We start from the raw sequence: 288,358 nt of genomic DNA, 5'->3' as shown, positions 1-288,358 counted from the left end.
AAATGACACTGGCCCCAAGACCCTAATAAGTTGGTGTTTTGGGGACACTAGTCTGCCATCTTCTCAGTCTGCTGGCTTTCTGAATAAAGTTGAATTTCTTGCCTCAACACCTTGTCTACAATTCATTGACCTGTCGTGCAGCAACTTGGTAACAAGCTCACCAGCTCTTGCTCCCTGCCACTCGCCCTGCCTGCCCTGCACAACTGGCTGTTCTGCTCATCCTATGGGGCTCAGCTCATCCCAGGACTGGTCTGCTGACCATTGCCTCCCACATGCCTTCAGCATCCCTGATACGCCTCCTCCCTAGCAGGGGTCATGCTGTATTGTGGTTTTCTGTTTGCATGCCTATTTCCATCTTTGGGCAATAAGCAAGTTCAGGGCTGGGCTGGCCCATCGAAGACACTCAGTGGGCGATCAACAAACAAAACTCTGTGCCCAGCACACCCTGCAGTCTCCTCTGAAACATCTGCTGGGCACAGACAGCTCATGTTTTCTTGGGTGCCAGGCTCAAGTACAGCCTCAGCCTCAAGGAGCTTTAAAACCATGTATTCTATGGCATCCAAGAAAATAGCAATGCTTGTTACATGCTTGCTCAACGATAAGTTGTTGTTGTTCAGTCACCAAGTCATGTCCAACTCTTTGTGACCCCATGGACATGCACGCCAGGCTTTCCTGTCCTTCACTATCTCCCAGTTTGCTCAAACTCATGTCCATTGAGTTAGTGATGCCATCCAACTATCTCATCCTCTGTCATCTCCTTCTCCACTTGCCCACAATCTTTCCCAGCATCAGGGTCTTTTCCAATGAGTCAGCTCTTTGAATCAGGTGGCGAAGTATTGAAGCTCCAGCTTCTGAATCAGTCCTGCCAGTGAATATTCAGGGTTGATTTCCTTTAGGATTGACTGGTTTGATCTTGCATTCCCAGAGACTCTCAAGCATCTCCTCCCACACCACAGTTCAAAAGCATCAAATCTTTTGTGCTCTGCCTATCTGCCCAATGATAAAATACCATCTGACTCCTATGGCCCAAGGGATCAGAGGGTTGGTGTTCCCTGGGAGTGGGGGAGGGCTGCCTGGAATGTGTGTAGGGCACAGAAGGCACCTGTACCAGACATAAGTATCAGGAAAGTAGGTTTCTTGTCTAAAAAAACACATTTTAGAAGAAACAGAGATGCCGAGTTACAGGAGAGGTTGCTCCAAGCTGCAAGACACAAAAGCCAAGTTTAGATGGGTCCTTCTCCAGAAGAAGGGCTGAGCCAGGTGACCTCTGAAACTCCTTTCAGATTCTATTATTCAACCTTGACATTGCCAGCAGGGAGTGAGCCACAAATGTAGGAACTGAGTGGGGATGTTCTGAATGTAGTGATGGTGCTGACCAAGTGGGTCAGAGCAGGAGGCGTGGACGGAGCTCAGATGGGGACTATCAGACTCCCATGGATTCAGTTGGTGAAACAGTGAGGAGTTTGGGAGCAGAGGAGCAGCTACCCCATATCTCAGGGGCGCAAACTAATGCAGGATGTGAATGTTTGCCTCTGTGCCACCTCTGGTTCCTGCTCTCCTCCTCACACTTTCCCACAATAGAATCTCAGGGCTTATCGCTAACCGCAAAGATGAAGATCAATCCAGCCCTTTCCCCCATGGATCCTATGACAAAGGAGTCACCAGTGAGCCAGGTTAGGGACTTCCCTTGTGGTGCAGTGGCTAAGACTCCATGATCTCAATGCAGGGAGCATGGGTTTGGTCCCTGTTTGGGGAACTAAGATCCCATATGCCATGTGTTGGGGTCAAAATATTTTTTTAAAACATAGAGCCAGATCAATATCTGGATGAAGCAACTTGGAATGGTAAAATAGCTGGGTAAAGCATCTTGACTCTGCAGCCACAATCTGGTTTCTCAGTACTTTAAACTGAGCTTAGTAGTAAACACTCAGTTGTGTCCAACTCTTTGCAACCCCATGGACTGTAGCCCACAAGATTCTTCTGTCCATGAGATTCTCCAGGTAAGAATACTAGAGTGGGTAGTCATTCCCTTCTCCAGGGGATCTTCCTGACCCAGGGGTCGAACCTGGGTCTCCTGTACTACAGGCAGATTCTTTACCATCTGAACCACCAGAGAAGCCCGTGGGTTTACCCACCTCAAACTACAGCCATGTCCAACCAAGACAGAGCCTGCCACAGTCAGCAGCATGGGGGCGTGGACTGGGGGAAAACAGGTGCTTGCATGCACGGGTGTCAAAGGGGAGAACACTTGGCAGAGGCTGGTAGGCACAATCTTAGGTTCTTTCTCTAATCTCGTTGCTTGTATCAGATGCTCCATTTTGCTCCTGGGAGGAAGAGTAAGAGGCATGCTTGGAAAACCTTCAGGGATCAAGGAGACCATAGTTCCCTGTTTCTGGAGGTACCAGGTGCTGGGTCCTCAAGAGGTCTTTATAGTGACTGGTGCTCCAGGCTGCAGCTTGGTTCTGCCTAATGGTCCTCCCTCCTGCACATATGCAGGACTATCAACAATCAGCTTCAAGAGGCAGCATCGGATGTCACTCTCCAAGGTACTGCTCCATCATCAGCACCACAAGAATAATAGGAAGAGTATCAGGAGATGCTGTGGGAATTATTGATAATGTGTGAACCTATCATGTAGAGGCGATTCATAAATAGCAGGTTCTCCCTCACCTGTGCAGCAGCCCATCACTGCAGGTCATCACTCCTAGTCTGAGGCTGAACTTGACCCAGGTTCTCTGGCCAGCTCTTTGCAGCTCCAGGGTGGGTTCCAGCATCCAGGCTGTGCTTCCAGATCCTGGGATGCAATCAGTTCCTGGGGCCTCATAAGTCTTCAGGGTTGAGGCTGCTGCACTCCTTATTTCTCCTTCCAAACTGGCTTTGGATGGGGATGAGGTGCAATGTATAGATGGGACCCTCCCCCCAGAACCTCAGATCCACATGAGCACCCCAGGGGAGACAGAGGCAGATGAAAGCAGGCAAGACATTCTCCAGCATTATCCTTTTAAGCCGGGTAACCAAGGTAACCAAGCCTATGCCATAGTGATGATCAGTTCGTGCACATCCGGGGATTCCAGTTTCTGCTCTGCTGCCAACCACTGAGCCGGTCCTTGCACCTCCTAGAGCCTTCATTTCCTCATCCACAGACTGGGATAATAACATGACCTTCCTTGGAGGCGGGTTTCTCTAACCGTGGGTGTGAACACTTCTTTATAAGCCGCCAAGATGTATGCAATTGGAAGTGCCATCAAAGGCACGTTTGTTGCTGTTGGAAACGCAAGTGCTGGCCCTTTCTCTCATCTTTACACAGGTTGCTAGAATCACAACTTATAATTAACACACGGTGATGTGGCTTGACCCAGTTTCCCAAAATGGAATGTTTCAACTACAACTGGTGAAAAATGTGAAGTTCTTGTCTTCCTAGCAGAACAAGCTAGATAAATCTCTTTTCCCCAGGCTTCAAGTTTTCTTTTGAGCTAACGAATAAATACACATATTGAACACATAAGTAAATTCACTTATTCAATAAATGTCAATTGGGGGTACTTCCCATCTCCTGGCCAGACTCATTGACTCTGTACCACAGGGCAGCTGCCTTGTCCTCAGCCTCGGCTCTAACTTGTTTCACTTTCTACCATCCCAGGCATGTCTAGGACTGGTCTGCCACTGAACTTGGCAGCCCCATCTCCCCTGGGGACCTTGGGCTGGTGGGCAGTAGCTGGGCAAGACAGGACATGGAGTCAGACAGAGTGAGTTCCTTCTGATGGCTCCCCACTTGACTTCAAGAGAGTAACAGGTGTCAGCTACAAATTGGCACTTCCCATGGGTACTTGTCATCTACCTCTACAAGAATTAAATCATGTGCTGCTGGCTTTCAACACCCCCCTGAAAGGAGTTCAAGGTGGAGAGCAGGAATGAGGCATCTGTGATTTTGGGGGGTGTGGGGGGGAAACTGGCAGGACAGGTCTTCACGTAGTCAGATATTCTCGGGAGTCATTTTTATAAGCCCAATTCTTGTATCTACTCAGATCTAGAAAAGAACTAAAATCCTTCAGGGTGACAACTGCTCCTTGTGATTAGCAGAAACCTTCTGCAAAAAATATATGCAGATTGCATGTACTCTCCCTTCACCAGAATCACATCTACACTGTCCTATCCCCCCTGCCTCTTTGAGGCAGTTTCTTAGAGCTATCTGAAGTGTTCTCTCCCGGGTTGCAGTCCTCATTTTGCCCCAAATAAAACTTAACTTGCAACCCTCACATCGTGCTTTTTCAAAAGTTGACAAAGGGTCCTTTATGCCTGTTTCCTTATCTAAAAGTTGAGGGTAATACCTGTCTCCCAGGGTTGCTATGAGTCTTAATAAGGAACTACATGTTCATTCAACTGGCAATCAGCAAGTGCTATTTCCTTCGCTTCCCACTGCCCCACCCCCGCCCCCACATACTTCAAAGTATGGCAAATGGTAAATTCTAACGGCACTGCTTTCTCCTCTATGGTGTCTTATTTTTAAATATTGAACTTTCATTTTGGAGAGTAGGGTAAGATACAAATCTAATTTCCTTTTCAGATTCAATCTTCAGTATTCTGATGAGATTTATTAAATAAGCTTGTCTTTCCATGTTGCTTACTCATCACGTAGTACAGTCTCTCATATAATTTGATCTCAAGCTTGGTCCTCTTCTGCATAATTTATATGTAGTTTTCTCTTTGGATCTGTACTCCAGTTGTTGTTTGGGTTTTTTTTAATCATTATTGATCTAAAATAGGTTTTTATAACCAGGCAGATAATTCTTCCCCACTCCTGTTCTCTGGACCTTACTTTGTGGCTCAGCTAGCTGGTAAAGAATCTACCTACAATGTGGGATCCCTGGGTTCGATCCGTGGGTCAGGTTGGGGAGATCCCCTGCAGATGGGAAAGGCTACCCACTCCAGTATTCTGGCCTGGAGAATTCCATGGACTGTCCATGGATAGTCCATGGGGTCGAAAAAAGTCACACACGACTGAGCGACTTTCACTTCACTTCACTTCCTGCTCTTCCACCCCAACCTGAATTATGTATTTTTCCTGGCCATTTATTCTTCCAACCATACTCTTGTCGGTTTCCAAGAGAAGTTTCAGCACTTTCAATGAAGATTTGCTGGCCTGCACAGAGGAGGTGAGGGCTAACACTTTAAAATATATATACTTATTTATTTATTTGGCTGTGCCGGTCTTAGTTTTGGCTAGAAGACTCTGTAGCTGTGGTGCGAGGTTGCCCTACAGTGTGGAATCTCAGTTCCCCCACAGTGTGGAATCTCAGTTCCCCCACCAGGGTTTAAACCTGTGTCTTCCGTGTTGGAAGGCAAAGTCTTGACCACTGGACTGCCAGGAAAGTCCCTGCTGTGCATTTTCTAACTGAGGATGCCTGGTGTTCATCTAGTATCCTGAGAATTCATTGGTGATCTCTCACTTTTCTGACCTCTTTCTTTCTAGTCCTTTTCAACAGCTGGTTTGTCTTTTTCAAGGTGTCTTTTGAATACTAATACTGCCTGCTGCTGCTAAGTCGCTTCAGTCGTGTCCGACTCTGTGCGACCCCCATAGATGGCAACCCACCAGGCTCCCCCGTCCCTGGGATTCTCCAGGCAAGAACACTGGAGTGGGTTGCCATTTCCTTCTCCAATGAATGAAAGTGAAAAGTGAAATTGAAGTCGCTCAGTCATGTCCAACTCTTAGCAACCCCATGGACTGCAACCTACCAGGCTCCTCCAACCATGGGATTTGCCAGGCAAGAGTACTGGAGTGGGGTGCCATTGCTTTCTCCATGTACTGCCTAATCTGAGCCTAATGTTTATTATTTGTATTTCTGCTTTAGAGGCCAGCTGGAGCAGCAGACAGATTTGACTAAAGACTGTGGAAGGAAGGGCATTTGGGGTCAGACTTGTCCTGGAACACACTTCCCACCTGGCTTTTGGGATTCACCTGGTAAATTCTCCTTTGGGTTTTTGGAGTTTTTAACCTTTGTTTTAATTCAAGTTTTAAAATTTGTTTGCATACAGTTATACATAAAACTCTGTAATCTTTCTTTAAATTTGGCTTTTATGCTTCCATTTTTATATATAATTCTTGGATCCATATGGAATTTACTCACATGTGAAGGTAATACATTGATTTTTTTTCCTTCAGATAGCTAACCTGTTTTCCCAGCAGTTTATTGAATGCCTCATCCTTGCTGATAAATTCAATGATGCCATTAAATTTTTTTTAATTTCCATTTTATGTATTTATCAATATTTATTATTTTATTTTTTGCTGGGCTGGATCTTCATTGCCATGTGGGCTTTTTTTTAGTTGTGGCAAGTGGGGGCTACTCTCTAGTTGCGGTGTAAGGGGTTCTCATCGCAATGGCTTCTCCTGTGGCTCCCAGGCTCTAGCCACACTGGCTCAGTAGTTGTGTTTAGGCTTGGCTGTCCCTCTGCATGTGGGATCCCCCCAGACCTGGGATCGAACCCTCATCCTCTGCATGGGCAGGTGGATTCTTAACCAGCGGACCACCAGGGAAATCCTAACGATGCCATTTTAATCAAATACTCAATTCCCGTAGTTGCTTGAATTTATTTTTTCACTTTCTGGTCTCTTACTTTGATCTCCTGGTCTAATCCTACTCTAAAATATCTGTGGCCTTAAACAATGTTTTGATATCCCCGATAGTATCATAGTCATATTTGTTATTCTTTTTCACATCTTTTTCTGCATCCAATCATGTGCTTATTCTATGAGATGGACTTTAGCTTTAAATGTTCAAATCCCAAACAAAATTCTATTGGTAACTAGATTGGGAACAGAATGAATTTAGAGATTAACTTAGGAATCTAAACTATCTTACTGAATAGTCTTCCAAAGAAAAACTTTCTCACTTACTAAAATACTTGGTGTAGCTTTTAACAGGAATTTAAAATTTTTTGCATAGGGTTACAATTACCCTATGTATATATAAGGTTAGGACTGTACTATATAAGGTCAGGACTGTAATAATATTTACTGCATTTGTCCTTAAATATTTTTATGTGTATGTTATAAAAGGCATCTTTTCTTCTTTTTCTAACCGGTAATTATTTGTAATATAGTAAAGGTTTGATTTGAGGCATAAATTTTATAAACAAATGCCTCATCCTTTCCAAGTTTTATACCTTTTATTCTTTCTCGTATATGATAGTGGGAGTTGTTTCTGACTTTAATGGGATTGTTTCTGGCTTTTCACATTATACTGTGCTAGCTTTTTGGATGGAGGATTATAATATTTTATAATATTAAGGAAATATCCATCAGTATTTATTTTGTTAATTAAAAAAAAAACGGAAATAATGCAGTATGTGCGTGCTCAGTCGTGTGCGACTGCCACTCCATGGACTGTAGCCCCCCAGGCTCCTTTGTCCATGGGATTTCCCAGGCAAGAATACTGGAGTGGATTGCCATTTCCTCCTCCAGGGGATCTTCCCAACCCAGGGATCAAACTCCGGAGTGTCCTATGTCTCCTGCATTGGCAGCCAGATTTCTTACTATTTAGCCAGCAGGGCTATTATTTAGCCCCTGCTTTCCTTAGGTTAGTTTAATTGTGTGTTTTCTAAATTCTTAAATTAATTGCTTAATTTTAGTTCACTTCATTTTTTTCTTATTTAGTAGTATAAATAAGTAAGCTAGGAACTTTTACCAAACACGGCTTTAGCCACATTCTATAGATATTGATATGTAGCATTTATTGCATCTTCTTATTTTATTTTTATGAATATTCTAGAGCAGAACTACCAATAGAAATACAATATGATATCATCTGTCATTTTACAGTGTCTGGTATCCACATTTAAAAAGCAGACAGAAGAAACAGGTGATATTATTTTAATGATATCTCATTTAACCCAGTATATCCCAAACATTATCATTTAAACATGTTATCAATAAAAATACATTAACGAGATATATTACATTTTTTTTTTCATGTTAAGTATTGGAAATCCAGTGAGTTCACACTCACAGCCACTCAGACTAGCCTCTTATCAAGTGCCGTGTTTCAATAGCTATGTGGGGCCACTTGTTACCTTAGGGAGCAGCTCTGCTTCAGAATCTCAGCTTCAGTTTCCTTGTAGACAGAGTTGTTTAAGGATGAGATTCAGACGTAAGCAGAGTCAGGCTTTTCATTTATGTTTTGTCTTTACAGTTTGATTATACTGGGATCAGGGAGCATGGTGTATTAGGTTTTTAAAGAGAAAATATATTTTCCATTTTTGGAAACTGGCTGATGTATGTCATATTAGTATCAATCATATTTTTTTAATATGATTTTAAATAAAGTTCCATAACTCCTTGCAAATAGATGAACTATTTTTAGGATGTAGAATTCACTTCATTGTTCTTGTCTATTTTGTTTGGGGAGGTCTACCAAGAACCGAGTGATATAAATCTATATCTACCCTAAAACCACCATGAACTAACTTAACATCTTCTCTTATTATTTTGTATCTATTCATTTACTGTTTTTTTACACCTTCTAAACAATTTACATTGATGTTATTTTATTCAGTATATAAGGATTTCATTGGAAACCGGAAATTTTATTTTTATAAAATCCACCCTTTTGTCTTTCTTTTTGTTTTTGATTTTTTTAAATATATTAACATACTTCTGAGCTTCCCAGGTGGCTCAGAGGTAAAGAATCCACTTGCCAATGCAGGAGACGCAGGTTCGATCCCTGGGTTGGGAAGATTCCCAGGAGGAGGATATGGCAACCCACTCCAGTATTCTTGCCTGCAGAATCCCATGGACAGAGAAGCCTGGTGGGCTATAGTTAACAGGGTCGCAAACAGCTGGACACAACTGAGTGAGCACACACACAACATACTTCTGCTTTTGTTTGCATTTTCCTGATATGTATCTGTATGCATTTTTCTGGTGTTTGCATTTTACTATAGGAATTGCTTTTTGAGATGAGTTTTTTTGTAAACAGCTTATAGCTGGGTTTTCACTGAGCTGATATATGCTGTCCAAGTAATCAGTAAACACAAAGAATATAGTTAGAGAAAAACAAAATAGGTCCTCCACTCCCAGGAAATACAATGTATTCCAAAAAGAAAGACAAGAGCTTCTACATCTGTAGCAGGGTCTCAGCCTTGGCATTATTGGCATCTGAGGCTGTATGATGCCTCGCCGTGGGGGTGTGCTGTGTACTGTGGGATATTTAACAGCATCCTTGGCTTCTACCCACTAAGTTCCAGTAGCTTTCCCCCATCCCCAGCCCTGGTTGTAGACAACCAGAAGTGTCTCCAAACATTGCCAAGCATTGGCTTAAAGGTAAAATCTCCCCCCATTTAGAATCACTGATCTAGAAGGGTCACTCCATACCTTTCTCCTGTGCTTGCCACCTACCCATCCCCACCTGTTCCCTCCAAGTAGAGGGTTCAGAGTGAGGTGTGTGGCAGACAAGCTGCTTCTTGTTGCTGTTGTTTAGTTGCTCAGTCTTGTCCGACTCTTTTGTGATCCCATGGCTGCCAGGCTCCTCTGTCCATGGGATTCTCCAGGCAAGGATACTGGAGTGGGGTGCCATTTCCTTCTCCAGGGAAGCTGCTTCTAAACAGTAGAAAAAGCCCTCTTCTGAATCTAGAAACTTCCATCTCTGATGATGCCTTTCACATTAGCAGTCAGAGGCTTCAGTCCTTCCCTTAAGTGAACATGACCATTTGATCCCCTGCCGGTGTGTCTCCTCTTTCTGTTTCTTATTAAGTGTCGGAGAAGGAGGTTACATGTTTGTCTGTACTCTACCATCTTCCACAGTTGTCTCCTCTCTAGTCCCTGATCTGTGCTCTCTTCCCTGCACACCTGATAGAGAGATGTCAGGTTTCAGGAAAATTATAATTAAATCTATAGTCAACTCTGATCAGATGGCATTAAACAGAGGAACACGGAATGAGGAACAATGTTCTCTAAAGGGAGAAATATTTTTACATGAATATTTTGGTATTTGTTAACGTACGGGAATTAATAGAGAGATGTGGGAGGTGCTGAATAGAAATCCAATTTGTAGTGATTATGCCCAAATTAAGATGAGCACAGAAACCTGTCTGGTGTGGGAGGCGAAGTCTGCTGTTCCAAAGCAGAGGTTTTAAAGGTGTGGGTGGGAAGAGTGAGAGAGACTGAACGTAAATGTTCCTGTAACAGGAATGAGGAAGGAGCCTGTGGGTCTCCTGACTGCCAGGAGCGTCCCTGTGGAAAGAGACTCAGCCCTTAGCCCAGAGGTGACCAGCAGGGGCCATTCCCTAATCCTGAGCTTGCCAGCATCCCTTCAATTCATTGGGTAGCTGATGGCCTGCAAAGAGCTTTTGTGTATTTATCATTTTAGATAAAAAGGATAAATGCAGATGAGAGCCTAACAGAGAGATTTATAATGGGATTCCTAAATCGATGGAGAGATTTGAATAAACTATATAAGGGCTTCCCAGTGGCTCAGCAGTAAAGAATCTGCCTGCCAGTGCAGGAGACACAGGTTCAATTCCTGGGTCAGGAAGATTCCCTGAAGAAGGAAATGGCAACCCACTCCAGTATTCTTGCCTGGTGAACTCCATGGACAGAGGAGCTAGGAGGGCTGCAGTCCATGGGGTCACAAAAGAATCAGACACAACTGAGCAACTAAACCACCACCAAGCAGAGAAATGGCAATTCCAAAGCAGCAACATTGAAGCTAGATCATAAAGGAAAATATTTAAAGCAGTAAGATCAGGGATGAGGCTGTTAGAATTGTCCGGGCAGGAAATTATGTGGGCCTAATAATGGAATATTATTAGAACCTGACATTTCCTTCGGCAGGAAGGCGAGCACTTGGCATCCAATTAGTGCCTCTGGGAACAACGGGAGGCCTACTGTAGGTTAGAAAAGACATTTTGTTAAGCTTTCCCTGCACTCATGAAGGCAAGACTATTACAGAATCGGTCCAAAAATAACCCAGCCAAACTGGGGAGCTGCAGGTTGGCTCCACGTCAGCTGGATCAGCAGAAACTCAGAAATAAGACAGCCAGGCAGGTAGACTGGCTCTGTCAGCAACCCCCACCCCCAGAGTGGGGCTAGGGCTTCCTCCCTGAACCCTTGATCTCTGCTTATTCCTCTGTTCCTTAACATTTACCACCATCTTCCTGGAAGTCAAGATGTTTACTTATCTGGTTGCCTCTACTGTACACTGCAATCTCTTGGAACAGGAAGCTTTTCCTGCCATTTGTTATATGCCGGACAGTGCCTGTCACAAAGAGAAGACTTTTGAATGGAATTGAAAATAAACTTTACAAGTGAGATTACTGAACTGCTATCAGTGATCAACAAATATTAACCCTAATAAAGATGACAGGTAACAGCATGGGGTCCCCTCCTCGGGGTCAGGCACACTGCTAAAAATTTTATATGCATTATCTTTGTTCTTAATTTTTATTTTTAATTGGAGGATAATTGCTTTACAGTGTTGTGTTGGTTTCTGCCATACAACAACACAGATCAGCCATAAGTATACATATGTCCCCTCCCTCTTGAGCTTCCCTCCCACTCCACCCCCCCCCATCCCACCCCTCTAGGTGATCACAGAGCACTGAGCTGAGCTCCTTGTGCTACACAGCAACTTCCCACCAGCTATCTATTTTACACAGGGTAAATTCGTCCCACCCTCTCCATCCCCCACTGTGTCCACAAGTCTGTTCCCTACGTCTGCATCTCCATTGCTGCCCTGCAAATAGGTTCACCAGTATCATTTTTCTAGATTATATATATATATATATACACATTAATATACAATATTTGTTCTCTGACTTACTTCACTCTGTATGGCGGTCTACACAGATCCATCTGCATCTCTACAAATGGTTCAATTTCATTCCTTTTTATGGCTGAGTAACATTCCATTGTATATATCATCTATCAGTGTGGCGTCTAGGTTGCTTCCATGTCCTTGCTATTATAAATAGTGCCCCATCAGCCTTCTTTAGATGCTATCTCTTCCTTGCTCCTTTTCCCAAAACCCATCCTCAGAAAGCCTTCTGATTAAGTCCATGTCATGAAAGAGTTCCTTACTGATTTTTGGGTTTGCCCATCCTGAGATGTTAGCCTTATACCAAAAGACTGCCTACATGGTAGTGTTTCAGGTACACGGTACCCCAGGCTGGATGGAGAGCTGTCTCTTCCAGTACAGAGAAGGGAACCATCACAGCATACCAGAAAGCTTCCTGCACCAATGGCCACAGATGCCAGTTCCAGCCTCATAACCCCCAGTGCTGCTGCCCAACCTCCAGACATACGCTCCTCTGAGAATCTCACACGTCCCTCTTACATAGGCATTTATTTTCAAGGAATAGAAGGTGTCATCACAGTTTCTCTGCCATCCCTCCTCCACAGCTGCTGCCCTCTTCCTGTAAAGCTTCCAGCATCTCAGCCTAGGGTGAATGCACCTGCCCCTAAACACACAAAACCCACCGCCTCTGAGCATAAGCACAGTGATTTCCATGGAACCAGGACAGCCTTGCCCTGCCTGCTTCACCTTGTGACCGCCCTTTGTGTTTCTCAGCTTGCCCACTGGATGGATAGGTTTGCTCAAGCTGTCCTGGACTTTGAGAGGAAGGATCCAGAGCCCCCACCCCTTGCTGCTGGTCATGTGACGTGGCCCTCACCACCCCTCACTTCCTCTAGGGGTTGAAAGGATACTTCAACGTGGGCAGCAATAACATATGAACATGAATATAAGAAGCTCCTATAACTCAATAGCAAAATAAATACATACAAAAATAAAAAATGGACAGTGACTCAAATAGACATTTCTCCAAAGGAGACATATAAAGGAAATGGCAACCCACTCCAGTATTCTTGCCTAGAGAATCCCGTGGACAGAGGAGCCTGGTGGGCTGCTGTCCATGGGGTCGCACAGAGTCGGACAAGACTGAAGAGACTTAGCATGCATGCATGCATTGGAGAAGGAAATGGCAACCCACTCCAGTATTCTTGCCTGGAGAATCCTAGGGACAGAGGAGCCTGGTGGGCTGCCGTCTATGGGGTCACACAGAGTTGGACACAACTGAAGCAACTTAGCAGCAGCAGCACAAAAATGAAAAGATGCTCAACATCACTCATTGTCAAGAAAATGCAAATCAAAACCACAGTGTTTGTGAGATATCACCTCACATCTGTGTGCCTTCCTCAAGGGGGCTCTCCCCGCCACCCCAAGCCCCGAGAGGGTAGGATTCCTGACTGTTTCATCAAGGGCCATGGTTTAGTGCCTCACATGGTTACCGGCACCTGGCTGGCTGAGTAATAAAGTCAGGGGTCAATCCCCATAAGGAGAACCCCTGTTACCTATGGAAAGCCAATAAGCAGTCTGGGATTCAAGGTCAGCCAGTCCACTCAAGTCAACCAGCATCAACAGAGCACCTACTGTATGTAGAGCTGTGAAATGCAGCCTAGAGTAGCTGCTAGGAGAACAGAAGGGTTCCAGATTTCCCTCCCGCAAAGGAAAAAAATATCCAGACCCTCTGTCCAGACAGTTATCTTCAGAGGCTCTGAAGAGTCTTTTCCATTTATAGTTTTACCCAGAGAGGCTCTTTGATATTATAGGACTTGCCTGAAGATGCCACTTGGAGGCTCCAGCTCAAACAGTTTCCAAAGGGAGCGTCATGGAGACACCACTCTATGGGTTAAAATCATCTCTCATTGCCATGGCAATCCTGCCAGTCATTAAAGAGATGCATTCAGGGCTGGCAGGGCTCCTGCAGGTCTCAGGGCAGGCAGGAACCACAGGCCATGGAGGATGGGAAAGAGGGGCGGACAGAAGACCAGTCAGAAAGGCAGAGGTTGTCAAAATTCCCTGATCTAGCAGGAAATAGACTGGGAGTGATGGCTGTGGGCCACACACTCGGAAATTAGTGAACTCTCCGGGATTGGGAATGTCTGCAGGAGTCAAGGAAATGCTCCTTGGATGTCCCTGATGGTCCAGCGGCTAAGAATCCACCCGCCAGTACAGGGGTCATGGGTTTGATCCCTGGTCCAAGAAGATCCCACACGCTTCGGAGCAACCAAGCCCATGTGCCGCAACTACTGAGCCCACACGCTAGAGCCCATACTCTGTAATAAGACAAGCCAAGCACAACAAGAAGCCCAAGCACTGAAACTAGAGAAAAGCCCTCACATAGCAATGAAGACTTAACGCAAGCAAAAATAAATAAATAAAATCTTTATTAAAAGAAAATAGTCCTTGTGTGGGGCTGATTATGGACTCTCTTAGCAAGTCCCACATCTGGGCTTCCCTTGTGGCTCAGCTGGTAAAGAATCTGTCTGTAATGTGGGAAACCTAGGGTCGATCCCTGGGTTGGGAAGATCCCCTGTAGAAGGGAAAGGCTACCCACTCCAGTATTCTGGCTTAGAGAATTCCAGGGACTATATAGTCCATGAGGTCGCAAAGAGTCGGACAAGGCTGAGCGACTTTCACTTTCACTTTAGCAAGTCCCACATCTGGGCACAGCAAAACATCCTGAGCTGCAACCACACAACAGGCAAAGGGAAACCAAGAGTAGGGTGAGGGCTGGGAAGGCAGTGGAAAAGGGGAGGGATAAAGACAAGGAAGGGGTCAGGGAGGAGAGCCATCTCTGCCCGGGGTCCCCAGGTAAATCCATGGAAATCAGAGGCTGTTTTCTCGCTCGAAGATCCTCAAGACTTTTCTTTATATCCAATCATTCCCAGCATCATAGGCAGAAACAGAGATAGACTTTGAACTTACCTCAGAGGCAGAGCTTTTCCAGAGCCTTATATACCACTCTTCCCAACTGAGGTCCTTTCCCATCACTGTAAACAGCTCACATCCCATAATAATCAGTGGAACATTTTGTTAAGAAAAATTGTTTGTTGTTCAGTCACTAAGTTGTGCCTGACTCTGCAGCCCCATGGACTGCAGCACACCATGCTTCCCTGTCCTTCACTATCTCCCAGAGTTTGCTCAAACTCATGTCCATTGAGTCGGTGATGCCATCCAACCATCTCATCCTCTGTCATCCCCTTCTCCTGCCCTCAATCTTTCCCAGCATCAGGGTCTTTTCCAGAGAGTCAGCTTTTCACATAAGGTGGCCAAAGTACTGGAGCTTCAGCATCAGTCCTTCCAGTGAATATTCAGGGTTGATTTCCTTTAGGATCGACTGGTTTGATCTCCTTGCAGTTCAAGGGACTCTCAAGAGTCTTCTCCAGCACCACAGTTCAAAAGCATCAATTCTTCAGCTCTCAACCTTCTTTATTCAAGAAGAATAAGCAAAAGTAATCTGCCTTAGTTTAGAAAGATTTGCCTTCTGGAGAGTCAGGAGAACAGCTGAGGCTCCCAGCCCTGGGTCAGAAACAACATCTCCTGAACTTGACATGGAGGTTCTGCTAGGCTTCCCTGGTTAGACCCCTGCTTGATCTCCAGACTTCCCCTATGTGTGTGACCTGGGCTTGGGGGGATGGGGGACACTCTCTGGAGAGAGAGGGTGTCCAGGGGCCACAGGCAGTAAGACAGGCCAAGGTCTTCCCCTCTGATCCCTAAGAGGATGGAAAATGGATCCTGCCTATTTGTAGCTGGTGGTTTGTCGGTACCAGCCAGGCAAAGGGGCAACTGCCGGGGGATGTGAAGAAAGCCTGTCTTCCTCTCTCTCCTCCCTGATCCAGTCTGAGGGGACATGCCCACATGATGAAGGCAGGGGCCAGTGAGAGCAGATAACACCCTGCCCCTCCCCACAACCCAGCCTCCAGCCCTGATCCTAAACCCTTCACGAACCCAGTCTCACCTGCTCTGGGAGAGAAGAGTAGAGCTTGAAATAGAGGTAAGATCTAAAACAAGCAGAACTGGGTTCTTCCTAATTGCAAGTGACAGAACTTTCTGGAAGTAGGCTAAGCCTTCACTGGTAGAGCTGCTACCCAGAGGGAAAGGCCTTCACCATGACACAGCCAAAGCTGTTACCTGAAGAACAGAGCAACTCATGTCCCATGCATACCCGGATGAGTGCAGTTGCGCAATAAACCAGTGATGCTAATAAAAATGAGGTGGCTCAATTTCCAGTGTTATATTTGAGGCAGAGACACAGTAAACTTAGCATTTGCTGGCAGCCAAGATACTGTCAATTAGTGGAATTCCTTCCCTCTAAAGGGTGGATGGTTTAAGATGATCTTCCAACTTTGGGGAGAGCCATTTCTGACTTCAGCCATTTACTTTCATATTCCTCCTAATTAGTGTGCGGTCAAAATTTTATGTTTTACTTAGCAACTGAACAACAAAAAGACTCCTCACAGGAGGGGGTGCACGACTCTCTGCTGGCTGAGAAAGCCACCTTTCTATTTCCCCCAAACTCTGTCTATGTCTTTTTTATTTGACTTCAGTGGAAAGAAAAAGCCAAGATTTTGGCCAGCAACAGCTGTGATGGATACATGTTGATATTTCGTTGTGTCTCAATTTGCATTTCCCTGATGACCAGTGAACTTGAATAAATGTCTATGTTCCATTAACATTTCTTCTTTCAGGAATGTCTTCTCTATGTCCTTTAGTTTTTGTTGTTTTTTTTTCTCCTTCTGAATTATTTATTTTTTTCTTATTATTTTGTAGGAGGTTGATTTTTAGGGATTTGTCATAAAAAGTTTTAGGCATTTGATCTCAGGCCTTCACTGGCAGTTACCAACCATCTGTGGCTATATATATTTAAACCAATTTTTGGGCGGGGGGGGGGGGGGTGTGGGGGGGGGGTGCCTCGGCATGTGGTATGTGGGATCTTAATTCCCTGGCCAGGGGTGGAACCCATGCCCTCTGCAGTGGAAGCCAGGAGTCTCAACCACTGGAACACCAGGAAAGTCCTTAAGGGACCAGTTTTAATTTAACTTAAGTTTAAATTCATTTCCTCAATCGCAGTAGCTTCATTTCAAGGGCCCAGCTGCTGTGTGTGGTGAGTGACTACTGGATTGGACAGTGCAGGATGGATATTTCCATCCCCAGAGAAAGTTCCATGGGCAGCACTGGTAGAACCAGTGTATCATTTGTCTTTCATCTATTCTAGGTTGTCTCTGGCCATACCTAGTTTGACATTTTAATAGAACTAAATCTGGCAATGTTTACTTTATGGCTGCTGCTAAGTCACTTCAGTCGTGTCTGACTCTGTGAGACCCCATAGACGGCAGCCCACCAGGCTCCTCTGTCCCTGGGATTCTCCAGGCAAGAACACTGGAGTGGGTTGCCATTTTCTTCTCCCATGCATGAAAGTGAAAAGTGAAAGTGAAGTCGCTCAGTCGTGTTCAACTCTTAGCGACCCCATGGACTGCAGCCTACCAGGCTCCTCCATCCATGGGATTTTCCAGGCAAGAGTACTGGAGTGGGGTGCCACTGTCTTCTCCATCTTTATGGCTACTAAATGCTTAAGAGAACCAACGAACTCTCTCCCAAGTTTATTTTTGTTTAACTTCCATTTTTTACTTCTCATATTTTTATACTTTTTCTCATTGAGATCTTTAGCCTGCAAAGAACTTACTTACACACAGGATGAGGTTGTTCGTCTGGCTTTATTTTCTTCCAGAAAATATTGTACAAATACAATTTGTACAATAACCCATTCTCTTATCAATGCAAGACTGTTTGTTGTTGTTGTTGTTTTAAACTTTTTATTTTGTGCTGGGGTCTAGCCAGTTAACAATGTTGTGATAGTTTCAGGCGAACAGAGAAGGGACTCAGCCATACATGTACATGTATTCAGTCTCCCCCAAACTCCCCTCCCATCCAGGCTACCACATAATATTGAGCAGAGTTCCCTGTGCTGTACAGCAGGTCCTTGCTGGTTATCCATGTATCCATTTTAACCATGTACACATGTATCCATGTGTACATGTCCATCCCAAACTCCCTATTTGTCCCTTCCACACAACAACCATTAGTTTGTTTCCTAAGTCTGTGAATCTCTTTCTGTTTTGTAAGTAGGTTCATTTGTGTCGTTCTTTTTCTCAGTGCTCAGTTGTAGAATGTCTGTGTGATCAGACTGTGGTTTTCGTTTTCCTTTATGAACTGGGCTTAACGCTCATCCCTGGGCAGCTCTGTCCCACTGTTAGCCAGTGAACACTCAGCAGTATTTTCATCTAGGTCTGCAGGGCCAGTTAAAGATGGGGAAGCTGAGTCCTGGGAATGGCAAACAAGCAGCTTCAGGTGACAAGAGGAAAGATCCAGGGACAAGGTCGTGGCAATAAGATGCATTTTGAAAGCAGCCAACTTCTGGCAGGAGGAAGTCCCTGTTCATACTGTTTCCTGCACATGTGCCATGTGGCTTTTCCACCACCAGTTCCCTGCAGGGCTTGGCTACAGGGCCTCAGAGGTGGCTTAGAGCTGAAGCCCCAGTTCCTTCCCCACCTTCCCCTCTCATGGGCTCCAAGACCTCCCCGCAGCACTCTCACCCACCACCCTCCGGGTTTCTCCACCAAGTGCAGCCCACCTGGGTGCAACAAGTGTGCTTGATGCCAGGAACCCAAACATAAGACAGAGCCGGTGACAGGCTTCCCTTGGAGGAGACACTGGCTGTGTAAATTGCAGGGCCCAGAAAAAAATGAAAATGCAGGGCTCCTTGTTAATACTTAAGAATGTCAAGTTGGGGGAGCAGAGGGCTTAATGAAGCATGGGGCCGTTCTTAGGGCAGGGCTGTGGAGCCAGCCCTCCTCCTAAGGGTTATGGGCTCAGGGAAATAGTGCCTCCACTTAAGTTTCACCCCCACTCAAATGGAGTGCTCCCAACCTCCTGGCACTAGAGCCCTGACTGCAGCCATTGACCCCAGCCACTCCCAAAGCCCCAAGCTGTGACCCCAAATTAGGGGCTCTGCTTTTTTTTTTTTTAACATCCTTTCTTTTTGTTTTTTAAATATGGACCATTTTAAAAGGTTTGTATTGAATCTGTTACAGCATTGCTTGAGCTTCCCCAGGGGCTCAGGGGTAAAGAATCCACTTGCAATGCAGGAGACCCAGGTTTGATTCCTGGGTGAGGAAGAGTCCCTGGAGGAGGGCATGGCAACCCACTCCAGTATTCTTGCCTGGAGAATTCCATGGACAGGGGAGCTTATTGGGCCACAGTCCATGGGGTCGCAAAGAGTTGGACAAGACTGAAGCGACTGAGCATGCACTCACAGTATTGCTTGTGTTTTATGTTTTGGTTTTTTGGCCGCGAGGCATGTGGGATCTTAGCTCTCTGACCAGGAACGGAACCCACGCCCCCCACATTAGAAGGTGAAGTCTTAGCCACCGGACCCCCAGGGAAGTCCTAGGAGTCAGTCTGTTTTAATTCTACTTTAATTCTACTAATTTAGAAACTTTAACTTCACAGAGATTCCAGCCCCCAACCCCATCTTCACCACAGCACATCTGAGTCATAGTCAAGGGTGTGGTTGTGCACACAGCCTCCTGGATCACAGCAAAATGAGCAAGAAGCCAGCTTATCCCAGGCTCTGGAATAAAATAGGCCTGGTTCCAAAGCCTCTCCCTCACTCACCATCTACATCACTGTGAGTCTCAGCTGGGGATGCCTAGAGTTGCTCCAGGCACAGCCATAAGGATTAAAGGAAGTGAGACCCAGTACCTGGCACAGAAAAGAGGCTTATGAACAGTCACTTCGAGGGAGAGGCAGTGTAGCCAAGTGGTGAGGGCTCAGACTGCCTGAAACATCCCAGTTCGGCCCCTTACCAGCTGTACAGCGTAAGCCACGTTCCCAAACATCTCTCTGCCTCAGTCTCTTCAGAGGTTAAATGGAGACTATTCTAAGAGTACATTCCTCGCTGTGTCATTTTTAAGGATTAAATAAGTTAATGTTTGCCACTCTGTTTACAAGGGCTTCCTAGGTGACTCAGTGGTAAAGAATCCGCCTGCCAATGCAGGAGACTCGGATTTGATCCCTGGGTCAGGAAGATCCCCTGGAGAAGGGATAGGCTACCCACTCCAGTATTCTTGCCTGGAGAACCCCATGGACAGAGGAGCCTGGTGGGCTATGGTCCATGGAGTCGCAAAGAGTCAGACTCAACTGAGCGACTGAGCATGAGATAAAATAAAGCACTGTCTGTAGTCCTGTAGGGTTTGGAATTGGAAGAGTTGGGGGGCAAGTTTGCTCCAGCTTTTTTCACTGAGGAGCCAAAGCAGACCCTGTGATCTCCCTGAGCTTGGTCTTCCGGCCACTTAATAGACATGATGATTTCGGCATTTGTGTTGCTGTAAGAATCAAATGTGCCTCTGGTGCCAACATGCTGATAAGCGAGATACAAATGTTGGCTGCTGTCATGGTGATTCTTCTTCTGGTCATCAGAATCCCTGACTCGTGGAGACACAGAAAGAGATCAGAATCCATCCAGTGACATTAACTGTTAGCCTGCCCTGTGGCTGGCTTTGTACTAAAAGCCAAATATATGGAGGAGAAACAGAATATTTCCTGCCATACCAGTAAACAAAGGATGTCACAGTCATCAGCAATTGCAGCCCTCCAAAGTGAGCCAGTGAGCCCTGAGGACACTCAGGAAGAAGAAGAATATCTGCTGTCTAGCAGCCATCAGACTGCATCCACTCTGTACAGTGAGCCCCGAGGAAACTCAGGATGTGAAAGCACAGGATACCGGCCCCAGATAGCTGAGATGCCTATGAAAGGAATGATTTCAGCAAGCCCAGACTCTTGCATCTCCCCACACATAGAGAAGACTAAATTCCTTAACCTGGGAAATTTGGTGTTCTTTAGTTAACAATAATCTTTTGGCTTCAGACCACCTGCCCTTTGTTGCAAAACTTTTATATAACCTGGCTCCTTCCTCACCTCCTTGGAGCATTTAGTTCTCTCAGGGTTACTTGAGATGATGCCTCCTGGGCTTAAGTCCTAAAAATTTCCTCTGAATAAAACGAAACCCTCAACTTTTAGGTCGTGACTTTTTCAAGTCTACATGGAGGTAAGCTAGAGGCCCGGACCACAGAAGCTCACTTTCTCCTATTTATGGCAGACAGATAACACCTGATAATACAGGCGAGAGGGGAGTTAGGGTTAGTTGCAGGAGATGTAGGTGGTGCTAGAGGTAAAGAACTCACCCGCCAATGCCTCTAACCATGGGCTTCCCTGGTGGCTCAGACTGTAAAGAATCTGCCTGCAATGCAGGAGACTCAGGTTCAATCCCTAGGACAGAAAGATCCTCTGGAGAAGGGAATGGTTACCCACTTCAATATTCTTGCCTGGAGAATCCCATGGACAGAGGAGCCTGGAGGGCTATAGTCCGTGAGGTCACAAAGAGTCAGACACAACTGAAGCGAAACTGAAGCGACTTAGCATGCAAGCACAGAGGAGATGTAGTAAGGCAAGAGGTTTCCTAGCAGGGTCTTCATATTTAACTGGGGGCTGGCTGTACCTCTCACTAGCTGTGTGATCTGGGCCAGGAACTGAGACCTCCGTAAGCTTTAGTTTCCTCATCTGTAAAGACTTTAAAGACTGAATTAAGCAAAATAACATGCAAGCAATGTGCGACTGGTAAATAGATGTTGCTTCCTGCTCTACTCTTTCCCAGCCACATATCAATGATGACAGACCCGGGAGGGGCTCCTCCACCCAAATTCAAATCATGCGAGTTCACCTAGAGGTTGCGGCAGGGGTGAGGGCTCCAGCCAGGAGGGGCCGGGATCTGAGCTGTTTAGATCTGCATCCAGGATGAAGGGAATTTCCTGAAGCTGGCTTTGCTGTCCTCGTTCCTTTTATGAAGCACTGGACTCTTCCTGCATCCATAAAGATGAAGACATTCCTTTGCAGGGATTTAATTTCGAGGCTGCATGCCTGGCCGCTGAGAAAGCCCAGGCTTCCTCCTCCTTTTGAATCTAACCCTGGCGGCTTTGTGGGCTCCAGACAGGACCGCATTCCCTTTAATGCCTCCGGAATCGCTTACTCACTCCAAAATCCGCTGCCTCAGGGCTTTCCAGCCACAAGTAAGCCTTCTTTTCATGGGCAATCAGGCAGCAGCCTGGAGCAGAGAAGGGAGGAGGGCCGCATGCCCTACGCCCCACCGGGTCTCTGCAGACAGTTTAATGCAAGGGGCCTCCCCTCTCCCTGACCCCAGGAGATGAGCCCTAGTGGGAGGCACCCAGGCAGAAAATCCATCTGCATCTGAAAAGAGGAAACTGAGGCTGGCCAGGACCCAGGACCCAGGACTCTGGACCCTGGACAGATTTCCCAAATCACCACTGGGAGGACCCCCCCTCCCCCAACCAGCCCCCCCGCCCACCATCTTGTGGCTGAGCGTGTCTTTGGTACTTGCCAGGATCTATGTGTCATGTGGTCCCTGACTCAGTATCTGGGTGCAGAAGGTGAACACACTCAAGAGAGTGCGTCCAAAGGTGGGAACACGTCCACCAAAGGCCATCTGCTCCTCTGCTCAGGGAAGTGATGCACAAGTTTGAATTGCTAAAGGTTGCGTTGAGGGGAGGGCGGGGGCTGTGTGGGTGGATGTTGCCTCTGCATGGCAGGTCTGGGAGGCTTTTCTTCAGCAAAAGATTTATTGCGAGCTCAGCTGTATGCTGGGTTTCATGCAAGCCTGATGCTGGGATTCAGGGGGAGTAGGGTCAAAAAGGCCACCAGTTCAGTAGCACAAGGGGTAAAAGACAGTGGGCTTCAGATCTGGAGGAGACGGACTCGCCCCCACCCCTTACACTTAATGGCACTGTGCGTCTTCAGGCAGGTGATCTATTTAGACAGCAGTGTCCTCGTCTGTAAACTGTGTATGACCCTAAAACCTGCCTCTCAGGACTCTTTGGAGGGATCAACTGATATTCTATAAGGGAAAAGATCTCTCACATGTTGCCGCTTCTGTAAATTGAGGTCTGACTGCTGGACTTCCAAGCCTACTCCTGGCAGTACGTGCGGGCCGCCCTCAGGGTCTGACAGTACTGGAGTCTAAATCTGATGCTGTCACTTGCTGTGTGACCTGCCCAGTGGTACTTAGCCTCCAGGGACCCCCGTATTCCCAACTGTTAACACTAACAGCAGTACCTAACTCAGACTGTGGCTGTGATAAATCAATGATATAATTCAGAGGTCAATTTAAAAGCAATCAAAATGTGAAAGTGAAGGGCTTTGCACAGACCTGTTCCCAGTCAGCCCTAAAGAAATGGCAGCTATACTTTTGATCATTAATATTCTTATCATCTAAAGGCTAAGAAACCTGAGGTATTTTTCTATCTTTCCACATGTATGTCTTTAGCCAAGTCCAAAAAAGAAAAAAAAAAAAATTTGGAAGTTCTCACACTACACAAGGACAGACAATTATGAGGAACTGTGGAAACAACCCAAAACCTTTGGAGAATCGACAGCAAAGCTCAATGCTCAGTTCATGTTGTCATTCTGCGCTCAAGGGTGTCTCTCCAGATGACCAGCAGGTGCTTCCGGCATCACATGCCAGGCAGGAGCAGGGGGGGTCTCAGCCCCTTCTGCACAGGGCCCCTTCACTGGCTGGCCAGCCCCTCACTGGCCTCTTTCTGTCCAAAGGAAGTCTTTGAGTCTCTGAGCTGTGCTCTCTGCTCCTCTCAGCAACTTCTGCCCATCCACCCCACAACCTCCTGGACACAGGGAACTCTAGGTGCTGAGTCACCTTCAGTGAAAGAAGAGGGGGCCTTGGCCACATCTTAAATCAGGAAGGGCCAGAAGGAGACGTTCACTCTGACACTGACCCAGGTTCTATTGAGCTTAAAAGGAAACTGAGACATACTAAAGGTTACAGATGAAGCTAGTCATAACAGGAGTTGAGGACTCAGGGCTAGAAGACAGGCTATCAGATGCCCAGGTTACAGCTCTGCATTGGGGTCACCTGGGCACAGCCACGATGCCATGCCTAGACTGGTTACATCAGCATCTTTGGAGGTGGGACTCAGGCTTCAGTGTTTAGCATCCAAGACTGTACATCACTGCAACAGAGCTGGGAGACCCCCACGTGAACACTAAGGGCCATGGTCCACCATGTACTCACGCCCAAACTGTGTGCTGGGGATTCTGATGTAACTGGTAGCTTGCTAGGATCATTCAAAACTCCCAGGTGATTCCAACATGCAGCTAAGTTTGAAAACCACTGTTTTAATGTAGCGCACATGCATGCTGCCTCTTTGTGACCTCATGGACTGTAGCGCATCAGGCTCCTCAGTCCATGGAATGTTCCAGGCAAGAATACTGGAGTGGGTTGCCATTTCCTCCTCCAGGGGATCTTCCCTATCCAGGGATCGAACCTACCTCTCCTGCATTGGCAGGTGAATTCTTTACCACTGAGCCACTTGAGAAGCCCTTTAATGTAATGTCTCCATTTAAGTTTAAAACTCTATCTACTCTTTAAGGAAAATCATAATACTTAACTGCAACCAAAATGAGTACCTGTTTCATTGAGATGCAATCCGATGCATGTGCTTCTGTTTTCACAGTCCAGGAAATAGGAGTGCTTGAAGTTATGGGACTATTAATCTGCATTTTGTCCTTCAAGTAGATGTCGTTAGACTTGCTTGTGTGTCACTGCATTAAATAATTTTCCAGTTCAACAGAAATTTACTGTTTGCTTTAGTATCAGCAAAGTTTAAAGGATCATTCTGAATCAACAACATAATAAAAAAAAAACATTTTTGCCATGAAATGTCCTGTCTTGACATATGGTCCTTATAAATTGAGTTTACTGAGTATTTGTCCTTGGCTGAGAAAAATGTCTGGGATGGGACTTTCACACTATCAGATGGAAATTCCTGCTCCTGTTTTGTTTTTTTTTTTAAGATTGTCTAAAATTCTGAAGCCTTTCACCCTCTTTATTGCCTCCCAACTATTATGAAGAAACTTTGGGAAGAAGCGCCCCAAACACTCATCCACTGTTCTCATGGGGAAAACTCTCAACACAGTCACAGGAAGTACATTTTGAATAAGCCAAGGGAAGACCTCCCTGAGCACAAAACCCCAGGGCTGCTCCAGTGTCCTCAGCAGGGAGCACAGCCCAGGGCTCCCCTTTGCCCTCCCCCGCCAAGCCCACATGATCCTCCTTCTCAGGTCTCCTGCCATCCTCAGGCATCCAAGCAGGAGCACCGGGTTTCCCCCCAGACACACACAAACACAGGTGACCCTCAGGGCTTCCAGAAGCTGTGAGTGTCAATCACCTACCCTTATCAGTTCTCCGTCCAACAGTTAGAGTCACAAAGCTGGCTGGAAAAGTGATAAGGGGATGTGACTGGCCAGCGACGATGTTTTTGATGAAGATTTGAGGGACAAGAGGAAAACTGACATTTGATTTTCAGGTCAAAACGTCCACATGACCTTCTCTGGGACGCCCCCCTGTGCCCCCAAACCTTCTCCCTGCCCTCCTGCTCTGCTCCAGCTTCTCTCCAAGTCTCTCCTTCTGACATCTGGCAAATCTTCTCCCTTTCTGCATACACAAATTGAGATATACAGCCCTGGATCATTATAGAAAGTCATGGATTCTTTACATTAAAAAAAAAATTAATTAAATGTTACAATGAATTTAAATTTCAAAATGAATAAATAAACCAAAGTTAGCAAAGTCTTTACCCAACAGATCCCACAGTTCTGAGGCAGGACATCCGTGCGTTCTCCTCCTCCCGGGTTCTGTGGCTAAGTCCACACCCACATGCCATTCATAAAGTCCCTACCCCGAGTCTCCTCCTCCTGCAGGGATTGGTCCTCCAGAGGTGCTGGCCCCAGGCCAGGACCCATCAGCTGCAGATCTGCTCGAGCTGGATGTGTATATCCACTGTGCCGTGTGGCCCTGGTGGGATTGGGCTGGGGTGGAGCCCGGTGCTAAAGATGAGTTCTCCTGCATCCTAGCTCACTGTGCTATCATGTTAGGGTCTTCCCTCTGGACAGTTGGCCATCCACACTGATCTATACACACAGTCTTTGAAAACCAACACTACTGACATGGCTTCAATTGTGGAGACGTTAAAATGTCTCTCTAGGTCAGGATGAAATGGAGAATGACAGCCAACTGTCAGGAATGGGTTTCTACAGAGTAGTATGCCATAGGAAGCATCGTACTGGGCAAAGTTCATCAGTGTGGGTCTCACCTCCCATCAGCCTGCCACTCACTTCCTGGGTCTGTGATCTTGAGCAAATGGCTGAATCTCTGAGCCTTGGAACCTGATCTATAAAACAGATTTGTTGTTATCATTGTTGTTCAGTTGCTAAGTCAAGTCCAACTCCTTTTGATACCATCAACTACAGCATGCCAGTCTTCCCCGTCCATCACCAACTCCTGGAGCTTGCTCAAACTCATGTCCATCGAGTTGGTGAGGCCATCAACCATCTCATCCTCTGTCACCCTCTTGTCCTCTTGCCCTCAATCTTTCCCAGAATCAGGGTCTTTTCCAATGAGTCAGCTCTTCTCATCAAGTGGCCAAAGTATTGGAGCTTCAGCTTCAGCATCAGTCTGTCCAATGAATATTCAGGGTTGATTTCCTTTAGGATTGACTGGTTTGATCTCCTTGTTGTCCAAGGGACTCTCAGGAGTCTTCTCCAGCACCACAATTGAAAAGCAGATAGCAGATGGTACTACCTAACTCCCAGGGCTACTGTGAGAATTAAATAAGAAAAGGGATGGAAAATGCTTATGCTTAAACCTAGGTTCCACACCCAGGTCAGGTGATTCCTGATTACATAGGTTTCAGCAGGTCTCTTAAACTCTCTAAATTTTAGCTTCTTCTTTTGCAAAGTGAGGAATCTAATAGCTACCTCAAAGGGTTGTTCTGAGGATTATAACAGACATGCAATACAAGGTTAAGAGCATGGCCTTTGTAGTTAAATGGCCTGGATTTAAATCCTGATTTTATCAGTCACTGGCTCTGTGTAAGTCACTCAGCCTCTCAGAGCGTCACTGTCCACATCTGCAAGATGCCTGTGACAATCTGACAATCCTACCTCCCAGGGCTGCAGTAAAGGTGAAGTGAGGTGAGCTATAAAAAGCTCTAAGCACAGAGATGTCAACAGCAGTGCAGCTGATAGCATTAACAAGATAACAGGAGCACTGACAGTGACCTTGACACAGGAGATGCCCACCAGGTGGCAGCCATTCCAACTGATGTCCAAAAGATGCATTGCTTGAGCCACTTGAATATTTTCTCCAGGGTCAGGCCAGTCAAGACCTGTGGGTGAGCTTTGGTTCCAACTGTGTACTATAGAGAAGGGCTTTAGAAACTGCTGTGAAGTGATGGTGTAAAATGAGGCTGGAGGTGTAAGATCAGAGTCAACCACAACACCCGGAATGTCAGGTTTATTAGTTTGGGTTCTCCCTGGCCAGCTAGTTCTGGAGTTCTGAGGACAGTCACACCTGATTCAAGGAAATAAGGGCAAAAGATTTGGAAAGAGAAGAACTGCAGAGGAGCCAACCAGGCAGCAGCTGCTTCATGTGGCTGAGAAGCAGTCCAAGTTTGCATTAATGCAGTGGCGGTCAAGATGGTGCCCTTTAATTTTAAACTTAACACATTCTTTAAATAACTAAATCATGCAAAGAATGATGCTTATATTTGGATAACATCTGCAGTATGCAGGTGCTGCTGGGCTCAGCTCATCTTCATGTAGTATTTTATTTCATCCTCAACAACCCTGAACAGCATGTACCTGGGGTGCGCTCAGCCCTTCCTGGGGTCAGCAAGGGTCACAGGAAGAGATCGAGGCAACAGAATGTCAAACACCGAAAACCCTCCCAGGAGAATGAACTCTATCCCAGGGTCCCTTCCGGATTGCAAGGCCACCAAATGGAAAAGAGGAGACAATCACAGGACAACCCTTGTGCGTGAGCGCTCAGTGTGTCTGACTCTTTGAGACCCCATGGACTGTAGTCCACTAGGCTTCCTCTGTCTATGAAATTCTCCAGGTAAGAATACTGGAGTGGGTTGCCATTTCCTCCTCCAGGGGATTTTTTCAACCCAGGGATTGAACCCAAGTCTCCTGTACTGCAGACAGATTCTTTACCAATGAGCCATCTGGGAATTCAGGACAACCCTTGAATAATAATCATCCAAGGGTGATTATTATTTTAGAACATATACTTATTTACTTACCTGGCTGCCTCTGGTCTTAGTTGTGGCACAAGCGATCTTTGTTGTATCATGTAGGATCTTTCATTGTGGTGCATGGACTATAATTGCAGCACCCAGACTTAGTGGCTCCAAGTCATGTGGGAACTTAGCTCCCTGACCAGGGATTGAACCCATGTCTCCAGAATTGCCAAGCAGACTCTTAACCACTGAACCACCAAGGAAGTCCCCCTTGGATTATTCATGCCGGAAGGTGGAACCCCAGGCATGTGCCATTTGCAGGACAGGATAGGACAGGCTGCAAGCTCAGTGCAGACCTTTGACTGTCCACCCAAGCTCTCCTCCATCAATCTAGTCCCCTCCACTCCAAGAACTCACTCCAGTCCATCTTCCCTGACTCAGTCACAACACCATGTACTGCTCCACCTCGATTAGGACTTTATCAGCACATGGTGTGTGTGTATGTGTGGTCAGTCACTTCAGTCATATCCGACTCTTTGTGACCCTACAGACTGTATCCTACAAGCTCTTCTGTCCATGGGTTTTCCCGGCAAGAATACTGGAGTGGTTTGCCATTTCCTTCTCCATGGTATTCATTACTAAAATGCATCAACACGTGGAGGGGGGCCCATAGCCTGACGATCTGGTGGGACTGCCTGCACAGTGTCATCACCGCTGAACCCTCTGTCCCACACGGTCAAGCACAGGTTGGCCCCTGGCTCGCTCACTCTATGATCCCAGAACCAAAACACACTCTCCAGGCTCCCTCTCCTCCTTTGGTTGTCTTTTTATGACTTTTTACCAAAACACATACTGAAACCACTTCTGGAAATATCATGAGCCATCTAAATATATAACCTCTAAAATATACTTTTACGTATGTATTTGATTCGAGTTTTGCCACCTCCGATACAAGACATTTTCTTAGGGATTAGTTCTACTCAAAGCACCGCCATTTTCTTTTTATAGAATAAAAAACAGATTCAGCAAGGTTAAGCAACTTGTCCGAGGCCTCACAGCTTGTCAGAATTAAATCCCGGATATTTCTGTCTCTGTAGGCCCCTCCTACATCACCCTCCCTTTCTAAGTGCACAAACAAGTGAGTGGGCATCACCGTCAACCCTTCTCACAAACATCCCAAGTCAAGCATGCCTTTCAAAACAAGTTACTGTTCATTAGGCCAGAAACTGAAGGCCAGTCCTAGTCAAGGAGGCAGGCTTGAAGATGAAGCGGAATAATTGCTGAGGTGATGGACCGCACCCTAACCGTCTTTCACGGGCACCGAGTCCAAAACGTTCCCCTAGAGATCCCACCTGGTGCTTCCTGTAACTCCTCTGGGCCTGCGTCGACTTACGAAACCCCCATCCCCCAGGTCTGCGGCCGGGCAGTCTGTCACAATCGTTTTGCGTCTCACATAATCCTTTCCTGCCGGCTGGCTGGCTCCACCGCAGCCTGTCTGCCCGTCCGTTAGTACGTTCCTTATGGGCAGTGCTGATGGGGACCCTCAATCAGCCAACCCCCTCCCCGCAAGCCTGGACGGACACACTTGCCCCGTGGTTGGGGGGATTCTAACACCCCATGGAAGGGGCAGACGGAGGGAAGGAGAAGGCTGAGCGCTGGTCCCCTTCGAGAGAGCCGACTGCCCCGCCCAGCTGCGTGCAGGGCTACGACCTGTCCCCTCCCCGACTCCATCCATCCGGTTGGGCTCACTGCACCCAGTTTAATGCGCTCAGGAATGTGCTCGGTTGAGACACCCATGTTTGCTTTGGCCCCTTTGAGCCGAAACGTGCCCCAGGCTCTGCTCATCCGCCCGCAGGCTTGCTCCACCCAGTCTTCAGAGAACGTCCATCGGCAAAAAGCGACTGACGCCCAGAACAGGGCTCAGCACCTGCGTTTAATATGTCGTGAAGCATAGTAAACATCCATCCAGCCTGGCCTGCAGAGATGGCACGGGCCCCACCATGGGAGCCAGAGGAGGCACAGGGCTTTGAAGTCCCTTCCAGCTCCGCTGTCGGTTCTTTTCCTCCCTGACTACTGTGGGCTCTGCAGCCCCAGGAGCATCTGCTCTCTGAAGCCCACGTGGGGTCTGAAGGCTGGTCTAGAAGCACTGACTGTGTGCTGGGCTCTGAAACCGGGTCCTGGGCCGCAGCTGAACCTGAGCTTCCAGCCTGGGGGTTGGGCAGATGTGACCTAAGAGATAAATGGGTGTGGAAATGGGGCCAACACTACCAAATTAGATTTGGGATCTGCTTACAATTTTGTCCCAACTTGGGTCTTAAGTATATAAGACAAGAAAGAAATTTGATTTTGGAATGGTTCCAGAAAACTTGGGTTGTCAACTTTTTTATATTTATTTATTTGGTTACCCAGGTCTTAGTTGCGGCATATGGGACCTTTAGTTGCAGCAAACTCTTAGTTACTGCAAGTGGGATCTAGTTCCCTGACCAGGGATTGAACCCAGGGCCCCTGCATTGGGAGGTCAGAGTCTTAGCCACTGGGCCACCAGGGACGTTCGCAGTTGTCAGCTTTATAGTGGAAAAAAACTCAGATCCAGGGAAGGAAATTGTGTCCAGGTGGAGGTGGAGGTGGACAGAGCACGTGAGCTGGATCTCGGAGGGTGGGTGCAGGTGGTTGGCAAAGTGGCCTGGCACAGATCAGGAAGTGTCCAGAAGGTCAAGCAAAGGAGAATGGCCTCTGACTGGAAGGTGTGAGTCGCTGAGAGAGGATGTGAAATTGCATCTCACACACCTGTTCATTCCTTTGTTTAGTCTCTCTCTCCCTGACTCAAACATAACCACCAGGAAGACAGGGCAATTTTTCTATTTTGTTCCTTGCTGCTTCCACCGTGCCTAGAACAGTCTGGCAGATAGTAGATGCTTAATTAAATGTTTGGGGAATAAATCAATGCACAGAAAAATGATTTCCTGGGAGAGGGACTATTGAGGAATTTAGTAATAATACTAAATTTTTAATAATACTAGATCTGGGGCCAACACCCTTTTTTACAAAACAAATGTGCTTTGTAAAAAACACATTTGGAGGGAGGCAGTTGTTGGGGCTGTTAGAGGACTAGGGTTCAAGTCCCAGATCTGTGTCTTGCTCTATGGGAGTTGTTGTTCAGTCATTCAGTCGTGTCCGACTCTTTGCAACCCCATGGACTGCAGCACACCAGGCTTCCCTTCACCATCTCCTGGAGTTTGCTCAAATTCATGTACATTGACTCAGTGATGCCATCCAACAATTTCCTCTTTTCCTTTTGCCTTCAATCTTTTCCCAGCATCAGAGTCTTTTTCAGTGAGTCAGCTCTTCGTATCAGGTGGCCAAAGTGTTGGAGCTTCAGCTTCAGCATCAGTCCTACCAGTGAATATTCAGGGTTGATGTCCTTTAGGATGAAAACTAAAAGTAGAGCCTGCTTTTCAGAAACCTCCTTGCTCAAGAGGCCATGTCACTGCTGGCCCATGAACCACCCTCAACAAGCTTCTACACACTTCTTTTTCAACTGGGTGCTTCTCAGTTGTGGGTAACACTCATACACTTGTTCTATAAAGACCATGGAGACACACCCCACCTTGGATAGCCTCAGCAGCTGCCATTGCCCACACAGCCAGCTCCTGTCTCTTCTGCCTGGCATTCAGGTCTCTGTGCACACTGGCCCCCACCATGATATTTGTCCAAGATTTTCTTGCGTGAAGTCTATGTCTCAGCCACATCAGACCAGCCAGTGAAACACAAACATGTTCTCAACCTGCCCTTTTTCACACCTTTGTCCATCATGGTTTTCTTCATGCACGTTGCCTTTTCTACCTAAATTGAAAGCCCAGATGCCTCTGAGAGGCCTGCCTGGTCCTGACAGTTGGGAAGAAGACCCTCTGCTCTGTTCTGGTCCAGCCAAGCATTCTCATCTCTCTCCTTGGTTTTATTTATTTATTTGGCTTCACTGGGTCTTATTTGTGGTATGTGGGATATTTAGTGGCAGCATGCAAACTCTTAGTTGTGGTATGTGGGATCCACTTCCCTACCAGGGATCGAACCCATGCCCCCTGCATTGGGAGTGCAGACTCTTAGCCACTGGCCCACCAAGGAAATTCTTCTCTCCTGGTCTTTATTTCCCTGCCTCTTGCTCCCACTCGCTGTATCTTCTCTTGACTTGCCCTGGATGTTGAGTGTCCTGTCTGCCAAAGTGGATGCTCGCAAAAGCATATCAAAGTGGATAGTGTTGCACCTTCTCAGATTTCCTTCCCCACAGCAATGGTACAGACAGAATGAGGGAGAAAAGTGAATTCATGAACCTTCAATTAATTGGCACTGTCTGGGAGCTTGTCCGTGAATACCCATCATGTCATCCTCCTTTACACCATACTCTTGGGCATCTAAGTTCCATGTGTGTCCTTATTTCCACCCTTGAACTTCTTCCTTGTGTGGTCTCAATCATTGTTCTGCCCACAAGCTCCTCCCACATTCCAGAAGTTCAACCAACATCACGTGATCTCCACACAGTCATACCCACATGTGTTAAGCCCATGTCTCCAGCTTCTTATCAAATGAGACATTTCCTTCTAGTTCAATGCAGTCTCTGTCTACCAAACACAATGGAACATCAGAAGGCTCCAAAACTTGAGACCTCTCTGATTGTCCAATGGTTAAGCCTCTGCATTTCCCCTGAAGGGGTCAGGAACAAGGATTCAACATGCTGGGTGGTCCAGCCAAAAAAAAAAAGCTCCAAAACTTGGGTAACTACATACAGAATCCCTCACAAGATATAGTTCTTATGTGCTTGAATACAATGAACAGCCAAGAAAAATCAGAGGAAAGTTCCAGGCAGCATCAGCAGGAGCAGATGTGGTCAACACACCACCGGTATCCTCTTGGCTTAGCCGTTCCTGTTACCTGCCTGTAGCTTCAAACATCCTCCATGCTCTATCTGAGGCATGTTTCTTGGTTTGTGCCAGGGGCCAGCTGGACATTCTGGTAGTTAACACCTCTGGGGGGAAGATAGCCCAGTGATCCTGCCCTCTGCTGGACCACTCTGAGATACATTCTCCCAGGGGTCTCCAGCGGGACTTCTTGCATGACGCATACATCTCTCCAATTGTCCATGGTGGTAGCCCGCTCACACACTCTCAGTTGGTCTCCTTCCCTTTCTAGTCTCACCACTCCCCACTCAGCCTCCTAAATAAACCACTTAACACTCAAGTCTTTGTCTAAGAGTGTGCTTTGGAAGATCCCAGCCTGAGACCATCTCCTTTTAAACCCCTTCTGCCAAGAATATAATAAGTGCTTCTCTTCCAAGCCCAAACCTTCATTTCTACCCAGAAACCAGGAGAAGAAAGATGAAAAAAAATCTAAAACAAAGTAGGACCCTCAGGGACGGCAGTCACACATCATCATATTTTAAAACTGTGATGTCTAGAGGAATTGGCCAAGTTAAGCTCCCTACTGCTCAAGTGGGCCATCAAAGAGCACTCCTGACCTCCAAGGAGACACAAATTGCCTGAAGTCACCCACCATATTAAGGACAGAACTGAAACCTAGACTCAGGTCTTGCAACTCTCAAGTTGAGGGCTGGGTCTGCTAAGCCATGTTGCTGTGAAAAGATTTAACCAAGTGGTAAGTCCCTCCCAGGTCACTGGCTAAGTTCACAGCTGAAGAAAAATAAGTTCTGACATTCCTACTCTTCTCTCATGAACCTTGCAAAAACTTAAAAGAGAAAGTACCTAGCCCTTTCCAAGTACACAGGTCTACATGGCAAAGCGAAGTCAGCTGTAGAAGCAATGATCTAGACACTGTGTAGGCCCAGCAACAGTTTGTTCTAATGACAATAATTCAAAAATAGCCAGATCTCCAGACCTCTTCTTGGTCTTGCTCAAGGAGACCCAGGGCTTATTAGTGGAGAACACACAGTCTCAACCTCCAGTTGAACTGTCTGCTTCTTAAGAAGGAAAAGATGGAGCTCAAAAATATCTTATTCAAATGCTTATACATTTTCCACAATATACTGCACAAGATAATGAAGCTGCTGGGACATCCAGAAGATCATTAAGGAAGACTGGCATGGTGGGGACTTCCCCAGTGGTACAGTGGCTAACACTCAGCACTGCCAAAGCAGGTGGCCTGGATTTGATCCCTGGTCAGGGAACTAGATCCCACATGCCACAACTAAGACCTGGAATCAGCCAAATAAATTTTAAAATATTTTTTAAAAACAGAGAAAGAAAGACTGGCATGGGGACATGGGCTTATGTTTCTAAAAGACAGCGAAACACTACTCAGAGTGAGTTTGGATCTCTAATTTCCAAAATTATCAGTTTAGCTGGGTCACCTCCTGTGCTGTCTGCTTTGTCCTGGCCACACTGGTGAGGGCACATCAGGCTTTCACAGGGGTGGCCTTCTCCTGCAGAGTGCTAGAGCTGTTTTCAGAGCTGCGAAGCTATCAGCATTTCAGCAAAAGTGTCTGTGTTATGCATCATGAAGGTGGAGTGTAAAGAAATCCCAAAATATTCCCCGGCCCATAGACACACACACATACGACCCAGGTGTGGAAAGTGGGAATCTTCTCATGTCTTCAAAGAGCTTTAAAAACAAAACAACGTATTCTATTAAGACAATATATTTTTGTTTTCCTTGCTTCTCAGGATGTCTTCAAATATATTGTAGACAAGCTATTTTAATTTTTATCATATGATTTCTATAAACAACACATTTTAAAGTGAAAAATTCCAGTGGATTAAAATGTCCCTACCATTGGATCCTTCAAGCTCCCTTCTTGGCACCTCTCCTCCCAGAAAATAGTGTAGACGATGCACAGAGATGGGCTTCCCAGATGGCTGTGGTAAAGAATCTTCCTGCCAATGCAGAAGACTCTGGTTCAATCGCTGGGTGGGGAAGATCCCCTCAAGAAGGAAATGTCAACCTACTCCAGTATTCTTGCCTGGAGAATTCCATGGACAGAGGAGCCTGGTAGACTATATAGTCCATAGGGTTCCAAAGACTCGAACACAACTGAATGACTAAACAACACCAACAACATGCACAGAGATGCAGATCGCAGCCAGAAAAAATACAGAATAATCAAAATAACCATTGAGAAAAGTTTGGTTAAATAAACTAGGGTGCGTCCATTTTATATGAAATGGTATTATCAGTCCAATTGGCTGGAGAGTGTCATGGTTCTAAAACAAGTCCTCAAATTCTCTGACATTTGCCCCAACCAAGCAGTAGAGTCCATGGCCCGCCCCTGGGGTGGGGGGTGGTGAGTGGGCAGGGCGGTGATCCTGGCTTCCTCAAGGAAGAAAATGAGGTGGAAGAGATCCAGGCTGGGTAGAAAAAGTCACACAGGGATGTGCCTGGTTGTCCAGTGGTTGAGACTATGCCTTCCAATGCAGGGGGTGACAGTTCAATCCCTGGTTGGGGAGCAAAGATCTTATTTGCCCTGCAGCCAAAAACCCCCAAAACATAAAAACCAAACCATAAACACAAGCAATATTGTAACAAGTTCAATAAAGACTTTTAAAATGGTCCACATAAAAAATATCTTTTAAAAAAAGGAAGGACCCTAAAGAGAGGCATCTTTGCAAGCTCCTACTGGTCTGGGCTTCTCATTCATTCACTCTCAACTCTCAGTAAAGCTTCATTAAAGACTAGGGCCAAGGGTCCACTGTGTCGTAGAAAACTGAGGGAAGGGCCTGAGGAGCCAAGGGGAAGTCAAGGCCCTGTACCCTAAGAGCAGGGCACTGGAAGAGGAGAATCACTGACTGGAATGACCGAGCCCTGAAGGAGGGAGACCACCCAAGGTCACAGGCGTCAGAGGCAGCAAAGGGCAGAGGAAAGAGGGGACTGGGCCTTGACCAACCCTGCCCTTGGCACAGCAGGGAGCTCTCAGAAATAGGGCCCCTGGACTCCTTCAGGGGGTTTGTCCTGACACCAAAGGCTGGGGGTCTCAATCCTATTTTAATCTGAGCAGTGAAGAGGCGTGTGACCTTGTTTTACAGTCACAGGCCGCTGAGGCCCCAGACGGTTGAGATAGTGAATCTGCTGGCAAAGCTTCCCCAAATAGCCAAGAAGTTAACACCCTCGAAACAGCCCTGTGAGGGCAGGGGGGCCGGTCTGCTCCTCCCTCCTCCTACCTGCCCCTTCCTCTTGTCCTTTCTGTTCTGTGGAAGGGCCTGCCTTCCACACTTTCCCTCTCATCTTTGGCAGGAACCAAGCCCACATTGTGCATTTCCCAGTGGTCCTGAAGCAGTGGGCTTCCTGCAGGCATCCCCTCCAGGGTCCTGTCCCCACCGCTCTCAGGGCCCATGACTCCTGGTGCCAGATGGCTGAGCAACATGGCCAGTGGCCACCAGCAAAGCCGCAGAGGGTGTGTGCTCTGAGAAGGAGGTTAAGGAGAGCTCCTCTTATTTAAAAAAAAAATGAAGCCATGACATTCATTAATTCAACCAACAATCATGGCTAATATATTATATATACATGTATATATAAATATATATATATACATATACATATACATACATATATTGTTGTTGTTCAGTCGCTAAGTTGTGTCCAACTTTTTGCGACCCCATGGACTGCAGCACGCCAGGTTTCCCTGTCCTTCACCGTCTCCCAGAATTTGCTCAAACTCATGTCCATGGAGTCAGTGATGCCATCCAACCATCCCATCCTCTGTCACCCCTATATATATAAATAACTAAATATATATATTTGGCTGCACCAGGTCTTAGTTGTGGCACAAAAGATCTTTAGTTACAGCATGCAAACTCTTAGTTGTGGCATGTGGGATCTAGTTCCCTGACCAGGGATCAAACCTGGGCCCTCTGCATTGGGAGCATGGAGTTTTAGCCACTGAACCACCAGGAAAGTCCTAAAATACTTTCTTAATATAATAAAATATCTATCCCAAAATACCAATCAATATTAACCTTAATAGAGAAATACTACGGTTAGAAAATATGATGGGGAAAAGATCCTCTACACATTCTAAATGAATTGATATATAACATATACATATATATGCAGGTAGATGTATGTATATTAGAAAAGGAACTTAATAAGAAATATATAAGACCTATGAGAAAAAGAGCTAACATTCATTGAGAAGCATATAGAAGACTAACAGAATTACAGAGCATTTTCTTGAGGCAGTGAATGTGTGCATGCTCAGTCACTTCAGTCGTGTCCCACTCTTTGCGACCCCATGGACTATAGCCCCTCAGGCTCCTCTGTCCACGGGATTTTCCAGGCAAGAATACCAGAGTGAGTTCCCATATCCTCCTCCGTGGGATCTTTGTGACCCAGGAATTGAACCTGCATCTCCTGCATTGGCAGGCAGATTCTGTACCCTCAGCCACCTGGGAAGCAGGGATAACATTTATAAAGATATTCAGTCCCAATAAAAATCGTAAACAAATTTTATAAAAGTTTTTTATTTAAAAACTTTCTGAAACAATAAACACATGGGGAAAAAATGAGATAATTCTGAAAAAGGAAAGCAGGGAGACAGAACTGATCCTGCAAAGTGTCAGTATCCCCTGCAAAGCTTCAATATTTAATACAGTGTACCACAGCTGCAAGAAATGACAAACCCATGGGAAGTTCTGAAATGGCTGAGTGTACATACAAGTGACCAAAGTAAAACTATGATTTTCTATTAAACTTCAGTGGGACTTGTGGAAGCCAGAAAACTCCCCAAATGACATATGCAGCTTTATGTCTCCAGGTGATGGAGACATGAAACTGACCACTGTTTTAGGGCTGCTTGTTTATTTCCTTCTGGTATAGCTTCTTGAATGATCCCTCAGTAAAGCAAGAACCAAGTCAGTGTTGGAGGGTGGAATTAAAAAAAAAAAAAAAAGATTCCAACAAGCTGCTCATCAAACATCCCCTAGCTCTGTGGCCCCTCCTCCAGGGTCCTTGCTGCTGTGGGATCATGAGACCAACTCTGGCCAATGGGCTTTGAGAGGAAATGACATGCTATTTCCAGTCCCAGAGAAGAGCTCCACCCCACAACCTCTCAGTTGCCAGGGCAACCAAGGAAAACAACTATTTAAGATCGTGTCCTTGCAAATCAGGGTGCCTCCACCTACTTCTCTCCTGCATGGGGGAAGAGTCCCCCACCAACCCTTACTGGACATGCAGTGTGATTAAAAAACCAAACTTTGTCACGATAAGCCACTAAAATACTGGGATTCATCACTTACTGTAGGATGACCCAGCGTCTCCTGGAGGGATAAGGAGATGTCAGCATTTCAAAGTGATGGTTCTCACATTAGAATTCTCTAATTCTACACGTTAGAATAATCTGGGGAGTGGGGGACCTCCCTGGTGACACAGTGGTTGAGACTTTGCCTTCCAATGCAGCAGGTGGGTAGTCAATCCCTGGTCAGGAAGTTAAGATGCTACATGCCTTGAGGCCAAAAAAACAAAACATAAAACAGAAGCAATATTGTAACAAATTCAATAAAGACTTTAAAAATGGTCCACATCCAAAAAAACAAAAAACATCTTAAAATAATAATAATAATCACCTGGGAACTCGGGAGAAAAGTGAGCTCCCAGGGCCTTCTGAGAGCCTCTGACTATATTGATCTGCACAGCAGCTCACAGGCAACCATAGTTTGTAGAGTTCCCCAGGTGAGTGTATGGCGCAGCCCCAGTGGAAAACCACTGCTTTCAGTGAAGCAGCCGAGCATTCTGTAAGAGAAGACTGCAGGTGGGTTCATGGTTGGGTCAGCATCTGTTCTGCACACGTGGTTCTTCCCATGAGCCTGTTTTTGGCCATGGATTTCTATTGCCCTGAGCTTGCATGCAGTTGCCGATTCTTGAGAAGCTGTGTGTGTGTGTGTGTGTGTGTGTGTGTCTGTGAAGATTGGGTATCAGGAGTTCTGAGGCTGAAATGCAGTGGAAAACAGCACCTTTGCCCCGTGTTAGAGACACCTCTATAAATAGGCAAGTAGGTCCTATGTGGGGAAATTCAAGCTGGAGTGTTCAGCTGAGCATTCTGCTTAGAAAACTATTCAGAACTAAGACCCTCGCAGGGTATGGAAGTGTGGGGACCCGGCACTGCTGTGTTCTGATGTCATCTGCCTATTGGGGTCAGGAGAGGCGTTGAGAGAAGCTGAGACTGGGTGGGGTTTCTGATGCAGGGAGTGAAAATTGCTCTCTTTTTTTATATACAGTGTATCTCCATATACTTTTATTTTCTTCTGGAAAAATGCTGTTCACAAAGAACTTTTAATATATGGAAGATACTAAATTTAGCCCCAAAATGATACAAATTAGGCATATAATTGGGACTGCATTTTTTTTAACATAATGCAAAAAGAGGAAAAGAAACATGCTAACCCAATGACAGCAGATATCCCTAGATGGTAAGATTCTTTTGTTCTTTCTTCCTTTCTTTTTATTTTAAATTAATTTTTATTGGAGTGTAGTTGATTTACACTACAATGTTGGGTTAGTTTCTGCTGTACAGCAAAGTGAATCAGCTATATGTATACATATATCCCCTCTGTTTTGGATTTCCTTCCCTCTTAGGTGACCACAGAGCACTGAGTAGAGTTCCCTGTGCTGTACACTAGTTCTCATTAATTATCTATTTTATACATAGAGGGCGATGGCACCCCACTCCAGTACTCTTGCCTGGAAAACCCCATGGATGGAGGAGCCTTATAGGCTGCAGTCCATGGGGTCTCTAAGAGTCGGACATGACTGAGCGACTTCACTTTCACTTTTCACTTTCATGCATTGGAGAAGGAAATGGCAACCCACTCCAGTGTTCTTGCCTGGAGAATCCCAGGGACTGGGGAGTCTGGTGGGCTGCCGTCTATGGGGTCACACAGAGTTGGACACAACTGAAGCGACTTAGCAGTAGCAGCAGCAATATATATATGTCAATCCCAGTCTCCCAATTCATTCCACCTCCTGAGAGTGAACATTTCTGCTGTCATCAGCCTGGGACCTGGTTCCTGGGAGTGCAGGCAGGCTCATAACCCTCTCAGAGAGACCTAAGGGGGCCCCACTGCATGAGGCAGGCTGAGAGATGGGTTGGGGGTGCCTGTTCTATGAAATCCCAACTCTCCGTAAGTGTAACTTGATCCCGAATGTCTAGTAAAGTCTCATCAGAAGGTACAGATGGATTTCCGCACCATCTGGGAAATTAGGGGTGCACATTATCATAAACATGCCTCCTCTCCTGCTCCCCACACTCTACAGCCTTGAAGCCTATGTTCTTCATAATCTCTCCCGGTCTCCCTCAGCCACGGCTGCCCCCCCAGATCTGCAGACACATAGCCTGCACCTGCCACCCTCCCATCCTGGGCCAGAGATCCAAGCAGTGACTTCTGCTGGTCACTCTTGGTAATGGCCACCTGACACGTGCTGTGATTCCAAGAACATGCTGGTGCCAGCCAGACTCACCAGGCCCACTCATGTAAGCTCCATCTAGGGCTGATTCCACACTGCAAAGGCAGAGTTCAGTTGCAACGGAGATTCTACAACCCACAAAGCCTAAAATATTTACCATCCAGCCCTTTGCAGAAAAAGTATGTTGACCCCAAGTAGAGACAAAGCATGCTCAAATTTGTTTTTTCTCCCAGAATGATTAAATTGCCATTAAACTTATAGAGTATATGTTTCTATTCACAGAAAGAAATGCAAATAGAGTCACCTGAAATTTAAAAATAAGGGACTGGAAATACCTAGTTATTGTGGGAGTCAAATGGACTAACTTCAGGGGTTACTACACCTAGTTAGGGCTTTCCTGGTAGCTCAAATGGTAAAGAATCTGCCTGCAATTCAGGAGCCCCAGATTTAATCCATGGGTCAGGAAGATTCCCTGGAACAGGAAATGGCAACCCACTCCAGCATTCTTGCCTGGAGAATCCCGTGGACAGAGGAGCCTGGTAGACTACAGTTCATGGGGTCACAAAGAGTCGGACATGACTGAGCAACTGACACTTTCACTTTTTCATACCGTACTCAAGCTGGGTTGGAAAACTTACTTTAACTCTCTTCCTAGAGCCAGAGCCATCTTGGACTGTGTTTCTCTGATGTCCAGTCTTCAAGGCTACAGGGACTCTGTCCTGGGGATGCTAGAACTCCACCAGCCAATGGCAGGAGGACACTGATAAGGGGGGATTGCTCAGAGCCCTCCCAGGTGGGCTTTGTGACATCACACCACAGGCTTCCCGCCCCAGGCTCAGGGTGGGAAAGATGGAGAAAGATCCACAGCTTTGCCTTCTCCATCTGCCCCAGGATCCTGCCTTCCAATCAGGGTACCGTTGCCAGGGAGACTCAGTCCCTCATCTCCCAGCTCCCGGAGGTCAGGGCCCCTGTCCTAACGAAGAGCAAATTAACATCAAACGCACTGGTTTAGCCCACCGCTGCTTTTCATAATCACTGCCCATTCTCAGCAGCAGCTTCAAAGCGGCTTCTCCCTTCAGAACACATTACTCGCAGAAAGCTATGCCCTCCCCGAGTCTTTAAATGATGATCAAAATGCAGATCACCTGCTCTGTCATCACCCATGCAGGCCCCCCTCTTGCTTCCTGCCAGAGGGAACTCTGATGCATTTGGTAAACATTAGCCCTCACCTCAGAGAAGGCAATGGCACCCCACTCCAGTACTCTTGCCTGGAAAATCCCATGGACAGAGGAGCCTGGTAGGCTGCAGTCCATGGGGTCGCGAAGAGTCGGACATGACTGACCAACTTCCCTTTCACTTTTCACTTTCATGCATTGGAGAAGGAAATGGCAACCCACTCCAGTGTTTTTGCCTGGAGAATCCCAGGGATGGGGGAGCCTGTTGGGCTGCCGTCTATGGGGTCACACAGAGTCGGACATGACTGAAGTAACTTAGCAGCAGCAGCAGCCCTCACCTCTGTGATCAAGGGACTGAGTTAGGAATCAGGGTTCTACCCATCCCCATGCCCCATCCTAATTCACAAATGTGTGCTGCCAACACCATTAGGAAACCAGGGCTCGGTCCACATCTCCTCAGTGGACAGGTAGCTCAGAGCCTGGCCGTGGGAAGGAGCAGTCCCACCTCAAAGGAGGAGGCCTCCACCCCAACTTCCCCCCAGCCCCGTGGTCTGGTGAGCCAGTAGAATCAACACAAATGTGTTTGAATTCCTAGTCCTGGTTGAAGACCATCTCTTCCCTGATCATCACATAGGAAGGACCAAATCCCAGATGACTCAAAAGGAAGAACATGAGATTTGGGCTTTATCTTGGCAGGTTCCCAGCGTTGAAGGGTGTGTGAACTAGACTTTCAGTCTCTGTAAATTGATCTTTAACATCTATAAAGTGGCCACAAGGTGTCCCCTAAGTAAACCCTGGTTCACCCTAAATACCTGGAGACTTTCTCTTTTCTTTTTTTAATTTATTTTTTAAATTGAGGGAGTAGTTGCTTTACAAGGTTGTGTTAGTTTCTGCTGTTTAATGAGTAAATCATCTATATGTACACACATACCTCCTCCCTCCTGGACCTCTCCCCACCCCCCATCCCACTCTCGGGGTCATCACAGAGCACCGAGCTGAGCTCCTGTGCTATGCAGCAGCTTCCCACTAGCTATCTATTTTACACATGGGCCCCAACCCCCACAGCAAGCATGAACTTCTCGGGGGCACCATTTTCAAGCAGAGCCAACCCCAAGTTCACTCACCCTGGCTTGCCCACTTGCTCCTTCCCAAGGAGACCAGGATCAGGGTGCTTGGCCTCGGCTCCTGTCTCTCCCTTTGCCTTGTGAACAAACCCATGCCTCCTCTGGGCAGTCCTGCTTGGCTTGGGGCGTTCTCCCCAGGGAATTGAGTATAAAATTATATAGTTGTAAACCTGTTTCTGGTTTCTTTGTTCTGCATCTGGCCTCACCATATCCCACCCAACTTCATATAGTTAGAGCAAGAAGAGTTGTTGCTGTTGTTCTTGCTTTCCCACTCTTTACAACCCCATAGACTGTAGCCCACCAGCTAAAATCCATGGGAGGAACATGGAGCGTGGAGCAAGTGAACTGGAAGCCAGGAGAAAATTCCAAGGAGGAAAAGGATCTTACCAGAAAGAGATTATTCCAGTCTTGATTTCTTTCCTTTATTTCATAGGCTTCATAGATTAGTTGGAAATTTGCTGGAGATGCTTTTCATCCAAAATTCAGGGAGACACGTAATGCAACAACCTTACCAAGATATTAGGGGTGATGTAGATCCTTCCAGGTGGGCTGGAAACCAGTTTGATTACTCTAACCAAAAACTAATGATGACAGACAGATGTCATTTGGAAGGCGGTCAGAGCCACTCACCAGACTTCAGCCATGACTTGGGGAGGAGGTGGAAGGCACTCCGATGTAATCTGCAAACACCATGAAGCTGGGTGCAGTTCTGAACAAGCTGGACAGTGAAGTCAGGATCTGTGAGCCTCTGACTTGGACAACAGCACAGGCTTATAAGGGCTTCCAGGGTGGTGCTAGTGGTAAAGAACCCACCTGCCAATGCAGGAGATGTAGGATACACAGTTTCAATCCCTGGGTCAGGAAGATCCCCTGGAGGAAGACACAGCAACCCACTCCAGTATTCCAGCCTGGAGAATCCCATGGACAGAGAAGCCTGGCAGGCAGGCTATAGCCCATGGGGTCACAAAGAACTGGACACGACTGAAGCGACTTAGCATGAATGTACAGGCTCATATGAAGTAAACCAGGGCTCTGGACACCAGTGTTGTTGTTCATATTTATCCTGGGGACAGTGAGGAGTGACTGTGTAATAACATTTTTGAGTGCACACAGTGGCTCCAGACTTTTCCACTGGAAGCATATGGGGAGGAAAAGAATTTGTACTCTCCAGGGGATCTAAGAGAGATATTCAGAAGAGCCTCAACCTCCCTGGAGAATATTTATATTGAAATCTGTTATTTTAAATATTTGTGCATGTTTGGAGAGCTTCCCAGGTGGCACAGTGGTAAAGAATCCACCTGCCAAAGCAGGAGATGCAAGAGAAGCAGGTTCAGTCCTTGGGTTGAGAAGATCCCCTGGAGGAGGAACTGGCAACCCAGTCCAGTTTTATTGCCTGGGAAATCCCATGGATAGAGGAGCATGGCTGGCTGCAGTTCATGGGGTCACAAAGAGTTGGACACGATTGAGCGTGCGTGCACGTGCACCCCCCCCCACACACACACACACTATATCCTTATTTTGGTATAAAATGTTTTCCCAGATACTCAAATTATACTGATGCTTTAGGACTGCATAATGTTTATCCTGTGACTTTTGTAGCCCTTGACACATCAATCAGGTACCCCACACAGATACCCCCACAGCCAACACACATGTGATGTAGATTCTTCCAGGTGGGCTGGAAACCAATTTGACTATTGATGACAAGCACATTCAGTCATGTCTGACTCTTCACAACTCCATGGACTATAAAGTCCATGGAATTCTCCAGGCCAGAATACTGGAGTGGGTAGCATTTACCTTCTCCAGGGGATCTTCCCGACCCAGGAATTGAACCGGGGTCTCCTGCATTGCAGGCAGATTCTTTACTGACTGAGCTTTCAGGAAGTCCAAGCAGACATCACTTGGAACCTATAATCCAGTCTTTCTATGATTGAGCACAGAGGTCTCTGAACTGAATCTCCTTGGGATCAACTCCCAGCTGCGCCACTGACCAGCTGGTTATCTTGGGCAAATTGCTTGGGCTCCAACCATCACTAAATGAGTCTCTTCCTCACTAAATCAATAGGTGGGAGGGGGAAGTCGGGGCGGAGACAGACAGTTTTTGTTGAAGGGGTGGAAGGCCTACAGGGAGGCCCTGTTCTAGACAGGAAAGCTGGGTGTCCACATGCCACTGGGTCCCTCAGGCTTTGTCTCTAAAGAGAAGCAGGATGTCTGAAAGTTTGACGGTTTTCTGTAGTGTCCAGGAAACTGGCAGGTGCAGAAGGCTGGCTTGGGAGAGTGAGCCAGGCGAGTGGTGGTGGCTGTCACTGCCCGTGGGATTGGGAGCACAGAGAGGGCAGATGGCAGGCGGGTGTGCCCTGATGCAGGCAGGGGCAGTCTGAGGCCCTGGAGGAGCAAAGAGGAGGTGTGAACTTCTGGGCAGATGGACTCTCAAACCAGCAACCGAGCAGAACAGGGTGCGGTCTGCGGGATTTCTGGGTCAGATCCTGAGTCACCATCCCCACCCCAGGAAATGACCCCTCCCAGCAGAGTCAGCGGGAAGTTTTAGGCTGATGGGTTGGCAAGAAGGCTGGCTTGGGAGCTGAGCCAGGGCCTCAATCTCACTGCTCCTCAGCACCAGCAGCAACCTGGCTCTGAGTGAGGCCTGAGCCACCTTCAGGAACTCCCCTCCCTATCAGTTCTAAAAGCCCAGCCTATGCTGACTCCAGGATGTGATTAAGACCCCAGCCAGAACTTTCCTGGCAGTCCAGTGATTAGGAATCCACACTTTCACTGCAGACAGCACAGGTTCGATCCCCAGTCAGTGGGGGAACTAAAATTTTTGCATGCCGTGCAGTGCAGCCAAAATAAATAAATGAATAAAATAAAGCCATTCCACCTGCTGCTTTATTTAAATTTAAAAAAAAAAAAAAACATTGGGACTTTCCCCGCTGGTCCAGTGGTTAAGACTCTACCCTTCCAGTGCAGGGAGTGCAAATTTAATCCCTGGTTGGGGAACTAAGATCCCATATGCCATGATGCATGGCCAAAAAAAAAATTAAGCGATTAAAGAACTAGACCCTCACTCACACATACATACAAACTTTTCTTTAAATTTCAGGGACTTCACAAAATCCCCCACCACAGATCCACAGTCCCCACATTCATTCAACTCCCTCAGGTTGCAGATGGGGAAGCTGAGACCCAGAGAGGGAAAGGTACTGGGCCAAGGTCACACAGTGTACACTGGCAGAACCAAGGGGCGTATTTCTCCCCATGCCTCTTAATACCTGTATTCAGAGACTTGTCATCCTGGCCAAAAGGTGGGGTCACCTGCATACAGCCTCACCTTTGCCTCCTCAGTTCAGTTCAGTTCAGTTGCTCAGTCTTGTCCGACTCTTTGCAACCCCATGAATCGCAGCACACCAGGTCTCCCTGTCCATCACCATCTCCCGGAGTTCATTCGAACTCATGTCCATCGAGTTAGTGATGCCATCCAGCCATCTTACCCTCTGTTGTCCCCTTTTCCTCCTGCCCCCAATCCCTCCCAGCATCAGAGTCTTTTCCAATGAGTCAACTCTTCGCATGAGGTGGACAAAGTACTGGAGTTTCAGCTTTAGCATCAAAGAACACCCAGGGCTGATCTTTAGAATGGACTGGTTGGACCTCCTTGCAGTCCAAGGGACTCTCAAGAGTCTTCTCCAACACCACAGTTCAAAAGCATCAATTCTTCGGTACTCAGCTTTCTTCACCGTCCAACTCTCACATCCATACATGACCACAGGAAAAACCATAGCCTTGACTAAATGGACCTTTGTTGGCAAAGTAATGTCTCTGCTTTTCAATATGTTATCTAGGTTGGTCATAACTTTTCTTCCAAGGAGTAAGTGTCTTTTAATTTCATGGCTGTAGTCACCGTCTGCAGTGATTTTGGAGCACAGAAAAATAAAGTCTGCGACTGTTTCTACTGTTTCCCCATCTATTTCCCATGAAGTGATGGGACCGGATGCCATGATCTTCCTTTTCTGAATGTTGAGCTTTAAGCCAACTTTTTCACTCTCCACTTTCACTTTCATCCAATGGCTTTTGAGTTCCTCTTCACTTTCTGCCATAAGAGTGGTGTCATCTGCATATCTGAGGTTATTGATATTTCTCCCAGCAATCTTGATTCCAGCTTGTGTTTCTTCCAGTCCAGTGTTTCTCATGATGTACTCTGCATATGAGTTAAATAAGCAGGGTGACAATATACAGCCTTGACGTACTCCTTTTCCTATTTGGAACCAGTCTGTTGTTCCATGTCCGGTTCTAACTGTTGCTTCCTGACCTGCATACAGGTTTCTCAAGAGGCAGATCAGGTGTTCTGATATTCCCATCTCTTTCAGAATTTTCCACAGTTTATTGTGATCCACACAGTCAAAGGCTTTGGCATAGTCAATAAAGCAGAAATAAATGTTTTTCTGGAACTCTCTTGCTTTTTTGATGATCCAGCAGATGTTGGCAATTTGGTCTCTGGTTCCTCTGCCTTTTCTAAAACCAGCTTGAACATCTGGAAGTTCACAGTTCACATATTGCTGAAGCCTGGCTTGGAGAATGTTGAGCATTACTTTACTAGCGTGTGAGATGAGTGCAATTGTGTGGTAGTTTGAGCATTCTTTGGCATTGCCTTTCTTTGGGGTTGGAATGAAACTGACCTTTTCCAGTCCTGCTGAGTTTTCCAAATTTGCTGGCCTATTGAGTGCAGCACTTTCATAGCATCGTCTTTCAGGATTTGGAATAGCTCAACTGGAATTCCATCACCTCCCCTAGCTTTGTTCGTAGTGATGCTTTCTAAGGCCCACTTGACTTCACATCCCAGGATGTCTGGCTCTAGGTGAGTGATCACACCATCGTGATTATCTTAGTCATGAAGATCTTTTTTGTACAGTTCTTCTGTGTATTCTTGCCATCTCTTCTTAATATCTTCTTTTTCCTGTTAGGTCCATACCATTTCTGTCCTTTATCGAGCCCATTTTTGCATTAAATGTTCCCTTGGTATCTCTTAATTTTCTTGAAGAGATATCTAGTCTTTCCCATTCTGTCTCCTACACCTGGGGAAACACTAATAGCTGAGCATCTCTCCACTGCCACAGCCCTTTCTCACCACTAGGTGGCACCTGCACCATGTGTTAGGATGAAGTTAACAAACATCCTGGAAAATTAACGGTGCTCCAAAGACCTACCCATCTTGATCTGCATCCGAAGCCCGTGAGCCTAGAGACTGTGCTTTGCAACAAGAGAAAGCCCATGCACAGCAACGAAGACCCAGAGCAACCAATAAATAAATAATATATAAAAAAAGAATCTTTGCAGCATCAGACCCTTCATAATTTCCAAACTGGCGAAAGCACATAGTCCTTTGACAACCTGGAGAAATTCTGGGGAGGCCCCCAGACAGCAGGGCCAGAGCTGGAACTCAAACCAGACAGGTGTCCTGACCTCAGGCCAGTGCTGGGTCAACAGCATCAGCATCACATGTTAGGCGAGCACCTGCTTTGCCCCAGGGCTTGTCACTGTGGTCACGTGGTCACTTTTGTTGTTTAATCCTCTTCTCCGAGTGTTCAGCATTGTAAGAGTTACCACCCCATTTTACAGATGAGAAAACTGAGGCTCAGATGATCTGTTTAAGAGAGAAAAAATAAGCCAGCTATACTCAAGGACTCCCAGTTTCTCTGGAGAAACTTGATATGAAAGGCAAAAGCAGCAGAGGTACTTCCAAACCACCCCCCACCCCCAGGCTTACACCTGTGATCCAGTCACTGCCCTGCCCCTTGGGGATGTCCCTCCACCCCTCCACACAGGCTCAGTTCTTCCTTCCCTCCCTCCTACCTGGCCATCCGCAGCCGTGCTCTTTCTGACATCAGTCAACAGACACAGACTCCCAGAAGCTAAATACCTGAATCAGGTATTTAGGTACTGGGAAAGCTACTAAGAAAGCTACTAAGACCCCAAACCCCTCCCCAACTCACCATGCCTGCAAGGTTACCACCAAGAGTGTCCAACCTTGGGGCTAAAATCGCTGGAACGGCACACGCTTTAATCTAAAGTAAAATGTCAGATAGTAGAATCCTGGAGTGAATGAGTAGCCAATCTTTTCCAGGGAACAAGATGAGAAGAGCAAAATGATACCAAAGTCCCTGGAAGGTCAGAGGGGTCCCTGCTGAAGGGGCATGAGTACAGAGGCTCTGTTCAGGGCCAGGCCCTGGGCTGGGTGGGGCTAGAAACGCTGTAAGACGCCTCTGTTGCCCTTGGGGAAGGCAGGAGCATATAAATACTACACCAGGTGACAGGCAGTGATAGAGGGGCCTCTGTGGTCCCATGGGGACCCAGAGCAGAGGTCTTTTCCTCTCCTGGGGACTCGGGAAAGGCCGAGAGGCTGGCCGAAATTGGCCCAGGTTCAGGAAAGATTAGTTTAGGTGCTTCTGATTTTCACGGGAAGATCATAGGGTTGTGTGTGTGTGTGTGTGTGTGTGTGTTCCTGGCCGGTGGGGTGAGTGGGCGGGAGTGGTAAGCCTCTTAAGTAGAATACAAAACCAAATTTGAATACAAAATATAATATTGATTTAGAATGCGAAAAGAAATCACAACAAAGTATGATATTTTTAAAGCTGGAAAATCTTACCAGTTTCACAAAAAATCAGAACATATTTTTTTTAAGTCGTCACCACTACAAACCTAATTTAGGCTTTTTTAGGTTTTCACCACTAAAAACCTAATTTAAATCTCTAGTTATTATACCATACAATAATAATTATATATATAATCAGATCAGATCAGATCAGTCGCTCAGTCCTGTCCGACTCTTTGCGACCCCATGAATCGCAGCACGCCAGGCCTCCCTGTCCATCACCAACTCCCGGAGTTCACTCAGACTCACGTCCATCGAGTCAGTGATGCCATCCAGCCATCTCATCCTCTGTCGTCCCCTTCTCCTCCTGCCCCCAATCCCTCCCAACATCAGAGTCTTTAACAATGAGTCAACTCTTCGAATGAGGTGGCCAAAGTACTGGAGTTTCAGTTTTAGCATCATTCCTTCTGAAGAAATCCCAGGGCTGATCTCCTTCAGAATGGACTGGTTGGATCTCCTTGCAGTCCAAGGGACTCTCAAGAGTCTTCTCCAACACCACAGTTCAAAAGCATCAATTCTTCAGCGCTCAGCCTTCTTCACAGTCCAACTCTCACATCCATACATGACCACTGGAAAAACCATAGCCTTGACTAGATGAACCTTTGTTGGCAAAGTAATGTCTCTGCTTTTGAATATGCTATCTAGGTTGGTCATAACTTTCCTTCCAAGGAGTAAGCGTCTTTTAATTTCATGGCTACAGTCACCATCTGTAGTGATTTTGGAGCCCAGAAAAATAAAGTCTGACACTGTTTCCACTGTTTCCCCATCTATTTCCCATGAAGTGATGGGACCGGATGCCATGATCTTCCTTTTCTGAATGTTGAGCTTTAAGCCAACTTTTTCACTCTCCACTTTCACTTTCATCCAATGGCTTTTGAGTTCCTCTTCACTTTCTGCCATAAGAGTGATGTCATTTGCATATCTGAGGTTATTGATATTTCTCCCAGCAATCTTGATTCCAGCTTGTGTTTCTTCCAGTCCAGTGTTTCTCATGATGTACTCTGCATATGAGTTAAATAAACAGGGTGACAATATACAGCCTTGACAAACTCCTTTTCCTATTTGGAACCAGTCTGTTGTTCCATGTCCGGTTCTAACTGTTGCTTCCTGACCTGCATACGGATTTCTCAAGAGGCAGATCAGGTGTTCTGATATTCCCAACTCTTTCAGAATTTTCCACAGTTTATTGTGATCCACACAGTCAAAGGCTTTGGCATAGTCAATAAAGCAGAAATAGATGTTTTCCTGGAACTCTCTTGCTTTTTTGATGATCCAGCAGATGTTGGCAATTTGGTCTCTGGTTCCTCTGCCTTTTCTAAAACCAGCTTGAACATCAGGAAGTTCACGGTTCACATATTGCTGAAGCCTGGCTTGGAGAATTTTGAGCATTACTTTACTAGCATGTGAGATGAGTGCAATTGTGTGGTAGTTTGAGCATTCTTTGGCATTGCCTTTCTTTAGGATTGGAATGAAAACTGACCTTTTCCAGTCCTGTGGCCACTGCTGAGTTTTCCAAATGTGCTGGCATATTGAGTGCAGCTCTTTTACAGCATCATCTTTCAGGATTTGGAATAGCTCAACTGGAATTCTATCACCTCTACTAGCTTTGTTCGTAGTGATGCTTTCTAAGGCCCACTTGACTTCACATTCCAGGATGTCTGGCTCTAGGTGAGTGATCACACCATCGTGATTATCTGGGTCGTGAAGCTCTTTTTTGTACAGTTCTTCTATGTATTCTTGCCATCTCTTCTTAATATCTTCTGCTTCTGCTAGGTCCATACCATTTCTGTCCTTTATCGAGCTCATCTTTGCATGAAATGTTCCTTTGGTATCTCTGATTTTCTTGAAGAGATCCCTAGTCTTTCCCATTCTGTTGTTTTCCTCTATTTCTTTGCATTGATCGCTGAAGAAGTCTTTCTTATCTCTTCTTGCTATTCTTTGGAACTCTGCATTCAGATGTTTATATTTTTCCTTTTCTCCTTTGCTTTTCGCTTCTCTTCTTTCACAGCTATTTGTAAGGCCTCCCCAGACAGCCATTTTGCTTTTTTGCATTTCTTTCTATGGGAATGGTCTTGATCCCTGTCTCCTGTACAATGTCACGAACCTCATTCCATAGTTCATCAGGTACTCTATCTATCAGATCTAGGCCCTTAAAAATCTATTTCTCACTTCCACTGTATAATCACAAGGGATTTGATTTAGGTCATACCTGAATGGTCTAGTGGTTTTCCCTACTTTCTTCAATTTAAGTCTGAATTTGGCAATAAGGAGTTCATGGTCTGAGCCACAGTCAGCTCCTGGTCTTGTTTTTGCTGACTGATAGAGCTTCTCCATCTTTGGCTGCAAAGAATATAATCAATCTGATTTCGGTGTTGACCATCTGGTGATGTCCATGTATAGAGTCTTCTCTTGTGTTGTTGGAAGAAGGTGGTTGTTATGACCAGTGCATTTTCTTGGCAAAACTCTATCAGTCTTTGCCCTGCTTCATTCTGTATTCCAAGGCCAAATTTGCCTGTTACTCCAGGTGTTTCTTGACTTCCTACTTTTGCATTGCAGTCCCCTATAATGAAAAGGACATCTTTTTGGGGTGTTAGTTCTAAAAGGTCTTGTAGGTCTTCATAGAACCATTCAACTTCAGCTTCTTCAGCATTACTGGTTGGGGCATAGACTTGGATTACTGTGATATTGAATGGTTTGCCTTGGAAATGAACAGAGATCATCTGTCATTTTTGAGATTGCATCCAAGTACTGCATTTCAGACTCTTTTGTTGACCCTGATGGCCACTCCATTTCTTCTAATGGTTAAGTGTAACATAAAATATTTTACTACATTCTATCTTTTTAGTGAAGTGTTACTTATATTACATGTTTTTGTAATTTTTGCAGTTTTTTTATTTTATTCTTTTTTAACTTTTTATTTTATATTGGAGTATAGCTGATTAACAATGTTGTGATAGTCTCAGGAACTCAGTCATACATATCCATGTATCAATTTTCCCTCAAACTCCCCTCCTGTCCAGGCTGCCTGCCACATAACATTGAGCAGAACTTCCTATGCTATACAGGAGGTCCTTGTTGGTTATTCATTTTAAATAGAGCAATGTGTGCATGTCTATCCCCAATTCCCTAACTATCCCTTCCCTTCATCCTTCCCCTTAAACATTCTTTAAGTTTGTGAGTCTGTTTCTGTTTTGTAAATAAATAGAACATAATATTTTGTTAAAAGAATGCCTGACATCTCTCAAATACTTTTGTCTGCATAATTTCTGATAGCCTCTGCATATGATAGAAGTGGGTGAGATCAATTGTTTTTGCTAGAGAGAATATAAAAATAAATCAGCCTTTCCTCTGGCATGGTGGATAAGAAGAAAAAATTTTATTGTTTTGATAATGTCACAATTTATTGTTTGCAAAGTCAAATAAATTTTTAGGATTGTTACCTATTTGGGAAAAGTTCTATCAAGGATAGTTCACATATAAACTGTAATATTTCAAGGCATTTCAGTTTTCTTTTGCAAAGGTTTATCTTAAATTCTCTTTAAATTGATGGCCGTTTGTTACTGATAGATATTGGTAGTGCATGTTATAAAGTTCACGTTATCTTTGTCAATGTCAGTATTTACTCCAAATCAGCAAGAAATCTTCTTTTCTAAATATGTTCATATGATTCCTCCTCTCCATTGATTGGATGATCAAACCATCCAAGAATGAATTGATTGCCTGTGTTGAAAATTTATCTCTTCCTTTTAATGAATTATATGCTTTAATTCACTCCTCAATTGTTGCTGTTGTTAAGTCTCTAAGTCGTGTCTGACTCTTTGCAAACCCATGGACTGCAGTATGCCAGACCTCCCTGTCCTTCATATCTCCCTGAGTTTGCTCAAACTCATGTCCATTGAGTCAGTGTTAGCAGAATAATTTCTGTTAATTCTGTTGCTCATCTTTAGAGCTTTTGGTCTGTATATTTTTATTTGAATAAAATAAATCAGTTTCTTAATTAACTAACTGAAAGATGTCAATAAAAGGATACCTTCATATATGTCCAAATCGGGAGTCTGTGATGTCTTATTTGTTTTATGGAAACATTCCAAAATGTCTTTTCAAACTACAGTTAAAATGGTATATTTGAGCTTTCTCAACTTTTTCAATAAACTTTTGCATCTTGTCTCAGTGTTTGAGTTCCTCTTCCAAATCTTAAAAAATATGTCTAGATTCCTCAGAACACCCCAAGCCCACCTTGGAAGGACTGAAGCACACATTTTGGGGTTCAAACCAAGGAGAATTTGAGTTGGGGGTCCATTTAGCTTGTGCTAGTGAGGTTCACTGTCGATCTGATGTGAAGTCACTGTGGGCTGCCACGGAGTAGGAGGCTTTCAGGAATTTCTCCCTGGCCATTGTGCCAGCCCCCTCAGCAGCCCAACTAGAGTGCAGAGCTGGGAGACCCATCCTGATGGGAATGTATCAGGTGGCTCCTCTAATGCCACGGACAGGAGGACTTGAAGTTAACCACTCTTTTTTAAATTTTAACTTTATGGTTGTGATGAGCAGCATACAGGATCTTAGTTCCCTGACCAGGGATAGAACCTGCACCCCCCCAGACTGAAAGCATGGAGTCTTAAACCCCCAATGGACTACCAGGCTAGTGTCTGGATAGCCGCTGTTTGACAGCAGGATTTTAGAATTGTTCCCAGGGATTTCCAGTTTAGGCACTGTGAGCGACCCCAACGTGGGCAGTGCTGTTCTCAAGGGCAATGGCTCCACCATCAGGAGGCAGAGAACCTGTTGGCTGCACAAAGCGACACAGTGGTACCGGGGGCGGGTGCTGTACCGTCCACCTTTGGCTCTCAGATTCAGCCCTCACATCCCTGGGAGGCAGCCAGGGTGATTGCCATCATTCCTATTTTACAGCTGAGGGATCCGAGGCCCGTGGGGGCTCAGATGACTCATGTGAACAGGTTAACAAGGCCCAGACACCATGAGTCATCCTCCTGGGTGATAAGCGCTGGGCCCAGCGCCGTCTAGACAGTCCTGTGAGTTGTCATGGGACCACTTGCCTTGGGACTGTTATGGGAGGTGATGGGCATCACCCACCCTCTGGGGTCACCGTTAACCATGTCCTTCCCATCCCCCACCCCCACCCCTAGTGCTCTCCACCTTCAGGTCACAGGGCCCTCTCAGAACACTGTGCAGTCTCCATCAACAAAAATATCCTGACCCCTGGCTTTCTGCTAAACCCAGGAAGGTGTCGCCTACTAGAAACCACTGTGGTCACATAAGGAGTAAGTTACCAGCATTAAAGAAACGGTTGGTGGGGCTTCCCTGTAGCTCAGTGGTAAAGAATCCCACCTGCCAATGCAGGAGACATGGGTTCCATCCCTGAACCGAGGAGATTCCATGTACCACGAAGCAACAGAGCCCATGTGTCACAACGACTGAGCCCATGTGCTGCAACTACTGAAGCCCTCGAGCCCTAGAGCCCGTGCTCTGCTACAAGAGATGCCTACGCAATGAGAAGCCCATGCAACACAACTAGAGAAAAGCCCACGAAGCAACAAAGACCCAGAACAGCCAATAAATAAGCAAAATTATAAAAATAAAATAAAATCTTTAAAAAAGAGAGAGAAAGAATTAAATGGTGGACAGCAGTCATGTACATTGAGACCATTTGGCCCACATATTCCAAGTAATCTGAGGCTTAGGGGCAAAGATACATGATTCATCTCTAGCGGGACCCCTGGAGAAAACTCCCAGCATGAGAGCCGCCGGGGAGAGGGCTGGCGTGTCCTTCAGGAAATGCAATCTCCTGCTCTCTGAGCCATGAAATCAGACATGCTCAGCACAGGAGCTTCTATCCCTGCCCCATGGGAAGGTGTAGGAAGAGGGTTATTCACAACAAATTTCCTGGTAATTGAAGATTAATTTCCCTGGATTGGGGAGGGGGAGTCACACTTGGGTGATCAGCCAGGAGGTGCCTCTCCAACTTGAGGGTGGGGGGTACTGAAACAATCGGGTCTGATCACAGGACAGGTAGGATCAGTGATGGCCTTGAATGAGACCATCTAATCTGGGACCCTGTGTGGAGTCCCAGTTGCCATTATTTCTAACCCATCTGAATCAAGGGAGTGTGGAATTCACCCCGAGTTGAGGGCTTCTCAAATGCTGAGAAGTGCTTGGAATGCCCACAGCAACCCCCAGCCAGAGACCAGGGATGGAAAGGAGGGGCAGTGGAGACTGATCTTCAGAAAAGGAGCAGTGACCCCCTCCAAGGTGATCCCAGGAGGGGGGATCACCTCCAGCCCAGCACTGTGTCCAGGGAAGCACAATCATGTGTGCCCATCCTCAGAAGAGACAGCTAGTGTCCTCAGGAACCCATGGGGCAGCTGGATGGCAGAAGTGGGTGGGGAGCTTGGGTTCAGAGAACGGTAAAATCCCAGAAGAGCCAGGCAGAGTGATGGACCCAAACTGAAACAGGGAGCTGAGAGCCAAGCCCCAGGCCTTGCGAGCTGGTTCACATGGGGCCTGGGATTCTGAAGCCAGTGTGAGCCCAGGAACATCTCAGGTCTGGGGCGGCCACAGGCAGGGCAGCGGGCCAAGGGCTGTCTTTTGCTGGGTCAGCTCCGAAACGCAGCAGGCTGGAGGCAAGGAAGCTGGGGAGAGACAGGTGAGTCCTGCACCCTCCCACCAACTCAGACACAACAGCCCTCCTGCACAAGGAAAGAAGGGTCCATAGAGATGGGCATGGAAAGAAATACCTCAAAACACAGTGGATGTAGGCAACTTCCATGGAGATGCTCAGCTCTGGAGCCCAGAGAGGGCAAGCAACCCACCCCAGGTCATCCAGCAGGTAAGTGGCAGAGTTAGAGTGTCAGAAGCCACAACACCCTGCCCCCTGCCCTGTAATAATGAGGGGTGGGGAAGAGCCCTTGGAGGAGGACATAGAAACCCACTCCAATAATGTCTGACTCTTTGCGACCCCATGGACTGTTAGTCCACCAGGCTTCTGTGTCCATGGGGTTTCCCAGTGAAGAATACTGAAGTGGGTTGCCATTTCCTTCTCCAGGGGATCTTCCTGACCCAGGGATTGAAACTGTGTCTGCTGCATTGGCAGGTGGATTCTTTACCACTGAGCCACAGGGGCAGCCCTGCCCGTATTTTATTTAGGATTTCTTGGAACTAATTCATGAAGGAGACTGGCTCCATCATATTATTTTTTTTATATTGTCATTGTTAATTTGAACTCACCAGATTGTGCTAGCCCAATAAACTGATTTAGGGAATGTCCCTCTTTTCTGTGGACTAGACAAGTTTGCATATATATCTAATTATTTTTTCTTTTACCATTTGAAAAAAACTTTTACAGCCTGCTTTATTTGTGTGGGAAGATTTTTTTAAATGATTTTTAATGGGTATGGTCTCATATTTTTAATTCCTCTTGAGCAAGTTTTGGGAAATTATATTTTTCTGGAAATTTTTCCTTTTTATTCTAAGTTTTCAAATTTTTGATACAAAATTCTCCATATCATTTTATGTTTTCAATCTTATAAATTAAAAATTTTAAACATAAGATAGACAAAAGAGCACTCACTCAAACCATGGTAGTTAACATCTCTGCTAGCCCCACCCCTTCCTTCTGTCTATGAAGGCCACCTCCAGTCACTGCCCCAGAGGTCACAATGCTTACATTTCTGCTGGTTCTTTTCAGACCTCCTTCTATGTTTAAATCAACATGTGTTGACGTGTGCCATAGATCAGTCATGGACAAACCATTCTAAGTATCTGTTGTCTATTAGAATAACAAGAAGCATGCATGTTAAAAACAAAACATATTCTAAAGCTTCAGAGTATAACTATAACAGGGGAGGGGAGGACAAACTGGGAGAATAGCATTGACATAGACATACATACACTGCATGCGAGTGTGCTAAGCCACTTCCGTCATGTCCAACTCTTTGCGAACCCACAGACTCTAGCTTGCCAGGCTCCTCTGTCCACAGGACTCTCCAGGTGAGAATACTAGCTGCTAAGTCACTTCAGTCGTGTCCAACCCTGAGAATACTAGAGTGGGTTGCCATTTCCTTTTCCAGGGGATCTGCTCCATGCAGGGATCGAATCCAGGTCTCCTGCATTAGAGGTGAATTCTTTACCACTTGAGCCACCTGGGAAACTCCACACATACACTACCATGTGTAAAATAGCTAGCTAGTGGGAAGCTTCTGTATGGCACAGAGAGCTCAGCTCAGTGCCCTGTGATGACCTAGAGGGGTGGGATGGGGGCAGGAGGGAGGCAGCCAAGGGAGGGTATATATGTATACATAGAGCTGATTTACTTTATTGTACAGCAGAAACTAACAGATCTATAAAACAGATCTCGTAAAGCAACTATATTTTAATTTAAAAAAATAGAATATAAATATAGAGAAAGAGCCGCCTATCAGCAGATTGACTGTCCAGCTTCCTCCCGCCCTGTGCCCCGGGGCAGTGGGCGCCTAGGACCTGCCGGGAGTGGCGGTGACTCAGTCTGACCGCTGACCCAGGCGGGCCGGGGAAGCAGGCAGGCAGGAAATGTCAGGCGCGCATCAGAGCAACATGGCTCATCGATGTGGCACCGGCACCCGCCTGCGGGGAGCTCCAAGATGTGCTGGGAATCAAGCTGACAGGTCCATTAGGGGCTGGCCCCGGCCACGTCTTCCAGGCTGGCGACCCAGCCCACAGCCAGCGAGTGGGAAGACACCCCCGGGTCTGCGAGGATCCTGCAGGGCGTAAGAGGACATCGTACCTATGCTGACAATCACCGTAAATATGAGCGGCTAAGCGTGGACTCCACGCCAGGCATTTTGAGGCAGGATTTCTTTTAACCCTCACAACCCCCATCCTGTAAGATTGCTCCCATTTAGAGATGGGAAAACTGAGGGTCAGAGGAGCGAAGTCACCAGCCTAAGGTCGAATGAAAAGGTATCACAGATGTGGGTTCTTGGCCTCCTTAATCAGTTGACTAGAGGCCAGACAAGAAATTCAGGAGGGGCTTTATTGAGGTCTCTGTTGCAGCACAAAGGGGAATGGGAATAAACGATTCCCCTGCTGCTCGCTCCCTGAGGTGCGGGTGAGCTTGCTCCTTATATGGAGTGAGGGTAGGGGTATGTCTGGGCTGGGGCTGGAGGGGTGGCTTAGGTGGTTTCCTCATCCCTTAGGTGGTGCTGTATGCAGGGGACATGCGCAGTGCCCTGCTTTTGCTTCAGGCTCCTCAAAAGTGGCAATTGGATTTTTCGATCTCTTTGTATCTTTTGGTCCAGAATTTTCCCCAACTGCACATGCATGCAGTTATTTTTAATCCCGTACAGTTTCTTTGTGTTTTGTTGCTGGAGGAGAGGTGAGTCCAGGTGCAAGCACTGCAGCGTAGGGTCCCAGGTCCCAGCCTCTCCCTGTGGGTTCAGCCCACATTCCCATCACAGTCTCTGTGGCCAGAAGGCACAGTCTTTGCACATCACCCTATAGGAAGATACTTTTCTCCCCACTTGACAGATGAGAAAACTGGGGCCCAGCGAGGTTAAGATCCACACCTTCCCATCCTGAAAAGCCCCGTTCCCCTCTTCTGAATCCCAGTGTGGGGGCGGCACTGGGGAAATTCAGAGAAGGATGGGCAGGTTGCATAACATCTCTTGTTTTCCGCCAAAAGCTACAAACACCCACTTTCCCCATTCACGAATCTGGACAGTGAGTGGTGGGAGTCGGGGAAGGATATTTTAGAAGTTGTCTTCAGTCAGGGAATTTCACAGTATAATTACATAGTGAGGACATAAAATTAGCAGAGAGAGAGGAGAGCATCAGCTGCGGCAGCCACACACCACTGCCTACATCCCCACACTCGTCGTCAGTCCACAGCCTCCCAGGTGGGCTGGGGAACTCTCCCTCTAGACCCCAAATGCACACAGGATGCTCAGAGACCCCCTGACTCCAACCCCCACACATTCACAGACAGAGAAGCTGAAACCCCAGAGGAGGAGTTTGGGCTAGAGGTCACACAGTGACCTGCACAGGATCAAGGGTTGGACCCCTGACCCCAGCCCCAGGCCTTCAGACCCACCCAGCCTCTCCAAAGCCAAGAGCCAGAAATAGACTATCGTTAAACTCCCAGAGTCCAAAATAAATTTGTGTAGAGCTCTATGCATTGTTGCCATGGTTATAGATAACAAGGGCCAAGGCGAAGCACAGCAAATTAGTTAATGATGAGAGAGAAACCTCCAACAGAGATACATTCCGCACGAACAAATTGCTTTCCTAATTCAGCTGTGAGCTGGACCCCGGCGGCATGGCAAGTGTTGGGGGTGAGGGGAGAGTAATTACAGCGGGGGATCAGAGTGGGCAGGGCATGTTGTTCCCAGCTGTCCCCACCCAACTCCCTCCCTCCATCACCCAAACAGCATGTGAAAAACCACAGGCTCACGTGATCTGTTTCAGCTCTGCTTTCCCCTGGACAGGAAGATCCCCTGGAGGAGGGCATGGAAACCCACTCCAGTATTTAAGAAATCCCATGGACAGTGGAGCCTTGAGAGCTACAGTTCATGGGTTCGCAAAGTCAGACACAACTTAGTGACTGAACATGCACACATGCACCATAGTGTATATTGCTAATGTTGTTGTTCAGTTGTTAAGTCGTATATATACTACCATAATAATGTACCAGAGAAGAAAAAGGCAACCCACTCAGTATTCTTGCCTGGAAAATCCCATGGACACAGAAGCCTGGCAGGCTTATAGTCCATGGGATTGCAGACAGTCAGACAGGACTAATCTACTGAGCACACACACCGCAGGCCTGCAGGGAAGGTTGAGGCTATGTTCTCTCCAAGACCCACAGCGGGGCAGCAGCTGGCCCTTGCCTTGGCAGGGTGGGTCGTCAGGTCTGAGTGAGACGTAGGCAAGGTTAAAGACTAAGGACTCCCGGGAGGCCTGGATTGATTCCTTAGGGAATTTTTGACCTCAACCTCCTGAGTTACCTACTTCCTCTCATCACTATGGCAGCTGTCTGCAAAACTGGCTGCAGTTATTCCCCTCCTGGTACCCAGGCCTCTTTTAACTGATTTTGCAGCTCCTCCCATCAGGAGGAGGAGTCCCTGTCCCCTCCCTTTGAATCTGGACTGTCCTATTGGCCAGTCTCAACCAATGGAATGTGTTGCTGGTTTAGTACTTTAGACAAAGTACTATAGTCCTTTGTCTCTGACCCAGGTGCCTTCTGATAGCATCGCTGAACTTATGAGCATTAAGTTAGGAGCATGTGCATGCATGTGTGTCACTGACTCTGCGGCCCCATGGACTGTAGCCCGCCAGGCTCCTCTGTCCATGGGATTTCCCAGGCAAGAATACTGAAGTGGGCTGCCATTTCCTCCTTGAGGGGATCTTCCCAACCCAGGGGTCAAACCTGTGTCTCCTGCATTGGCAGGTGGGTCCTTTACTGCTGAGCTGTGAGAGTGTGCACACAAGCATGTTCCTTCAGCTTGGAACACTCTTCCCTTAACCATCATATGGCTTTCTCTCTAACTTCCTTCAAGCCTGTGTGACTCCTGGTCCTCTAAGAAGCAGATGCTGAGATGGGGTTAATCATGCCAGGTTTTATGGAGAGAAATGCCTTTATGACAGGAAATAAGGATGGAGCAGGGGGTTGAGGCCTGGCAGTGACACAAGTCTGACCCCAAGGGAAGAAAAGAAGAAAAAAGGCAGAATGGAAGGGCCCTAGAGTATGGTGTTGTCTCAGGAAGTTTCAGCAAAATCTCTGAGCCAGTTTGTTGATGAAGGGTCCCAGGCTCCCAGGAGAGGTCAGTCATTGACAGGAAGCAGCTGTGGAAGATGTAAGCTTCATACGAATGCAGCAGTGGATTTTAAAGCTTGGTTAACTGTGGCCCTCAGTCAGGAATGTTCTCTGTAGTAGAAAATCTGCAAGACTTATTCTATAGCTGCCATTAAACCTGTTTCAATGCCTCTTTCCACCAGGTCTGCCTGATCACTCCGTAAAAAGAGCAAATCTCCCTCTATAATCCCCACAATTCTCCCCTACCCCTTAGGCTTCTTTGATTGCACTTGTTACCCACTGATTCTATAATTACTTGCTTACTTATTAATTTTCCCACCTTTTGCCTCTAAAAGGTAAGCTTCATAGCACAGGAATTTTTCTCTGTTTTGTTCACGGCTGTATCCCTAGGACACTGAACACTGTCTGGCACTCAATAGAATTATTGAATGAATGAATGAACAGATGGATGGATGAATGAAAGAATAAATCTTTCCTGATAGGTTTTTTAAAATTATTTGTTTATTTTTGGCTGTGCTGGGTCTTTGTTGCTGCCTGGTCTTTTCTTTAGTTGTGATGAATGGGGGCCACTCTCTAGCTGCAGTGCACAGGCTTCTCACTGGGGAGAACGGGCTCTAGGGTGTGCGGGCTTCAGTAGTTGGGCTCATGGGCTCAAGAGTTGCAGCCCACAGGCTTAGTTGCTCCGCGGCAGGAGGTATCTTTCTGGATCAGGGATCAAACTCGTGTCCCCTGCATTGGCAGACAGAATCTTATCCACTGTACCACCAGGGAAGTCCCTCCTGATAGCTTTTGTAGGGTCACTTTCAATCTGTGCAAGCCCATGTTACAGACTGAATGCTTATCCACCCAAATTCATGTGTTGGAGCTCTAAACCCAAACGTGATAGTATCAACATTTGCAGCTGTGGCCACTGGAAGGTAATTTGAGTTAGTGGAGATCATGATGATAGAACCCTCATGGCGGGACTAGCACTCTAAAAAGGAGAGACACCAGCCAGCTTGCTCTTTCTCTCTCTGCACACACACCGAGGAAAGGCCAGGTGTGCACACAGCAAGAAGGCGGGCATCGACAAGCCAGAAACAGAGTCCTTGCAAGACACTGAGTCAGTCGACACCTCAAGTTTGGACTTCCCAGTCTCCAGAGAAGGAAACATTTATTTCTTAAGCCACCCAGTCTGTGGTGCAGTATTTTGTTCTGACAGCCTGAGATGACTAAGACATTCCCCAGCCCAATGCCAGGTCACATGGGGGAGCATCCATAAATTTTTCGGACCACTCTGAATAATGCTCTGAAACAGGAATACCTTATCCTCCATAACCCTGTGTGTCAGCCAGAAGTGGGGGTGTTTTCTGGTGCTGGCTGCCAGTTGACAAGCAGACAGGAAGTTGCATATTGTGGCTGGTCATGGCAGCTATATATGAGGAAGGGAAGGGAGATGATATTTTTTGGTCAAACCTCTAATACCGCATCCACATAAATTTCCTCTCAGAAAATCCTTTGTATCATCCTGCACACATTCACGCAATAGTGCCTGGGAAAATGCAATGATGTAGCAAAGTGGGCTGGCTCTGGGCTCTCATCAGTCTGGGGTTTGGGGCAGTTTTCCCTACTTGGTCGCTATGGCAACTGAATCCAGCTACAGGTGCCCACCTGTCACCAACATGAGGGCCAGACTTGCACTGCATCTGAGCATGCCTGTCAGAGTGGGGAAGGAGGGAACAAATATGGAAAGGCCTTGTGTAGTCTTAGGAAAATCCAGGTGGCAGTCAGGAAGCAAGTCCAGGCTGCAGATCTGTGGACCTGCCCTGCTAGACACCCAGGCCCCTGCACAAAACTGCAATGCTGCCCTCTCCTGGTGGCAGGGGGCCTCTGTGAACACAAGGTGGTACCCTCACTCCTGTACCAACCTGCACTGGTGGGTTCAAAATGCAAGTACACATGGCTATATTTAACATGGGTAACCAACAAGGACCTACTATATAGCACAGGTAACTCTGCTCAGTGTTATGTGTCAGCCTGGATGGGAGGGGAGTTTGGGGAAAAACAAATGAAAAGTGTGTTAGTTGCTCTGCTGCTGCTACTGCTAAGTCGCGTCAGTCGTGTCCAACTCTTTGTGACCCCGTGGACTGTATCCCCACCAGGCCCCTCTGTGCATGGGACTCTCCAGGCAAGAATACTAGAGTAGGTAGCCATTCCCTTCTCCAAGGGATCTTCTTGACCCAGGGATCGAACCGGGGTCTCCTGCATTGCAGGCAGACTCTTTACCATCTGAGCCTTGAGGAGAATGAAAACACTTATATTTATGGATGAGTCCCTTAGCTGTTCACCTGAAACTATCACAACATTGTTATTAATAACTGGTATACTCCAGTACAAAATAAAATGTTTTTAAAAATGCAGGCAAGATACTTACTGCCAGGCTCCACCCACCACCTGCCATCACCCCTGCTTCTGCCAGACACCACCTGCCATAGACCTGAGGCCCATTGCCCAGATCTGTGACTTGTTCCCACGTCCACCTCCAAACCAAGGGAGGGAGTCAGGGCTCTTTCCTGCTCCCCAGGACATCTCCCCATGTAAAATCTCCTGTGACCCACTCTGGCCCCAGCACCGTGACATCTCCAAGAAGCCAAAGGGCGTGTCAGGATGCGTCACTCCCAGCTTGCCGGGTGTAGGGTCCAGGCTCTGCAGTCATCCACCCAAGAAGCCCTGGGTGGGCTCTTCTCTCCTCCTCACCCCCTGGCCACCGTCCTGGGCCAGGCCTATTTCTGCTCCCCAACTGAACTCCTGCAGAGCTTCCTAACCCAGCCCTAGTAACCACTTATTCCTGCCTGCTGGGCTCTGAAGCAGCTTGGGCTCAGGGTCTCCCAACACCCTTCCTGAGCATGACATTCATGTCCTGGCCCCATACTCTCTCTAACAAGGCACAGAGCTGATTCCTAGAGCAGCCCCAGGGCAAGCGGTGGGGGGAGGGAAGAAAGAGGACAATCACTATGTCCCCATCCTCCTCATCTCCCCATCTCTACCACCACTGCTCGTACCCAAACCCTCCCTCTTATTCTAAGCCCACAAGCCCCACACATACAAACCCCAGCAAACAGACCCCTGGTGGAAAAGGTATTCTCAGGGACAGGGTAGCCACATGGCAGCTCTGTCCCAGCCAGGCCACCTGATATAGCAATAGATGTCATCGTGGTGTTTTTTTTAGCAGTGAGACCACTCATGGCTACAAGTCACAGAAATCCAGTACAGAACAGTGCAAACAGCTACTATCTCACAGAAGAAGCCCAGAGGCAAGGTGATTGAACTGTGATGACTTCAGCAGTTCAACATTGTTATGCACCCAGATTTGTTTTCTCTTTCCTTTCTGCCATTGACAGCTTGAGGTGGCTCATCTCCCTCTTGTCAGGGTCTCCAAACCTCTGTCTCGGCTCCAGGCATTGCACAGCGGCCATCAACAAGCAGCTGCAGAACAGGACTTCTTAGCTCTCACCTTTTCAGAGCAAGAAAACCTTTCCCAGAATTCCCCTGGCAGTCTTTCCATCACATCTCATTGGCCAGAATTGTGTCCCACACCATTCCTAAGCCAATCGCTGACAAAGGGTGTGGAATCATCATCACCATGATTAGCTTAAACTAGCAAAGAGGCACACCCCTGGGGTGCAGCAGAGCCCTGTTCACCTGCTACTGCACTCAACTGGTGTCTGTGGGCAGGTGAACAGGGGGCGGCTGCTGGGACACAATCCCCTGATCTGCCTCTATATTCACATTTAATTGACTCCAACCAGGTGTGGCCTGTGCCCCTCCAAGGACAAGCCAGGGCCCAATTCTGGGAGCAGAAGCGTGGGAGAGATAAAAGGATCAGTGACCAGCAGACACTGAGAACCATTATTGCAATGGTTCAACCATGAAATCATGAATGCAGAACAATGGCGATGATGGTTAAAGTAGACAAGAGAAGACACAGGCAAGAGAATTTTTAGCGATTAGAAGCAATGAGTCTGGGCAACTCCTTGGATGTGGGGAAAAGAAAGGGCAAGAAAACCTGGAGTTCTCTAGCCAGATGCTTCTGAGGATGGTGGAGCCATGGGTGTTGATTCAGCTGGATGTTTGTATGCCAGATAACTAAGGAGGTCACTGTGCTTGCACAAAGGACTGGACAGTTTTATTTATTTAAAAAAAAATTATTTTTTGGTCAAACCTCGAGTCACGTGGGATTTTTGTTCCCCAACCGGGGATCGAATCCATACCCCCTACATTGGAAGGGTGGAGTCTTAACCACTGAATAACCAGGGAAGCCCCAGACTGGGTAGTCATGAAGGCCTTTTCAACTCACTGGTGTCACTTGTTCCTCACAGCCACCCAGCAAGGCAGGCAAGGTGGGACAGGTAATGCCTTTCCTATTTTACAGGTAAAGATGCTGGCACTTGTTGGCAACATAGACCTCAGGTTCCCAGGGTGACAGAGCCTAAAATTGGGACAAAATCTGAGTACCCGAACTGGGGGAGTCAGGCTAACCTGGGCTGGGATCTCCTGGACTGATGCGATCAGTCTTTGCCCAGACTGCACCTGCCTCCATGTTCCAGCTTTAAAGACTGAAATTTCTCTTATCTCTGTTGTTCATACCAGAGGTCCTTTTATTGGTCAGTTTCAGAGAAACTGACTTCCTTGTGCCATATGAACCTGCCATTTCTGAAGCACAATAATGGGCGGTTTTTGTTTTTGTCTCAGAATGGGGAAGCACTTCCCAAGTATAATAAACTCAGAAGCTGGGAAGGAGAGGAGGAGGGAGGGAAGGGAAAGCCAGGGATGGAAAGTCTAATAAATTGGACTCTGTTGAAGCAATCATTGCAAAAACCACCATAAGCAAAATCAAAATGCAATCTAGGGAAAACACAGTATTTGCAATTCATATCACACACAAAAGGCTAATTATCCTAATGGATAAAGAGTTCCACAAATCAACCTGGGATTTAAAAAGGACCAGCAAACAAAGAAGAAAGTGGACAAAGGATATAAACAGATTTCAGAAAAGAAAACACACATGCTTCTTGAACCTATAAAAATATACTAAACCTCAAATTAAATGTACAAGATAAAGTATTTTTTTAACCAGAGAGATGGTTTGCCAAGGAGCAAAATGATTGATACTGTCTTGGAGAGGGTAAGAGAAACATGAGCTGTCATAAATTGTCGGCAGAAGAATGAATTGTAATGGATTCTAGAAGAGAAGCAATATTCATCACTGGTATAAAGCTATACACAATTTCACCCTAAACTTCCACTTCTAGAAATTTCTCCTGCAGAGATACTTACACATACATCAAATTACAAATGTACAAAGTCGTGTTACAGTATTGTTTGTAAGAACAAAAGATGGAATGCTTCCTAGAAGTCCACCAATTAGAGACTGGTTTTTAAAAAAAATTTTATTGATGTACAGTTATTTACAATGTTGTGTTAGTTTCAGATGTAAAGCAGTTAGACAAACACATATATCCACCCTTTTTTAGATTATTTTCCCATATAGGCCATTACAGAGTATTGAGGAGTTCCTTGTGCTATCAGCAGGTTCTTATTAGTTATCTATTTTATGTATATGTGTGTGTATATGTCAATCCCAGTCTCCCAATTCATCCCTTCCCCACCTCTCCCCCCCCCACCCCCAGTAACCATAAGTTTTTTCCTACATCTGTGACTCTATTTCTGCTTTATAAATAAGTTATTAAGTGCTGATTTGTTGTTTAGTCACTAAGTTGTCTCTGACTCTTTGCAACCCCATGGGCTGCAGCACGTCAGGCTTCCCTGTCCTTCACTATTTCATGGAGTTTGCTCAAACTCATGTCCCTTGAGTCAGTGATGCTATCTAACCATCTCATCCTCTGCCATCCTCTTCTCCTTTTGCCCTCAATCTTTCCCTGCATCAGGGTTTTTACCAGTGAGTTGGCTGTTTGAATCAGGTGGCCAAAGTACTGGAGCTTCAGCTTCAGCATCGGTCATTTCAATGAATCTTCAGAACTGATTTCCTTTAGGATTGACTGGTTGGATCTCGTTGCTGTCCAAGGGACTCTCAAGAGTCTTCTCTAACACCACAGTTCAAAGGCATCAATTCTTCACCACTAAGCGTTCTTTGTGATCCAACTCTCACATTCATACATGACTACTGGAAAAACCATAGCTTTAACTAGATGGACCTTTGTTGGCAAAGTGATGTCTCTGCTTTTTAACAAGCTGTCTAGGTTTAATATGCTGTATGAGTGACGATACATCTATGTAAAAAGAAAGAACTTTGATTGTGATGATACAGAATAATCTCCAAGACATATTAACTGAAAAACAAGGAGCAAAACAGCATATATGGTAGAATGCCATTCATGCAAAATACAAATATGCATGTAGTGGTATTGGCACATAGATATGCAGAACTTCCCTTGAAGAATGAACAAGAAACTGATAACACAGACTGTCCCTGGGGAAGGAGACAGAGTAATTGGGAACAGGGAAGCAAGAGAAGACCATTTGCTATAAGCTCTTTTATAGGTTTACAATTTACCATGTTAATTTACTATCTATTAATACATTGGATATAAAACAAAACTGTGGACTCCCCTGGTGGTCCAGTGGTAAAGAATCTGCCTGCCAATATAGGAGACACAGGTTCCATCGCTGGTGCGGGAAGATCCCATGTGCCTCAGCAACTAAGCCCAGGCACCACAACAACTGAAGCCCACTTACCTAGAGCCTCTGCTCTGCAAAAAGAGAAGCCACTGCCATGAGAAGCCCACTCACCACAACTAGAGAATAGCCCCTGCTCACCACAACTAGAGAAAAGCCTGCACAGCAACCAAGATCCACATGGCCAAACATTTTTTTAAAAATAAAATAAATAAAACTTTTAAAAAATTGGAATAAAAAATACACTGAAAAGATAAAAACTTTGATTAGTATCTAGTGGCTTAGAGTGTAGGAACGGATATTCTACTGGTTTTCTATGGTATATAACCAGTGACCACCAATATAGCAGCTTGAACAACACAATTTATCACCTCATGGTTCAGTGGGTCAGGAGTCCAGGCAAAGCTTAGCTGGGTCTTCAGCTCATGGTCTCACGAGGCTGTGATCAAGGTGCTGACTGGGCTGCCTTCTCATCTGGAGGCTTGACTGGGGAAGAATCCAATTCCAAGTTCATGCTGATTATTAGCAGAATCCATTTCTTTGCAGCTGTATGACTGGGTGCCCTGGCTTTTTGCTGGCTGTTGGCTTGAGGGTACGCTAAGATTCTAGAAGAAAGATTTTTATATAATTTTATTTATTTACTGGCTGCACTGTGTTTCTGTTGCTGCATGCGGGCTGTCTCTAGTTGCTGTAAGCAGGGACTACTCTCTAATTGAGGTCCACAGCCTTCTCATTAGGGTGGCTTTTCTTACTGCAGAGGATGGGCTCTAGGGCTCGTGGGCTTCCGTAGTTGGTGGCACATGGGCTCTTTGTTGGAGCTCCCAAACACTAGAGCACAGGCTCAGTACTTTCAGCACACGGGCTTAATTGCCCCAAGGTATGCAGGATCTTCCCACATCAGGGATCAAACCCATGTACCCTGCATCAGCAGGCAGATTCTTAACCATTGGACCACTAGGGAATTGTAAGAAGAGAGATTTTTAGAAAAACTAATCATGGAAAAAAGCGTCTCAGAATGAGGAGCTAAGTCTCAAGGCCAATCTGCTCACATCCCTCCCCCCGGGTGGGTCCCTGTGCCCACAGGAAGGCACTCATCCTCCCCAGTTCAAAATTCTGGGACCATCACTCAAAGGGCCCCACATCACCATGCAGGCTCATCTCCTGCCACAGCCCAGCTAGGAGTCTACACTGCAGCCATCCAGACAATCCTCGCTGCTCCCAGAAAATATGCTTTGGTGTCCCATCTTGGGAGATGATGGTCTCTACCCCAGACTGTCTTTCCCTGCACTGTCCTTCCCTTGCTCTATTCAGCTTCTCATTTCTGTTTTGTTATTATCTCTTCCGCAAAGCCTCTACCAACCCCGCAAGAGTCACCCCCTTACACCTCTCTGGATCTCTCTCAGCACTTATAACTCTGTAAATAGCTCCCACATCTATTGAGCATCTCATGCAGTGCCCTGAGCATGCATCAGCTCTGCATTCGTGTGTGTTAGTTGCTTAGTCGTGTCTGACTCTTTGTGACCCCATGGACTGTAGCTTGCCAGGCTCCTTTGTCCATGGAATTCTCCAGGCAAGAATACTGAAGTGGGTAGCCATTCCTTTCTCCAGGGAATCTTCCTGACCCAGGGATCAAACCCATGTCTCCTGCATTGGCAGGCAGATTCTTTACCACAGAGCCACGTGGGAAGTAGGTGCTCCATCAGCTCCCAGCCTGACTTCCACTAAGTCAGTGCTCTGAGCTGGCCTTGGGAAAAAACTGATCCTTGAAACCAGTAGACAGGGTCCCTGGGACCCAACAGCCCCAGTGCTGAGCCCAACCTTCCTGGTATTAAATCCATAAAACAGCAGAAGCTCCTGGATGAAAAGCTGAACTCACCCTCACCCCAGAGGACACAGAGTGGGCTCGAGGCAGCAGTGCCGTATCAGGCTCCCGGGCCACACACCTAGGGTCACAGACCTGCTGTGGTGGTTGAACAGCTGAGGTCTGGGGACAGACAGGAAGTGGCCAGGCAGTGGCCAGGGACGACGGGATTGATCAGCATTCTGTGCCTCCTCCCAGGGCGGTGGCACCTGCCAGTCAAGCAGTGACAGGCAGGTGAGTTTCATCAGCCCTGAATTTCACCTCCGACTAAACAAAGACTGAGCTTGCTAAGAAGTTGGATTCTAAATTTAGCACCAAACTCTGAGCACCTGGTGAGCTGGCCTCCGCTGCCCGCGGCATGGGGGGCTGGGAGGGTGTTGCTCCTTTTCTCCCTCTCCAGCTGGGCTGTCCTGAGACCCAGGACTCACCATGGGCTGCCAGAGGGGCAGATTGTGCCTCAAAGACCCTCCTCAGAAAGCCTGCTGTTCTGCTGGGGAAGGGAAGTGGGGGCAGGTAAGATCCTTCAGGAGCTCATTTCCAAGGCCTGACAGGTACCCCTCCTCCATAGTCCCACACTGTCTTGACCCTGCAGGGCCCCTAATACCACCACCCCAGGGTCTGAGTTGAGCCTAATCCCCACTGGCCCTGTGTAAGATGGGGCATCCACCTGCCTCCATCTCAGTCTTTCTGGGACTGGGGGGAGGTCCTGAGGCTGAGAAAGGGTGACTCCTACCCTACGATTCAGCCCCAAAACTTTACCTACAATGCAGAAGCCTACATGTGTGCATGGCTCCTGAATAACAGATTATAACTGGCCTCCCAAATCCTTGGATCATCTCCTTTAATCCTTTCCCAAACCCTGGGAGGGTGGTACTATGAGGAACCCATTTTGCAAGTTGGAAAACTGAGGTTTGTCGTGGTTAATTAACTTATTTGATACTATACAAGTCGGTCAGGACAATACCAGACTCCCACTCTCTCTTTTTTTGGGGGGATGGGGGGGCCATGTGACATGTGGGATCTAAGTTCCCTGATCAGGGATCAAACCTGCATCCCCTGCGTTGGAAGCATGGCATCTTAACCACTGGACCTGCAGGGAAGAACTGAAGACCCCCACTCTGAAGGGCTTCTCCTCCACACCACATGTTTCTCTGCACAGGGACATTCCCTGAGTCCCAGGTGCTGAAGCTGGAGCTCTGCCCAGCTCTTGTTATAGCTGAGTCCCCACAGCCAGCAAGCCAGAGCCTGGGTTAGGACCAGGCTCAGGAGCCACACTGAGTGAGCCTTACTGGCCGTGTGGGCCTGGGCATGTGAACCAGCCTCTCTGAGGCTCACTTCCCATGTGTAAGAGAGGGCAGTTCTCTGGTAAGCCAGCTTGGCCAGGCTGAATTGCATCTCCCAGGGCTCTCTTCCCTGTGTCCTTCTGGTTGGTGCCCACAGGACAAGGTCCAGGGTGAGCTTTAGAGGTGAGCATGAAGCTGGCAGCCATTGTGTTAGTTTCTGCTGCACAGCAAAGTGAATCAGCTATATATATACATATATCCCCTTTTTTTGGATTTCCTTCCCATTCAGGTCACCACAGAGCACTAAGTAGAGTTCCCTGTGCTGTCCAGCATGTTCTCATTGCTGTTGTTCAGTCACTCAGACATGTCTGACTCTTTGTGACCCCCATGGACTGCAGCACTCGAGGCTTCCCTGTCCTTCACTATCTCCTGGCGTTTGCTCAAACTCATGTCCATTGAGTAGGTGATGTCATCCTCTGTCACCCACTTCTCCTCTTGTTCTCAATCTTACCCAGCATCAGGGTCATTTCCAATGAGTTGGCTGTTCACATCAGGTGGCCAAAATATCGGAACTTCAGCTTCAGCATCAATCCTTCCAATGAATATTCAGGGTTGATTTCCTTTAGGATTGACTGGTTTGATCTCCTTGCTGTCCAAGGGACTCTCAAGAGTCTTCTCCAGCACCACAATTCAAAAGCATCAATTTTTCAGCACGCAGCCTTCTTTATAGTCCAACTCTCACATCCGTACGTGACTACTGTTCTCTTTAGTTACCTATTTTATACATAGTAGTGTTTGTCAATCCCAACCTCTCATCAGTTTCTGCTTGCTAATCTGTCTGCTCATTTCTTTGCTGTGGGGCCTGCAAGTGTCCTACCTTCCCCTTGGCCCCCCTCCCCTCAGCTCCTGTAACTTCCAGGTCAGGTCTCTGTATCCAGCCGCAGAAGAGGGTACTTTCTTCTTCTCTGGGACACCCATGCATTAAGGTTTGGAGGTAGCAAGAAGAGACACAGTTTTAAATCTGTCCCCTAGCTTCCAGTGAGAGTGACCACCTCCTCCTGGCTTGCCTGGGACTTTCCCAATTTACAAAGTACAAGTCTCACCTCTTGGGAACCCTCTCAGTCCCAGAAAAACAGGGACTTGGTCACCTTGTTCCAGTTTGTGCTTAGAGGATCCAGCCAGTCCCGCATCCAATGCAAATAAACAGCCTTAAAAGACTGCTTAACCAGCAAAGGGCAGCAGTGTAACATAGATAGATGGATGCATGCATGGGCAGATAATAGATACATAGATGATAGATGATGGATGGATAAAAGATATAGTTGATAGATAATAGCTAGATAGATGGATAGATATAGAGAGAGACAGGTAAACAGATGAATGTCAACAGATGCCAGGTGGCAACTGTGTTTGCCTCACAGAGTTGTGAGCATTAAATGAGATTTTCATACACCCAGTGCCTGGCACAGAGGAAGCAGTCAGTACATATTAGTCATTGTTGTCACTTAAAGTGAAAGTGTTAGTCACTCAGTTGTGTCCCACTCTTTGCAACCCTATGGATTGCAGCCCACCAGGCTCCTCTGTCCATGGAAGTCTCCAGGAAGGAATACTGAAGTGGGTAGCCATTTCTTTCTCCAGGGCATCTTCCCCATGCAGGGATCGAACTCTGGTCTCCTATATTACAAGTAGATTCTTTTCTCTGAGCCATCAGGTTGTTACTTAAGGTGGATCACAAAGTTCTGGGACATAAAATGGTGGTGAAAACACCTGCTTCTCTGACCCCCAGAACCACAAGTTGTAAGTAAAACTCATCTGGGCTGATAGCATTTCTCTTTGGTGGGGTACCAATTGAGAGGAGCCTGAGGGAGCTTCCTGGGGTACCATGTTCTATGTTGTGATGGAGGTGGTGGGCACATATGAGAAACATCACTGAGATGTGCATGTAAGATGCAGACACTTTACTGAAATAAGCTATCATCCAATAAAACATTGAGATTTTTCTAATGTGATGGAAGAACCAGAAAAGCTATCTAGTGCTCCTCTGCCATCAGCTGAGTATACGACATCATGTTATTTCTTTGGACCACAGTTACCACATTCATGAAATAGGTAAGCCTTGGTAGAGATCCGGGAACTGGTCCACTTGGCCTCCTTGTCCCCTAGTTCCCTAGATATTTGTTTCAAAACAGACAAGAAAAAAGAGGCAGCTACAGAGAAGGTTTTTTAAGAATTGAGGTGTGATCCAGGCCACAGAGTCAGTGCTTCCTTCAGAGGATGCTTGCCTTCTCAGGCCCTGTCCTTCAGACAAGGACAATTGTGAGTCTGTGTGTCTACACCAGAAATGCCTAGGAAAGCTCTTCGAAAAGGCTCTAATGCTAGAGATGAAGGAAGGCATTAGACCCACAAGGGAAGGTGTGTACCCTGAACCTGCCTCATCACCCGGGGGGAAAGGATGAAAATACCCACGATTCATAGGCTCACTATGTACCAGGCTGAGCACCAAGTGCTTCACACACACCTTTCATTTTACCCCACCATGGAGTGATGCACAGTCACTAACAAGGAGATACGTGTATGAATTTGGAGAGATTGTGTATTTCTTTACTCATCTGCATTTTCTAATTTTTTATTATCTATAGAAAAAAATACTATAGAAATTTAAAAATGGAAAATGCATGATTGGCAAAGAAGCTCTTTTTGTCTCTGTGGGAAGGGGAGGCTGAGCATGATCCTGAAAGGTCCTAAATTAATGCAGAATCAGGCAGTAACTGCACCTGCCATGTCACACAGGGACTGCGATTGTCCCCAGTGCCACGTGCTTGATTTCAACTTTGATTAACAGAAAACAGGCTTGGTTGGAGGCAGAGAGAGGAGCCAGGAGGCTACTGCTGTGGGAAAAAATACTAGCGCTATTAGACCATGTTGCCATAGCAACAGCACAGCAAAGCTATTTTGTTGTTAACTCCTGAGAGAAAAGGAAGGACCAACATTAATGTAGTTATAGTACAATTTGGACTGTGGGTATTCAACCTCTCCCCCCCAACCCCAACTCCTACGAGTATAGTCAGCATATTCCCAGCAGCTGTCACTATGCCCTCTCTCTTCTAGTCCAGAAATCATATACTGCCAAGTGAGGATACAGGATTTGGGGATGATCCCTAGAACAGCGCTTTCAAACCATATTAAGCATCCCCTGGGGACTGTGTTAAAATGCTGAGTCTGACTCAAAGGCGGGTCTGGGATATGCTCCAAGATGCTGCATTTCTAACGAGCTCCCAGATGATGCCAATGCTCTTGGTCCACGGACCACACTTTGAGTAGCAAAACCCTGGTCAAGACGATTAAACCTTTACAAAGGAGGAAACCAGAACAAGCATGCCTTGTCCCTTGCTGTCTCTTCCCTCTGGATCTAGCTTGGTACCTGGTACCCAAGTAGGAAGGGGAAGGAGCAGAAGGCTCAGTACACGCTCTATGAATGAACAGATGGATGAAGAGATGAACATTGGATTCATTCACATTTTGATACTGACCATCTTAATTGAAAAGTAAGGGACTTTCCTGGTGGTCCAGTGGTTAAGACTCCACCTTCCAAGGCAGGGAGTGCAGGTTCAATCCCTGGTTGGGGAGCTAAGATTACATACACCTCTTGGCCAAAAAACCCCAAAACATAAAACAGCAGCAATATTGTAACAAATTCAATAAAGACATAAAAATGGTCCACATAAAAAAAAAACTTTAAAAAATAAAATAAAATAACCCATGCTGCTGCTGCTGCTGCTAAGTCGCTTCAGTTGTGTCCGACTCTGTGCGACCCCATAGATGGCAGCCTACCAGGCTTCCCCATCCCTGGGATTCTCCAGGCAAGAACACTGGAGTGGGTTGCCATTTCCTTCTCCAATGCATGAAAGTGAAAAGTGAAAGTGAAGTCGCTCAGTACCCATGGCAAAACATTAAACCTTATGAAAAAGCAAATCTTCCTTCATGTCCAAGCTTCTGGTCACCTGTTCATAAGACTTTACTTATTTTATTTTATCCTCCGAGAAATTACTGTTAATATATATATTATTTTTTCTTGACACAAGTGGGAGGATACTACGGGCCAGCACCACACAATATCTCATGGAATTTTTTATCTTAAAATATGTATTAGAGATCGTTCCATATTTGTACATATGCATGTCGCTTCAGTCATGTCCGACTTTTTGCGACCCCATTGGCTGCAAACTGCCAGGCTTCTCTGTCCACGGGATTCTCCAGGCAAGAATACTGGAGTGGGTTGCCATGCCCTCCTCCAGGGGATCTTCCTGACCCAGGGATCAAACCTGAATCTCCTGCAGCTCCTGCATTGCAGGCAGATTCTTTACTGCTGAGCCACTAGGGAAGCCCATCCATACATATAAATTTACTTTATTCTTTTAAACATCCATATAGTATTCTATTCCAAATATATTTAAACACCGCCCTGTTGCTGGAAATGTCTGACATGACAAATCTTTTGGCATCTCAACCCATGCTACAATAGACACCCTTGTATATATGTATTTGTGCAAATGCATATATGAATGTTATCTGTTGGATAAATTCTTAGATGTGGAATATCTGGGTCAAAGGGTGCATCTATTTTTTAGGATGCTAGGTAATGTTTAATTGCCTATCAAATAAGCTGTACGAATTTTACACTCTCACCAACATTTTACAAGAATGTCTAATTCCCTATACTTTTAAATACTATCCCTTTTTATTAATAACCTTATGAATCTGATAAGTGAAAAAGTTCTTGTTTTCATTTGATTTCAACACATGGAACTCTGTTCAGTATTATGTGGCCACCTGGATGTGAGGGAAGTTTGGGGGAGAATGGATACATGTATATGTATGGCTGAGTCACTTCACTGTTCATGTAAAATTATCACAATGTTATTGATCAGTTATATCCAATACAACATAAAAAGTTAAAAAAAAATAGGAATGAGATTGTACATATTTTCGCATTTTCCATGCAATTATATTAACTAGTAAAGTGTTGTTTTATTTAGGAAAGTTAATGATTTTTGTATATTGATTTGGGAATCAGCAACCTCACTGAATCTGCTTACTGCTTCCAGTTTTTTTTTTTTTTCCGATTGATTTCTTGGCTTTTCCAGTTACATTACCATAGCATTTGAGAATTATAACAATTTTGTCTCTTCCCTTACAATTTTTATACTATTCTTTCTTTTCTTATTGGTTCATAAGCTGGAGAAACTACCAGAAAACTGTACTGAGAGTGGGCAGCCTGACTTTAATCCTTTTAGTGTGTTTCCATCAGGGAATTCCCTGGGAGTCCAGTAGTTAAGACTCTGTTTTCACTACCAGAGTCCAGGTTTGATCCCTAGCTAGGGAATTAAGATCCTACATGCTGTGCAATGTGGCCAAACTAAAAAAAAAAAAAAAAAATGGGTTTCCATCATTAAGAATAATGCTAACTTTGGTATGAGATATATTTTTTGTTTTATTAAGGAAATATCTGCATTGTTAACAGTTTCCCCAATTCCTATTTCATTAAATATTTTTTAAAAATCAGAATGACAATAAATGAAGCACAAGAAAACACTGAAATATTGAATTATCTTTTAACTCTTGGAGTGAGCCCCATTTGCTTGTGGTTCTATCTTTCTTTTAACATGCTATTAAAGGAAATGTCTTTCTTTTCATTGTTTCCATTTGCTATTATTTGATTAGGATTTTCTATCATTCTTCATAAGTTAAGTTCATCTCTATTATTCTTTTTATGCTTCTTGGGATTTGAAATCTGTATCATTCTGGTTTAAATAAAAATCTGGACTGTTTCTTTTGTAGTCCTCAAACTTTGCTTGAAAAAGACTTTTTACAAATCATAAATGTCCAGAAATGGAGAATGCTTAAATTTCTTTGTCTATAACGCCATGAGGCTATTTGTCTCAGCTGGGCAGACTGGGGAGGGGAAGGCCCATTTTGGCAAGTTTCTCACCTTGTTCCCCGACAATCCATTGGTTGGCTTCAGTTCCATTTATAATACTGAGTTGACCAAAAAGGTGGACAATTTCCAAAATTGATTTTATTGGGTTGACCATAAACTATTTTAGAAAAACCTGAATGAACTTTTTGGCCAACCCAATAAAATCAATTTTGGAAATTTTCACTTTCCTAGAAAATAATCCAGTTTTTTGCACATTTGCTTACATAAATATAAGCAAAGCATTTTCTTACAATTTATTTAATTTCTTCCATATCTATGATTACTTTTCCATTCTTATTTCTAAATTTATATATTGGTGCTTTCTCCTTTTTTGTCTTGTGTAGATATGCTAGTAATCTCCCTATTTCATTATATGTATATTTTTTATATTTCAATTTTTCAAGCTCTTGGATTTATGTTCTAGTGTACTATTTTCTGAGCCAATAATTAGTCTTCATTATTACAAGTCTTTCATTTCTTTTCCGTACATTTGTTTTTTCATTATTTTTCCAACTTCTTAGGTTGTAATAACTAAGTCTCACGTTTTTATGTTTAGAATGGAGTACCCTGAGAATCGGCTCCCCAGATAGAGGTAATGAATCCACCCAATGCAGGAGACATAACAGACTCAGGTTCGATCCCTGGGTTGGGAAGATCCCCTGGAGTAGGAAATGGCAACCCATTCCAGTATTCTTGCCTGGAGAATCCTATGGATGGAGGAGCCTGGCAGGCTACAGTCCATAGGGTTGCACAGGGTTGGACACGACTAAAATGACTTAGCACACATGCACACACGCCCTGAGAACAACTGTAGCTGTAGCCTCCAGATCAACGCTGTTCAATGCACTACTTAATAGCTATTTAAATTGTAATTCGTTAAGATGAAATAAAAGGAAAACTTCAGTTCCCAGTGCATGAGGCATATTTTAATGGTTCAGTAGCCACAAGTGGCTAGTGGCTCATGTATCAGATACCCCAGATATAAAACAATTCCTTCTACTGGACACCAAGGCTGTAGAATGTAATATATACTTGTACAGGTTCAAACACCTCCAGTTGCAAGTGACAAAAACCCAACTCACACTCATGGATAGCCCTAAAGAGAAAACATGAGCTCGGTACCTGCATAGTCCTGAAGTATAGCTGGCTTCAACACAGCTGGATTTACTGCTTCATTTCTCTCCATTTTTTTCGTTCTCTTTGTCCTGGCTTCCTCAAATTATATCATCAGGGTTTTTCTGCCTTCTCCCTCTCCCACTTCTCTTTCTGTCTGTTCAGTGTTTCTCTGCTCATCTTAGCCATGAAATATAGCATACCAATGTATTAATAGTGTAGCAGCTAAAGGCTCAAGCTACAAAGTCAGAATTCTTGAACATGAACCCTTGTTCCACCATGAATGTAAGTGACACATTAATGAACCTCTTGGGACTTTCTTGGTGGTCCAGTGGTTAAGACTTTGCCTTCTAATGCAGGGGATGTGGGTTTGATTCCTGCCTGGGGAGCTAAGATCCTACATGCCTCAGGGCCTAAAAAAAAAAATTATATATATATATATATATATATATATATATATATAAAACAGACACACTACTGTAACAAATTCATGCACTACTCTTCAGTTCAGTTCAGTTCAGTCGCTCAGTCATGTCCGACTCTTTGCAACCCAATGAACCACAGCAAGCCAGTCCTCCCTGTCCATCACCAACTCCCAGAGATCACCCAAACTCATGTCCATTGAGTCAGTGATGCCATCCAACCATCTCATCCTCTGTCATCCCCTTCTCCTTCTGCCCTCAATCTTTCCCAGCATCAGGGTCTCTTCAAATGAGTCAGCTCTTCTCATCAGGTGGCCAAAGTACTGGAGTTTCAGCTTCAGCATCAGTCCTTCCAATGAACACCTAGGGCTGATCTCCTTTAGGATGGACTGGTTGGATCTCCTTGGAGTCCAAGGGACTCTCAAGAGTCTTCTCCAACACCACAGTTCAAAAGCATCAATTCTTCAGCCCTCAGATTTCTTTGTAGTCCAACTCTCACATGCATACATCACCACCAGAAAAACCATAGCCTTGATTAGATGGACCTTTATTGACAAAGTAATGTCTCTGCTTTTAAATATGCTGTCTAGGTTGGTCATAACTTTCCTCCCAAGGAGTAAGTATCTTTTAATTTCAGGGCTGCAATCACCATCTGCAGTGATTTTGGAGCCCAAAAAATAAAGTCTGTCACTGTTTCCACTGTTTTCCCATCTATTTGCCATGAAGTGATGGGACCAGATGCCATGATCTTAGTTTTCTGAATGTTAAGCTTTAAGCCAACTTTTTCACTCTCCTCTTTCACTTTCATCAAGAGGCTCTTTAGTTCTTCACTTTCTGCCATAAGGGTGGTGTCATCTGCATATCTGAGGTTATTGATATTTCTCCTGGCAATCTTGATTCCAGCTTGTGCTTCTTCTAGTCCAGCGTTTCTCATGATGTACTCTGCATATGAGTTAAATAAGCAGGGTGACAATATACAGCCTTGACGTACTCCTTTTCCTATTTGGAACCAGTCTGTTGTTCCATGTCTAGTTCTAACTGTTGCTTCCTGACCTGCACACAGGTTTCTCAAGAGGCAGGTCAGGTGGTCTGGTATTCCCATCTCTTTCAGAATTTTCCACAGTTTATTGTGATCCTCACAGTCAAAGGCTTTAGCATAGTCAATAAAGCAGAAATAGATGTTTTTCTGGAGCTCTCTTGCTTTTTCGATGATCCAGCGGATGTTGGCAATTTGATCTCAGGTTCCTCTGCCTTTTCTAAAACCAGCTTGAACATCTGGAAGTTCACGGTTCATGTATTGCTGAAGCCTGGCTTGGAGAATGCTCTACTGTAACAAATTCAATAAAGACTTAAAAAAGAAAAGCAATTAGAAATTTAAAAATAAAGTGATACATTGCTTCACCTCTTTATGTCTCCATCTCAATGTGCTCATTTCTCAAATGAGGACGTAACAAAACCTAGTTCATAGCATCGTTGCATGAATTAAATGAGATAAGGCACATCCTACACTTAGCACAGCACCATAGTACGCACTCACCAAATACCAGCTGTTGTACGATCGAATCATCTCTCCGTGTGGCGGGCTGTTTGACCACTGGCAGCTGCAGGCTCCTATCATCCAAGCCTGATAGAAAAGAGACAGGCTTCTCCGTTAGCTGTAAAATCTCAGCTGGGACTCTGCTGGCCCAATCTGGGTCAAATGTTCATCTTTAAAACAATCACTGTGGTCCAAAGAATGGTTGCTCTAGATTGTACAGGTCTGAGTCATGTGCCCCGATTCTGCAGTCAAAATAACATTAGTCACCATGATTAACAATCTCATCAGGGATTTTTCTGGTTGCCCAGTGGTTAGGACTCCACACTCTCACTGCCTTGGCCCGGGTTCAATACCTGGTCAAGGAACTAGAATTCCACAAGCCATGCAGCTCAGCCAAAAACAAATAAACAGTAGCAAATCCCATAAAAAGAGCAGAGTTTGAGGCAGAGATAGCTTCAAAAAAAAAAAAAAAAAACAGATTACTTTTGACAGAAAAGAAAGTGAAAGTCACTCAGTCATGTCCAACTCTTTGCGACCCCATGGACTATATAGCCCACGGAATTCTCCAGGCCAGGATACTGAAGTGGGTAGCCGTTCCCTTCTCCAGGGGATCTTCCCAACCCAGGGATCGAACCCAGGTCTTCCACATTGCAGGCGGATTCTTTAGCAGCTGAGCCACCAGGGAAGCCCAAGAATACTGGAGTGCGTAGCCTAACCTTTCTCCAATGGATATTCCTGACCCAGGAATTGAACCAGGGTTTCCTGCATTGCAGGCAGATTCTTTATCACCTGAGCTACCAGGGAAGCCCACCAGGCTCCTCTGTCCATGGAATTCTCCAGGCAAGAATACTGGAGTGGGTGGCCATTCCTTTCTCCAGGGCACCTTCCTGACCCGGGGATTGTACCTGAGTCTCCTGGATTGAAGGCAGATTCTTTACCTCTAAGCCACCAAGGAAGCCCTTTAGGAGAAAAAGAATGTGGAAAACTATGCTGAGTCATCAGAAACTCAAGCAGTCTATTACATTCCACCCTGGAATGCCCAGCATGTGTACACATATATGTGCACATATACACACATGTCTTCCCAGGCATGTAATCTTTAAATGCCTCCCTAATACAACGCAACTATCCTACATACATCAAATATATATAAACACATGTGCATTTCTCTCAGTCACACATGGATGTGGCTCCTAATGGTCACACAACCTACAGTCAAATGATACAGGGAACCACCCTAAACACAGTATACAGTGGTGGAGGAATAGTGGTACACACACACACACACACACACACACCCCTACCTGTTGAGAAAAGGAAAAACAAGAAGCACGGTCCTTGGTGGATCAGTAGTAAAGAATTCACCTACCAATGCAGGGGACACAGGTTCAATCCTTGGTCCAGGAAGATCCAACCTGCCCCAGGGTAACTAAGCATGTGCCACAGCTACTAAAGCCCATGATCTAGAGCCTGTGAGCCACACTCACTGAGCCCACGTGCTGTAGCTACTAAAGCCTGTGCTCCACAGCAAGAGAAGCCACCGCAATGAGAAGCCTGAGCACTGCAACCAGAGAGTAGCCCCTGCTCACCGCAACTAGAGAAAGCCTGTGCGCAGCAATGAAGACCCAGTAGAGCCCCCAAAAATTAATTAATTAAAAAAGAAGAAGCTCAGTCTCTAATCAATAGGGCCAGCCACAACCTCTATAGAGGATTACAAGGGCTCTGATGTCTGGCCATGGGGTGAGTTTCTTGGTCTCTCACTATGTGCCCCAAATTTTGCACACTGAGAAAATCTCTCCTGTCTATTATTCTTATGACATCAGGGGCTGGAGAGAGATTTCCCTTCTGAAGAATACATAGCCCTAGAAGCCTACTTCCTGCTGAATGACTAAGGGGTCCTAGGAGGTTCCTTTGGGTTTAAGCCATGATAGATCCACTCCACCAGTGTGGGGGTATTAAATCATACAAATGTCTTTAAAATTCTGATCTTCTGCCAGAAAAAAATTGTTTCCTGGAGTCTCCTTCGAGCTGGAATTCCCACAATAGAAATCCTGCCAAGCTGTGGTCTTTTAATCTGAATCCCTCTCTTTTCACATCTGCCACTTAAAAATAATCTTTCCAGAAAATCTGGACCGATACAATTTTTGGTAAGTAGACTTTTGTTGCATTCTCATGTTGAATCTGAATTTCTCCTGAAATTTTTAAAGAACAACTTGATTTAAGTATACTTGGAAATAACACAATGAAAACATTTTCTGAGATATCCAAACCTTAATTCCGTCATAATCACATGGAAGCAGAAAAACCCACCCACTCTCCAGAAGTTCAATGGAGAATAAAGATCTACTTTTTGTACAATATAAGATGACTGAGAGGCACAACCATAATTATACTGTCAGCCATTCCTGCCATAATAATTCAAAGTTAGCTGGCACTCCGTTTGAAAACCAAATAAAATGTCATCATATTAAACTTTGGGGTACTCTGTAAAAATGGAGTTCAAACTTCACTCATGAGTATAAGAGACCAATTTCCAGGCTTCACTAGTGGCTCAGTGGGAAAGACTGCCATTGCAGGAGACTCGGGTTCCATCCCTGATCTGGGAAGATCCCACATGCCCTACAGCAACTGAGCCCGTGCGCCACAACTACTGAGCCTGTGTTCTAGAGCCCACGTGCTGCAACTACTGAAGCCTGTGCACCCTAGAGCCCATGCTCTGCAACAAGAGAAGCCACTGCAATGAGAAGTTTGTGCATCGCTGCTATAGAGTGCAACTAGAAAAGAGCCTGCACAGCAACAAAGCCCAGCATAGCCAAAAAATAAATAAAATCTTAAAAAGAGAGAGACCAATTTCCCCACCCACCCTTAATCACATTTGGGTGTCTGTCCAAAACAAACATGTTCATGAGTACCTAAATTAACCATCTTTCTGTTGGGTGGATCTACTGTCATTTGACAGAGTGGTCTGGCAGTTATCTGGTTGTTTTGATCAGCACAGATAGCCATATTGATCAGGGTTCCTGGCTGCAAGCACAGACTGTGTGTAGCTGATGAAACAGCAAAAAAGTTCATCAAAGTGAACAAAGCATTGCTCTCTGCACTGTAGGGAAAGCTGAGCCCAGAGTCAAAGAATCCTAGACCAGGGATGAAAACCACACCACACAACTGTCCTGTTGATGAAGCCTCCCTCATGGCTGCCACCTCCACTGTCCCAGGTGGGCACTCCACTTTGCAGTCGCCCCAACTCCAAAAGCCAGACAGCAGCACCTGCACCAAAACGGCTTCCACCCAGAGCCTCTTCCTCATCTTCCTCTCTTTCGAATTAAAGCCTCAAGTAGATGAGCCTGATAGGGCTTCCCAGGTGGCACTAGTGGTAAAGAATCCGCCTGCCAATGCAGAAGACGCAGGAGACGCAGGTTCAATCCCTGGATTTGGGAAGATCCCCTGCAAAAGGGCATGACAACCCACTCTGGTATTCTTGCCTGGAGAATCCCATGGACAGAGGAGCCTGGCAGGCTACAGTGAAGCAACGTAGTACACACACATGCAGATGAGCCTGATTAATATATATGAGGTCATGTGTGTGTGCCAGACAGCAAGCAAGCCAGGGAAATGAGTTTTCAATGTTCTCCTTTAGGGAAGAAGATGGGACCTGTAAGCCTGGAAATTCTCTGAATGTAGCAAAATGGCTCAGAAGGTTGGAAGCATCCATAGAATCATAGAATATGGTCAATGCCCACTACAATCATCCAAATGCCTTTTTAGCCAAGATAAACACATCTGGAAATTTAAATGGATAGCTGCCAAAATTCTGTATCTATAGAAAGGACTGATGCTGATGCTGAAGTTTCAATACTTTGGCCACCTGATGCTAACAGTCATGGAAAAGGCCCTGATGCTGGGAAAGACTCAACTCAAAAGGAGTATATGGAGACAGAGGATGAGATGGTTGGGTGGCATCACTGATTCAATGGACATGAACTTGGGCAAACTCTGGGAGATAGTGAGGGACAGGCTGCTGTCCATGGGGTCACAAAGAGTTGCATACAACTTAGCAACTGAACAACAACAAGAGCTATAGAGATCAACTCGAAGAGGCCTATAGGGTATCTCATGGATAAAACAAATTGAGACCAAGAAATCCCTCTTCCTTCTTCCCCCAAATCTTTTAAGTTGACTGCGAATAAACCACTATTGAATAGACTCCACAATGAACAGGTTTTGTTTAAAAGACAATGAGACATCTCTTCCAGGCAGAGAATTTGAGACATTCTTGGCATTCAGGCCTCCATTTACATTTGGTGCACCAGGTTGGTTGTTTTTTTAACTAATTAATTTGGCTGCATCAGGTCTTGTTGTGGCACACAGAATCTTCACTGTGGTGCACAGAAGTGAATCTTCTCCAGTGTGGTGCATGGCTCAGTAGTTAAAGCACGAGGGCTTAGTTGCTCTGCAGCATGTGGGATCTTGGTTCCACTGCCAGGGACAGAACCCACGTCCCCTGCATTGCAAGGCACATTCTTAAGCACTGGACAACCAGGGAAATCCAGGTTGGTTATTCTTAATGTGGTTGGTCACCTGACTTAGGATCGACCTCTTCTGGTTAGACGGGGGTCCCTTAAAGGCTGCTTTCTTTGTGCCTTCCCCCACCCCTTATGAAAACCAGGAGCTGCAGCTAAATCTCAATTTTGATTCCAGAACTTCATTTAATGAACTGGCTTTTCTTCAGCGTATGGACAGGTCTTTCAATACATTCACCAGGATGGTGGCAGGTGACAGATCAAGACTTCTCTCCTTGGGAGTCACGGTCACAACAGAAGCCACTGTAAGAGGGAACACTGTCTTTTACCCCATCCCACCCCTGACTACTGGCACCTCCACAGCCCTCCCCTGAAAGTAGATTAAGTTAGGTTGATAATAGGGAACATCTGTCAATCCTCCTACAGAGACAGTATTCAATATGAAAAAACGATGTGATTTGGAAAAGAGTGGGTCTTCATTTGCATACCATGAGCCCTAAAGGTTCTTCTGGAGCATTCTGATCCAAATTTGATAAGTAGGTTGAGCGAGAACAGACCAGATTCTAATTTCTACCTTGCCCTACCTCAATATTGCAAACACAAGATGAGGATGAACGAAGTCGTACACTTGATCATGTAGATCGGACCTGGGCCACACAATCTACTTATTTTTCTTTTGCCCTTAAATTACTTTTATTTTTTAAATTAATTCTTTTTGGAGTACAATTGCTTTATTTACAGTGTTAGTTCCTGCTGTGCAGCAAAGTGAATCAGTTATACATATACATATGTGGTGGTGGTTTAGTTGCTAAGTTGTGTCCAATTCTTGTGACCGGATGGACTGTAGCCTGCCAGGGTCTCTGTCCATGGGATTTCCCAGGCAAGAATACTGGAGTGGGTTGCCATTTTCCTTCTCCAGGGAATCTTCCCAACCCAGGGTTTAAACCTGGGTTTCCTGCATTGCAGGCAGATTCTTTACCACCTGAGCCACCAGGGAAGCCCTCAATTCATCCCACCCTAATTTGAAAACACTATTAACAAAGACTGCTGTCTCCTGTCTTTCCTCTTTTCATCTCCATATTTTTAGCTGATCTGGTGTTTACCTCCATGTTACAACATAATAGATTTTCACCACTATTTCTTCATTGATCAGTTTATTGCATGGTTCAATCTTTGCTATATTAGATGAGGATGTGGCTGTCTGAAACCTCTCCCTTCCCTTCACCTTCCCCCAACATCCTAAGATAATCATCGCACTAGTTCTGTGCGGTCGCACTCAGTTGTGTCCGATTCTTTGTGACCTCATGAACTGCAACCTGCCAGGCTCCTCTGTCTATGAAATTATCCCAGCAAGTATACTGGAGTGGGTTGCCATTTCCTACCCCAACAGCTCCTCTTTTGGTTACTTTTGTAAATGTAAGCAACAAATTAATGCTGTATTTCCTATTCCATCAAGTCCTTTTCCCTTTCCAAGAGGAGAGGCACAGTAACCCTTGCTTGCCTTCGGCTATTTCCCCCTCCCTCTATATTTCTATTTTCATTTTAATACTGTTTTCTGGAGCATCCAGTTTAGAAACAAAAATTAAGTTGTCTTTGCTTGTCTGTAAGATGCAACTAAACACTGACATTCAGTAAGCAGTGTTTATATGCTTGTGATTCTGGGACAATCATTCACTGCTGAGTGAGAATTACTGTTCACTCTTTCACATCTATTTGCTTCTCCTGAAGTTTATGTTTATATTATGCTCTATTCTCTATTACCAGTATTTCCATTTTTCCCCCACAAGCTCCATAATATCACCTATTAAGCCACCCTTTTCCCCAGGAACCTCATTCGCAGAACAGTCTGCACAACCACCCCCTGGCTTTTTCTTCACTGCTTTTCTGGGTTGATTTCCTAAGTTTCCTGAACCCTAGGCTTTTGCTTTCTTTGGTTTACTCCACATTCTCAAATAGCTTTCCCCCCAAAAAAGTGGTGTAGAAGGTAACTGTCACGCGAGTGTATGTTCCTCGGTTCTTTGTCTCGTCACAACAAAGATTTGGAGTAACAGACATTAAAGCCCTCGGCGCATCACAGCTCTCGGGTCTTGGACAAACATGCTACAGCTCTTAGGCAAATCAGTGTTATAGCTCCATTTTATTTAGAAGATAGCAGGAGAATCCAAGACTCAAAGAGAAGAGAGTGGAGGAGCACGCGGGGGAGGTGGGGAGAGAGAGAGAGAGAGAGAAAGAGCACACACAGGCGGGAGAGAGACAGAGTCCACGAGAAAGTGCTTTGGCTCTTCCTTTTATATGCTTTTTCCTCCACCTGGGGCTGCCCTATGCAAATTGGGCTTAGCCAGGAGTGCTGTTTGTTCTGCCTGAAGTCTTCACTCTGGTCCTCGGACCTTCCTTTGCCCTTCCTTGTCTTTTAGCCACTGCCATTTTGGACTCCTTTTCCCTATTCTACCTACCTCACAGTAACAGTTCAGGGTCCCTGATTGTCTGAAAATATCTTAATCCTATATTCTAATTTCAGTTTGGCTGGCTATACAATTTTAGGTTAATTTTTTTTCCCTCAGCCAAAACAAGAAATCACAGGCTGAATGCAGAAGCTCATATGAGGCTCCAGCTATCTTCTACCAAACTAGTCCTTATAAAGATTTCCCAAAATGTTATTTTTTATTAAAATGTTATTTCTGTTAACATATAATGGGTTTATTATTTTAAATGGATTAATACATCTTTATTGGTGTGTAATTGCTGTACAATGTTGTGTTAGTTTCTGCTGTACAACCCAAAGTGAATCAGCTGTATGTATATCTATATCCCCTCCCTCTTGAGCCCCCCTCCCACTTCAGCCCCCATCCCACCCTCTAGATCAAGACAGAGCACCGAGCTGAGCTCCCTGTGTTACAGTGCAGCTTCCCACTAGCTAGCTATTTTATTCACGGTAGTGTACATATGTCAATGCTACGCTCTCAGTTCATCCCGCCCTCTCCTTCCTCCTGTGTCCACACATCCATTCTCTGTATCTGTGTCTCTGTTCCTGCCCTGCAAATACATTCATCAGTACCATCTTTCCAGATTCCACATAAATGCATTAATATATGATATTTGTTTTTCTCTGACTTACTTCACTCTGTGTGACAAACTCTAGGTCCATCCACATCTCTACAAATGTCCTAGTTTCATTCCTTTTTATGGCTGAGTAATATTTCATTGTATATATATGTACAATATCTTCTTTATCCTTAAATGGATTAATACATTTAAAAAAATTTAAATACATTTAAAATAATTTCCCCTCAAAACTTGGAAGGCAGTGTTCCATTTGTCCAGAAACCAGTGCTACAAATGAGAAAGCCACTGTGAATCTAACTCTTGTTTTTCTTGAGATAACATGCATTATTTCCAGAGGTTTTAAGCTCTTCTTAGTGGCCTGATGTGTCAAGACAGTGTGGCTAGCTAGTGGCCTTTTTCCCTTGTTCTTACCACTTGCTGTTCTCTCCTAATCGAAATATTTGTGCCCTCAGCTCAGGGAAATAATTCTGCATTACTTTTTATTATTTATGTCTCTTTTCTCTGTTCTAGCTTTCCAGAATTTCAATATTTCAGATAATGACCCTCCTCAATCAATTCTCTCATCTTTTTTCTATTTGTCTTTTTATTCAACTTCCTAAAGTATTTCTTCATATTTATCTTCCATCTCTTCTTTTGAACTTTATTTTGGCAATATCATTCTTAATTTCTAAGTGCTTTCTTTTTCCCTAACCATTACTTTTTCATGGGATCCTGTTCTTGGTTAATGAATATATCTTCTAGAGTCTCTACAGATTCTAATTCCAGGTGTGTGGGTTTTTTTTTTTTTTTTTAAGTTCTCTTTTGCCCACCCCACCCCCCGCCCCTGCAAATTAATCTATTTTTTCCAGCATAATTTTTTCTGTTTATTTGGTCTCTCTTTCATGCTGGATGATTTCTTCAAATGCATGATGGTACCTGTTTTTCCTTCATGTGCAAAGATGAAATAGTAAGAAAGCTGAGAGAGAGAGAGTTCTCTGTGCATTCTGGTGGCCTTGTTAGCTTAGGGTAACAAGCAGGGAACCAGCTGGTGATCTACAACTGTGACTCCTACATGCCAGATGGGATGTTCTTGGCTAAGGGCCAGTTTCTTTAGAGAGAGTCCTCCGGTGTATTTTCTTTTTTTATGGTAGAAAGTGAGATTTATTGAGTACACTGCAAGGGAGCAGTGGGAGAGACCAAGAGGGGTTCTGCTCTCAGGGGAGAGAAACTAGGCTTCTTTAATGGCCCATTTTGGTCATGCTTGGGTTAATATTCCATCCATATGGTGGTTAGGGCTGGGTGTGTTGCTGTTTAATCTTCCGGGAATGCTGACTACTTCTGACTGCTGGTAATTTTCCATTAGGGAAGGGTGTGATTGTCTTATCTTGAAAGGACCTCCCCAGCCTAAGATGGCTGTTCTATTGTTACATTCCACATTTCTCCCCTGAGAGATCAGCAAAGTCAAATCATCGACATCTCATGAGGACATCACGTTGGGCTCCCTTCTGCTGAGAAAGGGTGGTGTGGGATCCCAGTTTGCTAATCAACAATAGGACTAAGGGAGTGTGTGTGAATAGAAATTTTAGGAGGCCTGGTCAAGAGTATATTGGTTCCAGAGGTTGGAATCCTTGTTTTGTCATCATTCATAGCTTGATGGAATAAAGTCAGTTTTGTGGCAATTCATTTAAAGTAGCTGGAGATGTTGGCAGATCTGGGTGGACTGTCCTCAAGGGAGAATGGAAAGGGAAAAGGGATCTCACGGCACGCCTGGAATCATCCAGGATACATTGCCGCTGCTGACTGCACCAGGCGTGGAAGTGAGCAGCCCCAAGGTTAGGGCCAAAGGACACAGCCACCTGATCAGTCAGGGATGGTCAGTCAGTGTTCAACCAGGTTTCAGATCTGCCAAAAGTCACCTCTGCCAGGGTGTACAATCCCCATCTCCAGGGACCTCAGACCATCGGCAGTGTTGAAGATGAGGAAAGATCATCTCCACAATGCACGTTAGGGCCAGTGAGTTGAGTCCCATCCCAGAGGCCTCTGGGTCCCGCTGAAGAGTAGCCTCGACCAGGGACCTTTAATTGCCCTGAGTCTGCAGGCCAATTGATACCAAAATCTCAGCTTCTCTGTGCATCCGTACAGAATCGAATCTCAGAGATAGAAATAGAGAAGAATAGCTTTGGGTGAAGTAAAAAAGAATAGCTTTATTACTCTGCCAGACAAAGGGGGACACAGTGGACTCCTGCCTCAAGAAACTATGTGTCCCAGCTTGGAGAAGATAGTGAGAAGTTTTATAGTAATTGTCCAAAGAGGGCAAAATTGGCTTGTGGACATTCTTCCGATGGGTTGGTGGTGAGGTAAGAAGGAGTCAGAATCATCAACCTTCAGGTCTGGGGTCTACATTCTTGTGGGCAGCATACCATCACTAATTGTTAACTTCTCCCACCTGGAGGGGTTTCAGTATCTGCAAAACAGCTCAAAGATATTGTTGTGTGTATCCTTTGATGGGAAACCAGGACCTTGCCCCAAGGTTGCACTACTGTTTCTCTTCACTGTTTGTTTCTCCCTGGTTTGCATCCCCTCCCTTCCCTGATTAACAGCTGCTTGAATCTGCCCCGTGGAACTCAGGGAAGGTCATGGAGGCTGAATGAGGGCTGTTCCCTGTAATCCAAGAAATGGTGGGGGGAGCAGAGAAGGGCTTTGTGCTCTGTGTTGGAAGACGGATCAGAAAGGGAAGAGAGAGGAGAGAGATGTGCCACCAAAAATGCCCTGGAGTGTGGCAATGGGGCTGGCAATGCAAGCGGTAAAAGAATTTGCCGAGTCAGAAGGAAGGGTAGAAAGCGAAATGTATCAGATACACTGCAAAAGAGAAGTGGGTGAGACAAAAGAAGGGGTCGGCCCCTCTGGTGTATTTCTTTTCCCCTGAAGGACAGACTCCTGGGTGTGTGTATACAGTCTGGGGGTGGGAAAAGGAGGATCAGTTTCTGTAAACAAAGATGTTCACCCACTGAAGCCTCATCCTCCCCTCCACACCCCTGCTCCTCCTCTGCTCCCCGTGAGCTCGGTGTTGACACCTCAGCTCTGAAAAGAGATGATACCAGGAGGTGGCACTCTTAACAGCTGACCGTCTTCATGCAGATTGTCTCTGCTCCATGAAAAATCGAGTCTCTACTTAAAGTAGCTTCTGTTGACGGTATAATGACTTTTATCAAAAGAAAAAAATAGATTCTATTCTGCCCCCTCTCCATCTCATTTTCTTCTCTTTATCCTGTTCCTCCTCCTCCTCGTCCTCCTCCTCATTCCCTCTTTCTTCTCTGAGCCATAAGCTGGCCAAGAGCAACTGTTGGCACTTGCTTCATTCCCTCTCGGGCCTTCAGAGATTGTTAAAAATAATAAACTCCCAGCTATGCTGAGTGTGGCACTTGTGTGCTCACAATCCATCAGGTGGCATCATTTAACACGGCAACAGCTTCATCATAATTACCAAAACCAAGGATTTTATTATACATCGAGTGTGCTACTGCCATATGGTTCTGAAAGACAAGACATTTCTCAGAAGAAAGACTAGCTCAGGAAATGTGACTGTTTAAAATTCCCCCACAGTATTATAGCTCTTTGAAGCTCCTTGCTTCTTAACATGAGCTTCTGGCAACTTACTTCTCCTACTTCAGGATACATTTGGAATGCAATCCTTTATGTTCAGAACATTTCAACCTGCTCTCTCCAGTCTCTGGGCAGGCCTGTGACTTGGGGTCTGGGCCATGATCTGACATTAGTTCATTTCACAACCCAGCTTCTGAAACTCCTTGCCATTCCTTCTCTGCTTTTTGTCTAAATGCCAACATCTCAGGGAAGCTCCTGGTGGCTCTCAGACAATAAAGAATCTGCCTGCCATGCAGGAGACCTGGGTTCAATCCCTGAGTCAGGAAGATCCCCTGGAGAAGGGAATAGCTACCCACTCCAGTGTTCTTGCCTGGAGAATCCCATGGATAGAGGAGACTGGCAGGCTACAGTTGGGTTGCAGAGTCAGACACCACTAAGCAACTAACACTTTTCCTTTCAGGGCAACTCAGTTCTCAATACCTCCCTTAGAAAAGCCTCATTGGCTTAAGTTCCTGGTCCCATGTCACAGGACACCAAGTTTCCCAAAGCCTCAGAAAAGATGCTCCCACCAGGAGACCTCTGGAAAGCTGGCAACTTGAGAAATCTGAAACCCTGAAACCTGAGATTATGTTAGATTCGATTTTGTTCAAAGATTTAATGTAATTCTATTCAGTACTTATAAAAGTCAGAATGGACCAACAGCTCAATATGCAAAGACTCTAGCTGAAATACGTGAGGGGCTTAGAGCCTAGGCAGGAAGCTTGAGCTCAGGAATACAGAAGTCTCTTTGAAAACTTTGGGCTTCCCAGGTGGCTCCATGGTAAAGAATCCACCTACCAGTACAGGAGACACAGGAGACATGGGTTCAATCCCTGAGTCTGGAAGATCCCCTGGAAGAGGAAATGGCAACCCACTCCAGCATTCTCACCTGGAGAATCCCACGGACAGAGGAGCCTGGTGGGCTACAGTTCATGGGGTCACAGAGAGTTGGACACGACTGAGTGACTGAGCATACATACACACTTTGAAAATATTGAGAAGGTAGTGCTAAATGGTGACCAAGGAAACAAGCAAACACATGCACTGGTCTCCCTTGTGAAGAGTCTACCATGTCCCAAGCACTGCTGGGGGTCCAGGAGCAAACCAGAAGATGAAGCTGCTGCTCTTAAAGACCTTGTATTCCAATAGAGAGAGGTTAGGAACAGAAAGGAAGGAAAGAAGAGAAGGGAAATATCAGTTGGTGATAAAAGAAGCAGAATGGATTCTTGGGATGTCTGAAAGCTTTCTGCCTGGACTTATCCCGGGATCTGTCTCAAGCAGTAGGCTGCTGTAGGTGAACTGAACACAGGTTTTCTGAAGTAACCTCTTTAAGGGACTCAGCCACAATACACAGAGATGCAGGTTGGTGCTGCAGAATGCCGCGGGTGTCACAGGCAACAATGTGAACAGCACTCCCTGGAGTTGTGACAGGTACCAAATGTTCCCTAACTCAAGTAATGTGTTGCAGGAATAGCATCTCAGGTCTAGGTGGAGCCAGAAATACTAGTGGATTCTTTGTTTCCCTAAAAAGGTAAAAGAGGGACTTCCATGATGGCCCAGTGGTGAAAAGTCCACCTTTCAATACAGGGGACGTGAGTTCAATCCCTGGTCAGGGAACTAAGATTTCCACATGCCTCAGGGTAACTAAGTCTCCGCTGCGTGGCAAGTATTGAGCCTGTGTGCTCTAGAGCTCATGCTCCGCACAACTAGAGAAGCCTGTGCACCACAACGAAGACCCGGTGCAACCAGAATAAAAGTGTGCATCATTTTTCTGAAAAGGCACAAGAAAAGACCCTCCGTTATCATTTGGCCCAGAATGCCAGCTTCTCCTGAGGCTGATGTTGGAGGACCACTTCCAGGGTTGGCTCTAAGCAGACGCCTCATCCTCCCTGGGCAGAGTAAATGAAGGGAAAAAGCCAGATACGGTTTCCTCCTCCTTCTATAATTCCCCAGCACCATCCTCCAGAGCTTTTATCAAAACTTCATAATAATATCATCCATGAGTGTGGTTTAAAACTGTTTGGTTCTGGTGGGCGTTGGGGAAATACAATTAAAAACAAATCTCCCAACCCAGAAAACCTCTCCACCAAGGTAGCAAAGAAAGGAAACAATTTTATTATTGAATAAGCATGAAACCAGAATGTGATGCGCCTCTCAGGCAATCCACTAGGAGATGGTAAAGGCAGAAAGGCATCTCCTGCTTTTACACAGCAGAAAAGATACAACCAATTACATAGATGATCTCAAGGTAAACCATGACTAACCCACAAGTAAAAAGTCTCAGAAGAACCGTTGGTCACACATAATTCATCTTAATTTAAGACACATTCACTTGGTAGTTGGGATAACCACTCGTGTTAGTTAACTGGCTTCATCCAAAGGAAAAATCAACTTCTCATACCTTTAGGACTGGAGGTAGTTTTGCAGCTTAGAGGCTCCTGTCCTCCCAGAGAAACAGGTAGATAAAGGCTCCATCTTTCTCAAGGCTGATGATTCAAAGAGATGATTCCAGGGTCCTTGAGAAAGACACTCCTGGTCATAAAGCTGGCAAGAGGCTTATTTAGCTTTTAAAAAGATTTAGATACATTTCAAAGAGACAGAGGAACAACTGACAATTACATGTTGACGAAGTCAGTGCCCTAAGCAAAGAGAAGGGGAAGTCTCCTCTTGTTTTCAACAGAAAGGAGTAAGCCTCTTATTTTTCATTTGTATTTGCCTTTACAAGCACAGAAGGAAGCAGCTGGCAAATCTTTGGTTTAAAATGGTTCTTTTATGTCTCCATATGTGGAATCTTAAAAAAAAAAAAAGGTACAAAGGAATTTATCCACAAAACAGAAATAGAGTTATAGATGTAACAAATAAACTTATGGTTATGGAGGGGGCATTAAGGGAGGGAGGATAAACTGGAAGATTGGGATTGACATATACACAGTACTATATATAAAATAGATAACTAATAAGGACTTACAGTATAGCACAGGGAACGCTACTCATCACTCTCCAATGGGATTTCCCTGGCAGAACAATGGCTAAAACTTTGCCTTCCAATGCAGGGGGTGTGGGTTCGATCCCTGGTCAGGATGCTGAGATCCCACATGCCTCACAGCCAAAAAAAAAAAAAAAAAATAACAACAACATAAAACAGAAGCAATGTTGTACTACATTCAAAAAAAGACTTTTAAAATATGCTTTAAAAAAAGAAAAAATATTCTGTACTGACCTATACGGAAAAAGAAGCTAAGAAAAGAATGGATATATGTATGTGTGTAACTGATTGACTTGGTTGAAAACCTGAAACTAACATAACATTATAAATCAATTATACCCTGACAACATTTTTCAAATGATTCTTTTAAAACTAAATTATGAAATGTTTCTAAGGGGGGAAAATCTTAATTTCTTAAAGAAGAATCTCAAGGGGAAAGGAAAGCCACACTCTTGGTGGTGTTAAGTCACTTTATGCGGAATGGTTTGCGCATTTTTAAGCAACTTCGAAAGTCAGTGATGGCACAACAGCAGTTGCCATGGCAGCAAAAGTTAGTGTTATTCTCATCTACTTGATGATGAATTGTCTGGAGCTGCTTCTCAGTGCAGGAAGCCATGTTCTGTGTGTGGAGTTGTTAGTTTTTGCACCATCTGATGGGCAGGAATAGGCTGAGCGGACAGTATGGCAGGGTGGAAACTGGAGCAGACATAACATGAGATCTGAGCAGCCCTGAGTCAGAAATGAAAGAGGCCTTGGAAAGCAGAAGGCCTTGGTTTCCGTCTCTCCAGCCAGCCCTTGCTAAGGACTGGACTTGGGTTGGGATGGGGAGAGTGATGCCTACACAGAAATGTAGTAATTGTGTTAGGGGTACCACTGACTGAAACTGCCCACCCCAGCCAGGCACCATAGTAAGCACTTGCACGAGTTATCTTACAACAGGAGGTCCTGGTAACAAATGAGGAATTGACAAGCTACCACCAACTGGAAGAATTTGGGAAAGACCAAAAGGAGAAAGGAGACACCAGTCCATATGTCCTCCTAGAATCCTCCTCGCTGGGAGCCATTTTGGCTGAGCGATGCATGTGCCACCAGGAAGGACCCTGAGTCAGAGTGACTGGCCAGAGACAACCCAGAAACTCACCCCATTACCATAAAACCCAAGACTTTGAGCCACATGGCAGAGCAGTCCTCCTGGGTTCCCTTACCTGCTGCTCTCCACCCGGGCGCCCCTTCCCAGTAAAGTCTCTTGCTTTGTCAACAAGTGTCAGGAATTCAAGTCCTTGGACAATTCATTTCTGAATGAAAGGCAAGAGCCCATTCTTGGGCCCTGGAAGGGGTCCCCCTTTCTGCAACAATCATTCCAATCCCTCCAATGACTCAGCATTGTGCCCATTTTCCCTGAGGACATAAGGGTTTATGAAGGCGAAAGAGGCAGGTCCAAGGTCACAGAGTTGGTAGCTGAGTGAGGAACAGAATCCAGGCTCTTGCTCTCAAAATGGGAGGAGCTGGCATACTGATGTGAGAGGAACTTCAGAGAAGAAACTTGTTTCCCTGGAGGAGGGAGTGGCTGATTTCAAAGTTAGGAGAAAGAATAGAATCAGTATTGTTGGTGATTTTAGGTTCACGCTATCTAGAGAGAGAAAGAGATGGATGAAAAAAAGGGAGAAAGCCAATGGCATATGTGGGTGCTTCACGAGGACGGGGACTTTGTTGGTTTCATTTACTACTGGTGTTAGAGGAGGGCTGGGCACACAGAAGATCTTCAATAAAAAGTGGCTGAATGAACACTAAAGGAATTCTTGCAACAACTAAAGGCTGAGGAAGAACACGATAGGAGTTTAACCATGTGGATTTAGGGTCTCAGTGAAGACTAAAATCTCACATAATAAGAGCTGTGAAGGACTGCCCAAGATTTATCCAAATAGATCATCTTCATGCAAGCTTTGGGAGGAATCCAGGCTAAGATACTTAAGATACTAAGATACTTCTGATGCATTTATGAAATTAAGCTTACATTATAAGTCACTTCTATGTTCCTTCCTTTTATTCATAAGAATCTGATTGATGAATGGTTACAACACCAAAACTCAGTATCTTGGGACTTGCCACGTGCTCCAGTGGCTAAGACTCTGAGCTCCCAATGCAGGGGGCCTGGGTTTGATCCCTGGTCAGGGAACTAGATTCCATGTGCTGCAACTAAGAATTCGCATGCTGCAACTGAAAGATCCCATGTGCCACAACTAAGACCTGGCACAGCCAAATAAATAAGTTAATTAATATTTAAAACCTCAATATCTTCCCAAACTCCTCCCCAGCCCTGCGGCAAGGTGCTGCCATCCACTTTGAGGCTTTATCATAGTTTACCCTGACCTGCCTCTGCACAGGGATGTTCTCAGTATCGTTACACAGAGCGATGACCCTGAAGCCAGGGAAATTAGTGCTAGTTTGTTGTTGGCAGATAGTTTTCTGTGGGACTTTGACATTTCTGGCTGTCTTACAAGCTAAGACCTCTCTGCTTATTCCAGATGGTTGTTTTTCAATGATGTCTACAAAGTGAACAGCCTTAGAAGATAGAGACTGTGTTTCTGTCTGGAGCAAAGGGCAGGCATGTTTACTGACCATTAAAAGATGCTCAGGCTCCCTAAAGTTCGGGGTTCCTGTCTGTAAATGCAGGTGTTACTTTCTGTCACCTTGAACTTTTTACATCATCCTGTGGAAACAAACAAACAAAAAAAACCCAAAACCAAGAAACAAAAGCCCCCACTGTCTCTCTTGGCTATTGCTAATACCATGAGTCCCCAAGTCCTTTCTCTGACCCAGGAGATTTGTGTCTTCTGCCACCATCTGTAGAACTCTGACAGGATATCAAAGTAGCTTGCAAGATTTTATTGTGTTTGTGCTTGCTTAAAATGAATACAACAGATTTGATTTATATATATATATATATATATATATACACACACACATATATATTATTCACAGGATATTACTGATTAGGAAATAATTTGTTTTTAAAGTGATTCTTTGTGGGAATTCCCTGGTGGTCCAGTGGTTAGGACTCAGCATTTTTCACTGCTTGGGTGAGGGATCAGTCCTTGGTCATGAAACTAAGATTCCACAAGCCGTATGGCATGAGCAAAAAATTTTTTAAATAAATAAATAGATTCTTTGTGCTTTCAAAGTCACAATGTTAATGGCTTTTTGAACATTTCCATTATAAAATAAAGATTTTAAGAAATCAAAATTTAGCTTTATAGATGTGTGTGTTTACTGGATTCTTTTTGTACCTAAATTAAAGGCATGTGAACACATACTTCAATTTGTGAATAAAATGCATGGACATTTGTTTTATCAAGTCTTTAGGGGACATGAACAAAGATGTTTAGTATGTGTGTGCATGCTCTTTGCTCAGTCATGTCTGACTCTTTTTGACCCCCAAGGACTGTAGCCTGCCAGGCTCCTCTGTCCATGGAGTTTATCAGACAAGAATATTGGAGTGGGTTGCCATTTCCTTCTTCAGGGAATCTTCCTAACCTAGGGATCCAACCAGCATCTCCTGCATTAACAGGCAGATTCTTTACCTTCTGAGCCACCAAGGAAACCCCAAATGTTTAATACAGTGTTGTTTCAAGTGACCAGGGGTTGGAGAGCATCAAGGCATCCATCCCTGGCAGAATTAAAAGGTGGTAGGGGCAAATGAACATCATGGAATGTTCTGTAGCAGTTACAATCAAAAGATCAGTGGTTCGTATAACTACACAAAGAGATCTTAGAAACATAGTGCCGAGTGAAAATAAGCAAGAAACAATGGGATTTACAACATAACACCAATAACACTTAAAAATACATATCTACTGGGACTTCCTTGGTGGTCCAGTGGTTAAGAATCTGGCTTCCAATGCAGGGGATGCAGGTTCAATCCCTAGTTGGGGAACTAAGACTCCATATTCCATGGAGCAACTAGAGAAGCCCTCAAGAGATCTCTCATATTGCAACTAAGACCCAGTGCAGCCAAATACATAAATATTTTAAAAAGTTGTTCTGTATCTGGTTTAAAAAAGCATATCTACCAAACAGTGCACATTTACAGGAACACAAACATATAAACCAATACACATTAAATATATTAGAATGATCTCCTGTGGGGAAGAAGGTAATGAGAGTGGAGAATGGGGATAAAAAGGGGGTAAAAGGAAAAAAAGACTATTTTATAATAATTTTCCCATTTCTTTTTCCTTTATGTGTACTTCACATTTAAATTGTGCTTTTCCCCCTTCTAAATCAGGAAAAAAGCTTCCCACCCACACTATTCTAGGGAGAGAGATGAATATTCACCATCTAACTTTTGAAATTGACATTTATTTTGTGATTCAAGAAGAAAAGGTGGTGGGAATAAATAACTGGGGAATTTAATCCATAAAACTGGGAAAACAGGTTTTATTAATAAAATATGAACTGGGTACATTCATCAGTTAGGGGGATTTATTTAGTTGATGATCTTAATTTGGATGGGGAAAGATTTTCATTAGTAACTTTGCTCACTTTTAAGGGAATTAAGTTTTTTTTCCGTGTACTGGTGGGTATGCTTTCACCACTGGATGCAAGATCTGTTGCTCAGACATGATATTTGTGTTTGGTGGTGATTTTTGCATGCCAGTAGCAATGGAACCCGAATTTCCCTGGTGGCTCAGACCATAAAGAATCCACTTGCAATGCAGGAGACCCGGGTTCGATCCCTGGATTGGGAAGATCCCCTGGAGAAGGGAATGGCAATCCACTCCAGAATTCTTGCCTGGAGAATTCCATGGACAGAGGAGCCTGGCGAGCTACAGTCCATGGGGTCGCTAAGAGTTGGACATGACTGAGAGACTAACACTTTCACTTTCACAGCAATGGAACCCATGGAGCAATCCTACAGAACAATGAGCTCTAATATTGTTTTCTGTTTCTCTTGGTATTGGCCCTGCGATTTCAGCAGCCTCTGTTTCTTTTCTGAGCTGGGTCTAAGACAAGATTGTGAGCAGCACCTGGGTTCAGCTGAGCCTCCTGAAGAGGTGAGGCCTCTAGCTCAGATGGGTTTGGGGAAAGATCTTGAGCTGGCCTATGATGCAGGGCTCCCTGTGGTCTCTTTAGGCCAGGCCCTCAGAATTGGGCATTCCATTCTTGCTCTCTGGTGAGAGGTCAGTAGTCACAGTAGAGTGAGGCAGGGAATTCACCATGAGACAGGCTGGGACCTGGGACCCTTCACTGCAATGCTTGTAAACACAAAGAAACTATATTGGACTAAAAATAACTGTGTACATGAGCAATTGGGGCAGACTCTGGACCTAAAGATACAAAGAGACCAAAAGACCCAACTGCTACTTTTAAAGCATGTATAAAGTCACTTCAGTTGTGTCCAACTCTTTGTGACACCATGGAGTGTAGCCCGCCAGACTCCTCTGTCCATAGGATTCTCCAGGCAAGAATACTGGAATGGATTGCCATGCCCTCCTCCAGGGGATCTTCTAAACCCAGCAATTGAAGAGCCTGGAGCAAAAGCAGGGTGGGCAAAGCACCTAAGCCATCCCTTTGGCCCAACCCATGGACCCACCCTTACCCTCACCCCATGTAAGGAACATGCTCACCGGCCCCTCAGGGAGCGAGCAAAGGAACCTACTGTTTGTTCTCACGTCCCTCTGGTGCAGCAGGGACCCCAGTAAAGTCTCCTCTCCTGAATCTTTTGTCTGACCTCTATCAATCTCTATTGATTGGGGAAGGCCAAGAACCCTGGTGGATAATGACCACAGGGCTTGCTGAGACCTTCTGTGGCATCTCTGGGCAGTGCTGCAAGGCCACACCATCAGACCTGCTGCTAGAAGGCCTGGGGGGCCTTTCAGCAGGAGGACGCCCTTCCAGAGGGGATGCACTTACTTCTCAGACAGGCAGTGGTGGCTGCCCTAATGCCCTACTTCCTCCGACTAGCAGCTGAGTATCTCTAGGTAAGCACCCCCTCGACTTACAGAGTCAGTACATTTCAGGAGCTGCAAAGATGCATATGGCAAGTGAGTGTGCAAGGTCTGAAGTGCTAGTTCAGTTACCTATTGAGGTGTGACTCCCCAAAACTTAGTGGCTTCAAATGACAACCATTTTCATTTGCTTGAGGATCTGAGGGTCAGGAATTCAGACAGAGCACAAGTCCTTCTGCTCAGGGACCATCCTGGCATGGGTGACTGGGCTGAATAGGAAGGTCCAAAAAGGCCTCACTCACCCATCCAGGTGGTTTGTCTCCCTCTCCATGTGTTGGTTTCTTCATCTGATCTCTCTCCAGAGTATGGCGTAGACTTCCGTATGGCACTGCAACTGGGTAAGAAAAAGCGGGAGACAAAAGCATTTACTTATCAAGCCTCTGTTTGCATCATGCTTGCTAGTGTCCCATTGGCTAAAGCAAGTCACAGAACCAAGCTCAGAATCAATGTGGGAAGAGACCACACCAGGGTATGAGTACAGTAAGTCCCCTACATAGGAACCTTCAAGTTGCAGGCTTTCAAGGATGCAAATGCACCCAGAGAAAGGACAAAGAGAGACAAGAGGAAGAAGTAGCTGAAGAACCGAAGAGATTCACGACACAGGAAATGGCAGGGGGGGTTTTCTTTACTTGAGGAGGCACTGTTAGCTTTTGAGACACAAGACCCAAATGTGGAACGGTACATGAAGGTTGCAGCGGCTGTTCAGAATGCAATCCAGCACTACCGTGTCATCTATGATGAGAAAAAAAAAAAAAAAGCTACCACCCAGACATCACTGAATCATTTTTTCAAGAGGGTAGAGAGAATTGTCTCCAATAAGGAACCAGAACCTGTGCCATCAACATCAGGCATGAGTGACACCTCAACTTGTCCTCTGTCTTCTATTGCTGATGATCCTTCAGCTCTACCAACTCCCACCTCCTCCATCAGTAACTCTTCTTGCCTGTTCACTTGATGCCATCCCCTGTGTGCCAGCTGTTATACTATGCTACTTTACTTTTCAAGGTTGTACTATAAGATTAAAAATGTTTTCTTTATTTTCTGTGTTTGATTTTTATGTATTATTTATGTGAAAAATGCAAGGAGATCAAACCAGTCAACCCTAAAGAAAATAATCCCTGAATATTCATTTGAAGGACTGACTGATGCTGAAGCTGAAACTCCAATACTTTGGCCATCTGGTATGAAGAGCCAACTCACTGGAAAAGACCTTGATGCTAGGAAAGATTGAAGGCAAAAGGTGAAGTGAGCAAGAGAGGATGAGATGGTTGGATGGCATCACCAACTCAATGGACCTGAGTTTGAGCAAACTCCTAGAGATACTAGAGGACAGAGGAGCCTGGCATGCTGTAGTCCATGGGGTTGCAGTCAGACATGACTTAGTGACTGAACAATATGTGAAAAATATTATAAACCTATTACAGTACAGTACTATATAGCCAATTGTGTTAGTTGGGCACCCAGATTAACTTTGTTGGACTTAGGAACAAATTGGACTTGTGAACATGCTCTAGGACTGGAAACTCTTTGATATTTAGGGGACTTACTATACTAAGAGGCATAGATCTTTGGCAGTCACCAAAGCACCAGTCTACCACAAGTTCTAATTACAGCTCTTACAGCCAGGCAGGACAACCTACGGGTACAAGAAGAGGGTACTGTTTGTCGTTCTAGAAAAGTCTAGAGTTCTATCAGCTGCTAAAGAGCTCACCCAGGTTGTAGCATGTGGCTCCAGGGTAACCAGCAGTAAGGCCTCTCTAGCCAATAAGAAGCCTCTAGAACTGGGAGTCAATGAAGTTGTCCTGAACAAGCCCCCAAAGGAACTCAATCGCCAGTTCCATGAGTCTGGGATGGGATCTAGGCAGGAGAGTAGGAAATGGGAGGATGAATATACGAGCTTCCTGGCCCCTTCAGGAGAGCACCACGTGACCTCCCAGAAGTCCCTGGCAAGACTGAGCTCTGGTTCCCACAATGTCATCTGTTCATTTAATAGTTCCCATCTTGTTTTGCTTCTCCACTTATCTATCAGGGCTTCCACCCAAATAAGCCACTGATGTTCCAGTGGGGCCTCAGGATCTGCTTCTTGGGAATTCCAGGTTAAGACACTGAAGGTTGTGGACCACTGTGTGATCTCATTTCCAGCTGGAAAACCCCGCGATGTGATCAGTGAGGTAGAGGTGTGGACTTGGTATCAGCCAGGCATGGGCGTGAGCCCCCGCACCCCTGCTCACCAATTCTGTATAGAGAGCTTTCCTTCTCTAAGATGGCCACCAATAAGGCTTCTCATCACTGTGTCCCCACACCATTCCTCTCCTCAAGAGATGAAGTCTGTTTCTCCTCTCCTTGATTCTAGGCTGGCCCTATGACTTGCTTTGACCTGGGGGGGAAAAAGTGATATTCCAGGACCTCCGAGCCCAGACCTTAAAAAGCCTGTAGCTTCTACTCTTTTGCCCTTTTGGAAGACAGCTGTCATGTAAAAGCCCTGCCACCCCGCTGGAAAAACTGGCATGGAGAAAGGGGGGCCCAGCCAGTTCCCAGTTATTTCCAGGGGGTGGGTACTGGGAGCTTCTGAGACGTCCAGTTGAAAATGTCAAAAGGACAGTAAGATATAATTAACACTTCTGTAGTTCTCTAAAGAAGAACCAGGGCCTTGCCTGGCACTTTGGCTTAAAAGCTGCGTTGTGCCATCGGAAGAGCTCACAATTGTAAATGGGCAAGGCTGTATGCGTGTAAGGGTATGCGCGTGTGTGGTGTGTGGGCTGAGTGTTTGAAACAGGCTGTGCAGTTTCCTGTGCCCTCGCGGCCTCCCTCCTACAGACCAGGCCTCAGCCACACCTGCCCCCGCGATGCCCAGACTGCGAAACCATGAAGCCTCCAGCACCACCAGGACCTCCCTCTGCCAGCAGCTAATGTAACACTTGGGACCAGCACGGGAAGCCTTTGGAACCATCCCGGTGCTAGCTTCTCCTCTAATGCGACCATGGCTCTCCTGGAGGATGCCCTTCCCCAAGCCCCATGGAGGGGTTGCTGCTCAACCTTGCATAAACATCCCCCCACCTCAAGGTCTGGAGCTTGGGTCACTATGCTCCGTGGCTTAGCGTCCTCTGCTTCATCACACCACCGGGCCCAGTAGACAACCAGAAGTGGTGAATCTAAGCCAGTCATAGAGTTCCAGGTCTCTTGCTAGTGATTGGTGTAAGAGTGAGCATGTGACTCAATTCTGGCCAATGAGATATAAGGGCAGGTCTGCTCAGGAGGTTCTGGGCAAGGATTCTTTGCTCCTTCTGGAAAGGAGACCCTGAAAGCTTTGGCTTATCTCTACTAATGACGGCTGGTGGGCCTGGCTTTTTTGTGGAGCTTCTTGCTGCCAGCATCTTGGAATTATGAGGGTCAACAATGACTAGAGGAAGCTGAGCCAGAGAGATAGGAGGAATCTTGATAATATGATTATATTACTGAGTCCAATTAACCTGGAAGTGAAAGACCTTACCTGCCTCCTGAGAAACCTATACTCAGGTCAAGAAGCAACACTTAAAACCAGACATGGAACAATGCTAAGTCGCTTCAGTCATGTCCAACTCTTTGCAGCCCTATGGACTCGGAGCCCACCAGGCTCCTCTGTCCATGGGGTTCTCCATGCAAGGATACTGGAGTGGGTTGCCATGCCCTTCTCCCAACCCAGGGATGGAGCCTGTCTCTTATGTCTCCTGCATTGGCAGGCAAGTTCTTTACCACTGGCGTCACCAATCAGTTCAGTTCAGTTCTGTCACAAGTCGTGTCCAACTCTTTGCGACCCCATGGACTGCAGCATGCCAGGCTTCCCTGTCCATCACCAACTCCCAAAACTTGCTCAAATTCATGTCCATTGAGTTGGTGATGTCATCCAACCATCTCACACTCTGTTGTCACCTTCTCCCACCTTCAATGTTTCCCAGCATCAGGGCCTTTTCCAGTGAGTCAGTTCTTCTCATCAGGTGACCAAAGTATTGGGGTTTCAGCTCCAGCATCTGTCCTTCCAATGAATATTAAGGACTGATTTCCTTTAGGATAGACTGGCTGGATATCCTTGCAGTCCAAGGGACTCTCAAGAGTCTTCACCAACACCACAGTTCAAAAGCATGTATTCTTCTGCACTCAGCTTTCTTCATAGTTCAACTCTCACATCCATACATGACTACTGGAAAAACCATAGCTTTGACTAGAGGGGGACTTTTGTTGGCAAAGTAATGTCTCTGCTTTTTAATATGCTGTCTAGGTTGATCATAGCTTTTCTTCCAAGTAGTAATTTCATGGCTGCAGTCACCATCTGCAGTGATTTTAGAGCCCCAAAAAATAGTCTCTCGCTGTTTCCATTATTTCCCCATCTATTTGCCACAATGGACTGGTTAAAAATTGGGAAAGAAGTACATCAAGGGTGTACATTGTCACCCTGCTTATTTAACTTTTGCCAGGAGAAATATCAACAACCTCAGATATGCAGATGATACCACTTAAGGGCAGAAAGCAAAGAGGAACTAAAGAGCCTTTGATGAGGGTGAAAGAGGAGAATGAAAAGGCTGGCTTATAACTCAACATTCAAAAAACTAAGACCATGGCATCCAGTCCCATCACGTCATGGCAAATAGATGGGGAAATAGTGGAAATGGTGACAGATTTTCTTTTGTTAGGCTCTTGAATAACCGCAGATGGTGACTGCAACCATAAAATTAAAAAACACTTTCTCCTTGGAAGGAAAGCTATGACAAACCTAGGCAGCATATTAAATAGCAAAGCCACCACTTTGTCGACAAAGGTGTGTATAGCAAAGCTATGATTTTTCCAGTAGTCATGTATGCATGTGAGAGTTGTACCATAAAAGAAGGCTGAGCACCGAAGAATTGATGCTTTTGAACTGTAGTACTGGAGAAGGCTCTTGAGAGTCCCTTGGACAGCAAGGAGATCCAATCAGTCAATCCTGAAGGAAATCAACCCTGAATATTCATTGAAAGGACTGATGCTGAAGCTGAAACTCCAACACATTGGCCACCTGATGCAAGGAACCAACTCACTGCTAAAGACCCTGATACTGGGAAAGATTGAAGGCAGGAGGAGAAGGGGCGACAGAGGATGAGATGGTTGGATGGCATCACCAGCTCAATGGACATGAGTTTGAGCAAACTCCAGAAGATAGTGAAGGACAAGGAAGCATGGCGTGCTGCAGTCCATGGGGTTGCAAAGAGTAAGACACAACTTAGCAACTGAACAATGAAAAACAACATTAGCCTGAAAGCTCTTTTACTTCTGGATGTATAATACGAGGGTGTGTTGTTTGTTACTTCTAGTCACCCTAGTGAGGCAGCCCTAGGCTTCTTTCCCACCTCCAGGGGCGGCTTCCCTGGAGGCCTCCCCTGTGCACTCAGCCACCTGTGTCAATCCAGAGGGTCAGAGTCCCCCCTGGGTGTGCTACTGCCAAAATCTGCCTGCCAGGTTGAATACTCACTGCAGAACAGGTGTGGGTTCCGGTTTTGGTGTCACCCCTTCCTCACTGTACTGCCCTGACTTGTCTATCATCATCCTCTCTGAGCTTCAGTTTGTCTGTCTGCAGAATGGGGGCAACACCTCTCCCACAGGGTTGGCAAGATAGTCAAATGCGAGAGGCTTTTTACACGGTCCAGGGTAGGAGGCTGTGCTCCGTTCCTTCGATGGTTCCTTCACCATGATAGCCTCGGGCTCTCTCTCGTCATTACAGTCCCTATCTTCCTGGAAGTCCCAAAGCCTGACTGTTTCATTGCCCCATGGACACACTGGTGGGCACCAGTGTTTAGAACGTGCACCTCACAGTGCTATGAGATTCCTGCCTAAGCTTGGCTCTCTTGTCCTCTCTGTTCAATTCTGATCTGGCAGACCAGTGAGAGTTATCTGTTTGATCCTGTCGACAACCAAAATAGAAACTCCAATCCAGCTACCCTGGATACAGCTTGTCACTGTCTTTAGAAGACACACATAGTGATGGGCTCGCTTCAAATTCTCTCTAGTAAAGGAAGGAGTCTCAGAAGCTAGATGTTGAATCACTTCATCCAGGTGTGTGGTGGCAGAAGGAGGCATGATAATAGACTGGGGGATGGGTGGAATGCCCCCCTTTGCCATACAGAAAGCTGTTTGCTAGTCATATCTGTACTGCACTCCAGTATATTTTGCTCAGATTAATGGGAGCCATCATTTAAGAAAAATATACTCAGGGACTTTCCTGGTGGTCCAGTGCTTGGGAGTCCACCTTCCAGTGCAGGGGACATGGGTTCAATCCCTGGTCAGGGAACTAAGATCCTACAAGGGGCAGGGCAACTAGGCCCACTCACTGCAACTACTGAGTCCACACGTTCTAGAAGCACCACAACGAAGACCCTTCAACTAGGACCTGATGCAGCCAAGGAAATAAATATATTTTAAAAAGTGCTAGGACAGCACATCCAACACTGCCAGTGCTCGAAGCCACTCTGCGAAGCCAAGATTGTTGTGTCCCTTTTATGGATGAGGAAATGGAAGCTGCAGAGAGGGTTAATAGTTTGTCCAAAGGCACTCAGCTGCAGAGTGCCCGCCCCAAGCTCTGCTCACAACACCATACTGTCTCCACCTCAGTCATGGACAGTTCCCACCCCTGCCTCCTGTCCCTGGCCTCCCTGGGTTCTGACAGGCACAGCTGGTTAAAGTGAAATTCACTCAGTCATGTCCAACTCTTTGCGACCCCATGGACTGTAGCCTACCAGGCTCCTCTGTCTATGGAATTCTCCAGGCAAGAATACTGGAGTGTTCTTTCCACTGCCATTCCTTTTCCAGGGGATCTTCCCAACCAAAAGATCAAACCAGCATCTTCTGCATTGCAGGCAGATTGTTTACCATCTGAACCACCAGGAAAGCCCAAGAACACTGGAGTGGGTAGCCTATCCCTTCTCCAGGGGATCTTCCCGACCCAGGAATTGAATCGGGGCTCCTGCATTACAGGCAGATTCTTTACCAGCTGAGCTACCAGGGAAGCCCTGACCCCTTTGAGACTCATCGTTGTTAAACAGACTCAGGGAACAATTTGCCAAGTGTTCCCAGGGGCCCCTGTGTCTGTGCTGACTGAGTCCTCACCTTGATGCCTACTTCTTAGTCTGACCTTTGCCCTGCTAAAAAAAAATCAGAAAGCATCTGGGACATACAAGCAGAGTCTTCCCCAGGCCACCTGTTGATCTCCATCAGCCAGTCACCATCCCTCAAGCCTTCTAACTGGCCTGTGCTTCCAATCATCCTGCCACAAGGATGGTGTCCAGCACTGGGGCATGGGCTACTCCACTGTTTGGACCCTGGAGCTCAGGCAGCCCTTCTGTCTTGTTTAAAGTCCCAGAATTCTGTTACCAGAAGTTCCCTTGAGAGTATCCTGCCTTTACTGATGTTTCTCTGTCGATATCCAGCCTCCAAATATAAAGGCAGGAAGCATTGCTCTGCAAGAAATGATACTCACCTAGATTACTGATGGAAGAATGGTCTTTACCCATCTTGCCCACTCCTACACTGCAAAGAGGAGACCTAGGCCCAGAAAGGGGAAGAAGCACAGGGTCTCCTTGACCCAGAGTAAAATCTAGAACCCAAATCAGGTGGCAGCTATCGATTATCAGGACATCTATTTGTGATTAGCAACTGGAATGGTTTACAGAAGCTAATGCTATAAAAATGTGGGGCTAGAGCACTATGGCCAGACTGGGACTCACCTAGATAGGTTTTTCACCACCTAAAAAAAGTACCCCTTCTTCAGGCAGACCTAGCTCCTCGCAAGGCAAAGGCCCAGCAAGCAGACCAAAGACCAGATTTCAGGTCCTGCTTGCCCTTTCAGCTGAGCATATTTGTGCAGTGAAGCACCTGAACAACTGTACACGGCAGTCCTGCACATGGAACACTGAAGTTATTTGCTTAAGAGTCTCTTTCTTTTACCAGAATGAGGGCTTAAGAGGGGAATTCTGTTTCATTAATCTTTGTATTGTTCCCCCTCTTGGCAAAAAGCCTGGCACACAGGGGCTCATGGAAGCTTGCTGAATTAATGAATGCATGAAAAAAAAATGAGTGGATAAATAAACGATTCACTCTCCCAACTTCACTACTTCCCTTTTATATATTCACTTAGGCAACTCTCATCTATATCTTAGTTAACTTTCTATAAGTTTTAATAACATTCTCCATATCAGGGTACCCATGCAACAGGGAAGCACCAACTTCTGCTTCTGTCCTCCTGACAGGAGTGCTGAGGAGATGGTTGGAAGTAACAACAGTTTTCTTATCTCCTTGGAGAAGGATCCAAGCTATTACTGGGATTTTATAGATGAGATCCCCACTGTTCTCCATCAACTCATGTGTTGGAGCTTCTGTCTCCCTGGTTCTGCATTGCTGACTGGCTGAGGTTATTCTGGGCATTTCTTCAAGTGTCATCAGTAACTTAGAACTCACCAGTGACAAGCTGGCAGATTCACTTACAGAATGCAGCTCTTGAAAACGACTAATGATGCTGCGAAGAGACAGGAGGCAGGAACCAGCAGTATTTGGTCTTCGGTTTAAGGCATAAATGTCTGAAAACAAGAAATTCCTTGGAGCCAGCCTCCCAGATGGAACATTTGGTACTTGGGTTACATAAAGAGCCACAGAAGTCGAGAGGTCAGGGCGGAGATGCAGTGAGGTGGGGATGGTGTGTGTGTCGGGGGGTGGGTGCTGGGCCCCCAGAGGAGTGAGCATCACAGGGGGTGGGGTGGAAGGGGTTGAGGGCATGACCCAGTTGACTGTGAGTGGTGAGTGCTGAACTTCCTTCCATGCACTGTCCTGTAACCCTTCTGAGGTCAGAGCACAGTGCCAGGCACTGCAAGGAGAAGGGGGGAGGGGGGAGGGGACTTTGAATGTGGCAGGATTTCAAAAATGAGCAAATCAGTGGTACTTTATGATACTGCAGGGCTTCCCTGGTGACTCAGAAGGTAAAGAATCCACCTACAATGCAGGTTCAACACCTGGGTTGGGAAGATTCCCTGGAGAAGGGAATAGCAATCCACCCTAGTATTCTTGCCTGGAGAAACCCGTGGACAGAGGACCCTGGCCGACCACAGTCCAAAGGGTCGCAGAGTCAGATACAACTAAAGTGACTGAGCACCATGATACTGCAGATTCATTTGAAAGAGAAAGCCTCATAAAGCAGTATGAGAGGAATCTCCCCTTTCTCCTCTCCCAAGAGCCAGCAGGGCTGTCTTTGAGGTCTGCCCTAGGGCAATGGGGAGAGGCTTTTAATTTTTCAAGACTAGGCTCTGGGCATGTACAGATGTGAGAGTTGGAGCATAAAGGAGGCTGAGCACCAAAGAATTAATGCTTTCAAACTGTGATGTTAGAGAAGATTCTTGAGAGTCCCTTGGACAGCAGGGAGATCAAACCAGTCAATCCTAAAGGAAATCAATCCTTAATACTCATTGGAAAGACTGATGGCTGAGGCTGAAGCTCTAATACTTTGGCCACCTTATGCGAAGAGCTGACTCATTGGAAAAGACCCTGATGCTGGGAAAGATTGAGGGTAGGAGGGGAAGGGGTCAACAGAGGATAAGATGGTTGGATGGTATCACCGACTCAATGCATATGAGTTTTAGCAGACTCTGGGAGATAGTGAAGGACAGGGAAGCCTGGTGTGCTATTGTCCATGGGGTTTCAAAGAGTCGGACACGACTGAGTGACTGAACAACAACAACATATTTTGTTAGACTTATACCTAAGTGTATGGGCCTCCCTGATGGCTCAGTGGGTAAAGAATCTGTCAGCAACGCAGGAGATGCAGGTTTGACCCCTGGGCCGGGAAGATTCCCCTGGAGCAGGAAATGGCAACCCAATCCAGGATTCTTGCCTGGAAAATCCCATGACAGAGGAGCTTGGCAGGCTTCAGTCCAAAGTGTCGCAAAGAGTCGGACACAACTGAGCACAGAGGGGTGTGTGTCTGTGTGTGTATATATATGTATGTGTGTGTGTATATATATATATATATATATATATACACACATATATATATACATACATACACCTAAGTGTGACCTGTCTACTCAACTGGGCTAAGGGATGCTCAGATGGCCTGGGTGTGTCTGTGATGGTGTTTCTGGAAGAGATTAGCATTTGAATCAGTAGACTGAGCAAAGAGCATAGACTGCCCTCAGAAATGCTGGTGGGTATCATCCATCTGTGGAGGTCATGAATAGAACAGAAAGGTAGAGGAAAGATGAATTTTCCCTCTGTCTGAGCTTGGACATCTATCTTCTCTGCTCTTGCATATTGGTTCTTAGGCCTTCAGAATCAGACAGGGTCTTACACTGTTGGCTCCTCTGGTTCTCAGGGTTTGAATTCAGACTAAATTCTACCACCAGCTTTCTTGGTTCTCCAGACTAATACACTGAGCCTTTCTCTCTCTCTCTCTCTTTTTTTCACACTAGTAAATGACACTATTTTTAATCATGTTTTTCATGTATTTACTGCAGTTTTATAGAAATGTAATTGATTTTTGTATATTGATCTTGTAACCTGTAACCTTGATGTACTCATTTATTAGTTCTAAGATTTTTTTCTCTTTGTAGATTCCTTGGGATAGTCCATGAGACCATCAAGTCATCTGCAAATAGGTATAGTTTTATTTTTACCTTTCTGACCTATATCCATTCTATTTCCTTTTCTTGCCTTTGAGCTATGTAGGACTTCCAGTAGTATGTTGAATTGTTCAAATAAGAATTACTGCCAGTTCTGCCACTTCCCTGGTGGTCCAGTGGTTACGACTTCATCTTCCAATGCAGGGGGTGCAGGTTTGATCCCTGGTTGGGGAGCTAAGATCCCACATGCCTCTTGGCCAATATATAAAAATAATAAAGGGTTTCTTCTAGTGATGCAAGGTAGGTTCAATATTTGAAAGTCAATCAACCATATTAACAACCTATCATATCAATAATCCATCATATTAACATGCTAAGGAGAAAAATCATTAACAATTCACATTTTATTATCAGCCAATACACAAAAAGCACTCATTTTAATGTATATTTGCCTTTATGACTCGCCCACCTATTGGAGAATGGTCAATAAAGAAACCCAGAGACTTTGATTTTGAGATGTCAGAATCCTTTGACCCACTTAGGTGACCATGGGGAAGGGTATATGCTCTGCTAAAGACAAGATGGGCAGTGGCAAGATCCTTACATTCTGGACATAAGAACCCAGTGCCATTTTGGACTTGAGTCCCGGTGTCCATAAAGCTTGGAGGAAAGTGTTGGTTCCAAGAAGGAGCACAAAGCTCCCCTCTGCTCCTCCGTGCTCAGAATTGCTGTAATTCAGTCTCCTGCAAGAGAAAGTCCATGCTTTTATTTAGGAAGCCATGTACCAAAATCCACACCAGGAAACATCAATAGAATTGGAAGGGTTTGGACAGTTTGAAGCAAAAGTCTCTTATATCCCACATGGACCTGCGACCGATGAACTAGCTGGTTGAAGACTGAGAGGTCCCAAGTCATAGGCAAACATCAACCCACCATGGCTAAGAAAAAACCCCTAGCAGATTCAACCTTCTTCCCTGACAGATGGCAGATAGCAACCAGTGACCCAGAAAAATATATGAATGGCCCCAAAGCTCAGACTTTGTTGTGATATGACTCTGGGTTCTGCCCTCAGGTTCATGCACAAAATGGCCTTTTGTGTACCTCTGTCATATCTGCCATCCAGGGCAGACAGAGCATCTCTCTGTGAGCCTCAGAAATCCCATCCCAGGGACCAAGAGTGTTTTTTTCACAATATGTCACACCCACTGGATGTGAGGGAGGGACATAGCAGGGTAGCAATCAGCACCTGCCGCAGAAACTCTGTGGAAATCCTGAAGTTGCTGTGTTTGGATGTGACCTGCCACACACTGGCATGTCATTCCAGGCAGTCAGTTCCCCTTTCTGAGCCCTCATTTCTTTCCTGTCGAGTAAGGTTGGCAGGAAGAGGGATCTCCAAGAAAGCCTGCATCTTAAACAAGGGATGGTTCAGCTTTTTTAATACTTATTTCTAATTTTTAAAATTTATTTATTTGGCTGTTCCATATCTTAGTCGAGGCATGCAGGATCTAGTTCCCTAACCAGGAGTTGAACCCAGGCCCCCTGCATTGGGAGCTTGGAGTCTTAGCTGCTGGACCACTAGGGAAGTCCCCAGGGATGGCTCCAGTTTGAGCCACATATACCACATACAGAAGGCAAAGCCATTCTGTTCACATCCCTGGTACTGAAACAACTCTGGAAATGGAAGACAAATGTCTACTGTGTTCTAGCCATAATCTTTTAGATTCATTTGTGATAGAGCTCAGTCTATACTGACTTAGACTTTGAAGCTGACCTGGGGATTCATTTTCAGCCTCTGGGCCATGAAAAAAGGCTCCTCCTTCTTGCCCGTGTATTCCAGGAATTGTACAAAGTGTAAGGTTTGATATATACACTACTATGTATAAAACAGATAACTTGGGACTTCCCTGGTGGTCCAGTGGCTAAGACTCTGTGTTGCTGATCCCACGTGCCACAAGTAAAAGATCCTGCATGCTGCAACTAAGACTTAATGCAGTCAAAATAAATATTTTAAAAAAAAAACAGATGACTAATAAGAGCCTACTGTAGAGCACAGGGAATGCCCAATGTACTACCCAGTGCACTGGGGCGACCTAAATAGGAAGGAAGTCCAAAAGAGAGGGGATATATGTATATGTACAGCTGATTCACTTTGCGGTGCAGCATAAACTAATGCAACATTGTGAAGCAACTATACTCCAATAAAAATTAATTTAAAAAATATTTCTTAAAAGTGTAAGATTTGGAAGGGTGGAGACATCCTAAAAAGTTATCAGATGATTACCCAATTTGGTCGCCTCAGCTACAATGAGAAATTCCCTCCTTGGTTTTTCTTTCTTTATTTAAAATACAGAAGAGTCTGATGATACTAGATTGATTTTTAGATCCATCTGAATTCCATGTCTTAAAATCCTCTCTTATTTTGGACTCTGCACAAAGAGACCCCCCCCACAAAATCTATATGGAACCTTGGGACAACAATTCTTCATCCAATAACTCAGTATAATCTCTCCTCCAGAACATTCTAGAACTGTGCCACACAAATAGATAAACTTTCTAAGTTGCTGAAGATTTGTCTCCTTTTTTAAGCACCACATGGTTTTGACTGAAGCCATCTCTCAAACTTCTTTGCATGTCCCTGTCTTATTTCTTTAGTAGAGTAACTTTTTTATTACAAAAAGTAGAAAATTCAGATTTGAAAAAAAGAATACTGAAGGAAAATGGAATCAAAATGAGAAGCAGAGCACATATGCCTCTTCCCCTCCCACTCCCCTAAAATGATTCAAAAGATCAGATTAGCTGGGCCTAATTCCAATGAAGGGGGTGGGAAATCTTTGACTTACTGTTCCTATTCCTCCACTGTCCATGGAATTCTCCAGGCAAGAATGCTGGAGTGGGTCCACCATTCCCTTCTCCAGGGTATCTTCCTGACCTGGTAGCTCAGACAGTAAAGAAACTGCATGCAATGCAGGAGACTTGGGTTCGATTTTGGGGCTGGGAATATCCCCTGTGGAATATTAGAAGGGAATGGCTACCCACTCCAGTATTCTTGCCTAGAGAATTTCCTGGATAGAGACACTTGGCAGGATACAGTCCATGGGGTCTCAAAGAGTGGGACACGACTGAGCAAACAGCACTTTCACATTACTTTCTCACACTTTCCTATTCTGCTATGGTCATGAGTAAATCCTAGCCCTCTGTATGTCACAAAATTTATCGAGTTGCTAGATATTTGTCAAACTCCATATGCTATGAACAAAGCATGTATCTTCTTTCCCAGAAGCCTCAGAACCATCACTAAATTGACCACATGCAGGGCATGATGATGAGGCCAGATTTCAAAATAGTTGGTAAAGCAGTAAGAAACAGAAATCACTGGGATAAGAACAGACAGGGGAGGGTGGAATGAATTGAGAGGTACCAATGACACACATACACTACCATGTGTAAAATAGATGGTTAGTGGGAAGCTGCTGTATAGCACAAGGAGCTCAGCTCTGCACTCTGTGATGACCTAGAGGGGTGGGATAGGAGGTAAGGAAAGGATGTCCAAAAAGGAGGGGACATACATACTATACAACTGATTCACTTTGCTGTACAGCAGAAACTAATACTATATTGTAAAGCAACTATATCACAATTAAAAAAAAAAAATAACAACAGACAGAACAATAGGACAAAAAGCAGAATCTTGAAATAGTCCTAAGTATTGACAAGAATTTGATCCCTGATAAAGATGCTACTCCTCATCAGTGGTAGAATTTAGATTATTCAATCAAGGGTATTGGCACAACTTGCCAGCTCTTTGGGAAAAATTAATAATAAGCAAGACCCCAACCTCACTCTTAATGAATTAAAAGCATAAATAGAAAAGGTAAAATTGAAAAAATGAAGGAGAAAATATGGGCACATATGTTTCAATCTTGAAGGAACTGGCACAAGAGGGCAGGAGATCTAAAATAAGAAACCATAAAGAAAAAGATATATTTATCTGCACCCAAGTTTTAAAAGTTCTTACAACCCAAATAAAGACATATAAAATATATAGTTGTGAATGCATACTCAGTCACTTCAGTTGTGTCTGAATCTTTGTGACCCCATGGACTATAACCCCCAGGCTCCTCTGTCCATAGGATTCTCCAGGCAAGAATACTGGAGTGTGTCGCCATGCTCTCCTCCAGGGGATCTTCCAGACCCAGGGATCAAACCCACATCTCCTGCATTGCAGGCAGATTCTTACCACTGAGCTACTGGGGAAATCCCTACAATATATAGATACATAGCATTAAAGACAAGCAACAAACTGTGGAGATTATTTGCAACACAGATTAAAACTGATGGTTAGTATCAATAGCCAGGACTGACAAATAGATGGAGAAATGGATACTGTCATCTCTGTGGACAGCCATGTCAAGAATAAAAGCTCTCTTTGGAAATCTATTAATAGGTATTAATATTTCAAATGGATGTTTCATTAACCTAGAAATTTCAGTTTTTAGCTTAAGGGAGGGAAATGTATATACAAAGATACTAATTACATCATTATTCCAAAAGCTTAGAGAAGGGCATGGCAATCCACTCCAGTATTCTTGCCTGGAGAATCCCATGGATAGAGGAGCCTGGAGGGTTACAGTCCATGGGATCGCAAAAGAGTCAGACACAACTGAAGTGACTTGGCACAGAACGGCACGGCACGGCACGGCATTCCAAAAGCTTTGACTTGAAGACAACCCAAATGCCAAATCATAAAGAATCTGTTGATTAAAATCTGTAGTAATATTTGATTAAAATTTGCAGTAATATTGAGACAAACCTGGAACCCTTTGCTGCAGTGCTTGCACCTGGACACACCTCTCCTCCAGCAACAAAATACAAAGAAACTGTATGGAACTAAAAATAACTGCATCCATGTGTAGTTGGGGCAAATTCTGGACCAAAAGAGACCAAAACCCCCAACTGCCACTTTTGAGGAGCCTGGAGCAAAAGCAGGATACTGCACATGCCCCCTGCACACAGCACCACCTAAGGGGTGGGCAAACCACCTAAGCCACCCCTCTAGCCCAGTCCTGGACACAGCCCTACCCTCACCCCATATAAGGAACCAGCCTGTCCCCCAACCCCTGCCAGGGAGCAAGCAAGGGAACCTGTTGTTTGTTCTCACCCCGCTCTCTCCCACTGCAGCAGGGACCTCGATAAAGCCTCGCCTGAATAGCTTGTCTGGCCTCTGAACAATTTCTATTGATCAAGAAGGCCAAGAACCCTAGTCCATAATGATATGAAAATATGTCCTCACATGCTGTTAAGTAAAGAGAGATGATAAAATAGTGTGTGTTTCAGAATCCCATTTTGGTAAATATGTTAGCAACGAGGAAAGTCAAGGACATTAAATAGAAAAGAAAATCAATGGAGGAGTAATCTCTTTATTTTCTATATTGCCTTAATACTTTACAAAATGCCTGCATTACATTTATAGTCCAACGGTATAATAAGGCTATTCGCACTGGCCAGAAAGTAAAGGTATAAACCCCTCACATCTACATGTGGATCCTGGAGCAAAGCTAACAACCGAGCCCAAAGTTGGAGGAATGAATCCCCATTGGCAAAGCCTGTTTCCAAAACTCCTCTGACTCAACATATTAAATTCTTCATTTTTTTAGGTGATGTGAAAAGTACATTTTTCTTTCGGAGTATGTTGCCAAAAGACCAAGGTTTCTCTAAATGTTACACCTACACCACACACACACCTCTCATGTGTACATCACATCACACTTACACACACACACACCCCAAAAACTCCCTCTTCCCAGGGCCTAAAGGCAGGTCAGACCCACACAACTCCCAGGTCAACAAATGCCCAAGCTGAGCACTCTTCTGAAGCCCCACAGAAATCTCCCCATGAAGACTTACTAGGATTTTGGACTAAGCAATGTCCATGTCACTAGCTAATCATTTCTAAATGCAGATCTCAAACCCACCAAAATACTCCTTAATCCTCCTTATTGTTTCCTTATCTGCAGAGACCTCAGCCCAGAGAGCTGGAAGTTGGGAGACCCAGAGAGCAAGTCCTCTGCGATGAGCTGTAGTTGAGCAATCAGGATCCCCATCATAGCGTCGCCCTACGAGATTCTCTGCAAATGTTGCTTCCACTCTCCAGCCTCAGTTTCTCCATCTGTGAAACAGGGTTATTAACCCTTGTCTAAAAGCCTTATGGAGAGGATGGAATGAAACAAGGCAAAGCCCAGATGCACTTGTGAGGTCTTGTGGGCATCTTTTCCACCTATGGGGAAGAGTTGGTCTCTGGCCTGGTAGACAGCACACACCATAGCTAGACATGCCCATCTCTGCCTGCTATGGCAGGACATGCCTACCTGCTCCCTGGCACCCCCACCCCAACCCAAACTGCAGCTGATGTCTCCTTAAGCAACTCCCCTGAGTGCCTTCCAATGGTCCTAAACTCTGGCTGGAGACCAGGGGGATGACCAGAGGGCCCCTTCACAGGCTCTGCTCAGGTTTCTGCCAATGGAGATTGGAGAGAAAGCAGTGTGTTTGCAGCTCAGATGGACTTAATTAAAGTGCGAGGGCTGCTGTCACCTCCTCTCTCCCACATGAATACTTTGAGCCACATCCAACCTTCCAGTGTGCTGTCCAGGTTTGGAACTCAGGTACCATAGGTCTCTCTGGCCACAGCAGCCTCTAAGCAGACCCAATCTTTTTTTTTTTTTAATCAGAGTATAGTTGCTTTTGAATGTTGTGTTAGTTCAAAGTTTCAACGTTAGTTTCACTTTGTGGCTGTACCACAAAGTGAATCAGTCATAGGTATAGGTATACATATATCCCCTCCTCCTTGAATCTCTTTTCTATCTCCTTCCCATCCCACCCCTCTTGATCATCACAGAGCACCAAGCTGAGTTCCCTGTGCTATACAGCAGCTTCCCTCTAGCTATCTGTTTTACACACAGCAGTGTTTATATGTCAATTCCAATCTCCCAGTTAATCCTCCCTCCCCTTCCCCCACTGTCTCCACATGTTAAGCAGACCTAGTCTTGGCTCTGGCCCACATGAGAGAGGCCCCCTTTTAGGATAAAGGCCAAACCCTCTGCAACACAGCAACCAGTCATTCAATTCTACATAGCCAGTGGGGAGAGACCACCAAGTTCAAATCCTGCCCCTGCCACTTTCCAGCTGAGTGACTCTGAACAAGTCACTCAGCCACCCCAGGCCTCCATTTCCCCATTCTGTACCATGGAGCTGATGAGGGGAGAGGGAAGGGGATGGACACTACTCCTAGAGCTGTATGACAATTAAATGGCTTAGTCAACCTGAAGCACTTAGAACAGTGCCCCTTCCCTGAAGTTTCCTTGGCCTCTGTATCAGGCTTCCTAAGAGAAGAGTTTAGAGGAAGAGGGACTGGATTAAGAAACTCACTTCTGGAAACTCTGCTTTCACAAAGAAGGCAGAAGAGAAGTAAAGGTGGTCTCAGTGCAGGGACCCTCTTGGAAAAATCGAGACTAAATGAAGAGTTTTAGCCATCATCCTTCTTTGCTTTCATTATTCGTGAAGAAAAGTCCTTAAGAGTTCCCAAGCCCGAGCGTGGGAACTGAGAGGCAAGAGTAAGGCTAACTCGGTCAGTTCCTCCCTCGGAATGGTCCCCATCTTAAAAAGGCAGGCTTTCGCCATTGTGCCCAGGACCGGGGCTGTTCCAATTTAGGCACGGTCGGGTGTCTCTCCGTGGATTTCCCGGGGCCTTCCCAGAGCTTATTCCCAGGCCCTTCCCTCGCTCCAGACCAGGGTGAGAGGGTGAGTGGGTGTGGGGGGTGAGTGGGTGTGGGGGGGGGTGTGTGTGTGGTATGTGGATGTGTCTGTGTGTTGCGCGTGCGAGGGAGGGAGGTGGGGTGCCAGCAGGCTCAGTACTGAAAAATGGTGCCCTTCCTTCCTTCCTCCCGAAGGCTGCGCTCCTGCCTGTCCCCGCTGCAAACAGGCCAGGCCGGGCTGGGGGGCGCCGCTCCCGGCCTTAGCCCGGCCAGTACCCTCTGCGGCAGACGACGGTGAGCGATTCCAGCTCCAGCGCGCCGGCTGCCCCGCGGCCGGCGCGCCCTCCCGGTGCAGCAGGCGGGCGCTGTGACGTTCCCGGATAAATGCCGTGTAACTGTGTAGGCGAATGCGAGCTAAAAATAAGAACGGAAAATCTATCATTAAGGTATCATTGCGCCAGCGCAGCTATTTGAAGGCTCCCATGGTCCCTGGCGCCTGCGTTTGAAGCCCGCCTTCAGGCTTTGGAGGGTATTTGCAGAAAACTGCCAGCAGCGGCTCGCTAGCCAGACCTCGGGGCGCAGGGGTGGCGCCGGTAATTATGGCAACACTCAAAATAAATGAAATGCTCACGTCCCCCCTCCATATCTCCGCCTGTATTGTCCTCAGGTCGCTGGGGAAGCCACCAGAAGTAGGGTTGGATGCTGAAATGATGTGACCTGGTCGGTTACGCAAATATTAGAACTGAAAGCTCTTTCAGATCCATTTCGCCATCCACCTTCCTCCATCCACCTCGGAAAAGAAAAATAAAGTACCAGGAGGAAGCCTCTGGAGGAGAAAATGACAAATGGTACTTAACCCCAGGTCTACAGTGCGCTGCGGCGGGGCGCAAAGACGCCAGCTCCCAGGATGGCGAGCCTCTGGTGTTCCTTGGGTTAAACGAAAATTGATCTGATTTGTTAACACCCAAAGAGGAGAAGAGGAGATCGGGGGAGGGAGGACAGGATTTGTGTTTGTGCGTGTGCGCGTGTGTCCGGGGAGAAGGAGGAGGTGCCAAGGTGCAGCCTGCGCGCGGCTCTGCGCCTCGGCGGGCTGCGTGCGTGTGTCCCTGTCCGCGCTGCTGAAACGGGCTCTTCGAGGGATCAGCGTCACATGACTCCGCCTGCCCCTCGCCAGAGCGCAGCTCGCCAGTCCCTCCGTTTGCCCGGCGCCTGGGGAGGGTCGGGAGGCATCTCCAGGGCCCGGAGGCTCTGCGGAGTTGAGAAAAGGTTCTGGAGGGGAATGGTACATCTGGATTCCAGCAGCCGCGGCTCGGCGCCAGATCCTGGACTGTAGAGATTTGGTGTGGGGGGAGGGGAGAGCGCGAAGGAGCGAGCGCCAGAGAGAGGCAGCGCGCAGCGCGCACGGACCGCGGCTGCCGGGTTCCGCGCGGAGAAGATGTAAGCGCGTGGAGTCGAGCTGGCCTCCGAGCACCATGCAGAAGGGGATCCGGCTGAACGATGGCCACGTCGCGTCCCTGGGGCTGCTGGCGCGCAAGGACGGAACGCGCAAAGGCTACCTGAGCAAGAGGAGTTCGGACAACACAAAATGGCAAACCAAGTGGTTCGCGCTGCTGCAGAACCTGCTCTTCTACTTCGAGAGCGACTCGAGCTCGCGGCCCTCGGGGCTCTACCTGCTGGAGGGCTGCGTCTGCGACCGCGCGCCCTCCCCCAAGCCTACGCTCTCGGCCAAGGAGCCGCTGGAGAAACAGGTGAGGCCAGCGCCGGGGCCGCGGCCCTTGGGGCTCCGGGCCTTCCCCCGGCCGAAGGCGCCCGAACTTTAGTCCCTCTACTTTCGGCGCCGTCGGAGAGATGGGAGGGTTGGCCTAAGCGGGCTGTAACCCGCGGTGGCCAGAGGGGCCCGAGACTGCAGGCAGGGAGCGGGTGTGGGCTGCGGCTGTCCTGCACCCGGCGAGCTCGGCAGGAGGCGGGCACAGAGCGGGCGAGACGCGGAGATGCGGAGGGAGACGCGGTTTGGAGAGAGATGGGGTGCCTCAGGACAGACAGAAACAATGAATGTAGAAGCACATCCAGCCAAAAATGGTGCGCCCACCACCCCGGAGAGCCCCGGACCAGGTAGCTGAATTTCCCCGCGCTTAGGCACGGAAAGGGTGAGACCGAGGCGTCCGAGCGCCGCGGCCCCTACCTCATCGCGGCGGGAGCGAAGACGAGCCAAGTTAGGGACTGCGCGCCGGGGTCGATTCCGCGCCATCGACCGGTGGTGAACTCCCAGCCGTCTCCACGCCCAAGCAACAAACCGAAGGGTTCCGGGGACCCTTCTGACGCGCTGGGGCCGGATCTGGGGCCGGGGCCGCTGCGGAGGCCGCGGGACAAGTGGGCGCATCTCTCACCCCCGCCCCCTGCGCCTCCTCCGCCGCCGCCGCAGTCGCGCCTCTAGCGCTGCCCTGGGGTTTCCGGAGTTGCGAGGCTGAAAGCCCAGGCCTGGATGGACCAGGGATCGGGGAGCCGTGGAGGTGAGCCTTTGGTGTGGGGGGATGGAGTAGGACCTGCGGTCGCCAAGTGAGAGCCGCAGACAGCCAAAGAGCGATTTTTATGCTTGCTGCGCTCTCCAAAGGCATCCATCCCGATGCCTCTGGGAAGGTAAAGTCAAAGATAACGGATGCTAAAATGTCACCGCTGCGAGGGACCTGCGATCCGACGGGACCTAAGCAGCTGGTTACTGCCTGGATGAAGACCGGAGGCCAAAAGAGAGAAATTTGCTTGCCCAGTGTCATCTCAGGAGTTAAGGCCACCTTAAGGTTCTGAGAAGAGAACTAAGGGCTCGAAAGCCATTACTGCAAGCAAACTGGCAGTGATTGAATTGAATTAAATAAAAGCATCCTTGAAGTCGCCCTCCTGATGGTCCAAGATAGAGATCTGAGCTCAGACCCTGCAGCATGTCTCTTCCGCTCCTGCCCACAGCCCATAGGTGTTGGGAGATGAATTGGGAGGCTGGGAAAGGTGGACAGGAATATTTGAGGATGGATCTCTGAGAATGATGTGCCACTTGGTAGGTAGAGGCCCTCAGATTGCAAAGTGATGCAAAGAACGGGCAGCTCCTTAAGCTCAAGGCAAAAATGGGGCCTGGAAGACTCCCCTGGGAGAGGCAAACTCAGCCTGGGCCAGAGATGCTCTCTCAGCCCTTGACAACCTGCTCTTTGCTGGCCTTCCAGAACAGTACCAACACTTGCCGGCCAAAGTCCACCCATGGCCTGGAGCCCCAGCTGGCGCCCATCCTCAACCTCTTATACCAGAGCACAAAGCTGAGCTCCCAGGCAGGCAGGGAGAAAGGGCTGGAGGAAACTGGGCTGCTATTGGGCTCACAGTGTCTGTTCTCAGCCCCCTGGACCAGAAACAGGCCTGAGATGATTCACAGCTCTGCAACTTCCTGTGTGACCTCAGTTAACACACTAAACTTCTCTGAGCCTCTCTTTTGTAATCTACAAAGTGGAGGTAATAACACCTATCTTTCTGGGGTTTTGAGAACACGTATAATGTGTATGCAAGGATGTTCACGGTCCATTTTAGTTTGATGTTTTAGTGTGAATCTGAACGATACCCACCTGACCAGGGAGTAGAGGCCTAACATAAAATGTTGAAGCTGAAAAGAACCTCGGAGAGATCCTACGACCCACTCCTCCCATTTTACAGACAGGGAAACCTGGAGAGCAGATTGGGAAGAGAATTACTACCTGATTCAGATTCAGTGGCAGAATTAAGACCTAGAATTCATCCAGTGTCTAAGAATTCCTAAAAATGCCCTCTTACATTGATTCTGAATCATTCACCTTTGGGCTCAGGTGTTGAATCGTGCTAGCAACCCACTCCAGTATTCTTGCCTGGAGAATCCCAGGGACAGAGGAGCCTAGTGGGCTGCCGTCTATGGGGTCGCACAGAGTCGGACACGACTGAAGCGACTTAGCAGCAGCAGCAGCAGTGGATTATGGGAGGGATAGGAGTGCAAAGCCAATTGGTGGTGTCCTCACGTGGTCCAAGCCATTTTCCCAGAAGAGCAATGGTCAAGAGATCCTCCAGTATGGTCGTGAGAGTAGCCTTCCTGGCACAGGAGAACCAGAAGAGGGTTGAGAATAGTAGGTGGCCATCTGGTACTGTCCAGCTCAGGTGCAGATTTCTGTTAAAGACGTGTGCTTTGTCTTATACACTTCTATAGATGGTCCATTTGACTCCAGGCCAAGTTTGGCTGCTCCTTTGCACTGCATGTGTCTATAAAAATTTATAGCTTTTTGTTTTCTAAATCTTTGAGTAAAATTGATCGTGCCAGCAGCAAATCAGTGTTTCTCCTTGAATTGTAGTCCCTGAGGCACCTACAGTGCCCCAGCATGAGAGGCCCAGCTCCAAGCCATTCTGTGACTAGATTAATTGCAAACCACAGGAAACCTTAATTCAAAACCAGCTGGGGATGTGGCAGAGAACCCACATGTGAGGGACCACAAAAAGGCTATCAGTTTGACTGGACTGGCCAGTATCTAGTGAAGACTCGATTTTAGCAGAATGTCATTTTTATCCAGGTCTAAGCAGGCAGCGGAGAAGAACATGGCAACCCACTCCAGTACTCTTGCCTGGAAAATGCCATGGACGGAGGGGCCTAGTAGGCTACAGTCCATGGCATCCCGAAGAGTCGGACACGACTAAGCGACTTCACTTTCACTTTTCACTTTCATGCATTGGAGCAGGAATTGGCAACCCACTCCAGTATTCTTGCCTGGAGAATCTCAGGGACAGAGGAGCCTGGTGGGCTGCCGTCTATGGTGTCGCACAGAGTCAGTCACGACTTAGCAGCAGCAGCAGCAAGCAGGCAGCACGTCCACCTGGGAGAATCAGGGTTAGTTTCTCTAGAAATAAAAACCAAGTCTTGGCTGGAAACTACCCCAGTGGCAGGGATGCGTGAGGAATGAAACACACAGTAGGTGCTCAGAAGGTACTTATGAAGCTGAACTTATTGATGTATCCTTGTTAATTCCACACTCCATGTCTTCGAGACTGACTGTACAGCAGTCCAGGCCCTGAGCTGTGCTGTAGGCCCAGGAAGCTTGGATGTCATAGTCCCCAACCCCCCAGGAAGATGAACACAGATAAAGATGTGTTAGAGCTGTATAGTCTGTGAAGATGCTCCAATAGGATATGCAGGGGCTTTGGGAGTCCAGGCCACCCTAACATGATGCACTGTCCTCTGGCTGCTTCTGCACTGGTCTGACTGCCTCTGGTGCAGCCCTAACATCTTGGAGCCCTGACTTGGGATCCCAAAGCCTCATAAAGTCACAGGGGCTCAGCCATGCTCCCCTGCCAACCGGCAGTTGCAAGCACTCCTTGGGAGTAAAATTTGGGTTCAGAAATTGACCCTGAGTGTTCTTTTTTTAAGGTTTTTTTTATGTGGACCATTTTTAAAGTCTTCATTGAATTTGTTCCAATACTGCTTCTGTTTTATGTTTTGGTCTTATGGCCACAAGGCATGTGGGAATCTTAGTTCCCCAACCAGGGATCGAACCCATATTCTTTGCATTGGAAGGTGAAGTCTTAACCACTGGGCCACCAGGGAAGTCCCAACCCTGGGTGTTGTTGCTCTGCTTTGGCATGGAGTCACCCCACACTGTCTTTTTCTACTGTCATTCCCAGCTCTCTGAAACAGAGCTTCCAACCCCAACTTCTCAGGCGTGGACTTGACCAAACCAACCCCAGGACTCCCTTATCACCCAACCAGGGAGGGTCAAAATGTAGACCCCAGGCTCTTCCTGATCCCTTCATCCAGAACCTCAGCACTGATGTAGGCAGAGGGTCCAGAAGCTGGGGGCCCACAGTGCCTGTTGTCCACCCATGGGTGCCTTTCCCTGGAGACCAGATGAAGGCCCTCTCCTGGTCCTCATTTCTGGGTGGCCTGGTGTCTCCATGTTAAAGACAGCCGAAAGTCCATGAGCATTCCCACTTTGCAGATGAGGAAACAATCTCATCCGCACCACTGAGCAAGGTAGTGGCTGAAATGCTCTCTGGCTTTCTCTGCAGCGGCGCTGTCTTCACCACAAAGCCTGCCCTCCAGTTGCTGTAGCTCATCCTGCCTCTTGGCCAATCAGAAAAGCAGAAACCTGGATGCAGAGAAATAAGCTTATTCTAAAAGCAACACCCCTCAGACACAGGGATGTTACCCATGCACACACACACACACACACACACACACACATGTGGGGCCAGCAGCTCAGCCTGCCATACTTGCACCTCTGGAAGGACCAACAGGGCTCTCCCCTTCTCCGGTTTCAGACCAGGGCCAGGCCAGGAGATGTGGGGCCCCAGAGTTCACTGTGGAGGGGACTCATGTCCCCACCCTAGCTCCCAAATATTTCTAGCACTGACACGAGGTTGAAGAGCCTCAATAATTACAACTTGTGTGTGTGTGTGTGTGTGTGTGTGTGCATTCAGTTGTGTCCAACTCTTTGCAACCCCATGGATTACAGCCCACCAGGCTTCTCTGTCCATGAGATTTACCAGGCAAGAATCTGGAGTGAGTTGCCATTTCCTCCTCCAGGAATCTTCCTGACCCAGGGATCGAAGCTGAGTCTCCTGCACCTCCGGCACTAGCAGGCGGGTTCTTTATGAGTTTAGCCAGTGGGGAAGCCCTAGTGACACTGTAGTTGGGACATTTATTTGTGCAGTACACAATTTGGCTCTCGGTGTCAGGCCAATACCCGGTCCTGTGGATACAGAAAAAAATGGAATTGATTCCCTGTCTTTAAAGCTCACCATGGAGTAGAGCGCTCCATAAACGCCAAGTGCCAGAATTCTCCGTACTCAGGAGTCCAGACTCTCTTCCCACCCCTGCCTGGGTCAGGAGCTCACAGTGTCAGACTTGATATGTTGGACTCGCTCACATGGTCCCTCCTTGCCCCACACCAGTCCCTGGCCACATGGCAATCCTTGGAACTGAGCTTCTAGAGGGTAAACCTGACCATGTTCTAGGTCCCTGAGCGTGTCACTGTCTTCCATCGCCTTTGGGAAAAAACGCAGGTTCTCCAGCATCACCCAGAGCACCCAGCAGCCTCCAGCCTCTACCTGCCCTGCCAACCCTGCCCCACCCTCCCCTGCCCCTCCTTCCTCACCTAACCCTGCCTCCTATTGCCCATCTCAAGGCCTCTGCAGAAGCTGCTCCCTATGCCTGGAATGATCCGCCCCCTCTGCCCCCAGGTTTAGTGACCAACTTCTCCTCCTTCAAAGACCTCCTTTTAGGTCTTAGCCTAAAAGTCATCTCCTGAGCCCCCCACCCCCACCCTGTGGGAGATAGAGGAGCCCCAGGTCCCCCATCGCAGGCTTGCACAGCCCTCTGTCCATCATCCACATGGCTTATCAGGCTAGGCTTACTTGATGTATTTAGCTGGTGGTTTGTGAAGGGTCTTCCTTCTCCCTGTAGAATGTAAAGGCTGGAGGGCACGTCTTACATCCAGTCCCTTCCCCTCATCGTCCTGACAGCCCCATGAGGTTAACCCTGATAACCTTTTTTGAGGTGTCAAAACTGAGGCTCAGAGATGGTCAGTAACTTGTCCAAGATTACAGAGCACATACTTGGCAAAGCTAGCCTGTGAACCCAAGTCTGTGCATGTGTGCAGTTGTGTCCCATTCTTTGTGACCCCATGCACTGTCGCCCGCCAGGTTCCTCTGTCCATTGGATTTCTCAGGCAAGAATACTAAAGTGGGTTGCCACGCCCTCTTCCAAGGGATCTTGCCGATCAGGAATTGAACCCAAGTCTCCTGCATTGCAGGTGGATTCTTTACAGCTGAGCCACCGGGGAAGCCCGAACGCAGGTCCATGTGACTCTAAAACCTGCGCTTCCCAACCACAAGCACAGCACAGAGACTGGGGCTGAGGGACTGCTTGAGTTTAGTATCCTCTGCCAAGAGAAAGAAAGAATGAAAGAGAGAGAGAGTTAACAGCAAGCAAAAGGATGGTGCTGTCTTTCTGGTGACATCTGGGAAGCAGCTTTTGTTTCTGCTTGGGTGGGAGACTTGCACCTCAAGTCCCAGGAGTTGGGGATAAGCCCCCCAAGGCAGGCATCCATACTCCACGGGCTCTCTGGCATCTGTGGGAGCCTGGAGCCAGCGCCTGCATGCACGGAGCCAAGAACAGGACTCAGCCCCCTGGTGTTTATGCAGGAGAGTCGGTGACGCGTGCACTTGAGGGGGGCCCAGAACACTGCCAACGCCTAGACGCCTCCGGGAGGGCACCTGTCGTGCTGGGAGCAGCTGCGAGCCTCGGACACCCCCGCTGCCCATCCCCTCCCCAGCTTGGAGAGGAAGGCGCAGCCCCCAAGCACATGGCTTCAACTCCCGGCTCATTCACTGAGGGGTTTGTCCACCCCCAGCAGTGATGTGGAATTGGGTAAAAGCCACATGGACTGACTTTGGATTCTGGCTCTGCCAGCTCCCAGCTTGGGAAGGTCTGCCAGCTCTCCGAGCCTCAGCGTCCCCATCCGTGAGATGGAGTCTGTAACTCAGCCTGCCCCGCCACTTGTTCTGAGTGTCATAGTGGGTGCTGTTTTTAAAGCCCTCGCAAAGTACAGTTGCTGTTGTTTAGTTGCTCTATCATGTCTGACTCTTTGCAGCCCCATGGACTGTAGCCCACCAGGCTCCTCTGTCCATGGGATTTTTCAGACAAGGATGCTGGAGTGGGTTGCCATTTCCTTCTGCAGGGGATCTTCCTTATCCAAGGATTGAACCCGGGTCTCCTGCATTGCAGATGGATTCCTTACCACTGAGTCACTGAGAAGATCCCCCCTCACAATAGCACAGTAGGTCCAATCAATACATTATAACTATTGTGGCTTCCCTGGTGGCTCAGACCGTAAAGAATCTGCCTACAACATAGGAGACCCAGGTTCAACCCCTGGGTTGGGAAGATCCCCTTGCAGAAAGAAATGGCAACCCACTCCAGTATTCCTGCCTGGAGAATCCCATGGACAGAGGAGCCTGGCAGGCTACAGTCCATGGGGTCACAACGAGTCAGTCACGACTGAGCATCTAATACTTTTGCTTTCATTGTGGCTTCACCTTTCATGGTTATGACAGGCACTTCCTCCACAAAGCAAGGACCCAGATCCCCTGCATCTCCGGAAGGTTTGAAGTGAGCCAACACAGACCCTTGACCCTGGATATAAAAATAGGATGGTAAATTTTAACTCAGAGAACCTATGGGTTTCTGAGAAGGTCTGAGTGAGCATGCCCCCGAAAGAGGGAAAGTGGCTGCAGGAGCTTCCTTCATCCATGGTGGCCACGCCATCACCCAGCCCTGTGGATTTCACCTCCTAAGTCTCTCCCAGACCATCCTCTCTGGTCGCTCTCTTCCTCCAAGGCTCTAGTCCAGGCCACCATCATCCTGTCTGGACTTAGGTGCAGGCCTCCTAACGAGTGTACTAGTCAGCACGGGTGACGTCATACTGCAGTAACAAACAAGCCCCCAATTTCCAGGAACACAACAGAGGTTTATTTCCTGCTCAGGCTTTGGCAGGAGGGCACTGCTCACTGTGACCGCTCAGGGACACAGCCTGACATAGATTCATCCTGACACCTGCCTCCATGGTCACCTCCACCAAGGGCGGGTATGTGGCCAGTCTCTCCCTGGCTCTTAAAGCTTCCCCCCACACCCAGAAGTGGACCGCTCTGGCCACAGTTCAGGGTGACAAGGCAGGTCACATGGCTTCAGTTCAGAAGCAGTAGGGACGTGCAGACCTACCATGAAAGCAGGGCTCTAGAGGTGTTGGGAGAACCATCTCCGTACATTCACTGCATCCTGGCACTTATGTGCCTCTCTGCAGCCAGAGCACTTTCCAAAATGCAGATCTAGTCGTCACACACACACACACACACACACACATGAGTAGCTGAGAGGAAAGCAGAAGTGCCATCGTGACGGGTGTAATGACAGGAAGCAGAGATTGTGCCCAGCAATGTGTGCTCACACCTACAGGGGCATCTCTTCCCAGCCTGGGGGCATTGGGAAGACTCCACCCAGGAAGGGGCCAGTAGGACGGTGAATGCGGCTTGCAGGGGAGGCAGAGCTGGCCCCTAAAGCCCATGTGCAGGTTACAGAGCACAGTGAGGAGCTGGCACAGGTCTCAATGCCAGAATGGACTGCTGTCAGCTCCAGGCTGGAGAGATCGAGGCAGGGGGAGGAGAGACAGGAGGAAAACCCATGGGAAGGCAGGAGATCAGGTTGGAGAAGGCTGTCGAACGGAGCGGTCACAAAGGCCTGAATTTGGGGAGTGTGAGAGCACTAAAGACTCCACCCTCTCTATTATGCGTCACCCTGCACTGTGCCCCTGAAACCATCCCTGGTTCCCACATGCCCTGGACTGCACAACCTCTGGATCTTCCTACCTCCCAGGCTTGGTAGTGAGCCCGTGAAAGCTCCAGGTGGTCTCCGAACCTTCTCCTCCAGCCACCGCTCAGATAGAGCACCTTTGCAGCTGACGGCTTACAAAGTCCTTTCCATGCCTAGCGTTTCATGCAACACCAAGGTAACCCTGCTGTTCCTGCAGTTTTACATGGAGAAGAGCTCATCCTTGCTCGGATGAAACTCAGATAGATGGAGCTCATCTCTCCACAAACACCTGAGTGTCTGTGTCGTGCAAGACCCCGAGCCCTCGCTGTTAATAAATGTCAGGCCTCCTGGTTCTGGGTTGTTAAGATCAGAGGACATCCAGGCCTCTGTTGTTAAATTCAGCAATTTATAGTTAAAGACCACGTCTTACTAAACGAGCAAGGGTAATGCAGTTCCTTTCCCCTGAAAAAGAGAGAGAATTATTTTCAAGAAGATAATTCCCAGTTGAATTTTGATTTATTTTTCAAATTGAAAAATCTAACTGAGACCTTAAAATGAAATTAATTTTAGAAGTGTGAATGAATGAATTTTTAGCCGCTGTAGCTGGCATTCCAAAAACACGTCTGGAAATTCAGACAGACTTGATTGACTTTTCCTCTGTCAGAATATATGAGTGAAATATAACCAGCTTTGTGGAATTGCCTCTTAGACTCTTAGCCAAACTCAAGGAGTTAGTGAAATAGCTTGGAAGCACTAGTCAATCATGCAGCACTCTCTGTGTGCCCGTTAACCTTACCCCTAGCCTGCTGCTGCCCATCTGCACTTTCTCCACAGTGGGTCTTCCCTGCCCTCCAGCTACACTGGTTGTCGCCTGGACTCCCCTCACCTCTCTGACAGATCCACAGGCTTTGGGGAGCTTGGGGGAAGGACTGGTGTTCTGGATGGAGAGCCCATACAGTGTGGGCACAGGTGAGGAGAGGCAGGCGTGTAATTACATCTGAGAGCTTCCTGGTAGCCTGGGCACAAAGGGAAACCAGCCAATTATGGAACACCCATTGCCTCCCAGAAAGTCACAGTGCAATTCATCCAGTAGGAGCACTTGTGTACCCCAGGGACTTACATACGGGAGACTACTAGGGAGTGATGAGGACCTCAGGGGCAGAATCACTGCATAAACAGAGGTTCACCCCTCCATCAGTGGCTCCCACTGGCTCTCAGGGCAGGCTGAGCATGCTCACTGAAGATCACACTCCATGAGGCTACAATGCTCAGGTCCAAAAGATAGTGTCCTGGTGACTGGACAATGCAGGGGGCAGCTTGGAGAACCTGGGAAGTGGATGGTCAGTTAGGCACTCTCAAACAGCCACTGACTTTTAAAATTTTAGAATTGGTAATATATTCCCATTGTTTGACATTCAGAAGTTACAAAGACGTAAACAGTGAAAATGCTGCTTCCCACTGCTGACCCTGGCAATCCAGTTCTCCTCCACAGAGGATTTTAATGTTACCGGTTGCTTATACATTCTTCCAGAGAGATTATACATGCAAATATATGCAAAGGTATATAGATGTATGGCCATATATATGCATATCTGTATAACTATACAAATGGCAACATACTGCAAGCGCTGTTCTACACATTTTTCTCAGTATATTGTGGAGATAGTTCTCTATATTGATCATTTTCATCCTTTTTTACAGCTGCAAAGAAAGAATTTTTGCTTTGCTGAAAGAAGGAAAAAACTCTAGTCTGGATAGGTCTGTCTTTCACCTTCTGTCAAAAACCCAGTTAGAAATGACCTGTGCACAAGGGTGTTTACTAATTTCAGGTCTGTTTGTAAGAAAAAAAGACTATAAATTATTGAAATGTCCCTCAAGAGAAGATTAGCTAAATAAACTGCAGCACATCCACACAGTGGAATACTATGCAGCTAATAAAAAGGTGAGGACAGTAAATATACTTATAGAGAATTGTCTCCACAATATAGTCAGAAAAACACATGTAGAATAGTGTTTGCAGTATGTTACCCTTTGTATAATTATACAGACATGCATATATATGGTCATGTATCTATATATCTTTGTATATATAATCTTTCTGGTGTGGTAACCAGGCCCTAGGAGGACCATGACTTGAGAACTCAGAGGCAGAGGTCAGTGAAATGAGGCCACTCAGAGCAGGGTAGGTGGGAGGACAGGTAGGGAGAAGGTCATAAAGTGGCTTCCAGCCTCCAAGTGGAGTCATGTCAAGTGAGGTGGAGGGTGTGAGTAGGCAGGGTCCTTTCTGGGTTGGTGTGAGAGTACCAGTGGGGCTGGTCGAGGCCAGTACTTCTATTGAGTAGGACCATTTGGAACACAGTGTACCCAGGGACACCCGTTTGTATGCCCCAGACACAAGGGTGGTACAGCCAGGGCAGGGAGGAAGCAGCCTGAAGAGCCATTCACTGTGCTACAGACACGGTGAGACAGGGCAGTGTGCAGGCCCTGAGGGGGCCTGGCCTGAGTCAGCAGGACCTCTTCTGTGAAAGCCAGAGAGCAGACGGACTTCCCCTGGGATCTCAACAGTGAGAGGTGGAAAGGGACCTCAGATGATGGGGAGCCTGAGTGGGTGGCCCCTTATTGAAGGAGAGATGAACTTCAGGCAGAGCACTGCACACACACACACACACACACACACACATGCTGATGAGGCCCCTTCAAGTCCACTCTAGCACAGTCCTGTTTGCCCTGGGACCTCCGCAGCATCCAGGAGAGAGGGCTGACTGAGGCACAGGGCCAACTGGGACCATGGTCCCAAAGATGGACCAGGAGGGAGGGGCCAGGGCCCATGGGGGAGAAGCTGACAATGCCTAGCTAGACCACTGGAGTGGACCTACCAAGAGGAAGAGGCGGGGCTGACCAAGAGTGATGGCCTCCATCCTGCCGCTGACCCCAGCCCACCTCCCTCTTGGAGGAGACAGCGAGCAGAGGCCCAGACAGGACAATGGGTCTGGTTTCTGGTCAAGGAGCATGACTCAGAGGGGATAAGACCAGGGGCAGGGAGACCAGAGGGAATGGTTTACCCAGCTGGGAGATGAGGAACCTTGGAAGCAGGCGCAGCGGTGAGGATGGGAGAATGCACAGTGCCAGAGATATCCAAAGCAGAGAACTTGGTGACCCACTGAATATCAGAAATGAGGAAGAAGCAGGAGCTGAAGGTGTTGGAAACAACGCCCCAAATGGCTGATTGAGAGTAATCCTTTGATCTTAGTCAGCTCTGACGCTTCAGTTTCTAAGCCTCTCCCATGCCTCTTGTGTGTGTACGTGTGCATATGCCTTGTTTACTTGAGGAGGGTTAGTTTACAACAACAGTATTGTATTCCCTCATAGCTCCAGAGGCTAGAGGACTGAGACCAAGATGCCTGAGACCAAGATGCCTGCAGACGGGCCATGGTCCCTCTGCGATCTTGGGAAGAGCCTTTCCTTTCTTCTGCTGGCTCCTGATGGCTGCCAGCAATCCTTGGTGGTCCTTGATGTGTAGATTCGTCTCTCCAGTCTCTGCCTCCCTCTTCACATGACTTCCTTCCCTGTGTGTCTGTCCAGATTTCTCTCTTTTTATTAAAGCCTCTTATTGTTATCCAGTATGACTTCATCTTCCCTTGCTTACATCTGTAAAGATCCTATTTTCAAATAAGGTCTTTTAAAAAAAATTTTATTGGAGTAGAGTTGATTTACAATGTTATGTTTGTTTCAGATGTACAGCAAAGTAAATCAGCTGTACATATACATATATCCCCCTTTTTAGATTCTTTTCCCATATAGGCCATTACAGAGTATTGAGCAGAGTTCCCTGTGCTGTACAGCAGGTTCTCAATAGTCATCTATTTTAGACAGAGTAGTGAGTATATATCAATCCCAAACTCCCAATATTTCCCTTCCTCACCTTTCCCTGTTGTAACCATAAGTTTGTTTTCTACATCTGTGACTCTATTTCTGTTTTGTCAATCAGTTCCTTTGTACCATTTTTTTTTACATAACACATATTTGCAAATAAGTTCTTAGTCACAGATTCACAGATTCATGATGGACATGAATGTTAGGAGGGCACAATTTGTACCCAGCATGTATATGCACAAGTGTGTGGTTTTTCTAGTAATTGGCTACTAACTAGTTGTTTTGATGGGGCTTCTCAGGTGGCTCAGTGGTAAAAATTCCTCCTGCCAATGCAGGAAACTCTTCCATAGGTTGGGGAGATCCCCTGGAGGAGAAAATGGCAAGAGAAATCCCATGGACAGAGGAGCCTGGTGGGCTACTGTCCATGGGGTCAGAAAGAGTCAGACATGACTGAGTGACTGAGCACACAGGTTGTTTAGACCCATCACTTGGACCTGGCAAATGATTTGAGTGGTTTAAAAACCATTATCAAGCACTTCTATGAACCAGGAGCTTTCACAGCATCATATGTTTTGCACAACCCTGTGAGATTTGTGATATCCTCCCCTTTTTGTGAAAGAGAAAACAGGTCCACAGAAATGAAGAGATATATTGAAGACACCAAGGCTAAATAATATATAATAAATTTAAACCCAAGTGACTCCAAAGCCTAGCATGTGCCACAGTTCCCGGAGTCCCGGAACACTAGTTTCATGGAATGTTGATAGATCTTCCAAAAAATGAAAAGTGTTCCATGGTGGGATAAGTTCTGGAAGAAGTTACTTCAGGGACTTCCCTGGTGCTCCAGTGGCTAAGATGCTGCACTTCCAATGCAGGAGCCTGGATTTCAATCCCTGGTCAGGGAACTCTATCCTGCATGCCACAACTAAGAACTGATGCAGCCAAATAAGTAAATATTTTTAAACAACATGCATCATTAAACATATTTAAGAGAAGAAGTCCCTTCATTGTACGACTGCTCAGTGCCTTTATGAAGTGAGCGGGCCTCCTCTCCCTAAAGAGACATAAGCCTCATTAATGGAAAGCCATGGCCCACACCCTTCCAGACAACTCACCCACCTGAGAAGTAAATACAATGCCACCTGCTTTGTGACGTTTGCTGTGCATCAATTAATTAATGATCTGGGCTCCCGTGCCACGGTGACACAAATTCAGCCACCCATTCAGCAAACGAAGGCCATTCCAAACCATTCCAAACCCAGGCAGAGGCACGGTGCCAGGCTCTGGGGACATTCTTGGTCAGGAGTCATTTGTTTGAAAGGAGCAGGAGCCCATTCAAAGCAGCTTAAGCAAAAAGGACTGCTCTTGGAATGGCTACTGTGGTGATTAACGGAACCCACGGAGCAAACCTGTGTCCGGGTCTCCAAGGCCTGGACCAGAACCATCTCTCTCTGCCCTGTCCTCCCCAACCCCCGACTCTAGTTCCATGATCTCCCATCTCCACTTCTCTCTGAGACATATCTGCCTCCTCCTTTGTTGCTGGTACTTTGAGTTCAACACACACTGCTCATTAATTTGGTCTCTCCCTGTCACTGTTCCAAATAACTGAAAATTCCTGGATGGATGGCATGTCTCTATGGCTGCTCCAGGACAAGGGGCTCCAGGAGAACGTGGGGGAAGAGTAGGGGAAAGAGGTGCTTCTTCTGCACACACTGCTCCCTCTTAGGGGTTTGCAGCACTGGGTGAACACTGGGACCAACAGGAGAGCTTTGAAAAATATCAGTGCCTGAAACCTATGCCTTCCCTGTTCCCTGCTCCCACGTTCTGGTTTAATGTGCCTAAAAACAGGGCTCAAGCATCCGTGTCGGCTTAGGTTCTCAGGTATCTCTATTGGGAGGCCCAGATCAGGACTCTGTGCTGTACAGCAAGTCCCCTACATACCAACTGTCAAGTTCTGAACTTTCAAAGATGTAAACGTGTGTTCACATGTCCAGTCAATGAGTTAGTTCACATGTCTGGCGTACCTTGTCACGTGCATGCATCCTCTCCAAACGGTTGTGCTTGTGTGCACTTTACTGTCCAGTACAATGTAGAGTACAATAGCGCAGTGTCTTTTCTGCAAGCCCAGGATGTCCGGAAGCAAGCGTAAAAGCAGCGGTGATGTAGCTGGTACTACTGTGCTTTTCAAGGTACTGCATTGTTAAGACTAAAACTGTTTTCTTTAATTTTTGTGTTTGCTTTTTATGTATTGCTTGTGAGAAAAGTATTCTACACCTATTATAGTACAGTACTATGTAGCCGATCATGTTAGTTGGGTACTTAGAGTAATTTTTTTGGACTCAGCAACAAATTGAACTTACGATCGTGCTCTTGGAACAGGACTTGTTTGTATGTAGGGGATTTACTGTGATAGGAAAGACAATAAAAAGTCATTACAAGAGGATAATGGCTTTGATGGAGAAGCTTAGGGGCGGACACGACTGAAGTGACTTAGCAGCAGCAGCAGCAGCAGCAGGGGCTGGCACACCTGACAGTCCAGAGGGAGCAGGAAAGAGATCCGTTAAGACCTGAGTGTGAGAAGTGCCCATGCCTTGCAGAAAGCACTAGGCATCGCGGGCTTCCATGTTTGTCACTGATTACTACCATGAGATGGACAGTGTCTGGGCTTACTGTGTGGACAAAAAATATAGCCTGAATTCACAAATGAGAAATCACTCAGGTAGAGAGTTAAAGGTGGAGAGACCTTGATTTTGCATGATTGAGACCACTCATGATAGTTGACCAAAGCAGGTGTCAGTGTCATGCCCACTTGCCAGGAAGCTTCCCAGCTGGCTCAGATGGTAAAGAATCCGCCTGCAATGCAGGAGACCCAGGTTCAATCCCTGGGTCAGGAAGATTCCCTGGACAAGGGAACGGCAACCCACTCCAGTATTCTTGCCTGGAGAATCCCATGGGTAAAGGAACCTGGCAGGCCTACGGTCCATGGGGTCACAGAGTTGGACACGACTGAGCAACTAACACTTTCACTTTCCACTTACCAGGGGGAGAGGCAGAGGCTGCCCAGAGTCCCTGGTTCTGAGCCACACAGCCAAGCATGGACCCCACTGTTGAGACTTCCACCTGCTCCACCTTTTGTAGGATGACCAGGGGTCCTGGTGTGCTCAGGACTGTCTTGGTTTTAGCTCCAGAGTCCGCTGCTTGCAGAAGCGCCTCAGTTCAGTTCAGTTCAGTCACTCAGTCGTGTCCAACTCTCTGTGACCCCATGGACTGCAGCACACCAGACTTCCCTGTCCATCAGCAACTCCCAGAGCTTGCTCAAATTCATATCCATTGAGTCAGTGATGCCATCCAACCAACTCATCCTCTATTGTCCCCTTCCCCTCCTGCTTTCAAGCTTTCCCAGCATCAGATTCTTTTCCAATGAGTCAGTTCTTCTCATCAGGTGGCCAAAGTATTGGAGTTTCAGCTTCAGCATCAGTCCTTCCAACAAATATTCAGGACTAATCTCCTTTAGGATGGACTGGTTTGATCTCCTTACAGTCCAAGGGATTCTCAAGAGTCTTCTCTAACACTGCAGTTCAAAAGCATCAATTCTTCGGCGCTCAGCTTTCTTTATAGTCCAACTCTCACATCCATACATGACCACTGGAAAAACCATAGCTTTGACTAGACGGGCCTTTGTTGGCAAAGTAATATCTCTGCTTTTTAGTATGCTGTCTAGGTTGGTCATAGCTTTTCTTTCAAAGAGCAAGTGTCTTTTAATTTCATGGCTGCAGTCACCATCTGCAGTGATTTTAGAACCCAAGAAAGTAAAGTCTGTCACTGTTTCTATTGTTTCCCACTGTATTTGCTGTGAAGTGATGGGACCGGATGCCATGATCTTAGTTTTTTTAATGTTGAGTTTTAAGCCAATTTCTTCACTCTCTTCTTTCACTTTCATCAAGAGGCTCTTTAGTTCCTCTTCACTTTCAGCCGTAAGAGTGGTGTCATCTGCGTATCTGAAGTTATTGATATTTCTCCCAGCAATCCTGATTCCAGCTTGTGCTTCATCCAGCCCAGCATTTCGCATGATGTACTCTGTATATAAGTTAAGTAAGCAGGGTGACAAGTATACAGCCGTTAAGTATACAGCCTTGACGTACTCTTCCCAGTTTGGAACCCGTCTGTTGTTCCCTGTTCAGTTCTAACTGTTGCTTCTTGACCTGCATACAGATTTCTCAGGAGCCTGGTAAGGTGGTCTGGTATTCCCATCGCTTGGAGAATTTTCCACAGTTTGTTGTGATCTACAGTCCCAGGTCAACTGGGATGTTTGGTCACTGCACCTGTCAGTGGTTTCCCCATGTTCTACATCCTGTGGAGGTGCAGAAGCCCTCCCAGCCAGTTGGGATAGGCAGGAGGCGAGGCGAAGGCTAAGCAGAACCAGGGTCGCTGGTCATCCCTAGAAAAGATGGATATTGATAACATTTACCCAGAATGCCCAGAGACACCCCATCTGCCTTCTGGACTACAAGCCTGTGAGATCCTCAGGCAGTCGCTGGCGGTGGAGCACTCTCTGGTTCTCTATGGTGGTTACAGAGCTCCAGGGAGCTGGGCTGGCCAAAACGAGGCCTTGATCCCAGGATCTGGAACCAAAGCAGGCCAGTGGATCCCCCATTCCTGCCTAAGCCCAGGCCCTTGTCACAGGGCATAATTCTCTGGCATCAAGAAAGTCTGTCCCCAAACACCCAAACCAAGCAGAAAGGAGTTTAGGGAGGGGAGAGTGTGTCAGGGCCCGAGGATGTATGTCTGGGCTTCCCGGGCAGGGTATAGAAAGAAAGAGGAGCCCCTAACCCTGGAAGCAGCCAGTCACCAGCCTGAGCAACTCAGGGAAGACAGGGGCCCTATATGTGGGCTGGTTTCTGTGGCTGGTGGTGCAGCTGTGGCCAAGTGATCTCACTTGCCATGTGGACAGAGGCTGGGAGAAGGGACAGAGGGACTTGGAGGGGTAGAGAGGAGAGGGGCAGCAAGAGAGACACAGGGAGAAAGGGACAGAGAGGTGTGGAGGTTCAAAAGGAGACAAGAGACAGAGAACAATGGAAATAACAAGATTAGGTGACTTCCTTGGTGGTCCAGTGGTTAAGACTTTGCCCTCCAATGTAGAGGGCACGGATTCCATCCCTGGTTAGGGAATTAAGATCCTACATGCCTCATGATGGTTTAGATGTCTGACTCTTGTGACCTCATGGACTGTAGCCCCCTAGGCTCCTCTGTCCATGGGATTTCCCAGACAAGAATACTGGAGTGGGTTGCCATTTCCTCCTCCATGGGATTTTCCTGACCCAGGGATTGAACCAGAGTCTCCTGCATCTCTGGCATTGGCAGGCAGGTTCTTTATCACTGAGCCATAGTGCAGCTGAAAAAAAAAAAAGAACAAGATCAAAGAACCAGAGAGAAGGGGAGATGGTATTTTTCCTGCTTCAAGAACCAAGAGGTAAGCTCCTCAGAGCAGCCAAGCCAGAGGCAGCCCCACTCCCCATTGAGGATGCAGTGATGGGAAACAGCCTCACCCTGGGTCCTGAGGGCCATCATCAGGGCAGAGCTTCAGGCTCAGCTATACCAGGCCAGCCGCTCTCAACCAGGCATCCTGTCTCTCATGCACACCCGTGGGCAGCCCAGCCCAAGCGTTGGCATCCAGGGATGGGGATGGGGTGGGGTGATGGCAACAAGCAGAGGATGGGAGGTCAGTCCTGAGCATCCTTTGGGAAGGGACCAGCCTGTTTCTTGCTATGCGGCAGTGCATCTACCCACAAGATGGGCAGTTGTTCCTTTGATGTTGCCCTGAGCTGCTGAAGTGGCTCAGGGCTAGACAGTCATCACACTTTTGCTCCCAAGTCCACAGCAACCCATACAGGCCAAGAAGTCACCTATTTTGGGAACTCCCTTGGTGGTCCAGTGGTTAAGACTCCACGCTCTCAATGCAAGGGGCCTGAGTTCCATCCCTCATTCAGGGAACTAGATCCCACATGCCACAGCTGGAAAAAAAAAAAAAAAAGACACTGTGTGCCATAAGGAAGATTTGGCACAGTCAAATAGATAAATTTTTTAGTATCTGGCCTTCTCTGGTTGCTCAGATGATAAAGAGTCTGCCTACAATGGAGGAGACCTAGGTTCGATCACTGGATCGGGAAGATCCCCCTGGAGAAGGGAATGGCAACCCACTTCAGTATTCTTGCCTGGAGAATCCCATGAACAGAGGTGCCTGGGGGGCTACAGTAAACTACAGTCCATGGCTTACAAAGAGCTGGACACAACAAAGCATCTAAAACATCCTTCTTTCTTAGCATCTTCCTGGAGCCCCTGGCTCACCCATTCTCTCCCTGTGTGGGTTTTGTTCTTTCACAGCGAATTGCACTTCCTCTCAGACTCTGTGTCCCTGTGTGCTTTTCCTTCTGTCTCTCTCTGTCTGTGCTTCCCTCCAGCTTTCCTTTGTCCTTTGTCTCCATTTCTGAATGTAGTCCCTCTTCCCTCATCTCCCAAGTCGAGTGAAGTCTCATTTATTTGGCTGCCTGAAGTCAGGTGGGGTGATGACTCAGAATTGCCAGGTGGAAGTTTTACTTTCCCTTAGTGAACACTTTCTACTAGTCAGTCAGGCAACGTGGTTGTACCGGCCAGCTGTCAGTGGGGAGGTTTACAAGCACAGAGGGAATGCTCCAGTCATCTGAAGCACTTACATTCCAGCCCAGGGCAGCCCCCAGTCCTGGCTCAGCTGAGGTATCTCCTGGCTGATGACCTTGGGCAAACCACGGTGCTTGCCTCCACTTCCTCGGTTAAGTGGAGGCGATCCATTTCACACCTGGGGTTGAGGTGATAATGTGTGCTGAGAACCTGGCCTGATGCCCAGGGCCTGCGATTTCCCCTTTGTCTACGGCCAAGCGCCACCACCACCCCCAGCTGCCAGCGCTGCAGGCCCTTTGGTTTCCACCCTGAAGGTGCTCTGCAAGTTCTCCAGAACTCACCGTGCCATCCATAGCCAGCTTCCTAGGAGATGCAGTGGGTCTTGCCTGCTGTTATGGCCGTATGCATGTCCCTCCAGCCAGTGGGCCACTTCACCTGTATCTCTAGCCGGTCGGTTATTCAGGGTCTAGGTGCTCTCTCTAAGGAAGAGAGATGCAGGATGCTTGTGGGAGAACGGTCCCAGGACCTGAACTAGAACAGCAGCAATGGGGACAGATGCCAGGCCACACAGTAGTGGGACGGACAGAAGGGTGAACTGGCAGCTTGCGGTGGAGGGGGTGCAAGGGGCTGGGGAAGGGGCCTCTGGGAGCCCTGTCTCTGGTCTGAGGGACTGAGAATTGAGTATCAGCAGCTATCGAAAGCCAGAGGACTCTCCTAGAGACTGTCCTATGGAGTGGAGTAAGTCAGGAAGAGAAAAATAAATATCGTATCTTAACGCATATATGCAGAATCTAGAAAAATGGTACTAGTGAAGCTATTTGCAGGGCAGAAATAGAAAGCCAGAGGCAGAGAATGGGCTTATGGACACAGGAGGGGACGGACAGGTTGGAATGAATTGAGAGAGTAGCCCTGACATGTATACACCACATGTGTAAAACAGGCAGCTAGTGGGAAGCCACTGCATAGCACAGGGAGCTCAGCTCTGTGCTCTGTGATGACCCAGAGGGGTGAGATGGGGCGGGGTGAGAGGGAGGTCCAAGAGGGAGGGGGTATATGTGTACATATAGCCGACTCATTTTATTGTACAACAGAAACTAACACAACATTGTAAAGCAACTATATTCCAATAATAAATAAAATTTTAGATGTTAAAAAAAAAAAAAGAAAAACAAAGCCAGATGTTTCTGAAGGCCAGACTCAAGCTGGGGCTGGGGAGGAGAAGGGAGGCGGCCTTCCCGGCTTCCTTCCTCATGGTCAGCTGTCCAGCCGAGGTGAGGTGGCAGGGGCTTACAGTACACAGGCTGGCAGGTAGCCATCTGCTTATCCGTGAAGCAAGACTGCTTAGAAAGAAGGTTCTTTTTAAAAGGATTTATTATTATGTGGAGGATAATTGCTTTACAGTATTGTGTTGGTTTCTGCCATACATCAACATGAATCAGCCACAGGTATACACATGTCCCCTCCCTCTTGCATGCCCCTCCCACCCCATCCCAGCCCTCTAGCTTGTCACAGAGCACCAGTTTTGAGCTTCCTGTGTCATACAGCAAATTTCCACCATCTATTCTACGTACGGTGATGCATATGTTTCAGTGCTACTCTCTCAAACTTTCCCACCCTCTCCTTTCCCTCCTTATGTCCACAGTCTGTTCTCCAGGTGTGCGTCTCCACTGCTGACCTGCAGAGAGGTTCATCAGCACCATCTTTCTAGATCCCATATATATGCATTAACATACGATATTTGTTTTCCACTTTCTGTCTTCACTCTGTATAACAGACTCTAGGTTCATTCACCTCAGTAGAACTGACTCGTGTGTGTTCCTTTTTATGGCTGAGTGATATTCCCTTGTGTACATGTACCACAACTAGAAAGAAGCTTCTGCTGGGAGGGAGGGGCCTCAGCCAAGCCCACCACCTGCTGCAGCTCTGAGTAGCCAGACTCGGGGGCCTCCACCAAGTCCAGCTGTCTCCTCCCCAGGGCAAGCAGCTCCGGGTCCCCCCACAGCTCCGGTGGGGAAGGAAACTACGCCTGCCCTGGGAATTGGCCAGGGCCACAGATGAGTCCAGCCAGCTCTGACCATGCTGAGTGCTCCTGGGGATTCTCTGGGGACCCGGCAGCCCTGCTGAGCCCATGTGGAGCTGAGAGGGCCTTGTTTCTGAGTTAGGACCCTGAGCCTCCCCTGGCCAGAAGTGCCTTCAGGTAGGGACCTTGCCTTTTCCATCCTTCACCCCCGCATCAAGCCCAAGATCTGTGTGGACAGTAGGTGCCCGGGGAAGGTGTTATTCTGGCTCCTTTCCTTTCCAGCTATGGGACCTTGGGCAAGTGGCCTGACTTTTCTGCACCTCACATTCGTCTGTGGTCAACAGATCACAAGACCTGTTCTACTTGGTGCATTTGGGAATACACAGGATCACAGGGTTCCCAGAGGCCCCTTCCCCAGCCCCTTCCACCCCCTCCATTGGCATTTCATCATATAGCCAGATCTCTGAACCTGGAGCCTATTATACAGAGTGAAGTTACATCAGGTGTGTGTGAGCTCTCCAGCCCTGGGGATATGGGCACGTGCTGGCTTGTCGCCTGCAGCTGCATATGTCACTGCTCCCTTCTCCAGGGAGGGGGCAACGCCCACCGGAGCCTTCCCAATTCAGTTATGTGCGGCTGCAGCTGACATTTCATTCTACAGCCAGATCTGTTTCCTAGGAAACAAGTGAGAGACATTGACTGTGCAGCGCACACGCACATGCACACACACACACCCCTGGCTGCCACCAAGAATGACAATGAACAGAAAGACAGTAATGTCAGCGGAAGTGAAAAAATAAGTTTATGCCCTTGTGCTGTTGCTCCCTGCTGCCCGGGCTGCAAGGGAGGGAGGGACGGGCCAGCACTCCTTGACGCAAGACCACATCATGGCCTGTGGGGCAACTTCTGAACAGGCAGGTTTGGAGGGGCCCCTTCTGCACCTCGCAGCCTCTCTCCTCCAAGGCCAGACCCAGGTGGCCTCCGCAGGTGGGGTCCCGATTCGTTGCTTGTGCACCTTCTCTCTGACCGAGTCTGCTCCCAGCTTCCCTCTCCACCCTGAAGCTGGCACCCTAGACTCCTGTCTGCAGCCAAAAAGACATGGTCCTCCAGGCACACACAGTCTGCATGTCCACTCCCACCCTTGACTCCCTGACACCTGCCCTTTATCCTGCCGATGCCCCCTCCAGTCTCTGGCATCCCACCCTCCTAAGGTGCTCGAGCCAGAGACCTGGGAGTGTCCTTCCACTCAGTTCCACCATGCAGGCCCCTCCTCCCACCCAGCCTCAGCTCTGGCATGCCTTATTCCCACCCCTGGAACATGCCGTGCACTCTAGATGGTCCGTGCTCCCTCCATGTTCTTCCTTCAACTGAAGTAAAACCTGGACAAACACCTTGTCCTCTGGGAAGGCCTCCTGCTTTTCCTGGGCTGAATCAGCGGGTGACTTTCCCTGGACTTTTTTCTTACCTCCATGAGGGTAATGATCATTGCACTGCATTAATGATATCAAACATGTGGGCTTACTAGATTTCCAGCATTCTAACAGCTTTACAGGTATTCCTTCATAGAATGATATTACATTTGTGTGTCTATTGTTGGCGTCCTTGCTGCCCTGGCAGCTTGGAGAGCAGGCCCCCCGTGTGACCCAGCTCTAAGTTGGCCACCAGCTCCCAGCATACAGCTGGCTTCTGGTGAGCTCTGCTAGGGTCTGTCTGGTTCTTGCTCTAAGGCCAGGACATAGTAGAATACACAGAATGTTTCTGTGGAGTGAATGAAATGAATGCTGCACTGAGTGGGTACCCAGTTGCCAGAGGGGATGCTCTCTTGGTGTGTTTCCTCTGCCTTTCTCCCAGCATACCTGATGGTTTAAAACTGGCTTTTGTGCAGTCTGTTGGCAAAGAGGGCTTTGTGGGTTTTGCTTCCTTCTTAGAATAACCTAAGCATAGGCTCTGTTACATTGTACAAAGCCTGCCTTAATCAGAGTTTGAAACTGCTAAATAGAATGGCATTCAGATGATCATAGATAATGAGTGCGTGCCTAGCAGATGTGGCAGCAGAGTGTTTTGCAAAGCAGCCAGATGGATGACAGGAGACGCTGCTGGTTCCCTGCCCATCACCCTAGTAATCGGGGCTGTCTTCTTTTTCTTTGGGCAGCACTATTTCACGGTTAACTTCAGCCACGAGAACCAGAAAGCCTTGGAGCTGAGGACAGAGGACGCCAAGGACTGCGACGAGTGGGTGGCGGCCATCGCTCACGCCAGGTACGCCTCGGCCACCCCAAGGTCCAGGCAGGAGACTGGGCCCCGTCCTGGGCAAACTCAAACCCCGGGAGGGGAAGACATGGAAAGGGAGCACATGGAGGGGACATGAAGCTGTAAGAAGGGCATCTTGACGGGTCCACTCTTAGAGACCCGGGGCTCTGATGTGCCTCTCTGGGATGCACAAGGAACCAAGCGCCCCCGAGGAACAGCAGGGTGCCCTCCTGCCTCCAACCAGATGAGCTTCTTTTATTATCCCAGGAGAACTGAGTCCAATTTGATTGGATTATAGGGTTTTATTACAGGACTTCCCAGGTGGCTCAGATGGTAAAGAAGCCACCCACAGTGCTGGAGACCCGGGTTCGATCCCTGGTTCGGGTAGATCCCCTGGAGAAAGGAATGGCTACCCACTCCAATATTCTTGCCTGGAGAATTCCATGGACAGAGAAGCCCGGTGGGCTATAGACCATGGGGTCACAAAGAGTCAGACACAACTGAGTGACTACGCACAAGGTTTTATGGTCACCAAAAGCTAAGACCACCTGAGTTCTAAACCGGATGCTGCAGGAATGTGCTGGTCCTGTCTTTTCTCTGGGCCTTGGTCTTCTCTATAGACTGAAATTCTCTGTGCTTGGATGTGCAGATTCTTAGCTGGCTCTTTCCCTCCTTCCCATCCATGTGTGCCCCTCTCTGGAGGGACTCACTGGGCCAGGTGGGGAGAAGAGCAGAAGGAAAGTGTATGCAACAGAGAAAACAGGGGCTTCAAACTGAATGGAGCCTTCCTAGGTTTGAGGGAAATGATGGGCTTGGGGGCTAGGGTGTGGCCCCAGAGCTAACAATCCTCAGCAGGGCTGAGTACTCTCAGGGAGATTGGACACCCAGACTCACCCCTTCAAGCAGCAGACCTTTCTGGCTGAGAGGATAACAGTGTGTTTCTGTGTCTACTTGTCTACAAAATGTAAGCTCTTGGGAGCAGGGACCAAAGGCCTTATATAGACAAGAGTTCAGCAAATGTCGAGTGCAAGAATGCAAGGATGGATGGACAGAAGTTGGATGTTGAGTGTATGTGTGGGCGGTAAATGATGGATAAGTGGATAAATGAATAATAAATGAAAGATGGATAAGTGGTGAAAGTGAAAGTCACTCACTTTTACTTTCATAAAGTCGTGTCCGACTCTTTGCAACCCCATGGAATTCTCCAGGCCAGAATACTACAGTGGGTAGCTGTTCCCTTCTCCAGGGGATCTTCCCAACCCAGGGAACGAACCCAGGTCTCCCACATTGCAGGCGGATTCTTTACCAGCTGAGCCACCAGGGAAGCCCAGATAAGTGTTGGAAGTATACATAAAGGGGACTTCCCTGGTGGTTCGGTGGTTAAGAATCTACCTTGAAATGCAGGGGACATGGGTTCAATCCCCAGTTGGGGAACTAAGATCTCACACACAGAGGGGCAACTAAGCCTGTGAGCCAAACTAGAGAGTCTGTGCCACAGTGAAAGACCCCGAATGACCCAACAAAGATTCCTCCTGCCACAACTAAGACCTGATGCAGCCAAAGAAATTTAAAAAAAAAAAGACTGACAGTAGCAGATGTTGGAGAGGGGGTGGGGTAACTATAAATCACACAATGCTGGTGGGAACATAAAGTGGTTCAACCACTTTGAAAAATCGTTAGGCAGTTCCTTTAAAAGTGAAACATATACCTACTCTGTGACCCGGCAGTTCCACTTCCTAGTATTTATCTCGAGAGAAATAAAAAACATCCACAGAAAGTCTTGCATGCAAATTTCCTTAGCAGCTTTATGCACAATAGCCCCCAAACTAGAAATAGCTGAGGTGTCTATCAACAGGCAGATGTAGGAAAGAACCTTGATACATCCTTGCAATGGAATACCGCTCAACAATAAAAAGGAACCCACTGCAAATATGTGTAACAAAACAGATAGCCAGGATGCGGAGTAAAAGAGCCAGACATAAGACAGTACATGCTGTCTGAATCCTGTTATCTGAAATTCTAATAACACAGGCAGAACTAAACTGTGGTGACAGAAATCCAAAAGTAGCTACTTCTGGGGTGTGGATTGATAAGGAGGGGCACAGGGGAATTCTGGGGTGTTGAGGATTTTCTTTATCTCAATCAGGGCATATGCATTTATCCACCTCAATCAAACTGTACATTTACGGTCTGTGCTTCCCATTCCCAAATTCCCCTCAAATTTGTAAAACAAATTATGTCTATTAGCGTGTTTTAGTTCTCTACAGCTGCAGAACAAATGATCACAAACTTAGCAGCTCAAAACCAAACCCATTTCTCTCAGTTCTGTGGTCAGAAGTCTGGACTGAGACTTGGCTGTGATCTCTGCACAGAGGTCATGGGCTAAAATCAAGGAGTCAAACTTCTGACCTTGAAGTTCTGGAGATGTCTCTGCTTCCAAGCTCACTCCTATTATTGGCAAGAGTCAGTTTCTTATAGGAGCGCATCCCTGCTGGCTGGAGGTCAGGGAAGGCTCTCAGCCCCATCCTGTAGCACAGCAGCCTGGCATTCCGTGCCACGTGGTCCCTTCCCTCCTTGAGCCAACAGTGATTCACCAAATCGTTCTCCAGCCCCAAATTTCTGACCACTCCTTCTGTGACCAGCCAGAGAAAGCTCTCCATTTTAAGAAGTTCATGTGGGGCCTTCTCCAGTAGTCCAGTGGTTAAGACACCGCCTTCCAATGCAAGGCATGTGGGTGTGATTCCTGGTCGGGGAGCTAAGATCTGACAAGCCATGGGGCTGCAACTAAGACCCAGTGCAGCCAAATAAAATTGTATAAATTAGATGAATAAGTAAAATAAAGCCTCATGTGATTAGGTAAGGCCCACCTAGAGAATCTCCCTATCTTAAGGTCAGCTATGCCAATGAGTGGGTGTCCCAGGTGACTCACTGGTAAAGAATCTGGCTCTCAGTACAGGAGGCATGGGTTAGATCCCTGGGTCAGGAAGATCCCCTGGAGAAAGAAATGGCAACCCACTCCAGTATTCTTGCCTGGAGAATCCCATGGACAGAGGAGCCTGGCAGGCTATAGTCCATGACATTGCAAAGGGTCGGACATGACTGAGTGAGTAACACATTCACAGAGGAACATCGTCTGATCCTTTTCTGAGGGAAAGTTTTATTTTCAAAGAGAATGGGAAGAGATGTTGGAAGAAGAAAAAGGAGGGACCAGAAGTCCCAAACCAATTCTGACTCCTCAACTCTTGCCAAGGCCACACTGGACTCGGACACAGGTTTTTTTGCTCTGGGCCAGGACATTTAAGGGGAAGACAAAAACTAGCTGCTGAGGCTACAGTTAGGTTCTCTAAGAGATGTGGTCATTTTGGCCCATGAGATACCTGCAGAGAGACAGTGAGGTGTCCCTGGCTGCTGCCGACCCAGAAGCCACGGCCACCCAGAAGCTCTTCAAGTCAGATGCTATGCGGATGGACAACCATAGCACAGACTGAAGGGCTGAGAGAAGCCAGCAGGGTCCAGTCTGGCACCAAGCGTGCAGGTCTAGATGCGTTTTCAGAGGCATCTTTAATTTGTGGACCAGGTTGGCTGCCCCTAGGGCTTCCATGGTGGCCTGGCGGGCTACAGTCCGTGAGACCACAAAAAAGTCGGAGACCACTGAGCGACTAACACTTTCACTTTGACACAACATAGTAGAAACAAGGTATGTACAAAAATAAGCACATGGTATAGGAACAGGTACAGACACAATGCACTCTGCCACTGTATGCATAGTAGTCTAGATTATGGGATGCCTCTGGGCTATGTGACTGTACAGCAATGTATAAAATGTAACACCAAGTGTGGCTTGTGGTCTGGAGCTCAGTAAGAAGAACTAGATGGAAACCGGACGGCCACGTGGAGAGCACAGACCTGACTCCTCAGGAACTGTGGTGCGATTCCAGCTCCAGCTTCGACGCTCGGTGACTGACTGTCATTCAGGGAGGCAAGTCACTTCCCCTCTCTGGGCCTCAGTTTCTTTGTTTATAAAATTAGACAGTTGGCCTTTCGTGATTCCTGAGTTTCCTCCCAGCTCTGAGAATCTGTGAGTCTATAAAGACGGCGCTGCACAGAGGTGCAGATGGACCTAGAGTGTGTCATACAGAGTCAAGCAAGTCAGAAAGAGAAAAACAAATTTCATATAATATCACTTGTATGTGGAATCTGGAAAAATGGTACAGATGAACTTATTTGCAAAGCAGAAATAGAGTCACAGATATAGAGAACAAATTTATGGACACCAAAGGGGCAGGAGCAGGGGGAGGAACTGGGCGATTGGGATAGACATGTATACACTACTATGTATCAAACAGATGACTAACGAGAACCTGCTGGACAGCACAGGGAACTTGACTCAGTGCTCTGCGGTGACCTAAAAGGGAAGGAACTCCAAAAAAGAGGGGATATATGTATACATATCGATGAAGCACTTTGCTGTACAGCAGAAACTAACACAACACGGTAAAGCAGTTATACTCCAATAAAACATTTTTTTAAAACAGAAAACTGGGGAGGAGGAGGCAAGGGAGGCAGGCAGCGAAGACAGGGGAAGGGAAGAAAGGGAGGCAAAAACAGACCAAACCGTCCTGCCAATAAGACTCCAGATCCCAGTTTTGAAGCACCACTAAGAACAAACTGCTGAAGGCTCTGAATTTTCACACTGGTGGAGCAAGGAGGAGAGACCATCGGTGTGAAAACGGAGTCCTTCCTGTTCTCGACTGCATTTCCTTTGCAAGTCAAGATAATTAAGCCTCTTGGGAAGTTGGGAAAACATTAACACCTGATATTCTAGTTTAAATTCATTATAAGAGATGTACCAAAGCCTTATTTTAACCAAAGAGTTCTCTCTTGTAGCTTGTCGTTTACCTCTAGAAGAGGATGGGGGAGCAAGCATGGAGCTTTGATTTGAGGATCAGGTGTTTTCCTCCAGGCACGGGCTCCAGGTCCTCTGCCCACCCTCTGCCCCTGCCACCCCCCGAGGAGAGCTGCCAGCTCTTCCCGCCACCCCTCCCCGCCCCTTCAGAGCACCGCTGGGCAGAGCCTCCTTCTCTGACACCATCAAGGGACCGGTCTCCACTGACAGGGACCGCCTCTGTCACATAGTCCCTCTCCTAGAGCAAAGCTGTTTCCCTGCCCTCAGCCTTCTGGGATCCTCATCTCCATCCTGGGGGCTTGTAGGGAGGCAATTATTGTCCCATTTTGCCATGAGGGTCTCCCCCATAAGTTCTCAGGGGCTTAAAGAACTTGTGTGAAGTAGCTTCTGAGTTTGAAACAAAAGCCACTGTCTCTAAGCTGTCACACCACTTACCAGCTACATCCAGGGAACCTGGAAGGTCATGTCAGTAGATTCCAGACTGAACAGTGTACCCTCAATTTAAGTGGGAGGTCATTGGTGACCCCAGAGAGGCAGCCGGCTCCTGTGGGTGCCGTGTCCTACTTGCCCTCTCCCTCTGTCCGCAGCTACCGGACACTGGCCACGGAGCACGAGGCGCTGATGCAAAAATACCTGCACCTGCTGCAGATCGTGGAGACCGAGAAGACGGTGGCCAAGCAGCTGCGGCAGCAGATCGAGGACGGGGAGGTGGAGATCGAGCGACTGAAGGCAGAGGTGACCGCAACCCTGGGAGCAGAGGAGGCTGGCCAGGGATCCCGGCCTCCAACCTCACACCCGGGCTCCCCAGGTTCAGGGAGGCACAGGGTGGGCAGGAGGGACCCGCTCCCAGCCACAGCTATGCCAGCCCCAAACTTAAAATCAGTGATGCTGGCCCAGTGGAAAGGTCGGGTGGTCAGATCTGGGTTCAAAGCCGACCTCTGCCTCTTAACAGCTGCAACCTGAAGCAAGTCCCCCAGTCCCTCTGCACCTCTGTCTATGTTGTTGTTTAGTCACTCAGTTGTGCCCAACTCTGCAACCCCATGGACTGCAGTATACCGGGCTTCCATATCCTTCACTATCTCCCAGAGTTTGCTCAAACTCACGTCCTTTGAGTTGATGTTGCCATCCAACCATCTCATCCTCTGTCGTCTACTTCTCCTCCTGCCTTCAATCTTTCCGAGCATCAGGGTCTTTTCTAATGAGTCAGCTCTTTACATCAGGTGGCCAAAGTATTGGAGTTTCAGCTCCAGCATCAGTCCTTCCAATGGATATTCAGGGTTGATTTCCTTTAGGATTGACTGGTTTGATCTCCTTGCTGCCCAAGAGACTCTCAAGAGTCTTCTATAGCACCACAGTTCGAAAGCATCAATTCTTTGGTGCTCAACCTTCTTTCTGAAGAATAGGCTTTTTATCACTAGCTGACAAGGTTGTGAAGATCAACTGAGGTCACTGATTGGCAAGCTCCTTGTTAGTCTTCTGACAACCACATGGACTAAGGGGGCGGGTGTGGGGCCAGAGCATGGCTGGTAAGTCCTCAGAGTGTGGGCTCAGGCTCAGCTCCAAGACGATCCCTTCCTTCTGCCTGCCATGGCCGTCTGGAGGCTGATTAAGTCTTCTAAAACTTCTAGAACTAGTCTTCTAGTCTTGCTAGGTTAAGTCTTCTAGACCTTCACTACTCAAAGTGTGATATGGCCCATCAGAAATGCAGAACCTGGGGTCCCACCCAGATATCCCGAGTCAGAACCTGCACTTTAACAGCATCCCAGCAATTCTCATTTACCTGAGAGATGCTGACTCTCAGCCCATAGATAGCCCTCGCCAGCTGTTCACACCTCCACATGATGATCTGATCGCCTCTCATGGCCTCATCTCACCAGGAGGTCACAATGTGTGTGTTAATTGCTCAGTCATGTGTGACTCTTTGTGACCCCCATGGACTGTAGCCCACCAGGCTCCTCTGTCCATGGGATTCTCTGGGCAAGAATACTGGAGTGGGTTGCCATTCCCTTCTCCAGGGTAGCCTCCTGACCCAGGGATCAAACCCCAGTCTCCCACGTTGTGGGCAGATTCATTACCATCTGAGCCATCAGGGAAGCCCCCCAAAATGCAGCAGCATCAATTCTTCAGTACTCAGCCTTTTTTATTGTCCAGCTCTCACATCCATACATGACTACTGGAAAAAATCATAGCTTTGACTACACGGACCTTTGTAGGCTACAGTCCATAGGGTCCCATGGAGTTGGACAAGACTGAGTGACTAGGCACACATGCACAGGGAACTATATCCCACATGTCACTAGACAAGATCAAAAACCTTAAGGGAAAAAAAAAAGGGAGGAAGAACTGAGCTGTGTGGCAGCTATCTGAAAAACAAGAATTACAAAGGTCTTAGTAAAACATTGGTGGTTAACAAAGAGGAAGACACCTGGGTTAATTCCACCGTGAATGACTGCTCTGACTAAATGCATTCTGGACTAAAGACACTGCCTCTTGAGAGGGAGCAGGATGGGGCAGGTACTGATGCACCCTGTCTCAAAGTTGGGGTGGCAAGCGGGGTTTTCCTCTGATGGATCAAGGAAGCCAGACCACCAGTGGCAAGTGGGCAGGGTCCAGCAGAGACACCTGGCTTTGAGCCTGGTCAGGCAGCCGAAGCTAGACTCTAGCCAGTGACTTTGGCGTGAGCCAAAGTCCCCACCCTGCGTGGCTTTCATCGACAAGGGTCAACTGAGCAGACCCTGGATATCTAGCAAGCAAACCGAGGTCCAAAGCAGAGCCATCCAGAAGAGACCTGCCAGGGTCGGAGAAAGGCTGCCTCCATGGGCTCACCTGACCCTCGCTCCAGGCAGAGATGGGCCATAGCCCAGGACTTGTGTGGGGTCCCAGGCTTGCAACACCCTCACTAGAGCTTTGCCCCCCACCCCAGACCTGATGATCCTTAAACAGAGGCTCCAAGGCTGCCAGTGCTACTGTGCATGCAGCATAGTGCCTGACCTAATTGCATCTATTTTTTGCCCTGGTCCCTGCTGAGTGGATGTCCTAGAATGCCTCTTTCTGAGACAAGTGCCAGGTTTAAATACAGGATGGACACACACACACACACACAGCACATGCACACACACAACCCACCATGCTAAAGAAAAAAAAAATGGTTCCACGTGCAAAGCTCAAAAGTAGCAAAGAAAGCAGAAGGTGATAATAATCAGGTCAAATGTGGGCATTGACTGGGCATTCCTGCATCTCTCAGCTCTCTAAGAGCCTGCCTGTGCGTGTGTGTGTTCGCATGTATTCCTCAGCCCTTTAAAATACAGATCAAAGAACCAGCCTTTATTTCACTGTGCAGATGTTCCCAGAGAATCGAAAGAAAAGGTGGGGGGTGGGGGAGAAAGAAGAAAAGCCTGTGTCGGCACTGAATATGTCTCAGTTAGATATTTTCAGCCGCTCTTCAAGCATAGGCTGGGGTAATTTTAGCAAACCGCGAGTGGAGAGCGGGTAACTGTTCCATTTTGCTTTCAGAGTGCTCAATTCGCTCAATTGTGAGAGCCCATTCATTCTGCAGTTCAGCAAGTGGCCTTGAGGGGACAGAGCCACGTGCTCTGAAGAGGAGCGGAGGCTTTGTGGTGGTGTTTGTGGAGTCCCCTGGGCTGTGTGGGGCTCAGTGACTGTGGCGTTTTCCTGTGGTTGAGGTTTTTGTCACTGCTGTGGTTCTAACCCTTCTCTAATTGACTTATTTCTGTAGCCAATGAATATCTGTCAGGCACCAGCCCCACACTAGGCACCCGGAACCCATGAATGAATGAAACGGTATGGTCCTTCCCCCATAGATACCATAGTCGTGATGGAATACACAGGCAGTATCAGCATTTTCAGGCTTCCCAGGCGGCACTAGTGGTAAAGAATCCGCTTGCCACTGCAGGAGACCAAGAGACACGTGTTCAATCCCTGGGTCGGGAAGATTCCCTGGAGAGGGAAATGGCAACCCACTCCAGTATTCTTGCCTGGAGAATCCCATTGACAGAGGAGCTTGGCACACTACAGTCCATAGAGTTGCAAAGAGTCAGACATGACTGAAGTGACTTAGTATGCATGCATGTCAGCATTTTCACGAGAAAGTTCGAAGCCCTGGGAGCCCTGGTGAGGGATCCCCAGCAGAAACTTGCGGACTCTGGGGTGGCGTGATGGAGCCCCACCAGGGAGGCTGCACCAGTGGCCTGTCCACCTGAGGATTGCCTGAGGCCCCTGGCCACAGTGTGGCTTAAGGCGCCTCTTCTGGGCGACACCGTGTTGGCTTTATTCTTGCAGCTGGGCAGACCTGTCTGATCCCAAATCTGGCAAATATAGATTCTTAGATCAGCTCCAACGCTCGTTTAAAGGGCTGTTCCATTTTTCTAGGCCAGCAGTTCCCAGGCTGTGTTCCAAAGAGAGCTCCAAGTCAGAGAAGTCCTTCAGGGTTGTCCTGGGAGGGGACAGCCAAGCCAGCAGCACTTCCAGCTAAAGTCCTGCTGGGGTTCCAGGACAGTTTTGTTTGAAAATACAAAGGGACTACCCAAGTGTCCACTGATGGATGAATGGATCGCAAAATAGGGTTTGTATATACAATGGATGTCTTCCCTGGTGGCTCAGCAGTAAAGAATCCGCCTGCCAGTGCTTGAGAACAGTTTGATCCCTGGGTCAGAAAGATCCCCTGGAGAAGGAAATGGCAACCCACTCCAGTATTCTTCCCTAGAAAATCCCATGGACAGAGGAGCCTGGCAGACTACAGTCCATGGAGTTGCAAAGAGTTAGACACTACTGACCAACAAAACAACAATACAGTAGATATTAGTCAACCTTACAAAGGAAGGGAAGTCTGACATCTGGTATGACATAGGTGAACCTTATGCTGGTGAAATAAGGCAGACACAGGTAGACAAATACTGTCTGATTCCACTTAGGCAAGGTACCTAGAGACCAGATTCACAGAAAATAGAATGGTGGGTGCCAGGAGCTGGGGAGTTAGTGTTTAAATGGGGACAGAGTTGGGGAGGATGAGAAAGTTCTGGAGACAGATGGTGCAGATGGTTGCACAGCAGTGCGAATGAACTTGATGCTACTGAGCTGTGCACTTAAAACCGGTTAAAACAGTAAATTTTATGTTATGTCTATTTTACCACAATAGAAATTCGAAGATAAAGAGACTGAAGGTTTAGGAAGTAAGGAAGATGATCACAGATTTGGACCAAAGCTCCCAGATTACAAAGGGATTGCCTGCAGCCCTGAGGGTGCCCCGCCCAGGGTCACTCAGAGTCAGATCCCAGCTGCCCTGGACCCGGCTGGACGGGCACCAGGTCCAGTGCTCACTCACAGATGTCCGGCTTGTAACCTCAGGCGGACAGGAGCTGCAGTACCCCTGGCCTCACAGAGTGCGTGGGAGAGCGCTTGCCCACCACGCTGCGCCTGGTGGTGCCTGGAGGGGTGGGACTTCCGCCCGCTGCCGCAGCCCCCCCCACCCCCAGCAGCTGACCCATGTTTCTGTTGCAGATCGCATCTCTGCTCAAGGACAATGAGCGCATCCAGTCCACCCAGACCGTCACCCCCAATGACGAAGACAGTGACATCAAAAAAATCAAGAAGGTCTGTACGGTCCCTCAGGGCTGGCGAAGCTGCCCGGGTCCTCTTTAGAGAGCCCCACCCCCAGCCCAGCCCTGTGTCCACAGAGTCCACCTGCTGCCCCCCTGCTCCCAATGTGGCCTTCCACTTCCACTCCAAAGGCAGAACCAATAGCCCTCATCTCCTACCGGCTCCTCCTCGAGCCATTTCTTCCGGCTGTTTCTGTGAGGTAGGGTGGTTCAGCCCATTTGATAGATAGGAAAACCCAGGCCCCAAAAGGTGAAAGAGTGGATTGAGCCAGGGCAGGAACCCAGGCTGTGAGACTCGTAGCTGAGAGCTTTCCTCACGACCCTGGGCAGATTCAGCGAGACCCCAGGCCACTCTTCCATCCTCCAAACCTTGCGTGCCTGCCTGCCCCGCCTCACCCCAGCCACTGTCCTGCAAACACTGCCTCTCCCAACTGTACCCTTCGGTCCCCAGCAGAGGTCAGCATGGGAACCGACCTCTGTGACGCACCAGGGTTGGTCCAGCTGGTTTTACTCTGTTGGAGTCCAGGATGGGTGGACATCACAGGAGGTACCAGAAAGCTGCCCAGTGGCGGGGATACTGACCAGCACCATGGGCCACCCTGTGCAGGGGAAGAACATGGTCTGTGTTTGCAGCTGGCCAGACTTGAAGCAGGGGAGCCTGACTCACCCTAAGAAAAACAAGTGAAACCAGAAAACCCTCCTTGTCAAGAGCATAAAAGGACCCCAGCACCATACAGACCAGAAGCTGCAAACTGGCTTCCCACAGGCCAAGTTCAGCCTCCCAGCGTGTTTGGGGTTTTTAGCCCATACGGTGTTTTTTCCCCCCCTTTTTAATGTGTTGCCGGTGCTATAAACACTAAACATTTCACATTAAAAAAAAAAAGTCTGTATTTCTGGTTACTCAGAAATAGAAAGAGCTAACATCCCTTATGCACTTTCTATGTGCCAGACACTATTCTAGGAGATGTATGCAGATTAATCTCTTCCAAAGTGAGAGCCCTCTGGAGTTTGATTATTGTCTGCATTTCACAGATGAGGGTACAGAAGCCCATAAGGGCAAAGTGACTTGCTTAGGTCACACAGGCAGGTATTGGCAAAGCGACATTTCAACCCCGGCCGCTGAGCTCCAGAGCCCACATCTTCGGTCACTGGGACACACCATCTCTTAGAAAAGCAGGAGGTCTCGCAGCCCCGGGCCTGCCTCCTGCCCACAGTGTCTGCTGGCCCTAGGTCAGCTGCCTGCCCACCTATGATCCATAGGGCCCCCTGGTACCCCATGGACATTGGGACTTGCCACCAGTGCCACCAGGGGTCTGAACCAAGCCCTACCCACACAGGGATGTGCTGGCCTGCCTTCTCTTCCATGGCCCCACTGGACTTCCCGGCCCATTTTGATAGCCATTCTAGTGGGAACATTTTGTTAAATCCAGCTGAAATGCACCGTCCTCCTTTTATTGTCACCCTTCTGGGGCCTCTGAGCAAGCCCCTCACACTTTATCCAGAGAGGCTTCTTATCTTCAGAGAGAGCTGTTGTGACGAAGTCAAGCCGCTCCTCCCCAGGGCGGATGGCCCTGGCCACAGGTCTGCACTCGGAAGGCCACACTTGCTGTTCATGGCCAGTGCCCTTTTCAGCTGATAGTATTTTGATGAGCACCTCAACAGGCAGCCCCTGGATCCCCAGAATCCCCACTCCAACCCAGCACCACGCAGCACCTTTGTTCCTGGGACCCTGGGCCCTCCCCGTGCAGCCCCTGAGCTTGCCCACAACTCAGCAGCAGGAATGGTGAGGAGTCTTGATTGGAAGCATGCAGATCTTCACACAGTCCTCTGAGTCTGGGAATCAAGGCCCTTCCCAAGTTCTCGCCAAAACAAGGCCAAGCCAAGTAGCCCGACTCAAGTCACCGTGTTCATTTCTCCCCGTGGAGGCAGAGGAGAGCCTCTGGCGCCTGCTGATGAGGTCCAAGCATGAGATGAACTCATCTGCCGTATTCAGTTCAATGTGATAATCGCCCTCTGTCCAGACAAGCTTAAATTGAAACTTCAGGGCTCTCAGGCCAGTCATTAGATGAGAAGTGTGAGCTCCACCTGGCACAGCCTGGCAGCTCTCTCTTCTCAAGTCCCCTCCCATGGTGGGGACTTGGAGCCACATTTTCCCTCCGTCTGGCGATGCTACCAGAGAAACCTGGGGGACCTGGTTTGAACACATAGGTCTGGGATGGCCTGGGGTTGGCATTTCTAACAGAATCTCAGGAGATGCTGAAGCTGCCTGTCCGGGAACCACACACTTGAGTCTGGCCATCATCTCCTTAGTCTCAGGGCACAGATGGAAAGTGGACTTAGAGGGCCTCGAGGTCGCGCCCAGCACCACGCAGGCAGGGGCACCAGGCCTACCTTTGCCTGAGCTCTTTCCGCCTGAGCTCTTTCCCTAAGCGCAGGGGACGACAGAGCCTCGGTCCTGGAAGGACCCGGGCAGCAGAGGCTGATGGGCGGCTCTCCCCCGGTCTTGGCGCCCAGGTGCAGAGCTTCCTGCGGGGCTGGCTATGCCGGCGCAAGTGGAAGACCATCATCCAGGACTACATCCGGTCGCCGCACGCAGACAGCATGCGCAAGAGGAACCAGGTAGTGTTCAGCATGCTGGAGGCCGAGGCCGAGTACGTGCAGCAGCTGCATATCCTGGTGAACAACTTCCTGCGCCCACTGCGGATGGCTGCCAGCTCCAAGAAGCCCCCCATCACGCACGACGACGTCAGCAGCATCTTCCTGAACAGGTGAGCACCTGAACCTCGGTCCCTGCCTGCACCCCACCACCACCACCACCACTGCCTTGAAGTGCTTGGCCAAGGCGGGAGGAGGGAGCCTGGCCAGCACTGAACTTGAGCGCAAGCCCTCCTCTAGTTCCCACCAAGTGCTGAGGAGGAAACTGAGCCCAGAGAGGAAGGAGCCCTCCTGAGGTCCCGGGCCTAGAAGCCAGTGTTCTGACCCTTATGGGCAGGATACGGATAGAGGCCCACAGAGTAGATGTCTAAACTCAGGGGTTCCGCTGGGGCAATGTCGGAAGACGTTTTTGATTGTCAGAACTTGGTGAGGGGATTCGGGGGAGAGTTTGCAAGTAGCATCTAGTGGGTAGAGGTCAGAGATGATGCTCAACATCCTACAGTGCACAGAGCAGTACCCCCCGCCCCAGCAAAGAATTATTCCACCAGAAATAATCGTGCCAATACCCTGGTGGTCCAGTGGTTAAGACACGGAGCTCCCACTGCAAGGGGTGCAGATTTGATCCCCGGTCAGGGAGCTAAGATCCTATGCACCAGAAAAAAATCAATCAATAAAAATAATCAAGCCAAGGTTGAGGAACCCTGGATTAAATGTTTCCTGTATTGAGAGGCGGGTTCATTGCCACTGGCACCACGTGGGACAGGAGTTGAACTAAATGTTTACAAGTTACAAATTAAGCTACAAAAAACCAAGCATGTTCCTTTCCTCTACCTTAATAGCACTGTCATAATGATCAAGAAACAGGTCTAAATTTTTAGAATTCTCAGGCTAGTTAGAGTTCAGCTCTGTACCACGTTACCCACATGCCATATGAAAGTGGTCACTTTTCCCAAAAGGTGACCCTGGGTGTTCGTGTGGGGTTGGAAGTGCCTCAAAAGGCTGAGCTGATGGTTGCCCTTCTGCTGTCCACCTCTTTTGAAAAGGGCAGTCTTAGGAAGTGGCTTAAAGGAGCTTTGTGGTAGCCAATAAACTGGAGTAAACTAGGTAAAAGCAACAAACATAAAAACATCAACAGAGCGCTATTTACAAATGATTCTCATCTAGGAATTAACGTAAATCATATGTGCTCCAGGTTATTCGTTCAGCTGCACTTCCTTTAGCATAGTCATCGTTCAGTCACTTCACTAGTTCCAACTGCCTCATCCAGGTATTATGCAGAGAAGTTTGGGACCCGGGGTCACCTCCCCTGGGCCCTGCTCTGCCCCTTTACCTGCCAGGGTGCTGTAGCAAGTTTAAGGACTTATGTGTCACCTGGGAGGTGATGGGGGAGCCAGTGGACGCGGGTCTGATTCTGAGAGGTTGAGCTGAGATGCTGAAGGTGGCTGGGAGAAGGACCAGGCTGACCTCATGGATGTGGAGGAGATGTCAGGGTACAGGGACGCAGTGGAGGTGGGAGCAGAAGGAGGGGAGTGGCTTCTAGCCTCAGAAAACCTTGTAGAAACTGAATCACTGGGCCTTACAAAGTTGCTTTATTTTAATGTATTTATTTGGCTGTGCCAGGTCTTAGTTGCAGTATGTGGGATCTTCCTTGTGACATTCAGGCTCCTAGCTGCAGCATGTGGGCTCTAGTTTCCCGACCAGGGATCGAACCCAGGCCCCTGAATTGGGAGCGCAGAGTCTTAGCCACTGGACCAGTTGGGAAGTCCTGAACATGACTGCCTTCTTATCGTTCATACCTCAGCGCATGATCCACTGTGTGCATAGGACAGTATAAGCGTCACTGTCTTAGCCACTTTGCTTTTTGTGAGCAGAGACCAGCTTAATTGATTTTTTCATTAAAAAATAGCAGCACTGCACAGCTTCTGTGCATGACTGAATGTTCTGGACTGCCCTCACCACATTAAGCTTTGCAGGGCCGGCTTCATGCCAGGCTCTCTGAGCACTTGGCCTGAGTGATTTCCAGTCCTGGGAGATGCCCCATCAGGCTGGCATCAGAGCTCAGAGAGGTGATGGATGGGACGTTCTCAGGGTTCCAGTGGGCTGTGACTTTAATTCAGTTCCATTTTACATCAAGGCCTCTGCTTGCCCCTGCTGCCCTATTAAATGATGGGCTGGATCTTCACTTACCCCATCCTCCTTTTCCCCAACACGTGCTCATCACAACCCAGGTCTTGGCACGCACTGCCCCCACCCACTTCTGCGCTATTGAGAACTTTCTATTGCGTGTGAACCCAGCCTCCCCTCTTGCTGGGTAAGTGCCTCCCCTTTTGCTGGGTAAGTGCTGTGAATCTCTGGGGTCTCCCTGCCTTGGACCACAGCACAGAGGTCCGTGTGTGCCACAGGCCAAGGGCAGAGGCTGCCAGCCCACTCACTAGAAGGCATTTCTACACGTGACTTCCCCCTGGGTTTGCTTTTAGGCCAAAATGAATTCAGTGATTCAGCCACACTAGAAACCTGATGCTACTTTGGTGATTTCATTTGCCGGAGCTCCTTAAAAGAAGTCCTTGAGAAGAAAGAGGCCTCTCTCCAGGCTGGCAGATTCCTGGAGGGTGCTACAGAGCTGGGGAGGGGGTTAATTGTGTGTTTCTACAATAGTGGAGGGTGGAGGGGAAGGGAGGAGCGATCTTTGAAGTAAACACCTGCAGCAGGTTTTGTTTACCCAAGACAATGAGCGCAGAGACTTGGACTGTTTCCCTTTAATAAAAACATTGCCCGGCAACATGTGCTGGGAACCACAGGCATGGCCCCGTGATGAGAACATCCCGCCCAGGTGACAGATGGTTGGTACCTTGATGCCGCTCTGATTGATCAGCGGTGGCTGGGAGTCCTGGGCTGAGAAGGATGGTGAGGCTCTGTGGGGGAGTGTGCTGCCATCCATTCGTCATGTCTGCATGGGCTAGGGGGTGAGGAGGGATGGGTAGAGGGCAGGGCAAGAGTGAAGAGGCCTGGTTCTGCCCTCCTCTTCCAGCCCAGCCCTGTGGATCTGAGAATGGCTTGGGTGAGTCACACTCCTTTCTGGGCTCAAGAAGGGAACCAGGAAAAATGAATGCTTCCCAAGTAGACAGGTCGCTCGCTTCCTCTCCCTCGAATTCTCCCCACCCTACTGTCCTCCCTGTTTTCCTTACAACAGCTCTCTCCTGCTCTTCCTTCATGTTTTTCTTGGATGTCTCTGACCACCCCACTCCCCTTGTCGCCATTGGCTTCTCTTCCCTGGTTGTGTGCTTCCAGGGCCCTCTTTTGTAGCATTCATCACACTTAAATAATGATTTCTTTTGTGTTAGATTCCCTGCTGCACTCTAAGTCAGCTGTGGGGAGGGATAGGGCCGCAGAATACAGTTGCCCTCGCTGTGCACTGCACAATTCAGGGACAGCATTCACATAAACTAGGTCTCAGCAGAGTTCTTCTGTCAAGGGCCAGATGGTAAATATTTTAGATCTTGAGGGCCAGAGGGTCTCTGTCAGAAGCAGGTGGACTTAGGCAATCCTAATGATTGGTTGAATGGGTGCAGCTATGTTACAGTAAACCTTTACTGATGGATGCTAAAATGGTAATTCTATATAATTTTTACTTACCATAAAATACACTTTTGATTTTTTTCAACCATTTAAAATTATAAAAGTCCTTCTAAACGTGCAGGCTGTCAAAAACAGAAAGTGGGCCAGCATTCTGGATGGCAAGATTCCATGTCATAAATATGTCATTTCACCCAAAACATGCTATAAAGTTAATATAATTGCAATTGAAGTTCAGCCTAGCAGAGTGATTTTAAAGTCCATCTGAAGGAATAAATACATGTAAATCGATAATCATGTTCTGAAAAAAGAACAATGAAATTAACATTTCCTACATTAATTCAAATATATTATAGGCTTATAAATATATTAAAAGTAACAAAAACAGCCTGACACTATTTCCAGAACAGGCCAATAGACCATCAAAGTAAAACAGAAAGTTCAGAAACAGACTTACACATGTTTGAGAATTTAGTAACAATAAAGTCAGCTTTGGCAAGCAGGGGAAACAGCTGGAGTATTGGATAAATAAAATGGGGCAGTTGGCTAACCAAACTGAGAGAAAGATTACATTTATATCTTTTATTCACAGGCTATACCAAAGTAAACTGGAGTTAAGTATTTTTACAATTACTTATTTATTTTGGCTGCACCAGGTCTTCGTTGCTGGCTGGGCTTTCTCTAGTTGTGGTGCTCAGGCTTCTCTCGTGGTGGCTTCTCTTGTTGAGGCCCCTGGGCTCTAGAGCACAGGCTCAGTAGTTGTGGCACATGGGCTTAGTTGCTCTGAAGCATGTGGAATCTTCCAGACCAAAGATCTAACCTGTGTCCCCTGCATGGCAGGCAGATTCTTAACCACTGGACCACAAAGGAAGTCCCCTAGTTAAGTATTTATATGTAAAAAATAAAATACAGATGAGTGTGTATGCAGTCTAGGAGTGCGAAAAGACATGCTCAAAACAGGAAAAAAAAAAAAAAAAGAAAATGGTACACCTCACGGCAAAGTAGAAAAACTTTAAAAGACAGTAAACACAAAATCAGTGGAAAATAGCTGAGAAAAAAAAAAGTCTGCAATGTAAATGTTCCATTATACACTTAACATGAAGAGTTAGTTTAAATTGATAAAACTGAAAATAGTAAATAGGACTTGGCAGTTCTCAAAAGATGTTCAAATGGCCAATACAAAGGGAAAAGGGAGCCTTCATCAACTGTATTTTTATAGTCCCAGCTTATCATGTTCCTACTGTGCTACTCTACCAGTCCGTGCCCTGTTGGAATCTAATAGGGTGGGTTTCCTCCCTGGTGTTTCCTGCAGCCGTAGGAAACCGTTTCCTGGGAGTGGGGCCCTGAGTTTTGCTGTCAGTGCTTGGGGTCATTCATTACCTCCTGGCTCCTCAGGAACCCCCAATAGTCTTTCTACCTCCACCCTCCCCCACTTCAGTGCCCACATTCACCCCTCTGTGCACTGCCATGCACCCTGGATCCATCTCATTTGAATTTTCCAAAGGCTCTTCCCATGTGGAAAACTAAAGCTCTTCAGATGGGCACGGTGCCTGTTTATCTGTTCAATGACTAGTTCAGGGGCCATGGACAGGCAGAATTAGCCTGGTCACAGGTACATCTGTTGCAGACTCTCTGCCTGAAAACTGAAGATGACTTCAGCCATCAAATGGGGCCCCCAGTCCAGAAATCACCGTGTCACCACCCCTGGGGGCCTGTTCTCTTGGGACTTCAGGGAAATGATAGTTAATTCACGGTAATGACTGCTCCATACTCAGGAATGAGAACTCGGAATGTTTCCACTACTTTGTTGTTCAGTAGCTCGGTTGTGTCCGACTCTTTGCGACCCCCATGTACTGCAGCATGCCAGGCTTCCCTACCCTCTACTATCTCCAGGAACTTGCTCAAACTCATGTCCACTGAGTCAGTGATACCATCCAACCATCTCATCCTCTATCATCCACTTCTACTTTTGCCTTCAGTCTTCCCCAGCATTAGGATCTTTTCCAATGGTACCTGCTAAAGGCACCCCTGGCCCCAGCCTTCCCTTCTGAACGTCCTGGGGGTGTGACCAGTACAGACTTTGCTCTGCAGAGGCCAGACGCTGTGTTCTGTTCTCTTACCACCACCCCCACCTCTCAGCTCCCTCACCCCTTCTTCTCTTGCAGTCTTTCCCTCTTTTCTTTCTCTCTTCACACAGTGTGTTTTCTCTGCAGAGTGGGGGTGCTCAGGGAATTCCAAACCCATCCAGGGTCCAGGAGCCCCGTGCCTCTCAGGACTTCCGTGCACGTGAGGTCCAGGCCCCTTACTGGCCTCCTGTGCCTCGCAGCCCAGGAGCGCCCACCCAGCGCCTTCCATCCTCTGCTCTTGTCCTGAGAATGAGACCTCACAGTGGTGGGGGTTTGCCTTCAGGGTACAAACTGCTGAGAGAAGGGACAGCACCCAGTGATAGCACCCCAAGCTGGAAAACACCAGGGCCTCAGCGACCACCCAGGGCGCTGGGAGAGCCTGGGGAGGGAGCAGAGAGTGTAGCCATGGAGGGGTGGTGATACGGCAGAGAAAGACAGAGAATGTTCCAGGGAGGGGGAAGACAGGGCCCAGAGCCCCAGCTCCTGGGAGCTCACTCTTCCTCTCTGGGACTCATTTTCCCTTTCCATGAGTGGAGCGCACGTTAAAAAAAAAGAATTTTTTTCAGCTGCGCCACAGGTGGGATCTAGTTCCCTGACCCAGGATTGAACCCTGTGCCTGCTTTGGAAGTATGGAATCTTAACCACTGGACCACCAGGGACAAGTCCCCATACTTTGGCATATTTGGTTCTTTTGGCTTCCCCTGTGATTCAAGGCAAGCCCAGACATGCTGAGGAGACCCCCAGGTCTTCAGAGTGTAGGAGCCAGGGGGATGAGCAGGAACAAGGAAAGAACAGGAGGAGGGGGGCCCTGCAGGATGGAGCAGAATTGGCCCGTCTCTTGGGTTCTCTGTGTTCTCACAGATTGGCTGTTCTCTGGAACCAGCCGCTTGGGGAGCAGTGGGCAGAGAAGGGGGTATGGGAGTGGGGCCACGGCAAATGTGGCTGTCTGGGGAATGCTCTGAGGCCTAATGAGACTATGTGCACCCCCAGCATTCCAGGTGATGACAAAGCAGGCACTTTAGAGACTCTGGGTTTCTGTCCTTTCCTTTTTTTTTTTTTTTTTCCCATTTTCTAACGTTTATTCCAAAAGGGGCTGGTGGAGAGCTAGCATTTGCTGAGCATCACTCTGCTCCAGTAGATGCACAATACTTTCAGAAGAACCACATTTCACCTCTGTGTTTTCCATGGAAAGACCTGTGGTTCAGAGATGTTAGGCATCTTGCTCAGGGTCACACAGGTGGGAAGGGGCAAAAGGCAACAGATCGAGCCTCCATCTGTGTGGGTCTCAAGCCCTAGATCCTGTCATGTCCTCATGACATGAAGACTTTTCCTCTGAGTGGCTTTTCCTCTGAGTTCTTCAGAGCCCTAGCTTCCTCCAGGATCCCTCAGGGGCACCCCCAGCCAGCAGGGACTTGAGGGAGCTAGGGAAGCCAGCAGCCAGAGCACTACCCTTCTCGGCCAGCTTGACCAGCATTTGACTGCATGCTGAGAAGAGCCCTTCTGAATTGTACACTCTGCCGTCACCATCCTGAAATACACTTTATTTTTTTGGAGACCATTTTTTTCTTAATTAATTTTTTGTTTTTTCAGCTGTGGTGGGTCTTCGTTGCTGTACACAGGCTTTCTCTAGTTGCGATGAGTGAGGGCTACTCTTCATTGAGGGTCACGGGCTTCTCATTGCAGTGGCTTCTCTTGTGCAGCACAGCTCTGTGGCATGCAGGCTTCAGTAGTTGCGACTCACGGGCTCTAGAGCACAGGCTCAGCAGTCGTGGTGCACGGGCTTAGTTGCTCCATGGCATGTGGGATCTTCCCCGACCTGGGATCCAGCTGGTGTCCCTTGCATTGCACTGGACGGCCAGGGAAACCCCATCCTGAAATTTTTAACCATTTTGTTAACAAGGGGCTCGCTTGTTTGTTTTACATTAGGCCCCACAAATTACATAGTCCATCCCACTGAACTGGTTTTCAGGTTAAGTGTCACCTGAGAGGATTTCCTTAACTTGTGGGAGGGGATGCTTGGAGGGACAGGATGTCCTGGCCTGAGCTTAACCCTGTGCTTTCTCTTGCAGCGAGACCATCATGTTTTTGCACCAGATCTTTTACCAAGGCCTGAAGGCCCGCATCTCCAGCTGGCCCACGCTGGTCCTGGGTGAGTAGCAGCCCTGGCAGGGGTCCTCTGCCCCTCCATCCCCACCCCGACCTGGGAAGTCCCTCTACAGTGGCCACCCCCTCCCCCCCCAACCCCAGCTGGCAACACTTTTGTCCTTGCAGAATGTACCACAGTGGCCCTTTAAAAACTCCCAGGAACACTCAGAGGGCTCAGAAGAGGAAAAACAAATTGGCAAAAGCTACATTTCTGGGAGGAAGTGATATATTTTTAGTTTATCTGTTTTTCCTTTTTAAAAATAAAATATATGTACCCATTTGAGAAAATTCGAGAATCCAGAAAAGAAGGAAATGGTTAAAAATATCAGCCATAGTTCTGCTTCCCAAAGATAACTACTGTAAACACTTGGGTTTGTTTCCTTCCAATTCTTTTTTCTATGCATAGATCTTGGTGGGTTTTTTTCACATTTTACATAATTGCAAACATACTGAATATAGAATTTGAATCTTACTGTGGGTTTTTTTTTTTTTTACTTAACATTATTGCATAAGCATTTTCTCAAGCTGAAGCATGCTTTTTGATGACTGTGTAGTGCTCCAGGGCCCTGTGAATCTGCCACTGTCTATGCAGACATCTCCCCCTTCTTGGCTCTTAAAGATGCTCTGCCTTTTTGCTGTTACTAGAAACAATAGTGTCTATGTGTGAGGTGGTCTCCATATTAGAGAGCAGTTCTCTGAGATAGGTGTCCAGAGGCTGAATGGCTGAAACAAGGGCGGTGGACTCCCCGCTCTGTACCCACCGTCACATTTCTCTCCAAGTCCTCACTCCTGAGAGTGATGTATAGGAGTGCCTCTCACATCTTGTCTCTCCAACCCTGGGTAGCATCTTCCTTCCACCTAATTCAACAGGAAAGGTAAGTGTTGTGTCACTTCTGCTGTGGAGTCAAGGGAAAAGGCTCAGGAAGGTGAAGGGACTGCTGAGAGAGGAGAGGCTCCCCTGCCCACAGGCCAGGAGTGAGTGCTATTTCTATTTTTCTCAGGTCAAAGAGACCCATTTTCTCCAAGGTCAAAAGAAGAAGCAGGTGACTCAGTGGTAAAGAACAGGCCTGCCAATGCAGGAGACACAAGAGCCATGGTTTGATCCTTGGGTCAGAAAGATCCCCTGGAAGAGGAAATGGCAACCTGCTCCTATATTCTTACCTGAAAAACTCCATGGACAGAGGAGCCTGGCAGGCTACAGCCCATAGGGTCACAAAGAGTTGGACACGACTTAACAACTGAGCAAACACACACACATACACTAGAAAGAAGAAAAAGGCTGTATTTTCTGTCCTCCACAGGATTCATGAGGTGATCCACTGGATAGGTGGATGCCTTGCATGAGAGCTCCCACTTAGAGTTTGTTACAAGGAAATTTTTTCCTTTTATTGAAGTGTAGTTGACTTACAATGTTGTCTTCATTTCAGCTGTACAGCAAAGTGATTCAGTTATACCTATATATATGTTCTTTTTGTAATATTCTTTTCCATTATGGTTATTACGGGTTATTAAATATAGTTCCTCGTGCTATACACTGGATGTATGGTTGCTCAGACTCTTTGCAACCCCATGGACTGTAGCCCTCCAGGCTCCTGTGTCCATGGGATTTTCCCGAGAAGAATACTGGAGTGGGTACCCATTTCCTCCTCCAGGGGATCTTCCCTACTCAGGGATCAAACCTGAGTCTCCTGTGTCTCCTGCCTTGGCGGGCAGCTTGTTTACCACTGAGCCACCAGGGAAGCCCTGTGCTATACAGTAGGACCTTCTCATTTATCCGTTCTATATGTAAAAACTTACAAATGCTAAACCCAAGCTCCCACTCCATCCATCCCCCATCCCCCTCCCCCTTGGCAACCACAAATCTGTTCCCTAAGTCTGTGAGTCTGTTTCTGTTTTGTATATAAGTTCGTGTCATATTTAGATTCCACATATGAGTGATATCATATGGAGTTTGTCTTTCTCTGTCTGACTTACTTCACTTAGTATAATCATCACTAGCTGCATGGTCTTTCTCTTTAATGGGGTTAGTAAGCTGATGTTTTAAAGCAATGGTCCCCAACCTTTTGGGTACCAGGGACTGATTTCATAGAAGACAGTTTTTCCACGGACCAGGACTGGGGGGATGACTTCAAGATGTTTCGAGCACAGTACGTTTATTGTGCATTTTATTTCTAATCTAACACTGCTGCTGATCTGACAGGAGGTACTGGCCGGGAGGTTGGGGGACCTCTGTTTTAAAGGCTCCATCCCATCCCACCAAGTGTTGAAGGGCAGGCTTGGGCTTTCGAGAGCTGGAAGGACAGGATGCTAGACACCCAGGAGGTTGAGACCGACGGGCCAGCAGGGGCTGCAGAGCTGGGAGGGCAAGGACAGGGGACCCACAGGTGAGGGGACAGAGACTCAGGAAAGCATGTCATGGGGTGGAAAGCCCTGGAACAAGGGAGTCGGGAAACCTGGTTCCAAGCCAGCTGCTGACTCACCCTGTGGCCTCTGACAGGTCCCAGTCACAGATGGGACACTCTGGGAGGGAGGCCCCCTGGAGGGAGGAGGGCACTGGGGGGATGTAATTACAACAGAGGCCAAGGGCAACCCCACAGGCGCTCTGGGACCCAGGTGGCCCCTCAGAGAGGTCCCCAGTCAAGGCAGGGGCCGGCCTTCACACCCCCCTCCCGTACTGTCATGGGCCCAGCTTGTGCAGGGCAGCGTCCTTCAGCGGAGAGCAGTTCCCACGCAGGGAGGACCCAGCTGACAGCCATTGGGACTGGTGACAGCCAGGGAAGAAGCACCTGTGTCCTAAAAGGTGCCCAGGGGGCACCCCACAGCACCCTCCACACCTGCTTTCTCTGGCCCTCTAGGTGTCAGACTAGATAGGGCTCCAAACCCTATGGTTCTGATGTGATTGATCCCAGTGTCTGGGGCCTCCCTGTCTCTCCTAGGAGAGGGCGGTGGGGCCAGGGTCGACTCCAAAGGCAGGGGTTTCTCTGGGACCTCCCAGGCGGGGCTGGGGAGGCCGAGGGCCTGGGGGAGGGCGTCAGCCCCTCACCGCACATGGAGGGCGCCCCCGCTGCCCACTGAGCCCCGCCTCCTTGCAGCCGACCTGTTCGACATCCTGCTGCCCATGCTCAACATCTACCAGGAGTTCGTGCGCAACCACCAGTACAGCCTGCAGATCCTGGCGCACTGCAAGCAGAACCGCGACTTTGACAAGCTGCTCAAGCACTACGAGGCCAAGCCCGACTGCGAGGAGAGGACGCTGGAGACCTTCCTCACCTACCCCATGTTCCAGGTGCGCCGCCCCGCCTGCCGCCCTGCCAGGGCGCATGCGCACTTGGGTGGCTGGGCGGTGGGGTCAGGAGGGGTGCGACCGGCGGAGAGACAGGCCTGCGGGACAGCCCAGGGGTGGGGGTCGTCCCACCCAAGACCCTGGCTCCAAGTCTGAGATCGGAAGAGTCTGAGATCGAAAGAGTCTGAGATCGGAAGTGCAATGGAGGTCCTTGGTGCTGAGAACCCCTGTCTCTGTGGCCCTATCCCTCTCCGGGGATCTGTCTCTCCCCTGTCTCTCATTTCATCGCCACCTCTCTCCTGCCTCACCTCCCCGCCCCCACAGATCCCCAGGTACATCCTGACGCTGCACGAGCTCCTGGCACACACCCCTCATGAGCACGTGGAGCGCAACAGCCTGGACTATGCCAAGTCCAAACTGGAGGAGCTGTCCAGGTAAACCCTACAGCGGGTCCCCACACCAGAGAACCCACATCACGGGGCAGGCCCAGGCTTGAGGGTGCCCCCACCGGGAGTTTGCTGAGCCCAAATGGCCAAAACTCATGTTTCTGCTTAAGATTTCGAGGGGTGGGGACCCATAGCCTGTCCCACCTGGAGGCAAAATCCCCAGGAGCAGTCTGAGGAGTTTACGGCTCCAGTCCAGGTGGGCACTGGCGAGATGGGATGGGTGGCTTGCTGTTCCTGGCACAGGTGGGGCCCAGCAAGGGCCTGGGCAGTCAGTGGGCCCATCCCCGGGACTCGCAGACACTGTCTGCCCATTTCCTTGGTTCTCCAGTGTCGATGTGTCAATCAATGCTTGTGGCTGTAGGAGCTCCATGGGGTCCCGAGTGTTGGGCCTTCGTGTATCCCAGGCTCTGTTCAGCAGCAGGCAGTGTCTGTGGGTGGACAGACGATAGTTGGGCCATTGTCAGAAGCTGAAGCCCCATAGTCAGGGCCTCCCCTGCTCTCCGTCAGTCCCTGGGGCGCAGTCTCTGCCCAGGCAGGAGCAGAGGGACCAGGGAGGAGGGATGCCACAGCCAGGCGGTGGGGGAGGGATTCTCCATCTGTGGGGGCGGGGCGGTGTGGAGGGGAGGAGCTTCAGACTCTAGTGTTTCCTGAAGAGGGAACCCACTAGAGTTTCTGATGGATGAGGTAAGAGGACAGAGAGAGAACCTGGGAGTCGAAAGGGAGTCTGAGCCTGAGCAGCCTGAAGGATGGCACTGCCACGATGCAAGGTGTAGAAGCTGCTGGAGGGGCAGGTTGAAGGGGTCTGCGTCACTTCATGGGAGCTTTATTGGGGATGTGTTGGGCCTGAGATGGACGACAGCAGTGGATATGACAAGGAGAGAGAGTCTGTGTTTGAGTCTGGAGTTTAGGGAGGCGAGATGGAACAGGTCATCAGCTCAGACATGGTATTTAAAGTCACCAGCTGGGACTTCCCTGGCAGTCCAGAGATTAAGACTCTGCACTTGCACTGCAGGAGGTGTGGGTTCGATCCCTAGGCAGGGAACTAAGATCCTGCATACCACGTAGTGCAGCCAAAATTTTTTTTAAAAAATCATAAGATTGATGAGATCACCAAGGGAGTGAGTTTAAGCAGGAATGAGGTATGAACCAAAGGCTGAGCCCTGGGGCATCCACCAGTGGAGGCCAAGAGGTGAGGAAGGGCCTTATGGTCAGAGACTGGATGGGTCTGCAGGGGGTGGGGCTCAACCACCAGCCCCGCTGGAGCCCCGCCCACCACCCAGAGCCCTAAACAGCTTCCCGAGTTCAACAAGTGGAACTTGTTGGGCAGCTGGGCAGAGGGAGGACCAATCTGGACTGGGGCAGGGCACAGACCCCACAGTGAAGAATTCGGGAGAAGGTGTAAGCAGGATGTGACTGCAGACTAACAGAACCGTTGTGGGGTGTGGACCCCAGTTCTCTCGGGCCCCAGGGAGTCAGTACAGTGTACTCTTCCCCGGGGAGAAGATGCGGACTCCCACTGTGAGTTCCTGGACCCTGTGGGATGCCCTGTCCCAGTGCAGGCAGGGGTACAGGAGGCAAGTGGGTGCCAGGGAACTTGGCCCAAGACCCCAGTCCCCTCTCCCCCCTGGTGCTGGGTGTACTGACTGCTCTTCCTTTGTCCCCCCGCCCATCACCTGCACCTGGTCCTGAGCCCAGCCTGAGAAGCACAGAAGAGGGTTTTCCCATGTGATAGCAGCCCTTTCATCCTCCTCCCACCTTCCCTGGGGCCTGAGGAAAGCTGCAGCCTGACTAGAAGCCAGAAGATAACCAGCCCCTCCCTCGCCAGCCTCAGAGCCCTGCACCCCTCACCTCTGGGGGCCTTTGTCCCACTTCCTGTCCTGAACTCCTCACTCCTAGGCTCCAGGATAACCCAGGTCATCACTTCCAGTTCCCCCAGGAGCCTCAGGCCCTGGAAACCCCAGGCCGCCTTCCCAGAGTCGCCCCCAGCTTCCCTAACCTAGGCTCCCCATCACAGACTGCAGCCTGGGTCTGCTGTTTACCCTGAGCCGCTGCAGTTTATACACGTCTAACAGCCATCCCCAGGTGGCTCAGGGGTAAAGAGCCCACCTGCCAGGGGCAGAGACGTAGGAGACCCGAGTTCGATCCCTGGGTCTGGAAGACCCCTTGGAGGAGAAAATGGCAACCCCCTCCAGTATTCTTGCCTGGAGAATCTCATGGACACAGGAGGCTGGCTGGCTATAGCTCACAGGGTCCCAAAGAGTCAGACATGACTTGGCGACTAAACAACAAAGATTTTTTTTTTTTTTTTACGTGGAGCATTTTTTAAAGTCTGTATTGAATTTGTTACACTATTGCTTCTGTTTTATGTTCGGGTTTTTTATGCTGAGTTTGATGGCACCTGGGATCTTAGCTCCCTGACCAGGGATCAAACCTGCATTTCCTGAATTGGATTGTGAAGTTTCAGCCACAGGACCGCCAGGAAGTCCACCCCCTCATTTTGAGCACCTCTAGCCTCTTCAGCCAATCCCTCACTCTCTGCAAGAGAGAGGGTTATGATTGCCTTGGGCTGCTTCCAAAAGTGAAATACTTCTGAAGGCTGGAGGAAGGATGGCTACTTCCATCCACAGAACTACCTGAAAGGTCCCTCCCTGGCCCGTGCCCATGTGTTTTCCTGAAGAAGGCTAAGGCCTGGAAAGAGAAGAGCGTTCCTGGGAAGGTGGGGGTGGGATGGGTAGAAAACCAAAGCTTCTAAAGCAGAGACCTCATCTCGATGCCCCAGTCTGATAGCCGGCAAAAATGACAAGTTATCATGTATCACCTTTTTTTTACAATAACATTTTGCAGTGATAAGGGCAATGGTCACCACCTTTTATTCAAGCACCTGTCACTGCATGAGGTCAGCCCATGCAATACATTATTTTCCATCCTCACCCCAACAGTTACAAATGGGAAGCTAAGTATTTGAGGGGTTGAGTAATGTGTTTAGCATCAATCACACTGATTCCCCTGTTCACAGCTCCAGCGCCACCCATGTTATCTCTTATTGTTACGGGGTTTGAATTGCATCATGTCTACGAGAGAACTCTGTTAACCACTGAATACTCATCAGCTCTCTGAGTGGTATCTTACTTGTGGAATTTCAGGCATCAACAAACAAAGAGGAGGCTTTGTGCTTTCCTTAGAATAGGTGGGGTACTTTTTCCAGACCTCCTTCCAAAAAATATATATATATTCACTACTTTCCTAAGACTCCTGGAAACACATGGTCTTAGCAAAGTTGTTAACTCACTCCTACCTTTTCCCACCAATGCTATTTTTAAAAAGCAGTTAAGTACTGCCACCTTGTGGAGAGGAGCAGTGTTGCAGCAGTCAGAACCAGAACAGAAAGTTGCAAGTGTTATTAGATGAAGGGGCAAACTGTGTCTTGCTTAAACCTCCTAGTCGTGCTGGAGCCTATAGAAATAAACGGCAGTCAGTCTTTCCTTGAGCCAACTGGATTGCCAAGTTGGCAATCCAAAAATAAGGCATTCTGGAACCCAAACATTAAGGAAACCACTATATAAAGAGTGTGCAAGGAGGGAGAAGGAGGTGTGACAAATTGAGATAGTAGCATTGACATATACACACTAGCACATGTAAAATAGCTAGTGGGAAGCTGCTGCATAGCACAGGAGCTTAGCTCAGTGCTCTGTGATAATCTGTAGGGTGGGTTGGGGCAGTGGGAGGGAGGATCTAGAGGGAAGGGACATATATGTATGTGTATAGCTGACTCATCCGAATATTACTACTGGAAAAACCATAGCTTTGCCTATACAGACCTTTGTCAGCAAAGTGATGTCTTTGCTTTTTCATACGCTGTTTAGGTTGGCCATAGCTTTCCTTACAAGGAGCAAGTGTCTTTTAATTTCATGGCCGCAGTCACTGTCTGCAGTGATTTTGGAGCACAAGAAAATAGTCTGTCACTGTTTCCACATTTTCCCCCTTCTATTTGGCATGACTCATTGGAAAAGACCCTGATGCTGAAAAGATTGAGGGCAGGAGAAGAAGGGGGCAACAGAGGATGAGACAGTTGGATGGCATCATCGACTTGATGAACATGAGTTTGAGCAAACTCTGGGAGATAGAGGAGGACAGGGAAGCCTGGTGTTCTGCAGTCCATGGGGTCACAAAGAGTCTCATACAACTGAGCGACTGAACAACAACAACAAATAGCTGATTCAGATTATTATATCACTAAAGCGACTGTCGGAGAAGGCAATGGCAACCCACTCCAGTACTCTTGCCTGGAAAATCCCACGGGCAGAGCAGCCTGGTAGGCTGCAGTCCATGGGGTCGTGAAGAGTCGGACACGACTGAGCAACTTCACTTTCACTTTTCACTTTCATGCATTGGAGAAGGAAATGGCAACCCACTCCTGTGTTCTTGCCTGGAGCATCCCAGGGACGGGGGAGCCTGGTGGGCTGCCGCCTATGGAGTTGCACAGAGTCGGACACAACTGAAGCAACTTAGCAGCAGCAAAGCGACCGTACTCCAATTTCAAATTTTAATTAATCTTTTTAAAAGAACGTGCAGAGGGGAGAAACAAGCACATTTCCCCGAGGCAGGAAAGAGCTTGGTTTTTTCTCTGGATGGAAATGAGACCAGTGGTGGGGTAAGAGGCAAGCAATGAAGAAAGGATGTCTGCTATACGCCCATCTTCCTCCCAGCTCTGCTGTCTCTCCTCCATGTGGGTCAGAGACCATCTTCTCAGCCTCCCAGAGCTGTCGGAGAATTAGACAGCCCGCGCCTATAAAGTGCACACACACAGCGGGCTCTCCGTGTGAGTAGGCTCTCTCACCTTTGGTGATCACAGATGCTACCCAAGAATCCAGGCTGTCTTCCCAGGTCTAGCCAGAGACCCAGCATTGCATCTTCCCTGGGAGGTGGGGGCCGCTGGTCTCTGACTGTTCATCCTCACAGGATAATGCACGATGAAGTCAGTGAGACCGAGAACATCCGGAAAAACCTGGCCATTGAACGCATGATCATTGAAGGCTGTGAGATCCTCCTGGACACCAGCCAGACCTTTGTGAGACAAGGTATGGCCTCTGTACCCTGCATCCCCCATCCATCCCCGGCCAGGTGGGCCCCGGAAGCAGGAGGCAGGCCACACTCGGGAACGCCATCAGTTGGCTCAGCTGCCACGTGCTAAAGCCTGCCGGCATGACTGCGGCATGTTCCGGGCCTGCCGGGGGAAATGTGACAGCTATATGTAGACGGCGGTGTCTATACATATAGATGCTGATATTGTCAGTTTTCACAGTTTCCTTGTCTCCAGATGTAAACACAATTCTTCCCAGATGGCCTTGGTTTGTCTACTATATACCATCGTAAACACCGACATGTCCTTTGAGGGAGAGAATACAGGGTGGAGCATGAGGCCAGGCTCTGACTGGCCCCGTGAGTCACAAGCAGTTGCAGTGTCGAGGTGGCGTTGGCGAGGGTCAGTCCCTCTGTCCTGTGCTTGGCCTCCTTGGCCTCTTGGGGAGGCCGTGATCACAGTGGTTCTGGGTGCGGTCCCCTTACTCTTGGGCTTCAGCTGACCTTGGGGACACTGTTGAGAGGCTCAGCCCTATTGAGAAGGGTGGGTGAAGCGCTCTGGGGCCCAAGGGACTGACTTCCAACTTGGGGATGTTAGAGCCACAATGCCTTTAAGGTCAGCTGGTTCAGATTCGACGGCCTGTGGGAAATTCAGTGTCTGCTCTCGTGCCCCAGAGGTGATGCCTCAAGATGGGCCTCAGCCTTCCATCTTGGCCTGGAGGTTTCTGACTACATGAAAGGCTGGCCTGAGCAGCTGTCACTGGTCCCCGCTGCTCTTGGCCTGAACCCCCTCTACTGGGAGCTTGTTCTGAGCCCCTGTGTCCGTCCCCTGGGTCCACCCTGGGACCTGCTGACCCCAGAGCCAGCCTAGCCTGTGACCCACTCCCCTGAGCTGTGCTGTGCACAAACTGAGGGGCTGGGCTGGACCTGGAGATCAGACAGGGAGCCCAACAAGCCCTTTCTCATTTATTCTGTCTCACAACCCCCATGGATGTCTGCCCTATTCATGCCAGTCCAGCTCAGGTCTCCAGGGATGCCCAGAGAATCTGCCCCTCCCTCCAGAGCTGAATGTGCAAGGGAAAGGGGCTCAGGATACAGGGAAGGGGGTCCGTGCAGTGATGAATGTGGGCAGGAGGCAGAGTGGTGGCCCAGAGCGGGACTAGGGGGAATCAGGGAGGGCTTCCCGGGGAAGTGGCATTGGACTCTGCAGCAGAACACACTGTGATCAGTTGGTCATGTCTACAGTGGCTGCATGTGGCAGCAGGGGCTTAGTGTGTCTTATCAATCTCTCTAGGCCACAGCCAGCTCCCTACTTCTTCAGTCTCCTGCCACCCCCAGGCCCCAGCCTAGTCCTGCATTCTCACCCTAGGGGCCATGTCCTTCAGGGTTCCTTTGCTTTCTAAGGCCCTGGCCCTGGCTGGGTGGGTCAAAGTTCTGGCATGGAGTTTCTCTCGTTATTACCCACCCCCCCGAACCCCACCATGTGGCCCCAAGGAGGGGCTGGAGGGGTTGTCTGAGTCACCTGTCTGCTACCAGGAGCCAGGGTCACCTTGTCCCACTGCCATGGCCACTGGCATCGCCACCCACATGCAGCTTCAAAGCTGGCTCAGAGGCACAGGTTGTCCTGGGAGATGGACTCAGGGTCTCTCCTCCATCCACAGGGTCCCTCATCCAGGTGCCCATGTCCGAGAAGGGCAAGATCACCAGGGGGCGCCTGGGGTCCCTTTCCCTGAAGAAGGAGGGCGAGAGGCAGTGCTTCCTGTTTTCTAAGCACCTGATCATCTGCACCAGAGGCTCTGGTGGAAAGCTTCACCTGACTAAGGTAAGGATGGCCGGGGCTGGGGAGCTGCTGGGGCTGGAGATCGGACACTACACTGACCTGGGGGTCCTGACCGACCCCAACCAGGGCCCAGACAGTGGGCAGGGATGTCAGACACGCTCGAATGTACACACACACACACGCTGACTGGTCCAACTGGAAGCTTGGAATAAGCGAACCATTCATGGGTTTTCTACTGTAGAAGTCATGGGAAATGGGAAAGTGAGTTCGAAGATGCCCAAAGGCGCCCCCACAGCTGGGAGCTGGGACAGAGGAGCCAGAGGGTTCAGAGAAGCTCTTTCTTAAATTTTTATTTATTTATTTTTAATTTCTTTATTTTTGGCTGTGCTGGGTCTTTGTTGTTGAGAATGGGCTTTTCTTAGTTTTGGCAAGTGGGGGCTGCTCTCTGGTTGCAGTGCCTGGCCTTCTCATTGCAGTGGCTTCTCTTGCTGCAGAGCACAGACTCCAGGGCCCGCAGGCTTCAGTAATTGCAGCATATGGGCTCTGCAGTTGTGAGTCCTGGGGTCTAAAGCACAGGCTTAGTAGCTGTGGTGCACGGGCTTTGTTGCTCCGAAGCATGTACGATCTTCCTGGACCGGGGATTGGACCCGTGTCTCCTTCATTGGCAGGCAGGATTCTTTACCACTGGACTACCAGGAAAGTCCCCAGATAAGCCCTTAAAAGTCCTGTGGGTGTATGTGAGGGGCCAGTGGAGGATGGTCACATCTGGCTGAGGCAGAGCAGCACCCAGAGCCTTTTTCTCATTTCCAACCAAAAAGGAGTTCAGACAGCATCCGTTCCTAACGCCTTTGGGCACTCACCACCCCCCCAGCACCCCAGGCAGAAGCTACCACTCCCCAACATGGCACATGGCTTATCCCTCTGCTGAGAGCTCAGGATTTGATCCCACTCCTGTCTCTTACACTGTGTGAGCCGGGACACTTCCCACGCTGGTCCGCACCTCACTTTCTCATCTGCTTTGAAATAAAGGTGGCTGTCCTCACCAGAGGCATGCACAGATGCAGGGAGGTGCCCATAGACCTGCTCTGAGAGCTGTGATGCCCCTGCCTCTGTAGCGACAGCCTCCCCAAACTGTGTTCATCCCCATGAAGGCTCGCTTCAGCAGATTTCAAGTCTGAACATGCTGTGGCCTGGAGAGGGCCAGAAGGAGCCCTTAATTAAAGTAGAACATCAGGGAAACCATTCTTCCAGACCCTGGACGCCTAGCCCATAGCCTCCTGCAGCGCTAATAGATCAAGCAATGGCTTCGGGGAACCTACTGCTTATGTTAACATGTCGACAAATTAGTTGGTCGGCTGCACAGGGGGAAATTAATTTACAAACATGGAATACTCCAGTTTCAACCAAATTGTGTGTCAAGGAAAGCATTCATTATTTATTAGCTCTGGAGTTTCTTTTAGGAAGATCTCTGTCCAGACTGGAGGAATGGTTCCTCGAGCAGGTGGGAGTCAGTAGGGGTGGTTTGGACCGGAGACTTGAAGGCAGCTTTTCAATCTGAAAGCGCATGCCTTTGTGTTTGTTCATTTTATCTTATTTTGGTTTGGGGAGTTGTTTATTTGTTTGAGTTTTAAAAGTCTCTTAGCATACTGGTAAAGGTGGAATCTGAGCACTACTCAAATTCTAGCCCTGCTACTTACCTGTGAGTGACCTTACTAAGCCCCAGTTTGCATGCATACTCAGTCACTAATGTCTAATTCTTTGCAACCCCATGGACTGCAGCATACCAGGCTTCCCTGTCCTTCACTATCTCCTAGAGTTTGCTCAAACTCCTGTCCATTGAGTTGGTGATGCCATCCAACCATCTCATCCTCTGTTGCTCCCTTCGCCTCCTGCCCTCAGTCTTTCCCAACATCGGGGTCTTTTCCAATGAGTTGGCTCTTCGCATCAGGTGGCCAAAATATTGAAACTTCAGCTTCAGCATATGTCCTTCAAATGAATAGTCAGAGTTGATTTCCTTTAGGATTAACTTGTTTGATCTCCTTGCTGTCCAAGGGACTCTCAAGAGTCTTCTCCAGCACCACAGTTTGAAAGCATCAGTTCTTTGGCTCTCAGCCTTCTTCCTGTCCAACTCTCACATCCCTGCATGACTACTGGAAAAACCATAGTTTTGACAAGTTGGGCCTTTGTTAGCCTAGGATGAGGGATTTCAAACTTCTGCAGACTTGGGGCTACCAGGTCATACCTCGGAGCTGCTGTGAGACAAGAAGCAAACATGCGAGCTGTCCATCCCCAGCCCAACCTTTAGCCTTCTTCAGGGACGGCATCTCTGAGCCAGTCCCGACTGAGCTACTTCATTGGGCTTCTTTTTAATATTTAATTTTCTTTTAAGATTTTTTTTAATGTGGACCATTTTTTAAAATCTTTACTGAATTCGTTACAGTATTGCTTCTGTTGTGTGCTAAGTCACTTCAGTTATGTCCGACTGTTTATGACCCCATGAACTGTAGCCTGCCAGGTTCCTCTGTTCGTGGGGATTCTCCAGGCAAGAATACTGGAGTGGGTTGCCACTTCCTTCTCCAAGGGATCTTCCCAACCCAGGGTTTGAACCCGGGTCTCTTACGTCTCCTGCATTGGCAGGCGGGTTCTTTACCACTAGCGCCACCTGTGTTTTGGTTTTTTGGCCAAGAGACATGTGGGATCTTAGCTCTCCAACCAGGGATTGAACCCATACCTCTTGCATTGGAAGGTGAAGTCTTAACCACTGGACCACCAGAGAAGTCCCTAGGCTCCTTATATGAAGATAAAATTCTTCAACTTAAAAACCAGAATACCCACTTGGCTATGATGTGCACATACACGTGCGTGGCTGTCACTTTTAGAGTCCCTCCTCGCACTGACATTCTGGAACTCCGAACCTAGAGCATCTCCCCCCCAGTTCAAGGTAGCCCCACTCTTTTTCAGAACGGAGTCATATCCCTCATTGACTGCACCTTGCTGGAGGAGCCGGAGAGCACGGAGGAAGAAGGTGAGTGCAAGGCCGCCTGCAGGCCAGTGTGCCCTCACACAAATCACACACTCTCACCCCGAGAGCTGGAGCCCAGGCTTTGGGAGGAGAGGAGGGTGCTGAAGTTCGGAGGTCATTGTCCTGGATCTGGAGGGGCCAGTCTGGGTCTTTAGAGAAGGAGCTCCCTGGCCCAATGGGTGACCACCTCCACCCCCTTCCTGGTTCCTTCCAAGCTCCTTGGGTCCCTGGACTCGGTGCCCTTGGGTTTGGGGGTCCCGCAGGTCAGAGAGCACCCCTCATTAATGCATCCATATGCTGCATGAACCGTTGCTCACTGGACAGCCAGGAAGATGCCAGGGATGTTCCAGGCCCAGCTCTGTCCTCCAGTGCAAACTGGTGGGGTATTCAGGGACACACGTGCTCCCACCAGAGGGAGCGTAGGGGACCATCCCCTGCAGTGAGGCTGGACGGACCAGGACCCAGGACGGGAAACAAGACTCAGGGAGAAGGGAGCCTGTGAGGGGGACCTCAGCACACCAGAAGGGCCAGGTACGGGGGGCCCAAGTGCCTGGAAAGCCTTGGCATGGGGCTGTCTGTGGATTTCTGTCTCCTGGAGAATCAGAATTGGGGGATGGACCTGTTATTTAGGGTTAAGGGGTGGGGTCACTGCTTTCTCTCAATTGGACCCAAGTTGCTCCTCATCTCCCTGCTTCATGACTCCCCAACGAGGCTCCGGATCCCTGCCCTGGGGGTACACCAGCTGGATGGGCCATCTCTGCCCTTCTCTAGATCGGGGCTCCATGGTGGGGGCTGTGTCTGAGGACCTCAGATTCTAGTCCCCGCTTGGTCTCGGCTCAGGGTTTGCTGAGAGCTGGGAGCCTCATCCACACACATACACACGCACGCCCTGGTCAGCCCCATGGAGCTGAGCTCTGCACCCTTCATGACCCTCCACCCAGGGGAGCCAAGCAGCCCCGCAAGGCAAGAATAAACCTGTAGCAGTTCACCCGAGGCTCTTACCAGCATGATCGTCTTCAGTCTTGGCCATAGCCGGTCCAGACCCCAGTGGAAATATCAGTCCCCAAGTCCAGGAAAGGTAGAGACACAGCCCCAAGCATCCCCACTTGACATGCAGACACCCCACTTCCGAGCAGCTGAAACCATCGCATCTCCGGGTCACCACACAAATGGCAAGTAGAGCCCAGAGCTGTAGCAGGCCCTCCGCAACACTCAGACCAGTGAATGAGGAGGCATTGGAAGGAGTCCCTGAACTATGATCTTAGTCTTTCCAAATAAAGAGAGCTCAAGGAGCCCTACAGGTTAAGAGCAGAAATAAAAATACCCAGGATTTACTTTGGCTTTGGGGACCTCTCAGCTGAGATAAATGCCCAGCCCAGTCCCTAACAACTCAAGATCTAAGGTTCTCCACCTGGCCCCTGGATCACCTTGGCAGAGCAGAAAGTGAAGTGAAGTGAAAATCACTCAGTCGTGTCCAACTCTTTGCGACCCCATGGACTATACAGTCCATGGAATTCTCCAGGCCAGAATACTGGAGTGGGTAGCCTTTCCCTTCTCCAGGGGATCTTCCTAACCCAGGGATGGAACCCAGGTCTCCCGCTTTGCAGACAGATTCTTTACCAGCTGAGCCACAAGGGAAGCCCAGGATGCAGAGCAGAAGGGCCTGGCTTAACCCCTGCCCAGCACGGGGGTGGGAATGTCTTACGAAAATCCTCCCTAGGGACCTCAGCCCCTCACTGGGGTTAGGAGAGCAGAGTCAACTGGGGAATCCTAAAAGCTATTCCGACACGGAATCAGAGCTGTCCCTATGTGGCTGGAAGCTACTCTGTACTCTAGGCCTCAGTCTTTCCATATTTGAAATGGGGATTCCTCACCTTCAAAAAGAACAAAAAGTTCTGACTTAGAATATGAACTTACGGTTTCTGGGAGGAACAGGATTGTTAGGGACTTTGGGAAGGTTTTGTACACACTGTTATATTTAAAATGAATAACCAACAAGGACTTCCTGTATAGCGCAAGGAACTCTGCTTAATTTATGTGGCAGCCTGGATGGGAGGGGAGTTTGAGGGAGAATGGACATGTGTATATGGATGGCTGAGTCCCTTTGCTATTTACCTGAAACTACCACAATATTGTTCATCGGCTATACTCCAATACAAAATAAAAAGCTTGAAGTTTGGGAAAAAATTAAAATACACCAAGGCATGAATCCAGAAAAGACAAAAATATAGTTCTGAAGCTAGCAAGAGGCCCGATGCCCTAGCGATGCCATGCCTTCACCACCAGGTGAGGCAGGCATCATGCAGTTGTTTTCCAACTCAAAAAAGACCCGCACTCATCCTGCCAACTCCGTGTTTTGCAACTGGAAGCCAAAGGGTCCGGCCAAGATGTAGACCACTTGGATTTCAAGATTGGGGTGGAGCCAAAGGATTCACCACCCTTCACGGTCATCCTCGTGGCCTCGTCCAGACAGGAGAAGGCGGCATGGACTAGTGACATCAGCCAGGTGAGCGGTATCACCTCTCCCTGAGGGCAGGTAGTCCCCTTCTTTCATGCCTGCGCTGTTTGGAGGAAGGGGCAGCTGCAGGGTCCTAATGGGAAAGACAGGTATCAACAGGGACAGCCCCATCCAAGGCTGAGCCCCGCTAGCTGTCTTCTCCCCAGAGGCCCCTAGGCCTCCTGTCGGTGAGGGGGCCCCTTGCATCCAGAACATCCAGAGGGCAGGTTTGAGACCCCAGGTTCCTGGGCTCCCTGTGGTCCCCTGCATTTATTACATTCACATCTCTGGTACGAGGCCTGGAACCTACACATTAGCCCTGCAGTGGGCAGAGGACAGAGGAGGCTGGAGGCCCCACTGAGCTGGCCTTCAGGGAGAGAGAACCCAGATCACTGTGATCTGATCCTATCCTTGATGTTGGACCTCAGAGGTCACCCCGAGAATGGCCAGAGTGAGACACTTTCACTTTCACAAACACCCCGGGGGAGTGGGTGTAGAAATCATTATACCCATTTTGTAGATAGGAAGACTAAGGCCCAAGTAGGTCAAGTAAAGTCCCAAAAGGTCACTGAGCTGGGGACTTGACTTCTGGCCAGAATCCACAGGATGCTCTGTGTTGACCTTGCCCTTGCCTGGATGGTGCCCTTCGACCCTGTGTCAGGTGGGGGCATGTGAACCCTCACTGAGCAGAGCCCCTGCCAGGCCTGGGTCTCAGCACAGAGACTGAGGCTCTGACCGGGAGTCCTCTCTCTGACTCCAGTGTGTGGATAACATCCGGTGCAACGGGCTGATGATGAACGCCTTTGAGGAGAACTCCAAGGTCACGGTGCCACAGATGATCAAGTAAGTGCCCAAGCCCCACGTGGTCTGGGCCGAGCTCCAGAGACCGAAGGTCACACGGTGACCTCAGGGGGCTCGGGAGATGCTGAGTGGCACCTCTGGGGTGCTCTAGGCATGTATTTGTTCTGAGTTTACATCTATTTGGTTGATGGCTTTGGTCTAGTTTTTGTAGTTGTTTTTGTCTTGAAAATGTGTATTTTTGTATTGTTCAGTCATCCGACTCTTTGCAACCCTTATGGACCGCAGCACACCAGGCTTCCCTGTCCTTCACCATCTCCCCAAGTTTGCTAAAACTCATGTTGGCAATGCCATCCAACTATCTGATCCTCTGTCACCCTCTTCTCCTCCTGCCTTCAATCCTTCCCAGCATCAGGGTCTTTTCTAATGAGTCGGTTCTTCACATCACTTGGCCAAAGTATTGCAGCTTCAGCATCAGTCCTTCCAATGAATATTTAGGGTTGATTTCCTTTCTGATTGACTGGTTTGATCTCCTTGCAGTCCAAGGGACTCTCAAGAGTCTTCTCTAGCACCACAGTTCAAAAATATGAATTCTTTCGTACTCAGCCTTCTTTATAGTCCAATTCTCACATTCAATTAGGCTGTTAGAAATAGAATATCAGGAATTACACTTTATGTATTCTTTTTTTGTTTTTTTAGGAGATGGCTTTTTTCTTTAATTATTTTTTGTTTATTTGGCTGCACCGGGTCTTACTTGTGGCATGTGGAATTTAGTTCCCTGATTAGGGATTGAACCCAGGCCCCCTGCATTGGAAGTGAAGAGTCTTAGCCACAGGACCACGAAGGAAGTCCTTATTTTTTTGTCATTTTAATTTTTCCCCCAAACTTCTTTATTTTTTAATTGAAGGAAAATTGCTTCACAATATTGTGTTGGCTTCTGCCATACATCAAGTTCCCTATTTTTTAAATGGCTATTTTTTCTTTGGTTTGAGCACCCCAGGGAGGAGGGACGAGGGGGTGTCCTCCTGCTGAACTCGGCTTCCTGAGCCCCGCTGGGCAGTGCAGCCCTGACCTGCACCAGGCCTGCTTATCCTCCAGCGTCCGCTCACCTGACCCCCGCATGGCTCGCCCCACCACGGGTGGCCTGCTGGCCCTCTCACCTCCATCTGAACCTCTGAATCCCCAGCCTGCTCTGTCCATCTTACAGACACCAGGAGCCAGCTGACCCACCCCGGGGACATTGTCCTGCCCAAAGCAAACATCGGGGACCCACTGCCTCTTTGCCTGTTGAAGTACACACTCTGGAACTGCAGACCACTGTGGAGCAAGTGTGTGGAAGGGCCCCCCACATACCCGGTTTCCACGGCAGGCCTGATGGAGCGAGCGCGCCAGCAGCTGGGGGCTAGCCGAGGCAGTGTGGTGTACACCAGGTGTTCTAAGCATCTGGATGACTTTATGAGGAGTTCTCCCCACCCCAGTGGGTTTCAGTGTATTCACAGTGTCACACTACCATCACAGCTAATTCCAGAATATTCCCATCACCCCCAAAAGAAACCCCATGTGTATTAGTAGTCATTCCAGTTCCACCCTGTTTCTATCCCCTGGCAACCACTAACCTACTTTCTGTGTCTGTAGATTTGGCTGTTCTGGAAAGTTCATAGAAATGAAATCTTGCAACACGTGGACTTTTGTGACAGGGTTCTTTCACCTGCCATGTTTTCAGAAGTCATCCGTGTTGCAGTGTATATCAGCATTTCATTCCTTTTTATGGCTGAATAATATTCCATTGTATGGACAAACCACATTCTATGTATCCTTTCATCAGTTGATGGACATTTGGGTTGTTTCCTCTTTTCCACAATGATGAATAACGTTGCTCTGAATATCCGGTTCCAAATATGCTTTGTGAACAGATTTTCTTCATAGCTTGTGAACTCGGCAGCACATTATTCATTAATTTATTTATTTATATTTAGTTTGGGCTACACTGGGCCTTCCAAGGAGTAAGTGTCTTTTAATTTCATGGCTGCAATCTCCATCTGCAGTGATTTTGGAGCCCAGAAAAATAAAGTCCGCCACTGTTTCCACTGTTTCCCCATCTATTTGCCATGAAGTGATGGGACCAGATGCCATGATCTTGGTTTTCTGAATGTTGAGCTTTAAGCCAACTTTTTCACTCTCCTCTTTCACTTCCATCAAGAGGCTCTTTAGTTCTTCTTCACTTTCTGCCATAAGGGTGGTGTCATCTGCATATCTGAGGTTATTGATATTTCTCCCGGCAATCTCGATTCCAGCTTGTGCTTCTTCCAGCCCAGTGTTTCTCATGATGTACTCTGCATAGAAGTTGAATAAGCAGGGTGACAATATACAGCCTTGACGTACTCCTTTTCCTATTTGGAACCAGTCTGTTGTTCCATGTCCAGTTCTAACTGTTGCTTCCTGACCTGCATACAGGTTTCTCAAGAGGCAGATCAGGTGGTCCTATGACCAACCTAGATAGCATATTAAAAAGCAGAGACATTATTTTGTCAACAAAGGTCCATCTAGTCAAGGCTATGGTTTTTCCAGTGGTCATGTATGGATGTGAGAGTTGGACTATAAAGAAAGCTGAGCACCAAAGAATTGATGCTTTTGAACTGTGGTGTTGGAGAAGACTCTTGAGAGTCCCTTGGACTGCAAGGAGATCCAACCAGTCCATCCTAAAGAAGATCAGTCCTGGGTGTTCATTGGTAGGACTGATGTTAAAGCTGAAACTCCAATACTTTGGCCACCTGATGTGAAGAGCTGACTCATTTGAAAAGACCCTGATGCTGGGAAAGATTGAGGGCAGGAGGAGAAGGGGACGACAGAGGATGAGATGGTTGTATTTCATCACTGACTCAATGGACATGGGTTTGGGTGGACTCCGGGAGTTGGTGACGGACAGGGAGGCCTGACGTGCTGCAGTTCATGGGGTCACAAAGAGTCGGACACGACTGAGTGACTGAACTGAACTGAACTGAACACTGGGCCTTCACTACTGCCCTCGGGCCTTTTCTAGTTGCAGCAAGCAGGGGCTACTCTCTAGTTGTGGTGTGCAGGCATCTCATTGCGATGGCTTCTCTTGTTGCAAAGCACAGACTATAGGTACTCGTGGGGTCAGCAGTTGTGGTACACAGGCTTAGTTGCCCCATGGCATGGGGGATCTTCCTGGACCAGGGATCAAACCCGTGTCCCCTGCATTGGCACGCAGATCCTTAACCACTGGACCGCCAGGGAAGTGCAAACAGTATATTATTTTTAAGTTTGTTATATTTTATCTAGTGCTTCTAGGAGTTTTATAATGTCAGGTCATCAGGCATGATTGGGAAAAAGAAGTTGTAGCCCATTCTTTCACAACTTCAGTCTTCCAAAGCTTTCCTTGTTCCCATCATAAGCCACTGCATCCTTGATTATTGGTGTGTTGGGGAGACAGCAATGGGTGGGCCATGGTCCAGCCCTCAGGGAGTGTGCATTCTGGCTGGGGAGATAGCCATGGACTCAGGCACCTTCAGACCCAAATCCCTCCTCCATCCCTCCCTCCTCAGGTCTGACGCTTCCTTGTATTGCGACGACGTGGACATTCGCTTCAGCAAAACCATGAACTCCTGCAAAGTGCTGCAGATCCGGTACGCCAGTGTGGAGCGCCTACTGGAGCGACTGACTGATCTGCGCTTCCTGAGCATCGACTTCCTCAACACCTTCCTGCACTCTTACCGCGTCTTCACCACTGCCGTTGTGGTCCTGGACAAGCTCATCACCATCTACAGGAAGCCCATCAGTGCCATCCCCGCCAGGTGGGCAGGCTCCTCCACCCCCCTCACCTGACCCGCCCCCACCTCGGGCTGATCCACAGACCTCCTGGGCCCCGGAGGGAAACTGAGCTCAGCCTCAGGCTGGAACCTGAGGGGCGGATGTGAGCACTGTCCCAGGAATGAGCCTGCCCTCTGCAAAGACATGGGAGAGGGCTGGCCTGCCTGACGCTGCTGCTCGGCCCCAGCTTTCTCCTCCTGCCTCTGAGCTCCAGGGGTGGGGCAGAGTTTGGGAGTCACCATGTTGAATCCTCCCTAACCTCACCCTTTGGCCACCTCCTTGAACCCTAGGGCCCACCCTTCTCCCCGCCTTCCCCACTGAAGAAAGGAAAAAAAACAAAGGGTGGACTCAAGGAAAGAAGAGGGGAGGGTGGGAGGAAAGTCCGAGAGAGGCAGAATCTTTTCCCTTTTCTGCTTAGACCTACAGCATCTTGCTGTAAAGAGAGGCCGTAGCCCCTTTTTGCACACTTGGGGTGGTTCCGCCTTTAGAGGGCAAGCACCCAAGTGGATGGAAAGGACACTGGGTTTAGAGTCAGGAGACATCAGAGGAGTCATTTCCCGTCTCTGAGCCCCAGCTTCCTTGTCCATAAACTGTGTGGACCTGGGTGAGGTCAAAGCGTGTAGGTGACACCAGGCCCGTGCGGGGGACAAAGGGAGCTTTCTTAGAAGCCTACAGGTCAGGGGGATCCACAGGATGTCAGATCAGCCGCTGCTACTGACCAGAGGGAGGTGAAGAGGGAGCTTCAGGCAGACCCGCTGCCCCACCAAAGCTCATGCCCCACCCCCAGAGCGGGACACTTGGGCCCATAGAAACCTGGCCACTGGTCAGTGAACCACATGGCCCCTCTGGTGTGGGCTCCTCTCAGACCTTCCTGCGCAGAGGACCCGCCCAGGATCAAGGATCATGAAGATGAAGGAGCCACCACTGCCCTGTTGAGCCCCACCAGAGACAGCGGACTCCCACGGCCTGGGCAGGCACTCAGGCTCCACTGAGCTGACCGTCTGTTTTCATCCCCCACCCCACCCCACCCCCGCAGGTCACTGGAGCTCTTGTTTGCCAGTGGCCAGAACAACAAGCTCCTGTACGGGGACCCACCCAAGTCCCCACGTGCCACCCGCAAGTTCTCCTCGCCGCCACCCCTGTCCATCACCAAGACGTCATCGCCCAGCCGCCGGCGGAAGCTGTCCCTGAACATCCCCATCATCACAGGCGGCAAGGCCCTGGACCTGGCCGCGCTCAGCTGCAGCTCCAACGGCTACACCAGCATGTACTCGGCCATGTCGCCCTTCGGCAAAGCCACACTGGACACCAGCAAGCTCTACGTGTCCAGCAGCTTTGCCAACAAGATCCCAGACGAGGGTGACGCTGCCACCGAGAAGTCCGAAGAGCCCTCTGCCCTCAGCAAGCAGAGTGAGTGGATGCCCAGCCAGGGCAGTGCTGGCCAGCCCCACCAGGCTCCCTAGGGGCAGGAGGGGTAGGCTGAGGGGGTCCAGCCAGATTATGGTGGCCATGCAGAGGCTGGGTGGGGGAGAGGCAGGCAGAGGCACCCAGGAAGGTGGCTGACTGTTCCCCCCATCGTCAGGTGTCCCGTTGCCCTGGTAACTGCTTCCTCCTGCATCCTTGTATCTGTCCACCTCTGCAGCAGACATGCCCTGGGCCGGGCCTCGGTCAGGGCCTGCGAGAGAAGAGGGCAGCAGACCTAGCTCCTGACCCTAGGATTCACAGTGTGGCTGAGAAGCAAGGCTAGACATGGAAACAGGACTCCTGATATGTGTTGTGTTGGAGGGATGCTCAAGAGACTGGGGAGAGTCAGAGGCGGCTTCCTGGAGGGCCTGTCAGATCTAGATGTGTCACATATAGAGGAAGGGATAACATTCTAGACCAGTGGAATGGAGTGGGAGAGACTAAGGGGCGAGGGTGTCATGTGCTCAGGGAACAGCGTGAAGCACAGCACACCTGCGACGCTGGGTGTGGAGACAATGGCTACAGGTGATGGCGGCCAGGCTGGGCCCTCCCTGCTCTCAGAAACCCGACCATGCCAGGACGGTGTCCCTTTGGAGGGTTGTCTGGCTCTGTCTGGGGTTAGGTCAGCCCACATCCTGCGTGACACCAGCCTTGCAGTGGTTAGCATACATATGCATGCACATGCACACACGCACACATATTCAACCCTGGGCTGGGCAGAAGCCCCAGCCTTCAAGGAGCAAGCCTTGGGAAAAAACTTAACACGGTTGGAATTTCTCTCCTCTGAGTTGAGAAGGGGGAAGACAGGGGAACCTCCAACAGAGGGCATGGCTGGGAAGGGGTGAAGCCCCCAGGACCTCCATACCAGGTGACATTTACTGTGGCACGTGCAGTAAACGGGATGCACACAGCTGAAAGTCAGTTACCAAAGTGACAGCCTACCAGAGAGCCCCAGAGGCCATCCTGCAGGAGCAAAGGGCAGAATCCTAGCCAGGAAACATGGCAAGTAAATGTCATTTGGTTTCCGAGGTGGAATCCTAGAATACAAAGAGGACATTGGGTAGAAACAAAAGAAATCTGAATAAAGCATGGACTTTAGCTGAAAATAAAGTGACTAGGGACTTCCATAGAGGTCTGGGGGTTAAGACTCTCTGCTTCCAATGCAGAGGACCTGGTTTTGATCCCTGGGTGGGAAACAAGGACCTCGAGTGCCACATGGTGAGGCCAAAAATATTAAAATCTTTTTGAAAAAGTCAGTGATTATTTGAGAAATCTCAAATTGCTTCCGTCTTTCCTTCCAGGCTCAGAAGTCTCCATGAGGGAAGAGTCAGACAATGATCAAAACCAGAGTGATGATGGCGACACTGAGACATCCCCCACCAAATCTCCAACGACACCAAAATCGGTCAAAAGCAAAAACTCCTCAGGTGCGGCTCACCAACCCAGAACTGCAAATAGATTCCAGACGTTGTGTGAGATGCAGGTTGGGGAGGGCGGCAGGTGAGGCTGAGGGAGACCAGTGGGTGTCACGCCTTGTGTTTTATGAGTGACTCCAGTGCAGGAACCTGGCTGGGCGACTCCGGGGGCTGCAGCGCTGGCTGGGAAATCGTGCTCTTCCTCTCGGCAGTCCCTCCACCGACCTCAGAAAAGGCTGTGTAACCCACCCCGCCCAGGGGGGCAGGAAGGCCTGTCTTTTGGCTTCATTTATGGAAGATCCTGGTTTCTCTGGTGACTCAAGATGGTAAAGAATCCTCCTGCAATGCAAGAGACCTGGGTTCAATCCCTGGGTCAGGAAGATCCTCTGGAGAAGGGAATGGCTACCCCCTCCAGTATTCTCGCCTAGAGAGAATTCCATGGACAGAGGAGCCTGACAGGTTGCAGTCCACCGGGTCTTAAAGAGTCAGACACGACTGAGCAACTTTCACTCACTCCCTCATTGAATTTGTTGCAATATATCTTCTATGTTTTGGTTTTTTTGGCCCTGAGGCATGTGGGATCTTAGCTCTCTGATCAAGGATCAAAACAGCACCCCCTGGACTGGACGGTGAAGTCCTAACCAACTGGACCACCAGGGAAGACCCAGAAGGTGTTTCTTGAGCTGCTGCTACATGTCAGGCTCTGTGTTGGCTCTTTAATCATGTGACACCTGGCAATGGGGCCAGGTCCTTCCTGTTTTTCATCTAAGGGAAGAGTCTCTGGGAGGTTGTGATGATGCTGGGCCCAAGTCTCAGACTCAAGATCCAGGAGGGCTCTCAGGGGGCCATCTGGGTCTCTGGTTCCCTTAAAGCACCTCCCCACACATGAGGGGTGGGGGAGGGGGGGGTGCTCTGAGGAACCCAGAGATGAGGCATGAGCTCAAAGAAGCCCCTTGTGTCTCCAGCTGTCTCCTCGAGCCCCTGCTCGCACATGTAAAGCACAGCCTGAACCCCAAACTCCCCAATTTCTCAGGAGACCCAGTATGTCACAGGGTCACCCACCAGCAGAGAGAGACTGCCAGGGCATCACACAGAAGCAGAACTCACAGACAGCCAAGTTCCAGAAATAAGCCTTGAGTTTTAAAATCAATTATTTGCTCCTCAATGCATAAGGACTAGTACTTTGTCCTAAGAATGGATTGCTCGCCAGAGATTTCTCCAAGAAGAAGCTAAAGGTTTCTGGAGTGAGATTCTACTAATATTACTGCTAAAAAAAATAATGATTATTAATTACATTGATATTCCATGGCATATATGTGTTGTTGTTCAGTCACTAAGCCTTGCCCGACTCTTTGCAACCCATGGACTGTAGCCCACTGGGCTCCTCTGTCCCTGGGATTTCCCAGGCAATTTCCTCCTCCAGGACATCTTCCTGACCCAGGGATCAAACTTGCGTCTCCTGCATTGGCAGGCAGATTTTTTACCACTGAGCCACCAGGGAAGTCCATGGGCATATATTTTTTTTTCACATATTTATATATCTTTTCACATATATAAATATCTTTTCATATATATATATATATATATATATATATATATATATATATATATCTTTTCACACAATACTAAATACTTTCATCTGTGTTAACTCCTTTAATCTTATCCACCTTTTGAAGCAGGTATTATCCCGAGATTACAGAGACTTAGAGAGGTTGGGTAATTTGCCCAAGGCCACACAGCTAGTAAGTGGGGTGAGGATTTGGACTGCGGTGCTCTTTCCACGCCCACCATGATGCCAGGGAGCCTGTCAGTGTGAATTATCCACGTCAGACTCTGCACAGGTTATGTGTTCATTCCAAATAGACGGAAAGGATGAGAAAATACATGAGGCTGTCCCTGAGTAGTGCTGGGCCCAGCTGGGCCTACAAGGTAAAAGGTTTGGGGCTGCAAAGAGATGCAAAGGGTGGCTGGACTTTCTCCAAAAGCAGGAGGGCTTCTGGGACCTTCTCAGCAGGAGAAGCAGAAGGAGGCAGACAGGGGCTTTCTCTGCCCTGAGGCAGCCTTGGGGTGACACAGGGTGGCATGGGTGTGTCCCTCCCTGGGGACTGCAGCAGGAGACCAGACCCCATGCCCGCCGCCTGACCAGCCCTGGTTGCAGTGAACACAGCCTGCCTGTCCAGAGACCCTTTCTAGCCTTGAGACCCATGGTTTCCTGAGCTGGACCAAGTCTGAGGCTTGATCCCCTGCTCCCCACAGAGTTCCCCCTCTTCTCCTACAATAATGGAGTGGTCATGACCTCCTGTCGCGAGCTGGATAGTAACCGCAGCGCCCTATCAGCAGCCTCTGCCTTCGCGATAGCAACTGCGGGTGCCAACGAGGGCACCCCAAACAAGGAGAAGTACCGGAGGATGTCCTTGGCCAGTGCAGGTACAGAGTTGGCTCACCGCCTTGATGACAGCACCACCCCAGGGGCTTGTCCCCCTTCTGATATGGAGTGCCTGCTGCCCCAGGCCCTGGCAGGGCTGAGCCTCCTGCCTGGGGGCCCCTTTATCCCCACCCACCCGTTCTGCAACTTGGCAAACCTCTGCTTGGAGTCAAGCCCACTGCCTGACGGATGCTCGGCCACCCGCTCTGCCTCCCACTTTCATGGTGGAGTAGAGGCCACCAGAATCCTCCAGCAGCCCCTGAAAGCTGCAGAGGTCCGGGAGAAGCGGGCCTGTGAGGACTGTGTCCACGGGAAGTTGAGCCATCTGGACTCCTTGGTCAGAACCTGGGCTGGTTGTCAGATATTTTCTCATCCCCCACCCAGAGCACCCCCGTCCTTCCCCCGGCTCCCCCAGATCTGGGGTTTCTTATCCTCACTACCCTCTCCCCTCTCTGTCACCTGCGTGCCAGGCTTTCCCCCCGACCAGAGGAACGGAGACAAGGAATTTGTGATTCGCAGAGCAGCCACCAACCGCGTCCTGAACGTGCTCCGACACTGGGTGTCCAAGCATTCTCAGGTAGGTGGGACCCCCAGGGACGCCCCACAATCCAGGTGAGCTGCTGGGCACCCAAGATCACTGACCCAGGAACCAGCTGCCCTGATATTCTCAGGAGGGCCTGCTCAGATCCCCTGCAAGGGGACCTAGCACATTCCAGGGGACAAGGGGCCTCTGCTCTCCACCTCTGTCTACATCAAGGCTACCTCCCAGGGCCTGGCCTAGGGCTGCAGCAATCAAGGGATGCTCCTTGACCTTGCAGCACCTTTTACCTCCAGGTCAGTCAGCTCCACTGGTGCCTGGCAGGCAGCTGGGGAAGAGGGAGATGAGGCAGGAAGCCTGAGTGGGCAGAGCCTGCATCTTCCTGCCCTGGCCAGGCAGGGACCACCTCAGGGCAGCTGGAACAACAGCCAGAGCCACCCTCCTGTCTTCCCTGCAGGACTTTGAGACCAATGATGAGCTCAAATGCAAGGTCATCAGCTTCCTGGAGGAGGTCATGCATGACCCAGAGCTCCTGACCCAGGAGCGGAAGGCTGCGGCCAACATCATCAGGTGGGGGCTGGGGAAGGCCTGCTGGACAGGGGCCCTGCCCTCTGCCTGCGGACGGCCAGCCAGAGGCAGGGGGCAAGAGGGAGGAGGGCCCTCCCCAGACCAGAGGACCGCCTCAGGCGGTTGCTCTGGGAGGATCTCGGAGCCCTGGGCAGCCTGGGGGCTGGTCAACACCCCTGCAACCAGGATCTGGAGGGGCTTGCTCATGTGTGTCCTTCCCTCCACCTGCCCACCTCAGACCTGGAGACAAAAAGGGTGCCTGCTTCCCCATCCACACCCACTGCTGATACCCATTTACTCCACACCGACCTGTGTGATAGCCACTAGTGACGTATGGGTGTTAAATCTAAATTAATTAAATAGGGACTTCCATGGTGGTCCAGTGGCTAAGACTGGGGGCTTGGCCAATGCAGGGGGCCCAAGTTTGATCCCTCGTTGGGGAACAAGATCCCACATGCCAAAACTAAAGATCCCACGTGCCTCAACTAAGACCTGGCACAGCCAAATAAAAATAAGTATTTAAGATTAAATACAATTTAAACTCTAGTTCCTGAGTCACACGAGCCACAGGGAGCTGGTGCCTCCACAGGGGGCAGCTTAAAGAACATTCTGGATTCCACTAAATGGGAAGTAAATCCAAAAAAGGGGGGATATATGTATGCATATAGCAGATCCACTTTGTTGTACAGTAGAAAGTAACACAACTGTATCCGATAAAAATTTTAAAATAAAAAATAATCTAAAATACAAATTTTTTTAAAAAGAACATTACTGTCATGGAGGAGGGCTTTGTCCAATTGCACTGGCGAGCCTGTCTCCAGGTGCTCCAGGGAATATGGTCGAATTGAATTAAATTGTCCCCAAATCTATCCTTTTTCCTCCTGTGCCAGACTGGGCCTCTCCTGGCAGAGGCCAGAGGTCAGGCAGCACATATCCAAGAGCCCTGCTGGCTGAGTGATGCGCTGTGTGACCTCAGGCAAGTCCTGTCTGTGAACCTTGTTTTCCTCCTCTGTAAAATGGGTGAACAACACCTACTCCCAGGCCGGTGGTGAGGCTGCGGTGAGATCACCTCTGCAGGTCTCAGGGGTGTCAGATGCAGGCCCTGGTCCATCCACTGCTCACCCCTGCTGACGCAGGCTGCCCTCTGGCCCTGCCCAGGTGCCTGGACTCAGGGTCAGGCCTCCCAACCTCACTTCCTGTCCGGCTTCAGCTTTCCCTCCCTGCCCCGTGGTCACAGACTCTGACCCAGACTTGCATCTACTTTCTGGCTGACAACCCAGTCTCCAGGCTTCCTCCAGCCAGATCATCCAATTTGCTTTCCTGAGGCCTGGGCTACAGGCCCATAATTCCTGCAGGCTCCACATCCTAGCATCGCTTCCAGACCACCCTCCCTGCCGTACTCACTGCCTAGACACACGTGCGCACACACAGTCAGCTCCCAGGTCCTCCATGCCCTTCCTCCTCGTCCCAGGAGACGTGCAGGACTGTGCCAGGACCTTAGGCCTATGGGTCAAGTCAGGTCAAGTGACCCTCGGACAGGGAGCTTGTTCGGACTGCTGCTGGATGTAGGGAATCAAGCGGGCCCTGGTGTGGATGGTGGACCGAGAGAGCCCTAGTTGTGGGTCTGCTTCCTTGGAGGAAGAGTGTGGGTGGCTCAGGCGGGCCCTATGGCCTCCAGACTGTCCCCCAGCCCTGGCCTGGCTCTTTGGCCCCATCCCCAGGACTCATAATCACTGTCAGATGAGGGCTCAGCATTTTGGCCTGATGCAGGAGCTCTGCCCTCATCCCCACCACTGCTCAGGACCCACTACTCAGTTGCTGTGAACGGCCTCCCACCTCTGGGCCTTTGACCACCACCTTGCTGCTTTCCCCTGTTCCCCCTGCCCCATCTGGAAGGCTCCCCAGCACCTCTGGCCTCTCTGATGCTCCAGCCTGAAGCTCCTTCCACTCATTTGTCCTATCACCCCACCGGCCGGTGCGTTGGCCACATGCCAAGCCCAGCCCCAGGGACATCAGCCTGCTTTCAGAGGCTCCTGGCAGATCTGGAGGAGAGGACCAGGCACAGACATGGCTGTTCCCAGCTGGGGAGCCTGGGGCTGAGACTACAGGAAGCCTAGGGGCTGAGGGAGCCCCAGAAGGGGGCCTTACCCAGCCAGGAGGGTCAGGGAGCTGAATCATTGAAGACATCAATGACATGAAAAGGGAAAGGGGGCTCCTGGCCCCGGAAATGGCAGAGCAGAGACAGAAAACAAGGCAGGTTTGGTGGGGGAGGGGACTGCCCAAAGGCAAGGGGTGTCACCAGCTGCTCAGGGCTCATCATTCCCTCTCACCCCCCAGGACTCTGACCCAGGATGACCCAGGCGACAACCAGATCACACTCGAGGAGATCACACAGATGGTGAGCCGGGCTTGCCCTCTCTCTCACTCGCTGGCCAAGTCTGTCCTTCCCTGGCCACCTGGCTCCCAGGATCCTATCCCCAAGACTTGCCAGAGGAGCTCAGTCATCCCCTCTATTGATTCCTGGAGCTCCCCCAACAAAGAGCCCCAGAATGGGGCACTTAAAACAGCAGAATTTTAATCTTGCATAGTTCTGGAGGCCGGAAGTCTGGAATTGAAGTGTTGCTGGGCCCATGCTCCGTCCAGAGGTTCCAGGGGAGGGTCTTCCTGGGCCTCTTCCATGTCTGGTGGCCCTGGGCATTCCCTGGCTCATAACAGAGGATCTCCAGTCTCTGCCTCGGTTGTCACATGGCCATCTCCTCCCCGGCTGTCTCCATGTCCTCTTCCCTCTGTGTGTGTTGGCCCTATGTCCAAATTTCCCCTTCTTAGAAAGACACTGAGATGGTTAGATAGCATCACCAACGCAATGGACATGAACTTGAGCAAACTCAGAGAGATAGTGGCGGACTGGGAAGCCTGGTGTGCTACAGTTCATGGGGTCTTAAAGAGTCAGACATGACTGAGCAACTGAACGACAGCAATAACAACATACTGGATGAGGGCCCGCTCTAGTGACCCCACCTTACCTGAGTACATCTCTGAAGGCCTTATATCCAATAAGTTCACAGTCACAGGTCCCAAGGTTGAGGACTTCAGCATACAGTATGTCCCCTACATACAAACGAGTTCTGTGAGCATGCTCGTAAGTCCAACTTGTTCGTGAATCCAACGAAGTCAACCTAGGTACCCAACTAACACAGTCAGCTATATAGTACTGTACTGTTGTAGCTTTATACTTTTCACACAAATGATACGTGAGAAACAAATACAGAATTAAAGAAAACCATTTTAATCTTAGAGTACAGTACCTTGAAGAGTACAGGGGTACCAGCTTCCTCACCTCTGCTTTTTCGGTTGCTTCTGGACGTCCTGGACTTGAAATAGACGCTGTACTGTTATCCTCTGTATAGGACTGTACAGTAAATACACACAGCACAACCTCTGTGGAGGATGCACGCACGTGACAGTGTACGCCAGACACGGGAACTGACCCACACGACTGGACATGCGAACACATGTTCACCTCTTTGAAAGTTCACAGCTTGAAGGTTCAAATGTAGGGGACTTACCATATCTTTTGGGGAGGGAGATTCAACTGATAACACCAAGTCTTGTGTTTTCTTCATCTTCTGCTTTCATCTCTCCCCTAACCAGCCCACACTGTCTCTGCTCACACTGTCCCTGGAAGGAGGAGGGTAAGAAGTCAGGCCTGGTGTGGACAGGCTCCCCACTGCGTGCTAGAGTCTTAAGGACTCTTCTCAACAGTGCTGTGGATCTGTATCTTTATCCCCATCTTCCAGATGAGGCAACTGAGGCAGGGGGAGGTGGGGTGACCTAAGCTGGGTCATGGTAGGTGGCCACCTGCCTGGCAGTGAGGGGACTCCAGGCAGAGCTCAAGGCAGGGTTCCTTGCAGTGGAAAGGATGATGGTCTGTGTGCTTCTGGGGCCTGGCTGGGCCCTCTCTGGGCATCTTTTGCCCATCACTGTGACCAAGGAAGCTCAGGGCCGCCTTTGACCTCCCCAGAGGTGGAGGCCCACACATCAGACTGAGTGATATCCAGCCTGTTCAGAGTAGCCAATGGGAAGACTCAGGCCTCTGAGTCCTGCACTCACTGCTTCCCTCCCGTCCCCGCTCCTGACTCTTAGAGCGGGTTCTCCTGGCCCTGGGGGTGGGGGCAGCCATCCGTGGGGCAGCTGGCGCCCTGCCTGCACCCCAACCCCAAGAGCAGTGCTGCAGGGTTGTGCCCCAGGCACCCGCCCAGGGACCCTGGCCAGGCCACTCAGGGCAGCAGCCACACTGCTCATGTTTCCCAACAGGGGCCTGACCAGAACGTTCACCCATCAAGAGCCTGAGGGCCCTCGTTCCAACTTCATGTGTAGCCAAGTCTCTTCTAGAACAAAGGGCCGCCCGCCCACCCGGCTGCACCCCCAGCTCCCTGCCCAACCCTGACGTGGTTCCCAGAATCTGAGGGCCTGCGTCGGGCACGTCCAGTCTGGAAGAAGCCCCAGGGCCCTACAGAGAGCAGAGGGGCTTCTTGTGACGACGCTCACAGGCCTCTGCTCCAGGCCCTGCCACTCCCCGGGGCCGGCCAGCTCCTCCTAGGCAGTGCACCTCCGGGCCAGGCCCCTTCCTCAGGTGTCCATGCCCTGGGCACCCACCCCAGCTCACGGCCTCACCCCAGGACAGGCCTGGGCCTTCAGGGTGGGCTGTGCTGGTTGCCTGTCGCCCCTGCTTCAGAGGCTGGGGGCTCCTCCTCGTGAGGGTCCTGAGCATCCCAGGTGGCCCATGCCACTTTCATCCCCACGTCTCCACTGCCTTCCTGAGAACTGTCATTCCTGATAGCATCGTGTCCCCACACTCAAGCTCCTGAATCTGGACTTCTGCACAGACCGTGCCTGGCCCAGGGCGACTCTATTGGGGGGAGTACATGGATGCCCACCACCCACACACACACCCCACACACATATGTACACATACACACCACACACATGTACACAGCACACACATACGCACACATCACACACGTGTACACACCACACCATGTACATTCTACACACCACACCATGTACATTCTACACACACCATGCACACACGCATACACACCACACACACACCATGCGTACCTCACACACATGTACACACCACACACATACACACACAACATGACACACACCACACACAGGCTGCAGTAGGAGCTGTTTCCTCCACTTGCCCACACACTGTCCCTGCTCTGTGCCTGGAGCTCCTGAAGCCAGGACTGTGTTTTCTGATCTTTTCATCTCACAAGGATCTGCCTGGGCGGTTCTCAATGACTGTTTGCTGAGAAGTAAGCAGGAAGACTCCGTCCAGGATGGAGGCTTGTTCCCCTGACACGGGGTCACCCCCACTTTCCTTGTCATTAGTGAACTGGCTGGGCCCTCTGGGCGGGGTAGCTAGCTGTCTCCTCCTATACAGCCCAGTCAGCACCCAGGAGGGGAGCAGGGGCATCCGTGTTCCTGACTCTCCTCCCGTGAGTGCCCAGTTACCCTTTCCGGATCCACCAGGCTTTCCCAGAGGCCTCTGGGCTGCAGGCCTCCTCTTGTCTGATCCCAGCCATGGGGACATTGCTTCCCTAGAGTGCTTCCTGAAGATTTCCCTGGTTGAGGGCCTGGGGAGTGGTCACCTTTAAACGTGGTGTCCAGGGTGGCCCTTGGGGCAGGGACTGTACCCAGGACGAAGGCAAACAACTGTGTTGTGGACACGGTTCAGAGGTACGGGAGGTCATTGCACCTGTGAGTCCTCCCCTAAAGAAATTTAAAAGGAAGTTCTATGAAGCAGGTGTGGACAGACAGGACCTGAAGGAAAAAAGAGGTTCCAGCCTGAATCAGACGGCCCAGGCTTTGTCCCCATCAACCTGGCTGAGCGCCTTGGGCTAGTCATTAACCTCCAGGCACCTCTGTGGTCTCACCTGTGTGTTGGCGTAAGGATGACCTCATGAGTGACTGAAGTGCAGCACAGGCCTGCAGACAGACAGACAGACACACACACACACACACACACACATACATGGTGCACAGCAGATGATGGCTCCCAGCTCCCACCGTCCCCTGCTGGCCAGTGTCCCGGGGTAGAGGGGGGGCCTCCCCAGTCACGCCTCACCCTCCCACTTACCAGAATCAAGATGGATGTTCCCTCTAGGAAGGGGCCCCAAAGCCAGAAGGGGCCCCTCGCGGGCCTGACTTGGACCTTGCTCCTCTCAGGCTGAAGGCGTGAAGGCCGAGCCCTTTGAAAACCACTCAGCCCTGGAGATTGCGGAGCAACTGACCCTACTGGATCACCTCGTCTTCAAGAAGATCCCTTATGAGTGAGTGGGCATGGGTTCCAGCCCTCGCCTTCTTCCTCAGGCACCATCACAGCTGAGTCCCCCTCCTGAAGCATGTGCACCAGATTTCCAGAGCTGCATGGTTGATGCTCCACAGAGAGAAGCATAAATGCATGTGCCGGCAGGGATGATGAAGGATTCCTGTCCCTTCCTGTCCCCAGGCTCCCTCCTTCCCCACCAGCTGCACTTGTGCATGCACACACACACGCACACACACACACACACACGGATACATGCACACACAGTTTTCCAGAAGCATCTAGCTCTGTGCTCCTTTTCTGGAGGTCTAGAAAGAGTATGTGTTCACATATGTGCACATATGTACATGTGAGCAAATGTGTGCACACGCATGTGTATGTGTCTCTGTGTATGCATGTGCAGGAATGGACTCTGGGGACAGCTCTGGCCTTTGAAGAAGCCCCAAGGCCTGATCAATACCTCCTCTGGCCTATAGTCAGTCACCCCCAGGTAGTCGTAACTGTACCACCTACATAATTTGTATCACCTTTTCTTCATCTGACCCTATGCCAAAATGGTATCTGTGAACACCATTTTTAATAACTACACTGTATTCCCTAGCAGTGCACCAAGCCATGAGGCTGTTTTCAGATTTCACTTTTATACTTACAGGTGGGGGTCAAAAAGCCTCCTCATAACTAAATATATCTCTGGGTTTCTGACAAGTGTCCTAGAATACTTTCCTGAAATTGGAGTCACCGATTCTGAGGTCATAAATCATCACAGGACTCCGGATCTCTGCCTTCTAGAAAGATAGCCCCACGGGACACACACAGAGGCCCCCACTGACACGGGTGCTGCCCCCGCTGATTGTGGAGTGTCAGCCTTTATACATCTGCCACATCTCCCAGGCGTAGAGACAGTGGTTATTCTGGGCAGTAGTTACTGCTCACTCTTGCCCATGGAACTCTGTCACGGTCACTGTCAAATAAGGAGCTTGTCCTGGAGGCCTGGACAGCCTGTGGTCCTGTGAGGTTGCCATTCCCAGAACACGCTGTGGCATGGCTTGCAGGCACCTTTATCCAACTGTCTGGCCCTTTCTGTGGCCTTCTGTCCTTCCTGTTCTGCAGACCAACTTCTGCAATGTGACTTTAAAATGGAGGGTTCTCCCTGTCAGAAGCAAGATCCAAAACCAGACCTGATGTGCTCTCAGCACCAAATCTCAGTCCGGCCTCTCCATGACCCTGTAAGAAGAGTATTGTCATTATTCCCATTTCACAGGTGAGGAAACTGAGGCCCCAAGGCTTACCCAAAGCCACACAGCTGGTACGGGACACAGCTAGACCTGACCCCAGGGTCCCCTCCTCTGCAGAAAATTACTCCCCAGTAATGACCACTTCAAAAAGCAGAGAACTCAGAATAGAAATCAGTAAGAACAAACCTAACCCCACCCACTCTGGGTTTCTCCCTTACTTTCTACAGGGAGTTCTTCGGACAAGGGTGGATGAAACTGGAAAAGAATGAGAGGACCCCTTATATCATGAAAACCACTAAGCATTTCAATGATGTGAGTAGGGGTGGGGGGTGCAGTGCCTTTTTCTGCAGGTTTCTCTTTGGTGGGACCCTCAGAACAGGCTGTACACCTGCTAGATCCATAGCACCTGGGTCCTCTTTGGGCCTGTGAATTATATGCAAAATAATTTCTTTCAAAGTTCACACTCATCCTAAAAGATGGGGCTGTCATCGCACTTTAAATACGAAGACACCAAGACTCTAAGGGGCAAATGCCTGAGGTCTCTGACCCATGTCTGGTAGCTCATGGCCTTCCTCCACTGCAAAGCCCCAGTCCTGGGGAAAATATTCCTTCCTGATTTCCCCACATCTGCGCTAATTCCAGCACTTGCAACCACAGGGACCCATCCACTCCTGGCCTCGTGACAACCTCAAGGGCGTTTGCACTTAGCATCTTAATTCCTTTGCATTTAATCATCAACACAAGAGCCTTTGATGGCTGGAAGTGGGAGCACATGATCCCACTTGTCCTGACGGCCTGGTCAAAGCCACATGACACCAACCACAGCCTGGGGCGGACCCTCATCCCGGGAGGAAACACAAACAATCCAGGCTTTGGAGCTCAGAGAAGGAGCCCTGTCGCGAATACGGCTGCAGAGTGGAGAGCAGCCTGTGCAGCGGGAGAGAGGACGTGATGAAGTGGGCAGGGCCCTCAGGAAACACACACGAGGCCTGAGTCTGACCACACCTGACCCACAACTCTAACCACAGCAGGAGGCAGCAAAAAAGTCCCTCTTCCCCCCGGCCACCCTCCCCCACTGTGTGCCCAGGACTCAAGTAAGTAAAGGATGAGACTATGGCGTGAGCATTCATTACATGTTGACCACGTGCCAGGCACTGTGCTCAGGGTTTCATCAGCCTCATCTCCTTATTCTCTGTTATGGATGAAGAAACTAAGGCTTGAGGAGGTTAAATTACATCCCCAGTCATCAGCAGGAGAGCCTACTTTGAACCCACACAATCCACCTCCGGAGGACTGCCCTCATCACTACCTGGCGTGTGGCCATCTCTGTTAAAAATTCACCTTTTTTTCAGGTGCACAGAATGGGCGCCCCTTTGATGGTGATAATCATAGCCTGAAACTGTTTCTTAATCTCTCCCTGACACAGGGTTTGGTTTGGTTTTGTCTTTGCTGGGTTCCAGCCCTATTGGCTTTAATTCTTTGTCTTACCTTTTAAAACAAATTTTCTTTTAAAATTTTTAAATTTTAATTGATTGATTTATTTTGGCCTCATTGGGTCTTGGTTGCTGCACCCTGGCTTTCTCTAGTCACGGTGAGAATGAGGGCTACTCTTTGTAGCGGTGCGCAGGCTTCTCTTGTTGCAGAGTACCGGCTCTAGAGCTTGGACTCAGTAGTTGTGGCGCGTGGCCTTCTTTGCCCGGTGGCATGTGGGCTCTTTCCAGACCAGAGATCGAACCTGTGTCCCCTGCATTGGCAGGCAGATTCTCAACCACTGGACCACCAGGGAAGTTGTCTTGGTCTTATTGAATTGTACTGGCTGGGATCTCCAGGATCAGGGCTGAAACTGGTGTGAAGTGCTCAGGGACAAATTTAAGGAACTTCTCACGTTCAGGTGCATGCACTTGCACTCTGGGTGCCTCTAGACCCCCAGACCACAGTGTTCAACAGAAATGGTGATAGTGAATCTTGTTCTTGGTTTTAATCTCTATCAGTGTTAGTCATTCAGTCATGTCCAACTCTTTGCCACCCCATGGACTGTAGCCCGCCAGGCTCCTCTGTCCATGGTATTCTCCAGGCAAGAATACTGGAGTGTGCAGCCATTCCCTTCTCCAGGGGATCTTCCTGACCCAGGGATTGAACCCGGGTCTGCCACATCGAAGACAGATTCTTTACTGTCTGAACCACCTTAAAGAGTGCTTCTAATATTTCTCCACTTAGGATAGAATTTGTTTGTTTATCAAGTTAAGGAAATTCTTTCTCTTATTCCTTGTTTGCCAATAATGGTTTTTACCATAAATAAGTATTGCATTTTATCAACTGTCTTCTGCATCTATTGAGATGGACATATGGCTTTTCTCCTTTAAATCTGTCGATGTGATGAATGACAGTTATAGATTTTTCTCTAATAGTCAACATCCTTGCATTCCATGGACAAATCTAACATATTCATGTTATATTAAACAAAAGGATGTGTACTTTTTCCTTCTTCTAAGGTTATCTGTATCTGGTGTTGGTATCAAGATTATACTAGCTTCATAGAATAAACTAGCAAGTATTCCTTCATTCTCTCCTCTCTGGAAAATTTGACTAATCTATTCCTTTTTTAAAAAAATTATATAACGTGTAAAACTGTTTTGAATTCAGTATTTTCTTTATGGAAAAAAAATTTCCATTTAATTAAGGCTTATAATATGTGTGCTATTTTGTGCTATCATTCCTTCCTGATTCACTTCAGTAGTTTTCCATTCTTACATCATTTTAAACTCATTCTTCTTTATGTACATCCTCTAGAAATTTTTCTAAAGAAGACCATTCTGGGTGGTAAAGCCCTATAATTTATACTCATCTGTAAGTGTCCTCTTATCTTTATTTTTTAATAACAAGTCGTGTTTTTCGTTCTTTTTATTTTGAAACGATTGTAGACTCAAAGGAAATGCAAAGAAACATACAGGCAAGGCCAATATTTCTTGCTGCCCCAGTTCCTTGCAGTTCTAGTTCTCTGATGTTTGAGCTCCAGCTTCCACCACCTCCCCAACCCCTGGCTGCTCCAAGTCCAGCCCGCATTTAGTTTCTTTGTGTATATGTGATTATTTGCTTTGTAGGCAGGGTAGAGGAGTCCTTGGATATGTGAACAAGGCAAGGGTTGCTGCAAAGTGTGTGTCTTCTCCAAGCTTCAGTTGTATGGTGGGAGATTCCCTCAAACCTTCACTCTTCTTAACTGTTCTTCCAGATAAACTTTAGAATCACTTTGTCAGACTTTCAGATAACTCCCATTGCATGTTTTATTGGATTGCATTGAATGTGCTTGTTAGTTTTGAAAAAAGACATTTACATTCCCATTTTGAATTATAATCCGTTTCTTCCTTAATCAATCCTCTTATTACCTTTGGCAACTTTATTTTTCATGGAGCATCCTACATAGTTCTCATTAAAGTTTCCAGGTAATTTACAGATTCCCACTGGTATTTTGAAGGTGATATCTTTTTCACTGTATTTTCTAATTGGTGCTGTTGTTCAGTCACTCAGTGGTGTTCGACTCTTTGCGACTCCAAGGACTGCTGCATGTCAGGCTTCCCTGACCTGCACTCTCCCAGAGTTTGCTCAAACTCATGTCCATTGAGTCAGTGATACCATCCAAACATCTCATCCTCTGCTGGCCCCTTCTCCTTCTGCTGTCAATCTTTTCCCCACATCAGGGTCTTTTCCAGTAAGTCAGTTCTTCACATAAGGTGGCCAAAGTACTGGAATTTCAGCTTCAGCATCAGTCCTTCCAATGTCAGGGTTGATTTTCTTTGGGATTGACTGGTTTGATCTCCTTGCTGTCCAAGGGACTCTAAAGAGTCTTCTCCAGCACAATTTGAAATCATCATTTCTTCAGCACTCAGCCTTCTTTATGGTCCAGTTCTCATATATGTACATGACTACTGGAAAAACCATAGCTTTGACTATACAGACCTTAGTCCGCAAAGTGATATCTCTGCTTTTTAATATGCTGTCTAGGTTTGTCATAGCTTTATTTACAAGGAGCAAGCATCTGTTAATCTCATGACTGCAGTCACCATCTGCAGTGATTTTGGAGCCCAATTTGGTATTGCTACTATATTTTTAAAGGTCATTTTTGTATACTGAATCTTTAATCAGCTACCCTGATGAGCTCTGTTGGTTATTCCAGCAGTTTTCCAATTCATTCTTCTGGGAATTTTCAAACAATCATTTCGTCTGCAAATAATGGTGATTTATCATCTTTACAGTACTTATTCCCTTTACTTTTTTTTCTTGTCCTATTGCATGGACTTAAAGATCAGTAACTTGATCGCTTCAGAAATCGTCCGCAACGAGGACATCAACGCGAGGGTGAGCACCATTGAGAAGTGGGTGGCCGTGGCCGACATATGCCGATGCTTACACAACTACAATGCTGTTTTGGAGATCACCTCGTCCATGAACCGGAGCGCAATCTTCCGGCTGAAAAAGACGTGGCTCAAAGTCTCTAAGCAGGTACCAGCAGGAAGCTGGGCTGGGCTGGGGCAGGGAGACCAGAGGGCCACCATCTGTAGGTGGATGAAGGACAGGGTGAGGGCCAACACTTCAGGTAAACTAGACAACCTCTTCTCCTGTTTCACCTGAGACCAGATATCAGGCCCACAGTGTGGCATTAGCACGCTGTGGGACTTTAATTCCCACTTGAATAGTCAGTCCCTCAGGCTGGGACATACGACAGTAATTGTTGCTCCCAACACTCTTCTCCTTGAGTTGGGACAAAGGAGTGGTGACTTTTGGGGGATCTCAGTCCAAACCTGCAGGTTACCAAGATGGTGATCAGATGATCCTGCAAGTCCTCTCCTCAGGCTTTGATTTCACAGCCCTTCTGGCCCCCAGAGAGTTAACTTGTCCCTGTTACCCATTAGACAGTTGCTGATATTATATATGAACTTAATGGTTATTCACTCAGAACCTGATTCTGAAAAACCATAAGACAGAGTCTTCCTCAGAAATAAAGCTCTATGCCCTGGGGTCATCAGGAGACAGCTCTCCTGAGAGGAGGCATTTGGGCCACCTCCTGGGTGTACTACTGGATGTCCCTGAAAGCTGGACAGGGGCCGCCAGGGGTCAGGGGATGCCTCCAAAGGCATCAGTAATATACTGTCTGGTCTTACAGCCAGGTGAGCTGTGTGGGGCCCAGGGTCTCCAAGGAGCCTGCTTCATCTGGGCCATTCTGAACTGGCATACTGTGTCCCCTCATGGTTCTGTTCATCACCTGCTCCTCACTACTCTTCTCATGCCAGTGACAGCTCATGATTCCATGCCCCAGGGAGGCGGCAGGTCCATAAATCCCTCCTCTTTGGATAAACAGCCAGACTCAGGGCATCCTGGGACATCTCTGCTGCCCTTCCACTGCCAACCAGTCACTCCAGCTCCAGATGACAGCAGGACTGCAGAGCACCCCTACCATCCGCACTGCACCCAGTGAGCCTGGGCCACTTGCTTCTTAGCACACAGGGATGCCGGGCTCAGGACAAAAGCTGGAAGATGCCTCTCTTGCAAGTGGAAGAACAGGGGCTGGCAGTGCAGGAGCTCAGGGCAGCACGCCACATCTGCCCACATGTGGCACACGACCTCATGAGCTCTTGGAGTCTGAGGTTGAGCGAGGCTGCTGTAGAACCTCCAGGTCACCTAGGCTGTTCAGTCTGTCGAGGTTCAAACATGGCTATGGGCAGAGTCCGAGTGACCCATTTCAGGTCAGCGTCTTTCTTCTTCTTCCCTGTTCCATCAGAATGATATCATCTTTTCCAGAGGCCCTCTGACCAGGCTTTGTTTTCCCATCCCACTGGGGGTTTGGGATTTTTTTGGTTTCATTCTCTACATCACCCTTGTCATAGAGTTGGGAGGGAATTGCCTACACCATCCTGAAGTCTTCCATTCTCTTAGGACAGTGCAACTTGAGGTTAGTCAGAGGGCAAAGTGTGTGATCTGGCCTGCCTCCAGGATGTCATTCAAGACCTAGGGCCAGCCAGTGTGTGTATGTGCTCAATCGTGTCCGACTCTTTGAGACCCATGGACTGTAGCCCACCAGGCTCCTATGTCCATGAAATTCTTCAGGCAAGAATTCTGGAGCGTGTTGCCATGCCCTTCTCCAAGGGATCTTCCCAACCCAGAGATCAAACCTGCATCTCTTACATCCCCTGCATTGGCAGGTGCATTCTTTACCACTAGCACCAAAAAAAAAGGCTGAGCACCATAAAATTGATGCTTTCAAATTGTGGTGCTGGAGAAGACTCTTGAGAGTCCCTTGGACAGCAAAGAGATCAAACCAGTCAATCCTAAAGGAAATCAACCCTGAATATTCATTGGAAGGACTGATGCTGAAGCTGAAGTTCCAATACTTTGGCCATCTGATGTGAAGAGCTCACTTATTGGAGAAGCCTCAGATGCTGGGAGAGATTGAGGGCAGGAGAAGGGGGCAGCAGAGGATGAGATGGTTAGGTAGCATCAATGACCCAATGGACATGAGAAACTCCAGGAGATAGTGGAGGACACAGGAGCCTGGCATGCTGCAGTCCATGGGGCTGCAAAGAGCCAGACACAACTTAACAACTGAAAAAGAATGAAAACGAGCATGATGATGCCTCACCTGGAGCTATGTGAGTGTGTAACTGCTGTGTCACCCACAATTCTGGACTATCTGAGCATTGCCCTTCAGGAACATCTGGACCCACCCTTCCATTTTCTGGATGTGCGTTGAGCGTGAACTTGCCTATGGATGTATAGAGTATGGAGGCAACAGAGCCCACCAAGGGCTCTGACCCTCAGTCCCCACATCTGGCCTCAGCTGCAGCATCTCATTTCTCTGCAGGTGGAGGGGAAAGAAGAGGAAGCGAGGGCACAGCTCTGGAAAGAGGCCAAGTGCAGGAGGGTGGCTGGGAGCCTGGGGTGGAGGTTGGCCTGGGCATCTGAGAGCAGCCATCTCGAAAGTAGAATCATCCACCCTTGGCCTGGTGGGGCTTCTTCCTATGCTAGGAAGCATGTGTCTCTTTCATTAGACCCAGAATACATTTTTGCTTTGAGCAGGGTTGGTCCAAACCAGGCGACCACATTTCTAATTGACATGGAGGGACCAGCATGGAGGGGCTGTGTTTTGCCATTCTCTCTCCTTGAAGAGCACACACTGATCTCTTCTTCCATCCGAATGAAGACTTGGCTTGTTGTTTTCTGTGGGTAGGTTTCTCATATAAAAATTAATCCTATGGTGCATGGCAGGTCTCTGGCCTGATTTCTCAACCATGTTCTGAATCTTGAGGCTTGGTGCTGGAAAGGAAATCACTACTCATCTCATCATTTTATAAATGAGGGCGCTGAGGAGCTCCAAAGTGAGGGACTTTCCCCAGGTCATGCGGGGGGAAGAAGCACAAACCCAGGCTCAACCCAGGGCACACTCCGCAGCACCCACCTGGACCCTTAAGACAAAAACCAGCCACCTGAGTGGCTCCACCTAATGTGTGGGTGGGGCCTGCCTTGGTCGTTTGGCAGAGAGGACCCTCTGCTGCAGACTTTACTCTTTTCCATCAAGGTATTCTCTTCTTTGATGATAAGTTTATTCACCATCTTTTTTTTTTCTTGATTCTTAAATTTACGTGCTAAGTCGTTTCACTCGTCTGACTCTTTGCAACCCTATAGACTGTAGCCCACCAGGCTCCTCTGTCCATAGGATTCTCCAGGCAAGAATACTGGAGTGGGTTGCCATGCCCTTCTCCAGAGGATCTTCCCTACCCGGGGATCGAACCCAAGTTTCTTATGTCTCCTGCATTGGCAGGCAGGTTCTTTACCACTAGTGCCACCTGGGAAGCCCGTTAAATTTGGGTGGTGCCCCTGTGGCTCAGACGGTTAAGTGTCTGCCTGCAATGCGGGAGACCCGGGTTTGATCCCTGGGTCGGGAAGATCCCCTGGAGAAGGAAATGGCAATCCACTCCAGCACTCTTGCTTGGAAAATCCCATGGATGGAGGAGCCTGATAGGCTACAGTCCATGGGGTCACAAAGAGTCAGACCCAACTGAGCGACTTCACTTCATTTCACTGCCTGATATATAAAAGTGAAGGTGTAAAAAAAAAAAAAAAAAAAGTGAAGGTGTGAGGAGATGGTCGCATCCTTTGGGTACAGTGATGAGAAAGGTCATGATGGTGAAACATCAGTGATGCCCTGTTCTGGGTCCAGCTCTCTGGAGTTACCCATCGCGTTGTTCCCAACAGCGCAGATCTCAGGACCCCAGCACTTGGACCCTCCTGGCCCCACCCACAGTTTCTGAAAGATGTATGAGCATGGGCACACAAAGCAAAGATCCTTGTCCACCTCCTCACGGGTTCAGGGTCAAGTTGCTAAACCCAGGAAGTCCCCGAACCCACCTGCCCCATCTCAAGGTGGGACAGGGCCCTGGAGTGTGGGCCAGAGCCGCGGGCTTTGACCTGTGCTGTGTGCTAGTAAATGCTTCTAATTCCTTCCAGACTAAAGCTTTGATTGACAAGCTCCAAAAGCTTGTGTCTTCAGAGGGCAGATTTAAGAATCTGAGAGAAGCTCTGAAAAAGTAAGTTGTGTGTCATTTTGTCCCCATTCTTTTTTAAATCATGGAACTGCATTGCAGAGGCACTCATGTGCCTCACCTGGCCAGAGCAGGAGGCCTGTCTGTCTGTCTGTCCATCTGTCTGCCCACAAGACCAATCCCTACACATCCCCAGACCCCAGGGCAGGTCAGCTTTGTCCTCCATCATCTCCCAAAGAAAATTCATGGTGTTGGGGCATTTCCAGAGAGAGACACAGGAATAGTCTTGAGAAGGGTGGTAGGTGTGATAGCAATTATAGATGTGCCGGATTCCTTGATTCCAAAATGCACATTTTATTTTATATTTTACTATTTCTGATGTCAGGCTACATCTCATAGTCAATGTGTTTATTTCATATGATTGCATTTCCTTTTTGTACTTGATAATTAGTCATCAAAACAAGAGTGCATTTTACAGGCAAACGGCATCTTGGAATCAAACAAATACGATTTTACCAGTAATTGACACTTCACAGTTTTCAAAGTTTGTGACTTCCCTGTCCCCGTTAAACCTGTCCAGGAGGTGAACCTTCTCAACCTCGGTCCTCTTGTCCTTTTGTTTTTAAGTCGCTCAGACATGTCTGACTCTTTTTGACCCCGTGGACTGTAGCCCACTAGTCTCCTCTGTTCATGAGATTTCCCAGGCAATACTGGGTTTCCATTTCCTTCTCCAGGGGATCTTCCCGACCCAGGTACTAAACCCGTATCTCCTGCATTGGATCTTTTACTTTTTTTTCCCCAGTCTTGGGGCATATGGAATATTAGTTCCCTGACCAGGGATCAAACCCACACCACCTGCAGTGGAAGTGTGGAGTCTTAACCACTCGACCACCAAGGAAGTCCCTAGACCAGGATAGTTTTTGTGGTGAGGGCTGTCCTGTGCATGAAAGAATGCAAACATCCCTGGCCTCTATGCATGGGACCAGTGCCCCCGTCCCCCCCGCCCCCGCTGAGTTATGAGGACCAGGAAGGTCTCCAGACATGGCCAGATACCCTCAGGGAGGCACAATTGCCCCCACTGAGAACCACATTGTAAGACAAGATCTGCCATGATGTTTCTCCAAAGGAGGACACTGAGGGGCTAGTGGCTGGCCAAAGGATTGGGGGAAATGATGATGGAGCCAGGCCGTGACCCAAGCCAGTGCCCTGTGGTTTGCCTGAGAGGCCACGCCAGCTCTCCTCGGGCAGCAGTGACTCAGCCCCTTGTCACGTTCCGAGGCTGCACACTCACCTGAAACATGGGTTTGCTGTCACTCTCGTTAGATGCTCCCTTGGGGTTCCTCCACTAGTCTCTGCCTCCATGTTCCTCTCGGGCACTCGAGCACGTGGCCTATTGGGCTGGCCCTCGCCCTTGCTCTCCGTTCCTAGGTGGCCACTTGCTGGACCTCCCAGTGCCTGGGAGACCCCGGGGCCCTGGCTCCAATGGAGCCCGGGAGTGCCTCTCCTCCTTTCCAAGAGGGACCCCATGACCACTGCCCACACCAGGCCCGCTAAAGCCCCCAGCACCTGGGGACGGAACCCTTCACACCTCCAGCCCCTCCAGTGACTTCAACACCCCACACCCCCTTCCCGCCAGCCCCGTCCACCTTTCTCATTTCTCTCCCATCATCCCTGGTGTGCTCCTCGTGCTGGCTCTGCGTCCCATTGCCTTGACCATCATCTCCACTTTGTTTGTGTCCTCAGACAGATGTTCCACCCATCTGTGCTGTCCGGCCGTGTCTCCTCCGCCCGGGCTCTGCGAGCCCCCGTGAACTGTGCTTGTGGGGAGCTGCCCCCACATTCACCAACCTGTCCGTCCGTCCGTCCGTCCGCCCCCAGGTGCTGCTCCATCTGCCTCCTTCACATGGCTTCCTCGCCCAGCGCCGCCACGGCCTCACCGCCTCCATGGTCCCCATTCTGTCTGCGTCCCCATCCTGACTGTCTCCCCTCTTTCAGGTTCCCTGTGGGCTTGTGTAAGTGCCTCTCCTAGACACCTCTTCACCCAGCCATGCAGGGCACAGGTGGCCACTGAGACCTTTATGCAAACCAGGTTCCTGCCTTACAGAGATGCAGACCAGGCCAGGCAGGGGAAGGACAGATTGGGACGTGTTTATCCCCCTTTACTCTGGAAGCACCAAGATTTACGCATAAAGCAGCAGTATGTGAAGACTTGGGGGTCATCTCAACAGGCAAGGGGCCGAGATCAGAGGGTATGAGGTGGTGGGTGGGCACAGTTGGTGAGTCGCCCACACAAGGAGCTCATGATGGGCCTCACTGTGTGGGTCCATGGGTCCTCAGACCTGTTCTGATGTCCCGGGTGTCCTTTTTAGTCTGTCATCATAATATTCAGCCTTGTGCAGCACCCAGGCTAGCACATGGCCTTTTAGCTTTACCAGCCAAGACTGCACCCCCAAATCCTACCTCCTGTCCCCAGCTACTCTCTTAAATATCTCCTGGGCCACCTACAAGGCTTGCTGTGTGCACCCCGTCAGTCCACTGCCCTGATGCCCCCACATGGACGTGATCTCCCCCTTCTCCTTCCTCAAACCACACCCTGGTGAAACCCACAAGACTGTCCCCTCCTATCATCCACTGAGTGACCAGAAGCTGCCCACAACTCCACTCGACAACATTTTGCTGTAAAATTTGGTCACAAGCTCTTGAGGGGCCAGTTCCAGCTTTGCCCATCTGTGTAATCTTAACCCAGCAGATGCTTGCTCATTGGCACGTCTATCTTTAGTTTGAATAGGATGCCCATGGAGGGCACACAGGAGCCAGGCTCTCGCTGCTCCTGTCACAGCCCTTCCCCCCTATTCCCCTAAGTGGAGGATGGGGACAGCTGTAGGGGAGCAAGTCTGCTGGCCAAGCAGCAGGCCACCCCATACGACCTCCTGATGGTGTGGACATCCATCTATGTACGTGGATGTGATGGATCCACAGTCCTGGAGTTTCAGGGGCTCCAACAGGAGCAAATATCTGTTTGCATCTTTATTTTCAGCCTGTGGCCACAGAACGAAGCCTAGTCTCTTGCTCATGAAACTGCAGAGCAGGTAGAATCCAGGTGGCAAAAAGGATTCTGAGCCCCACCCCACTCCCAATCCATTACCAAAAAAAAATTTCCACAAAATCTGAGGACCTGATTTCCCTGCACCACATACCATCACTGTTGGTCCTGACCCCAGGGATTCTAGTCCAGCCCCTGGTAGCCCTCATCCTCTCCCTGAGAAAGAGAGGAGATCCCAGACCAGAAGCTTGTAAGAGAGGGCAGTCCAGCTCACAGCCAGGGGTGGGGGTTGGGGGGGAGGAGCAGAGGGTGACCCCTGCTTGTCACCTCCCCTTTCCTGGGGTTCAGTGGAGAACCCCATCAGGCAGCTGCATCTTGCTTTCAGTCACTGATGCCAGCTCATTTCTTTCATCCCCTTTGACATCATCAGGAATTTCTTGGCAGAAACATCAGGCTTGGGGGCCCCAAATGATCACAGATAAGATCCAGGTGCCAGGAGTCACCAGGTGTTGGCAAGCATGTCTAGGTGGTGCCTGGGAAACCAGAAGCAGCTTTTAGACTGGGGGGGTGGGCACTTTCTTTCTGCTCCCTAGAACGTCAGGTACAGGCATGTGAGGGCTCTGCCTCCGTCCATAACAGCCTTGTTGGCCAGGCCCTGATGCAAGGCAAGGCTGGACCCCACCCAACAGGTCAGATGGCCACGTGGAGAGTTCAGAGCTAGCCGCACATTGGGTATTTTGCCCACACAAAGCCCCCACTGTGCTTCCCTGTACACTCAGATGCTCAGCACGGTCTGTGTCCACACAGTACTGCCCTTTGGGGGCCCTCTCCAGCCTTCTCTGCCCCCACTGTCCCTTACTCTAGCCACTCTGACAACACCATATATTTCCCACATGGCTCTGGACTCTGGGGTGTGTGTGTGTACATGACTGAATGAAGTGTGCTGTTCCCTAAAGCCCCTCACTATGTAGGTGATGAACAAGAATAGAGTCCGGGACTGGTGGTGCCACATGCAAGTGACTAAATTGCCCACCCATCATCTTTCCACACCTGGGTCATAACCCCCAGTAAATCATTCAGGGAAGTCACCGAGTGGCCTGAGGACCTCAGCTATTCTTTCACTGGTCTGGGTGGTCAGGACCCCGTGAGGCATTCAGAAACATCCTGCTTCCTTCAGTCATTCACAGTCAGCGAGCAGTCACTCAGCCTTCCCTCTGCCTCTGTCCGAGATAAGAGGTCCTCCAAGCTCTCCAGGCTGTCTGGTGCCCACCAAGGGCAGGAGGAGTGGGGCACCCCCAGAAGCCACCAACCAGCCCTCCAGCCCCAGAGTGGCTTCTAAGACCTTTGAACTCTTTTCTCCATCAGATCCACCAGCCTGTGCTTCAGATTTGGAGGTTGATGGAAAACCAGGCATGTATTGGGTTGGCCAAAAAGATGATTCTGGTTTTTCCATAAGATGTTAAAAACCAGAACGAACTTTTTGGCCCACTCGATAACAATCATGAACTATTAATGGCCGGAAGGACTCAGAGAGGTCTGCCAGTGACAGCATGAGTCTTACTTCTTTTTTTTTTTTTTCCACAACCTGCAGTAAAGAAAAAAATAAAATTATATTTGACAGTGTTACCCTGTATACAAACACATATATGCCTAAAAGGGACAAAAATGTCTCAAAGCAATTTTAGACCATGCAATGAACTCAGATATTTCCCTAGTCTCTCTTTTTTAAAACTTTTTTAAAAATCTGATCAACATTCACCAAATTGATTTTATCACCCATGAAGGAGTCAAGACTGACAGTTCAAATAATATTTCTCCTCTCCACTATTTCTCAAACTCCAAAAATCCACCTCCTTTAAGACTTTGTCATACCCACGTGTCAGCTGTATTTGCATGTACTTAATAGTCTCCTTTAAATTAACTATTTCCCAGAAATAAATATTAAAATTTATTTTATTTATTTAAAGAAGAAAAACCATCATGATAGCAAATGGGAAACCAGCATATTTGCCATAAATATATATAGTTACCATAAAAAATAAATACAGTAAAAACAAAACAATGTTATTAAATTCTTATCAGATCCTGATGTATGCCAAGGCTCTGATCCTTAGTGAGTCCTGTTACTGTTTGTTCAAAAAAGAAAAAAAGAGTGAAGGAAATGGCAAGTGTTAGGAAGTGTCAAAACCATGATGCTGACACTCATGATGCTGGGTGGTGGGGGTGAAAATCAAATGTTTATCATCATATGAATCGATTTATTTAAACAGTGTCTGAGCATCACCTAAAATCAACTCTCATATCACCTAGAATTGTCTCAGCTAACATGAGCGCTGTTGTACAAGGGGAGCCTGAGGACCAGAGGGAAAGATATGGCCCAGGGTCACACAGCAAGCAGACAGAGGACTGAGACAGGTTTCTATCCTTGCTCTACCATCCTCCCTGTCTTGACCCCCTCTGGAGAGGCAGAGTTGCCACCAGGAGACAGGTGGCAGAAAGCAGGATCGCTGCGGCTGTGTGCTGAGCTGAGAGGAGTCCGTAGAGCACTGTGTGGGGAGTCCCTCGAGGGAGCTGTCAGGAGCTCTGCCGGGGCAGAGTGACCACCAGAGCCATCACAGCATCACCCCCTTACCCAGCACCCCATAAGAGGCACCAGACGGGGCGTGAAGGACCCGTGACTGGAACCCCTGCTTCAGAGCCACAGATCAGAGAGGCCTGGCCCATCCCCCACAAAGGCCATCAACCCCCGCCCAGACCACATCCAGGATGGTGGTCTCAGAGAGCACGGCTTTCTGTGCTGGTAGCTCAGTGCCTGGGTGGGCAGAGGTCCCAGTGGGGCGAGAAACAAAGGCAGAGACATCTCAGGGAGACAGTGTCTGGGGGTGACTGGCGGGAATGGGGGTGGCACTACAAGGCACCCCCAGGACATGATTCTGGGATGAGATTGCGATGGAAAGTTTCAGGGGAGAGATGGAAAGGAAAGGAGAGCCCGGCGGGGGCTGGCGGCCAAGCCCCCAGGACTCTATCTGGGAGGACGAGCAGACAGGTAGAGGGGGACCTTCCGGCTTGGGGTGGGAGGGGATGGTCCACTGAGAAGCCTCAGCTGGCATCATGTCACCCCCAACATCCAGAGGACTGACCCTCTTGCCCAGCAGGCAATTACGCCCCAAGCGCTACTGTTAACTCTTGGCAAATAGAAACCCCTTTCCATTCAGCAAAGCGAGTGACCCACAGGGGTGTGTCTCTTCTTGGGAGAGGCGCCAGCGTTTTAAGTGAAAAACCTCTGTCAATGCCGTTTGCTTCAAAGTTGCGACCCGCCCTGTGTCCCTTACCTGGGGATGTACCTCACTGACCTGGCCTTCATCGAAGAGGGTACGCCCAACTACACGGAGGACGGCCTGGTCAACTTCTCCAAGATGAGAATGGTGAGTTCCCTGCAGCAGAGCGGGGAGGGGTAGGGGTCATCAAAACCCGAGCCCGGGCCCACCGGAGCTCTGGCTCCTGGGCCTGGCCGACTTGGGGGAGCCTGAGCCCAGCTCCTCCTGTAAGAACAGTAACCCCCTTAAGTGGCGATTAGCATTGACCTGCCCTGAGCCAGTTGTACCTCCATTCCCTCCTCTAACGCCTACAGGCTGAGGAGTGGGTGTTGTCCACCTTACAGGGGAGCAAGCTGAGGCTGGGAGAGATCCAGGACCAGCCCAAGATCACCCCTGAGTAAACGGCAGAGCCGGGTCTGGGGCTCTGTCTGACCTCAAAGGTGTATCTTTATTCCAAGCCCATCCAGTGTTGTTCAGATAAGCACTTGCTTGTTTTTTTTAACTTTATTTTCTTTATTTTTGACTGTGCTGGGTCTTCATTGCTACGCATGGGTGCAGTGTCATCTCAGTGGCTTCTCTTGTCGCAGAGCACAGGTTCTCAGGCACACGGGCTTCAGTAGTTGCAACTCACAGGTTCTAAGCACAGGCTCAGTAGTTGTGGTACATGGGCATATTTGTCCTGAGGCATGTGGGATCTTTCCAGACCAGGGATCAAACCTGTGTCCCCTGCATTGACAGGCCGATTCTTAACCACTGAGACCATGAGGGAAGTCCTAGAAAAGCCCTTGCTTTATGTGGCCACAGCCGAATCATTTCTAAGCAAGTAGGTTTCCAATTTCCCCAGAGAAATCTAGGACCTGGGAGGGGAGATGAAGACCCCTTCCAGCAGAGAGCCTTGTTTATACCCATGCTTCTCCCCTGTTGTCTCCAGCCAGGGAGCCTCTATTTGTATTGGTTCTGTATCATGGGCTTCCTCCTAAGGTTTTGTTTAATTGGTAAGATTTCTCTGTCAAGGGCAAGTTGGCAGCACTGCCCTAGTGGCGGGACAGGGAGACTTTGTGTGGTCTTGCACACCGTGGCACATGGAAAGTGGCCTTTAGCTGTTGCTGGAGTTGAGGGGAGCTGTTTTAGGATATTGGATAAGCTGGCACCACTGATCAGGTGATGTGTTTCTCTCTCAATCACATACTGTAATTTTTGTTGTTTTTCAGTCCTTAAGTCACGTCTGACTCTTTCTGACCCCATGGACTGCAGCACACCAGGCTTCCCTGTCCTTCACCATCTCCCGGAGTTCACTCAAACTCAAGTCCATTAGTCAGTGGTGCTATCTAACCATCTCATCCTCTGCCACCCCCTTCTCTTCCTGCCCTCAATCTTTCCGAGCATCAGGGTCATCAGGATTTTTTTTTTTTTAGCAACAAAATCACTCATTTATTTTCACTACTCAAAGAAAATTATTGGTAATTTTCTCTTACTATATTATCTGTGAGTCTTTAAAATAATTTTCATCATCTTTAGTGTACTCTGACTAAATATATGTTTTACATTTCAGAATATGCATCTTTTTATTGAAGTATAGTTGATTTACAATACTGTGACAGTTTCAGGTACATGAGATAATGATTCAGTGTTTTTTATAGATTTTATGAATGGATAAAGAAGATGTGGTGGTGGTGGTGGTGGTTTAATCGCTAAGTTGTTTCTGCCTCTTACAACCCCATGGACTGTAGCCCACCAGGCTCCTCTGTCCATCGAATTTTCAAGAATTCTGGAGTGGGCTGCCATTTCCTTTTCCAAGAGAAGATGTGGTGTGTATATGTATATATACACACGTGCACACACACACACTGAAATATTATTCAGCCCTAAAAATGAATGAAGTTCTAAGAGGTACAAAATGTTATGTATAAAATAAGCTATAAGGATATATTGTACAACACAGGGAATGTAACCAGTATTTTATAATAGCTACAAATGGAGTATAACCTTTAAAATTGTAAATCACTGTATTGTCCACCTGTAACATATAATAATGTGCATCACCTATACTTCAATAAATAAACAAATTGAGTGAGGTTCTGCCATTTGCAGCAACGTGGATGGACCTCAAGGATATTGTGCTTGGTGAAATAATTCAGAGAAGGACAGATAGTCTGTGTTACCCCTTATAACCTATAGATTTATAGATTCTTACCAAGGATCAGCCTTTGAGGCAGGTTGCTGGTATAAGGAAAATCATGATGCTTCAGTAGCATCTCCCAGGAGGTAAATTAAAAGGCTGAGTTGATGGCTATTGATGTCCCTTCTGTTCTGCAGGGGTCGGGGGGCGGGGGGTGATACTAAGAGCAAATTGTTTCTAAAACTCACCTTCCTGGAACTTCTTTCGTGGCCCAGTGGCTAAGACTTCATGCTCCCAATGCAAGAGACACAGGTTTGAAACCTGGTCAGGGAACTAGATCCCACATGTGGCAACTAAGACATGTCACAGTCAAATAAATAACAATATAAGTTAAAATAAATATTTAAAACCCTCCTTCCTTCCCACAGATATCCCATATCATCCGAGAGATCCGCCAGTTTCAACAAACTGCCTACAAGATCGAGCACCAAGCAAAGGTAAGCTGGCAGCATTTGCAGTCACTTCTGATTTCTCACGAGTGCTGTGGCGGCACCCCCGTTCTTCCTGCCTCTTCCCCTCCCCCTCCAAACCCAAGCATTTTCTGCCTTGAATTCCCTGGGCCCCACTCTTCCAGGAAGCCCTCCTCCCTGTGTCCTGTCCCCTGACCTGCCACAAGTTCCCCTTCCTTCAGACAGAGCTTGTGGTCATCCCATAGCTCCCGTCTGATCTTTACCTGCCACAGGATGGCTTAGAATCACGCCTGGTCTCCTCGGAGCCAGGAGAGGCCGTGTTTATCACATCTTTTCGAAATGCTCACCAGTTTCAAAAGTCACAGCTAGAAAGAGCACCCAGCAGAAAGTCCCCCAGCTTCCAAGTAAGTTCCCCTCCCAAGGCCAATTGCATCACTCATTCTTTGTGTGTGTTTGCAAGCACAGCAAAACTTTTTTTTTTTATTCTGTTAGCAGACCATACACACGCACATATTCCTTTGGGGCTTCCCACACGGCTCAGTGGTAAAGAATCTGCTGGCCAATGCAGGAGACGTAAGAGATTTGGGTTCAATCCCTGGGTTGGGAAGATCCCCTGGAGGAGGAAATGGCAACCCAGTTCAGTTTTCTTGCCTGGGAAATCCCATGGACAGAGGAGTCTGGTGGGCTACAGTCCATGAGGTCACAAAGAGTCGGACACGACTGAATACGCACGCACTCCTTTGTGATAGACTTGCCCTGTCTCCTGCCAGGTTCCATGAACTCACTCTGTCTTTAACTGATAGCCACAGGGGGAAGAGAAGCCTTAATCAAGTATGCCGTTTTTTCCTTGTCATTCACTCATTCTTTCATTTGGCAAGTGCTTATTGAACATACACCAGGTACCAGGCACCGTATTAGGCCTTTGCCCCCTTCTTAAACTTGCTCTTGAACTCCAAGGTACAATACAAATAAATGTCACTGCCCTTTAGACTTGGAGAAGGAAATGATAGCCCACTCCAGTATTCTTGCCTGAGAAATCCCATGGACAGAAGAGCCTGACGGGCTACAATCTATGGGTCGCAAAATCTTAAGCATGCCCTTCAGGCTCCTTCTGTTAACAGCTTTGCAGTGGTGGTGTTTGCTGCCAGTCTCAACAGAAGCAACACTCTTAGGGAAACAAATGCTCATGATGGAGAAAACTGACCAGTCTGATGATTTCCAGAGTGTTTGGAGGGTTGAGATTTTGTGCTCTACAAAGAACTGTTCGTATGAAGCTACTAGCTAGATATAAAAGTCTGGTCCTGGGACTTCCCTGGTGGTCCAGTGGTTAAGACTGGACCCTTCTACTTCAGGAGGCATGGGTTCGATCCCTGGTTGGGCTACTAAGATCCCACATGCTACATGGCATGGCCAAGAAATAAAAATAAGTAATTTTTTAAAAGACAGAAAAAAATAAGTCTGGTCTGTTTCCCATAGCTGTTTAAGATTGCCATGTCTTTATCAGAGTTCGTCTAGACGTGAAATCTGAGGTCATCTTCCTGGAGGTGCTGGTTGAGAGTCATTAGTCAGACACAGTAACCTTTTCATCGGTGACTAATGGTCAGCATCCTAGACAGCCGGGTCTGTCCCTCACAGTAGCAGAGGGTCAACTAGCAAAGAAGTTCACAAGGACTTGATTTTTCTCCAGCAGCTATCAGAAGGTTCCCGATTACATACTAAGAAATGTAATTGTTTTCTTCCTCCTGATCTAAGTGTCTGTGGAAAAACATGAACCTTTAGCTCCAAACAACTGACAAGTCACTGAACCTTGGAAACACTTGAAAGTGTTTAGTTGCTCAGTCCTGTCCGACTCTTTGTGGCCCCATGGACTGTAGCCTGCCAGGCTACTCTGTCCATGGAATTCTCCAGGCAAGAATACTGGAGTGGATTGCCATTCTCTTCTCCAGGGGATCTTTCTGACCCAGGGATGGAACCCAGATCTCCCATGTTGCAGACAGATTCTTTATCATCTGAGCCTTGGAGAGATTCTTTATGAAGGGTGGGGGTCTGACTGTGAGATGTGGGCTCTGATCTCTCATCGTACATTTAACACACAGGAGTCCAGCAAAGCACTCGGGAGCTGGATGAAGTGGGGCACGTGGAGGAAGGAGAATAGTTTAATCCATGTGGTGACTCTTCCTGATTTTCCACTCTGAGATTTTGCCCTGGAGTGAGCCTCGTGAGGGGAAGAACAGGGAGTCTCCTTTCTTACACAGCCTCAGCTTCCACGGTCGGCTCCTGGGGGATTCTCTCATGCTACATAATCCCGATGTTTAGGAACATTTTTCCAACATATGGAAACACTGAAAGAACTGTCTCTGGAGTAGGAAATGGTAACCCACTCCAGTATTCTTGCCTACAGAATCCCATGGACAGAGGAGCCTGGCGGACTACAGTCCATAGGGTCACAAAGAGTCAGACACAACTGAAGCAACTGAGCACACACGCAGGAAAGAACTGTTAACACCCATACATCCACAACCTAGATGCTAGAGTTGACATTTTAGATATAGAGATATACATGTGAATGTGAAAGTTGCTCATTTGTGTCCAACTCTTTGAGAGCCCATACAGTCCATGGAATTCTCCAGGCCAGAATACTGGAGTGGGTAGCTGTTCCCTTCTCCAGGGGATCTTCCCAGGTCTCCCACATTGCAGGCGGATTCTTTACCAGCTGAACCACCAGGGAAGCCCATAGATAGAGATGATTATATTTTGAAGTATCTACTTATTTGGCTGCACTGGGTCTTTGTTGCACCATGAAGGGTCTTTAGCAGCAGCACTTGGACTCTTAGTTGCAGCATGTAGGGATCTAGTTCCCCAACCGGGATGGAACCCCGGCCCCTTGCACAGGGGGTGTGAAGTCTTAGCCACTGGACCACTAGGCAAGTCCCATAGATATAGACGATTTTTTGATATGAGCCTAAAATATGTCTTCTAACACATAGGAATGGTGGTCAAGAGTAATTTTAACCATATGTGATTTTCTATTACTATGAAGACAAAAAATTAAGACAATACTAAAAAATAGTATTAAGACACAACAGGGACTTCAATGGTGGTCCAGTGGTTAAGAGTCCGCCTTCCAATGCAGGGGACACGGGTTCAATCCTGGTTGATGAATTAAGATCCCACATGCCTTGCAGTGCGGCCAAAAAATAATAATAATAAAGAAGCAAAATCATAAACATTTTAAAAAAGACACATTGTTTTTAATGCATCTTTGCCTCATGTGCAAGCCTGATGCCCCTCTCCCCGTGATGCTGCCTGATTCCTGGGAGACAGTCAGTGACCACCTAGTATATTGTGGAGGTCGCATCACCTCGCATTCCTTCTTCTCTTTTCCTTTTCTCAGGTAACCCAGTATTTACTGGACCAATCTTTTGTAATGGATGAAGAAAGCCTCTACGAGTCTTCTCTCCGAATAGAACCAAAACTCCCCACCTGAAGCCGGTACCCAGCCCAGATCCAGCCGCTCCCATGGACACATGCTCTATGATACTGTACATAGTCGTTTGGTTTCTCTGGGTTTTCTTCTTTAGTATGTGCTTCTCCAAGAATACAAATCCGTTCTTGTTCTTAGATTCCCATAGAACCAGAATACGAATTTCTGCACCGTTTAAGACTTGGTCTGCCCACCCCACCCCTCGTCTCCTGCAGTGCCTGGTTCTTTTCATCAACTGTCCTCTCAGTCTGTCCTTTCTGGCCCCTTACTCTTCTCCGAAGGGAAAACAGACCCCGCGCATACACGACCCTTAGGCGCCCGTCCTGCTTCTGTCCGTCCCCAACCCAGGCCTCTGGGCTGAGTCAGCCAGGCAACATCCTCCGGCATGTTCCATGTAGTTGTGATAACTGGGTGGGGGGTGGGGGGAGGCGGGAGGGGGAACCATACCCCAGAGTCTGGTCATCGACAAATCTTCCTGCTGATGGTGACGCCGATTTCCAGAGTAGCTTTTCCAGCCCAAATCGCAGGTCTCCAAACTCCGCACCTCCCAGTGACCCAGAGGGAAGAGGGTCCTGTCCGCTGAGAACCACGCCCCGCGACAGCCCTCGAGGCCGCCACCTCAGTGCCATGCCGCTCCCGGCTCTGGAAATAGCACCAGGGGGCATGACCATAGGTCTCCGTAGCCCTGGACAAGGCCCCAGAACTTCCCGAGGAAAACAGAATCACAACACCAAGTCGTGTCGACTTTGCCAAAGGCGGCCAGCATCCACTGCAAGTCGAGAACATGAGAAAAATGTCACTTTTCCTCTTTGAGCTGCCTAATGGTCACTACAAAGCTTACGTTGAGATGCTCCCAGTCTGTATGCCTTGTGAAAAATAGTACCACACTGTAGATTTAGGAACTCAATAACCAAGTGTTTTTATTGCATATACTGTAGTCCTGTCTAAATGCCTTCTAGCAGGAATATAGTACTGTAGTGCTTATTCTGTGAATACTACCATCTATTTTTTACATTGTACAGTATAGAAAACACAGGTCAACTCTGAAGTGGCAGGCATGCTCCACTCCGACAAACAGACAACTTTTTGCTGTAAGCAATACCTAGTGGTATGAGAATTCTATTTCAAGTCCTATAATATTTCAACTTACAGCTTGTTTGGAAAACAATTTCCATTTTTGTAAAAATATATGTTTCCTGATTACCTCTTGCTAATAAATCTATTCTATCTCAGGGTGAACGGTAGAATTTGGATGGGTTTCATTTATTCATTCAAGGAGTGTTTTGATGAACACTTGGTCCTTCTCGGGCTCTGGACTCAGACCAGAAGTCTGGAGTGGTCAGGGCACCCACTCCTGCTTTCTGGGGGAACTCATAGACTGATGTCTAAGAGCATGAATTCGAGCACACTCTGGGGGAAGACAAGAGGAGCCTGGTGTGCTACAATCCATGGGGTTGCAAAGAGTCAAACACAACTAAGCTACTGAACAACGACAACATAGTCTGATGAGGGAGACTGTTGCAGTTTTCTATTGTAGCAGGAAAAAAATAGCTCCAAAACTTAATAGCTGAAAACAGTTTTGCACAATTCTATGGGTTGTCTGGGTCCAGCTGGTGGTCCTTGCTTGGGGTCCCTTGTGAGGTGGGGATCTTAGTTCCCTGACCAGGGATGGAACCTGCACCCCCTGCATCGGCTGCTGGGGAAGCAGTGTCTGGAGAGGTGGGTTGCAGTTGTCTCAGGAGTATGGCCATACCACCCAGACGCACCCACCACCCCCCAAGAATTTATATCTAGCCTCTGGGCATGCATACCTTGGTAACTATAAGCCAGCCCTGATCCTGACCTCCTAGAGCTCATGGCCTGGCTGAAGAGAAGAAACACAAAGCAAATTACCCTCACGTTCCTAACTGCAGCTCACATCTCCTCCAGGCTCCTCAAAACAAAACACCTAGAGGGCTTCCCAGGTGGCTCAGTGGTGAAGAATTTGCCTGCCAGTACAGGAGACACGGGTTCGATCCCTGATCTGGGAACACCCCACATGCCATGGGGCAACTAAGCCCGTGCGCCACAACTACCTGTCCTGTCAAGACTGGTAGCTGCACCTCCTGAAGCCCGCGCTCCCTAGAGCCTGTGCTCTGCAACAAGAGAAGCCACTGCAATGAGAAGCCCGTGCATCACAGCTGGAGAATAGCCACCGCTCGCAGCAACAAAGACTCAGTGCAGCCAAATAAATAAACAAACAAACTACACAGAAACTGCCACCACCTGGTGCCCTACGGCCCCTTCACTCTACTGGACCAACCTGACCTCATCAACTCCCCCACTGCCCCGGGTCTCCTTAACACCCCTCCCTGTGGTACGAGCTAGAAACCCAGAGGTCACCCTGACTCTCACTTTAAAGGGTCACCTGATCCGGGCACTGTTAACCCCTAACTACCTCTCCACAGCTCTTCGTCACCTCTGCCACTACCTTGGATGAGCAGTTCCCAGTTTCTTTAATCTAATGGACCCCTCTATACTCGCAAAAACTATCAAGGACCCCTCCCAGAAAAAGACCATATAAGTGGGTTACATCAGTAGGTATAATTGTACTACTGGTTATTTTATTTGAAAAACATCAGGAAAGTTTTTAAATAATTATTTATTAATTCATTTAAAAATAGCAGTAACACCAGCAATCCCATTTGTGGGTATTTGCCCAAAAGAACTGAAAAAACAAGGTCTCAAAGACATAATTGTACACTCATTTTCATAGTAACTTATTCACAATAACCGAAAGGTATAATCAATCCAAGTGTATAAACAGATCAATAAACAACCAGTGGTAAACAAACAACAGAATGGGATTCAACCTTTACAAGGAAAGAAATTCTAGGACTTCCCTGGTGGTCCAGTGGTTAAGACTCTGAGCTTGCAATGCAGGGGGCTCAGTTAGTTCAATCCCTGGTTAGGGAAATAAGATCCCACATGCCGCACCATGTGCCCTTCCAAAAATAAAATTAAAAATGAATAAAAGGGCACAAACTATTGTTGTAGAATCTGGACTCAAAAACACACCTCAGAGGACACTCAAGACAATGGAGAACAGTTTATTACACCAGCAGGTCCAAGGGGAATCGGTTCCCAACAAGGCCTATGATGATTTCGGGGGACTCGGTTTTATACCCTCCGCTACATGACTGGTTACACATTAGTAATTAGTTTTACAACATGCAGGCATGGAAGAATTAACAATTACAACACACAGGTGCAGATGCTATCGTTAATCTGAGACAACCTGACTCTTACTTCCAATCGTTGTTTGCCACCTGTGAGAAGGGGGTTTCCTGGTTTTTCTTTAACAATGGTTAACAGGGTTCACGGAGAAAGCAATGGCAACCCACTCCAGTACTCTTGCCTGGAAAATCCCATGGACGGAGGAGCATGGTAGGCTGGACCCCAACACTACCACTTGGATAAAGCTTGAAGACATTCAAGCTTTATGAAGGTCATAAAGCTTGTCACATTATGTCACATTCAAGATATAATGAAGACATTATGCTAAGTGAAATAAACCAATCACAGAAAGGTAAACATTGTACAATTCCACTTGTATTATGTCCCTGCTGCTGCTGCTGCTAAGTTGCTTCAGTCACGTCTGACTCTGTGCGACCCCATAGATGGCCTCCTACCAGGCTCCTCTGTCCCTGGGATTCTCCAGGCAAGAACACTGGAGTGGGTTGCCATTTCCTTCTCCAATGCATGAAAGTGAAAAATGAAAGTGAAGTCGCTCAGTTGTGTCCGACTCTTAGCGACCCCATGGACTGTAGCCCACCAGGCTCCTCCGACCATGGGATTTCCCAGGCAAGAGTACTGGAGTGGAGTGCCATTGCCTTGTCCCTAGAGCAGTCAAATTCATAGAAACAGAAAATAGAATGGTGCTTACTAGCATTTTGTTGTTGTTGAAATTTTTAATCTTTAAAACAGACATTCACTATCTGATAGCTCTCTTCCAGTATTTTTTAACCATTCAGATGTATTTCGTGGGAATATTTATTCACATAATTTTCCTTAACACATTTCTTTCTACACAAGACTGAATGTAAAAGTCTCTGTAACATTTTCAATTATAGCAATAACACTTTAATAAATTATAAATTAACAGAATTTTCATGTTTGCTTTAAAAAAATCATTTATCAAATTTTAAATTGCACAAAGGCAAAAACACGGCTCATTCATCCACTTCTGCTCAGCACCAAGCCTGGGATGTCATGACATTCTACACAGAATGTTTGTTGAATGAATAAACCACATCTTCACTCTTCATATTGTGAACCCTGAACCAGCAACACTAGCATTGCCTGGGAATCTGGTAGAAAAGCAGGATCGCCCCACCTCAGACTTCTTGAACCTGAATCTGAACAAGCTCTCCAAGTGATATATGAGCACGTGACCATTTTAGAATCACTGTATTTGACCAAGCACACATCATTTCAGCCCCTGGATATGTCCATACACTACCTCTCCAATTGCACCACCCTCTCTGCCAGTTAGACCAAACTACTGACTGCTCTCAATTTTTTATTTTTATGTCAGTCACTTCCACTTTTCTTTAAATGTCCTTCTCGGAAGCCTTTACCGATTTTCTCCAATCAGGGGCTTCATCTGTACCCATCTCAGGTTGATCTCTGCCTCATGTCAAGGACCTGTGTCACTTCCCTCCTGTGAGATTCCACATGGTCTGGGTGGTCTGACTCCTGCGGCTCCCAGTACCACACCTAGCCCGTGAGAGATGCTCTTGTCAGGTCTGATTCAGAGTGGGACTGCCAAGAAAAGGGAGTGAAAGGAAAAATAAAGTAAACCTCATCAAAATTAAAAACTGTTCCACATCGAAGAACATTCTCAAGAAAGTTAAAAGACCACCTACAGAATGAAAGAGAATCTTTCTGCAAATTATATATTGGATAAGAGTTTAGTATCCAGAGTATATAAAGAACTCTAACAACTCAAAAGCAAAAAGACGACAAGCCAATTTAAAAAATGGTCAAAGATGGGACTTCCCTGGGGTCCAGTGGCTAAGACTCCTAATGCAGGTGGCCCAGGTTTGATCCCTGGTCAGGACACTAGATCCCACATGCTGTAACTAAGACCTGGCCCAACCAAATAGATAAATAGGTGGGGGGTTTTGTTTTTTGTTTTGAGTGGACAAAGAACTTGCATAGACATTTCTCCAAAGAAGATATGCAAATGGCCTATAGGCACATGAAAAGATGTTAGACAATATTGGTCTTTCAGTTCAGTTCAGTTCAGTCCCTCAGTCATGTCCAACTCTATGAGACCCCATGGACTGCAGTACACCAGGCTTCCCTATCCATCACAATTCCCAGAGTTTACTCAAATTCATGTCCATCAAGTAGGTGATGCCATCCAACCATCTCATCCTCTGTCATCCCCTTCTCCTGCCTTTAATTTTTTCTCAGCATAGAGTCTTTTCCATTGAGTCAGTTCGCATCAGGTGGCCAAAGTATTGAAGCTTCAGCATCAGTCCTTCCAATGAGTACTCTACTCAGGACTGATTTCCTTTAGGATGGACTGGTTGGATCTCTTTGCAGTCCAAGGGACTCTCAAGAGTCTTCTCCAACACCACAGTTCAAAAGCACCAATTCTTCAATGATTAGTTTCTTTATAGTCCAACTCTCACATCCATGCATGACTCCTGGAAAAACCATAGCTTTGACTAGATGGACCTTTGCTGGCAAAGTAATGTCTCTGCTATTTAATATGCTGTCTAGGTTGGTCATAGCTTTTCTTCCAAGGAGCAAGAATCTTAATTTCATGGCTGTAGTCACCATTTGCAGTGATTTTGGAGCCCTGCAAAAATAAAGTCTGTCACTGTTTCCATTGTTTCCCCATCTATTTGCCATGAAGTGATAGGACCAGATGCCATGATCTTGGTTTTCTGAATGCTGAGTTTTAAGCCAACTCTTTCACTCTCCTCTTTCACTTTCATCAAGAGGCTCTTTAGTTCTTCTTTGCTTTCTGCTGTAAGGGTGGTGTCATCTGCATATCTGAGTTTATTGATATTTCTCCCAGAAATCTTGATTCTAGCTTGTGCTTCAGCATTTCTCATGATGTACTCTGCGTATAAGTTAAATAAGCAGGGTGACAATATACAGCCTTGAAGCACTCCTTTTCCGATTTAGAACCAGTCTGTTGTTCCATGTCCAATTCTAACTGTTGCTTCTTGACCTGCATACAGATTTCTCAGGGGGCAGATCAGGTGGTCTATTGTTCCCATTTCTTTAAGAATTTTCCACAGTTTGCTGTGATCCACACAGTCAGAGTCAATAAAGCAGAAGGGGTAGTCAATAAAGCAGAAGTAGATGTTTTTCTGGAACTCTCTTGCTTTTTTGATGATCCAGCAGATGTTGGCAATTTGATCTCTGGTTCCTCTTCCTTTTCTAAATCTAGCTTAAACATCAGGAAGTTCACGGTTCATGTACTGTTGAAACCTGGCTTGGAGGATTTTGAGCATTACTTTGCTAGCATGTGAAATGAATGCAATTGTGTGGTAGTTTGAGCGTTCTTTGGGATTGGAATGAAAACTGACCTTTTCTAGTCCTGTGGCCACTGCTGAGTTTTCCAAATTTACTGGCATATTGAGTGCAGCATTTTAACAACATCATCTTTTAGGATTTGAAGTAGCTCAAATGAAATTCCATCACCCCCACTAGCTTTGTTCATAGTGATGCTTTCTAAGGCCCACTTGACTTCGCATTCCAGGATGTCTGGCTCTAAGTGAATGATCACACCATCGTGGTTATCTGGGTCATGAAGATCTTTTTTTTGTATAGTTCTTCTGTGTATTTTTGCCACCTTTTCTTAATAGCTTCTATTTCTGTTAGGTCTATACCATTTCTGCCTTTATTGTGTCCATCTTTGCATGAAATATTCCCTTGGTATCTCTAATTTTCTTGAAGAGATCTCTAGTCATTTCCATCCTATTGTTTTCCTCTGTTCCTTTGCATTGATCACTTAGGAAGGCTTTCTTGTCTCTCCTTGCTATTCTTTGAAACTCTGCATTCAAATGAGTACATGGATGCAATCTCAAAAACAACAGAATGGTCTCTGTTTCCAAGGCAAACCATTCAATTTGACAGTAATCCAAGTCTATGCCCTGACCTGTAATGCTGAAGAAGCTGAAGTTGAACAGTTCTATGAAGACCTAGGAGACCTTCTAGAACTAACAACCAAAAAATATGTCCTTTTCACCACAGGGGACTGGAATGCAAAAGTAGGAAGTCAGGAGATACCTGAAGTATTTGGCCTTGGAGTACAAATTGAAGTAGGGCAAAGGCTAACAGAGTTTTCCTAAGAGAATGCACTGGTCATAGCAAACACCCTCTTCCAACAAGACAAGAGAAGACTCTACACATGGACATCACCAGATGGTCAATACCGAAATCAGATTGATTATATTCTCTGCAGCCAAAGATGAAGAAGCTCTATACAGTCAGCAAAAACAAGTCTGGGAGCTGACTATGGCTTAGATCACAAACTCCTTATTGCCAAATTCAGACTTAAATTGAAAAAAAGCAGGAAAATCCACTAGACCATTCAGGTATGACCTAAATCAAATCCCTTATGATTATACAGTGGAAGTGACAAATAGATTCAAGGGATTAGATCTGATACACAGAGTACTTGAAGAACTATAGATGGAGGTTCATGACATTGTACAAGAGCATCCCCAAGAAAAAGAAATGCAAAAAGGCAAAATGGTTGTCTGAGGAGGCCTTACAAATAGCTGAAAAAAGAAGAAATGCTAAAGGCAAAGGAGAAAAGGAAAGATATACATTGGTCATTGAGTGAGTGAGTGAAAGTCGCTCAGTTGTGTCCGACTCTTTGCGACACCATGGACTGCCGGGGTCCAGCCCCAGCTGATCCAGGGTATTCGAAGGAGAGACGGCATAGGCGAGGGTCAGGAAACAACTGCTTAATTACACTTTAATTAAGGATACAAAGAGTAATAGAATAAGGATAGCTCAGTGAGGAAATTCAGTGGAGAAAAGCGGCTGAAATAAGGATAGCTCAGTAGGAAAATTCAGTGGAGAAAAGAGGCTGAGTAGCTTGGTTTATGCGGGAGACCAATAAAACTTCAAGACAAGAAGTTTGCACCACTTACGTAGGCCGCAGGCGTCCTTCCGTTCTCCCGAAGGAGAGGAGACACTGAGGCCTCCCCGGTCGGATCTTAGAAGCCCAGGCATAATTAGCAAGCATGGTGGGCTCCGCGCTCCAGATGGAGACTCAGCTGGAATTTGGGAGAGAGAGTGACATGGGGAGAATAAGTTTCAGTGAACAAGGCCCGCACTTTATTTTCCAAAGTAGTTTTTATACCTTAAGGTATGCATAGAGGATAATGGGGGAAGGGGTGGAGTCATGCAAGGACAGCAGTTCCTGGTTCTAATCTAAGCCAGGCTTTCAAACTTATCATATGCAAAAGTTCAGGTGATTGACATCATCTTCTGGCCCGGAGGCCTGTTAACATTTTAAGAAACTTATTTTTCTCTAAAGGTGATTATTCCAAAGTCAGGCACCAGCCTCCCAAAAAGCATTGGACAAAGCTGCATTTTACATTTCTATACACCCATTATATCAATCAATACACTGCCAAGGACACAGTAGGTAAGGAGTATGGAGACTTAGCAGCAAACATTGGCCCAACAAGTGAAAAACCCTTCACCAATACAATTTCTAATCAATCTTTTAACTACTCAAAGGAATCTGTGTTTAGGCAGTTTAGAACATCTCCTGCCTCTCACAGTTGGGAGGCTCTGAACAATCACATGTGGCTGGAAAAACCTATTCAGGCAGGCTAGAGGATTTCCAAAGGAGTTTGTAGGTTAAACACTGTCACACCCAGGAATTATTAACTGGAGCTGTAAGCTAACTCTTTTTTCAGAGAGAGGTAGTGGGGGACAGCACCCCGTAAAGTCAGAGGTGTAGGTGAAAGCACAAAGCAGAAAGTAGGCAGACTCTGGTTTTGGGGGTAGATGCTCGAGAATTTCCAGGGGGACTCCTGAGGCTCGATCCCGCCTTTGCATATGCCGAGCCTCCTTCCTCATGACCTTTGTCATGGGCGGAGTTCCTCACGCTGGCTCCCGGCAGTGATAGAATTCCAGTTGAGCTATTCCAGATCCTGAAAGATGATGCTGTGGAAAGTGCTGCACTCAATATGCAATATGCACTCAATATGCAATATGCCGGCTCCCGGCATCGGACTATATAGTCCATAGAATTCACCAGGCCAGAATATTGAAGTGGGTAGCCTTTCCCTTCTCCAGGGGATATTCCCAACCCAGGGATCAAACCCAGGTCTCCCACATTGCAGGTGGATTCTTTACCAGCTGAGCCACAAGGGAACCCCACATTGGTCATTAAAGAGATGCCAATACAAACCACAATGAGATACTATTTCACACCCACTAAGATGGTGATGACAAAAGACAAAGACAAAACAGAAAATAACAATTCTCCAAGAGAGAAATAGGAATCTTCATACATTGTTGGTGGGATGTAAAATGGTGCAGCCACTCAGTCACTGTGGAAAACAGTCTGGCATTTCCTCAAAAAGTTAAACATAGAATTACAATATAATCCACTAATTCCACTCCTAGTGTATACCCAAGAGAAATAAAAACATGTGTTCACTCAGAAACTTGTACATGAATGTTTACAGCAGCATTGTTCAAAATAACCAAAAGGTAAAAACAACCCGAATACCCATCAACAACTAAATGGATAAACAAAACACAGTACGCATACCATGGAATATTATTCAGCTTTTAAAAGGAGCAAAACGCTGATGCATTCCATAAGTTGGATGAACCTTGAAAACATTATGCTACATTATAGAATCCAGACACAAATGATCACAAAGTGCATGATTTGTTACATATAAAATGTTCAGAACAGGCAAATTCATAAAGACAGGAAGTGACTAATGGTTGCCAAGGGGTTGGGGATGGAGGGAAGGAGTGTGGTTACTTAAAGGACATGGGCTGTTCTTTCACAGAGGGTTTTTTAAAGTTTTGAAACTAGAGAGAGGTAGTGCTTGCACAATGCTGTGAAGGCACTAAATACCGCTGGATTCTATACTTTAAAATGGTTAACTCATGGGACTTTCCTGGCCATCTCATGATTAAAACTCCATGCTTCCACTGCATGGAGCATGGGTTCGATCCCTGTTCATAGAACTAAGATCCCACATGCTGTGCAGTGCAACCAAAAAATAAAAATAAATAAAAGTCAATTCATGTTATATGAAATTTACCTCAAAAAGAGAGAGAGGAAGAACTGACTGTAGTTGTTCAGTTTCCCTGTCGTGTCCGACTCTGTGACTCCGTGGACTCCAGCACACCAGGCCTCCCTGCCCTTCACCATCTCCCAGAATTTGCCCAAGTTCAGTGCTCGTTAGAAAGTACTCCTGATGTGAAATCATATCAGTTATTATATCAGAAATTATATCAGGTAATGGGAGAACTCTGAATTGTATGCTTTAAAATGGTGAATTATAGATACTACATAGATTTCATTTCATTTGAAAAAAAACAGTAAGAAATAAAACAGGGAACAGGGCTGGTCAGAGAGAGCTTCTCACTTCTCCCAAGTGTCCCAAACTGGGCCTTGAAGAACTAGAAACCCCAAGTTTTCTGGCTGAGAGAAGAGGGGGGACTGAGTGTCTCTGATGAGGGACAGCCTGAGTGATGGCTGAACCGGTCTGGTGAGATGCCCAGGGAGAGGGCAGGGGGCAGGTGGGGTGCCTGCCAGGGTCCCTGAGCAGCTGGCCGGGGAGTCATGCAGGGCCTGATGGTGAAGTGGCCCAGCCTGATTCTATTTTCAGTCCATCAGCCCCTTATCAGCACTTATCACACATATGCCGTAACGTATGTTTACTGTGCAATTATTGCCCACACTCAGATCAAGTGACTCCCAGCCCAGGAACAGCCAGGGTCCACTTCTCATTGCTGGGAGGGGAAGTAAATCCTGCTTGCACAGGTCAGGGTCCAGGCAAACCGGCTGCTCCTCTTCCACATCTAGAATCTCCCAGCGGCCCCTCCAAGCTTCGTGCCCACCCATAAACTCCCTACACCCATTCTTGTTACTCCCCAGGGGTCTTACGCAACAATCCTAATGGAAATCAACCCTGAATATTCATTGGAAGGACTGATGTTGAAGCTGAAGCTCCAGTACTTTGGCCTCCTGATGCAAAGAGCCGATTCACTGGAGAAGACCCAATGCTGAGAAAGATTAAAGGCAGGAAGAGAAGGGGGCGACAGAGGATGAAATGGTTGGATGGCATTACCAACTCAATGGACATGAGTTTAAGCAAACTCTGGGAGATAGTGAAGGACTGAGAAGCCTGGCGTGCTGCAGTCCATGGGGTCACAGGGAGTCGGACACGACTGAGAGACTGAACAACAACGTCTCTCACGGCCGCTGGAAGCCTCATCAGGAGAGGAGCATAGAACCTCCAAGCCTCTCTCAGTCAGGACTTGAAGCCCCTCAAACACCACCATTAATGCCACCAGCATTTTATCATCTGACTCAGAATAAATAACAATGACTACTTCTGCTACCATCTTTGTCCAGCCTGCAGCGTGTCCAGCTCTGTTTCTGAGCAAGAACTCCCGGGTGTTTTTAACCTCCATTTCACAGGGGAGGACAAGACACAGGAAACCTGATTTTCAAAATATTTAACTGCCATGAGTTATGGCATGAGTACTGACCACCAAGACTAACGGCCAAGAGGATGCAAACTGGCTGAAAATCAACCAGTTCTGCAGGGCACCCTCCAAAGTCGTACAGGCTAAAGCATCACATTGTGGATACAGATGATGAATTCAGGAGTTGGGGAAGAGAAAGTTCATGCGGAGGCGGGAGGAAGGGGTTGGAGGTTGGGCTGAGCCAGGACAAGGAGCTCAGCTATGAACTGGTGTGAGGAATGCAGTGGAGCTGGACACTATAAGCAGAATAGGGATATATCAAAGAAGGTCTTAAGGGAAAACAAAGGAGTGCAGACCGTGACAATGTGACATGCTCTGGGCTCCAGCCCCCAAGTGCCAGGGGCAGGAGTGAAACCAACTGAACAAGGATGAGCATCCACCACACAGGAGTGGCTTACAGAAAAGTCCAGAAACTGGTACTCCCTCACAGGGCCAGGACAAGGGTGAAAGAAGTGAGACATACACCCCAGATGCAAAATTTAGGATATGCATGCTCAGTCATTAAGTCTTGTCCGATTCTTACAATCCCATGGACTGTAGCCTACCAGGCTCCTCTGTCCATGGGATTCTCCAGGCAAGAATACTGGAGTGGGTAGCCATTTCCTCCTCCAGGGGATCTTCCCGACCCAAGGATTGAACCTGCATCTCCTGCATTGGCAGGCAGATTCTTTTCCACTGAACAAGCAGGGAAACCCACAAATTTTAAGGGAATGTCAGAAAACTCAGTCATCAAGATACATAATATTTTAATACAATATTATAAAATAACAGAAATTAATGCAAAAATCTTAGATGAGTAACATCACATGTTAATAAAGAAAACAATGACAGGATCAAACCCTGTGCTCGTTCAGCATAGCCTTACTGTATTCTCCCAAATCCTGGCCATAATGACATACAGCTTCGGGACTTCTCTACCAGCCCTCACACTTTCTTGGATGTGAATGCAGCATCTTTAGGACTTCACCAAGCCAGTGGTGGTTCCCGTGTTCCCTGACTTCTTAGGGGACAAACAATGCCTTCTCAAGCAGCTGGAGGACATTTTCAGGCCCACTTCTCTGACTCAGGGCAAGGGAAATAACCAAGATGGTTAAACAGGAAGTCTCCTTGTCAACAACAGAACTTGGGATATATGTTTGTGTGAAAGTGAAAGTGCTCAGTCTTGTTCAGTCATGTCTGACTCTTTATGACCCCATGGACTGTAGCTGGCCAGGCTCCTCTGTCCATGGGCTTCTCCAGAAAAGAATACTGGAATGGGTTGCCATGCCCTTCTCCAGAGATTGAACCCAGGTCTCCACCATTGCAGGCAGATTCTTTACCATCTGAGCTACCAGGGAAGCCCAGGGATATATATATATATATATATATATATATATACACACATATATATATGTGTGTGTGTGTGTGTGTGTGTGTATAGCTAATTCTCTTTGCTACACAGTAGAAACTAACAACATTGTAAAACAACTATACTCCAATAAAGATTAATTTTTAAAAAATAAATAAAAATATAGAGGCAAACTATTATATGTAGGATGGATAAACAACAAGGTCCTACTCTAGAGCACAGGGAATCATATTCAATACCCTGTGATAAGCCATAATGGAAAAAAACATGAAAAAGAATGCATATGTGTATAAGCGTGTGTAAGTGAATCACTTGGCCTTCCCTGATAGCTCAGTTGGTAAAGAATCCGCCTGCAGTGCAGGAGACCCTGGTTCGATTCCCCAATGGGGAAGAGCCACTTGAGAAGGGATAGGCTACCCAGTCCAGTATTCTTGGGCTTCCCTTGTGGCTCAGTTGGTAAAGAATCTGCCTGCAACGCAGGAGACCTGGGTTTGATCCCTGGGTTCGGAAGATCCCCTAGAGAAGAGAAAGGCTACCCACTCTAGTATTCTGGCCTGGAGAATTCCATGGACTGTGTAGTCCATGGGGTCACAAAGAGTCAGACACGACTGAATGACTTTCACTTTCATTAAGTGAATCACTTTGCTGTACTGCAGAAATTAACGCCATATTGTAAATCAACTATCTACATTCAATAAAAATAAAAAAAAAAACAATGGAACTAGCAAGAGGTGCAAGTTCATATTACAATCCAATTGAAGTTGCTCTTTGATGCAGAGTTATACACTTCCTGCATTCATTACCTTTCTCACTCTACAAATTCTCTGGTCACTCATCTCTATGTCCACTGATCCATCCTTCCACTCCTCCATCCATCTACCCACCCATCCATCCATTCATCCACCCATCCATCCATTCATCCTTGTTTCTAACCAAGCATCCATTTAGTCATTCAACCATAAAGCCATTTCCCTATATATCCATCCATCTATCCTTTCATCCATTTATGCATCCCTATAGACTGAGCTACTTCACTTTCACTTTTCACTTTCATGCATTGGAGACGGAAATGGCAACCCACTCCAGTGTTCTTGCCTGGAGAATCCCAGGGATGGGGGAGCCTGGTGGGCTGCCATCTATGGGGTCGCACAGAGTCGGACACGACTGAAGCGACTTAGCAGCAGCAGCAGCAGCATAGACCATCATCCACCCAAACCACTTAATCAACCCTCTGCTTACCTACTATGCAAAATCAGCATGTGGGTGTGAAAAGAGCCTCATCACTTACCAGCACACCTACTTAACTCTTCAAATCTAATTTCTTCATCTAGCAAGTGGGTGTGTGTCTTCTCAAAGAACCTTCAAAGTGTTGTTGTGAGCATGAAAGAACAAGATCTATGTACATGGTAGTTATTATATTATTATGGAAATTATTATTATTGTAAGATGCTAGAGACAGAAAGAAAGAAATCTGGTGAGGGGCCCAGTTTTCCAGCCAAGATGTTCACTCTGACAAGTGATCTGGAAAACCAGTTAAAGCCATAAGCAACAATTGCGGAAGGGATAAAATTCTGAGGGGATGAGAGGAGTGACCAGCAGATTTGGTTTAAAGAAAAAGGACAAATGAAGATGAGCTGAGCAGTGATCCCTAGAACTGTAAGCAGGAGGAAATCTTTTTTTTTTTTTGGCTCCACCATGCAACATGCGGGATCTTAGTCCCCTGATTAGGGATTGAACCCATGTCCCCTGCCATGGCAGGCAGATTCTTTACCACTGAGCCACCTGGGAAGCCCCAGATGCCCACTTTGTGGAGAACTCTGGACTCAGCTGGCCAGGAGTTCAAACCCCAGCACTCTCAGGTATTAGCTGTGGGGCCATAGCTACTTAGGTGCCTCTGTCACCTCATCTCTATCTTAGGAGGGGAAACAGAGAATTAAGAAAGTTTATTCATGTAGAGTACACACACTGAGTCTAACACATCCCTACAGGAGGTTGTTGAAAAAAATTTATGTGACACGAGAGTTGGAAGTTAAGCTTTATTTGGGTAAAAATGAGGACTGCAGCCTGAGAGAGCCTTAGAGCTCCGAGAAACTGCTCCAAGGAGGCAGGGAGGGAGCCAGGTTATACAGAAGTTTTGCAACAAAGGGCAGATAATCAGAAGTCAAAAGGAAAGAAAAACCAGATATCCCAAGTTAAGGAATTAAGCAGTTTTCCATGTATGGGGGGATGCAAGAGTCTGGGCTCACTGAAATCATCCTTTGATGTGCACCTCAGCTGTCTCGGGCCCGTACCCTGTGTTTGAACATCCTAAGTTTCCCAGGGCTGCAGTCTGTTGGCTTCGAGATGGCACATGTTCTTTCCTTCCTGAGTTCCCCAAGGCTCACCAGCTTACACCAGACTGTGATATCCTTTGTTTACTGATAAGGCAAGAAATAGTTCATTTCTCAAGGTAATGACTCCTGGGTGTGGCGGATGAGACCTGCTGTCCCCTCTCAGCCTGCCTAGACTCCAGAAATACAGCAAGTTGGCACCAGAGCCTGAGACCACACACGCCCAGCCCTCTGTCCCCAGAGGCACCAGTCAGCCCGGGCATGTCACCTGCTCTACTAGCTTCCGGTTGCTGCGCACGAGATCACCACAAATGTAGGCACTTAATGCAAATTTATGACCTCACATGTGGAGAAGTCCACATTGTCAACTACAAATTGGCACTTGCCATCCACCTCTACAAGGATTAAATCATGTGTTTCTGCAGCTGCTGACCTTCCACACCCCTGGAAAGGCATTCAGGGTGGAGAGCAGAAATGAGGTACATTGTACTTGGGGATGGAGGGTGGAAACTGGCAGGACAGGTCTTTAGATACTTAAATATTTCCAGGAGCCATTTTGATAAGCTCAATTCATGTGTCTCCTCATATCTAGAAAAGCAGTAAATTCCTTCATGGTGATATCTGCTCCCCATGACTAGCAGAAACTTCTGCAAAAAAATATATGCTTGATTGCACATACTCCCCCTTCCCCAAAATCATGTCTATACTGACCTTCCCCCCGCTGCCTCTTTGGAGCAGTTTCTCAGAGCTATCTGAGGTGCTGACTCCCAGACCCCAATTAAACTTAACTCACAATTCTCATATTGCGCTTTTTTTTTAAAGTCAACCACGTGACTTTGGCCAGTTCCTCTCCAGGTCTCACACAGCCAAAAGCAACAGGTCAGTGAGGCTGCCTTCTTTTCCAGTGGAGGTGGTGGAGATGGATCTGCTTCCAAGTTTATTCAGGTCATTGGCAGAATTCAGGTCCACGTGATTGCTGGACCAAGGTCTCCATTTCCTTACTGGTTGTGCATTGGGGTCATTCTCAGCTCCTAGAGGCCAATCACCTTCATTGGCTCATGGCCCCCATCAAAGTCAGCAATGGCAGGGACAGTCTTTCTTTCTTTCTTTTTTTTATAATTTAATTTAAATTTATTTATTTTTAATGCAAGGATAATTGCTTTACAATATTGTGTTGGCTTCTGCCATACATCAACATGAATTAGTCATAGGTATGCGTATGTCCCCTCCATCTTGAACCTCTCTCCCACCTCCCACCCCTTCCCACTCCTCTAGCTTGTCACAGTAGAGTCTTTTTCACGGTTTGAAGTTCTCTGACCTCCCCATGCCTCCTTCCTCTGACCCTTCTGCTTTCTTCTGCTGCTTGGAAGGACCCCCGTGATTACATCAGGGCTGTTCAGCTAATCCAGGATAATCTTTCAAAGTTAGCTGATTGGAAGCCTTCATTCCACCTGCAAAGTCCCTTCCCAGCTCTGGGTAGATCATGTTTGATCAAATAACCAAAGCATGGAAACTAGAATTCTGCCTGCACCCCTGGCTCAGGGCTCTGTTGCCAGCACCAGTCCTCAACCACCCTCTGTAGGAGCACAGAGGACCAGGACTGCAGAGAAGCCCTCTCAGAAGTGATGCCCAGCTGGAGCCAGAGGAGCCGATGAACTCACCATGCAATCGGGTGCAGTCAGAGAAGGACAGAGACAGAACCCAAAACTGAGCCCACATCTGGGAGAATCACTATTACAGTGCCACACTTGGGGCCAGTGTTTCACCTATAACTAAAGTGTATGGATGTGACAGTTGGTCCATAAAAAGGCTGAGCGCTGAAGAATTGATGCTTTCAAACTGTGGTGCTAGAGAAGACTCTTGAGAATCCCTTGGACAGCAAAGCAATCAAACCAGTCAATCCTAAAGGAAATCAACCCTGATATTCACTGGAAGGACTGATGCTGAAGCTGAAACTCCAAAACTTTGGCTACCTGATGCAAAGAGCCAACTCATTGGAAAAGACCCTGATGTTGGGAAAGACTGAGGGCAGGAGGAGAAGGGGGCAACAGAGGATGAGATGGTTAGATGGCATCACCTATTCAATGGACAGGAGTTTCAGCAAACTCCAGGAGGAGTGAAGGACAGGGAAGCCTGGTATGCTGCAGTCCATGGGGTTGCAAAGAATTAGACATGACTTAGTGACTTAACACACACACAAAGTGTAAACCTGTATTTAACCACTGTGGAAGGCAGTGCACCTACCCCCATTTCACAGATGAGGAATCTGAAACCCCATGTGAGAGAACTACCAGCTTATGTCATACAGTGAATGTGTGACAGGACTAGAACCAAACATTACTCTAAAACTGATCAGGCCAGTGCCGTTCGTGTTTCGGGCCTTCCTGAATGATCCACCAAGGAGGGTCACTGGGGACCCAGCACAGAGAACAAGTTTGGGGTCTGAGGTCTAATGTTAAGGCTCTCAGTCCTGCCACTCGCTGGGTGGCTTGGATGGGCAGAAAGAGGAGCATTTCCTGCACACCTGAAGGATAGAACATTGCAGAGGCTGGCCAGATTTATCCTAAGGCCAGGGGCTTAAATTTGCAAGTAGCAGCAACCACGTAGGGTCATTCCCCAGACATTTGCCTCAAAGCGTACCCAAGGGGCATCCAGACAAGGGCTGATTTATAAATTGATAAAGATCTTCTTTATCTGAAAAGACAGTGTCCTGCTGCTGCTGCTAAGTCGCTTCAGTCATGTCCAACTCTGTGCGACCCCATAGACAGCGGCCCACCAGGCTCCCCAGTCCCTGGTATTCTCCAGGCAAGAACACTGGAGTGGGTTGCCATTTCCTTCTCCAATGCGTGAAAGTGAAAAGTGAAAGTGAAGTCACTCAGTAGTGTCCAGACTCTTAGCGACCCCATGGACTGCAGCCTACCAGGCTCCTCCATCCATGGGATTTTCCAGGCAAGAGTACTGGAGTGGGGTGCCATTGCCTTCTCCAAGACAGTGTCCTATGGCACTGCTAATCTTCATGCAGATTCAATGTCCACCCAGCGGCACTGAGCAACCACCGTGAGGCCCTGTAAGTACAAATTCACAAGCTATACCCATACAGGTCAAATCCAGGAATCTGCTCCCCCGGGGGCTCCGCACAGGCAGAGTCAGGCAGAGATGGAGGTTTCCTCCTGTCTGAGGAAGGGAGAGGGCTCAGGTCTGATGGGCCAGTGCCAACAGGCTCTGACACAGCAAATGCCTAGGACTCCAGAAGAGCAGAGTGAGCAATCGTGGTACTGGGAAGCACACTTACTGGGAACGTTAGCATCAATACTTGGAGCCTCAGTTTCCCCATCTGTAAAATGGAAGGGCAACAACCTGCCCCTTGGCAAAGTGATGATATAAGTGAACAACCCGGCCCCACTGGGTGCTTGACAGGTTGTTGCAGGCAGGTCTAACTGCCCTCTCCTCTCCCTTGAAGCAATCCCTGAGCACACTGCCCTAGTTGGAAATGTTCCCTGTTCTATTTATCTCACACCCGGACTCTTACACATCCTATTCTTTTTTTTCAGATTTGCAAATAGAGAAAATGGCCCTACAGCTGCTAATATGACTTTCTCGACAGAAAGACTAAAACTCCTTGGGGAAGGGGCTTGCAGGGATGGAACATAGTCATAAAAACAGCGATCTAACTGCTCTAGTTTGAGTTCATCCCAAGTCTGAAGGGCCCATCAGGGTAAGGTGAATAATGAGGGTGGGAGATGGGAGCCCTGGCGTGAGGAGAGGTCGGGATATGGGGAATCTGGGCTGAGGACAGGCACCACCCTGGCCCATCCGGCCAGATCTGGCAGATAAGCAGATGGGCAGGACCCCTGCAGACCGAGTGGTCCAACTTGCCTTTCCTCTTAGAGGAGAAGAGTGATGTCCCCGGAGGAGAGGTGAAAGATGAGAAGAGGGTAAGAAGGAGGCGACTGAGACCGAGGGAAGTCGAAGGCCACCATCTCTCAGGAGCAAGGGCTTCCCGGGCTGTTTTGCACCCTCCACCTCTTCCCCCTCCTCTTCCCCCGCTTCCTCCCCTCCGCCCATCGCCCTCCCTCCCTCTCCTCCCGCCCCGCCCGCCGCCCGGCCCGCCCCTCCCACTGTCCCGAGCGCATTTTGGCCTCCTGCCCCGCAGCCCTCCAAGCCAGTGCGCCGGCCGAGCAGTCACAGCCGCCGCGATGTGGGCCGTCCTGCCGCTGCTCTGCGCGGGAGCCTGGCTCCTGGGCGCCCCGGCTTGCGGCGCCGCCGAGCTGGCCGTGAACTCTTTAGGTACGGGGACTCCGGGGACGGGGACGGGGCGCCCCCGGAGAGGAGCCGGCAGGCCGGAGACTCTGGAGAACTTGGGCGGGTCCGGACTCCGCGCTTGGGAGGAGCCGGGCAGCGCACGTCGCAGGCCCGAGGCCCTGGGGCTCTGCGGGTCGGGACCGGAGTTCTGGAAGGGTGGCCTGTGTGATGCGTGGGGAGTGTGGGCTAGAGAAGGGGGAGGTTTGGAGGGTGAGCGTCTTGCGGGACCCGAGGAGCGGATGGATAGGTGCCCGGGGGTCCCCCTTGCTCAGGGGCGCTGACAGGAAACGCCCCAGCCAGAGGCTAGCAGGGACTTCCCAGCCTTTTCTGGCAGCTCCCAGAGACTGGGCACAGGGGACGTCCCCAGGGGTGCCTTGAGAGCCTGTGAATGGGTTGGACCTGACCTTTCAAGGAGCCATAGCAGATTTACCCCCTGAAAACTGAGGCTGTTTGTTCCAAGGACCCAGGGTGTAAGGTCAAGCCCCAGGGCTCCCCTGTACGGCCCCAGGGCTTCCACTCAGGAAGCTGAGTGGTCCAGCTTCTGGCTGCTCTTACCCTAGTTCTGTTGCTGCAAATCCAACCACCTTCCCAAGCTAAAGGCTCTCCCGAAGGCCCTCCTGCCTTGCCCCTTGCCCACCACCCTCAGCCTCAACCCACCGCCCACAGGCTCTGACCTCAAGACCACCTGCCTCCTCACCCTGAGGACAAAGAATTGTAGCCAAAGTGCAGCCTGCTGCTGCTGCTAAGTCGCTTCAGTCGTGTCCGACTCTTTGCGACCCCAGAGACGGCAGCCCACCAGGCTCCCCCGTCCCTGGAATTCTCCAGGCAAGAACACTGGAGTGGGTTGCCATTTCCTTCTCCAACGTGAGAAAGTGAAAAGTGAAAGTGAAGTCGCTCAGTCATGTCCGACCCTCAGCGACCCTCAGCGACTCTATGGACTGCAGCCCACCAGGCTCCTCCGTCCATGGGATTTTCCAGGCAAGAGTACTGGAGTGAGATGCCATTGCCTTCTCCAAAGAGCAGCCTGGGGATAGGACAAAGATCCCTGAGGCTGAATCTTTTCCACTAGAATCTTGCCTCATTCCTCCTGACCCAAAGATACAAGGAAGCCCCCCAGTCTTGCAGACCTAGGAGGACGCCCAGCTCAGCTCAGTCCCAGCCTAAAGAAACCCAGCTGCCCGCAAGCCAGGGCCGTGTGGCCTGCGTGGAGGAGGAGGGCTGATGCTGGAAGCCGTTCTTCCAGAGTAGGGTTTGGCATGCTTCTCCTGTGAATAGCCAGATAGTAAATATTTAAGGCTTTTTGTGGACCACACAGTCTCTGTATCAGCTACTTAATTCTGTGCTGAAAGTAGCCAAAGGCGGTATGTAAATGAATGAACCAGTTGTGCTCCCAGAAACTTTTATTTAGACACATTGAAGTTTGAATTCAGATGATTTTAAAGTGCTACACAATGTGGTTTTCAAAAAAACATTTTTAAACGTGAACATTCTTAGCTCGTGGGCCATACAAAAACAAGTGGCAGGTCGGAGTTTGCTAACCCCTGTTCTAGATAGTACCATGTGCTCCCCGAAGCAGCACACAAAGAAAGGATGTATGCTTTCTTCCAAAAGTCACAATGGACTGCAGTGGGTCTAAGAGTAGTGTGCAAGGGTCACCAGATATCCTTCTGGCCCCACCCCAAGATCACCTCTGGCTTTTTCTCCCTCTGACCTCGAACGAAGGAGAAGTAGTGCTGGATTTTCACGCCTGCTTGTAGCTTTTGAAACCTCTGCAGGCAAACATTGGTCAGTTGTCCTAAACTCCATCTGCCTCAAGCCCTGGTCTTCTAAAGCCATCAGGCTTCCCTGGTGGCTCAGATGGTAAAGTGTCTGCTTGCCAATACAAGAGACCTGGATTTGATCCCTGGGTTGGGAAGATCCCCTGGAGAAGGGAATGGCAACCTACTCCAGTATTCTTGCCTGGGAAATCCATGGACACAGGAGCCTGGCAGGGTGCTCTGCATGAGGTCGCAAAGAGTCAGACACAACTGAGCAACTTTCACTTCACTTTTTCTCTTCTGAAGCCATCAGCTATAATGGCTAACCAAGATTTGCAGTCCTCTAAACCCCACACAGGGCATATCCTGGAGAAATGTGCATTTCTTTCTCAGGAAAAATGGCTGTCACTTGGTTTCTGGAACAGATCTATGACCCACAAGGAGAGAGCTAAATTCCACAGAACTGTGATCTTCCAGCTTTAGGGTGTGGATTGGTGGCACACATGTGTGTGCTCAGTTGTGTCCAATTCTTCGTGACCCCATGGATGACAGCCCACCTGGCTCCTCTGTCCATGGGATTCTCCAGGCAAGAATACCGGATGGGCTGCCATTTCCTCCTCCAAGGGATCTTTCTGACCCAGGGATCAAGCCTGTGTCTCCTGCATTGGCAGACAGATTCTTTACCACTGCACCACCTGGGAAGACCAGTGGAGGAACACGGAAAAGTACCAAGTGATACAGTACAGACAGTAAATCCATTTCCACACCCTTTACTTCCAAGTGTCAGCTGCTGGGGTCCTAGATATAATGTTTAGTAATAGAGTGCCATGTGATGTGGGGGTGTAGAAAGGAGTATGAGGAATTGCGTGACTTTGCTCTAAAACTTGCCTTCTGTTCCCAGAAGCAATAAGCAATCCTGCTTATCTGAGCAGAATTTCTCAGCCCTTTCAAGGGGCTGAGACAAAGATCAGAATTAATGCTAACCCATTCAGAAAAACAGGTAATAATCACTCATGAATATATAAATCCATGAGGAGGGCATTAATTAAGTTTAATTTACCTCATTAAGAGATGCCTCTCCAATGCAAGTTTACTTTTTATGTTTAACAATTACTTTTCATTAGGTATAATATATTTGACATGTTTTTAATCAGTTGGAGTCTTAATAATGATGATGACTTAATCCAGAATGAACTTTTATAATATCCAGAGGTATATGGGTCACCAGGAGTAACAGTAATTTAAATATATACTTTCCGTGCTTGTCATTGCATAAAAGGATACTAGAGCAATGAAGTATAAACAGATACTCCCTGGGACTTCCATTGTGGTCTAGTGGTTAAGACTCTGCACTTCCAATGCAGGGGGCATGGGTTTGATCCCTGGTCAAGGAACTAGGTCCTACATGCCCTGCAATGTAGCCCCCCAAAATAAATTAAACACATGCTCCCTTAGGATAAAATTGTGTGAGATGTGGATGGAGATGGGCGTTCAAGGAGAAAAAGAAACTGTATGAACTATTCAGCTCTTATAGAAGGGCTTGTTCATGTTATTGATGGTGAATATCACATCCTGATGTTATATGGAATTCTTTGGCTGGCATTCTTTGAATACGATGGAACAGTCGTATTTTTAAACGTCATTAATTGCAATAAACTGGTGTACATCCTTTGCAGCTATTTAAATTTGAAATGCAATTTTACATTTAAAAATGTACAAGGGTGGATATAGTAAGAGTCTACAAACAACTAGGCAGCCCGTTTTTGTAAATAAAGTTTTACTGAAACAGTCATACCCCTTCATTTTCACACACGAGGGTAGAGTTGAGTAGTTGTAACAGACTGTAGAGATTGCAAAGTCTAGGATATTTACCATCTGTCCCTTTTTAAAAATTACTGACACAGGGTATATAAGGGTTTTTAAAGTATTTATTTGTGTTATCATGAATAACAAGCTCTCTGTTAAATTCAAAACTTTTTTTTATTTTATGTATTTATTTTTGGCCTCGCCATGCAGCATGTGGGATTAGTTCCCCAATCAGGGATCAAACCCCCTGCATTGGAACTACAGTGTTAACCACTGGATCAATAGGGAAGTCCTGGCATATAGGTTTTTAAATTAACTTCTTAAAATATGACACAGAAGAGAACACAAATCATTAAATATGCATTTCAGTGAATTCTCATCATCTAAACACACTCGTGAAACTTGGCACCCAGATGAAGCCACAGAACATTACCAGAACCCCACAAGCCCCCTTTGACTCCTAAGTATTACCATTATCCTGATTTTTAATACTATAGGTTAATGGCATGTACTTTTTAGAATTAATTTGGAGCACAAAAGCAGTAAGAATTTAGTTCCTTTTCAAATTCTGCATTATATACCACCATTTTTGGTGCTTTAAGTTTAACCCAGTTTATTAAAATACAAATCAGTTCTCTTGTGCCCCACTTGGCTATAGACATGATCACAAGGCACCCAGACCTAATTTTTTTTTTCTCCTTTTTGCAGAGAAGTTTCACTTTCAATCATGGATGGTGCAGGTCAGTGTCCAACTTCTTCTTTCTGAAGTTTCTCATTTCACTGTTTCCTGTTATCAGAACAGACCGTCCTAGATTTGAGACGATGAAGGAGGAATTTCCAGGCCCCATCCCCTGGGTCTTTTCCACATGGGGATGAGTCAAACGCTGCAAAAAGATTTCGTTAAGTGAGTTCCTTCCAAACAGTGGTCTGGTCCCCAGTAGTGAAGTTGGCTAGCAGCCTTGGAAATCTTCAGATTTATTTACATTTTTTGTATTCAAATCACATTGTGTAGCTGGCTGCAAAATCAATCGAAAAACACTGGTGTGCATATTTTTGAAAAATGGTGATTTCTGCCATGAACTTGACCTAGTGCCAGTTGTGGCCTCCAGGGCTGATCTAAATGTGACAGGTCATTCACCTGGCCTTCTCGATCTCTTAACTGACTCTACGGCAGCTGCATAGGCTTCATTCTGGCCACAGGCCCCTGGAGGCAGAGGGGTTCCTATATAAACCCAGGGCAGTGTCCCACCTCTAATACAGTTTTGGCCTGAGAATTATGGCAGGAAGAAAACCTCCATTTCTCCTCTTAGAAGACAAGACCGTTACCCTCTGGTAAGCAGCGTCCTGTTTCCATGACGTATTGCTTGCTAATGTGTTTCAGCATCAAAAGAAATACAGCTCAGAGGAGTACCACCACAGGCTGCAGGTGTTTGCCAGCAACTTGAGGGAGATCAACGCCCACAACGCCAGGAACCACACATTTAAAAGTACGTGGGGACACCTTGCCTCCAGGCCGCTCATCCCTGGGAGGAGAGAGCAGCTCAGATCTGGAAAGAAATGAATGATTACAGGGTCCACTGGGCTGGGGAGTGGGGCAGGAGGAGAGCAGCCACCCAGGCTCTGAAGCTGGGGCCGACCTCACATTCCAGCTCTGCTATTGTTCTCTGAGATTCAAGGGGTTGTAACTTTAGGGTGTCCCTCCAAAGGGTTGTGGTGTTTCTGCTTTCTGAGGGTCCAGCCCAGATGCTGAGCCCCTGGGCTGCCGAGGGGAGCAGTGCTTCTGGACTCACGAGCAGCTCCTTAGGACATCTGCCTTCAGTCTGGGTTCGTTTCACTAGAAACACGCTACATACACTGAGGACTCAGAAGTGATGGCACTGTCAACTGAGTGAGTAACATGGGCAGAAGCGTGAAGTGGAAGGAAACCTCAGTTTGAACCTCATTTCTGCCCAGTATTGGCTGTGTCAACCCTGGGGGGCATTGATAGCTCTGAAGTTTCACTGGACTGTTAAGTGGAGATCGTAAGGCTCCCCCCGCCAGGCTATGAAGACGGAAGGAGGTAACAGGTGGCAGGCACTTGGTGCAGGTGTGGTGGTTCAGTACCCGGACGTCCACCAGACCTACTAACGGGGCATCTAAAAAATGGGTGCCCAGGCCCCACCCCAGGCCCACTACGTCCGCATCTCTGGGGTGCAGCCCAGACACTGGTACTGCCCCAGGGAATTCCGAAGCACAGTCAGGCTGACCTTGGTGTAGTAAATTACAGTTGACCCTTGAACAGTGTGGGGTTAGAGGCACCGACTGTCTACACAGTTGAGAGTCTGAGTATAACTGATTGTCTGCCCTCCATATATGCATTTCCTCCATATGTGCACTTTCTCTGTATCCACGGTTCTGCATCCCATGATTACACCAACCCAGGATCATGTTGCCCTGTAGTATTTACTATTGGAAAAAAATCCATGTATAAGTGGATCTGCCTAGTTCAAACCATGTTGTTCAAGGGTCAACTGTAAAATCAACTATACCTCAATAAAAAAATAAATTTAAAAATTTGTTTTAAAACAGTTCAACTGCGTCCATTCCGTTTAAAAATTTAAAGAAGCCAAGTTGAGGGCCTGTAAATAGGACACGAGGGACCGTGAGATTTCATTATTTTTTTGTTTCTTTATTAGTGATCTACTGAACACCTCTGTTTTGTTTTTTGTTTGATTGTTTACTGTTCTGCCTTCTCTTTTTTCAGTGGGACTGAATCAATTTTCAGACATGAGCTTTGATGAATTAAAACGCAAGTATCTTTGGTCAGAGCCTCAGGTGGGTATTACTCACTGGGACCAAATCTGAGTCTTTTCTGCTTGGCTTTTTTTTTCCCGCTGCGCTGGGTCTTCGTTTGCTGAGAGGACTTTCTTAAGTTGCAGTGAGTGGGTGCTACTCTCTGGTTGTGGTTCACAGCCTTCTTGCAGTAGCTTCTCTTGTTGCAGACTCTAAGGTGCGTGGGCTTCAGTAGTTGTGGCGCTTGGGCTTAGTTGCTCCGGAGCATGTGGGATCTTCCTGGAAGAGGGATCAAACCCGGGTCCCCTGCATTGGCAGGCAGATTCTTGACCGCTGGACCACCAGAGAAGTCCCAACTAATAATATTTTAGCATAAGTAATATCCAAAGTATTGCATGGGATGTACACTACAACTTTTTCATCATTGATCTAAAATTCAACTTTAACTGGGTGAACTGTATTCTTATTTGCTAAATCTGCCCTCCCTGTCCTAACTGCCCCAACTTGAGTCCCCCAAAGGACCTGTCATTTAGCATTTTGAACTAATAGGGTGCGATAAGATGGTTCTGACAACCATAATCTTTCTCATTCTCTTGTGGTGACTATTTTAATTACATACTTTTCCATCAGAAATGGGTTTTCCCCCCCTGAAAATTTAATTGTACAATAAAATTGTAATTTGTCATTTCAGAATTGCTCAGCCACCAAAAGTAACTACCTTCGAGGTACTGGTCCCTACCCACCCTTCATGGACTGGCGAAAAAAAGGAAATTTTGTCACACCAGTGAAAAATCAGGTATGCATGATGGTCCCCAGTTTTTCCTCCTAAACAGCCACATTTTCAGACAGTATGCCAGGAAGAAAAACTCAAGAGAATCCCAAAACACAAAGAGTAATATCCCCAACTCCATTATTTTTTCATTATCTCTCTAGCTACCTTCCTCCAAAAGGCCAGGAGGTCATTGTTTTTATGGATGTAGTTCCTCTTTGGGCTGAAGTGTACCCCTTCCCTCCTGCTCCACTGCCCTGTCTAAAGCTCCCCGCTGGCCCTGGGTCTCTTCTAGTCACCCTAAACATCTGTGCCCTTCTGTAACTGGATACGGGACCCCATTCCTACACATCTTTTCTTCCTGTCCTCCATCCACTCCACAAGGCACCAGGTCCAGCCCCTCCCTCGCCCTCTGCCTCCCTCAAGGGAGCTGCAGGTGGTCAACGAACAGCATGGAACCCCGCATTGCAGACGTGCTCTGAAGAGCGCCTCCTGCACGACACAGCGTGCCAGGCAAGGCAAGTGGTGGCACGTTCCTGCACTGAGGGCTGAGGGTCCCGCACACTGCTGGGTCCTGGAGAGTCTGGGCCCTGCTGTCCCCGGAAGCGACGGTGCAGTGGCCATCTTCAGAAGCATTCCCACCTCTTGCTCCCAGGAAACACAGGGTGAAGGTTGCCTTCCTGGTAGCACTTGGCTTTCCACTGAAACTCGCCATGAGAAACATTTTCTCCTTTTCCTGAAATCCACGTGACGCAGCCATGATGCCCCCAGGCTCACTGAATTCCCAGAGCCTGCCTAGTGAGCTAGACGGTTCAACGAGAACCCAGAAGCCAAAACGAGCCTCCACTTCAGCAGAGGGGTAGGATGAAGTCAGTCCCCTCCCCCAAGACCCCAGGGTGGCTTTTAACCATCTGAGAATCCCGGGACAGTTCAAAGCCCAACAGGTATTCAATGTGGAAGCCTGAACCCCCTCACCCTCTGGGCAAGGAAGAAGCAGAGGTCTGCCAAGGATGTTCTGGGTCCTCTCGCTAGCTAGCTATCAGGCAGGAGAGAGACCCCTGAGCAGAGGGGCCGGAACAAGGTGGTCACCCCTGTGGGTGTGTATGGGCTCTCACTATAGCCACAATATGGTTACAGGTGTGAAGACAGGATCTGACATTAGCTCAGTAGCCTCAAGGGAGGCTGAAGGTGCAAAGCAAGTGGGTCTCCGCTCAAGGCCTGCTCTGTCTCTTTCCTCAGTGGCCAAGCCCACCTCCTTGACCAGAGATCAGGCCCTCCCCTCCCGCTGCCAAGGGAAGGATTTGAGAGGAAGAGACTGGGGATGGGGGGAGGGTGAAGGCTCTTTCCAGGAGACAAGCAAGGAGGAGTGGACAAGAACAGTGAGGAAAGGATCTTAGGAGATGTTTCAGAAGTAGTCTATGGACGGTTGAGCCAGTGAAGGGCAGAAAAGGGACAAAGATGGGGATAAGAGAAAGATGCTGACAGCAGCTGGTGTTACTGAGCCCGTGGGGTAACTGCATGACTGGCAAGATCTTATCTGCACTTCTGACAGTTCTGTGGGGCAAGCATGGTGGTTCCCGTTTTACAAGTGATGAAACTGGGGGATGGGGAGACACCCCTTGCCCAGCTCACATAGTGGGTGGGGGCAGGACTGTGATCTGAAGTAGGCGACACCTGGCCCCAATGAGGTGTCAGGAGACTGGTCAGTGGCCGTGATCATGGTAGAGGACAGGGAGATGGATGGCTGGGCAGGACACACAGGGTCTATGGTGTCTGGGGTGTATACTGGTGGGGTCCTCTGGGAGACAGGTGGTCTGGGTCTGGGCAGAGGTCAGAGCTGAAGTGGGGTCTGGGAAGTTGTTAGTTTAAAAGGACTGTGGGTGAGATTGGAGGGGGAAAGGTGAGAGAGAAGGTTCTGGAAACAGGACTTTGGTGAGTCCTTCTGTTGGGAGCAGTGGAAAGAAGAGAAGCCAGCAGGAGATTCAGAAGCAGAGAGACTTCCCAGGCAGTCCAGTGGTTAAGACTCTGAACTTCCACTGCAGAGGGCGTGGGTCGATGCCTGGTTGGGGAATTAAGATCCCTTGTGCCTCGTGGTGCAGCAAGGAAAGAAAAAAAGTAGAATGACATGTAGAACAGCACAGAATGGAGTCGGGAGGAACTCTGGCCCTTGCAGGACAGTGGGGGTTGGTCAGCGAGGGGCCAGATGGGGGAGTGCACAGCTGCTGCTGCCCTTTTACAAGCCTCAGTTTTCTCATCTGTAACATGCGGAGAAGGATGCCAGCCACTTGGGGCTTGTGAGGATCAGCATGGACAGATGTGAGTTGGGGCGTGGTCCACTGAGGTTCTTGGGAGCTTGAGGGGCCCAGGTTCTGACTCCCTTTCTCCACTCTGGCCTCCAGGGCAGCTGCGGCAGTTGCTGGACCTTCTCCACCACCGGGGCCCTGGAGTCAGCTGTCGCCATAGCAACGGGGAAGTTGCCCTTCCTGGTGAGTGACCAGCCGTGGGGCGGGGTGGGATGTGGGGAGTGTGGGATCAGGGTCTCCTCCTGCAGGGGTCACAGCTTGGCTCTGAGCCCTGACTTGGTGGGGCAGGCCAGGCCTTCAGGCTTCTTCAGGGCATTAGATGAGAGTGGCCATGTCAGCTGGACTTTGTGTCCCAGTCTCATGGATATTTGGCATGCAAACCTCCCCTGACGGTTTGGAAGCACTGAGGCTCATTCCTGAGTGGGTCTGGGTGTTCCTCGGTCTGGGAACCCAGGGCCTTCAGAGAGCAGAGCCTGCCTGGGAGGCAGCCCTGTAGGAGCTGCACCCCCTCCCAGGCTGGTCGTCTTCCTGCAGGGGAGAGCTAGGACCTGTGTATTCACCTCCGGAGCCCCCAGAGCAAGGGGTGACTGTCGGACCACAGCGTCCTGCATAGGGAAGCAGGGGAAGAGGGGGCTAGACTGGCGAGGGCCACCAGGGCTGGGGAGTAGAGAAGGCCTGTCCCCTCCCTCCCACATGCCACCATGGGGGCCCACCTATGTGCACCCTTCAGGCCCCTCCTCACCCTCTCACATGCCGGCTTGGCTGCCAGGTCATCACTGAGCTCTTCCCCAAAAGGCGCTGGCTCTGGGCTGGCCCCTTGGACACAGAGATGGACCTCGCCCTGGGGGAGTATAACCTGATCCTCCTGACCCAGAGCTGGCGGGGCCACGGGTGTGGTCGGCTCAGGGGGCCCTGAGCTGGGGGCTCTCCCAGTGAACACCTAGCTCACTGGGTACATGTTCCTTCTCCAGGCTGAGCAGCAGCTGGTGGACTGCGCCCAGAACTTCAACAACCACGGCTGCCGAGGGTACGTCCCAGACCAGGGTGGGGAGGCCTGGAGCCCCTTCTCATTTCCCGGGGTTACTTCTGTTGGGTCTAGGATGGGCCGAGACTCTGTCCTGGGTGGAAGCAAAATTGGCCCCGCTTAAAGAGGAGGATGGTCACCCCACATACCCGAGGTCCATCAGCTGGAGTGGGCAGAGCTATAAGCCAGGCCCGGGCCTGTCTGCTCCCAGAATCTGTCCTCTTTCCCTGTTGTCACTGGCTGTCACCCCTCAGCACATTTGGCCTCATCCACCACCCGGGCCTCTGTGTGAGTGGCCAAAACAATTCACAGAATGAGAAGCACGTTGTCCTGCAGAAGCAAGATCCACACATGGGTGTCTGGTCGGCTGTCTGCGAATTCTCTAGGGCAGCAGTCCCCAACCTTTTTGGCACCAGGGGCTGGTTTCATGGAAGATGATTTTCCCATGGACTGGGGGTATGGGGAGGGAGATGGAGTGGGGATGGTTTCAGAATGATTCAAGTACAGTACATTTATTGTGCTTTTATTCTAATCTAATGTTGATGATGACAGGAGGTACCGGTCCGCGGCCGGGAGACTGGGGTCCCCTGCTCTAAAGCTCTGGCTGCCCCAGCTCTGCAGGCTGTGTGAAGGAGCTTTTCTATAGATGAGGTGCCATGTTCAGGCAGAAACACTGTATTTTGCCAGGCCTGCTCTCTTGGCCCCTTTATTTATTTATTGAGGTCTAGTTTAACTACAGTGTTGTGTTAATTACTGCCATACAGCAAAGTGACTCAATTATACATATCATTGTTGTTCAGTCAGTAAGTCGTGTCCGACTCTTTGCAACCCCATAGTTATACACATATTGAAAAGCAGAGACATCACTTTGCTGACAAAGGTCCGTATAGCCAAAGCTATGGTTTTTCCAGTAGTCATGTACCAATGTGAGAGTTGGACCATAAAGAAGGCTTAGCACCAAAGAATTGATGCCTTTGAACTGTGGTGCTGGGGAAGCCTCTTGAGAGTCCCTTGGACAGCAAGGAGATCAAAGCAGTCAATCCTAAAGGAAATCAACCCGAAATACTCATTGGAAGGACTGATGCTAAAGCTGAAACTCCAATACTCTGGCCACCTGATGCGAAGAGCTGATTCATTGGAAAAAACACTGATGCTGGAAAAAACGGAAGGCAGGAGGAGAAGAGGGCAGCAGAGGATGAGATGGTTGGATAGCTTCATTGACTCGATGGACATGAGTTTGAACAAACTCCCAGAAATAGTGAAGGACAGGGAAGCCTAGCGTGCTGCAGTCCATGGGGTCACAGAGAGTCAAATATGACTTAGCGACTGAACAGCAACAGTTATATACACATACATACATTCTTTTCCATATTCTTTTCCATTATGGTTTATCACAGGATATTGAATATACAGTAGGACCTTGTTGTTTATCCATTCTAGATATACCAGTTTGCATCTGCTAACCCCAAACTCCCAGTCTGTCTACCTACCTAATGGCCTATTCTTCAAACGGGTTATTAGGGATTGACTCATGGTTCCCAGTGTCTCCAGCCCTCATCTCCTCCTCACATGCAGTGCTCTAAGACCTTTCCTGTGCACACAGGTATAAAGCCAGGCCTCTCGTGTTCCCCCAGAGCAGGCTCCCAGCCTTGCCTCCCGCCCCCTCCCAGCGGCCCAGCCCTCTCCCAGGCAAGTCCTGCTTCAGCAGCAGCCAGCACAGGAGTCTCCTGCAGGGAACCACGCTCAGGCTCGTCCTGAGACTCAGGGCTGAAGTCACGGCCCCCAGCCCCGCCAGGGCAGACGTCTGGCACGCCCCAGCCTCGGCAGGCCCTGCCTCTATCGGGGCCGGTCCCAGGTGGGCACAGCTGTGTGCGCTTCTTGCAGGGGTCTCCCCAGCCAGGCCTTCGAGTACATCCGGTACAACAAGGGCATCATGGGTGAAGACACCTACCCCTACAGGGGCCAGGTAACTCGGGCAGCCTGGTCTCCGTCTTCTTGGTCTGCAGGGCCCCCCAGAGCCCCCTATCTCTTTTCTCCCAACCTGGGTTCCATCTTCTTGGTCTGCAGGGCGCTCCATCTCTATTCTCCCAGCCTGGGCTCTGTCTTCCTGGTCTGCAGGGTGCCACATCTCTGTTCTCCCCGCCTGGGCTCCATCTTCTTGGTCTGCAGGGCCCCCCTGGGCTCCCCCCATCTTTGTTCTCCTAGCCTGGGCTCCATCTTCTTAGTCTGCAGGGCCCCCATTTCTGTTCTTCTCCCAGCCTCAGGACACACCCCTCCCCTGCACCCTCTTGAGGACTCCTACTCCCTCCTGAATTCTGTGTTGTCTCTTCATGTTCACTCCTTCGCCTCCTCTGTTTATCTGAGCCCTGGTGCTCAGCTGTCCTGGGGCCTCTTCGCCCTGTCCATGGCAGCACCATCTCTGCTCATGGCCTGGCCCGCACCTCCTGCCGAGGGTGCACGAGAATGCCATCTATGGGCTTCTACACTCCGTATCCATGTAGACAGTGCTCCTGGGCCTAGGGCCTCCCCTCTCACCTCAGCCCCGCCTGTGCATGGCCGGGCACCTTGACTTTCCCCCAAACCCAGGACTCTCCTCCGGTGTTGCCCCTCCTAGAAATGGGAGGCACCACCTTTCCCGAAAACCTCTTGGCTACCTGTGTCCCTTTCTCAGGGCAGTCCCCCTGCCCAGACCCTCCCCCCGCCAGAGACCTTCTTGCTTCTGCTCCTTGGTCTGTCCTATGTCCCTTCCCCCACTCAGCCCTTGGTCCCCCTTCATCCTGGATCCCCAAGGGTGGTCTGTCCTGGGGCCACTCTCCCCCAGGGGCTGCCAGAGAGGCCTCTCAGACCAAGCTCTGGGTACACTCAGTTCAGAACTCTTCAAAGGCTTCCCAGGGCCTGCAAGATAAACTCCAGACTCTCCAGCCTGCCTTCCAAGTCCCTCTGCCTGAATCTGTCTGCCCAGTCTTGTCTTTACTTCACTCTCTCCTTGGAAACCTTCCGCTCCCGCCCAGCCGCTTGCTGCTACCTAAACTTCAGGTCCTGCGTTGTCATCCTGCCTGTCTCTCCGTCTCAGAGGGGCTTGCTCTTCCCTGCACGTGTCCTGCCTCTTGTTGGTCATCTTCCCTGGACTGGCACTGGGCCTCCCTCCCCTGCCGTGCAGGCTCTTACTGGGTTCCTTTTCTTAGCAAGCCTCCTTGGACTGGGTCAGGCCCCTTCCTCGTGCTCGCACCTCTGCCAAAGCCAGCATGGTCTCCTCCCACTGGACTGTAACATCCTCAGGGACAAGGATGCCTCTGATTCTCTCCTAAGTGATCCCCCTCACCCAAGTCCTGGTACCTGCAGCTTTTGCTTTGTCAATGTTATCAAATTGCACAGGGTGGCGAGGGCGGGGTAAGCATCCCCAACCTGTATCCCATGACCTTTGCCCCCTGAACAGGATGGTGACTGCAAGTACCAGCCCAGTAAGGCCATTGCTTTTGTCAAGGACGTAGCCAACATCACACTGGTGAGTACCAACCCTTCCTTGCGATGGGGAACACGTTCTGATCAGGAGGCAGCCTCCACTGGCGTCGGATGGCCAAGGGGCATAGCATGGCAGCCTTTCTGGGCAGCACATCCCTTTGATTGAAAAGTTTTTGATTATCAGTGAATGTCAGTCACCGTGATGGCCGCAGGGTGTAAGACAGAAGGGATAGAGCAGGAGTCGGCGGTCAGATGCTCTGGTCCTGGCCCGTCTGCACAAGTCTTCATTCTTTCTTATCTTTAATTTTTGGCTGCACTGGGTCTTCACTGCTGCACTGGCTTTCTCCAGTTGCAGTGTGTGGGATTCTCATTGCAGCGGCTTCTCTTATTGCAGAGCATGGGCTTCAGTCGTTGCAATGTGGGCTCAGCAGTTGTGGTGCTCGGGCTTAGTTTTCGTTGCTCCATGGCACGTGGGACCATGGATTGGACTTGTATCCCCTGTGTTATTAGGCAGATTTTTAACTACTGGATGACCAAGGAAGTCCCAATATTAAATACTTTAAATTACAGTCTCTCAAAGATTACATGTACTTAACAGTGAAATGATATATATGAATCTGTGGCTATGAGTTTGGTTCACTTTTTTTTCAAATTCACTTGTTTGGCTGCGCTGCGTCTTCATTGCTGTGCGCGGGCTTTCTCCAGTTTCAGCGACCGGGGGCTACTCTTTGTTGTGGTGCACAGGCTTCTCACTGCAGTGGCTTCTCTTGTTACGCAGCACAGGCTCTAGGTGCACGAGCTTCAGCAGTTGCAGAACACAAACTCAGTAGTTGTGGTGCATTGGGCTTAATTGCTCCATCACATGTGGTATCTTCCTGAACCAGGGATTGAACCCATGTCCCCTGCATTGGCAGGTGGATTAACCACTGGGCCACTAGGGAAGTCCCAACAGTAGCTTCCATCTAATCGAAGTACGTGCATGCACTTGGCACTAGTAGCAAGAGTTTATGGAGTGTTCAGTTCAGTTCAGTCACTTAGTCGTGTCCGACTCTGTGACCCCACGGACTACAGCATGCCAGGCTTCCCTGTCCATCACCAACTCCTGGAGCTTGCTTAAACTCATGTCCTTCGAACCAGTGATGCCATCCAGCCATCTCATCCTCTGTTGTTCCCTTCTCCTCCTGCCCTCAATCTTTCCAAGCATCAGGGTCTTTGCCAATGAGTCAATTCTTCGCATCAGGTGGCCAAAGTATTGGAGTTTCAGCCTCAGCATCAGTCCTTCCAATGGATATTCAGAGTTGATTTCCTTTAGGATTGACTGGTTGGATCTCCTTGCAGTCCAAGGGACTCTCAAGAGTCTTCTCCAACACCACAGTTCAAAAGCATCAATTCTTCAGCGATCAGCTTTCTTTATAGTCCAACTCTCACATGCCTACATGACTACTGGAAAAACCATAGCTTTGACTAGATGGACCTTTGTTGACAAATTATGTCTCTGGTTTTGAATATGCTGTCCAAATTGGCCATAGCTTTTTTTCCAAGGAGCAAGTGTCTTTTAATTTCATGGCTGTAGTCACCATCTGCAGTGACTTTGGAGTCCAAGAAAATAAAGCCTGTCACTGTTTCCATTGTTTCCCCATCTATTTGCCATGAAGTGATAGGACCAGATGCCATGATATTCATTTTTTGAATGTTGAGTTTTAAGCCAGCTTTTTCAGTCTCCTCTTTCACTTTCATCAAGATGCTCTTTAGTTCCTCTTTGCTTTCTGCCATAAGGAGTGTACTAACCACTTAACTTGTGTTATCTCCTTTAGACTCAAGACAACCTTAGGAGATAAGGGTCATTATTGCCTTCATTTTATAGATGAAGAAAGGTTCAGAGTGGTTAATTGACCAGGGCTGCAGAACTAGAAGTGTAAGCTGGACTGAAACAGAGATCATGGCATTCCAGAACCTTTAATTGGGATGTTTCTGACTGTGATACATTTATCTTGAGAAAACAGCTGGTTTCTCTTAGACACACTCACCAGGGGCTGACCCACTCTGGCCCATTTGAAGCCCATTAAGAGGTGGATTGGGGGTCAATCCAATCCCTTTTGCCTGGTGCCCAAGAGAAGCTTGTCTGTGACACATGCAGGCCCTGAGGAGCAGGCCAGCATGGGCTCCAGCCCTCCTTGGCCATGAGAATGGCCAGCCCCATGACACCCACCACCTCTTGGTGGGCAGGCCTTCCTGGTCTCACCAGCCCTGACAAGGCCTTTGCTGAGCACAAGGAAGGAAGCAGCTTGCTTTCCAGGCAGTCATTTGCCCTTTGCAGCCAGGTCTCTGCCCCTTCTCCAGGGAGAGAGGACTGAGGAAGGCTGGTGCCCTGACCTCTTCAGCCTGCCCCTCCTTCAGCAGAGCCCTGGCCTCAGCTCTTCCTTATTTCAACTCCCCAAGGTCTCTAGCCAGGGGAATGGCCTCCTCAGCTCATGGTAACCCAGTGGTTCCCAGCACAGATGCTTTAAGAAATCCTGCCTTGGACCCACCCCAGAGATGCTAACATTATTGACTGGGGTGCAGCTTGGGCATTGGGATTTTTTTTAAAGCCCCCCAGGTAATTCTAGGGGCTTCCCAGGTGGTGCAGTGGCAAAGAATTTGCCTGCCAGTGCGGGAGACTCGGTTTCGATCCTTGGGTCAGGAAGATCCCCTGGAGGAAGAAATGGTTACCCACACCAGCATGGGTTACAGTCCATGGGGTTGCAAAGAGTCCGATGCGACTGAGACTGAGCACAAGCACAGCTGGTTCCAACTGCTGCTGTCTGCCCCTAGGAAGCCCCGGACTTCTTCCCACTGCCCCACCCCGACCCCAAGCTGGCGGGGCTGAGTCCTTCTCAGGCACACAGTCCTTTGCCAGGTCTTCTTGTTTCTACCGCCATCTGAGCCTTGTCTGCTCACAGACTTCTAACCCCAGTGTTCTACCAAAAACAGCAATGAAAGCTCCTTAGACTAGATTTGTGGGTGCAGGGGTCCTGGGGATGGGAACAGGGGAGTCCCACTCACCTCTGCACCTCTGGGAGCTCACGGGAGGGCTGTGGCATGTGGTTGTGAGAGAGTGAATGAGTCCCCACTGCACCCTGTGCTCAAACCCAAAGGGTGCAGGATTCTCTTGGAGCGAAGCAGGGAGGCCCAGCAAGGTCCAGGGAGGTCATAAGGGAGGCAGGGTTTCAGGGGAGGGGCCATAAGCAAATAGAAAACACAAAGGATCCTGGCCATTCTCTCACAAGAGGGCTGTGCTGTGCTTAATCATTGTCGTGTCTGACTCTTTGCAACCATATGGACTATAGCCTACCAGGCTCCTCTGTCCAAGTACAAGAGTACTGGTGTGGGTTGCCAATTCCTCCTCCAGTGAATCTTCCCAACTCAGATCAAACCCATGTTTCTTTCATCTCCTGCATTGGCAGGCAGGTTTTCTACCACTGCATCACCTGGCAGGGGACCCACACCAGCTCCCAGTGTCCAGGGCAGGCTCTGCTTATAAGGAAGGGCAGTTCCCCTTTGGTGGCAGCTTTTTGGTCTAAAACACCCTTCTCTTCCCTCCTCTGTGCCTGTTACCTACTTTGGAGCAAAGGACCACATTTCTCCCGTGGGGTGGGGAAGTGGCAGGGGCCAGTGTGTCCACCTGTCTGCCCCTCTGTCCACAGAACGACGAGGAGGCGATGGTAGAGGCCGTGGCCCTACACAACCCCGTGAGCTTCGCCTTCGAGGTGACTGCTGACTTTATGATGTACAGAAAGGGCATCTACTCCAGGTGAGCAGGACCCCAGCATCCTCAGGGGAGGAGGGGCAGGTGGGCTCCCCATGGCCGGGCCCGGGACTCACTCCGGGTCTGACTGTTTCTCCACCCATGCCACGTTTGCTGGCCTATAACATCGCCCTGCAGCCCTGAGAGTCAGGATCCTCGGTCCCCGAGTTGGGGAGGAGAGGAGTCACACAGCAGGTCCGGGGCCCCTGTTTGAGCCCAGAGCTCCCCGTCGCTCAGCCAAAGAGCTGCCTCTGGTGATAAACACCCATGGTCAAAGCTGTGAAGATATGAAACAGGGAAGGGAAACCAGCTGCTCCCAGATGCAGAATCCCGTGCTGAAGGGTCATCGAGGAGTTCTCTAGTGTGGGCTTCCTCTCATCCATTCCTCTTGCCTATTTTACAATGAGTGAGTGCAGCCACTTCCGGTTGCTGCCCGGCATCTCCTCAATGGCCTCGATTGCAGTCTGGCCAGTCCTAAATGCAAGCGTGTTCCAGGACTTTCTCCTCTGCCCTCTTCTCACATATGCCTTGAACTCCATGGCCAACTGTTTGCTGAGTCTCCAAGCCCCCTTCTGCCAGCGGGCCTCTTGAGCATTAGACCCTGAGAGGCAAGGGCCTCCCTACCACATGAAGCTGGACAGCCCGCAGGGACCTCAGATCCTGCCTGTCTCCTCCCCCTTATCAGATGCTGCCCCATGATCGCTGCTCAGAAACGTGTTGTCCTCTCTCCCCCTGCATCTCTCACCATCGCCTCCTTACTGCTTTGTTCCTGTGCCCCCACTAATGGTCCATCCTCCACCCTGAGCCAGTCAGCTTCTGAACACCCTTCTCGCCACACCACTTCTGCACACACACACACACACACACACACACACACACACACACACACCCCCATGGTCCCATGTCTTAGCTTGGCTCAGGGAGCCTCTATCATCTGTCCTTTCTCCAAGTTCAAATCCCATCAAAGACACCCACGTCCTCCCTGTTCCACCCTGCTCCTCTGCCCATGGAATTTCCCAGGCAAGAATACCAGAGCAGGGTGTCCTTTTCTACTCCACTGAGCACCCACCTTCCCAGGGAAGCCTTCCTTGCCCCCACACCCTGCCCATTCTGTTCCCACTTGATTGGGTCCGCTTCCCTTGGGCTCTTGTCAGCCCCCCAGTTGTCACTGTATAGAACCAGCCTCTTTGCCTGCCCGCTCCCTGCCAAAGGGAGCTTCCTAGATCCAGGAGCACAGTTGGGCATGCTGCTGGTGTCCCACACTTTGCCTTCACCAGGCCTGACACGTGTCAACAGCTCAGTTACACACTGGTTGAATGATTCCATGGCCACTGCAGCTCGTCCGCTTGAACACTTCTCTTGCCTTGTGACTAAACCAACGTTAACTCACCACCTGCAGTGCCTCCCAGTCCCCACTCTGGAAAACAATGCTCTAAATCACTTGCTGGGTGTGACTGAATCATATTTTATCCTTTCATCTTTTTTTTGGCCACGTGGCATGTGGGATCTTAGGTTCCCGATCAGGGATCAAACCCACACCCCTTGCACTGGAAGCACAGCATCTCAACCACTGGACTACCAGAGAAATCCCACCCTTTCCATATTTTCAAGCTTTTATTTTCCTTTTCCAGTACTTCCTGTCATAAGACTCCAGATAAAGTAAACCACGCAGTGCTGGCTGTTGGGTACGGAGAAGAGAAAGGGATACCCTACTGGATCGTGAAGAACTCTTGGGGCCCTCACTGGGGAATGAAGGGGTAAGCAGCTTCTAGGTCCCATGTACTGAGAGGGTGGCGTGATTGCCCAGGTCTGGGGGGCCCTCGGTGGGAGGGAGTGTGTCTGTCTCCTCCGCCTCAATGTGGCTTCCGAGAAGGGGCTGCTCAACAGCCTTAGCCCAGGCCAGAAAGAGGGGAATTTGAGGATGTAACCTTCACACCCCTCAAGAACCCTCCAGCAGCCCCTCTCCCATCCCAGACCCCAGATTATAATGACTGTGTATCCAGGCACAGGAGGCCGTTTGGTTCAGTGGGTTCTGTGACCACCGCTAGGAGACAGTCCACAACACAGGGCCCAGCTGGGACTCAAGCCATGTCTGGGAGGCCCTGAGGGAGAGAAACCAAAGGAACAAGTTTACCGATGGTGGACAGCCCCTCCTTCTAGAAGGGGCTGTAGTCAGGTGGCCTGGGGACATATCTCAATGTGACTTTGTGTCTCTCCAAGTCTCAGACTTGATGTCCTCATCTGAGGAGGGCTCCCCAACATGAGGCCAACTAGGCGAGGCTGAGAAGGGGGCCCTCAGGAGATTCTGGAGAGAAGTGAAGCAGGGACAGAATAATGGGAGAGAGTTCATGCGGTGGCCAAGTCAGGTTTCCTGGAGACCAGTAAACCCAGCGCTACTCTTTTGTGAATAAATGGGAGGGCCTAGCCCCTGGAGTCAGATCTTGGCCAGGCCTCAGCCCCTCCCTCTGCCCAGGTACTTCCTCATTGAGCGCGGGAAGAACATGTGCGGCCTTGCGGCCTGCGCCTCCTTCCCTATCCCCCTGGTGTGAGCCCCGGCGGCAATGACGGGTCAGTGGAGAAAGCGAGGACCAGGCAGTCGGGGGCCCAAGATCCTGCCCTGGAGGATGTGTTGGGAGACCACCCCTAACCCGTGGCCCTGCACTCTGCCTGGAAACCCAGAGAAAACTGGTAGGTGAATCCCACGGAGCAACAAGCCTGCCCACGTCTTCTGCTACAGAAGTCACCACCAGCCGCGTGCCTTACACGTGGTTTCTCATTCATCAATCCCTTGTGGACAAGGAATATTCTTTCTTCCCAGAAGGGCTGCATTTCACATTGGGGAGAAGCTCCACTGTCTCCTCTGTGGTCTTTTAATAAACCTGCAGTGGGCACCTCCTGAGCCAGGTCTGTGCTGTGGGCTGGGGTCTGGGTCTGTCTCCAGGCCATCTCCTAAGAGGGAGGCACCCGGGGGTGGCTGGCTCTCTGGCTGGAAGGATGGCATGCAAGGGTGCTGGTGCAGCTATCTCCCAGGTGGGGGACCCTGGATGAAAGAGCAGATTTGCTTGATGTTTTGAGCATGTGGGGAGGGAGGAGGAAATACACCAGGCTCTGGCAGAGAGTGACCTCAACCCACAGGATCGGTTAAGAAGCCTTTCTCTCCTCATGGCTTCCCCATGCTCAGCTTCCTGCTCCCGGCTCACCTGTCCCACCCCTTGGGATGGCCCCTATGTCTCCCTTACCAGCCCCTTCCTTCCCCTGACCCTCCTGCCACATCCACTATCCCAACGTGTGTCTGTGGAGCCTCTGGCCCCTGGGGAGCAGGGTCTGCAGCATGAGTTGGTGCTGTCTGTCCTATAGGACACACTTTCCTAACAAGAAAAGCTTTCCAGACTTCCCTGGCAGTTCAGTGGATAAGACTGCACTCCCAATGCAGGGTCGTGGGTTCAAGCCCTGGTCGGGGAACAAAGATCCCCCATGCTGCCTGGAGAGCAAAAGAAAAAAGCTTTCATGTCATTTACAGCAGCTGTATTCATAATTACCCAAATGTGGAAATAACCACATTCATCATATGACAGAAATGAAGAAAATGTGGTCTATGCATATGACGGAATGTTGTTCAGACATAAAAGGGAAGGAAGTTCTGATATAGGCTATCACAGGGATAAACTTCAGAAACACTACAGTGTGTCAGTGAGAGAACACAGGTTGTGTGATTCCATCCACCTACGATGTCCAAAGCTGGTAAATCCACAGAATCAGAAGGCAGACTGGTGACTGCCAACAGCTGGGGAGGAGGATGGAGACACTGCTTATGGGTCTGGGCTTGCTTTTGGGGGCCTTGAAAATATTCTGCAGTTATTGACAGTGGTGGCTTGCACAACCCAATGAATATACTTAAATGCACTGAGATTTATACTTTTACAGGGTGAATTTTACGGTATGTGAATTTTTTTTTTTGGCTGCACCAAGTGGAATGTGGGATCTTAGTTCCCCAACCAGGGATTAAACCAGTGCCCCCTGCAGTAGAAGTGCAGAGTTCTAACCACTGGACCACCAAGGAAGTCCCTGAATTGTTTCTTCTTAAGAAAAGCCTGTCTAGGGTTGTGTGTTGTGTGGTATTTCCATGGGAGGCTACCCATGTAGCTAGGCACTGGCTCTGCACCCAAGAAACCAGGCCCTTCCGAGATGAGAGTTCTGCACTGAGCTGAATGGGCTTATTTAATGAGGAACAGTGAAGGCATTCCATGTAAAGGGCAGAAGATGTCAAGAGCTCAGGAGAGGCAGAGAGCATGGCGGGGCAGCTCTGTGTGGAGGCCTGTATGTGGCAGGGAGTCAAGTCTGGGAAGTAAGAGGAGGGAAGCACCACACCAGTGAATCTGGAAAACCCAGAGTGTGACAGGCTCCTGTACATCCTCCTGTACCCCTATGAGTCCCTGAGGTTTTACTGGAAGGATACTTATGTTCACCCACGCCCCCTCCCCAGGACCATGTGACCTAGGCCTGTGGATGACACGCTTCACCCTCCCAGCCATGGTGACTGGTCCAGGGATCAGCACAGGGCTCAAGATGGGTCAGTCAGAAGCAGTGAACGTGGGATTTTGTGGGAAGCATCAGAAAGGCTCTTCTGGGTGATCACTTTGTAACATATAAAAATATTACAGCAGCCTGCTATACATCTGGAACTAACACAGTGTTAGTCTAATACAGGTCAGTTATACTTTAAGTTAAAAAACAAGAGGGTTTAGAAATGGATTCTTCCCTAGAGCTGCCAGAATGAATGCAGCCTGCTGAAAACTGATTTTAGTTTCCGTGAGAGTGACCTCCCAAACTGTCAATAATGAATGTGTGTGTGGCGCCTTAAGCCAAAAAAGGGGGGCAGGGCAGAGTGGGGCATCTTCCCTGGGTGACCAAGTTACTAAGACATAACTTACAGCCTCCTGTTTGGCCACTCTGCTGAAATGTGAAAATGCCAAAATTGAAAATGAAGCCAAAAATAGAGGAAAGCAGGGTCAAGAGATGAAATATTCCAGAGAACACAGTTTAAGCATCTGAATCAATGCCTTCCACAGAGTTCTCAGTTACATAAGCCAATGAACTCTGAGCTAGTTCTGAGTTACAACTATCATTTCCAACTAAAACCACCCTGATGAATGCAGTAGGCTACGTTCAGACAAATATAGCTGCGTGTACTCAAGACCTAGAAAGGTCAAGACACGTGAACTGTGGAACACCAGGGCCCACGCTTGCCACCATCAACATTAAGTAAACAAGGCCTCTCCCTCCAAGAACAGGCCTGTTGATGAGTGAGATAACTCAGGTGGCATTTGTAGGATCGAGTGTCACATCTGGCCCTTAGTGCTCAGAAGAGGGTTATCTCCGCTCATATTCCCAAGCGTGCAAGTCAGGTCTGGGAGCTACATTCACAAGCCCACAGGCTTCCAACCAAGTCATCTTTTCGCCTCTCTGAAGATAGCCAAGAACCACCCCGCCAGGTCTCACGTGCAACTGTTGTGAAGGTTCCACCTGTGCAGATCACCTCGTGATTATTAAGCACCTGCTGCAGGCCAGGCTCCGTGCTGGGGCTTCAGTCACCCAACTCCACTGAGTTCCTCCCTCCTTGGCAGACAAGCCTTTCGTAAACTCTCCTCCAACTACCCCACGGAGTGGCCCTTTTCTCATGCAGGGATGCTGGCTGGTATTAATACAAGGGGGTATCTGAAGGGTAGCACCATCTACTTTCTATGATTCTTGGTATATATATATTTTTAACATATTAAAGTAACTATTCTAACATGAAGTGATAGAGAATTTGAGTCTAAGCTAGAGACAGAGAACGGATGTTCACTATTACAGGAGAAACCCTTGGCTATGACTATGTGAGATTAAGAGCAGCAAGCTATTCCAGGTGGGGAAAGGGGTTTACTGTGTGAGCTTTAGCAGAGACTGTGAGGTTCAGCAAAGACTGCCTCTCTCTGGATACCAGGGGGCAGGGTGGACCAGTCTGCACAGGAAACCAGAGGATGAAACTGGGGACAGCCATGGGGGTAGTCTGGGATGGCCCTGAAGCAGGCACATGGCAGGAAAGACCCTGAAGGGGACACCACCCCGCCCCCTGCAGAAGGGCAGAGAGACCCTGGTGGCTGGCCCAGATTAGAATCAAAAGGTTCAAGGGAACAGCTGACAGAAGGCTGCAAGGATCCTGGCAGATGTCCTGCTCCAGGGAAGGAAGGCTTAACAAGTGACAGCCAAGGGGAGCAGTTCCAGGGCCGAGTGGGGTGGCCCCACAGCCCTATGCCTGTGTCCCCAGAGCGCAGGCAGGCCAACGGACTTTCGTCAGCAACACTGTGATCACCACAATTAGTGTGGGGTCCCAGTCCAGCTTGAGAAAAACTGACCTTTGGAATTCTCTTGACATTTAGGGGATGGGTGATCAGAGGAAGGCACTGATGTAAGATTCATCACTTATGGACATAAAGGCCTGAGCATCACTGGAAAAGTAAAGATGAAAGAGCATGTCCCAAGCTAGTGACACAGGTCCTACCAGGAACCTCTGGGGTCCCAGACCAACACGCCCACAGGGGCATCTTTGTGTCTCCAGCTCTGGCACCAGGAAAGGTAGGATGATCTGGTTCCTGAATAAAACCACAGAGCAGTCTCCTACCCATGCACATGGTGGAAAGCATGTGGTCTTTCCTGTGTATGCTCACAAAAGGGGTGGGACGGGGTGGGGACGTCAATGCCACCACTGCCAGACCCACAGGACGACAAGCTCAGTTCAGAGCTACGGTTCTGCCCATGGTTAACTACATGCTAGAGAACACCAGATAAAGGACACACCAAGCCCTCAGGTTTGTCTAACCTCCATCACTCCCAGACACAACACCCTGAGGCCCACCTCCACCCCAACCCCTCCCAGCGGCAGGAGACATCCCCCCAGGCTTAGCTGCCCTCCAGTCTCCCCCAAGACTGCATGACAAAGCACATCCATCTGTTCTTCTGAGACCATCCACCCATCTTTCATTTCTTCTTCCTCATTTTCAATTCCTACTTTTCTCTTTATTCTCAACATTTAAGTGTTGCAACATGAATAAAGCAATACTTAAGCCTATTTCAGTTTGGTTTTTTTGCACCTTTCCCAAACCAGATTCTCCTGAGGGTGCTGGGACCAGCCCAGCCTGGCAACCCCCTCTGCATGGCCATCCGACAACTGGCTTATCGAGACCACAGGACGGCAGGGCCCCTCGAGGCTCATCTGTCCCCTTGGCCCTGGCCCCAGTGAAACTCAAGTCGTGTCTGTCTGTACACAGGAAAAGATACAGGAGGACCTGCACCACATGGCTAACAGCATTTAACTTGGAATGGTTGTGAAGAATCATCAAAACTGTCAATCTGGGTCGATTTTCCTTCAGCAAGGCACATACATCTTTGTAACTAAAGTCCTGGGGCTGTTAATTGCATCCCTCTCCAATTCCAGTGTTGAGCTAAGAAATAAGCAAAGGCATTGTAGGGACTAAGATACAGTATCTGCTTTATTGCTATACCTCACAGCCAAGGGGGCACTTTACCCACCTGCCTTCCCCCCAGGCTGCACTACAAACGCAGGGGTGCGAGAGGTCAAGGCACATAGTGGACTTCAGAGCTATCTGAGCATGATGGAGGGGTTTAAGAGAGGGCCAGAGCCAGCTGGAATAATGACCTTCTTGCCACTTTTGGACAAATCAAGACAAACATGAAAGACGTGATCATGTCTCACAGGGGATTGAGGGGTGAGGGAGGCACAGCTCTTCTTCCCAAAACTGCCCAAGTGGGTCATACCAGTTAGCAACACCTCTTACTGTTCTATGGATAAAGAAGCTTCCCCTTAGAATTGTATTTAAGGAGTTGTGTTTTTCCCCCAAAGCTGTTTAGGAAGTCTACATGACCTGTGTATCTGTCGCCCTCCTGTGAGCCCCCTGAAGAGGTCCTGCTCCCCTCTCCTTATTCTGAGGGTTTGCCAGAGAAATAGAGAAGGGAGGCTCCCCAATACTCTTCACTGCACATAAGCCATTTAAAACCCTCTTGAGTTCAACCAATTAGCTTAATATTTGGCTCCTAGATCAGTGTGAACTTGACCTGGCCTACCCTTTTCAAAAGTAACAGTGCCCTGCTTCTGGACAGAGAATATTGTTAACCCTCTCCATCTCCTGCTCCTCCAATAAATTAGTGTATAATGAACTCTCTAGTCCAGCTTTTCTCACACAGGATCTTGCACGGAGACTTAAAAATGCAATTATTTTTACTTTCAAATGATTCAGAGAAATAAAAGTGATTTTCTGTGGAGAGTGCATGTGTGCACAAAAATGTGACAAAGACACAAGAGGTAAATCTGAGAGGTGAAGAGCACACAAGGAAGTACTCATCTACTACTCTGGGAACTTTCTTGTGGGATTGAATTTGAAGAAGTTGCGAAAACTTTGAAGACAGAAGTGTAAACCCCATGCTGAGCCTGCGGGCAGAGAACCTCACCGCTCCCCTGGACAATGAAGTCTCCGAAGAGTAAAAGAACACGTGAGGTTACTGTGCAAGTGACAGTTGAAAGCTCACATGCAGAGGCATTCTGGACACCCACACACACCTCTAACCTGCGTAGGTGACAGGAAAACCTCGAACCAGCAAAGGTGCCAACCTTCTAAGGTTTCCTGACTCACCAGGGGACGCTGAGGGTGAGCACCGAGAGGCTCCATGCAGATGGGGCGGCGCAGGGAACCTCGAGGCGTCTGTGCCGACGGTGGTGCTTCCAGGCTGACAAGGTGGCCTTGTCAGCAGTGGGGGAACCTCTGCAATTCAGCCTCCAGTCTCAGCCTGTTCTTCCTTTGAGCAAAGTCACATCTGCTGAGCCATCTTTTTGCCAAGCCACAAAGAGGGAAAAAGATCCCCGAGCTGACTGATTCTGTCCCAGGACAACCAGGGTAAAATGAGAGCTATTCTTCATCAAGGAGAGCATGGCAGCCCTCTCCAGTGTTCCTGTATGGAGAATCCATGGACAGAGGAGTTTGGCAGGCTACAGTCCATGAGGTCACCGAGTCAAACATGCCTGATCAACTCAGTACAGCATGCTCCTTCGTCACAATGACAACTCACCTGTCAACAGTACATAACCACCATCTGGTATGTTGGGTTAACCTCATCTCTCAGACAAAAACAGACTAAGCCTCAGACAGTGAGTGACGGTCACACAGCTGGGGAAGAACAAAAACAGCTCTGAGCCTAGCTCTCTGCTTAAGCCCAGCTTCTGGCCAGTAGATTCTATGGTTTGTAACCATTCCCAAGAATACCTGGGCACTGGGGCAGGATGAACTGTACAGGGGAACAGAAAGGAAATCATGGGATGCTCCTAGAAGCAGAGATGAGACTTCAAGAACTTCCACAAAACAAAGGTGAGGGAGGTCAAGGAAACACACGTCAAACCCTCTCAAGGAGGTCTGTATTTAAGTTGGGGGAAGGAGCTCAAATTTTAGGCACTGTGAATAATGTTGGTAAACACCTCACACAATTAGCAAAAGGCTAGCTGTCACACAGCTAAAAACTCCCTCAATGCTCAAAATTTACATTCCATGAAAAGTAGAGAAATAGTCATACAAACTCTTGACTTTTCAGCCAGAATTCAAGAGAGCAGACAACCAAAGCTGCTCTGGCAGATGAAGGTAGATACTGAAGACAGATCAGGAAGCCAAACTTCTCATCCCACAGAAAACAAGACATTCACTCACCTCAAAGAAAAATCACTGTCTGAACACGAGAAGACACACACAATACACAAAGGTTCTGTAATGCATCCACACAAGTACACTGCTCCTTGAAATTTAAAGAAAAAATTTATTGAAGATCTGAAAAACAATTTCTAAAAGATTAACTTTTCCAGAAAACTGTAGCTACACAATGCATTGCGTCTATCATGTTAAAACGTGCATTAGACACAAATACAAAAACCATGAAACAAGCCACCGTTCTTCAACAATCTGAGCAAAGATAAAATGCCTAAGGAACAACATGGATGGATGACTCGCAAAGGATGGGCTCTTTACTTTAAGCACCATAAAAAAAAAGGGGGGGGGGGGGCACAAATGTATGAGTGTTCAGTTATATACACTGAATTGAACCTTTGGCACTAGTAATCAGAGCATTCTGTCATATAGCATTAACACATATTATAAAAGTGCGTAGTGTCAAAGGAATAGAAACCACCAGCGTTCAAAAGCAGCTTTGTCAACTAAGCAGTAAAACACTCTACAGTATGTCTCTCTGTTGTCCATCACTGAATACACTGGTAGCAACTTTGAAATGAAAAAAAGGAAAGAAAAAAGGAGCTGTAACTCCTTTTATTTTCTCTGTTTAAAATCAAACAGAAAACAAACATCAATTTTGTTATACACGAACATTTCCAAAGTACATTGTTTGTACAAGAGAAGGACTAAGAAACAAAAAGGTGTTTACAGAGATCAAACATGGGTGGGTACACACGCCTCACACAGCTTTCCGATGGTACTCAGGGGGAGCCACTTCATAATCACTGGCACTAAACAAAGTTGCAGAGTTCTTTGCCAGGTATCTAAAAATGAAATGTTATTCATTACAAGTATGAAGAAGAATTGTATTTTGATCCTGATCTCTTATCAATTACATACAGAAGCCACACAAAGCACTTTAAAATACATATCGCAACCATTTAATTAACTCAAACAGGGTTACATACCAGACAACAATGCATAAAAAAAATGAAAGTCTCGAGTTACTCCCCTTATTTCAAAGAAGCAAAAAACAGGAGTCACTAGAATACCAACCTGAGTGCTTGGACCACCCTTAACAGGTGCCATTACCCTGAAAGAGTTAACAGCTAGGGTGTCTTCTTTAGCTCTTTGAAATCCATCATATTATAGATTCAGAAGTTGACAAGTAAATCTCAACTTGAAAGTAACACCATAAAAATCAAAGGGCCCTAAAATGTCAAGTAGTAGAGCACTTTTATTTCATAAAGAAATTGGACGGAGAGAATATTCATTACTGGTAGAAGACTATAAAAGCTAGTTAATTTCCAAGTTCACATTGATTTTAAAATTAATATACAATACATGGCGCCATTTTAAGAAAATTAAAATACAGAACTATATATAAAGTAAAAACAGAAAACTCTTCTCCCAATACTATGTCTATGAAATAACTCACTGTTAAGTATGATACATATTTTTCCAAATCTTTTCCAAAGACTAAAAATGTTTCTCTACAATAGTCACACCAAACTCTATTGCAATCTAATTTTTTTAAATTGACACACCTTGGACATCTTTCTTGATCAGTATATGTAAACCTACCTTATCCATGAATAGCAATTTAATAAACATGCTTGGAGATCCTTGTGCATATAAAGTATTTCTATAGGACAAGTTCCCAGAAGCCTAACTGCCGGTCATTTAAAATGTTTATATATATTACCAAAGTGCCCTCCAGAAAACTGTAAAAATCAGGATTGCACTTTCCATTTTCCCAAAAATATAAGCCATCCCTAGTTCATCCCCAAAATAACAAGAGACATTTTAACTATGCTAAACGTATATTGTTTTATTTTAGTTCTATTATAGTATCTACAGTGCTAATCTATCAAGAGTAATTTGCAGTACACTAAATAAATTCATGTTTTTAATTTCAAGCATTAATTTTTAGACTTACTTTAGGAAATCATGAAGATAATTCAGTAATAAAGCAAGACTCTTCTCATCCAGAGGTGTATAGGCCAACATTGCTCCAATTCGTACTATTTAAGAAGAATGAAGTCAAAGTTACATCAAAGATAGCATTATGAGAATATACTTTAATTATGTGAGCAAATGCAACCATCACTAATTTCCTTAAGGCATATGATTTTAGAAACTGACTTTAGATTTTAATACATATGAAATAGAAGTTCAAATTGGAATTAAAGTCTTTTAGAATGTTATTTTATGTTACCTCTTAATATAAATCAGGAAAGACAAAAATATCAAAGGCCCTAGGCTAAAAAGTAAAACTATTTTCTAAAAGGGATCATTACCGAACAGTCTCAGGAGATGCGGCGCCCCGTACACCTGGGACATGGGTGCATCAGGGTGGTCCGCAAGGATCTCAGCGTACTGCGGCCTCTCAAATTTGTAGAGCAGTTGAGTACCCAGCATCACATTGAAGTACTCCTTTATCCCGGCCACAACCTCATTGACTGCATACTCCCTGACAAGGGAACAAAAGTATCTACCTTCAGAGCAGGTCACTAAATGAATTAAGAGATGAAGATTCAGTCAACCAACATGAGGGTAAGAAATTAAATGCTAAACCAATGACAATGAACCTCTGCTAAACAGAGAGATTTAATAAGAGGTAAGAAATCAATTCGAAAAAACAAACTACTGGTGAGCACACTACAACACACAAGTTAGGGATGGATTTTAGTTTTCACATTTACAGTTGTATTTTAAATGGTTATACACATAGTTATATAGATTAGCTTCTTCAATGTCACCTGGAACATTTACTGACTTGGCCCTTTAATAAATGTTTACCAGCTAAACCTTATCTGTAACCAATGAAATTCTATTTTGCTAGCTTCTGATGGTATTGTTTTAAAGTACATGTTTCAGATAATTTATTCAGAAATAATGTTTAAAATGTCTTTGGTATACTTCAAAGATGTATGTATTTTCTTACTTATTATCTGTGTTTCCTCGAGATTTCTTGTAATTTGCATAATCCTCTAGAATGGAATCCACGTTCTTCTTGGCAGGAAGATAGAAGAGCTTTGAAAACAAAAATACACTTGAATACTAACATTCTTTTTCAAAGAAAAAGTACACTGGAAAAGTTTTAATGCAATAAAAGATCACCTAATAGTATTACCAAAAAGAAAAGGGCACTGTTCAGCACTTAAAACATGGATCATGGCTGAGGAACTAAAAATTTAATTCAACAGCCAAATGTAGCTAGTGGCTGCCACACTGGACAGATACACTCTCACTACATGTGGAGTACACCTGCACATAAATTCACCTCTGACGTGTTATCAAGTCACTACGTATCATTCTGCCTGTAACACTTAGCTTAATACACTCTTTATCTTCACATCAAGGTTGGGACCCAGTGTTCCATTAAACGTAAAAACTAAAACACAAAAAGCTGCCAAACACAGTAAGTGGGAGAAGGGAGCTAAACCTAGCCATTTAGCTTCAGAGACAGATCAAGACTCAAAGTCCACTTACTGCACAGCCTATGACTGATGCCTATCCCACACAGTCCCCCTTTCTCCCCTACCCCTGGTTGTGCTATTTTAAGAAATTGATTCTTCTGTCCTAGGAGCTTGATCAGCTTCAGGTTCTTTTGGAAATCACAAATACCTGCAGGAAGTAGTGTGTGCTTCCTACTTCTACTTTCCATTAGCAGCACTGTATGTGACGATGCCCCACTTTCAATGATATTAAACAAGAAATAATACGGTTCTTTTTTTTTTAATCAATTTTCAGAATGATGTATTCGTGTCCTAGCCACTGCCAACAGTTATCTAAACCTTTGTACAAGTAACTGTAAATGCATGGTCTTTTGTACAGGTACCTTGCTTACCTCTCCCAATCCTTTCTGATAATAAAAGTGCTCAGTCTAGTCCCTGAATTAAAATTCCCATCAGTCATACCTTCAATGTCCAAGTCTACAGCCTTTTCCTTTAGAAAAAAAATTTTACACTAGCAAGACCATTATCATAATAGATTACAATCTATGTAACACCAAGTTACCTGTTTTTGCCGGGTAATTAAGTCCCAGTCATCAACAAGCCATGGCTTCAGTTCTTCAGGAATCTTGACTTTTACTTCAACCCTGCTCATGAATGTCTCTTCCTAAACAAAAAGGAATAGTACTAAACACTGTTCTTTCTAGCTGAAGAGCAGCTCTAAGAGTTTTCTAAAAGCTTTTCTGAACCTTTAGAGGCACTTGGGATAAATTCTTACTCAAACGGACAGCTGGAACTGTGACTTGGAAATAGTGAAATGAATTAAGATCATACCGCTAACTCCTGGGAGAAAAAAATCTTGATAGTCTACTTGATGCTTTTAATGTGAAGGCTTTTTTTTTAAAAAGCAAATTTCCCTTCTTCTATAAATGACCTCTCCAACTTGATGCATTTTAACTTAGTATTTTCAAAACTTATTAATTTCGAATAGCCACATCTTCAATGATGAAGCCCAAACATGACTATCTTAAAGTTACATCTTTAATGTATAAGATTAAATATATCTTCTAATCTGTCAGTAACTGCCTAAAAATGTCTAATTTTCAGAACATACCGGTGTTTTAACCTCAGCTTCAGAAATGTAAACGGTCAGTTACACTTTTAAAACCTCTCTTTTCAAATTCGTAACTCTGGAGATTATAATAAATTATAGACATTTAATTCACTTATGTAAAAATCCTGAACTATTATACCTACACACATACATGTGTAACTGATAGGCTTTCTTGGCATTTTTCTGTGGGTTTATTAAATCAGTATATCAATTTAACGTGACCTAGTAAGTCAATTCAATCTTAATACCAAAGAACTATTTAGTCTTGTATAAGAACACAGGGCTTAAAACAAACATGTGATGAGTTAGGGATAAAACCTGAAGGAATACATCTAGTGCAACACATGAGATAAAGATGTATACAAATATATCCTTTATCTAAAAAAGGAGAATATTTTCACTTCAGTAATTAAAGCATGCTATAGCAATGCTTCTGAGAGAGTCAAAAGTTCTATGATTATTTTATCCGTACTGTAACAGGACAGACTAAAAATTCTAACATGTTATTATTAACATAAATTTAAGAAAGACTCACATTTTCAACAGTAGGATCTACTCGAGCCCTTTTCTTGCGAGGAGGCTGAGGTGTCTCACTGGTGCTGCCACCATCTCCATTTCCAGGTGCTGTAAAAATTTGGGGGTAAGGAAGGGAGATTGTTAGCTTAATGAGTAACTCTTTACTCCTTGACCCTTCCATTATATAGATTACTTAAATCTACATTGAAGAATCGTATTCCTACCAAAAATATACCTCTCATGAACAGCTCTACCAAACATCTAGTACAAAGCAATATTTAATATTACCATCTATTTTTAAAATATAGTTATCTCAGGGTCAGTCATTAAAGAAAACAAATACAATAAATGCTTATGTTTCTCTACAGTAGAAAGAATGTCAGTTCTCTATGGCTATGTACCTAACTCTGTAACACTGCTGTGACTCATGAGACCATCAACATATGCTTACTCTAAAACTTTGTAACTTAAAATTTAACAATGAATTCAAAATGCAAATGTTATAAAGGCAAATTAATTAATTCAAACAGTTAATATACTTACTCTTCTGTTTGTTCTTTTTTGTCTTCCTGAAAGGAAAAAAGAAAAAAGCTAATTATCACTATCGTGTCTGGTTTAAATTCCCTTCTACTAGACTGAGTCCACAGAGAAATACTGCCTTGATGGCAAGATCAGAGATCTTTGCCTGATCTTTTTTCCTGCATATTCTTATTTACTACTCAAGACTCAAGGACTTTTTTACTGATAGTTGGCTCAATCCACATCTCCCTCTAGATAGCAGAAAAATCAAAACCATGAGATCTTGTCCCAGGGTTTTATTATTTGTCTATTAATAAGTTTATAGCATGTAAATTATATTAAAAAGAACCTGCTTCATAAAACTATTAGATCAACAAACACAAAAAAGCTCCAAAGATTAAAATATTTTCCCCAATTACTTTGGAACCAGCATAATTTGACATTAGACTTATGTTTCACACTCTCACTGGTCAAACTGTTTCACTTTATTTCTTCTCGAAACTACATTCCTTTCTTTACAACACTAAACACTCTGCTCATCCACAGAACAAAGCCTGTGTCTAGACTATTATGTCTAATAGTAATTTATCTCATGGCTATTTATATATGCACCGACACTTAATTACTAATCCTGACATAATATCTAATTATTTCTGGAGCACAAGGAAAAAAGTTTATAAAGCCATGATTATAGATTATGCCTGGAGGGACCATCATATTACATCTGAATGTGTTTGCTTTTCTACTTTTAGTATTTATAAATGTTAATTACCTGTGTTTACTCTAAGTTTTCCAAAGATCCAGATCATGGAAATATGTTACCACTTATTAACAAATAAATCTATGAATCAATCTCAAATAGTAATCCTTGCCAAATCAATCATCTTAACCAAATCAATTATCTTACCAAATCCATTAATCCTTGCCTAATTATCTTACCTCCAAAAATAAAACTGCAAACATTTCAAAATGCATAGTTATCTTCAATACTATCTTTAATTTTTAGGTAGTAAAGTCACACTAGTTAAGGTCTAAAAGCAATCGAATCTAATCTCAAGGAAAAAGATACTGAAAAAGCAAATCTACCCCTCAAATCTCGAAACTTGTGCCTTGAGAATCCAATGCTAATGCTTGTAAAAGAAAAACACATTATGTGCACACATGTTTGTTCTAACCCTGGTGGTTCAGTTGTTAAGACTCAGCACTTCAACTGTACAGGGCAAGAGTTTGATACCTGGTCAGGGAACTAAGATCCCACATGCCACCCAGTACGGCCAAAAAAGTAAAGATTAAACAAAGGAGGGGTTGTGTATGTACTTAACGCCACCCAGCTGTACACTTAAAAATGAGTTAAGTGGCAAAAAAAAAAAAAAAAAAAAAAAAAAATTGCTAAGGAAAATTAAGGAATCAATATGTAATATGTAATCAGTATGTAGTTTCAATAACCCAATGCCAATGAGGTTCTCATTGGCATTTTTCAAATCACAACAATGTTCCAGTTTCCACTTTCAACAAATTCTAAGTGTATCAAGCTTGAATTTCACAGTGTATAAAATTAAAACAAAGAGCTTCTTACACGTCAAGATTTTTCTGCTGCAGCCCAGCAGTCTTCTTTCCAGGGGCAGCCCCTCGCATCTTCCCCTCTGCATACTGCTCCCTTCAAAAATAATTTCAATGATATATCATAAAATATTTATATAGAATTGATAGCTTGATTCCATTTTGAAATTTATATTCAAATTGAAGTTCCAAGGCTATACATATTCTGGTACAAAATTTTTATTAACAAGTTGGACAAAGAGAGAACACATTTACAAAAATCAATTCAAGAAAGGAAGAGTAAAAAGGCTACAAAAGTCCTCTCTGATCACTTGAGATCAAAATCGTAACAGCAGCTGACAGATATCATGAATCATTTTAAAAGCAGGCAGCCAACATGATTTCTGCTGTGGATTCCATTTCCATAAATTAACTTACAGGCATTTCTCCTATTCATGTTGCAAACAAACTTACTGATTGGCTTTCTGAAGCTCCCTTTGTTTTTGTAAATTGGTATCCACATACTTGAGTACTCTGCTTTCTGGAACCCATTCATCCCAACTGAAAAAGAGAAAAGTTAAAATATCATTCAAAAATATTTCATTAGTATTCAGACTCTGTTCTACAATTTTTTCTTTTAAATCCAAGAGGCAAGAGTTTGGACTTCTCTAAACTAAGGCGATGAACTGGCATTACAAATCCATTCTCAACTAGACTAAAAGTCTAGAGAAAATCTGTACTATAAAATGGTAATATAAACATTCTCAGAAACAATACCCCAAATCCAAAGTGCCAGAGTCCAAAAGATTATCCAAATCATTTGTTTAAAATGGCATAAGAGTACAGCATGTAACAGCACATAACCTAAGAGCCCCTAAGTAATTATCCTTGCAGAATAAAGGCACCTGAAAAACTTAAAAAAAAAAAAAAAAAACAAAAAAAAAACACACACACACACACAGGAATCCATAATGACTTCTTAAAGAACTAAAACCAGCTGGTTATCTCCGATACAAAATTTCAGAACTCACTGTGCTATAGTTTCACCTGTATAATGGGATAAACATTATCTATCTCACAGGACTGTTAAGAGAATTAAATAATAGATATAAAACACTTGAGAGTTTTGATGCATAGAAGATAAACACTCAAGCTCCATGAGAAACATACTAGGAGGTCTACAAAACTCAATACCACCTACATCAACTCACTTAAGACTAAAGTGTTACAAAGGTTATCACTCATTCACAAATGAATTAACCAATTTCCCAGGCAAAATCCTCTTGGCTTTCTAAACATCAAAAGGTAGAACCAACCACTCTCTTAAAAATATCTAGTTGGCACTCAGAAAAGCTTCAAAACAAGATTTCAAAAAAAAATTATTTTGATATGAAACTGACCTATATTGTGTTAATTACGATATAGCAAACTGATTCTGTAATAGATTATACACACACTCCTTTCATAATCTTTTCCATTATGGTTTATCATGAGATATTGAATATAGTTCCCTGTGCTATACAGTAGGATCTTGTTCAAAACAAGACTTCTGATGTGGCTTTTTTCCCCAAAGAGAAAAAGAATATTTCCTAGGCAGTGCTGAACTTTTTGTGCAAAGTTTTTTTTTCCTCCTGCTGATGGAGCTCCTTTAGTGACACAATTAGACTGTATCCTCAAAGTCTTTTATTTAATGACTTCCCACCTTTGACCTCTTATATAAGGTAGCCAAAAGAATAATAAATAATAAAAAGCAACCCTCAACATGATTTCCTAGAGAAAACTTTAAAACATGCATTTACCTAGAGGTCAGGAAGGGGTGGTGTACTGAGGGAGCTCCTTCAGGAACAGGAAAAAGGGCTACAATATCCTCACGTGTCTTCAAAGTTTTTTCAGAGCGCCTGGGCCTCACAGCACTTCTGATACAGACAGCATAGTACAAAGTAATCTCAGTAACTAGGTGTAGAATTCTGCTTACGCTTTATTAAGATTTACAAATGGAATATTTAAATGTCTGTGTCAACAAATCGAGTATCTACTGTGCTTTTGAATAAGTATATATTTACTGAAGTTTAAGAAAATTCCAATTTGGAGATTGGGCTTCCATTGTAGTCTTTTCTAAAAGTATGGTATCTTATAAACCATTTGCAAAATGAGGATCTTATTCCTACTGCTACTTATATCTGTTCCAATTCTCTCTAAAGGGAGTTAGCAAACTTTAATTTACTAGAAAGTTCCATATGAGAACCTTGAAAATTCCTTTTCCTCTCATAAAAAATGCATCTAAATAAGGACACTGATCTAAAAACAGAGTTTCTTTTAAATGCCAGGCACTGAAAACAGTTGCTGACCCACAGGAAAATGAAACGATGTCTTTTGCTCTGAGGAACATCACTATTGGGATAGTATCTAAAGGCCAAACATCCAGAAATTTTTCCATACAGCTCAAACAAAAGAATTTCAGAACTTTCTAAAGGTAGCTTGTCATTAATTCCCAAAGTCACAATGATCTATGGCATTAACTTACACGGCACTAAATAAAAAACATTCTGTACAAATTTAAAGGCCCCTCTAAATAGTTATTCAAGATCAATATTACAAATTACATATATTTATCTACATACCAAGACAACTACAAAAAACACATCCTCTACAAAGATAACAAAAAACTATGCAGCCTATCATTTATTTGTGTTACTAGATACTGTAACAAAGGGAAAAAACATTTTCAGGCAATACTATCAAAAAATATAAACTTTTTATGTATTTCCACCATTTAAGTTGGAAATGTCACTTAAAACCCAGTCTTGAAGTTGTACACATCTACATGGAATTTAACAGAAAATACTATACATGAAAGCACAAAAGTTGTGTTCACAGCTATTAAGATGTAATCCTAAATTATTTTAAAGTGTACCTGGATATGGGGCACAGACCTAGTCCATGAATCTGCTATTTGTTTTTCTTTTATTTCCTTTAAAGTTCCCATTCATGATATGCATAAATATTTGCTTTCCTATACAGAATTAAGATTTTCATGATATCTAATACACTCTCAACTTTACCAGAGTATTTTTATATAAAACGTAAGTGTAATGAAAGACACTGCTGCTAAGTCGCTTCAGTCGTGTCCGACTCTGTGCAACCCCACAGACGGCAGCCCACCAGGCTCCCCGGTCCCTGGGATTCTCCAACAAGAACACTGGAGTGGGTTGCCATTTCCTTCTCCAATGCATGAAAGTGAAAAGTGAAAGTGAAGTCGCTCAGTCGTGTCTGACTCCTAGTGACCCCATGGACTGCAGCCTACCAGGCTCCTCTGTCCATAGGATTTTCCAGGCAGAGTACTGGAGTGGGGTGCCACTGCCTTCTCCGAATGAAAGACACAGTTTCAACATTTTTTTTAAAGGGGAAGGGAAAGCTGTAAAATGATAAACGTTCCTGGATATTTCAATCAATTTAGTATTAATCCTGAAATCCCATTTAAAATCAGAGACAAGTTTACTTCTGTAAGACCAAAGGGATTAAAAGCTCACAGGGTCACTTTGAGTTACTATATTACTGTCATTACTAGGAATATTTTAATTATTAACTGGAAGAAAAAGCAACTTATTGAATGTGCTTCTATACATTTCAGATTTCCACTTTTCTACAATTATACTAATGGAAGAAACTGGTACTATTTCTTAGCTAGAACTATCTTGTGAAAAAATCTTCTAACTAATAAAACTAACTGAGTTGGTCACTGGCTAAGGGACTGTGTGAAAGACCACAGAAACAGATCAGTAAATGTCAAAAAAAAACCTTCCAAAACAAAAGTATACATCAAATCAGATGGCATGGCTGAGCTGACATAAAGCTTTTAAAAAAAAAACCCTCAAGAACTACTCTTTTTGGCAGTGCTATCTTTGAAGGACAAAACACCATTAGTAAAATACAAAACCTCTCAGAGTAAATATTACAAGCTATTCAATTACAAGCACCAAAAACGAGTCAATTGTCAGATGTGGTATTTGTGAGATCCAAGAAAGACCCGTCACTGACAGAGCGCCACAAGCTGAATATTCTAGAATGTGTTCAGTCTACAACCACTGTCCATTCCCAGCAACATCAATACATCACTGTTTTTTTTTTGTAAATAGCTCTTCAGAGTGGAAAACTAGGTTCTGTAATTATATTTCTGTACCTGTGTTATAAACCATATGCTAAAAGTGAACCACATGAATTCAGTTATTAATTATGCTTTCAAAGTTCAAAACATGATTTGGTCAATACATCCAACCAAATAAAACAATTTTTAAATCTTTTTCCCCTTCCTTAGTAGAAAAACCCAACTAGTTTTGAGTGTAACTGCTTGAAATATCATTTGTAGTCGCTAAGTCTGTTAATAAGAAAAAAACTCAAGCTGTCCTAAAATGTACCAAAACTAGAAAATAATCGGGCTAATGACTATTAGACGTTATACCAGAACACAAGAAATAGGCCACAGAATGTAAAACAAAATGACAGTTAAACCCTAATTTCTGTTATATTTCAACATACTACAAAGTTCACCTCTGCCCCAGTATGTACTTACAGTAAAACTGTACAAGAATTAAAAAGCACAGGCTTCTATCAGTTTATGACACAAAGCCAATTTGTTAATTATAAATAAAAGTTGCTTTAAAAAAATCTAATACTCACTTTTTATTCCAACCACTGTAATGGATGAAGTATTTGACTTGTTTATCCTTTATGGCAACTTTTACACACTGAAATAAAAAAGAAAAAAATTTATTCAGAAATAATGGAGAAAAAAAAAAAAAGACTACCTGGTTAATTTTGAACTATCCAACACTGAAACTCTTTGGTGGCCAAAATAAACCTAATGAGACTCTTGAAAAGAACACTATTTAAGCCTTTAGACTAGTATTCAAAGTTATACTGCCAAACAGTCATAGTGTCATTTGTTGGGAGTTAGTCCAACAAATCTAAAGAACCATAAGCACTGGAGGTTACCCTAAACCTTAAATCAGTGGGCTAGATAGGCTATCTAAGAACAGCTAATGAAAGTTGTAGTTGTGCTTTCTCAAAGTCCAGCTAGTCAAAAGCTACATTTGGAAAAACAAATTCAGCTCAAGAAAAATATTTACACCACATTATGTTAAAAGCTCACTAGTTTACACAAGGCAATAAGCTATTCTGCTGATTATCAGCAACAAAGTGACAGATGAAAAACATCTTGTCATCTTGTGTGCTAAGCTGCTTCAGTCATGTCCAACTCTTCCCAACCCTGGGGATCACAGCCCACCAGGCTTCTCTGTCTATGGGATTCTCCATGGAGGAATACTGGAGTGGGTTGTCATGCCCTTCTCCAGCGGGTCTTCTCAACCCAGGGATCAAACCTTATCTGTCCTGTATTGGCAGGCAGCTTCTTTACTACTAGTGGTACCTGGGAAGCCCCGTGTTCTTCTTAAAAGCAGCCAAACAAATTAAAACTGATTAGTGGAAGTCATTAACCATGAAAAAGCGATGACTATCTGGTTTTGGATTTTAAAAATTTTTATCAGAGGCAAACCAAGAGAACCACAATAGTTTAAGTTACTCCAATTGCCATTTAAAATTGTTCCCTGGTGTGTTTCTGCTGAAAAAAGCTGCCAGTTTCAGCAGAAAAAGCTGCCAGTTTAGAAGAGCCTGCTAGAAGCTAGTTAACAACAGAAACAAGATTCAACGACAGAAATGATCACTGGGACTTAAAATGCATTTATAAACTGTATTGGTATTATACCATTAAGATCTATGTACACATACATGAAGTTCTTGACCATCCCATAAATCCAATTTCAGTCATTTTAGAACTTTAAAAACATACACCTATTATGTATTCAAAATAAGTAAAATGGTTAGCAACACTGACACTTTACAACTGTTAAGACTTTTTCACAGATAACTATTCACCAAGAACATACATAGAAATTGCCTTTACCGTTTATTTTCTTAAAAACAATTGTCAAAAATAGTTGACACAGCTTAAATATTTATGCTAAAAGTTAACAGAAACAAAACACTAAAAACATTAATGCATCATCCAATTTACCTTTGGTTAAATGTAAAATCAGTTTTTATAACCTCCGCGCAACACTGATACACAGAAAAGAAATGCCCCAGGATTCAAACTTTGCCAATCTAACAAATAAAAGTTAAATGTACTCATTTGAAATGTTAGCTTTACCCTCAACGTAATTTTACCCAGTGCTTACTCTGCATATTATATTTGCCAATAAAATTGACTTTGGCAGTATTTTCTCATAAGTCATTAACTAATAATGCTATTTTGCTTCCATAGTCAAACCTCTACCTTTCCATTCAAACATTTTCCAACTACTTGCCTTTAGCAGATGGGAAACACGAATGGCAGGATGCTTTATGTGAACCACTGAGCAAGCAGTGAGACAACGATAAAAGAGATGAGGAACTATGAACCTGAAAATCTACGAAAAAGGTAGCTCTCACTAAAGCTACCCACCACTGAAATCTAATTATCAAACCAGTAGTTTCAACTAACTTCTTAAAAGAAAACGGGTTTTGTACCTTTGCTTCATAAAGAAGAGGCCCATGAAAGCACAGCACTCTCTCACCTGTAAAAGGAAAAAACGGGGGAAAAGCACTGTTAGTTGTGATTTCTCTTCATATATAAGAATATTGACATCTAGGAGAGCCATCACCTTTGTACTCTGGTGTTCCTCAAAAAACTAATAAGCGAGTGGATAAGGGAACGTACACATCAACACTTTAGATCAAATTTCAAGACAAAAAAACACCTCAGCATTTGATGGAAACAAAAACAATTAAGATATCAATCTATTTAAATCATCAAATCATCTATCACCTGCTAAGCAAATAAAATCTACTATAGCTATCTACTGGCAGGGTTGATTTATTTTTCAAGGGCCCAAGCTGAGGAAAACAACTGTGCAGTGGTCCACTTTGAGGAACCACTGCCTGACGCTAAGTCTATGCCGAACTTAAGTGGAGACAAGAAACAGGGAAACCAGTGACTTCTCTCAAAGTCAGGAATAATAACAGAAATAGGTATGAATCAAAGGCAGTGAGAAGGACAACTAAGCCAAAGTAGAAACAGTTTAAACTTGACTTCCAGCATGGTGGAAGTATTATCCAGAAAAGGAAATGGGAGAGGGGGTTTCAGATCAATTCTGGAATAAGTTACAGTAGCTACAGGACACCCAAACTGGAGCCATCTAGTAAGCAGATGAGTACACATATGAAGAGAAAGCTGGGCTGGAGCCACTGCTGAATACTGTGGACAAGAATGAGACCACAAGGACAGAGGAAGGTATAGAGCCTACTCCGAAGCACCAAAGATGGGAGACCTGTGTGCCTAATTTTAGTCTTTCTTTAAAGGCACCCTGAAAATAGCCTTACCAGTGTCTCCCTCCTTTTGGTTGCTGCCACCAAAGACAACCACACTGAGGCTAAGGCCCTTTGACCTCCATTCTAGCTACCTATCCCTAATATCCCGCTGAAAAAAATATACAGTAAGTTGAGGAATATGACCCAGCAAAACAAGTGCTTAATTTCTTCTGGAAGTGGAAAGACTGTTAATTGGGGAAGGAGCAAACCACTGTCTCACTTTTTTTGAACTTTTCTATCCTTAATCCTTAATAGTATTCAAAATGCAAAGCTAATTTTCCCAATGCTCTCAAATTCAACGGTGATGAGATTCCAATTCATCATCCTCTCATTGGTTTTCTTACTAGGAACACTACTCAAATTCCAGCATCAGCCACCCTCCTGACAAGCCAAAAGGTCTTCCCTTCCCCTCCCCTGCCCCCACCACACGGGTTAGATGCCCAGTAGTTTTCTTTACTTTTTGCTTTAACATTTCAAGTGGAAGACCAAGTGCAGTGCAGAACAGCCACTGTGCTGAAAAAATGCTTGTAACATATGTTGCACCATTATTTAACAAGAGAAATTTTCAAGTTTAAAAGAGAATCAGGAAAAAAAAACTTTCCCATCATTCGTATTTTTACCATTACAGAAGCTCAATTTTTCTGCAGTGTTTTAATATAATTCTGCTAGTTCCAACAGAATATTCCTTTCTCCTTACAAGATATTCTCTTCTAAATAACTCAGTCCTGTCCAACTCTTTGCAATCCCATGGACTGTAGCCCACCAGGCTCCTCTGTCCATGGAGATTTTCCACAGACAAGAACACTGGAGTGGAGCCTTTCCTTCTCCAGGGGAGCGTCTCTACCCACGCAGAGAACCCTCAGCTCTCCCCGTCTCCTGCACTGGCAGATGGATTCTCTATCACTAGGGTCACCTGGGAAGCCCCAAAATAATAATAATGTCTTAAAAGATGGTTATACAACCCAACTTTGACACAGAAGTAGAAAACATGTCTGCAAAGTGCAAAGACTCTTAGGTAGCTTTCAAAACCATAGAGCTACATTGGCTCCTTTTGTTGTTCAGTCGCTAGGTCGTGTCCGACTCTTTGCGACCCCATGGACTGCAGCACCGTCAGGCTTCCCTGTTCTTCACTATCTCCCACAGTTTGCGCAAATTCATGTCCACTTAAGTCTGTGATGCTACCTAACCAACTCATCCTCGGCCGCCCTCTTCTCCAATTCACTGCTACAGCAGCATATGGATTCTCCCTCACTCTACCATCCCATCCAGTTCAGAACTAAAGCACTTCCTCCAGAAAGCCATGCTTAACTGTTTCAAGTCTGTGTCATTTTCCTTTGATGTCCTACAGTGAGGATTAATTTTTTTGTGCAATGGACCCTTCAGTCTGGTTAAGTCTTTGGGCCTTTTCTCAGAACGTTTCTACAAACATGTAAAACCGTACTACAAAAGAAACGAACTATATTCAGACAGTTATAAAAACATTTAAAACATCATGTTATGGTATTATAAGAGCTCCTTAATTGATACAATCAACATTTAGCTGCTGATCCAGGGAACTACCACAATTCTGAAACAACGAAAAGCGTACATTACATCTGAATGTATCTTCTACAACTTTAATGCTGGGATGTGAAAACATACAGCTAATACTACTGTGGGAGGATCTTGTTTTGCTTTTCTGTGGGGGAGGAAATCTATAGTCATAACTGTAGGTTTAATTTTAGTTAGAAAATAGAAAAAACTTTTTCCTGTCCAAGTACAAGGGGTGTTCTGAATTATAAACACCCCAGATCAAGAACCCTTGCTCTAAAACATCTGGTTTAAAAAAAGCAATCCACAGTAGTCGTCACGTAGCTTCTCAGAGAGAAAGCAGGTATTAAGAGCCAGTTACAGGGAAAACACCCGCGGCAATCTTTTAAATATTCCATACTGTTACAATACGCTTGGGTTTTGTATGACTCAAAGTAATTCTAACGCACATCAGTTTGAACATCCCTACAATTTTTTGCAGACGTCTGGACATCCGTGGTATCTAACACGTACAACCACAATAATGTGAATGAGGATTTTAAAGTGTTCTTGCTTGCCTTACATAATTTTATGTCCACTCTAGTTTACTGTTAAACCTCCACTATATAAATTAATAGATACAGTAATTGTGAAAATTACAGAGCTGTCTTCCTCTGGAAATCAGGCTCTCTACAGTAAGCCTTCACGTTGATCCGAGACAATAAAAATTCAACTTTCAAATCACTGTTAATCAATTATTGCAATTAATCAAACCACTGCCGTACTTAAAAGGCTGACATCAAGGCAACGGGACTTCACATAAATGAGGACGTAACACCGCATTAAGGCAGTTTTTAATTATTGCTTTAAAAGCCACGGCGCAGCCAAAGCGCGTTCACGTTCCCATAGGACACCGACACTCCGCTTTTTCGAGAGCAAAGGGAAGCCTTCGGGCGACACAAAGCCGACCTGGACGCTAGCGCTTTTTCCTCTTGTCCCCACCCACCTCCCCGGGGCCAGCGCCGAAAAACCGGTTCCCGATCAGCGGCGGGGGGAAAAGGGGGCGCTCCTCTGCCCTAAAGCGGCGTCTGCGGCCGCGAGCCGGGAATCCGGGCGCCGGCGGCCATGATGGGCCCGCCATCTTGCAGCGGCCATCTTACAACGCAGTTCTCCCGCCCTGAGACGCGAAGCCAACCCCTCCTGCCGCGGCTCCGCGGCTCCACCGCGAGCTACGCGCTCGCGGCTCGAGGTCGCCCAGGAGCGCCAACCCTCGGACGCCCAGACAGACGGGGGAGCCCGAAACGGCGCCGCCGCCTCCCCTCCCCCACGCCACATCACTTCCCCTAACGGCCGCCATGGCGCGCCCGCCGCCTCCCTACAATAGGCTACTTTCTCCGCGCCCTCTTCCTCTCAACGACAACAAACACAGCGCTAAGGCTGTACCACGAGGCAACGGCTCCCTCTCGCACTCTAACGCCTGCCTAACGCTTTCGCCTCCCAAAGTGTTTTTATCCTCACGAAGCACAGAAAAACCTCGCCGCAATGCGCTTCCTCCGCACAAAGTCCTGCCCGCCGCCGCCTCAAGGCACGGCCCTCGCCATCCCCGGTCCCCAAATCTCAACCGTCCCGAGACCGCCTCCCTCTCCGGGCCGTTACATGCTTTGTCCCCAGGGGATCAAACTCACCCTCCTGGAATTTAGGCTTCGGGTCCTGCTTCGGCGCCATTTATAAAAGATTTACCACCGCCGCTGCCGCCGCCTCCTCCTTCTCCCACCACCCCTGACTACCGCCCCCTACTCTCTACCCCACCCAGCTCCGCGTCAGACGCGCCGTCAGGCACCGCCAACTCTACATCCTGGGCCCGATTTGCCAGCGCCCACAGACCGCCCAGCACCGCGACCGGCGCAACTGCCGCTCCAGCCAACGGCTGCCCGCCGCGCACGCGCCCCTGCGCCCGCGCCGCCCCGGGGCACGCCGGGATTGGTAGTTCCGAGGCGTTGGAGGCGCCGAGGGGCGGGGGCGGGGCGGTGGCCTCCTCCCCTCCCCCACCCTTAACGCCCTGCCCCACCCCCATCCCCAGGGGCGGCGGCGTGTTTTTTTTTTCCTAGATTTGATTTTAAGTTCTTGTCTTAGCGAGGGACAGCAAGGCTTTGCCTAACCCACACAAAAGTTGGGAAAGGCTCAGTTGCGGAGGTCCATGGGCAATATAGGGCCGCAACGATATGGGCTTGGGAATGGCCAGAAAGAAATGGCGGCCTCTGAAGCCCCTTTTCAGTAGCATCTTGAGCAGTTTCTGCACAGGGAAGCTTCAGGGCCAGCAATCTTGGCCAGAAACGGGGTAGGTCATGGAGTCTGCGTCTGGATGTTTCTTCGTTCAGCAAGCTCACTAACAGTTTGTTTGGTGGGGCTGACGGCCATCTGTGGGGTCCTGGGCCTCCCCTTCCCCACCCAAGACCTGCGGAAATGGGACGAAGCGGGCGACACTGGGCAGGCTGAGGGGTCGACCTCTGACTTTTATAGATGCTGGAGCTCGGCTTGCTGCCGAAAGAGGCGACCGTGAATAACACTACACCTACACCGTACCGACGTCGGGGTTCTGCACCTGCCCTACTTGTGCAATTTTTTGTCACCTAGTTGTTATTAGGGCACAGTTAGTTGCTGTTACTGAATATACACGAGTCCGCCTGCAATGCAGGAGACGCGGAGGGCGCAGATTCGATCCCTGAGTCGGGAAGATCCCATGGAGAAGGAAATAGCAACCCACCCCAGTATTCTTGCCTGGAGAATTCCACGGACAGAGGAGCCTGGTGGGCTCCAGACCATGGGGTCCCAAAGACTGAGAGACTGAGCACTAACTATTGAATATACACAGGATTTAAAGGAATTTTCTCCCGTGGTTCACCTGTTCAAAAAGTCTGTCGTGTGCTTAGCTGCAAAATGGGGAGAATAAGACCACCTTCCCATGGGTTCCCTGTGAGAATTGCACAGGCTGAATGGTGAACTGGTGCTCAACACACAGTTAAGGAGGATACATCCCAAAGTCCTTACCTTGGCATTTGAAGTCCTTGCACAAATAGCCCCCAACCGTCCCTCCAGACTTTATACTTGTCCCCATGCCTTTCTAAATTCTGCCCCCCCCCCACCCCCGTGAACAGACGGTGCACCCCATGAGTTCCAGACCCCTCTCCATTTATCTGACTCCAGTTTCTCCTTCAACCTTCCCTTAACACAGCCCCTTCTCTAACCGCAGAAACCCACAAAGAACCCTCACTCCATTTGTCTGTATAACATCTGCTCTGCACTACTCCTGAAAATACCGAAGAAAGGGGTAGGGGCCTCCTGCCGACGCCACCACCACACCAAAACTCTGAAGTACACGTCTTGTTTTAACGTTTTGAATACAAAATATTTTTAAATTATTCAATAATTCAAAACACGTTTAATATAAAAATGAGGACAATGAGACTTGTCCTGGGTCTGTGCTTCCAGGGCAAGGGACCCAGGCTGAATCTCTAGTCAAGGAAATAAGATCCTGCAGGCCACCCTAGGTAACCAAAAAACAAGCAAACAAAAAGCAGAAAAACAAAACAAGGCTTTGGACTAGTCAGCTATTGCTCTAGGCTCTAGGCTCTTCTGTTCATGGAATTCTCCAGGTAGGAATACTGGAGTGGGTTGCCCTTCCGTGCTCCAAGGGATCTGCCTCTTGGAGGGATTGAACTGAAGTCTCCTGTACTACAGGTAGATTCTTTACCATCTGAGCCACCAGGGAAGCCCTATGTTCTTTACTTATCTGCAAAATATACCTCGTTGGCTTAAAAATCAGGTACTATGCTTGAAGCTTTAAAAAAAATAAAGTGAAGATAGAAAAAAGACCCTTTCCCACCTCAGTCCCTCATCTGTTCCTACCTCCAACAAAGGTAAAGCTATTAAAAGTTGTTTAGTATCCTAGCAGCCTCATTGCCTTCTTTCTCCAAATTTTTTAAAGTTAATTTTTTTGCCTTTATGTTTTAATTATAAAAGTAATATTTACTATTTGAGTCTCCCACAATGCAACAATTTAGAGACATAAAATACAGGGCAAAATTTGAGGAACCTTTTATTTTTCCTCATTTTCCTCCCCATCATTTTGCAGGGACATTTTTCTCTCTAATTGTTTTTTTCTCCTTACCATAAATGGACTGTATATATTGTTCTCTGTCTTCTTTTTTAACTTCATAATATGGCTAGGAAGTTACTGAAATTACATGTGTCGGTCTCACATCTTTGATTGTGATATAGTATAAGTAGACCATATTTATCCAACCTTGGTTCTGTTGCTTTTAGCTTTTTCACTTGTTAGAAATGTATGCCTTTCAACCTAAATCTTTGTGCCTGTTGTTTTTACACTTTCAGGACCCTAGATGTAGGGTCCTAAACTTACATTTAATGAATAAATAATAAAAAATAAATTTAAACTTGTCAAAGTCTTCATCAACTTGCATTTCAAACAACAATTTAAGAGAGGACCTGATCCCCACATCCTTGCCAAACATGGTATTATCTGTCTCTCAAAATGTGTTTTAATATAAGAGGAAGTCATGTGCACAGGAAGCCAGACATCAAAGACAATATACTTCAATGATGGTGTTAGAACTCTGGATAGTGGTTAGCTGGGTTGGAAGGGGAACTGACTAGAAAGGAGCATTAGGG

General features: G+C 47.6%; 3 protein-coding genes and 2 long non-coding RNA genes across 11 annotated transcripts; 2 read left to right on the top strand and 3 right to left on the bottom strand.

Moving 5' to 3' along the window:
- Nucleotides 1-17,567: 17,567 nt before the first annotated feature.
- Nucleotides 17,568-25,620, bottom strand: LOC129634176 (uncharacterized). 2 transcript variants are annotated; one of them, XR_008705458.1, is made up of 4 exons: nucleotides 25,560-25,620; nucleotides 25,340-25,416; nucleotides 24,390-24,598; nucleotides 17,568-18,158 (listed from the first exon to the last, which is right to left on the bottom strand). It is a non-coding gene; the product is annotated as an uncharacterized LOC129634176 (long non-coding RNA). The 2 variants fall into 2 exon arrangements; XR_008705459.1 differs by having other exon boundaries at nucleotides 24,390-24,524.
- A 42,522-nt stretch (nucleotides 25,621-68,142) lies between these two features.
- On the bottom strand, nucleotides 68,143-94,279 carry LOC129634302 (uncharacterized). 2 transcript variants are annotated; one of them, XR_008705545.1, is made up of 3 exons: nucleotides 93,624-94,279; nucleotides 80,019-80,105; nucleotides 68,143-68,430 (listed from the first exon to the last, which is right to left on the bottom strand). It is a non-coding gene; the product is annotated as an uncharacterized LOC129634302 (long non-coding RNA). The 2 variants fall into 2 exon arrangements; XR_008705546.1 differs by lacking the exon at nucleotides 68,143-68,430 and adding an exon at nucleotides 79,281-79,805.
- Nucleotides 94,280-120,012: 25,733 nt separating this feature from the next.
- RASGRF1 (Ras protein specific guanine nucleotide releasing factor 1) lies at nucleotides 120,013-220,598 on the top strand. The gene is made up of 27 exons (XM_055556586.1): nucleotides 120,013-120,319; nucleotides 143,625-143,731; nucleotides 149,216-149,363; nucleotides 154,146-154,238; nucleotides 156,758-157,011; nucleotides 164,667-164,746; nucleotides 167,835-168,028; nucleotides 168,350-168,459; nucleotides 173,431-173,549; nucleotides 175,212-175,372; nucleotides 178,292-178,355; nucleotides 180,722-180,858; nucleotides 181,610-181,692; nucleotides 185,214-185,462; nucleotides 186,515-186,888; nucleotides 188,244-188,369; nucleotides 190,614-190,784; nucleotides 191,253-191,359; nucleotides 191,778-191,890; nucleotides 194,225-194,285; nucleotides 198,125-198,228; nucleotides 199,687-199,771; nucleotides 203,759-203,956; nucleotides 207,956-208,035; nucleotides 214,341-214,458; nucleotides 216,898-216,966; nucleotides 220,334-220,598. Exons 1-27 carry the CDS (start codon nucleotides 120,044-120,046, stop codon nucleotides 220,424-220,426), a joined length of 3,774 nt encoding a protein of 1,257 aa, XP_055412561.1. The 5' UTR covers nucleotides 120,013-120,043; the 3' UTR covers nucleotides 220,427-220,598.
- A 19,400-nt stretch (nucleotides 220,599-239,998) lies between these two features.
- On the top strand, nucleotides 239,999-260,745 carry CTSH (cathepsin H). The gene is made up of 12 exons (XM_055556591.1): nucleotides 239,999-240,154; nucleotides 244,441-244,472; nucleotides 245,114-245,219; nucleotides 246,476-246,546; nucleotides 247,196-247,300; nucleotides 249,673-249,759; nucleotides 250,548-250,603; nucleotides 252,485-252,566; nucleotides 254,037-254,105; nucleotides 257,746-257,852; nucleotides 259,478-259,603; nucleotides 260,320-260,745. Exons 1-12 carry the CDS (start codon nucleotides 240,064-240,066, stop codon nucleotides 260,393-260,395), a joined length of 1,008 nt encoding a protein of 335 aa, XP_055412566.1. The 5' UTR covers nucleotides 239,999-240,063; the 3' UTR covers nucleotides 260,396-260,745.
- Nucleotides 260,746-268,188: 7,443 nt separating this feature from the next.
- MORF4L1 (mortality factor 4 like 1) lies at nucleotides 268,189-285,614 on the bottom strand. Of its 5 annotated transcripts, XR_008705605.1 has the most exons (14): nucleotides 285,355-285,614; nucleotides 281,321-281,367; nucleotides 279,434-279,501; nucleotides 276,556-276,672; nucleotides 275,231-275,317; nucleotides 274,794-274,874; nucleotides 273,242-273,267; nucleotides 272,718-272,806; nucleotides 271,634-271,735; nucleotides 270,558-270,646; nucleotides 269,911-270,083; nucleotides 269,550-269,634; nucleotides 268,667-268,821; nucleotides 268,189-268,434 (listed from the first exon to the last, which is right to left on the bottom strand). XR_008705605.1 is itself a non-coding variant. In XM_055556587.1 (13 exons), exons 1-13 carry the CDS (start codon nucleotides 285,392-285,394, stop codon nucleotides 268,350-268,352), a joined length of 1,089 nt encoding a protein of 362 aa, XP_055412562.1. In that variant the 5' UTR covers nucleotides 285,395-285,610; the 3' UTR covers nucleotides 268,189-268,349. The 5 variants fall into 5 exon arrangements, 4 of the variants coding, with proteins under 4 accessions (XP_055412562.1, XP_055412563.1, XP_055412564.1 ...); XM_055556587.1 differs by lacking the exon at nucleotides 268,667-268,821 and having other exon boundaries at nucleotides 285,355-285,610; XM_055556588.1 differs by lacking the exons at nucleotides 268,667-268,821; nucleotides 274,794-274,874 and having other exon boundaries at nucleotides 285,355-285,608.
- Nucleotides 285,615-288,358: the final 2,744 nt, after the last annotated feature.

Source organism: Bubalus kerabau, chromosome 19 (assembly GCF_029407905.1).
Source record: "Bubalus kerabau isolate K-KA32 ecotype Philippines breed swamp buffalo chromosome 19, PCC_UOA_SB_1v2, whole genome shotgun sequence".
Lineage (NCBI taxonomy): Eukaryota > Metazoa > Chordata > Mammalia > Artiodactyla > Bovidae > Bubalus > Bubalus kerabau.
Note: the sequence above shows the minus strand (reverse complement) of the source record. Positions and strands in the feature narration are given on the sequence as shown.

Excerpts from the sequence above, each read along its gene's own strand:
- RASGRF1 (XM_055556586.1), top strand. The coding sequence starts at position 120,044 with ATGCAGAAGGGGATCCGGCTGAACGATGGCCACGTCGCGTCCCTGGGG. Across the intron at positions 175,373-178,291 it reads GAAAGCTTCACCTGACTAAG|AACGGAGTCATATCCCTCAT; the intron begins GTAAGGATGGCC and ends ACTCTTTTTCAG. Across the intron at positions 180,859-181,609 it reads GGACTAGTGACATCAGCCAG|TGTGTGGATAACATCCGGTG; the intron begins GTGAGCGGTATC and ends CTCTGACTCCAG.
- CTSH (XM_055556591.1), top strand. The coding sequence starts at position 240,064 with ATGTGGGCCGTCCTGCCGCTGCTCTGCGCGGGAGCCTGGCTCCTGGGC. Across the intron at positions 246,547-247,195 it reads ATCTTTGGTCAGAGCCTCAG|AATTGCTCAGCCACCAAAAG; the intron begins GTGGGTATTACT and ends TTGTCATTTCAG. Across the intron at positions 250,604-252,484 it reads AACAACCACGGCTGCCGAGG|GGGTCTCCCCAGCCAGGCCT; the intron begins GTACGTCCCAGA and ends CGCTTCTTGCAG.
- MORF4L1 (XM_055556587.1), bottom strand. The coding sequence starts at position 285,394 with ATGGCGCCGAAGCAGGACCCGAAGCCTAAATTCCAGGAGG. Across the intron at positions 269,635-269,910 it reads GCATCTCCTGAGACTGTTCG|TACGAATTGGAGCAATGTTG; the intron begins GTAATGATCCCT and ends CTTCTTAAATAG. Across the intron at positions 268,435-269,549 it reads TATCTTCATGATTTCCTAAA|ATACCTGGCAAAGAACTCTG; the intron begins GTAAGTCTAAAA and ends TTTCATTTTTAG.